Below are 288,358 nucleotides of genomic sequence, written 5' to 3'. Positions count from 1 at the left end.
GTTTTAAGAGATGGCCCTGATATCCGAGCTGTAGTGCCTTATTTCTTTCTGGTAGTTGGATAGTATTTGGGTAAAGCTCTGTTTAACTCTTAGCTGAATCCAAATACAGTACATGTGTGTATCCCAGTAAGACGTCTTAGTTAAAATGAGGGTAAATTTGATTAAAAGGCAAATGTCCTGACATCTGTTTCAACATTATTACCATAAATATAATTCAACATGTAGTTCAGATCTGCTTCACATTGAAACATAGTCACTGAAATATGTTATAACAGTGGTGTTATGGTACCTGGGTGTCTAAAAAAAAAGTCCAGTGGTTCCAGCCATGTGTTGCTAATGTCAATTCGAGAGGATGAGAGTGTTCACGACAAAAAGAGAGGAGGAGAAAATGAGACAGACCGAAATGGAGAGACAGAGAGAGAAGGCCATTAGGAGAAGGAGATAGGGAGTAAGAGTGATGGAAGTAATGGGCAGAGAGGCCTGACAGTGAAGATTTTAAGGGACAACAAGGGGAGAGGGGAACAGTGGACACAATCTGAAGCCGCATTTGGAGGGAGAGGATGGAGGTGATTTCATCATACTGTCATTGTGCATGTATTTCTGTGTGCATTCATCCTCTGACCTCCAGTCACGCTGTCGAATTATCCTGGGTTAATGTTTGACATGGCTTTTTGATGCTTCGGCTGAGTCATATTCCAGTTCCATGTTAAAGTGCTCATATTATGCTCATTTTCAGGTTCATAATTGTATTTTAGAGGTTATATCAGAATAGGTTTACTTAAAAAAAAACACCATATTTTTGTTGTACTGCACATTGCTGCAGCTCCTCTTTTCACCCTTTGTGTTGAGCGTGCCGTACTAGCAGCTAGGTGAGCATTATAACGTGTGTTCCAAAGTGACCACGTTTGTCTCTGAAGTAAAGGCTGGACTACAATAGAGCTGTTTGGAGCAGTTTGTGAACAGTGTTTTCTGTTGGAGATGGTAAGTCCCTTTGGGGGGGGACTGTGGGCTTTTTCACTTTGTAAACCTATAACGTGCACAAAAAAAGATATATAACACAATAAAGGAAAGGGGAAATGCCAAAAAGCATAATATGAGCACTTTAAATATATCATGTTTTCCTGGCTATGAAAAATTCTCTGATTGAATCATGATTTGGCGGTTCCAGGCGGCGCCAGTATAGCCTGGTGAGAGCGTCCTGATCTCGTGAGCTCCAGTTTTCCCCTCGCAGATCAGTTCAAATTTGGAGGCGTTAGCCAAACAACCGGGCCAATCAGCGTTGGTTTTGAGGTGGGTTAGGTGGTAATAGACAGATGGTTTATCCAATCAGCTAACCAGTATTTTCAGACAGCGGTAGCCCTAATTCTGTTAGCCGCTCGCTAATGCTTTTTTTCTCTTGGATCCTTCTTTTGGAATATGGTCCGGGAACCTGAAATGGTTCCTTTTATTCCTAAATTCTCCTTACACAAACGGCAAATATCCTTTACCGACATGTTGTTTGCATGCTGAGCTAATGTTTTGCCTGCAGCAACATGGGCGGGCTTGTGGTTGTATTTTCATACACTTCGTGAATCTGATTGGTTGATTTGCCCGTCTATCACCAACATAGGTGATAGACAGATGGTTCATCCAATCAGCTAACCAGTATTTCCGCCCCTTCCCAAAAGTTCTCCAATGGAAAGTTCCCAGATGGATATGCCGAGCAAATGCGAAGCGATCCATCTGGTGGAGTCAGGTTAGCGCCAGTAGCTCTGTCGTGCAAGCGAGTGATGGGGCGTCCACAACCCGTTCTCACCCCCAACTCTCAATACTGACGCTTGGTCAGTGTCTCTCAGCATCAGTTACCAACGCAAAAACCACCCTTTAGCGTCTGTATGGGATGCACCGGGGCAGAACAGCAGCTAACATAGTATTAAGAGCAACAGCGGTGGCGAGTAGTATGAAAGACCGCAAATCGGAGATTGGTTGGGGTGGTGGATGGGTCAAACAACACAGGACTTTCCCCCAGGAGACCGGGGTTTGTGTCCCGTTCTTGTCCTGATTGTCACTGAAATGTACATTTTGTAACCCCACCCACCATCTTTTCCTAAACCTAACTGTTATTGTGCCACATGTCAGTTAAACGTAGGTCCCGACCCACAGCCAACGCCAAGAGTCCATACCTAGCGCGTCTAAATATGAGGCAGAGCTTCAACTGACACATTTTTAACTGTGACAAGCACATCCCCCTCATGGATACTAAATATTGACTCCGTATGAAAAGAAAAGATGAAATTGCAGGAGCCCAATGCATCTCAGAGTGCCAGGCTGCTTAAATAAAGTTAATGTCACAATTTAAATGCTTCCCCCCCATACAAACTCAATCCCTGGGTTAAAGTTACCTTTTTATTCGATAGTTTAACTAGTCAGCGCATTTTAAAAAGAGTTTCCTGTAATATCATTATATTGTCATAACAGTCCCTTCCCCACGTTTCTGTTTCTCAGAGTAGATCGTATTGCCATGCCTTCGCCTGCTGTCCACTAGTAAATTACTCACTTATTTGGATGGTTGGTTTATAAATTTGCACTTTACCACGACTGTGATTTTGCGCCGCTACATCCGGTTAGAGTCGGCTTCAGAGGAAAACGAGGGGGAAAAAAAACAGTGATTCAGAGGAAAATAAACTTATGGCTCAATTTTCTCTGGCCTCACACAATTTATCCATCATGGCCCTGTAGCAGTACCCCCCACCTGTAAATACTGCTCAATTGACCACTTTGTTCATCCAAGGGATAGAAATGGGACGAAATGTTCCAACAACTGTTTGTGTGAAGCAGGTACAAGAGACAAAAGGAGAGGATATGTGGCTGGAAAAACTAGAGTGGAAGGAAGCGGTGGGGTGAGACTGCCAATTTAGTTGAATGACCTCGCGTCTACTGAAATGGATTTCTTTCCTCTTTTCTCTGTTTGTTGTTTTTGTTAAATGAAAGGAGAAAGAAAAACTGACAGAAGAAATGGACTCAAAGGAAGGCTTAAAGTGACTTTGAGTTTCCTTTTTCTGTTTGTTTTTACTGTGCAATAAACACGGGACCTCAGATATGGATAAGCACCACTTAGAGGATGTCGCGTTTCTGCTGTACGACCAAAGCGCGTTGACGTAAACGGGGCGCTGGCGATAAAGAGCCAACGCAATTATGAATTCACACTTCATGCTACTTGCGCACACAGATGAGCATGTTGTGTAACGGCGCTGCCGCTCCTCTCCCGTGACGTTAGCGTTGTCCAATCAGCTCTACCCCACTCCGTCTGCTCTCACAGGAAAAGTCTGATTGAGTCAGAGACATCTTTATTAATGTAGCACAGTTAAAACAACATAAGTTGACCCAAAGTGCTTTACCACCAAGGCCGATGGTCTGAACTCTGCCGCCATATTGAAAAAAATTTAATGTACGCGACAGACAACAATACAAAATTTAATACAAAACAACCGACATGATAAAACCAAAGTCAAGTAAAGGAGGAGGAAGTTTGGAGAGGGAATTAAATCAACAACAGATAAAAAAAAGCTGTATATAGTTTATGATATGCTTTATTTAATCAAAAAAGTCCAATATCTTTGACTGTCTTATTGCATGTGTCATATAGTCTTCTCACTTACAGTTTGGTCGACATAAAGTCCCAAAGAAGTCAGGAAAAAGTTCCTCAGCCATCATAGAAAAGAAAACGTTGGAAAAAGTGACAACAACGTTGGAAATAGCGACAAAAACTAGGTGGGCCAAAATGTATTGTGAACCTGAATTAATATGCGGGCCGGATCATAATCTGCGAGGGGCCGGATTTGGCCCGCGGGCCTTGAGTTTGTACACATGTGCAGTAGCACATACTGTAAGGAGGCTTCTGGCGGTGGGAGCTGCAGCAGCAGATGTGTTGACATGAGATGAGGGAAATAGTACTGTAAGAGCTCTCACGTTCCAAAGGTCGTCTCGTTTATGTCTGTATCAGTGGGACTGGATGTTACTCGCTAGCTGACTAGCAATCGGCTGATCCAAGCGGGACGTCAGCAGCCGAACTACAGTATAAAACATTGATGCAAGCTAGGTAAGTCCTTTGCGGTTTTAGTTTTAGTTAATAAGACCAATAGGTTATTTTTGCTTTTATTCATACGAAGTAGGCATATATGGGTAGCCTGACGTGGTCCTACTAGTCAGAATAGGAGTCTGATGCCGCTCCACTGGGCTGTGATTATGGGGCGTTTCAACCGAACCAGGAAAGGAAAATGCCTCTGCACTCAATTGGATAGACCTACAACCAATCAGAGCAGCGGAATGGGTTCTTAACGCCCTTCGGGGCCAGCTGATAAATTAAACTTTTGCCGAATCCCGTAGGAAGGACGGCAAAAACATCTTTCCGACCGACAAATGCAGTGTTTGGAAAGTTCACTTTCTACATGAATTAGTTCACAAATTTTAAAATGAACTAGTTCAGTTCATAGTTCAAAATTTTGAACTAAGTTCACAGATCCAAAAATGAACTAGTTCATAGTTCTTTTTTTCCATATGTTGCTGCGAGCTATTATTTTTCTAAATTATTGCCACAGCCCATATAGAACCACAGACAGCAATTATTTTTAACAGTTTTAACACTGAAACTATGTGTCAGATTTCATCTTCATATCCAATCAGTTCAACGTGCCGTTTCAGGTTTGCTGTGGATGGGACTGAAGTACGGATTTTCTTTTTGAAAGCCGGCGGGCAAAGTTTGCCCAGAAATGTGCAAACAAGATTTTTCCCATCCTCACCGACCTTGTCATAAAACTGGTTTAAATGATCATACGATGCCTCCTTGCTGCTTCTTCGCCTTCACACTGCTTTTTGTTTTGATGACGCATGTGGCGGTGCGACACTGGTGGCTGGTGTTGCCAGATTGGGTGTTTTTTCAGCTACATATTGAGGCCTGTTTACAGTGTGTTTTAGTCGGGTTTTTGCCTGGAAGGCTCTATAGAAATCTGGCCCCCTATTGAACGAAGTTAAACCGAGAGAGCGTGCCGTTCACAGACACCAGAATGCACGAGTTCACAGTAACGTTCATCAGGCAGTAATACGGTACGTTTAGTTCACGTTCGCCCAAAATATGAACGAGTTCAGGCACAACACTGGACAAATGCCTTGATCGCAGTTCTCGGTTCCTCTTTCAAAATGAATGCGCTGTTGATATCTTCTATAACAGACAAGATGGCGGAATCTACACATTTCAGTTTTCCAATCAGTTCTCCAGCGGCAGCCATCTTTGTGACGTGGTTGGTTACGTTACTGTTGATCATCTGCCCATTGACGTATAAAGCCCGCCCTGACAGTCTGATTGGTCCAAACAGCTCTGGTTCGAGCATAGTTGCTCCCCAACGGATCAAGTCCAGACCGAACTTCCCGACCTCAAATGTTGTGGGTGGGGCTAAGTCCGGCTGGCGTCCAGGCTAGGCATAAGTGGGTACAGTCCTGGAAATATTGCAACACAGAAATTATAGAGACACAAGGAGGGATCACTAGAAAAGTATGCAAACGTACAGTACACACTGGACAGAGAACAGACAGAAAAACTAAATAATACCTGTATGCATTCTAACTCCAACTTAATGAATAATAATTATTATTAATAATGTATTCACCAAAGATGGCACCAAACCTCTTGAAACCTGCATGGTTAAAAAAAAAAAAGACAATCTTTCTGGATTATGTCCAATAATTCTTTATAGAACGAAGGACTGATAGTGCTCAGTGATGCCAAGTAGCCAATTTCAACATTGCACACAGTCAGCAAAAACTGTTGTCTGGGCTGGGCTTAAGTGGCACTTGATATTTCAAATATAAATAAAATGAGAGCGAGAGAGAGAGACCCTCTCACTGTCAGGTCAGAACCTCTGTTCTCTTCGGCTTTACTTAGTGGCTGTCAGCTGAGAAAGCTTTTATACTGGACAGACAGCTCAGCTGGATTTCACTATTGACTTCAATGGCTACCTGGACTCCACCTCTCTTTTTATCTTCTCTGTTCATTTCTCCCTCTCTCTCTCTTATACCTCTCTTAATTGTCACTTCTGCTCTCTGTAGCTCTCTCTCTCTGTCTCTCTCTCTCTCTCTCTCTCTCTCTCTCTCTCTCTGTAGCTCGCTTTCTGTCTCTCTCTCTCTCTCTCTCTCTGTAGCTTTCTCTTTCTCTCTCTCTCACTTACTGTGATTAGGTTGGGAAAGGAGCCAGGGAAAGCTCTTACAGTCGTCACATCACCCTGGCTCTGCTTCATCATTTACACACACACACTCACACACTACACAAGTACACACTGGCACAAACAACATTTAGAGATTCAGGAACACACACACACACACACACACACACACACACTTCTCTGCTGTTAGATTTGTCATCTTGCTAAGCAACCTGTTATTAACCATTAAGATCACATGGTCCTGTGTGTGTGTGTGTGTGTGTGTGTGTGTGTGTGTGTGTGTGTGTGTGTGTGTGTGTGTGTGCGTGCGTGCGTGTGCACGTGCACAACCATTTGCCCATTGCTGTAACTGATGGCAAGTTTTGTAAACTCACCAAGTAGAAATAGTTTGTCATCGTATTACATTGGTCCTGGGGAGTTTGGAGCTGCAGTTCTGATTGCGGCCACTAGTGCAGCACACCGCTGCAGAGCCCCCGCACTGTTCTCAGAGCTACAGTGACAAACACACCAATAACAGAGGAGGGCACGGTCGCAAGATGATGTCAGCGATGCGAGTTTGAGAGCTTTAAATGAGTCTTTGTAAATGTTTTCATGAGGTAGGAAATGCTTTTAGCATATTAGTTCATCGTTAAGGATACACATACAGTATGTCAATTTAGTGGGAAATGAAAAGAGAAATATTAGTTGTTTTGTACCTCAGGTATTCCTCTTTTTTTTGTGCTTTTCACTTTTAGTTTTACTTTTGACTTTTCCATGTTTTTTTTGTCTTGGTTCATTTATTTAATTTTAATTTATTCTTGAGCGTCACGTGACTCGTGCTCTGCAGGTATCTTTTCTGTTTACCTAAGTGTGAATTTTAATGACCTTTAACACAACTATCTGGTCATTTCCTGGAGGAAATAGTGTCTCGTAAACAGGATGTAATGTGAGTGTGTGTGGACTGTAGATCTAAGGAACCAGTGGATTGTAACTAAACACACATAAACTAAAGTGCTGTTGCTTTGGAAACCGTGCTCACCATGAAGCAAATGAGAAAGGGAACATCAGTTATTTGCAGGGGCGTGGCACCAAATTCCGGACCCTGTACATAGGCATTTCTGTAGGCCCCTATAAAATATTCTAGAATATTTGCGGGTCCTCCTCACATGAGGGTATATTCAGTCATCTCTCCCCCACCCCTCCCTGGTTATTTGTGCATGTCACGGTCAAAATGTGTGTTTTACAATAACAGGGAAACATGCTGGTGATTTCAGTGCCATTAAACATCTGTTATTCATTTTGCATCATTTTCGTCTTCCCCATTTTATTCTCTCCATTCTCTCACCGGAAAAAAACAACCCTAAACAGAACAATGAGTCATTGTTTTGTCTGTGTATTATCTCAATCAGGAGAAAGAGTGCTTGCTAATAGGAAGTTCTAGTTACAGAGGCTGTGTGTGTGTGTGTGTGTGTGTGTGTGTGTGTGTGTGTGTGTGTGTGTGTGTGTGTGTGTGTGTGTGTGTGTGTGTGTGTGTGTGTGTGTGTGTGTGTGTGTGTGTGTGTGTGGGGTTAGTAGGAATTCATCATTTCCTGACAGTCTGAAAACACTAAACAAACAGGGGAGCCTCTTCTCTTGCCTCTAATTACGCTGTACGCTCCAGCACTTAAACTTATTAGCACCAGAGGGGATGTTTACGTGTGTGTGTGTGTGTGTGTGTGTGTGTCCTCTCTGTGTTTGTACCATGGTGGTCCAAGTACTGCTGTTGTGTTAAGTTCATAACTACTTTGACAGGAGCCTACTGTGTTGACATGTCCTCTAATTACTGTGTATACATGCCTGCTGGGTGCTTACCATACTGCTATATATTACTTTTTTTTCCACCCAGCTTTAAAAAGTTGGACAGTTGGGTTCAGTCCCACACATGATTCTTTGAGTATTTAGAATTGAAGGTCACCCTTAGTAATTCATTTTTGGACAGCCATTTGGTTGTTTTAAACCTATATTTACCATTATTGAGCACATATGGTCTTTTCCACACAGTGACTTGCTTTATACGTATGCTGTTTGACAGAGTTGTACTGTGAGCTGCCCATTACATCCACAATATTTCACTGTTGGACATGAGCACCTCTGTGTTCATACAGTAGTTTACATGTGTGTTCAATATTCTTCCATGTGTTTAAAAAAAAAAAAAAAAAAATTTAAAATAACCCAATGGCAATCCAGTAGAAATTAAATACACATTATAGTTGGGCTTTTTGTGTGTTGGTATGCCCTGGTGACATCTGTGAAGAGTAACAGTAGCAGCAGGGTTACTGCTTGTGTGACTGTTTGTCACAGTCTGATTTGTCTTGTCAAAAAGAAATTCCCAAAGTACAAATGTCATTTGTAGGCTTCCAGTTGTCATGAGAGCTGACAGATTTTCTCATCACTCAGAGTCAAGAGGATGAGAAGAGAGAGACGAGAGGGGAAATAATAATAAAGAAAAAGGAAAAAAGCAATCAGGAAGATGGTCAACACTTATGCGTAAAACAAAGCAAGGAGGGAAGAACAGATGTGTGGAGAGGCTTGTGATCTTTTTTTATGTATATATGTACCATTTGTACCATTTTATTCTCTCCATTCTCTCACCATAAAAACCTAAACAGACTCAATGTTTTGTATTATCTCAATCAGGAGAAAGAGTGCTTGCTGATAGGAAGTTCTAGTTACAGAGGCAGTTTGTGTGTGCATGTGTGTGTGTGTGCACGCCTCACTGTCCCATAGACCACAGTAATAAACAAGGTCTATCTCTGTGACCTATGGGGGTACAGAGTGGCAGAAGGGTCAAACCTGATCGATAACTCAATGACTCTCCTTGTTGTGTATTCAGATGTAAGGAAACCCTATCCCAGCCATTACATATCATTAGACAGACAGTAAGACACAGTATATACAATCAGATCTACAGGCCCTGTGCAGGATGGTTATTATAGTATAGTAGGGTTTTTTTTCATTTAATTTCTAGTTCAGGGTTGGCATGTTATTGTGCAAATATTCGGTAGTTCCATACTGTCCCAGTTTTTACTGAATTCATATTATCCCATGCTGCCCTTAGCACAATATAAACCTGTTTAAAGGGTTCCACATAAGGAAACATAAAAGCCAGTTGAACATACATTTAAACTAGTTTACCTTTATAACGAGTTCTATTTGTTTTTGTCGGTAAATCTGCAAAAAAAAAAGTACTACAACACAACAACAAACTACAACACTGGGAGTTTGGGCTCCATTTGACTGTTAATAAGAAAATGACAAGACCCTTATACTGTTTGGCTCAGTAAAATCGTTACTTGATCTAAGTGTCTTATTTGGTTGAGATATAATAATGGATATAAAAACCTGCATGATTAGAATGGACGACTGATATCCAAATGTGTATTTGCACACTTAACTAGAGAGACAGATGATCTCCTACCTGTCTACGTTAGCTGCACAGCAGGCGGAGCTCCATAGGCTGCCGGCCAGCCTGCTTCCCCCAGCTGGGAGCTTCAATCATGGGGGGAGGTGGCAGCATGAGCTCTGGGTGTGTGTTACATTGTTCAGATAGACCGGCTAGCTGCTGTATTAGCTTGATAGGAGCATTGTGCACCTTCCTATACACACACAGGCTGTGTCTCAAACCGCTTACTTGCACACTTCAAACACTTAGTTTTAAGTATATAGTGTAGATAACGCAAAAAGTCAGAGCACTGAAAGTACCCGGATGACCCCCTAAAAACAGTCAAAAAGTTCAGTGTGGAACGATGGACCCTACTCGCACTAAACGTGCGCCATCTTGACTACAAAGCGGAAGGGAGCCCTTGACCGGTAGCTGATTGGACGAACGCATCACATGGGTCTGGCTGCTCGAGAATTTCAAACCGACTGTCATGGCGGCTCGGACGTAATACAATCTCGTATTTTACGAAAATAGTTCACCGTGTTTCTGAAAAAAACATTTTAAGCGAGAAATAGGCCATAACGTTGCTGAATCTGTCTTCATTTTAGAGTGACAAAGGTCAGTTTAAAAGATTTTCGTCAGATCTTGAGAGGCGGCGAGCCGAGCCGGCCGCTCCTCATTTCCATAAATTAAAGCGGGCTGGAAAATCGCGTTCACATGTCTGCGTTCATCCCGCTCGTCATTTCCGGTAAGTGTTTTAACATAAAAAATTCATTTTGGGAAAATACTAACCATCGAAAGTGGGCACTACAGGAGCAAGTGGTCAGTGCATATTAGCAGTGTACTGACAGAAGTATGCGGAATGAGACACAGCCATAGAGTATAAAACTCACGTACACACACTGATGCTAGTGGTGTCAGCATCTGTTGTGACACTGTCTGAAAGGGTAAATTAAGCTATATAATCATTCTGTGGTCCAAAAACTGGCATAAAATATCTCATTTTCTTTTTTTATGGTGTTCAATTCAATTCTATATCTTTTTACTTATGTTCTGTCTATTGTGTACTAATTTGTTTATCCCGTGTGTACGCGTGTACGTGTGTGTGCGTGTATGTGTGTGTGCAGGCGGTTCCGAAGCCCATAGCCATGGAGCCATGTTGGGGGAGCAGAGCAGGTGTTCTGACGGTGTTGCTGTATCTGCCCAGAGTCCCATCTGGAATACCTCCACCAGGACAGTCTGGTATGATTTTACACACATACACACAGACGACATATGGAATCTGGTATTGCATCTCTTCTTTTTGTATGAAATGTATTCATCTTTCTCAAAAAGCAAAGTTTTTTGGGGACAGATTTTTTTTGTCAGATTTTTTTGAAGACAATTTTGGGGAATGATGATTGCACAGGTTACACAGTGATGCTAATATAGGAAACTAATCACCATTGGCTTATTGGCTAAAAATACCTGAAGCTCCTGTGTACATGCTCTTCTTTTCATCAGCATAGTTTCGAACTTATTTGGTGCCATTTTTTTCTACTTATTTGAGGATTTCTTTCTAATTGGATGTTGGCCTGTTAACAGTTATTTGTATGCTTGGTATGTATTGTCCAGTAAAGTGGTGCAGAATATTATTCCTTTCATTGGGGGAAAAAGTGCTGCCTCAATCATACTTTGTGCTGATATTTTTTTAAATAGGCAGGTGCATGATGACCAGCTGCAGTATTTGCCACTATCAGCAGACAGTATTTATGTCCACCTGTCAAAGACACTTAACAGACACGGCTAATGTTCCTTTTTATGATTGAGTGTAACAGACATCAACGCTCCAACTGGTGATTTCACCATTTTCATTTGATTGTTGCTGTTGTTGTAAACTGTCAGCTGTCTCCAGATCCATGAAATCTCTCATCTTTGTCATTGTAGGCTCACAAAAACACAGTCCGCGCCATTTGTGATCCCTTTACAAGTTGCCGACAATGTCTAAAAAGACTCCAGATGTAGCGAGTGGTGCTTCCCGTGTGCCTCGCGGCAGCTTCCCATCTCAGCTCACATGTAAAACAGGCTCTGGCAGTTTAAACTAAAGCAGAGTAAACTGTGATGGCATCGGAGGAGTCATCAGAACTGACTTGACGTTTCCTGCCGCTGTCATCATTAAAACAGTCTGCAGTCACACAGCAGGCAGCTTAATAGAGTAAAAGGATGTTTTAAAGGCCAACGGTTACATGTTCAATCCCTGTAAGTCGTATCTTTAGTCAGGGCTCTCCAAAGACTTCGCTCTTTTAATCTGTGAGTACCAGTTTAATGCCTGACAAATGCAGAGGTGTGGTCCATGTTATCTGCTCATGGTATAAGATAAGATTACTTTATTAGACTTTATTAATCCCACACTGGGGAAATTCCTGTGCTACAGCAGCTAAAAAAATGAATAAAAATATGTACATACAGCAGAATAACACAAATACACATTAAATAGACATAGGAGAAAAAATATACAGAAAGTATTATAAGAAATAGAAAAAAATTGAATTCGTTATAATAATAATAATAGTACTAATACAAACATATTTACACAATAAACACCTTTATATAAACAGACAGTATACTGTATATACACAGATATACAGATGAGTAAGGTGCGGATGAATAGAAATGACATATTGCACAGTTGGAGGTAACACAGAGTAATAATAATAGTAGTAGGTAGTAATAAATATGTAAATAGGAGCTCTGTGGGGGTTATCCCTTATCTTAAAGTCCGGGTAAAGCGAGAATAAATGTGTTTTCCTAATCTGTCACACTACAGGAAAATGTGTTATTAACCACCCAGCCAAATCTGAATGACAGATAAATTATATAAAATTAGCTACCACACGTGGTGAACAAAACAGCACTGCTGGTATACACTTTAAATGTAGTAGTAACAATGTTTTTATACAGTAGGGCAGGGATTATGTAACATACAACATACATATTGCACCTTAAATAATAAAGTAATAAAAAAAGCAATAAAAAATAAATGAAAGATCCACTGAAAATAGGACAAACAATCTGTGATACGTGTCACATTATTCCTAGGATTTATCTTCTGAAAAAAAAAAAACAGTAAATATAATAATGAAAAGAGGAATACAAAATGTTAACTAAATGTTACACCAAACGTTCAGCTTACTATTACACGTTCGATTAATTTCGGTCTTCACGATTAGCTAATCGCATTCTTTCAAATCGCGATTTCAATTTGAAAACAATTAACTAAGCCCTATTTCATGCCGCTCAAAAAATCCTGGACACAGAAATGGTAAAAAAAAAAAAAAAATTTAAATCCACAATTCAGTTTATTGTCTTCTCACATGTTTTCAGCATGTATGATGTGTTTAGAAGGAAATCACTGATTTTGCTTTACCCAGACTTTAATGTTCTGTAGGTACTGGAGGTGTGCATCCAACAGTGGCAATTAAGGGGGAAGCAACATCATGTTATTTTGATAGAATTTATTGATTTTTTTAATCAGCACAATGACAATCTGTCAATTAATTGTTGACAAAAGTAATTTACTGGTTAAAGCTTCAGATTTTCTGCTTTTTTCTCTTTTATATGTTTAATATATGAATTTCTTTGGGGTTTGAACAATTCTTTTTAGTTTTCTGACATGTTCTAGACTTTACAATTAATCGATGAATGGTCAGAAGTTCTTGGTCATTTTAAAACAAATTGTAATTTTATTGTTTCACTGCTGGAAGTGCGTTTTGTAGAACGTTCAGCTGAACTCTCAAACTACGCAAAATAAATGCAGAAAGCAGAAAAACAGCAGGAGAGCAAATCAACAATTTTCTAGCGTGCCGTGAAAATCAAACTGTTTTCATCCTGTGATAGCAGTATGTTCTCTCTGTTAGCATCAGCATGTCTTTCACAGTGATATTATGAATTATTCAGATGCACTCTTGACATATGGCACCTTTTAAAGGTCTGATGTGGTTACGCCTGCCTGGTTTCCATCCAACACGTACTGTTGGATCAATTGTTCCCCTAAATGAGACATCCTGACTTTCCACAGTCTGAGCTCACGTTGCTGCTACAATATAGACGGACGTCATGCGATATCCCCCAGTCGTTCCAGCCGACCACCACGTGGCTGTAGAAATCACTGAAAAGACAGCGGCACTTCCTCACAGACCTGACCGAGGCCCGGAGCGTTATGCACCGTCAGCGTGAGGCCAATCTTCTCTCCCTGCAGCCCATCGTCTCCAAGACCTTTCTCTCTTTATATTTTCCATCTTCCCTGCAGCTTTTTGGGAGACTGCTGCCAGTTCTTGTGTTGGCACTTTTGCTCTTTAAAAAGTGGACTGTATGTAACTGGAGCAGGTGTGAAAAAGCCTCTGTTGCTCCAGGCAGGAAGCAAAGCCTTCAACACGGCGAGTACCTGATGAGCAGAGCAGACGGAAAATGACGAAATTTTTTTCTCGAGCTAGAAGGAGCTTTATGTTGAAGCCAGTAAAATCGTATCAGCGCTTAATGTATTGTAGTCTAATTTATAGGAGAAACCCAACTGGAAGACCAGTAAATGGCTAAAAGTGCCAATGCTGAACTAAATTACATAGTCTAACGTCGCTTTGTAATTGTTGACTCTCGGCAGCATGCGCTTGTAAAAAGGTCAGAAAGTGGAGATGTGAATAGTGAAGAACTTGGGCATTAACAGTGTTGGGAGTAACGGCGTTTAAGTATAACGACGTTATTTTTTCAGTAACGGAGTAATCTAATTAACTACTTTTCCCATCGTTGCAACGCCGTTATTGTTAATGAGAATGTAAAGTGGTGCGTTACTACAATTTGGTTGAATGAAGCGCGAGGTGTCAGGCTTTGGCTACACACCAGCTGCCTGGAGAGAGCAGGGATGGGGGGGGGATGACACCGTTGCAAATGCGATGATGATTGGCTAGGTGGGCGGATGCCCTGCTCACGCTGTCTCACTGCACGCTCTGACCACTTAGAAAGCGACAATGGCGACGAGCCAGGGAAATTCAAAGGTAGCGGGAAGCAACATCTTTGACGTTAAAGATGTTATAGAGCGTAATAGCATTATAGAACATAAAAAATAACGTCAGTTACTTTGCTGAGTAACTAATTACTTTTACGTTGTGGTAACTGAGTTACTAACTCAATTACTTTTTGGGAGAAGTAATTTGTAACTGTAACTGATGACCAACACTGGGCATTAAGTGTTGTTAGAAGCCTATTGGGGTCTGCATTTGTTGATTTTAGACTTTGTCAGATGTTTTAATGTGACGAACACCAATAGACAGGCAGAGAATTGTAGGCGTAACACACAAATAACAATACCTTGTTGTGTGTCTTAAACCTTTGAGAAGGATAAAAGCGTTGCAATGGACTTAAACACAAACCTGAATTCGGCCCATAGCTGAGCCTTTAAGAAACTAACAGGATGACCCCAACTGGTTCTGCCAAAAATTCCAACATAAACTGAAAGAGACACCATGGCCATGGTCCAGCAGTGCAAATTGAGATTAAAACCAGTTTTAGGACATTAAAAGTGCGTAAAGACACTGCACATGTATCAAAGTGAAAGCACTGGTGGTTTTCCATTCACCACCTCATACTACCCGATGTTTTGGACATTAGCTCGTCACAGCAGCAGCAGACTTAATTTTCAGGAAATTAGGGCCAATAGGAGGCTTGTCAGTTCTCGTCAGGCTGCTCTCTGGGGGAAGTCCAGGCTCCTCTGTTGTTTCTCTCATCAAATCAATGACATAGCTGTCGTCGTTACCAGGGTTTGAAGCCTTGAGTCGATGATTTGGGTCTTCTTGTCTGTCTGTGTAGTGATCAGAGAGTCAGCCATGATCACAGATACAAACGCAAGCCATGACGAACATGCAAACACGTCCAGTAACCACACACGATACAACTTCAAAAACACCAAAGAGACGATAAAACTCGCCCACCCTTCATCCATCCCCAGTCTCTGCCCCCCCTTCCTCCTACTACATCCTCCATCCTCCCACCCCTGCTCCCCAGAGAACACTCTACATAGGGTCAGACAGCAGTCCTCCATTGATGTTAGCATGTATGAACGTGAAGTCACTGCAGGCTAGCTCCGCCCACCCTCAGTGGGAGACACTTCAAGAGGAATCCTCGATGAGCGAGCCTATTTTAGCACGCCTTCCCTTCTCTTTATTCCCTTTGTTTTTCTTCTTGTCCTCCTTTGCTCTGCTCCCCTGAGGTTTTGCCAATAACTGACCCTTTATATGTAAGAGGGAGAAAAAGATAAGACACCCATGTTGGTTTCAGAAGAGGCGGGGGGTGGGAGGGAAGGCTGCAGCACCAGCCTTACAATTTCTCAGCTCCCAGTTTTTCAACCCATATTCCTCAGTCTGTCTTGTTTGTTCTTTCCCTCTTTCTGTATCATTTAGGGCTGGTCCGAATACCATTTTTTGTGCTTCGAAGCTTCGGTAGTAATGAGCATCGAATATTCGAAGCTTTGGAGAGAGGGGGCTGAACATATTATTTTCTCTAATAAAGGCAGGAATCTCTACGTGTCTGTCTGGTTTTTTTTTGCATTTTGATTATTTTGAGAACCTTTCATCCAAACGACTTCACAAGGGAGTGCAGCAGTGTCGTATTTGGTGCAATATAGATAGACAGGCCAGACACGTTCAGAATTAATAAACTTTTAACCTCTCAAGGATCCCCGTCTCGTCAACGGGACACTTTGTGACTGGGGCGTCGCGGTAACCTCGATAAAACTTCCACTCATGAGCGTTTTTATAATTTTAAAGCATTAAATCTTTAAAATATATAGCCATGTACACAACTGTTACAAAGTAACAGAAAATAAAACAATTTAGCCGTAATCTGCGCAGCCGAGAGTGCATGCATACCTGTTGTCGTTGTCCTTTCAGCAACAAAGTGGTATTTTGACCAAAACTTGATTTTCATAAATCCCCAAGAGTCCAAGGAAATGTAATATCCAAGCTTTATATTCCAAAACGATCTCTTCGCCTCACAATGTTGAAGTTTCTGGCCGAATAATAATGGAAAAACGCGAAACAAACATTTTCCATTTCCGCACTTGTTATCGCCGCTTGCTAAATGCTCGAAGTGGGCGTCATCGTGTACCGACAGTATCTTCTTCTTTGTAGTTTATTGGCGGTTGGCAAACCAACTTAAATGTGCATTACCGCCACCAACTGGACTGGAGTGTGAACAAGAGATAAATGCAGAAAATAAATAAACCAAAATAAAATTTAAAAAAAAATAAAATAAAATATTCGAACGTCAAATTTTCAATTCGAATACCAACCCACCAAACGAATATTCGAATATTCGGCTCCAGCCCTAGTATCATTCCTAAAAGTTTTAGTTTCAGGCCTCAGACCAAGAGTGTGGCATTGTGTATGTTCCAGTGATGAGTTTGTGCTTCTCCTTAAAACAACGTGATACTGTATCCTTCAACGCGGCCACACTAACATTAGACTGGATCAACGGGAGTACATTTCCAGGATGAAGACTGACATCCGGCACGTGGCTCACGCACTGGATGTCCGCTCTCTGTATGTTGCTGTTCTCAAAATCCCTTTGTTACGGATAAAGACAACCTCCGAGCCAGCAAGCTACACGCTGAAAATGGCTTTTCGTTATAAAAGAAAATTTGGATCAAGCAACAAGGCAGGCCTGCTTTGTTATTTCGTGGTATGATTGTTAAGATTACAAATAATATGTTAATACCATTACTCTCTAAACTCTAATCGCCTGGCTGACAACCGGCATCAAACCACCCAGGCATATTGTTTTCTATGTAAGCCCATTTGTCAGCAGTAGTGAGATGTCTGTCAGTATTGGTTGACAGGCTGTATTGCTTCATAAGAAGCAACTGTCTTACCTCTCAACATCCACACTCCACAAAAAAATTATTTAAGCAAATCCTGTGATGCAGTGCAGCCGGTCTGTCCTACAGTGAAGTGTGATTTATGGTTGTGCAGAGGCTCCACGCAGAGCTTTCGCCGTAGCCTACGTAAGTGGACTCAAGTTTATACTTGTGCGTTGGTGTCTGGGTCGATCTCTTTAAGAGAATAGCAAGGCTGGCATGTTTATGTGTGTGACTCTAGAGTAGTGAGAGAAACAAAGTGTCTCTCCTGTGCTTTGTGACCACGGTGGTAAATCTGTAGCAGGAAAAGTGAACCCTCTCTCCTTGATTTCATGTTGTTTATGGAGAAGGAGAACCAGGAAATTAGTTGGGGGAAATGCAATGCTAACAAGCCACGGCAGAGCAACGTGCGTCATAGAAGCAGAAATTGGCCTTACGGTCGATTAATATGATGCTACACGATAGGGGTGTGCAAAAAAATCTATTCATATTCGAATCGCGATTCAAGTTCTACCGATTCAAAGTCGATTCATAGAATTCCAATTTTTTTTTTTTATTGTATGTCTACTGCATTCACATGGGAAAAGTAACTACATTTACATACTGTGAATCGTTTTTTTTAATCGAGAATCGTTTTTGAACCGAAAATTGATTTTGAATCGAATCGCGAGCCTAAAAATCGATATTGAATCCATTTGTGACATTTTCTGAATCATGCACCCCTACTACACAACACGGACGTGTTTTTGACCTAAAGTCAAACAGTACTGTAGGTTTTGGTCTTAAAGGCATTCGTCCGTTGTCCAAGAGGCAACATCAGTTTGACTGACTGGTGGCGAGTTCGTAAGCCTTTAAACATAGAGTGAAGAGTGAAGGTTAAATGGAGCGCAAGATCACCAGGCAGATTGGTGAAGTAATGTGGGAGTTGCTGACTGTCACATTGAAGCGGGATCTGAGCCTGAAAGCTCACAATTTACCAATCTATGTTCCAACCCTCACCTATGGCCATGAGCTTTTGGTAGTGATCAAAAGAAAGAGAATACAGATACAAGTGACTGAAAAGACTTTAGGTAGGTTAGGGTAGACTTCAGGAAGGAGGTCAGAGTGGAACCACCGGTTTCTCATGTAGATGGGAGCCAGACGAGGCTGTAGGACGTTTGAGCAAGATGACTGATGGATGCCTCCCTGTAGAGGTTTTGCAGGTACATCCAAATGGGAGCAGATCCCAGGGCAGAACCAGACCGTGCTGGAGGAATTGCATATCCCATCTGGCATGGGATAGACTTTGAATCCCCCAGAAGGAGCTGGATTAAAATGGTAACTTAGATCAGAGCCTGGATATTTGGCTGATGATGGATGGGTGGATGGATGGATGATATCAAATATGCGATGACATGACATAAACGTGATTAAACATCACAAAATCAAGGCATGAAATTGACATCTCATTGTTTAAATGCCCTAACACCAGTCACGAGCACTGGTGAAGGCTCTTGGATGAGAAAGAAGTGTGTCCGTGCATTGATACAAGTGCTTATTTTTTTATATATATTTTCCATTTATAAAAGCAAAAATATTCAACTTTCAAATGAAAGTTGTGGTGTTGCACCACATGGCACAGTTGGCCCATGTCTCAGTGCTCCTGTACCAACACTTCAGACGTAAAAAGACATCCACTCAACAGTTACATTATCCTGCAAGACGTTACCTTTTTTCTGATACACGGACACTGTTATCACATTACCGTTTTAGAACTTTAGAAATAGCATAGATGTTTGTTTTTGAGTGTCAAACTCTGCATTCCTCTCTCTCTCTGTCTCTCTCCACAGGCCAGTCTGTGTGATGAGATTACAAGCTGCAGAAGTAGAGGGGGTCTCTGAGCCTCTTGTATGGCTTTTTCTTCACTCTGATCTAGCGAGACGGAAACACACTCGCACAACACCCAGATTGCTGTGTTCATAGCCAAACCAAATCCTCTGATAAAACAATCATTCATACACGATTCCTGGCCCAATAACCCAAACCATTAATCCAGGAAATGACAGTGAGTAAAGGCAACTCGCTGCTGTTTAGAGTGGCTGACAGCTGTCGTCAGCCAAATTGCAGTGGACGACTCACACATGGCGTCTGCCTTTCGAGAGCGACTGGCGCAGGAGAGGAACAGCTTGACCGCTGAGTGACTGTTTGACTGATTCAAAGTAACAGTGGCCTGACATGATGGACCAAGCAGGAGAGAAAGACTGACAGCTAGGACTGGTGAAATAGAGGGAAGGAATGGAAAAAAGGGGGGAGGGCTGGTGGGGAATGAGATCTTATTTTTGGCTCTAGTCACCAGTCTTCCGACTCAACAGCTTGTTTCATTTCATCTTTCTCCTGTCACTTTTACCTCTTTAAGCTGTGCCTTCCACAGCCGCAGTTGTTTGGTTTCTTTAATGTTTCAGATGAAATGGGACTCAATCAGTGGTTAATGGATTTACCGGGATGCACGCAGTCTTCGTTTGGTGCAGTGGAGTCGTTGTGGAAGGAGAGAAAGAGAAAGACAGTGGGCTACATTTCCTTCTCAGCCTCTCTCACTCTCTCTCTCTCGAGCTTAGATAGTGGGTCAATAGAGACAGAGGCGCAGCAGTATTCACAGCCGCCTTTTTTCTGCGCTAATCTGCCTATTCAGCAGCAGAAATAGAGCCGGGAATCTCGGGGAGAGAGAGAGAGAGAGGAAGAGAGGGGGGTATAAAGAGAAGAAAGAGGAAAGAAAATACAGGTACTGTAAGATTTTGAAAGTCTTTGTGAGTAAAAATAGAAAGAGCAGCGTGTGAGAGAAAAGAGGTATTAAAAGGCTGAGGTTCAATTAGAGAGATTGGTCTAAGTTCTGAAAAATATGAGTGGAAACAGGTAGGAAGATGGAGAGGGAGAAAAAGTGATTAAAAGAGTTGTTAATTAAGTGCGGTTATAACAGTGGTGAGAGTCCATGTCGAAACCCCCTCACCCATAAAACCAGATTTGCATACTGCTGCACCGAATCTGAGATAAGTCTCCTTGAGATTATGCTTTGATAAGCCCACTCCTGGTTACCTCTGATTCAACTGAGAAGTAAGAAGAAAATATAATCCCCCCCCCAAACTCTTCCTTTCCTTTACATCTTCATTTCTTCTCTCTTTTCTATCCCTTCACAATCTTTCTGTCTTTCAGTTTCTTTGTGTATTGACGACTCCATTCAGTTGCTGCACAATTTGTAGGCAAATTTATGACATTTTCCGCATCTACCTCTATGTGAACTGTCTGATGTTGAACCCGAGATGTTAATTACTTAGATCCCAGACCAAGGTTATAATCGTTAACAAAATAACGAAAACTAGGTGGGAAAAAAACATTGTCGTTAACTGAAATAAAAATAAAAATGAGGCATTACAAAAAAACGATAACTAAAACTGCAATGTCTGTTTGCAAAACTAACTAAAATAAAATACAATTATTGAGTAAATGTTTTTAGTTTTCGTCTTTGTCAATGTCTTTCACAGAGCAAATAATGTTATATCTTTCCGACCATGACATTTCCTGTAGACATGTAAAGTTTCCGACCGGGAAACCAGAAATTCTGACATTCCACGTCAAATTGAACACAACATAGTCCGTGCCCATCGCCTGGCATCATGGCAGTACCGAAAGTCAGAAGAAAGCAGCGGAGTCCTATTTGATTATGACTGTGTCAGATAAAAGCAAGTGCTGGCAGTGGAAGGTGGTAAAATATGTGGACAATTAATTAAAGGGAAAAATCCCACAAATTTGAAAGTACATTTGAGAAGCGCACACAAGGTGGCTAACCTAGCTTACTTTAAAGGTCCCATGACATGGTGCTCTTTGGATTCTTTTATATAGACCTTAGTGGTCCCCTAATACTGTATCTTAAGTCTCTTTTATATAGACCTTAGTGGTCCCCTAATACTGTATCTGAAGTCTCTTTTATATTGACCTTATGGGTCCCCTAATACTGTATCTGAAGTCTCTTTTATATAGGCCTTAGTGGTCCCCTAATACTGTATCTGAAGTCTCTTTTATATAGACCTTAGTGGTCCCCTAATACTGTATCTGAAGTCTCTTTTATATAGACCTTAGTGGTCCCCTAATACTGTATCTGAAGTCTCTTTTATATAGACCTTAGTGGTCCCCTAATACTGTATCTGAAGTCTCTTTTATATCGGCCTTAGTGGTCCCCTAATACTGTATCTGAAGTCTCTTTTATATAGACCTTAGTGGTCCCCTAATACTGTATCTGAAGTCTCTTTTATATAGACCTTAGTGGTCCCCTAATACTGTATCTGAAGTCTCTTTTATATAGACCTTAGTGGTCCCCTAATACTGTATCTGAAGTCTCTTTTATATCGGCCTTAGTGGTCCCCTAATACTGTATCTGAAGTCTCTTTTATATAGACCTTAGTGGTCCCCTAATACTGTATCTGAAGTCTCTTTTATATAGACCTTAGTGGTCCCCTAATACTGTATCTGAAGTCTCTTTTATATAGACCTTAGTGGTCCCCTAATACTGTATCTGAAGTCTCTTTCCCGAAATTCAGCATTGGTGCAGAATTACAGCCACTAGAGCCAGTCCCTCAATGAGCTTTCCTTAGGATGTGCCATTTCTGTGTCTGTAGCTATTGAAGAGGAGGAGAAAGGGGGGGGTGACCATGACCAACTGCCACTGTGCTCACTAAACTCTCTGGGCGGGCAAAGCAGAGAAAGGGGAGGTAACCTTGCTCCTTATGACCTCATAAGGAGAAGATTCCTGATCGGTCCATCTGAGCTTTCATTTTCTCAAAGGCAGAGCAGGATACCCAGGGCTCGGTTTACACCTATCGCCATTTCTAGCCACTGGGGGACCATCGGCAGCGGAGGGAACACATATTAATGTTAAAAAACCTCAAAGTGAAATTTTCATGCCATGGGACCTTTAACAAGGTAAAAGAGAACGCAAAGCCCCCTTTCCCAGAAACAGAAGCTAACCCCGCTACAGGGCGTGGATGTATGGGTACAGGGCCAGGCAGCATGACAGAGACAACCGTAGGACAGAGAACACTACAGGAGGACTTTCACCAGCGACCCAATAGCTGCTGGTTAGTACATACCCAGGAACACTAAAAGCAGGAGGAAGCGTGGGTTAATACAGTGGGGGAAATAAGTATTTGACCCCTTGCTGATTTTGCAGGTTTGCCCACTTACAAAGAATGCAAAAATCTACAATTTTAATCATATGTACATTCTAACAGTGAAAGACAGAATCCCAAAGAAAATTCCAGAAAATCACATCATATGAATTTATTAAAATTGATAACCATCTGATGAGGAAAAACAAGTATTTGACCCCCTGGACAAACAGCAAGTATTCTGGCTCCTACAAGCCAGTTAGTCTTTCTTTAAGACACAGCCCCAATCCGAACCAATTATCTACATCAAATACACCTGCCTCACCGCGTTACCTGTATAAAAGACACCTGTCAACACCCAAACAACCAGCATCCAACATCACCACCATGGGCAAGACCAAAGAGCTTTCTACGGACATCAGGGACAAGATTGTTGATCTGCACAAGGCTGGGATGGGCTACAAGAGAATCGGAAAGCAACTTGGAGAGAAAAGATCAACTGTCGGTGCAGTTATCAGGAAATGGAAGAAGCACCACACCACCGCCAACCTCCCTCGGTCTGGGCCTCCACACAAGATCTTGCCTCGTGGGGTGTCCCTGATCATGCGAACGGTGAGGAATCATCCCAAAACCACAAGGGGGGAACTGATGAATCAACTGAAGGCAGCTGGGACCACAGTTACAAAAGAAACGGTTGGTAACACACTACGCCGTCATGGATTGAAATCCTGCAGCGCACACAAGGTCCCCCTGCTCAAGAAGAAACATGTACAGGCCCGCATGAAGTTCGCCATTCACCACCTGGACGACTCAGAAGAGGCCTGGAAGAAGGTGATGTGGTCAGATGAGACCAAAATAGAACTTTTTGGCCTCAACTCAACTCGTCGTGTTTGGAGGGCAAAGAACACCGAGTACAACCCAAAGAACACCATCCCCACCGTCAAGCATGGTGGTGGCAACATCATGCTTTGGGGGTGCTTTTCAGCCAAGGGGACGGGACAACTCCATCGTATTGAGGGGAAGATGGACGGGGCCATGTATCGTGGAATTCTGGACCGACATCTCCTTCCCTCAGTGAGAGAGCTGAAGATGGGTCGAGGATGGGTGTTTCAGCACGACAACGACCCTAAGCACACCGCCAAAGCAACAAAAGAGTGGCTGAAGAAGAAGCACATCAAGGTTCTGGAGTGGCCTAGCCAGTCTCCAGACCTGAACCGATTGAAAATCTTTGGAGGGAGCTTAAAATTGAGTTGCCAGGTGACAACCTCGGAACCTGAATGATTTGGAGGCTGTCTGCAAGGAGGAGTGGGCCAACATCCCTGCCGAAATGTGCACAAACCTTGTCACCAACTATAAAAACCTGACATCTGTGCTGGCCAATAATGGCTTTTCTACAAAATATTAACATGCTGTTTGTCCAGGGGGTCAAATACTTGTTTTTCCTCATCAGATGGTTATCAATTTTAATAAATTCATATGATGTGATTTTCTGGAATTTTCTTTGGGATTCTGTCTTTCACTGTTAGAATGTACATATGATTAAAATTGTAGATTTTTGCATTCTTTGTAAGTGGGCAAACCTGCAAAATCAGCAAGGGGTCAAATACTTATTTCCCCCACTGAATGTGTGTTGATACTGGCATGTCTACACAACTGTGTGAGTCAATTGACTTCAAAACGTTCGCCACTTTACTCGAACCAAAGTTCAAAACACCTGTTCATGTCAGTCTTCTTTAGTGTATTTAGTGAAATTAATCTATTTAACACATCACTTACACATTTGCACTTACTGCAGCGTCTTGTGTAGACTGTTTACATATTTATGACCATATGCATAGACAGTAGGCTACATTTTATGTACTGGTGTTATTGTTGAATACATATTTCTAAAATTGTATGATGTTTTTGTTGAGTTATTATTACATGATACTTTTTCTGACCTTTTTGAATTCCCTGAAAAATAACCCATATTACAAAAAAGACTAAAACTAAGCATTTTCAAAAAACTAAACTAAATTAAAACTAAACTGAATTTGAAAACAAAAAGTCAAAACAAAATAAAAATTTAAATTATTAAAAATCAAAACTATTATAACCTTGTCCCAGACACGTTCAACTTTTATTTAATCTTTATTTTCTGGTCTTTCTAAGGGAGGGGAGGTCAGAATAAATAAAAGTTGAACTGTAGCATGACTGTTCTCTCTAAAGTAGAGGACGCAGAAGCAGGTATCAAAACGTCAAAATGCTGTTTCCGGCCTGTGAGTCTTTGTCAATATATCAACTTTTTTAAAACCTTTTCTGTAGCCCTTTTTTCAAAATGTGGGTGTTTCCACCCCAGTGTGCACACAGTGACCATGTTCTGTTCTTCAGGTTCAGCTTTGTTGCTTTCTGTGTTGCCTTCTTATTCTCTCTACACCCCTCCTTTCTCTCTCTCTCTCTCTCTCTCTCTCTCAGTCCTGACAAAGCATATTCAGCCTTTTGCTGTCTCATTCTCACTTTGGCCCTCTTCCTAAAGGGAGGGAAAAGCCAAATGTATTGTCCCTGGACAGAAAATTGACTTTGGTCATTTGCATTAAAAACATAGAGGACACACCACTATATAAAAAAAAAAAATCTAATATGAGAACACTTGGCTTAATTTATCAACACTCTGCTGGCTTATTTAGCTCTGTTCTTATCTAATTGCTCAGCGAACAAAGACAACATCCATGTCTTTTGCTGCTTAATAAATTGCTGAGTTAATGAGGAAAGAAGTTCAGAGATGTCGTTAAAGAGTCAGTCATCAATCAATCAGTCCATTAATCAGTCAGTTTTTACCTTGGCCTTAAAATAAGTCGTTTGGATGACCGTAACTACCGGTTGTGCTCACGGAGAGTTAAAATCTCGGACAAAAAAAAACGCTGGGGCCAGGCCTTTCAAGGCCTTGAAAACAAAATCTTAAAGGGATACGCCACCGTTTGTTGAAATAGCGCTTATCACGGTCTCCCCTGTCTGTAGATCGGTGGGCCAACGCGTTTTTTGTCTCAGTGCAAGTAATTAGGTTGTTTTTTTTGTCTTTTGTTGGCTCACTTTTACTCACAACATGCTAACCGGCAACATAGGATTCCATTCACTAAGCTAAGCTAACTAGCGGCGGCGCTGCCGGTGTTGCACCGGACTAAAACAATACATGCACAAGAAATGCGTTGGCCCACCTATCTACAGCTAGGGGAGACCGTGATGAGCCCTATTTCAACAAATGGTGGCGTATTCCTTTAAAATTGATTTTAAAACGCACCAGGAGACAATGGAGAGTGTAGAGTCATATTTATATCAGACTGGTCCCTGTGTACAGTTGTGCAAATTTAGCTTGATTAACCCCCTGTGTCTTGTCAATGTGAGACACTCTTTTAAGTTTGTATGAGTTAGGTATTTTTCTTTCCTAGCCTCTCTATCGGACTCAAACTGTGACTACTGGCCTGGAAGCATTGCTGTAGCACCGGTGTCCTTTTCTTCCTCTCTCTGCGTCAACCTCCTCACACACGCTCCTCTCTCTGTCCCACCGTCTCCCTCTGGGTGTCCGACTGGAGACAGGAATTGGAGGGCAGCGCTCGGAAACTCTGCTCCATTGACCCGGAATGGATCTCCGATACTTTGATCCCCTCTTGTCTTTGAAACCATGCACCCCACTGGGATGCACTCTCCTTTCAACCCGTTCTCCTCCATCTGTCTGCTCGTTGACTTTTAGTCAAATATTCAGTGGTATTTAAAAAACCAGGCAGCACATGTATTTATCATGTGGGAGTGAAGGTTTGATCATATCAAGCCACCGTCCTTACCTTGATTGTTGTTTTGGCGTTCACCCTTTGCTGTAGAGTTGTTTTCTTTTCAGAAATGAGATATCTGCCATTAAAAAAAAAAGTAATACAGCAAATGGTCTGTCTGAAAAACCGCATCAGATGCATAACAAAAACAGGCAACGCAAAGTCAGGACCCTGATGAGGACCTTTGTATTGTAGATGTGACTTATTTAAAAAAAAAAAAATATATATATATATATATATATATATATATATATATATATATATATATATATATATATAATATACATAAATCACAAATTTTAAACTTTTTTCCGAACTATAAAGCATCTGCCTCAACTTTCTGGGGACATCCTTCCGCCTTTTTGTTCTCCTGTTTGCTCAGATACTGTATATTTTAGAGACCTTTATATATGAATTTCAGGTCATTTGGTGATATTTTTCCCATGCATTATTCAAACAAGCATAAAGAAAGGCTCTCCCAAACACTGCCATGTAAAATGAATGAAAGGCATCCTAGTTAGTCAGGATCAAACCTGAATTTTACATGCGTACATCAAAGCAGTCGGTAGTTGCCCGTCACGTTTGTCGGTCTTTTAAAACCTGAACTCTATGAAAATATAAATATGTGAATATCAGTGTGGTACTGTTTGACTGACTTTGATTTTACTTCGCTTCATGGAACAGATGCTGCTCTGGTAATTTCTGTTGACTATTATACTGGATCCTAAGCAGGCTACCATCCCCTGGCAAACACAAAGTCAGAAGCCAAGCTTTGATGTTTGGAAGTAGAGGAGGGCCTGGCTGGGAGGTTTGTCACCGGGTTAGCGAGCGAGCTCCTCCCAACTCACGTTTTCCAGCTGCAGTCCCAGTTTTGCACATCAGACCTGTGCCGATATGTGTTCCTGGGGACTCTTGTCTCTTGCTAATGACTCCATTAGTCTATCAGGAGGGGGGGGTCGGTGTGTGAGGGGGTGCTAATGATGCGTCAACTCACCTGACAAAACAATCACATTAACGTGCGCGGTCGCCACGGCAGCAAATGAGCACTTGCACTCACCTGCAGCATAATTTGATTACTTTTGACCAATTTCATTTTGAAAATGGAGATGTGTGTGTGTTCACCCGGAAACATCAACACAATTATGATGGCAATTTGTCAAAGGTGAAAGCTATTTTGATGGAAGAACATTTGGATGTCACATTAGAATTGAATTAGTAGCTTTCTTTACTTTCACTTTCCCAGTCTTTGTGCTCTCTCTTTCATTAGAACGGGCCGTGATATGAGAACTGGTGTTTTATATCTCGCAGACAGGTGTGCATGTATGTAAGTCATGCTGGCTGGCACACCACATCAGATGGATCACTAGTTTGAGGTCTTGTGGAAGTGATTATTTCGATGTGAAATAACTGATGGCATTGCTGTTGCCTTTGGTCTCGAGTTTACAGACCACTGTCTGTCTGATCAGAGCAGCTTAGGTTAAATAATGTCTGAAATGTTGTTTCCTTTCCCTGATCCGTTCCATGTCTTTTTCCACTTTCTTTCCTTTATGTGATATGTCAATCATTTCCAACTGAGAAGGATTTAATCACAAGATTAACAAGATGTTTAAAGCTTTTTAACCACACATCTTTTTCTGTGACCACTAAGAAAATAAGTAATAACTTACATTTTTATTCTATGCCATGTTTGGTTTCAATAGCTTGATTTAACTTTGTACCGTTTTTGTTTTGTATTCTGTAATACATAACATACTGTGAAAATATATAAAGAAAATAACACAATAACAATGTCTAACATCAAATATTGCCCCAAAAGATTATGGTTTCTGTACTGTATATTCAAAGACAAAAACATAATAGTATCGTATTTTTTCATTGTCTTATAACACAATAAAAAACAAACCCACCAATTGATTACATGAAGGATCCGCATATGTGCTGCGTGAAATGTTGCATAGTAACATTTTTTTTAAACAAATCTAAACAAACTTATGTTCCATCCATTTTCTACCATGCACATTTAAAAAATGAAAAGAGAAAAATGAAAAATGAAAATTAAGATTTCAGAATGGAGACATGAGAGCATTGTTTGACCAATTGCAGGGCTGCAAAGACCAAATATGTTAAATATCAATCAATTTGTTGATTTATTTTCTTGATTGTTTTCTCTATAAAATCTAACATGCTATCACAATTTCCCAAAGCTGGAATTGACACGTTCAAATGTCATGTTTAGTCCTACCAACAGTCCAAAACCAAAAGATAATGAGTTTACTATCATATAGGTCAAAGAAAAGTCAGTTCTGACTTAATCTGTTTAGACTTAAAGAAGTAAGACTTTAAGTGACAGGAGCAGGGCTTTAGGCATTACCAGGGGTTCAAGTCCAAAACAAACTTTCCAGAAAAAAATACTAAGAACATGACCGTGCTCAATGGCACTGCATTGAAGTGGCAGAGAAGTAAAATTGGCAAACTCACAAACTCCTATAGAGGTGTGTTTACTCCTGAAATATGGCTGTGCAATATGAAGGAAATTTGCAATAACTTTGTTGAATATGGCGATAATGATATTACTTGCGCAAAATAAACAGATATTAAAGTTTACTCAGTTCTGCTGCTTTCAGTTTTCTGTTAAAATGCAAAACATTGCTCGTTGAATTAAAACAAATGATCATAAATCATTTCCAACAATTATTGAACAAATTGAACATTGAATTAAATATAAAAGGCAGCACTAAAAACAGATTGACAGTTACATTATAAAGTGCAGTTTTCTACTGATATTTTCTTTTAACTTACACAAAAAATATTTTTTTTGCTGTATGTCGCAGCCTTTCACAATGTGTATATTGCGACAGTTGATATTGCGATAATGATAAAATAAATATATGGTGCAGCCCTATCCTAAAATGTACAGAAGATCTGCAAACATGCCATTTGGACTAAACTACAAATTACCATAGCAACAAAAAGCCAAATTTAAGTATTATCTGTGGTAGACAACATAAACCAAAGTGCCAAAGTGCAACAAACAATCATAATGAACCAAGTTCCAACAGACCAGGTGCCGCTAGCAAATCACAGAGCACATAACTGTTGGCTGCCATATCGGTCTGTATGGTCTTTGCAGAACTTTGCAAAAATATGTATGTGCACAGGTGCATGCACAACAGTATTTGCACTGTTACACACATAAACCTGCAGAGTCACGTACACACACAGGCACACACTGAGCAACTGTGTAATCGGCTTTCCCCTTTCCACCCACTGAAAAAAAAATCCCAAGAATCACTTAGGTGTGAAATGCTGGAAACATCCTGCATCCAAATCATATCAAGAGCGCAGCAGATTCCCTCCACTGTTTGCCTGCTTTGTTTATTTGGCTCTCGCATCCCAGCAGATTGAGCTCTTGTCGTAATGACCATGCATTGTCAAGCCCACGTTTGTCGGGAGGGAAAGACAGGACTAGCTGCACTCGCAAGAGCTGCCATGACTCTAAATCCACATTAACAACAGCAGCTACTGCCAAGGTAACACAATGCTGCGAGGCATCTGATGCCTTGGTGCATCCGGCCTGCTCTCTGTAAGCTCTGCTGGGGAGAGCGAGTCAAGCATCAGATACAGAAGTTGTTATGAGAGGTATGACATCCTGCTGGATGGTGAAGAAAGGAAAAAGAAAGATAAAGGATGGTGTGAGGTACGCTTCAGTGACTTCAGCGTTAGCCCCTTTGTTTTTTTGAGAGATGGTGATTGAAAATTTTGGACGTAGGACAATGTGGCGAGGCTTTTAGCTTTGTTTTCCCCACAATTATTATTTTTTCATGTGGTTTTGACTTGCCTTCATTTAAATACAGTTTCAGTTGACCCTCTTTGCTTTCTTCTAGTCTATTCTTTTCTGTGGCCACAAATTGCTCAATTAGAATTCAAAACACATTTTAACTTGAATACATTAAAATACATTTCTTTGATAGTGGTCATTTTATTGTCACTTTACAACTATTATATATATTTTTATAAACAATTTCTTTTGATGTTTTACTATGAAAAGAAAGAAATGAGACATGACTACAAATAATCTTGCAATTGTAACCAAAATAGACTATATTATACCTCTGAAAAATAATATTTCATATTTTGCTTTTAGGTTCAGTGCCCTTTATATTTCCAAATCTTAAATGATTTATATACATATTAAGTATTATACATGTATGCATATCATAGCTGTTTTTTTCTGGTTAAATATGGCAAAACTATTTCTTAGAATCAGTTGTGTCTTCAGAGTGTGTACATATAAAACAAGAAGGGGCCCAAAATAGAACCTTGTGGAACTCCACGTTTTTCCTCTGTAGTGGAGAGAAGAACTTCAAAATACTGACCTATAGGAAATTAATTTGTGTATTTGACAAAATGACGTAGGCCATGGCCTCACCTCAACAGGCCACCTACAATACAAAGAAAATACTTTGCAGTGCTTTAAATGAAATTACATCTGATACAGCATGTTATATCTCTCTATTCACTCCCCTTTCTCTCTGGGTTTCTAGGTATTGCTATAGCCAGTGCTCTGGTCGACACATCACAACAGCGAGTGATGGACTTCAAAGAAAGAGGCCTGGGTCTGAAGCACCGCAAACACACCGTGCTCCATCAAGGGACCTGTGTATGAACTGGATTCTCTCAACGAGGAAACAAGATAGCCATAGTGTCCCCAGGGGATTTTACTGGAGATATTCTCATGGACTTTAGAAAATTTACAAAATTGGGTCCTTTGGAGGGTCTTTGATAGTGGCTTGGAAATGTATCCACCATCTCATCAACAGGCACCCAAACTGGGAAAAATGGCATTCATGGTCCCTTTTTCCCCGGATCAAACGGAAAACGTCTTCATCAACATGCTCTTCTCGTCCCTTGTGTGTATATGTTGGTCCTGATGTCCCGGGAAAACAACAATTGGAAACCTGCAGATTGACGGAGAAAATGTGTTTTTCCAACATAGCTTTGGTTAGACATTTACTATGAATACTGGCAGGCTTTTCCACTTCTGTGCGGCTCTGCATCTCTAGGGCTTTACTTTTCTGTCATGCAGTCTGCCATATTGACAGAGAAAAAAAACACTTGTTTTACACCATTAAACCAGAGCTTCGAGCTTCTGTGAAAGATATTGAGCTGAAATTAACTGAGCTGAAATAAAGTCCTCCTGACTTAAAATCCCACTTGGACTCCGGAGCAACGCTGGAAAGAACAACATGGACCTAACTAGATCAATGCAAAACACTGTTGCGGGCGTTTTTTGTGCGACAAGGATTTGCTTGAGGAGAAAGTCTCCTCTGGGAATTTTAAAGACTACTACTGTTGAGATGTTAAAGAATGAAGATCACTGGATGTAACTGTTGCGATTTGTCCTTTATGAAATACATGTAATTCTTGTTTTTCCCTGCACCAACATTTGAAGTTCTACATTTTGATATCTGCTCAGGTCCTCTGTAATGGAAAAGGGTCTATTATCTGTAGATGTGGGCCTTATACACGTCTGTATATGCACTATAAGTGAAATGCTTTACCAGTACATTAGGACCCTCTGTGGGATAATATTATGCAACTGATCATCCAAATGTAATGTTTATTCTGGGCTGTAATGTAACTTCAAGGTCGGTATCATCAAACACATACTACTGATGGTAATTATATGCCTATTAATTCAGTTATTACTGTGAAGATACACTATACATCTTTTCTCATGACCTCCAGTAAATTCCATGCCTGTTTACTTGTGATACTAACTTTTATGTAACATATCTCCTTCTGTAATATTTATTAATTATTCAAATTCATTATAAAAACAATTTTACAAATGCACTAAGGATTTTTTTTTTAAACAAAGACTAAATAGATTTTACAAAGCAAGTCTGTGCAGTATTCCCTTTTTGCTTGTACCCTCAGTTTATTTTAATTTCCAAATATATATTTTATGCATATCATAGCAAGTTTTGAGTGATGGCAAAACTTTTTCCCTTCACCAATCCTGTTAAAACCTTCATCAAATATTGTAAAGTCACTTTTATCAACTGCACATACACAGAAGAGTTACATTACCGTTCAAACGTTTGGAATCTCCTGCCATAACAGCTTGATTGGATCCAGTCAGATGTCTGAGAGGAATACTCTATATGTTTTAATGGTCTTTCATGCTTTTAGGTTGTAAAAAGTCCTCTTTACAAATTGATGTTTTTTTCTGTTTGTACCTGAAAAACAAAATGCTGTATAATGTTTCAATCAGACAGACAGTTGAAAGGGCAGAGAGAGACAAAGATCCCTTTTCGGCAACAGTTGAATAAGAATAGAAAAAAATCAACCGTCATTGGTAAAAGAAACTGGAAGCTTAGCATCAAAATGTGTGCACATTGAAATAGAAATAGGTTCCTGTTTCAGTGTCAAGTGCACAATAATGCAGCCTATAACAAGCTGGAACTTCACAATAGAAATAGAATGTTAGTCTAGGATTAGCACTGTTGGAATATCAGCTGAACATATTACGGACTGACAACTCACTGTTCACTTACGCTTTTCTGGACTGGAAAAAAAAAATTCAAAATTCAGGTTCCAACAGCATTCTCCCCTGTCGGGCAACACTGTGGAGACACCAACTAAATTGACATTTGAATAATTTAATTTTTCCTTTGCGGAAGAATCATCTTGGTGTCTAATTATACTGTTGTTAAAACGTTATTATATAAAATATTATAAAAACATCAATATAACTTCTGATTCCAAACTTTTGAACAGTATTGTACGTCTTTATGCACATGTTCTGTCTATATATTAAGCCTGATTGTTTTCATTCAGGCGTTTCGTCTTCATGTTATTTTGCTTGTTGTTGAGATTTGTATTAACAAAAGGGCAGCTCACCACACTGTTTTTGTCCATATGAGCATAAATATGTACATTTACAATTAAACCATTTTGATGCCTTTTTGTATGGTAATTGGATCCAACATTGTGTGCGTGTGTGTGTGTTCTTACTTTTGGTGTTGTGGGATTGTATTGATTGTGTTCTCAGGATGTCAATAGGGTCAAATGACAAGCTCAGCCAACACTATAGACTATCCAGCACTGTTAATAGAGTTACATACATACTGGCTCAGCAACCTGAATGGACAAACACACAATGGGAAGGCACTGAGCTCAGCATGACTTGATATACACTTTACATAAAAATTACACAACATCTCAACACTCACACTTTTGTATATGACTAATTATTAAAACTTGACGCACCATTCTCAATTACATTAGTTAACTTGTATACGCCGTATATGCCTTGCAGCTTTGTTCGACATCTTACTAAACCTAAGAATGGCACAACAAGTCTGTCAGTTCTGGACCACAACCTGATGTCATAACAGCTCCTGGAAAGAGTGACCACTGAAGACTCTAGTGCTCTCCTGACCTGTGGAATACAACCATCAGCCAAAATGCTTCAATGACCAAGACTTTGATCCATGGAAAAACAATTAATTTACACTCCAGAACAGTAACAGCTAGATTCCCATGAACTGTTTAAAGCGAAGATTTATTTTTAGGACTTTGGTCGTGATGTTTTCTGTCCGTGCCATACAAAGAGCCAAAAGATTTCCCATGATGCACTGGGCTGAGCGGCTGCCTGTGGAGGCTCGATGCTGGAGGATTTGGCGTCACCTTTGACCTTTTTAACTTTAGTCCATATCATGGGTCCCTAGAGTAACCCTGTCACCTTTCTAACAAAATGTGACACGCAAATGTCCAATGGATGTGGCCGTGCTCTTCTTTCTCCTTTCTCTCTGTTGCTATTACTTACCAACAAGAACAGCATAGTTTAAAAGTGTATATGTGTTAAGACAATTCAATCCATCATGAAAAAACTGTCAATAAATACAGACATTTCTGAACATTTTGGGGACATCTCACCTTCTTATAGTGTGTTGTAAAAAAGTAATTGTAAAGTATGTCATAAAAGGTCATAAAATGTCGTATAGTATGTCGAAAAAAAGTCATAGTATAGTATGTTAGACAAAGGCATACATAAGTCATAGTATAGTATGTCAGAAAAAGTCATACATAAGTCATAGTATAGTATATCAAAAGTCATAGTCTAGTACGTCGAAAAAAGTTATAGTATGTCGAAAAAAAATCACAGTAGAGTATGTGGAAAAAAAAGTCCTAGTTAAGTATGTCGATTAAGTCATAAAAGTTTTAGTATAGTATGTTGAAAGAAAGTCCTAGTATAGTATTTTATAAAATGTCAGTAGAGTATTTTACAAAAAAAGTTATAGTATAGTATGTCAACAAGTCATAAAAAAGTCCTAGTATAGTATGTAGAAAAAAAGTCATAGTATATATAGTATTTCGACAAAAGACATGGTATAGTAAGTCAAAAACAGTCAAAGTATAGTACGTTGATAAAGTCATAAAAAGTGTTAGTATACTATGTCGAAAAAAGTCCTAGTATAGTGTTATTAAAAGTCATGTTATAGTATGTAGCTAAAAGTCGTGAAAAAAGTCATAAAAACTCCTAGTACAGTATATCGAAAAAAGCCATCAAAAAGTCATAGTATAGTACGTAGAAAAAAGTCATAGCATAAAACAGTCATAAAAAGTCATAGTATAGTATGTCGAAAAAATCCATTAAAAAGTCCTATTATAGTATGTTGAAAAAAAAGTCCTAGTATAGTATGTCACAAAAAGTCATAAACAATTCGTATTATAGTATGTCAAAAAAAGTCATAAAAAGTCCTAGTACAGTATATCGAAAAAAGTCATAAAATGTCATAGTATAGTATGTCTAAAAAAATTATTAAAAAGTCTTAGTACAGTATGTCAAAAAAGGTCATACATAAGTCATAGTATAGTATATCAAAAGTCATATTATAGTATAGTATAGTATGTCGACAAGTTATAAAAAAGTCCTAGTATAGTATGTAGAAAAAAAGTCATAAAAAGTCCTAGTACAGTATATCGAAAAAATTCATTAAAAAGTCATAGTATAGTACGTAGAAAAAAGTCATTAAAAAGTCATAGTATAGTATGTTGAAAAAAAGTTATAGTATAGTATGTCGAAAAAAGTAATAAAAAAGTCATAGTATAGTACTTACAAAAAAGTCATAGCAAAAAACAGTCATAAAAAGTCATAGTATAGTATGTCGAAAAAATTCATTAAAAAGTCATAGTATAGTATGTCGAAAAAAGTAATAAAAAAGTCACAGTATATTATGTTGAAAAAAAGTCACAGCAAAAAACAGTTGAAAAAATATGTTGAAAAAAAGTCAGAATGTCGAAAAAAAGTCATTAAAAGTCATAGTCTATAGAACGTCGAAAAAAGTCACAGTATAGTCATATAAGTCATAAAAAAGTGTTGGAAAAAAAGTCATACTATAGTATGTCAGAAAAAGTAATTGTATAGTACGTCGAAAAAGTCATAAAAAAGTGTTAGTATAGTATTTGGAAAAAAGTCCTAGTATAGTATGTTATTAAAAGTCCTAGTATAGAATGTCACAAAAAGCCAGAAAAAAATCATAGTATAGTATGTTGAAAAAAATTCATGAAAAGTCTGAGTATAGTATGTTGAAAAAAGTAATAAAAAACTCATAATATATTATGAGTTTTTTGTCGAAAAAAAAAAGTCATATAAAGTAAGTATAGTACGTCATAAAAGGTCATTAAAAGTCATAGTATGGGATGTCGAAAAAAAGTCATATTATAGTAAAGTATGTAGATAAAAGTCATAAAAAAGTCCTAGTATAGTATGTAGAAAAAAAGTCATAGTATATATAGTATTTTGACAAAAGACATGGTAATAGTAAGTCAAAAAGTCCTAGTATAGTATGTCCATAAAGTTATAAAAAAGTGTTAGTATACTATGTCAAAAAAAAGTCCTAGTATAGTATGTTAGTAAAAGTCATAGTATAGAATGTCACAAAGAGCCAGAAAAAAAATCATAATATAGTATGTCAAAAAAAATTCATGAAGTCATATTATAGTATGTAGCTAAAACTCATGAAAAAGTCATAGTATAGTATGTCGAAAAAAGTCATAGTATAGTATGTCGAAAAAAGTCATAGTATAGTATGTTGAAAAAGTCCTAAAAAGTCATAGTATAGTATGTCGATAAAAGTCATAGTATAGTATGTCGATAAAAGTCATAGTATAGTATGTCGAAAAAAGTCATAGTATAGTATGTTGAAAAAGTCATAAAAAGTCATAGTATAGTATGTTGAAAAAGTCATAAAAAGTCATAGTATAGTATGTTGAAAAAAGTCATAAAAAGTCATAAAAAGTAATAGTATGGTATGTCGAAAAAGGTCATAAAAAGTCATAGTATAGTATGTTGAAAAAAGTCGTAAAAAGTCATAAAAAGTCATAGTATAGTACAGTACAGGCCAAAAGTTTGGACACACCTTCTCATTCAATGTGTTTCTTTATTTTCATGACTATTTACATTGTAGATTCTCACTGAAGGCATCAAAACTATGAATGAACACATATGGAATTATGTACTTAACAATAAAGTGTGAAATAACTGAAAACATGTCTTATATTTTAGATTCTTCAAAGTAGCCACCCTTTGCTTTTTTTGCAAACCCTTGGTGTTCTCTCAATGAGCTTCATGATGTAGTCACCTGAAATGGTTTTACCTTCACAGGTGTGCTTTGTCAGGGTTAATTAGTGGAAGTTTTTCCCTTATTAATAAAAAAGCAAAGGGTGGCTACTTTGAAGAATCTAAAATATAAGACATGTTTTCAGTTATTTCACAATTTTTTGTTAAGTACATAATTCCATATGTGTTCATTCATAGTTTTGATGCCTTCAGTGAGAATCTACAATGTAAATAGTCATGAAAATGAAAAGGAAACGCATTGAATGAGAAGGTGTGTCCAAACTTTTGGCCTGTACTGTATGTCGAAAAAAGTCATAGTATAGTATGTCGAAAAAATTCATTAAAAAGTCATAGTATAGTATGTCAAAAAAAGTAATAAAAAGTCAGTATAGTATGTCGAAAAAAGTCATTAAAAGTCATAGTATATAGTACGTCGTCAAAAGGTCATAGCAAAAAACAGTCATAAAATGTCATAGTATAGTATGTCTAAAAAATTTATTAAAAAATCATAGTATAGTATGTCGAAAAGAATTCATGAAAAGTCATATTATAGTACAGTATGTAGATAAAAAAGAGTTAGTATAGTATGTTGAAAAAAAAGTCCTAGTATAGTATGTCACAAAAAGTCATAAACAATTCATAGTATAGTATGTTGAAAAAAAGTAATAAAAAGTCCTAGTACAGTATATCAAAAAAATTCATTAAAAAGTCATAGTATAGTATGTCAAAAAAAGTAATAAAAAAGTCAGTATAGTAAGTCAAAAACAGTCATACTATAGTATGTCGATTAAGTCATAAAAATGTTTTAGTATAGTATGTTGAAAGAAAGTCCTAGTATAGTATGTTATAAAATGTCAGTAGAGTATTTTACAAAAAAAGTTATAGTATGTCGATAAAAGTCATAAAAAAGTCCTAGTATAGTATGTAGAAAAAAAGTTATAGTATATATAGTATTTCGACAAAAGACATGGTATAGTAAGTCAAAAACAGTCACAGTATAGTATGTCCATAAAGTCATAAACAATTCATAGTATAGTATGTCGAAAAAAGTAATAAAAAGTCCTAGTATAGTATGTCCAAAAAATTCATTAAAAAGTCCTAGTATAGTATGTCCAAAAAAGTCATTAAAAGTCATAGTACATAGTATGTCGAAAAAAGTCATAGTATAGTATGTCAAAAAAAATCATACATAAGTCATAGTATAGTATATCAAAAGTAGTATAGTATAGTATAGTATAGTACGTCGAAAAAAGTTATAGTATGTTGAAAAAAGTCATGGTATAGTATGTCAAAAAAAGTAATAAAAAAGTCAGTATAGTAAGTCAAAAACAGTCATACTATAGTATGTCGATTAAGTCATAAAAAAGTTTTAGTATAGTATGTTGAAAGAAAGTCCTAGTATAGTATGTTATAAAATGTCAGTAGAGTATTTTACAAAAAAAGTTATAGTATGTCGATAAAAGTCATAAAAAAGTCCTAGTATAGTATGTAGAAAAAAAGTTATAGTATATATAGTATTTCGACAAAAGACATGGTATAGTAAGTCAAAAACAGTCACAGTATAGTATGTCCATAAAGTCATAAACAATTCATAGTATAGTATGTCGAAAAAAGTAATAAAAAGTCCTAGTATAGTATGTCCAAAAAATTCATTAAAAAGTCCTAGTATAGTATGTCCAAAAAAGTCATTAAAAGTCATAGTACATAGTATGTCGAAAAAAGTCATAGTATAGTATGTCAAAAAAAATCATACATAAGTCATAGTATAGTATATCAAAAGTAGTATAGTATAGTATAGTATAGTACGTCGAAAAAAGTTATAGTATGTTGAAAAAAGTCATGGTATAGTATGTCAAAAAAAGTAATAAAAAAGTCAGTATAGTAAGTCAAAAACAGTCATACTATAGTATGTCGATTAAGTCATAAAAAAGTTTTAGTATAGTATGTTGAAAGAAAGTCCTAGTATAGTATGTTATAAAATGTCAGTAGAGTATTTTACAAAAAAAGTTATAGTATAGTATGTCGATAAAAGTCATAAAAAGGTCCTAGTATACTATGTAGAAAAAAAGTCATAGTGTATATATAGTATTTCGACAAAAGACATGGTATAGTAAGTCAAAAACAGTCACAGTATAGTATGTCCATAAAGTCATAAACAATTCATAGTATAGTATGTTGAAAAAAGTAATAAAAAGTCCTAGTACAGTATATCGAAAAAATTCATTAAAAAGTCATAGTATAGTACGTAGAAAAAAAAGTCATTAAAAGTCATAGTATAGTATGTTGAAAAAAAGTTATAGTATAGTATGTCTAAAAAAGTAATAAAAAAGTCATAGTATAGTATGTCAAAAAAAGTAATAAAAAAGTCATAGTATAGTATGTAGAAAAAGGTCATAGCAAAAAACAGTCATAAAAAAAAGTCATAGTATAGTATGTCCAAAAAAGTCATAGTATAGTATGTCCAAAAAAGTAATAAAAAGTCAGTATAGTATGTCGAAAAAAGTCATTAAAAGTCATTAAAAGTAATAAAAAAGTCATAGCAAAAAACAGTCATAAAAATTCATAGTATATAATGTCAAAAAAATTCATTAAAAAGTCATAGTATAGTATGTCGAAAATATGTATGACTTTTTTTTTTTGTATGTCATTAAAAGGTCATTACAATGTCATAAACAATCATAGTATAGAATGTCATAAAAAGTGCGTAAACTCAGTTTTTTTTTTATGTTATTAAGAAGCCACTTCTCTACATCTCCTAAAGTTTTCATGTTGTGCCCGCTATCGCTTGAGCCCTTTACGTGCCCCTGTCTCCTAAATAAATGGTCATTCTAGTCCCAACACTCTCTCAGCTAGGTTACCATGTAGGGAGAAATGGGTTTTTTAGCCACCGTCAGAACAAACGGTAAATAAACTGTCAGTATGCTGGTTATTCCTTCCATGTGTTTTTGTGCCCTGTCAGACACAGCAGGTGTTACCAATGACCATCCAGGGCCCTGCTATTGTGCACACACTTTTATGTGTATAGGCATTGCAGTGGGACTTTGTTTTTACAATTGTGGTGCCACACACAGACACAGTTTAAAGAGACACATAAAATAAAGAGTTTTTATGTCTGTATTGCTCCACTAACAGATAGCTATTGTGGGCTTGAAAAATGACCACAGATTGTGTTCTTAGTCATAAAATGGTGGGGGCGATGTTGCAGAGGTGGTCTCAACATCTTTAAGCATTAGACAATGTTATGCAAATGTGGGACAAATAACCAGAAGAGAACACCAACATACATTGTTTCCAGGGAAAAGCAACGATGGATCTAGTGGCTGCGGCGCTCTACTGTCTGGCTACATTTCAAAATCTGTCACAGTCAGAGATGTAGTGGTAAATACAAAGCTGGGTAAACAATGCTTCCATGTCACTAATCATTTGCATATGCCTTCTTTTACCTTAGAAGGCCTTATCCTCCAATGTTAGTCTCATACTGCTCACTAAGCTTAGAATAAGTCTTTATTTTAATTCAGTAAGGAAATGATTCAATGTCTGTTAAAATACAATGTACATTTGATTTAGTCGCGTTTACCATTCGCTGTGTCCATGACCAACCTTCATTTTCAAAATCTGTATCAACAAAGGCGTAAATCGGTATAATTAAAGGCTATTTTCACACCCTGTTTATGTTATATGTATGGTTTTAAGTCTAATTTGGAACTTGAAAGGCTTCTGAACATTACTTGATGCCAATGCTGCTAAGGTCACCACCATTAGTGACCAGGAAGAGATAAGTGCTCCTTTCTTTTTACCATCTCAGCTCACTGTATTTTTTTCTCTAGATAAAAGACGGCGGTATTAAGCATTAAGTGGGCTGTTGGCATCTCCGCTCGGCTCAATACCTGCACATCAGAGGCAGCAGGAAGTGGTGCACTTTCCCCTTTTATCCTGATCCAGACTAAACCAGTTCTGATGTTGATGCTGTGTTTTTAAAGTAAAGTCAATATAAGAAGCTCAATACCTGAACACAAAACATTTGCAAACATACAAAGAGGGAAAGAAGAAGAAAAGGGGGCCTTGTCAAATTCAATTCAATCACTGTTGGAGTGAAGTTACTCCTCGACGCAGCGGCTGTGGGTTTGACTCTGACCTGCGGCCCTTTGCTGCATGTCATTCCCCCTCTCTCTCCCCTTCCATGTCTTCATCTGTCCTATACAAATAAAGGTCTAAAATGCCCAAAAAAACATTTAACCCTTGTGTGTTTTTGACGCCTTTTTTTCACAGTTTTTATTTTGCTTTTTCCAATGTTTTAAATTGTAAAATTTTTCTTCTACACATTTTCAGCGCTTATTGCTACATCCCATATTTTTGGATATAAAAAAACCATTGAAAACGGGTCAATGTGACCCAAAGTCAACACAAGGGTTAAAAAAAGGTTATCCCCTGACTTAAAAAAAAAAAAAAAAAAAAAAAGTAAAAATTTCATTAAAAAAAATTAGCTGGATAAGATTAGAAGAACCTTTTATTAATACCCAGAGGGAAATTCAGGTGTGGTAGCAGCAAAAGCAATGAGAATACAACAGAGGAGAGGTACAGGTAAAAAGCCAAACCAGAATAAAATAATAAAATAAAAAAGTAAAACACTGAGCAGCTGGCCCTAGATCTCTGCACTGGATCGCTGAATGAATGAACATATGTCAATTAATATAAATATGTACAATCGATCAGAAAATATAGTATAGTATGTGATAAAAAAAAGTTATAGTATACAGTAGTTAGGTTTTTCCTGTCAAAATGCTTTAAAATGGTCAGTTTAACTGTTCTAAAAACGTCTCAGCCCCACCGGTACGCGCGTTCGTAGGACACTTGGGGGGACGTCCTCTATTCACTTTTCATTTGGAGGTATTCACAGAGATTATATTTAGCTGTGAGGAATGAATGCTGTTGTAATTTGGCCCAAAATCAGGCTTAAATCCAAGACATAAATACATTATTTAGCCTGGAATAAATCCTCAATTAAATGAGCTAAATCTGTTTAGGTCCAAGTTATGTCAATGCGCGCGCGTACGCACACACACACACACACACACACACACACACACACACACACACACACACACACACCTCAGGAACTTTGTATTAGTGCACACAGTGAATGCCTGCCTGTCATTTTGAAGATAAATAAGTAATAACTACTCATCCTTTTTTTATCATCTCCTGTCTTTCTTTCTACACACTGTCTGCTTACAGTATGTAGTACTTTCTACTGTCTATCTCTCACTGACTCATCCCCCCCACTCTCTCACCCACTTAGTCTCCCCCCTAGTCTCACCTCCGTCAAGTTGAGGACTCAGGGTCAGCTGAGCCAAATCCTTGTGATTGATGCCCCCCATCCAGGCCTCAATCTTTATGCCATTAGGCACCAATTGCGGCGGGTAATGTGGGCTGCAGTCTGAGTGACCGAGTCAGGCGTGGGGGTGGGGGAGGAACACAGGATTACAAAGCACACTGCTGTCCTCCGCCTCCCTATACACACACACACACACACACACACACACACACACGTTCAACCAATCCTCCAACTAGTCAGCCAGCCAGCCTCTATGACTCTGTGAAGAATGTCCCTCCTGTCAGCGCTGTCCTCTACTCAGTACCAGCATGTGCTGCTCTGTCATAAGTGGCCTTGTGCCCTAACAAAGAGGGCCCACAAGCACACACACACACACACACACACACACACACACACACACACACACACACACACACACACACACACACACACACACACACACACACACACACACACACACACACACACACACACAAAGTGCAAAGACATGAAGGATGAAAGAGAAGGGCCGAAGCTGGTGACGGGCTGATTATGATTATGTGAGCGGTGACCACAGAGGCATCATGGACGCCTGCAGGGTGGAGGGGGAGGGGTGGAGGGGGAGGGGTCGAGGTGACCCGTTTCCTGCTTTGTCACAGAGAGATGTCCATTCATGACGGGATATTATGTGTCACACTGTAATCCGTGTTCCATTTATTTACACATTGTAGCTCTCTGGTTGATTTTCTGTGACTCACTGATTTTAAAAGGCCTTTTTGTAAAAAAACCTTGAATTTGAAAAGAAAAAAATAAAGTTCCAACATTTCATTGAAGTCTTACACACACTAACACTGGGTGAAATATTCATATGCAAGACGCCGTGTGTTTTGTTGGTTTATTTTAATGCACCAGGGTCTTTATTCCCATTTTTACCAACGTAATTTCATTAGTCCTAACAATTTATCAACGTGGCATCATGACTTTGCGTAAACATCCACGGCACTTTCCTAAAGCCAAATGGCGTGTTATCTGTACGCATTATGAGCTATCCACGTGTATGTCTACGCTGTATACAGCTGATGTAAACATACATGCCACATGGCGTAATCGCGAGAAGCTGCCGTGCTATCGCGAGAACGTCAAAAATAAAATGGTTGGGTTTAGGAAAAGAACATTGGGGAAGGCTTTAAAAAAAAGTTGCTAAACACCACACGCAGGACACGATCCCGGCTCTCCTGTGTGAGAGTCCTGTGTTTTACCCCTCCGCGGACTTCCGTCCTTTCATACTACTCGCAATGTAGGTCAATGGAGGCCAAATGGCGTTGATAAACACGCTAAAAAGCGATTAAGCATCTTGATAACAAGCCAAAAAGGCATACCAATTGGCGTGTCATATATAAGCCACTTTATGAGATCAGTCTGCAATTGATCTACCATTACCGTGTGTTTCTTTCGTTTCAGCTGTGGGTCAGACATTTGCTCAGCCAAGATGAGGCTACTTTGGTTGTTTGCCACGCTCAAGTATGTCACAAATAAAGCCTTTGAACCGAGCCATGAAGTACCCAGTGAAGGGTATTTGATTACGGGGTCACATGGTCTTCCAATAAGGGATCAGGTCCAGAAGTAACTGAGATATTTGCAGGCAATCAGCCGGTTCTGTTACTGAACCTGGTTTGGGACTGAAACACATTTGTAAATGTGGACCCCTGTAGCACTCTGTCAATCTCATCACACACATTTTTCCATCATATGTTTGGAAACTTTGGAATATGTTAAAATAAGTCTGTGTGGTTTTAAACAACGCTTGAGCTTATAACACGACCCCACTAATTCACGATTGACTCCCGTCAAGAGAGAGAATTCATTTTGAAATGAAATGATATATTGTTGCCTTCATGTAAAAACAGGGTAGGGGAGTAAGTAGACACACTGAACATCAATAATAATAATAATAATAATATCAATAATTTCTGACAGAATGACCTCATTACGCTGTTTTACAGCAGAATGCTAAAGTTAGTTAGTCATTAGAGTTGTAAACACCCTGCCTAATTTAACTAGGACTGTAAAAGAACCGAAGATGATTACGACAAACATCAATTAGTATTCATAAACCTATTCGCCACAGTGCCATGAACTGGCCACACAGGACTCCCTCGTGATACGTTAATAGATGTTAATTCATGCTGGTGTCAGGAGACCTAACCTGTTTATGGGACGTTTTATGACCTCCTCTTAAAACTGTCTATTAATTTACAGGGCTTCGGTATTGATAAACAATAAAATATATATAATACCAGGAGGTTTGTTATGAGCGTGAGCAGATGAGACTGCCTCGTGAGCGTCAATTTTAATGACGAGTCTGGTTCAGTTTCATTCTGGTTGTTATTCATATGTATCACCTGTCCTGAGGAACCTTGAAGCTGAAGTCAAGGTGTTTATTAGATCACAAGTGCAAATCGCCCATCACAGGGTCATAAGAATATGGGCATTATCACTGCAAACAGTGTTAAAATACAACATAAGAAGCTAACATTTCAGATTTGAAGATTGTAAGCCCCTTGTGGCAAATGTGTGATTCATTTTAGGCGATATTCTAATGGGCCTGCATGTGACAAAGGGGAGCCAAATCTAAATGGCTTGTTGAATCCCATGTTTTCTGATCGAGGCAGCCCACAAAAAAACGTACTGCGTTGTCTTCATTCACAGTTTTTGGGTTGGTAGGCACTCCAGATACCCAAATATATGTGTGCAAAAGCACTGAAAATGCGAGTTTTCCCTTTTATCTCACACCAATCAGTTAATGTCAAGGGAATCCTAAAAACCTTATGTTTTCTTTTTTAACAAGTGACAAAGAATCATCCAGTGCAGTAAATACATATATCCAATAGAAAAAAAAACTTGATTCAAGAATCTTCTAAAAAAACAGGTGCCTTTGGATACAGACAGCTCAGAAATGTCACTCTTGTCTGTATCTGGCAACAGGTGTAAATGAAGCTATTCTAGGCTTTACTAGAATAGCTAATCGTCATACGTAATAAAATTGCTTGATTTGCACTGGAAATACGTTACGTTACAACTAATCTTTAACGAGATAATTACCAACTAAAACGACTTGGTAAGAAGGAGACAAACAGAGAGATGAAGCATATTCCTGTCTATGGCAAGAATTATGTAAGTTGGAGGTACAGTATGCGATATTTTCTTTCCCACTACGGCCACGCCAAGACCCGCCCTTCAATAGCATTCACACACTACTATTGGCCAGGCGTCCATGTTTACATGTACAGGTCCTATCCCCTGACCAATCCCCTAACCCTAACCTTAACCACTCGAAGTCAAAGGCCTAACCCCAACCAATGGAGCTGCTTCGTAGGGCGGGTCTTGGTGTGGCCATAGTGGGATTCGTAATTTTGCGTACAGTATGACTAACTGCCGTTCCTTCTTCTTCTCAAGTCACTCCAGTATTGCGGACCAAAGCCAGGTAATGCTCCACAGCTTTCGTCCCAGCTCACAGTGTGTTTTGCTCATATCCACTGACGCCAATCCACATGTTAAGAAAGTAGGACTTTAATGACTCTTAATGAACTCCATCACCGCGTGTGAAACGACACCCAGACATCGGAAAATCCAATTCCCCCCCTGAATTCAGCGGATGTAGTATTGATAGCTGTCTTTACTTTAATGTATTTGTGCAACGCTATTAGCGTTTTTTTACAACGGGGAGAAGGAAGAGCCCTCAGAGCGTGGGCTGTTTAAATCTGCTCCGGCATGATTGAAATAAAAGTGAAAAAATGAAAACATGCATTTGTGGACATTTTGGACAGAGGAACGGCATAGGTCAATGCATTTGAGCTGAAATTATTTAGGTGCTTTGATGTTTTTCATTCACCATCCTGTACTCTCTTTTCTATTCTCTTTTTTACTACTTCTTTTTTTACTCTAATCTCCTCTCAATCCATTGGTATATAATTAAACCTTTTCACTCTCCAAGATAATCTCCCACCTTCTTCTTTCTTAAGTATCGAAAAGTACTTGTAATGAACAGTGACTCAGATCCTGTTGTGTGCAGCCTCTTGCAACAAGTGATCAAGCGGCATTCATGGCCACTTCCCAAACTAACTACATTCTCGGAAAATGTGGTTCTACTGCTGCCACTGTTATTATGGTGCACTGTATTAGGGCTTGAGGTAATGCAGTCTAATTGCTGTGTTGAAAGATAATGCAGAATTAGGACTGGAAATTACATTCAAATGTCAGACTCATTTTCTGGCATTTTTGATGATGATGCGCAGGCGACCATTTACCAAGCACTCTTTTCTGTTTTACATTAATCGTTCATTCATAATGTCAGAAATGCGTCAGTAGGTGTCCTCTATGTCAGTGCCTATCAACACCATTTAATATGACACATGGAGCCATAAATAGGAGCCCAGTATTTGCCTGTTTAAGCCATACCTTTTTAGCTGCAAAGACTCATTGATTAGTTGTAAAACTTCTCTGATTCCAGCTTGTAAAATGTGAATATTGTTCTAGTTTCTTCTCTCCTCTGTCACAGTTAACTGAATATCTTTGAGTCGTCGACAAAACAAGACATTTGAGGACATCATCTTGGGCCTTGGAAAACAATAATGGACAATTTTCACCATTTTCTGACATTTCAATAGACCAGCTAATCCAATTAATCGGGAAAATAATCTACTGATTAATCGTAGGGGCAGATATAGCCAGATATGAATTCAGTTTTCAATGCCCCTATACAGCAGCCTTCATTAAAATAGTATTGCTAGTAAGAATTAAGCACAAAAAAAGGGCAGAACTTCTGCAATTAAACATAACTGACCAACAAAAGATACTAAACTCTGCATTAACAAGGCACATAAATCAATTACACCCAAACCTCTAATACATTGGTTCTCAAACTTTTTCAATAATGTACCCCCTTTAAAAAATGTTTTTAGTCAAGTACCCCCTGACCAGCACAAAAAAAATGAAATTTGGTAGAAAAAAAGCCTAAATAAAGACAACTTCGTAACTGAAGAACACTTAAATGCTACATATCAAATGTTTAGAATTCATTCATTATTATAGTGTTTATTTTTAAGGAATTATCCATTACTGATATTTTTTTAAATAACGTTTTGTTGTCATTACTAAGAATTCCTCATGGGGGTACACATTCATTCATCTAGAATACTGTTTATAGGTTTTGTGGTAATATGAATTGTAGGCTAGCATCATTTTCAAGGCTAGGTTGATAGGTTTATATTTATTAATTTCTCCAATGTATAGTTTCAGCCAATTACATACCGTGCATATCTCTTTATGCTTGGTAAACAACATTGAAGTTCAGATGGCGATTTAAGTAGTAACAGATTGAAATTGAACATAAACTCATCATCAGCCAAGTTGCTTGCAGGTAAACACAAGTTTGACTTCTGTCTCTTTGTTTCTGGTTTACCTTTCATTTCTCCAGCAGCACTGGATAATAAAGTTCCACTGAGGGCTCAGCCGGCCCGATGTGTGACCCATCACCTTCATCCCAGGTGGCAAAAGCTCAAAATCATTTGACAGAAACCTTAGATGACTATTTATCTATTTTTTATCCAGCATCATCTCTTTGCTCTTCGCGGTTCTTTTGGCTTGCTAACCCGAGGTCAACAACATTAACTCTTGAGGTCTTATCAGACTCTCAGGAGCACCTCAAACTTTCTTTAAAGGTTTATGTCACCTATCAGTGTTCTCCATGCTGTCTGCCGGTTTGTCTGATGGTTTCTTTTCATCTTTGTTCAGTGAAATAACGTAACACACACCCACACACACACCCACAGAGTCTGGTCAATTTAACCGTTTTTAATCGTAACTTTTTGTACAATAGATTTTACATTTTCACAAGCTAAGAAGTTAATGTTGCCAGATATCTGAGGGAGTCTGCATCTCCAAAAGAAAAGAGCCATTTTTGGTATTTTGAAAACAACAGATGGGATGGAGATGGACAGCAAACATCTTTAACTTTTTTTCCAAAAAGCAAGACCCTTAAATCTGAGGCCTTCGGAGAACTCTTCAGAGAAAGGTCAAGCACTGAACCACCTGTATAATCTGTACTTCATCTCATATTCCAGGGCCAATGAAAATATGACACCGGTATTCAAATATAAAATGATCAGACATACTGTAAGACACAATTCTGAGAAATGTAATTAGTCATAACATTTCTCTTTAACTTTTCCTTCACACGTCACACATTCAATCTGAGACTTCCCCACATCTGGTCAAATATACCATTAAAAACAAAGCATTCAATGGTATGGTATAGAATATATTTGTCCTTAAACATTGATTTATTTCCTTCTCAATCACCATGCAATGACAATTTTCTGTCTAGCTCAACTTCTAGTTATTGTCACCATAATTATTTGAGCGGTAAAACCAAAATAATTACAGTAACTACACTGAACAGTCTTAAAAAAGTTGAACCCGGTCCACCTTATTTACTTGAACTCATCGAAACAGCAAAAATTAGTAAAAGATAGAAAAATAAGTTTAAATCTTAGCCAAAAAACCCAATACTATATATTTAAGTAACATCATAAATGGGGCTATGGTACAAATCAATATGCTTAGGAAATACAGTTGTATATAACTACAGTAGGACAGTTACGTTGATATCCTCTTTCTCAGATGCAATAATATTCCATAATCATGTACATACTGGGAGAAATATACACATACGTTGTTATAAAAAACAATTTTCTGGTTTAATGTACTCTATGTTGTATCTGAATGTCAAAATAGCTCACAATGCTCTGGAATAGAATATCATCAGACATTTATTTGTCCAATTTATAGTTTCAGCCAAGTACATACAGTGCATATACCATGGTTATGCTTGGTAAATAACATTTAACTTCTAATATACATTAATCATGTTCTGAGAAGCTACATAAACCCAAGCAGCGTGTCATAAATGCTCCTGCCCGTGTCCAAATGGATAAAAAAACTTGCTGAACATGCCACAGTGTTGGATGTGAACGTCTCATGTTGTGTCTCCTTTCCTGTGAGAATTCAAAAATCAAATGCCTCTGAAAAGCTGATGAAAACAGACACGTCTTATGTCTGAGAACTAAACGTGATTGCGATTGGGCATCGTTTGATTCCGGTTCTTATCGATTCTTTGATGGGTGGAGTTCAAACGGGTCACATGCCTATTTTCACAAATAAGAGGAAAGTTTTATTTTGATTCAATGGTGGTTTACTGTGCTCCAAGGCGGCAACAAAACAAGCGCCTGGCAGTTTCGGAAACCAAAACGTGCGCATATTGAATGGGGAAGCGATGATCGGATTTGAAACCAAATCCTCTAAATAATTCCAGTAAAGAAACGATTCTGTTGGAATAGTAATTTTTTGAAACGATTCCAAGTAGGAATCGGTTCTCGATGCCCAACCCTACACGTCAGTCACACGTCACACGTTTGCTGCAGTCGCTTTCAGAACGAGACAGAATTGACCGTTTGCTGAACCCCTCCCCCAAACAATGACTCTTCAAACTAAATTTGGCAACTGTTACCAGGCACAGCCCCTCTGGAGTCCAATGAGCATGCAGAAGATGTGTTCGTGGGGCAACTAAAAAAGAGTGGTGTTGTTGTTTTTTCACCTTTTCTAGAATAACAACAATAAAATAAGTGTGAGTTCTTAGCTGCTAATGTTAGCACAGTGCTGCAAGAATGAGTATTTTTAGCTTTTTTTTTGCACTTCCGGTTCCTTCATCCCAAAGTCGATGGGTTTTTAGTTGGATGCCTGAAATAAGGTCTGGGTCAACACACGCTTAAGAGATTTTTACGTTTTGTTCAACGACATAAAATAATTCAGTGAATACCCCAGACTGTGAATTTTGAAGCTTTTACGTGTCTTAAAAAAGGCTGCTGCTAACAAGTAGCTAAAATGAGACAACAGAGGTTGCTCGGGACATTTAGAAGTCACTGTCAGTTTATCGGTGGTGAACGTTGAAGTCATGTGACCGTGGTCTAGTTTGTTTATGGCCTAACGTTAGCCTTTTACTTTGGGCGAATGCATTCACACTTCTAAAATTATATAAGTGGAGTTCATATGTGAAATGTTCTTGCTGAACAAAACATTCAAATATCATATAAACCTTTGTTTGCCACGGAACTTATTTTCTGCATTAATCCAAAAAATCCAATGGAGGAACCCACCCGCTTTTTGTCGAGGGAACCAGGGCGATGCTAACTTGGTCGGACAACAACATCACATCATCGACAAACAAAATAATCCATCATCCCTGCAGACCTCCATAGCATTCTAGCTGCAGTACAGTAGTACCATAGCGCTACTTCCAAAGCCAAAGAGCAGATCATATCTAATTATTATTTGGTGGGGTTACAGTAGAGGAGTTGAAATTAATCAAATAATCGATGCATCGAATCGAGGACATGGACGATGCTGCATCGATAATTGGCCGGGCCCTAATCGATTATTTCTGTTTACAATTTAATGTAGGCCTAACAACATTTCTGTGCCATGTGTTCCGTGCTGTATAGTTTTATGTATCCAATTTATACAAAATGTTTTGTTTTTGAAGCTATGAAAAGCTATGAATTTAATTGCCTATATGGCTTTAATAGAAAAATGTATTTGATGCATCGTGATGCATCGAGATATCGAATCGAATTGAATCGCTGAAATGATAATAGTAATCGAATCGGGAGATCAGTGAAGATTCACACCTCTAGGTTACAGGGTTATGCATAACAAAAAACCCTTATCCAGGGATTATATTTTCAACAAGTCAGCCGTAAACGATTAAAAAGTCCTCTGGTGAAGCTGGAGAAAGTTCCCAATCGATGCTGTACTAGAATAAAACACTCGACAGTTGCAGTGAGAGTAAGTAAGGGCTGTAGAAGCTCAGCAAATAGATAATATCAAGCGATCTGCTCCCTCCCCAAACACGTGTTGACAGTTTCACAATTGAGGCAAAAAGTCGTAACGCTGAACTGACAGAAAAGGATGCTTTGAGCCTTGGTGTGATGGAGGCGTGAATTACAACTCTACAACAATGAGCTTGTTTTTTTTCCCTCCTAAGCTCTTGTTTTGTGGACGCAGTGCAGCAAAGCACATCAGAAGAAGAATTAAATCTTTCAGATGAAACTGCAGCAGCTTCTCCGTCACCGTCCATACAGATACCCTGAACATGGCTTGGACTTCTAACAATTACAAGTATGTACAATCACTAATGAGTGGAGTGGATTTAGCCATCCACAGCAGCGTATGACCTACTGTCTCCTGTGATCTCAAAGTATCACTCAGTTTGCGAAAAGGTGTAAAAAAAAGAAAAAAAAAGGGGGAGCAGAAAGCCTGGCGCTGTGTGTCTTTCTGTGTTTGTGTCTGAATGTGTGAAAATGTGCAGTGTGTGTTTGTGGGTCTTTGCCTGTGTGCTTTTGCCAGTGGCGATGTGTGAGCGATCAGTAGGAGCTACAGTAGAGACGCAGATGTTTGAACTTCTCTGATGTTTCAACTTATTGGTGTAAGGTAAATATCCACGTGGACCTTTCGTAAAAATGTAAAATACCAGATCACGTCATTATCAAAACATACACAAACCACAGAGGAGACTGAATAACATCTAGAAGGCTGCCCGAGTGATTAAAATGTAGCCGGTGCCAAACTGACTGTGACTTTTGAGCGAAAGATCCCACCTATAGCCTCAACACACAAACAGACGTGGGTGGAAACCAACTTGACGACTGTGTAAAATTTACATTGTAAGTACCTTTCCAACAGCCACCAGCTGTGGTTTATTGGAATGTAGTCCTCGAGCATTTTCTCATTTTCGGCCCAAAGAGAGCAACACAGAAGCTTTAAATCCCTTTCATTTTTCAACTAACCCAAAAGGGAACACACAGCCAAACTGAGTTAACACGTATAGATCACCGTTTTAGCACACAGGTGCAATGCAAAAAAAACAACAACAAACAAAATTCATTAAAAAAAAACAAAGTAGGAATCCAAAGAGAGATAGAATCCAGAGGGAAATAAAAGTACAACAGGTATTACTGAGAAGAAAGGATATCATTTCTCGTTTTGCTTTTTCTTTTATACAAATGTGTGTTTGTCAGTCCGTTGTAGTTTGTTGCTGTGAAGCGGCGAGGCTACAAGACGGCCGGCGAGGAGAGCGCCAGCGGGCGGTAGTACCAGAGCCAGAGCAGCGGGGGCAGCAGAGAGGCCAGGCCCGCAGGCCGTCTGGAGACAGCCGAGTTCCTCAGGATGGTGTTGGACGTACTCGAACCGTCTATCTGAGTGTCCTGGGGGGGAGAAGACAGAGAGGGACAGGAGACAGAGTTTGGTATCGGATTTTTCAAGACATTGTCACTCCCAGGGCGTCAAAAGCGACGCTTGGTCAGGTGCCTTTGGCGTTCACTACTGACGCAAAAAGTCTCCTCTAGCGTCATATTTAGTTGGTCGGGACTTTTTGCATCACTTTTGGACGCTCTGGGTCGGGACGTACGTTTAAATGACATGCAGCACAAGAACGAGACGGTTAGGTTAGGGCACAACCCCGGTCTCCTGGGTGAAAGTCCCGTGTTGTTTGACCACCCCCAAACAACCTCCGTACGCGGATTCTTCTTTTTTTTTGTCTTTCATACTACTTGCTACCGTTGTCGCTGCTGCTCTGCCCGGTGCGTTCCATACAGACGCTGAGAGCCACTGACCAATCGTCAGTATATGACGAGTTCGGAAATAGACTATGAAAGTGAAACATATGCTCAATCAGGTCAGTATATAAAGGTTAGTATATATCGATTCCCTCTTTCTCAAGGCTGTAAGATTTACCTCACATCATCGTGGATAAGGTGTATATCCAGAGACAATAGTCGCCGGTCTGAGTGTCCAGATTGTAGCATGAGAACGTTTCATGAGACAGCTGTGGCAGGTGCCTCTGGATCTTATCCATACAGGACTCTGGGATCTTTTTCATGACAGCTTAATAAATGATGACCGAAAAAACCAACAACAATAAGCATTCCAGGGATCAAGTGCCATTGGAACATTTTAGGTATTTAGGTCTTTATGTATGTAAGTATCCCAAACATCAAACCATTTTTGATTTTGCCTGTAGCAGCATGTTATACCCTTAGGGACATAAAAGGGTCTTTAGGTTGCAATTTAATTCATGCATGCAAGATGTGGAATACTTCCAAGACTGTTTAATTCAATAATATCACCTATAAAAAAACTCAATGTATTCATCTGGTATGACGCAGTACAAAAGGTTGAAAAGTGAAATGGTGAAATGCCACAGTGGAAAGCTAAAAAGTGTGTGTGTGTGTGTGTGTGTGTGTGTAAACTGCGTGTGCCACCATGCGTAAGAATGTGTATATAGAGATTCACCAGTGGTGTTTTGCTTGCTAATAAAGCTATACGCTAACGGCTGGGTCATCTCCCCCAGACCTGTCCCTGCCTCTATTAAATGTCAGTCCAGTGCATAACAGTGCCTTATTATTGTACAATGACATTTACAGTGAACTTTAAAAGCCACCAGATAAGCAACAATCCCATTTCAGCCCTCAAAGGAACTACAAAGTCCAGGAGTTTACAAAGGAGGTGGGAAGGATTGCCGTGGCAATCACAGTCAGAGGGAGGTCAGAGACTTCCAAGATCGAGGGCGGATCACAGCTGGTGATTATTTGATAGCTCGAGCAATTGCCTTGTGGTCTTAAATAAAACGGTTTTGTCGGATACAACGGTGAATCGTTTTGAGAGTTCATCTCCCAACACAAGTTGTTTTTACAGGCTGTGACATGGCTCTTTGACAGCACTCCTGACCAAGCAATATATAATATCCAAATGCACTGCAACAATCAGCTTGCGGAGAATTGAAACATGTTTAAGACCCAATTTGTCAATGCAATTATCTTTATTTTGTGTCAGGGTATGGTTATTTTGTTGTATCGCTGGTAGTGCATTCAAGGATGCTCAGAAAAATGTGATGCCGCTGCTTTACAGATAGCCTTTTAACTGGAACATAATTGTAACAAAGAAGTAGAAAGGTGAGAGAAGTCTTACTCTCTTAAAAGAAAGCTTGGAGGGAAAAGTAACATAAACTGACAACAATGGCTGCCAAGACAATAACATGGTGAGTTACAATCCTTGAAACTCATCTAACCCTGAGTTATTGTTATTCAATATCTTCCAGTATGTTATGCTGTCCCACTCGAAGTCATGTAGTTGCTTTGATTGACCAGAAGTTTAGTTTAAAGTAAAATCTTTTTTTTTTCACTTAGAACTTCATTTAATTTGTTATTCATTATATACATGAGCTGTGTTGGAGACTTTTCCCCATCACAGAAATAGAGCACTATATAGTGTGTTCGCCATTTTGTAGCCAATTCTACGCGGTTAAGGCCTCCTCCACACTGCCTGTGTGGCGTGAGCGTGGCGTTTCTGTTGCGTGTCAGTTGTCTGTCAGCTGCGTGGCGTTTTCTATGACTTTGCACACCAGAAACGTGTCTTGACACGACGCTGCTGCTGCTGTTAGAGCACCCTTGTTTGCTTTCGTGTCGCCTGAAAAATAGGCGTCGGTCCTAGTATTTCTAGCATGCACGCGTTTTCGGCGTGGCTCGAGCCACGCCTGAGACGTGCGTGTCACGCAGGCAGCGCGAAAGCTCTAACCTGTTAACATGGGAGCTGAAATATAAATGGACACGCCACACAGCTGACACGCTCACACCACGCAGGCAGTGTTGCAGGAAAAATGGAGCGGGCTTTTGTTTCTAAACAGTGGAAATGTAACATGCAACATATATGCAACATATATACAACCTTTTATTCTTCTCCTGAGTGCTCGGTTTGTTTCAGGGACGTATTAGAAGTATTTTTGTTTTGGTTTGTTTACATGATGCTGGGCGCGTCCGCCTCCGTCACACAAATAACCGGCGCATCTACTGACGCAACGATGTTTTCAGTCTATAGTGTCCAAAATCTCGATGGTCGTTCCCTATATAGTTCACCATTTAATAAACATAATATAGGGAATAGTGAGTGAGTGAATGAGGAAACGGTTTCGAAGTATGAATTCACAAATTGAATTGGTTAAAATAATTGAAAAAAAACTTACCACACAGAAGACGCCATCGACAGAGGAGTTTGACTTCAATTTCTGAGCCTGCAACAGCAAGACACAAAAGAGTCACAATCCATGTTACAGCCCAAGGTTTGTGTTTGATGTTTGTGAAAAGGATCCAAATGAAAAACAGATCATATGTTAATAAAGTTTCATAAGGTTAACTCATTTCCTAAAGTTGCATGTCACGTTACAACACAAACAGCACTGTGGCGCTTTGACAACTGTCAAAATGAGACACAGAGGATCTGCGCTTAGTCATTTGCTTTGATCAACAATCGATGGGGCAATCTGAAATCTCATCAGACTGCAAATATTCTGTCAATACGTTTTACACAACAGGTGCCAACGACGCACAGACATCAGCGTTCAAACACCGTGACTAAACTCCAAATAAGCATCACATATAATCTGAGTGTTTATGAAAGCTCAGTGCTGAACTGATCATAAAAAAACAGATTGCAAACTAGAGCTGAATCGGAAAAAACTACAATAACCTTGGATAGTTTACCCTGAGAGCCTGTTAAACTTTTAAAGCCTGTGATATTTTCAGTCAGAGGAGGAGAAGAGTGATGCTGAGCACAGAGGGACAGTCAAACCCAGACTTGGATTTCATCTCAGATTTACCATTCAATGGCTGTCGCACGCTCAAACACACTGTCTTTGATTCTCTCTCACACCCACACACACGCACACTCGCACGCACGCGCACACACACACACACACACACACACACACACACACACACACACACACACACACACACACACACACACACTCTGTAACGATAGCAATGACGAATGCTTTGATGGCTCGACTGCGTTTTTAATGTAATACTGCAAATTAATTGTGGAAATTAATTGTCTACCAAATTGAGTCATATCCGTTCTTCCGAAATTGGCCAGCTCTAAATAATGTCTGCATAGGTTTAGTCATCTAAAACTACTTCAAAAATTAGGAAAAGATCCTTGTAGCACTCAATAATGTAATGATTTTCTGAAAATGTAATAAAGGTTGCACTTAACCGGATCGCAAATGTAATGAAACCCAATAATGTAATAAGATATCCTGACCCGAAATTTTAAATAAGAATCACTATTGACTCAGATGAAAAACATGTCATGGAGATTGATATCAACCATTTTGCCATCAAGTCATGAACAGAAAAAAGGAAGAATGTACAAATAAACATGACATTTGTTAATTGATGACGCATCACATCGGTAATTTCAAGTCTCCCCTCCGTGTCTGTACTCTTCAGGTAAATTTGGGCAAAGAGTGATTACCACTTGTGTTGATTGCAAGCCCACGACGAGTTGATGAGCTGATTTGCAGCGCAGGCCTTGTAATCAGCATCTGAACATCTCGTAATTTTTGTTCTGTATTTGGTAAATAAGGCATCTGATTATGACTTTGAAACTTTGTGCAGGAGTTTTTTGGCTGGAGAAAAGATTTTCTCCTTCGCTTCTAATGACCTGCATACTGAATCTCTGCACTCAGGATGGATGCTGTACGTGAATGTAACTCCAGTTTTGGCTTCTGGTTATTTATGTGTGTATGCGTGTGTGTGTGCTAAGGCTGTAGGTGTGTGACAGAATAACAAATGGCTGCAGTGTACAGTATCGTGAATTCGGACCCAAAAATGGGGATGTACAGCAGGATGTAGCGGGCATGGTGATACAGAAAGTGAGAAACTGTATTTTGTTATTACACCTTTTCTTCAGCACTAAACCAAAAAAAGAAAAAAGAAGCTCGGTGGGAATGGTGTCTATAAATCATGGTGTAATTGCAGTCCTCTGTATAAAGAAGCAAACAAAAGAACAAGCCAAGAATTCCAAGTGTGGTAGCAAAAAGAATAGACGTGGTCTGAGGAGCACGATGACTAAACACACTCACGTCAGTTTATGTTTCACGATGAGGTACCATCTGTGTTAGGAGTCATTGTTTAGATTCATTAAAAGTTTGAAACATCTCAGACAGCAACGCTGAGAGATCATAATGATAATGAACGTTTACAGCTCTCTGCTGAAATCTGAAATCCTGTGGGCACTTTGAGTGGTTCACAACAGAACATTTGGACATTTAAATGATATGCAAGTTTATCTTAGAATGTAGATTCCGTTTTGAAGTAGGGCTCCATCTGCCACTGCTAATGTTTTTTTTATAATGTCTCCACTATGATCTGAACAAATTCAGCAGTATTGAGGCTGATTTTTAAAAGGCTTGTCTTTCTGGAATAAGAGATTAAATGAATGGCACAATCTATGATACAAATATAAACAAAAGGGTCACACAATTCCCCAAATCACCACCACTCAAAATACAAAATTAGACCGGTCTTTCACTTCTTTTGACATAAAGACAACCAAATTAACCAATGTTTCTGATGATGTAAAATGTTTGTTTATATCCATCTCCATTCAAAACAAATGCAGCATTGTAACCACATTTTCTCTTACGTCTGGTACTGCCTATCTATGCAGACACTTTCAGTTTTATTTTGCAGAGGTCTTTAAATTATTCTGTGATTTCTGAGATAATGCATACAATATCTTAAAATCTGCCAAGTAAACCCAGACGTGTAGATATCAGTGCTTTTTTTGTGTGGAGTCTGGGTGAACTGACCCTTTAAATTAGATCATACTTGTACTGTGAAAGCTTTCATTGTGATCACATGCATATTAAAATCATGTATGTTTGTATGTATCAGTAAAAACAACTGTAATACTTATTTCCAACTAAAAAAGATTTGAACGTCAACAAATTCAAATATATATATATATATATATATATATATATATATATATATATATATATATATATATATATATACAGTACAGGCCAAAAGTTTTTTTTTCTGAAATGGTTTTCACTTCACAGGTGTGCTTTGTCAGGGTTAATTAGTGGAATTTTCCCCCTTATTAATAAAAAAGCAAAAGGTGGCTACTTTGAAGAATCTAAAATATAAGACATGTTTTCAGTTATATTACACTTTTTTGTTAAGTACATAATTCCACATGTGTTCATTCATAGTTTTGATGCCTTCAGTGAGAATCTACAACGTAAATAGTCATGAAAATAAAAAGGAAACGCATTTGAATGAGAAGGTGTGTCCAAACTTTTGGCCTGTACTGTATATATATATATATATATATATATATATATATATATATATATATATATATATATATATATATATATATATATATATTCCTGCCTTGTGTCCACGTGTTGTGGATTTGCTTAATACCTGCCTGTTCTGAAAAGTCACATTAGCATGTGGTCGATTTCCATATTTGTGCAGGGCATTTCCTGCCTGCTTTGGAGTCAACTATATTCATAACAACAGGCGGATGGAGCCCTGGGGCTTTCAAACTGTGTGTCTCTGTGTGTATATGTATGCCTCTCCATTCTGGCATGTGTTTGTATTTGTTGTTTTATCTGTAGTTAGTTTGCTGTAGGCCCAACTAGCTCTGTTGTATGATTAAAAACAAGGGGAAAGCTGTCCTTTTAGAGTTTTGATTTCCTCTAAAAACTCAAGAGGGAGAAGAAGAAAGCTACTACTCACTTGCTCCACCACGTTCACATCACACAAAGACAATGCAGAGAGAAAAAACAAACAAAATTAGAACTGCAAGCAGTTATGACGGGGTCCAAGCCACCCGGCGGCAGTCGTCCCAGACGACCCGGGGAGCGTGTGAAAGCGGAACCCAAAGCGGAACCCAAAGCGGAACGTGGGGAGGCAAACATCGTAATATCGAGAGGTTTGAGCCGCAAGGTCTGCGTTACGTTGCCATTGCAAATATCCCATTAAAATTGATTGAGTAAAAGGGCCAAAACTCGTCTACGTTGATTATAGCGCCCCCTAATGGCCGATCTTCGCCAAATTTAGTACACAACTTCCGTGTTGATAGCATTTACTGTGGCAGAGATATTGCAATTGCAAATTTCCCATTTAAATGCATTGAGTTATTGGCCAAAACAAATAAACGTTGATTATAGCACCCCCTAATAGCCGATTGGTAGGTGAGGTCCATGACCCATTGTACATCTACCCTGTAAATTTAAAGTTGTTCACATGAGTGTAAGTGGTGAATCTAAACATGGGTCCCATAGGCCACGTCCATTTTGAACAATCAGTACCCCACTGCAGGGGTGGCCTCAGGAGTTAATTTTGAAAATGAAATATGTGGGAACATTGGGCTGTGGGAACATTGGGCTGTGGGACCATTGGGTTGTGGGAACATTGGGCTGTGGGAACATTGGGCTGTGGGAACATTGGACTGTGGGACCATAGGGCTGTGGGAACATAGGGCTGTGGGACCATTGGGCTGTGGGAACATAGGGCTGTGGGAACATAGGGCTGTGGGACCATTGGGCTGTGGGAACATAGGGCTGTGGGAACATAGGGCTGTGGGACCATTGGGCTGTGGGAACATAGGGCTGTGGGAACATTGGGCTGTGGGAACATAGGGCTGTGGGAACATAGGGCTGTGGGACCATTGGGCTGTGGGAACATAGGGCTGTGGGAACATAGGGCCGGCCCCCTTCGTCTTTGACCCTCTCTGTGTGTTGCCGTTTTCAAAATTCCTTTGCTACGTTCTTGTTCAATTGTGTTTGTCTGTTCTATATGTTCAAAAATATAAAAAAAAACAATAAAAATTGATCTTAAAATCAAAAAAAAATCCCTTCGCTACGTGAAACAAACACAAAATTCAAGCTAGTTTTGAAGAAAATTTGGATAGAGGAAATGATATTTAACCATGTATCCAGCTAATTTAAAAAGCTCACGTTACTGTATTGTGTGAACAGTTAACTTAATTTAATATGTATATTAAATAAAATATAATTTAATTTAATTTAACAAGATCTCATGACAATCTGTACAATAGTTGCTGAGATATTTCAGTCTGAATTTGTCGACCGACATATCATCCACAGAGCTGAAAAGAGCAAGAAGTACACTCTTTAGTCTGAAGCCTTAGGTCAAAAGCACTTTCCTTGTGTTGTCTGAACATTTCATGAAGGAGTCAAAACTTGAATTGAGAACATTAACAAAAGGGAAGATAGTTTTAACTGAGGAGCTTTTAACCTTCTACTTATTTTCCCCTCCACTCTTTGGTTCTTTATTTTTTTAATGCGAGCTAAAGGCACCGCTGTTACAATAGGTTTTGCTGGGCTGTCATTGGCTGGAAGTGGAGAGGTTTTGAGTCACTGGCTAATGGTTATTATTTTGAATATGTGTGTGTCTGAAAAAGAGAGATCAATGAAAAGAGTGGAGTGAATCTTCTCACTGGCCTATCCCTGGAGTGTGTCATTACAACAGCATAGCCTGTCTTGATGCCAACATACACACACATGAAATCAAACACACTTACATGCATGCAGCATCACTCCAATATACTGAGAGTTGTACACACACATACACACTACAAAAGTGGTTTAACACAACTCTCTCATTAACTTGTACTTGACATGTTATCAGAGCAGTGCCAACAGCACACACGCACCAGTACACCACCAAAGCTCATTATCAGTGCAGACTTTGTATGTGTCAGCGAGCCAGTGCACTTGCATTTGTGTGTATTTGTGTGTAATTGCATCTGTCTACAGTCTCTGTCTGTGTGAACTAAACTTGCCGGACTGTATGTTTGCATATATGTGTGAGTATGTTTGTAAAAAAAGGGACATAAAGTTACTGGCAGAATCTGTGATTCAAATCTGAAGAAAAGGGAAGAACTCAAGTGGATGAAGTTACCATAAAGTTGCCTGCTATCACTATCACTTTGACTTTTTTTTTTGTTAGTGTGAAAGGTCCCATGACATGCTGCTTTTTTGGATGCTTTTATATAGACCTTAGTGGTCCCCTAATACTGTATCTGAAGTCTCTTTCCCAAAATTCAGCCTTGGTGCAGAATTACAGCCACTAGAGCCAGTCCCACAATGAGCTTTCCTTAGGATGTGCCATTCCTGTGTCTGTAGCTATTGAGGAGGAGAGTGGGGGGGCAGGGTGGGGGTGTGGCCTTGACCAACTGCCACTTTGCTTGTTTGAAAGCCATGATGTCTCTCTCTCATGGGTGGGCCAAATTCTCAGGGTGGGCAAAGCAGAGAAAGGGGAGGTAACCTTGCTCCTTATGACTTCATAAAGAGAGGATTCCTGATTGGTCCATCTGAGCTTTCATTTTCTCAAAGGCAGAGCAGGATACCCAGGGCTCGGTTTACACCTATCACCATTTCTAGCCACTGGGGGACCATAGGCAGGCTGGGGGAACGCATATTAATGTTAAAAAACCTCATAAAGGGAAATTTTCATGCCATGGGACCTTTAAAACGTCTTTGAAAGTGTTAGAAATACTATGCTTATTTTCTGATTTATAATGCTACAGAGTATCCAAAAAATAATAAGCTTATTGGCCATAAGTGGCAAACCAATAGAGAATTATTAAACAGCTTTGTATTTCCCCTCAGCTCTTCTGAGCATTTTGGCCTCTCTCAGCTCATTGTTTTGGTTTTACGACTCGCAAGTGTGTTGGTTCACACTCACTGCTCTTATTAACCCCGTCTCCAGCAATATCAGGAGCTGCGTTCAGTTTTAAAGCTCTGATAAACCCAGCACCAAACTGCAGATAGACAAAAGTAAGCGACTAGCTCGTGAACATGGTGCTAAAGAGCCAGGTCTTACCCTTCGGAGATGGTTGAGACCAAAACAGAGCTAAAAGAAGAGTGAATTTAAATTTGTGAAAGCTAATGTCTGCTGGATATATAAATAAGCAATTGTTTTTGCGGGGTTAAAAACTATATTTTGACAAGTGAATATAGATTTTATTATTTCTGAGTATGTTAATTTACGAAACACACAAAGTGCTTGTTTATATGTTTAAATATTTGCAGATTGGGGTTTTAAAGCCATAACAGAGTTCATGCAGCAAAGAAAAAACTATTCAGAAGCGCTGCATCATAACGCATGGTCACTACAACAGTGTGGAGCATAGGGCTGGGCAATATATCGATATTATATCGATATCGTGATATGACACTAGATATCGTCTTAGATTTTGGATATCGTAATATCTTGATATGACATAAGTGTTGTCTTTTACTGGTTTTAAAGGCTGCATTACCATAAATGTACTTTTCTGAACTTACCAGACTGTTCTAGCTGTTCTATTATTTGCCTTTTCCCTACTTAGACATTATGTCCACATTACTGATGATTATTAATTAATTAATTATTGTTTATAGTTTGACTATTGTTTGCAAAAAGAAATGATTAAGGTAGATTTCAGTTCAAAATTGCTGGGGGACTTTCAGTTAACGTGAGAATAACTTCAGTGATTTGATGATGCTTCATCGGGTTGCAATATTATTATACGTGAAATAGCTCTCTGAGTGCCTGTCATCGCTTTGCTGGTAATGACAGTATTATCCCCACATCCTCCCTGACCCAGGAGGAGCCCATCACCGGTGTTCAGGATTGCTGCTTGTGATTCTTCTGTTTCATCAGCCAGATAACTTGGGTTCCTGTAGAGCAGGAATGGCTGCTCCAACTGTTTCAGAGTCTTATCGGGCACAATTGGGCTGACACATACAGGTACACAGATGGATCGATATGCACGAGTGAGTCAACAGCAAGACTGACACACTGGTCAGGACGAATACGGGAAAAAAGAGGATGTGGAGGATGAATGAGTCACGGTAACTGACATTTGGATGCTATATAACAAGCAAAAGATCAGTTCAAAGTAGAATTTTATAAACGTACCAACACTTTCACTAATGGTTTGAAGCATTGACATACTGCTGGCCCTGCAAGACTACCGAGTAAAGTCTAGAACTATTTTACCTGCTATGATGACAAAAACATGCAAACACGTTATCATAACTATCTTGTAAATGTTACAAACATGTTGCCCACATTGATGCTGGTATTCATGTTTTGTTTGTTGTTTTCAATATTTTTACAGGTTAACAGTTTTAGACACTGTATTAAAGCCACATTTGGTGATTTTTGACCATCAGAGGGTAGAAAGACTCCAACTCCAACTGCCCTGCTATACTATTGTCATATCACACTGTTCTGGCTAACATAGCAAACAGCTTCCTACTTGCATGCAGAGCAGATAACGAGTCACATTGGAGTCATATAGTCAAGTCCAACATTCACTCACCTTTTAGCTCTGGTTTGGTCTTCACCAACTCCTGAGAAAAAAAATATCTGGCTCTTTAGCTGCTAAATGTTCCACTTTCTCCACCAGCCGCTTGCTTGTCTCAGGTTGTTTGCTGTAAACTGCTGTCTATGCTTTTGTATGGTTTTATATGACTTACGTGTGTTTGCAATATGAACAACCCTCATTTCATTCACAGTTTCAACCTAAAATATTTGGTATTGTGACAAAACTAGATAAACAAATGGAGCTGGCCTGAAAGTAAACAAGGAAAGAAAGTGAGCCAGAGGAAAAAGGCAGTGAGGTATGCAACAGAAACAGATAGCAGCAGCATATGAGCAGACACTGTAGACATATGGATAGTGAGACAGATAGAAAAGGATAGAAAGATCAGTGGGTCAGATAAAGAGAATTGGTGACTGAAACTTCATCCCTCTGTAAAAAATGGGATCAGATTTGTCCCAAACTAGCCGGAACCCTGGAGCCTCCGAACACAGTTGCCCTCTGAATCCAAAACTAGCTTGTGTGTGTGTGTGTGTATGTGTGTGTCTAACCTGTAGGCTGCCACAGAAGTGGTAGATGCCAGGGTCTGTGTTGATGTTGTTGTCGATGCTGTTGGGGTTGCGTTCGCGGTTTCTCTTGTAGGGGGTGGTGGTGGAGGTGGTGGTCTGGACAGGGGACATTGGCTGCCACACTCCCACATCTGTCCCATTGCCAAAGGCCTGGATGGCATTACCTACAGAAGGAAAGTGGGAGACAGAACTAATTAGCTGTGGACAACAAATACTTTCTTTTGTGGCGAGGTGAGCCACGAAAATTTAGTAAAAGGTGAATTGTCAGAAAAAGCAACAAAAGTAAAAAAAATATGTCAAATTTAAAAACAAAGGTCAGAGAAAGCCACAAAAAAGTCGGGAAAAGAAACAAAAATGATGAAAAAAACGCTACAGAAATGTCAACAAAAAGCGACATGCAGTATTCCAATCAAAGATATTTTACTTTTTGGATCAAGTAAAAGCATGTCAATAAACTACTACATACATGTCTGGCCCTTGATGCCATTCTCTTTTTTCCAGTGAAGTTGAGCTTGACAGCCCTGATTTAAACCAGCCAGGTGAGAGACTGACAAATCTTATCATCTTATCCTGAATAAGATCTTAACATACCGTAGGTGATGTTTTACAGGGATTAAAGGCTACAAACATCTCTTGATGAGTCTTCCTTTGAGGTTTGCTGAGCTGGTAAAGAATTAGTTTTATTAGCCACACCAGAAATACTGCGTCGTAATTCCGAGCAGGTCACTTTAGCACAGAGCTGGATCTTATCGTGAATCACGCGCTTGTTAGTCCCCATGTTAAAATAAAGCTTTATAGTGCACCGGCCTAGACCACAATTAAAGGCGAGTTAGAAGGTACTTAAGTTTTGTTATCACTACCCTCCATTATAAATTCACCACACAGTCAAAAACCTGAGTGCTGATGTGGCTATTTACCATTAGAGTCCATTAGTGGCCCTATTAATAGCGTTCTATGGCTTTGATGTAAAACACACACACACACACACACACACACACACACACACACACACACACACACACACACACACACACACACACACACACAAACACAGAGACACACATCAGAAGAAAGCTGAGCTTTACAGAGCTGCTGTTTGAACCTAATGATATTCTCCCCTCCAACAGTGAATTATGACCCTGATACTGTGGTAAAGGAAAGAAGAGCTGATTTGCATAACGGCTCTTTAACCCCACTGAAATATTAAAACATACATGTGCAGAGACACGTGGGTATATGTCTACATGATGTACAACACATATTCATATTAGATATTAGATCAGGTCATTGTTCTATATTGTATTCTTTGCCAAATGTAATGCCAAATATATATATAAAAATGATGTCATTCATGGACAACCTTTCAGAGGAGCTTTTGTAGTACAACAAAAAAACTGTCGTGCCATTCCACACATAAGATGCAGGCAGTATTCAAAATAAGCTACAGTAATGCAACCACAATTAACAATCAATACATAAAAACGTACAAACAAGCTCTAATTTACCTGCCAAATCTGTCAAAATAAATCACACAGTTTTCATACAGTGCCAGCTTTCATTAACGCAGTAACCCATCAGTCTTTTCTCTCCGTTCCACTCTCTCTGAACAAATACTCCAGACAGCTTAAACAACTCCTACTATTACATTAGAAGCATTCATTCAGGTTCACAAGTGAAATTGGCATTCATGTATCATTTGAACACTCTGTCTCTGAATGGAGGGCATCAAGTCTTTCAAGTAACCATTCAATGTTGTTTTTGTATTATGTTGTGTTGAATAAAATCTATCTCATCTCTTTCTTTAATTCAATTCATGATTACTGTTGTTGTTTTGGTATGAGTGGAGTTGTCTGAAGTCAGCAAGTGTGCTGACTCAAGTCCACACCTCCACATTGTGGCCTTATGGTTGCGTCCTGAAGTTGCACTGCAGGGCCAGAGGGAGCACATGCCGCAGTACTGGCTACATTCATCCTCCAGAAGATGAAAATGTGAAGAATGATTGACAGCTGGTATTTCTTCTCCAACAAGTCAGTAACCTTCCCTTGTATCCTTACGTTTATTTTAATTTTTTTTTCAGGGAAGAGTAAGGGCTCCTGCACACTGCCTGCGTGGCGTGAGCGTGGCGTTTCTGTTGCATGTCAGTTGCGTGGCGTTTTTGCCTTTGCACACCAGAAATGTGTCTGATGCGGCGCTGCTGCTGCTGTTAGGCTTGTCTGTACACATGTACGTTTCCCATTGATAAAATGAAATTCAAGCAGTAGTATATTTCATGTTAAACATAAACATATACTGATCTGATTACAGCAAAGAAAACATCGGCAGTATTGATGGCAAAATAAGCTAGAGAATATTTTGTTCTGTATTGACAGGTGCAATATTATTATTATTATTATTATTTTTTATTACATTTATATCTGCATTTATGTTAAAACCTAGAGACTTTCAAACATCAAAATGTCATGTATTAAATGTATTTGTGTCAAAATGACATATAAACCTATTTTCTTATTCTATTTTGCCTGGAAACGCTTCTAACACGCTTGTGCTTCGCATGAAAAATAGACGTTGGCCCAATTTCTAGCATGCACACGTTTTCGGCGCGGCTTGAGCCACACCTGAGATGTGTCACGCAGGCAGTGTGCAAGCTCTAACCTGTTAACATGGGAGCCGAAATAAACACGCCACGCAGCTGACATGCTCACACCACGCAGGCAGTGTGCAGGAGCCCTAACCCTCAGTGTCCGATTACAGCTCTGAGAGATCAGAATACTGTGGATTTCTTGGTAAAGTAAATAAGATTACAATGGACTGGATTTTTTGAACTGGTCGTTAAAGACAAGACATCTGGATACCTATGTGCATACATATATTCATTACAGTATACTGGACTTGTGTTTGGACAGACTTTGGTCACATGGTCTCCCCATCCTCTCCGCTTTCTTTTCCTTCCCCCTTATGGATGTGGCTTCTGCTAAAAATCAGCCTGACCTCGAAAGAACCTTTTGAGTAAGTTCCACTCTGCACATTTAATAAACGTGACTATTAATCTTGAACTAAGTAGATCCGGGAAACTCCCTGGCTTCATCTGCTGTGATGGATTTACATCTTGTGAGACCAGACATCCCAAAAGATGGAAGGAAAGACTTTGTCTGTCTCTTGCAAACAGACAAACAATTAATAGAGGAAACTTTGTGATGATGACTGAAGAAAAAAAAGAAATGAATTTGTTGGTATTATATTTTGTTAGGTAGTTCAATTTAGAGTTGCAAAGATGAATCGATTAGTTGTCAACTATTACACCAAATTAATCGCCAACTATTTTGATAATCGATTAATCGGTTTAAGTTTTGACATTTTTTACGAAAAAAGGAAAAAATTCTCTGATTGCAGTTTGTTAAACGTGAATATTTTCTAGTTTCTTAACCAAGACCAAACAACTACTCGATTAAGAAAATAATAATCGTTAGTTGCGGCCCTAGCTAAGCATACCACTGTATGTACAGTATCTGGGGGAAGGGGATTAGGCCAGCACATATTAATGGGACACGTCCTGGCTCGCGAATAAACTGGCATTTGGTACAAATCTTCTTTCTTCAAACTAACAATGCTACTTTTATTTCTTTGTAAAATAAATGATGTATAAAAAGCTGCCGATGTGTGCTGGCATTCATGTCTGAGTTGCATAATCTGCACAAAATAAGTCATTTTTGTCAATATCCTGCAGCCCTGATGTGTGCGACTTTGCTCATGACTGTGCATGTGCATATTTAATTTTTTGCCTATGTGTTTGAGCATGTGATTGTGTGGCTTTGTGCCGAGACAGCAGAAGGCCGATGAGCATATATTCTAAGTGTTGATGGGCTCTTTTCCTGGCTCTTCTGTCTCCTCACCTAAGGCCTAATTATACTCACAGCACAGTGACCGCGTGTGAAACACCGTTAGCATCTTAAGTTAAGCCTCAGGATGTCAGACGTGCGTGCGTTTACTAGTCCTTTTTGATTTGTGGATAGAAAATACATTCCAAAATATATCTTTCTATTCAGTACCTGTACATTCATTGTTTCTCTTGATTATTCCCAATCAATCAAACCTCCTTTGTTAAGGTGGTGGCGGCGGTGAGGGCTCACAGTGAGTTCAGTCAGCTATTACAGAAACACTTGGAGATTTAAAAACAATCCACGACTACAAAACAAATTACGAACAAAATCCTCTCTAAAAACATGTATACTTCTGAACCAATTATATGGCATATGCATTTTCACTTTGCATACCATACTTTTAGTATTACAGCTGCGTTTTGATCACCAACTTTGACATTTGAGATAGCGAATTAGCTTGCAGTTACTTGGTCTCCTGGGAGCTGCTGCATCTACAACCAATCAAATATTGCGGTAAATGGATGACATCAGCACACTTGACCGGAAACCACATTTGGTGAGTATCACCTTGTAACAACAATTCCCAACTATTATTGTCCTTATTAGTAACCCTAAAAGCAAGTCTTAACCCTTTAAAAAGCCCTTTATAACAAGTGATAAACAAATATCCTCACTTTCAAGGTCTAAAAACTGGTCCTTAAAACACACACACACACACACACACACACACACACAAAACCAAACATCAATTTAACCTTCACGAATGCATACAGCACATTGCATTCGAACAAACATGATATCCTCTTCCCACTGCAGCACAAATGTTTAGGAAGTGTGTGTTTGCACCTCGCAGATCCAGTCTACATTACCACTTCATCTCACTTTACATGTACAAGGTTCGCTGTAATACTAGAATTGTGACCATGTTGGATGGTGTGACCTTTGCATATTCAGTACATATTCCAGAAATAGGGAGACATCACGTCAGAAATGTTTTGAATACATTAAAGTTCCACGGTTTCTTCTTGAGCATAATAATGTGGTGGTTCCGAACCTGGGGGTGGAGACCCCTCCAGGGGACCGCAACATAGCTCAGAGGAGTTCTAAGAATAATTGCAGGTAAGGAAAACAGATTATTTATTTTTTTTGTATTCCTTTAACCATTTTTCTTTTGAATTATTGGATATTTTAACAGGACATTCTACCTCTTAAGGCCTCTAAAACGTACTCAAAATTTGGAAAAAAAAACTATTTTTGCTTGACTTTCTCATAACCAATAGAAATATGATATAAGCTTTGATAATTTGTCATTGCTTCATTCCTAGGGATCAAGAGTGGAAAAGGATGGGATTTATTGTGTTAGAGGATGCTGATATATTCAGATATGTTTCGGTCATAGTATCACATGACAGAATTCATCCCAGGCAATCATCCTCCGTCTCTGAACAATACAACATCTAAAGTGTAGTATAAGTATAACAAGTAACAATAAGTCCTCTCTCTCAGTCCGTTCATATTCTCGCTTTCTGTCTCTTCTCTTTGTAGCTCTCTTGTAGTTTCTCTCTAGTCATGACCCTGTAACGGGCGTGTGTCAGGATCTTCAGAGTTGTCAGTTCCAGTTACTGCTGATCAAGCTTAATGAGAGCGGAAAGAGGGAGGGCATGAAATAAGGAGATGGAGACCGAGAGATGGGATGAGCCAAAAGAAGTAAGGTGAAGCACGAGCAGGAGAACAAGTGAAAGGAAACGGTTGCAATGGTAAAACAAGTAGGCAGTAAAGGAAGAGTGAGCGAGAATACAGAACGCAGACAATTTAATAATCAGAGGAAGTGTGTTCCTCCACTTTGCCTTTCGCTTGGCTCCCTACAGTGAATACAAGTAAATAATAGATATAATGTAGAGAGCTTGTTTTAACCCACATTAACCCTTTTTGATCGTGCAAATCTCACACTGACACACTTATAAAATCATGTGAACATTCAGAAGCATAGACATGTACGGTACGCATCTCACACCCTTACTGAGAAATAGACAAAGATGCGCGCACACACACACACGTGCACACACGTGTGCACACACACACGCACACACAAACGCAGACTGTAGCAGTCCCTATTATCTGCAGCAGACCAACTTTGTTAACCCAGACTAGTAAAAAGACAACAGAGCAGAGAAAACAAGAGCCGGGGGGGGATTAGTGGAAGAGGAGAAGACAAATGAGAGAGTGAAAAAGAGGAGTTGGTGAAAATGAGGCTGCATCTTGCTGTTGTTTTCTCATCTGGTAACTGTCATTCTGACAGAGGAAACTCAAACCAGCAGCAAGTTATGTGAATATGGCTCATTATTTTAAATGCACAGTATTTTCTAGAGCATACTTGGCAACACATCCAGCAATTGATTGATTGATACAGGTGTCTTGTGGCCGATTGCTTTATCAATTGAATACCAAATTGATTCATTAACAAGGAAACTGCGTACCTTGAACAGATAGTGGTCAATGTCTTCTACTCTGTACGAATATATGACGTGATGCTTTCACCCAAAGACACACTTACAACTGGCTAACATGACATGTCCTCAGACTAAACATCATCTAGTGTGCTTCTATTCTGAGGATCCAGTTTGTATTTCAGCCTTGAGTTATCACTAACATGCGGGAATAAGTGGTGTCTCTACCTATTAGTCTATTTATCTTTTAAGCAACTACAGCAAATTTAAGATTCTGTTATATTTCAAAAAGGATTGGGGTACAATCATTTTATAAAACCTGAATCCACTGTAAAGTGCCCCAATAAAATCCAAGTCCTTCCAATCCCTTCCTGAATCAATTTAGGTTCAACTTTTAACATTTTATAAGTTACCAAAGTTAAAGATAGCTTGAAAGATGAACTGAGAAATTCCAAAACTGAACTAGATTGTTTCTCGAGAGAGGAATTACTACTCTGTGGGTCTGAACTGCATAAACCCACAGTCTGCTCAAAGTTTATAGTGGGACTTTTTTTCTCACACATGATTTGTACAGAAGCCGGCTAACAGAAAGCACAATAACCAGACATAAGCCAGGTTCCTTTCTGCTCTTTGCTGGAGAGCAGACGCCCATATGCAGAAGCTCAGTTCTCTTGGCAACGCCTTTTCAACCAAGTGGTAATTATGTGTGGGCTGAAAAAAAAATGTCTTCAACCTGAATGTTTTGAAAATATTTTTGGGGAAGTAAAAAGAAGAGATAAAGAATCATTTATGCCAGGATCAGACTACACAATTTTTTTTGCCTTTCACAATAGTCACTATGCCAGACTAGACTAGTCTCGCTTTGCCAGACCCTCTTCCAAAGCGCGCTGAAGAAGGGTCTCTAGTCCACATAGCATTCAGGGATGGGAGGAAAATGAGCTCTGTTTTTTTGGCATTTCTTCGCTAAGCACCGGAGAAAAGCTGCGGTGCCGTTGCAAAATAGGCTCGGATGGAACTTGTTTTGGTGGAACATGTGTACGTTTAAAAGTTGTTTTAGTCGTGCAACAGAAAACTCAGATTGGACAGATAGTCTAGCTGGCTGTCTGGATTTACCTTGCAGGGATAGTCCTCATAAATCGACCAGAGTAAAATGCCAACACAAAGGAAGCCCAACGCAACGGATATCCGGCCTAAATCCGGCGGCAACCGAGCAATCCCGGAAGAATCAAGGATATAGACTAGACTAGACAGACATAGTGCCGTAAATTGTCTTTGACAGAAGAGTGGCAACACGTATGACACCGACCAGCCCCCAGATCGATTATGGCGTGCTGTCGTCAAGATCATGCACAAGTTCATAGGTCAGCGCTTTAAAGGAGCGGTTGCCCCCCAAAAACTCTCGAAAATCTTTTAAACTGAATGTTTTCGATCTGAAATAAATACAGATTAAGCAACTGCACAAACACATTCCGGTGAACTATTTTCGTAAAATAAGAGATCATTTTCCAAATGAGCCGCCATTATGGTCCGTTTTGAAATCCTGGAGCAGACAGACCCACATGTAGCCTTCGTCCAATCAGGTGCAGCCATTGCAGTTGTAGAGGGGTGTAGTTTTAGAAAGGGGGGAACGACTGAGCACATGATAGTTTTTATTGTAAATTAGGTGTGACTGTGGTTGTAAAATTGTATATTTTGATGTTTTGTATTTCACTTTCAATTTTTATTGTTTTATTGATCTGTCAAGGAACTACGGGCAGAAAATAGCACTTGTGCTACAACCCGGTATGCATCTCTCCTTGTTTTTATACATGGTTAATGTTAACTTGTGCATTGTCCCTGTTTAAATAAAATTAATTCTAAAAAAACAACAAAAAAAGCTTGTATGGTCACTGTGTGTGTCTTTCCTCGGTCTCGTTTCTCCACAGGACAGCAGCAGTAGCGTCTCTCCTTCTTTTCGCCATGTTTACATATGTGTGCCAGAGAGCACGCTATCTTCCTATTTGTCAACGTCAAGGAACACGTCGTAGAACTAGGCGGAAAAAGACTGACATGCTAAATTTTTTCTTTGTGTTCGTGAAGCGTCCCAGTCTTGATTATGTCATACTACAAGAGGTAAAGGCGCACGTTCGTCGGTCCCGACCCTCATAATCGGGCACGACTTGAACATTTGTCTGTGATGTGTCTGTCGGGGTCAAAATTGGGCTGAATTTGTATAGTCTGATCCTGGCATAAGAGATCTATTTGTCTCAGTGCTTAACACATCCAGCTATTTCATCAACCTGACACGGGCATTGAGACCCATCCATAACTACCACACTTTGTAATTTAGACAATAAGCACACTTCCACATGACATTCCAGATGCAATCATATTTATTCACAATTTGTTCATACCTTTCCATCTCTCTTATTAATATGTTAATCCATGTTAGGATCACTTTTGTTTGATGAGCTTATCCTTTAGGAAGAACGCAGATCTTATCATTTGAAAAGGATTAACTTTTTTAATTGTCCAAAAGTTTCATACTGAATCTGTTGCCATTAGGGCTGTGTATTGGCAAGAATCTGGCGATACGATACGTATCACAATACATGGGTCACGAATCAATTTATTGCAATATACTGTGCGTAAGGCGATATATTGGGATTTTTTTAAGTATAACATTTAAAAAAAGACATGATGTGCATAAAAGTCAAAGAAGTTTACTTTAGGTAAACAATTCAGTACACCGAAAATCAAACTGCCAGTTTGGGATTGTGGTTCACAGGTTCTTAGTGAGCAAATGTTCATATGCTAAAGTAGGCCAAAGTTCAGCCATAGCTACATTGTTAGCTTCTAGCAAAAAGTCAGGCACTGCTAGGCACTGTTAGGCAAGGACACTAGTGGTGCATCTCAGCATAGCCATCTAGCGGTAGGTGGTTTAAAAACAACATAAACGTGAACCACTGTCTTGCATGAATATTTTTTAACGTAAACAAACAAAAAAAGAACTTCAATCAATTTTTTCTTACACCCCTAGTTGACATCCAATCGAGTGGTCTTCTAGAGTTCAGCAACAGTCCTTTGACCAAGCGTAGGTGATTAAAAACTTGTATGCAGCTCAGGTGTCATTGAGCGAGATACTGTACTCTTTACGTGACCCTGTGTTCTGACCTCCGTACAGGAATCGACGAAGAATCACATTACACTTAAACTGTGCTGTGGAGGATAGCAGCTAGCTGACTGCCACTGGGTGTACAATCAAAGCAAAGGGAGCAGAATTAGCTCTGATTACAGTCAAAGACACAATGAACCTGGCTCTTATCTCCACAGCGCAGTAAGAATGTCCTGCATCTTATGAATCTTGGCTGGAAATGTGTGTGTGTGTGTGTGTGTGTGTGGGATAGAGAGAGACAGACAGTGTGTGTGCGTTTGTGGGGGGTTCTTAATTAAAGGGGTTGTATAAGAGCGCTGGATGAAAACGCCGCTTTCTGTCAAAGATCTGGAGCAGGAGTTCCGCTACAGCTTCTAGGCACGCACACATTCAGACACCGCGGCAGTGCAGTGTGGCTGGTTTCTCTATAATGCAGAGGGATAACAATGCAAGCATGGCTATGGGATATATTTGGTTAGAAGGAGAGAGCGAGAGGAGGAGAGACAGAAAGTAAAGAGAGGATTAAAAAAAAGGAGCAAAAACAGAAAAGAAACCCAGCACAGCAGAGTGGATGAAAATAGAAAGCGAGAGAACATCATTCTGAAGAACAGATAAGACTAAAGTTCAACAGGAAAGAGTAGAGGGGAATAGTGAACAGCTGGTCAGACAGCAGCTGGGCAGAGGGATAACTTACGGAGGCAGGTGTTCTCGGTGAAAAACTCGGTGAACTTGTCACACTCGTCCTTGTTGTTGCCACTGTTGCTGCAGTCGCAGTAGGGGGAGACGCTGATTTTGGGCGAGCGCAGGTAGTTGGGAGTCACCACGGTACCTGCAGCAGGTGGATGGAACAATAATGTTTCATTCATGCGTTCGTCTGTCTTTGTTTGAGTGAGAAATCTGAGCCCTGAACAGGGATCCTCTGTGAATTATTGTCAAGAACCCCAATATGCTGCTAACTGTCAAGAAAAAAACGAATATTTAAACCCTTTAAGACTCAGTTATCATCCTCCCTCTGTGTTAAATGATGAATGCCATAATAATAAAGTTAAATCATTGCTACATTTATTTCTCTTTCCCTCCTCCCTGTGTATAGGAGTAACGCAGTGTGGTGGAGTTTCTGCAGGAAGCAGAATGCAGAGAAGCCGGAATGAAGAATATGCTTTCTCCCCGCGAGGGAAAGTAAATAGCTTCAGTCAGTGATTTCTCACTCCCCCAATGGATTGTTCCCTGGCGCTGGCTGCGCTCCAAAACAGGCCTTATTGTTTTGCAGTAGGCAGAATGAATTGGCGCTGTGTGGACAGTGTGTGTGTGTATGTGTGTGTGTGTGTATGTGTGTGGTCTGGTTTAGTGACTTGCGAGGACCAATTCTTGACGGCTCCGTGACAGGGTTCCTACACAGTTTCCATTTCAAAATTCCATACTTTTCCAGACTCAAATTCCCACACTTCTCTGTAGATTTTTCAGACCATATTTGACATCCGAGTACAAATAGATAGATGTGTATTATGGAAATTGCATTGGCGGGATGATCACTAGTTGTGGTCGGCCCTGATCTCTCATTGGGTTGGGCCAAAACTGACGTGGCTCTGGGTGCAGAGGATGCTGTTACAAGACTAAAGTGCTTTTGCCCTTGCATATGGCTTCAAATTGAAGCCTCCCCCATGTTGAAAGATTCTCCACATAATTTGCATCTAGGTTACTTTTCCCATTTGGAATCCTTAGCCAACCAGGCTTTATATTTGGGATTGTCAAGCCAGCCCTTGGAAAACTTGCATTTACCAATTGTTGGGCAGAAAGTTAGACAAGAGGAAGGGGCACAACAGGAGCAGGTGGTGATTTTGGAGACCCACGCTCCATGGCTGCAGCAATCCTCTCCAGACTTGAGGAGATGCGCCAGAGAGGCCGCAGCAACATCGCCACCCGGTCAAGACGGGCATTTGTTACTTTGCCGCATCCCGGACAGCTCCCGCTGCCGTGTGCCAGGAAAATCCGCCGTCATAATAGCAATCCGCCATGGAACAAGCGCGCCTGCTCTTAAAGGGAATGTGAATGTGACTCTCTGATTGGTTAATTGCACGTTACGCCCATACCACACCTAGCTACTTCAGACCAACCCATTTTAGATTTGCGTCGGGCGCAAGAGTCATTTATCCCGCCGGTATCATAGCAACAGCGCTGGAGATCCGCCCACAAAGCTACTCACGTTTGATACTTGCGTTTCAGATCGTTAAAATAGGGCCCTTGGAGTCTAAGGCTTCTGTATTTTATTAAATCAAACTTGTGTGCCCAGGTTTTATCACTAAGTTTGTTTTAATGCAATTATATCATAAGCCAGGAGTCTTCAATGTTTTTTAGGCCAAGGACCCCTAACCTGAAAGAGAGACTAGAAGGGACCCCCTACTACATATATTGTATAAAATTGAGTTGCATAATTCACTGGGCCTACAATAAAGTGTAGGGCAGCCTAAAGCCTTTACACATACCTTATTATGGTGCCCTACAATACTAAGCTATTAAAATATATATATATTTTTTTTACATATTCATACTGTATATCATCATGTTTTAATGTCAAACATACATGTGGAAGGCACAGATAATACATACGCTTTCCTGTATCTGTGGATGGCTACCATAGTGGCTACCATACACGGCAGTAAGCGTATCATCAATGTTGTTGAGGGTTTTTTTTGTAATGAATATGCAGATTTATTTTTGCAAATAATATGTTGGATTCATGTTAATATTTTCAGACATATTTAAATTTTTTGGTAAAAAATAAACGTTCAAAAAAAGTATTAAACAATAATCTGACAGCCCCCCTGAGGACGCCCTGTTGAAGATCACTGACATAAGCAGTAGAAAAAAGAACAACGAAAATAAGATTCAAGTTGTAAAAAAAATAAATAAGAAAGAATTATCTTTTAAAGATGTCACTAAAGAAAATGAACATCAATCCATAGAGACCTGGAGTAAATGCAGAGACGAGGCTGACCAATAACAGTGACGTGTACTCACCAATCAGACCCGAGTATGAGAGGAGGCAGTCTGCGTAGTTCTCCTTCAGACAGCCCGACAGCGAGCGTGGCTCCGGCTGGCAGTTGACAAAGAAGTCAGCCAGTCGTGACCTGCAACACACACAGATCCAAACATATTTCAGAGCCAAACATGATTATGGCTCCAATAGATATTATATGAGAAATTCAGATGGCCAATGTGATTGGAATGTGCAGCAAAATGCCCGGTCCAAATGAGCGTACGCTGAAAGTCATTCCTCTGGGTGCAATTAGCCTTCTTAATGTCTGCCTTCAGTGGAGCAAGATGACCCTCTTACGTATGCTGTGGCTGCTTTATATCCTGGAATGAATGAGGCTAAAGGCAATTCTCCACCAAGTCCGTTCTGTTTCATTTACTGCATTCACAAATGTTTGTTTACACTTTTGCCACAGGTGCAGTGGCACGTGAAATTGAAATGGAGTTTGGATTCCCAAGGAATTCAACATTTGAAGTGAGATTGAGTGTGATGTACTTGCACAAAACCTTCTAATGTCACTTTTGGACTGTAACATCTTTAAGGAAAAGTTCTATTTTTCCTTTTAGCAATGTTAACATTGCACTAAGAATATGAATTGTTGATATATTTTCAAACAGGTTGGATCATAAAAGATCAGATGATCACAGGTTATAGTTTAGTCCTTACTATTAAAACCATGTATGTGTTTATTCATATTCACTACACAGTAAAGGTGTTTGTGTCTATAGCAACAGTAAGAACAGAGGGCCAAAAGTGAACCAAGGAGTCTTCAAAAAATAAAAGATGTTCTTGGGGAAATTTGCTCACATTTGCTTTAGATTTCTCATCAAAATAAGTAAAATGTGTGCTAACACTTTACTTGAAGGTATCGATAATCGTGACATGACACTGTCATAACTACGACATGACACTGTCATGAACGAGTCATAAACATTATAAACAAGTCATAAACGTTTATGACTTATGTCATTAAGTGTCATTTGGTTTTTGTCATGACAAGTTGACATTGTTTGGGTTGTCTTGATTATGACAACTTGACATTAATCAAAGTGACATTACCAGAAGTTGTCTTGGTCATGACAACTTGATATAATGTCAAGTTGGTACCTGGGGTAAGTTTTCTTCAAACAAATATATATATATAAACATTCACTGCCAGTGGTTAAAACTCCTCAAACAGACTTGTGAAATCTTCAGAAACAGGGTTTGTGAGGGAGAGCAGCTTTCTGTGTTTATCTGAACGAGACCGTTACAACCTGCTACCAGGATATGTGCATGCAAGCATGTACCAAAACAAACACACACTCACACATGTATGCACTCACAGTGTGATCTATCTGATCACACCAATCTGGTGCAGAGCAGAACAGAGCAGTGAGAGTTGTCAGCAGCAGCCAGTATACTACAACTAACATATGGCGAGGGAGCTTGTGGAAATGCATGGCTTTAATCTATCTGAGGTAACTGACAAATGGACTGGGAGGAAGCTGTGCTGCAGTGAGACCTGTTGTTCAGCCCTGAGCTTATGTCTGACGGATAGACAGCGCCATGGAAAGAAAAAAAAGACAGAGATGGAAGGACGGATAGAAATTTGCAGAGTGAATTTACTGTTGCCATGCTGCTTGCTGTTAAGTAGAGAGAGAGGGTGAGGAGACCTGAGGCCACACTCTGAATGGTGCTCATTTATGATGCCTAATGCTTCCATTTAATCCCAGAGAGCTACTGGCTGTAGGCTCCAGAGACTGCATGAAAACACACACACACACACACACACACACACACACACACACACACACACACACACACACACACACACACACACACACTTCAATGAGGGTGATTTCAGATGTCCATCACTGAATTAATCTGAGTTCTTTTCTGTGTGTATGTGTGTGTATGTGTGTGTGTGTGTGTGTGTGTGCGTGCGCATGTGTGCGTGTGAATCTGAGACTTGAGGCGTGAAGGCAGACATATTATTTCTGATGGTGACAACAGTGACTACACACTGTAAAAAAGCAGGGGTGTATAGCACACATTTTTCTTACGATACGTTATTATATTGATTCTTTGGACAACGATACAATATTGATATCACAAAGTCTGCCAGGATAAGATTTTGATTAAATTCAGGGGTGTGCGACCGATACGAGATGATCCATAAGCCCATTGGACCATTTCATTTCTGAGCTCTTCCAGACATTTCAATTAAAAACAAACTACTCTTTTTAATAAAAAGAATAATTATAAAGTGGGATTTCAAATAAAGTCGCATCTTAAAGATGACGATATGTATCCATATTTTCACTTTGTATCGATAATATTGGATATATTGAGGATTGAATCAATATACTGATCCAGATCGATGTAGCTTCACCCCTAGTAAAAAGGTGTCTAAGGGACATGTTTGTCCCTGTGTTAACTTGTTAATCACAATATGGGGACCCAGTCACATTGTGGGGACTCAACTCACATCTGGGGATACAACGCTAGTCCCCACAAAGTAAAAAATAAAACTATGTTTTAGGGGCGTTTCAGGCAGGATTTTACACCTTTGGAAAGTTATAACAGCAGCAATCATTTGCTCCAACATCATCCTCCCAAAGCAAGCAGTAGAATTAGCACAATGCTGCATGGTTCACGCCACAAAGTAATATGTGCTTGCATGATTTTGATTGGTCAGTGTAAGGTGGACTACGCTCTGGCAAAAATTAACCCAAGAAACCCTGCATTTCTTTGGCTGTCTTTCTACACTTTGATGCAGGACTAATGATGGTCTGACCACACACCGGACATTATAGTAGCCAGGATGTGCCAATCCTCGGAATGAATGTGTCGATGTTGGTGCGCTGGTCTATATCCGTGACGTTCCACTTCCGGGATTGCTCCGGTGCCGCAGAAAATTCAGCCGGATGCACGTCTTCTCTGTTTCCTTCCACTTTCTTTGTGTTGGCATTCTAAACTGTTGTGGATTTCTGAGGACTATGGTTACCTGCTCCTCAGATCTCTGCAGGGTAAATCCAGACAGCTAGCTAGACTATCTGTCCAATCTGAGTTTTCTGTTGCACGACTAAAACAACCTTTGAACGTACACACATTCCACCAAAACAAGTTCCTTCCCGAGGCTATTTTGCACAGGTGCCGTGCGGAGCTTAGTGCTACCCATGACGATTGTGATTGGTGTAGAGAAATGCCAATAAACCAGAGCACTTTTTTTCTCCCATCCCGGAATGCTGTGTAGACTGGCCGGATAACTCCTCCGCAGCGCTGTGGAGGAAGGTCTAGCAAAGAGAGACTATTGGTGCACAGATGCACGTCAACACTAGGAAACAGGACAGTGGTGTATCCTGACGTGGTGATGGTGTTTGGACTTGTTTCATAAATAGTGTGTTGCCCTTTACTTGTAAGTGCAAAAGCTGTAGTGCTGGTTTCAATCATAAACCATGGCAGCCCCAGTTTGCACCTGGCCGGGGACCTTGGTGGTGCGTCATTCTCCATCTCTCTGCCCTCTAATTTCCAGTCAAATCTTTACTAACGGCTGTTTGATGAATGCAGGAAAAAAGCCCTTAGAATGTGAAAAAATAAATGACTACATTTTGAAGGTACACTAGACTACAGTACCTGCAGATGTAGTTGGTCTTGCAGGAGGCCTGCAGTTCGAGACAGTTGGGTTTCTGTTTTTCTTCGTACGAGCAGACAGGGACGATGGTCTGACGCCTGCGTTCTGAACATGCTGTCTGGTCGCTGAGCGGGCATGAGCAGTACAGCATGCCATAGCTGTGCTTCGGAGGAACCTGTGTGCCACAAGAATCAGAACACAACATTTACTGTAGAAGTGAACTCATTATCAAGACCTTCCATTTTATTCTTATGTTGTTCAGAGGCAATTCTTTCCCTTGGATGTTTTGGTGATTTTGAGGTCTTGAGTTATGTTGATGTTCTTTTCTCTGTTGACAACCACAGTGGATATTGCTAGTCATGCTAACAACCTATTTAACTCTGTTTATTCCTAACAAAGCGATGCTGGCGCTTATATTCATCACTTCATGTGTGGCTGAAAGGATTGTTCAAGTTCAAAGTTATCTCAAGTTAAGTCAACTTCTTTTGGATTAAAGGTGCCCTACCACACGTATTTCATTGCTCTGCGGTAATGTCTGAAGTTCTACCATGGACTCTGTAAAAAACTTTTGTGGAAAAAATGCCTTGGTTACCTTGTTTCAAGCCATTCTAGCGTGGTATAGAAAGCCTGCAGGAAGACTCGGCTTGATTTGTGCCAGTTCTCATTAATATTCAACGAGCTAAGCTGCTTGACTCTGATTGGCTAACAGCCAGCCAATGAGAGCCTGGCTATCAACATCCTTTACCCAGCCCAACTGGGCGAGCTCATGAATAGTAATGAGCTCAGGCCAACATGATGTCAGACTGACCAGCTTTTGTAATTGGCCTGATTTCTCCGCTTATTTCTTTTCAGTGGCTAGAGCTGACAGAGAAGGTAGCAGTTCATTTTCACATTCACAACATAACACAAACACAAATGGACCTAAGATATTTAAAAAAAATGCAAGTAAAAACGCCTTTAACGCCAGGGCACCTTTAACATTAATAGTCCAATAAAATAAACCACCAAATATGGAGGTAATTTTTTTTTTTTGTATATACATTAGAACTAACAACAGAAAATGTCCAAGTGGTTACTGCAAGTGTTAACTCTCTCTTGCCTATTTAACATTGCTTCAGTAGAATAACATCAATAAATTCAGATATTAGTGTTATCATTAGTGTTAAGAGTTGAGTGACACTATAGATGGTAACAGGGTTGAAACAACAAAGGCTACAATAGCAGCATGCCATCATAGCTTTTTTCTCCAACACAAAGAAAACTTGAAGCTTCAGGCTGTTCCCACGAAATTCTCTGCTGTAAAATAAAACACATTCTGAAAAGAAAACAAAGTTATACACAATCACAGTAAGATAAAAAAAAAAATCCAAGTGATCCGTCTAACTTACACACTTCAAACTCATTGTTTCCATTTGAAACAGGTCCTTTGTGGTGGACATTCAGCTTTTATCAGATATCAGTCGTTTGGGAAAACCTCCAGTGTGCGCTTGTTAGTGTAAGCTTGCCTTGTCAAAGAACTGCCGCAGGGCCTTGTGGCACTTCCTCTTGTTGCAGACTTCAGCAGTGGAGACGCGGCTGGTGCAGGGGCTGATGTAGGCTGAGCGATACTTCTTACACGTGTCATTCAGGTTGCAGGCCTTGGCAGCATTCAGACAGTTGTTCTCTCTGGCCACTGCAGGCTCACCTGAAGACGAGGAGAGGAGAGGAGAGGAAGCAAGGGGGCAGGAAAGGAAAGGAAAGGAGGATGAGAATGAGAACAAAGGTTGGGAATTTAGCATAATTCATCAAGTTTATGAAGCCAATGGCTGCTTATTTGGTGTTTTGTGGTGGTTTTTTTTATCATAAAATGAAGAATGTTCAACCATTATCAAAAACAGAGACAACAACAGGACAGCTATCAGACAATAGCAAAAATGCTGCATCTTGCGATGTCAAAAAAGTTAAGGGGTGACTTAGGTTATTTCATAACAACTGAACCGTCTCCATGGCAACTGGGCAAAAAACATCTGCCGACTAATGCCAAGAGATGTGGCTAAAAGCTTTGGGGAAAAAAACACGTTAGTAGACCTAATGAAAAGATTTGATGTCAAACTAATCTTGTGTTCCTTGGGCCTAAACATTTCACTGAAGTCTGTTCCCAACAGACTGATACATTGCTACTAACATGGCCTGATCAACCTGTTCGGGGTCCTGGGGAAACTTCATAGTAAGGAATGGTCCCATATCATGTGATCATGAAAAAAACAAAAGAAAGTTAAAATACATTTTCACACATGGCCCTTCATAAAACCTTAAGATGACCTAATGATACGGAACCTGCCCTGTATCATCAGTGGCAGTTCTGGGGGGGTATTCAGTGCCCCCGCAATATTAATATTAAGCCTCGACCCCCGTCTGGCCCCACTAACTGGGGCAAATATTTTCATAAATTTTTAACCCCACATTTATTCTGAAAGAGGGGATATTATTCATGTGCAGTGATACATAAAATGTAGGTTAACACTGAATGAGTATTCTTTTGTTTATGGTTATATATGTATCGTTAGTCTTTTGTAGAACCAAACCTATGGAGGGTTGGTGGTATGTAACACATGCTTAATATATTTGCTACCACTAATATTGCATGTGGCCCCAGCCTGGCCCCTCCATTTGAAATGGTCTAGAATCGCCAATGCTGCTTAAGTCGATATATTGTACTTTAGTGGCAAATAATTTCCTGACATATTTGCAACTAATGAAATGACTTGCAGTCAATTAATAACAATGAACCTGGGGATTTAGAGGCCCCGTAAGGTCTGGCGCAGTTGCCTGCTCTGCCAATATGATAATCCAGCCTTGGGGGCCGACCCTTGCTTAAGATACTTGTTTATGTAAAAAAATAAAATTCAGATGAGATTCACTCTCAAATATCAATATCTGTAATGGCCCCAAGCTGTTTTACACAGCAAATGTAGAATACACCTACGGATCATATCATCACGAAACAAAACCAATTCAACTCCACCAGGCTGTAAGAACTGTACAGAACTAAGAGGGCGCGAGCGGCAGAGAGACAGCCACATAATGAGGTTTCCTCACGCAGATAACCCCAGTAATACATTGCTCTGTCTGTATATTTGTTTTTATGTCTTTTCTCCATTTGTGCAAGTGTATGTTTTTATGCAAACTAAGAACACAGGACCCCATTTGCAGTCTCACTTCCCGCTTGGCCTAAATCAAACTGTGGCTCTCGTCTACATGGCCCTGCCGGCTAACCAGGCGTGTATCTATGTGTGTGTGTACAGTATAGTGTGTGTATGTGTTGTTCCTGTAGTCATCAAAGTCTACAGTGCAGTGCCTTGCTCATCTGTCATCCTGTACTAATTGCCAGTGTTCTCCTTGATCCGCAATCAATTAACATGTACATAGACCTCTCCCCCCCCCTGATTATTTTGGTGAAAATGGAGCAAAAACAGCATTTTTTTTCTCCCTCTAACGAGCACCAATTAAAACGGGGTAAGGCCGGCGTGACAAACGTACAGAAGCGGCAAGCAGCAGAGGCAAACAGCAGGAGCTGTACAGGCAAGTCAACGAACCGACCGGCTGACAGGGTGTGTGTGTGTGTGTGTGTGTGTGTGTGTGTGTGTTGTGATGGCAAATGGTGCTAATAAGATTCAACCCATCAAGAGGAGGGAGGACAGAAAAGAGGGAGGGAGGTTTGAAGGGAAACTGAAACATGATGGGGGGGGTGGGGGTATGAGTTGATGGTCCGGTGATGTATTAATTAGCAACAGAATGGATGCTGTCTGTTCTACTAGAGTCAAAGAGATCCTTAAGATGAATGCTTTCCCAAACCTGCAGCAGCCTCTGAGGAAAGCTACTGCAGGCTCACTCTATCACTCCATTACTTCATCTGTTGTCCTCAATCTGTACCTTACTCTTACATTGTCCTACTAACTGTCCCCCCTTCCCTTCACTCACCCCTCTCTCCTGCATAGGTTTGTCCCACCTTTGCCAGTTTACAGGCTCGTTTAGTACTACATCTCTTGAGCAAACAGTCTAATGAGGGTGTCAAACTCAACTTCACTAAGGACCACACTGGAAAATAAGAATCACATTTTTATTTACATGCTTTTATTTAATTGAAAAAGTCCAATATCTTTGACTGTCTTATTGCATGTGTCATATAGTCTTCTCACTTACAGTTTGGTCGACATAAAGTCCTAAAGAAGTCGAAAAAGCGTCCAAAAACGTCAGGAAAAGTGACAAAAACGTCAGGAAAAGTTACACATTGTCAAAAAAATGACAACAACGTCGGAAGAAGTTACAAATTGTCAAAAAGAAATGGCAACAACGTCAGAAAAAGCGAATAAAACTAGGCGGGCCAAAATGGATTCTGAACGTAAATTGATATGTGGGCCGGATCATGATCTGCGAGGGGCCAGATTTGGCCCGCGGGCTTTGAGTTTGACGCATGTGGTCTAATGTAACTATGCTGCTATACTTGATTTGCAAAAAAAAAACACAATATTTGGTATAATAATGTGCAATTACATATATTTTCTACATAGTTTTTCATATGCTGAAAATTAAATCAAAGTTGAAGTCTTTGTAATGATGTTACATTTTTTCTTTTACTTATATACCAGGATTCCTTTTAAATTAAGTTAGATTTGATACACAACTGGCATAATGTGGATATTGAAATCCACGCTTGTTTTCAGCAGACCCTCTACCCAGATTTGATACATTATAGCTTTGACTGGGGTTATTACTGCATGCAGTGGCAGGAAGGAAGGAGGGAAAGAAAAGCCACATGCAGCCTGGTCAGTGTGTGGGACCATGGTTTCGGAATTTAGTTGTTCTACACTCAATGCTGTTGAATGCTGCTCTGCATTGTGAGTTGGGCATGGAAGCCTGCATGTCTAATTAAGCCACTTGTTGAACAGCGTACATATTGATTTACAGATTTTTGCACTCTGCTTCATTCATACATATTTTAAACATATATTTGTCACACACTGCCATTTGTACTGCTGAGCCTGCAGCTGAAAAGTTAAGACACGTGATATTACTGTAATATTTTGCAATCTAGGTAATGACGTTTGCATTGTATCGTTGTGTTTCTGTTTTACTCTACGTCACACTGCTCTTCCCTCCAAATTTGTTCTCATTCCTCCATCCCTTCGAACCACTCTCAGATGGCTCCAGTCTTGCTGCATATCTCCCGCCTTCCAGCCATCGCGCCCACCTCCAATTCGCTCCTTCCCTCTGTCTGTCTCTTCTCTTTGGATCAGACAAATGGGCATCTTAGTTTTTTCTGCTGTTGGCTGCCTCAGACGGACTTACTGACTCTCATCTGTTAACCCTGAACTTGTTCCCCCTGGGCAGCTGAGCAAGGTTCCTTTTTTTCGTGTTGTTTATGTTTGACTTGCTTAGTATCATTTGCCTCGTTTGAACGGCCTCGATCAATACTGCATCCATGTTTAATGTTCGCAGGCGCAAGACCCCTTGGGTTATAAAGCTTGGGAGGCTCACCTCAAAACTGTTATCAAACAGAATGATCAAGAAATTGGCTGCAGTTCAAGTTTAAATGTGTGCCAAAAAAGAGATGCTTCTATATCTTAAACCATTATAGATCACGGTCTCTTTTTGAGAGTGTTCTTAAAATGACTGAACGAGGGGGAGCCATTACAGTATTAATGAAGGAACGAAGAGTAAAGTAGTGATGTAAGATTCACAAACAAATCATTCTTTTGGAACGACTCTAAAAGCGTTGACTCAGTTTGCAAGTTGGAGTGAATTCAAAACCCTGCTTCTGTATGGTGCCTGGCCAGTTTTGCCTGAGAGCCAGTAGGTGTAGGGGAACCAAAAGACGTTCTTGAGTCGGTTCGCTAGTGGCGGGTGGATGACACAAACCGGGTTACCTTAACAAACTGGTCTTCTCATCACTAGAGAAAAAAGAAAGCATGAGAAAAAAAAATAAAGAAGGAAATCCTAAAAGGCATAGAGCCACAGCTTGAGCTTGTGTTGTATGATTAATATGTATCAAAGAGTTTTTGTAACACTTTACTTGAAGGTATCTACATAAGAGTGACATGACACTGTCATGACACATGAACTCTAACCCTAACCCTAACCATAACTTGTCATGACAAAAACCCAATGACAATTACTAAAAGAAGCGTTATGTCATAAACGTTTATGACTTGTTTATAGTGCTGTCAAACGATTAAAATATTTAATCGCAATTAATCGGATTGTCATAGTTAACTTGCAATTAATCGCAATTAATTGCATTTTTATCTATTCTAAATGTCCCTTGATTTCTTTTTGTCCCATTATTTTTTCTAATTTTAATGTTCTTATCAACATGGAAAAGTGGATCGGCTTGCTTTGTGCTTTTGTCGCCTGGTTTTGACGAGGGGGCAGAGAATTCTCATCAGCTGTGTGCTCCGCCATCAGCTGTGTGCTTGGCCATCAGCTGTGTGCTTGGCCATCAGCTGTGTGCTTGGTCATCAGCTGTGTGCTTGGTCATCAGCTGTGTGCTTGGCCATCAGCTGTGTGCTTGGCCATCAGCTGTGTGCTTGGCCATCAGCTGTGTGCTTGGCCATCAAGTGGTATTTCAGACTGGACGTGCTGCGATGATAGCTCAGCAGACCAAAAAAAAACTGGCGATAAAAAAATTGACGCTGTTAAAATGGGTTTGCGTTAACGCCGTTAATAACGCGTTTAACTGACAGCACTACTTATTGATAATGTTTTTGACACCTTCTTGACAGTGTCATGTCACTCTTATGTAGATACCGTCAAGTAAAGTGTAACCAGAGTTTTAAAGACTTTTTGAGATTGAAGCCGGTTGGCATTTTAAACCATTATATGCCTGACTAAATGAAGGTTTTAAATATACTTTTTATCCTTACTCTGCCTGAGTGCTTAAAGAACATTTCTTTTTTTGGGGGGCATTTTTTTAGGCTTTTATTTTCACAGGACAGATTAAAACATGTAAGGAGAGAGAGAGAGGGGGGAATGACATGCAGCAAAGGGCCACAGGTCGGAGTCGAACCCACGGCCTCTGCGTCGAGGAGTAAACCTCTACATATGTGTGCCCGCTCTACCAACTGAGCTAACCTGGCCACACAACATTTTCTTTTCTGAAATTTTCATTTTCATTTTTAGGAGCACCTTAAGAGCTCCTGGACTTCATGTACTCATGTATGTGACTCTGATTGAGCGCTGGGTTGCCTACCAGTCTTTGCGTGACAGACAAAAAGCCAGAGCGCCACAACTTTAGCCTCAAAATGAGGACACATTAGTATCTTCACAAACTGTCAAGGGTGTTAGTGTGTGTTTCACTGGCAGCTTGTTAATAAAGGGTGCTAGGGCTCCACGGTGTTTGGGATCACGGCATTAACATGAAGAAAAGTCAGGGGAATTTGTTTTTTATAGGCTTTTTAAAGATGAATGTTAATGGTCTTTCTTGCAGAAATCTGTTCATATCCTTGAGTCTATGTGTGTCACACACACACACACACACACACACACACTATAATGTCTATACCCTCCTGCGCCCCTAGTGTCAGCAAATACATTCGTTGAACTCCCCTTGCACTCCTGGCAGATGGTATTGTCTCTCAAACACACACACACACACACACACACACACACACACACACACACACACACACACACACACTGCATGCTCCGACAGGGCGCACACAGGGTTGGGGCCAGGGCCATCTGGAGGCCTGGTAGGGGGAACATAGCCCCCCCAGTGGCTCATGTTTCCGATTCAGCCTCAAATTGATTATCATGTCGCCTGTTTCCTCCGGTCCCGCTGCCCCCCGCCACCCGCCACCCCCGCCTAATTTCAATTACCATGGGACGCCACGGGGTCGAATCCTGACCTCACCCACCTCGGTACCCTACACTCCTCGAAATCTCTCTCCTCATCTGTTCTCGTCTCTTCTTCTCTCTCCTTCGCCAACTCCTTCGGACTTCCTTTCCTTTCCTTTCCTCCCCTCTTTTCTGTTTCTCTCTCTGCTCCTCTTTCATGTCTTTATCCATGCTGTTCTGGGTATATTCCAATCATTAACTCCCTTCTTTCGCCATCATCATTATCCATCTCTAAACTTCTCTCGTTTCTTCCTGTGTCTCTCCACCCCTCTGCCATCTGTCCTTTACTTTTTCTTTCAAGCGAAGTGGAGTCATTTAACGGCCTTCAGTGGCCTTTCAATGTCTGTTGACAACTCCCACCAACTTCCACGTGTGTCAACATTCATAGAGTCAACATTTGAAGTGTCCTATTTGTCCTTTGTAAATGTTCTTAACCACTTTTGAATGTTTTATGTAAAGCACTTTGAATTGCCTTGTTGCTGAAATGTGCTATACGAATGAAGCTGCCTTCCCTTGCCTCCTCCCAAAATGATGTAAGGTAAAATGATCAGGTTTCTTTAATTGAAGCCTTGCCTGCTGTACACCTACTTCAGACTTGGTTGAGATGATGACCAACGGAAGGTCATCACTTTGGCAACATGAATATCCAGATAAAATGTTCAGTAAACCAAACCATTAGTTTTCACTGTGTGCACTGAAGTGGACCGAAGAGTTGGTTGAGTGAAGTTATGAACTGATGGACGCGCTACAGAAGAGGTAAGGATGACACAGATCATTTGGGATCAATACTCTGGGAACCACAAATATCCAAAAAAACTTTAACATGTACATGGTTCTTGTCATTGATGCTTCCTGGCCATGAGGCATGCTATTGTTACAGTATGCAACAGTCCTTGTTATAGCTATTTTAAATATGTCATTCAACTGTCCCAGCAGTTTGTCATTGTCTTTTTTACACTACTCCAACAGAACACATTACTGCACTTCGTCCAAGTCAAATGAGGATCAGTGTGTGTGTGTGTGTGTGTGTGTGTGTGTGTGTGTGTGTGTGTGTGGGGGGGGGGGTGTCTTGGGAGCACTTGACAGGTGTGATTGTTTCCACTACTCATAACTCTGCAGCAGTGGAAACAGCAGTGGCTGCATGCTGTGCCACTGGCCGGCTGACTATAATTCACAGCCTCTTTGTTTGCTAAGTTCAATAACTGTGCAGGGATTTGTCCTGGAGGCGTGGCTGCAGGGGATTACCAAACAAACACGCTGACACCCAGGGGCAACGAGACGTCATATATACAGTGGTAGGGTCCAATAACTAGTGCTAAAACAATTAGTCAGTTAATCTCTAAGTCTATCAATAGAACATTATTGACACTTTTATATAATTCAAGTGTTTCATTAAGCAAATATTCTGTGGTTTCAGCTTCTCTGTTCTCTTCTCTGTCAAATATTTGGGGGTTTGTGAAAAATTCACGTCAATTCTTGGAACTTGTTGCAACCTGAATTATGATATAATAGATTATTCTTGACATATCCTATATATTTAAATCCTTTAGGAATATTAAATATGTAAAATGGCTTTCCTCTTCATGAGATGATATTTGTATTTGAGAAAACTTTTAATGTCGGAAATGATTAATCAATAATTTTACGACAATACGTTTTGTAACCCAACAATAATCTCAGCAGCAATGTGTATGCAATGTTTTTAAATAGGGATGAGCTCATTTTGAAATGAAATGTTTGCTTCTAGAACACATTTTAGATTTGCCGTTACATTACAATGTTGTACAGTTGTCATGGTATAACATGATTTAATTTGGAAAATCCCAAAGCTCACCATTAGTTCATTTGACTCATACTTGTGTTGAATCCATAGTGAGTTTAATGACTGGATCTGTATGGGTTGAGCTCTTAATTTGAAATGTGACATTGACTTTTTATTTCCCCTTAGAACTTTTATAAATTGTAAACTAAATTGGTTCCGTCCTTGTCGGCACACATCTTGATTATTACTTGTGTACATTACTTAACTTGCACCTCCTTCCCATTTTGAAAAATTTACAGCACAGTCAGATTCAATAGAAAAATCGTACATAATAAACAAGGCCCGGGGTCTCTTCTCTGCAAATGGGCTCTCTCTGTTGATTATCAGTGGTGAGATACACTGTCATCCGCTTTAATGGGCTCCACGCTTGAAAGTGCAAGACAAGCAGAAATTCTGAGAGTGGAGAGCTGCAAGAGAAGTGAAGAGGATGCCTTAAGGTTTACTCATCTTTCTTTGCCTCTCCCTCTTCTCTTTTGACGCTTTCTTTCCCTCACTTTCTCTCTCTTTCTGTGTGGTTAATAATCTCCCTCTTCCTCCAAACACTGTCCCAGTGCAATAAAGCCACATGGCACTTGGTGCAGCAAATACCATAACTCACAGTTGCTAGTAATTGATCCCTGTAGTGCAAAAGTCTCTTTCGCTCTTTTCCTTTCCACTCTTCCATCTATATCTTGTCCCCCCCTCCAACACCTCGACGTTTTCCATCCAATTCCAGTGAATTCATTGAGCTATATTGGCCCACAGTCCAATAAAAATCTTCCAAAAACAATTATTTCTGTCGCATTAGCGGCCTTCCATTTCCGTTAAAATCACATCCCATAGCAGTGTTGTACCTCTCCCTCCACCAACAAATCCCCTCACCTCATTCCATCCATCCTGTTTCTCTAACATTTCTAACCAGGTCTTGACAGAGGTGCTCACCTGAATACATCACATGCTTTCGGTAGCTCATCAGCTCTCCAATTTCATACACAAAACTTATTTTCTTGCCTGAAATTTCATTTTTGGTCCAAATTGCTCGACCTCAAACCTGGGATTATGAGTGCTGGAACTGATGGAGGAGTAGGAATACAACCCTTCGGCGAATCCTGTGTTCGCAAAAAAAAGTTTCCCTCCTCTCAGCTTTATGTTGCCCCATCTATCCCATCCCAAACTTATTCCCTTTTGATCCCCTCCGGTCTACCTTGTGATATCAACAAGCTATTAGCTGCGTGCCTCTCATAGCTGAGTGGTTACTTTCAACACCTCTAGAGCTAGATGTACCACCGCTGGCTTGAATCCTAGCGGAGTTTCTGTCCTGTGAGTCCCTTACTTTGAAAATGCTTTTAAACTAAGTGCTACAGAGTGAATACTAAAATGCTAAAGGTCCCCGTTTGTTACAAGTGTGTTGTGTTGGCTAATCATTTTAGCTGGACTTATAGGCCTGTATATTGTAGGGTAGTTTAATTTAAAATAAAACATTGTATTTTATAAACTACGGGCCCTATTTTAACGATCTAAGCGCACGGCGTGAAGCGCCTGGTGCAGGTGCGTTTAGGGCGTGTCCAAATCCACTTTTGCTAGTTTGATGGCGGAAAAAAGGGTCCGTGCGCCAGGCGCGTGGTCCTAAAGGGTTGTACTTAGTTTCTTCATTAAACAGAGGTGTGTTTTGGGCGTAACATGCAATAAACCAATCAGAGATCATCTCCCATTCCCTTTAAAAGCCAGACGCGTTTGGACCTTGGAGCATTGCTATTATGATGGCAGATTTGCACCGTCAAATTTTTATTTGTGTGCTGCTGCACGTCCCTGTGTGTGTAACAAGCATAGTGTGTGCGCGCTGTGCACGAGCCTAGGCGCATTTTACTAATTTGCTATTAAAACAACCATGAAATGCTGCGTTACTGATTTTAGACCAGGTTTTTGTTGGTCAATGGCGCGATCGCTTCCCGCTGCCTCAAGATAGCAATACGCCCAGAATGCACCTGAACACACCTCCCTGTAGGACCAGCACGCCCGAAGGGCTCAGGTGCATTTGCAATTTAAACAACGCTGGCGCTGGACGGGAAACTGACAACTGCGTTGGTCTTAAACTAGCAAAGACACTTGCGTCGGGCTTTGCGTCGGGCTGTGCCGGGTGCAAGATATGACCCTACATGTGTTTTATGTGCAAAAAATCTTAATTTGTAAAGTAACTAAAGCTAATGTAGTGGAGAAAAAATTACAATATTTCTCTCTGCAATGTAGCGGAATAGAAGTAGAAAGTAGCATGAAAAAAAAAAAGACTCAAGTACAGTACAAGTACCTGAAATTTGTACTTAAGTACAGTATATACTATAGTACAGTTGAGTATATGTACTTTTCACCACTGCTAACTGGTAACCTAACCTGCTGGTTTTCAGCAGCTCATTACAAGACTCTTTACCTGCCACATGTGGCTCATTATGGCATGTGTAGTTTGTGATATTAGAGACTTTGCAGACTAAAAGAAAATTTAGTTTGCTTGTGAGGTCATGCATTCTGTGCTTGAGCTAGATGTACTGCAGCACATTTAACAGACCATAACCAAAACAGAGAGGAATAAACATTTAAAAAAAAGGAGAGAAGAGTGGGGGGAGGGGGGGAAGAGAGGGAGAGAATCGCTTTGGCTCTCCACAGCTATGAATCTCCAGCGAGGCCTGTTTCATTACCTGTCTGCCAGTGTGGAGATCAGGTAAGAGCAGGCCCTGTGGGGCTGCAGCAGAAAATATATGGCTTTTTAATAATCTCCACAAACACATTCCAGAACAGTATTGTACAGTGCACCGCCCCCGCACTGCTCCAAGGCTGTCCGGAGCCTGGTCCCTGCACACTGTGTAGCCTGTACTCATACAACATCAGGTCCTCTTACTTCTTAAGTCTGCAGCATGCAACACATGCTTTCTTTTCATGAATATAACTATTACTTCTCTTGTGTGGGTAAACCGGGAAAGTCATCCCAGACAGTCTGTACCACGAAAAAAGAAAATCCATTCAATTATGAGTTACAATTGTTTTTATGTATTTTTTTTTTTTTTTTTTTTTTTTTTACATCAACAGAAAGTTGAAGTTAAAACTTTTTTTGAGGAATATGGTTGCTTTTTATTTTTATATTGTTCAAAGTATGTAACAACACATTCACTTCTTTTGTTTGCATCTCGCTCAACGCCATCACCAGAGGCTTTACCTGTCGACAGATGCTGTTAGGCTTATTTTTATTCCATAATTGTCTAATTGTCAACTCTTTTACATTGTGGTTTCTTTGTCCAACCGCAATTAATTGCTTACATTATCCATAGGGGTGGCACGGTTCATGAAAAAACATCCAAACCTTTCGGTCCGCTTGTCTCGGTTCGGAGCGTGTGACCTCAGACAGTGTGTTTCCCTTTAGCGCCAAAGAAGAGGTGTGGATAAGTTACCAACCAAATGTACAGCGAAAGACCGTCCTGCCAACCTGTATACATTTTAACATCAATGTACGCTGCGTTATTTCACTCTAAAGCCACTGAAGCGGCTGCTGTTTCAATCCTGTCGGCTCTCTGCAGAGGGCGGGGCTACTGCTCCGTCCCCCCCGCGACTGACGCGCGCGCGCGCACACACACACACACACACACACACACACACACACACACACACACACACACACACACACACACACACACACACACACACACACACACACACACACACACACACACACACACACACACACACACACGGTGGATGCAGGAAAAAAACGGAGATGAGACAACCCGATGACCTAAATTGAGGACAGCTACACTCGTTATTATAAGTGCAATGATAAGTTAAAGTCCAATAAGTCCTTTATCAAACCGTATGAATGTGTGTCCCAGCCCAGGATAGGAAATTAACTAACAATGTAAAAGATCAACAAGCCACTGACACATATGTTCAAATTTGATTAATTCCATAAATTATTATTATTTTTTGTCTTAAATCCACCAGCCATTTTCATATTATACCAACATTTGCAGCATCCTGAGCCTTTTTGGTAAGGTTACTAGGAAAACTCAGCCTAGAGTAATTTTATTCTCTCCAAAACAAGTTTCCTTTTTCTTTTTAAAAGAACTAACAAAAGAAATCACAACAAAAGAAATCACAACTTTTTTTTTTTACGTATTCTGACTTATTCAAAAGACGGAGCTTTAAGAGTTCCTCTCTTTTTCTTTTAAAGGATACCATTTTTGTAAGAGCTACACTGAAGTTGGCAGTTTGATGAATGCAAGTTATTTCAATTTATATTCTGTAATATTTCAATCTTTGTGTGCTATAAAGGCACATAAGTTCTCTTTTTGTTGCCAAATAAATGAAAAGCTTGTTAAAATTATCAGTCTTCCCTCTTGCTGTATCAAAATCTCACCTAGCTTTCCTCAGAGATGGTCCCAATAATGGGGCTTAAAGTCAAGTCAAATTCGGTTTGTGCATGAGTACATGTGTGTGTAAAAGAGTGTTAAAGATTAAAAGAAAAAATAACAAGAACCGTACAGAACCGAAAACCGTGACCCGAAAGCTGTGCCAGGAACCCAACCGTGGGTTTTGTGAACCGTACCACCCCTAATTAGCTAAGGTCTTGAGGCATAGCATAATTATTGATTTAATTGTTGAGTTTGTTTAGATGTGCCAAATTGTAATTATATAAGTGATTATTGGTCGATTATTGTTAGTTGTTGGCACTTGACCCTATACACGTTCATAAAAAAAAAAAATGACCGGGGGGGGATACAGTTAGAAAAAATATTTTATGATAATGAAAAAGGTGTTGTTTACTTCATAGACTGTACTATTATTATTATTATTGTTATTATCTGGGTCACATAACAGTGATATAGCCATAATAAGTATGTAATTTATTCAAAACTTTAATTTGTTTAAAAAAGTGATAAATAAAGAAAGAAAGAGACAATTATATTGTTAATTGCAATTATTTGAGACATTGAGGCAATTAATTGGAATTGTTAAAGCTCTAGATGCTGTGTGATCTGCCTCTCTTATTAAGCATTGTTATTATGCCACTGAATATTAAGAATGAATTATTTAAAAAAAAACACAACATATTTTATTGCAACATTATGGGATCACAACAGTACTATCGTCATCAATAGGTTTACCATGATTCAAAAGGATTTTGGGAACAAACTAGTAGCTGTTTCTAATTGCTCCTGGGAACACTGCCATCCACCGTTATCTGGTTTATGCTCTATGAATACATTCTCCTCTATATATCAGAATTATGTCCTAATTGGTCTTTAGCCTGTATTCTATCATCGGTGCCAGAGAGAGTCACTGTGGAGTCTGAATGAATAGATCAGGGGGATTACCAGCAGTCAGTTCTGACAAACAAACTAACTTCTTAAACTTCTTAATCTTCCAGCCTGACAGAACTTTCTTAACCTGAATGAGAAATAAGTAATAATTCATGGATCCATTTCAGTGGATCCAGACGGATTTAAAGCGTAACTCTCGCCAAAATGCAACCTAGGGTCTTTTTGTGAACGTACCCGACTCAAACTAATGCCTGATTTTGTAACATAAGCATGTTGCCCTCAGGAGACTTATCTGTTGTGCGGAGTACTTTGACAAGTTGCATGATGTGGTTGTTGTGTTTTTTTCCACCTGCCAGCTGCCAATCATCTCCCCCCAGCTTATGTCACTCCTCGTATGGAGGCAGGATCTGACTGGGGTTAGCGGGGTCAAAGGGTACGTCAGAGCCAAGAAGCATCACACGCAACTCATCTCTGGGTTACCTTTCAATTTCTAGTGAATATTTCTCCTCTCTCTCTCGCTCTCTCTGTCTCTCGCTCTCTCTCTCCCTATATATATATATATATATATATATATATCTATCTGAATTGTATCTTAATTGCTCTTTAAACTATATTTAATTATCTGTGCTTTTACTACAAAGGTACTTTGACAAGTTTTTCAGTCCGTCCAAAAAAATGCGGCGTGTTTTTGTGATTGCTGCGGGCAAAAATCCTTGATTATGCGGCACGTTTTCTTAAAAAATGCGATGGAATATGTGGGATATTTATGCAATTTTATGCGATGAAATTGAGTGAACTTGCAAAAACTGCAGGAACTTGCAAAAACTGGGGTTTGATGAAAAAGAGAGAAAAAAAGTGATTCCCCCAACCCCCTGCTTTTCGATGATGTTCACGTTGTGTAATTTCGTCACTTCATAACGTTCCCATGGCAACAGGGGAAAATGGCTGCTCTTGTGTGAAGTAAACGCAACATTTTTCAACTTTCTGCTAAGCTATATGGGACTTTTTGCAACGAAAATGCAGGGATTATGAAATCATGCAAGCCCCGCATATTTTGCGTGGAAATCGGCAATTTATGCGGCGAAAGTGCGGCGTATTTGAAAAAGTGCGGGGGGTACGTGAGATATTTAACAAAATCTTTAATAGTTACAAGGCTGTTGTCCAGAACATTTGTTCCTCTTTATGTAGAATTTTTTTTTCCTACCAAAAATGTGACATTTGTGTCGCCTTTTTTGGACCTATTCTTGCCTTACTTGAGATTCTTTTACCATCTTTTCCCAAGGTTTTTTGTCTTTTTTTACAGTTGTTGTCCTTTTCTCATCAGCATTTAAATGTTTTTTCAGGCTGTTGGCTGTTGAAGTAAATCTTTGTTCCTGTACTGTTCCTCTTTTATACCAAAAATGAGAAGGGGGTATTTTTTAAAGAAACAACCAAAAAGGTGACATTTTGAAAAAGTTTGAGAACCACTGGTTTAGAGCACCAGTTAAAACCTAAACTGCATTGCTATATATCACTATAAAGTTGGAGAATATACATATACTGTTTTTATAATCTTTTCCTAAAGGTTTTTGTCTTTTTTTACAGTTGTTGTGGTCCTTTTCAGATCATCATCATTTAAATGTTTTTTCAGGTACAAGGCTGTTGTTTAGCCAATAAACGACTGCCCTAGCTGGTGCCCAAGGGACCAGGGACCAACTTCGCAGTCACCTGGCAGCACAACACCGTTCCTCTTTGGCTTTGCCATGTTTACAGTTCTCAGAATCATGAAAGACCGCTCTTTGCTCCAATTTGCCAACGTCACCAAACGTCACCAAAACAACTTGTAGAATGAGGTGAAACATTTCTGACCCATTAGCCTTAGTCTTTATATACTGTATATAGGTTGTCTTTTTGAAATACGTATGTCTTCTTAATGCCAACCAACGTACAGTAGAGTCTCAATTGCCAGAAATGATGTGCTGTAGAACTTTATGTTAGATTATATGTCATGGAATTTGAATCACATGTGCTTTCCCTGTATTTTTAGAACAATGGGATGGGATGATTTGATGTTGAAGAATTAAGCCCCAACTCCCAGCTGTAGTCACTCTGTCATTGTATGTATCACACTGAATGGAACCTGATTATTTTAAACGCTCTGAAGAAGGCGTTGTGCCGAAATGCGTCAGCGTTGATTTATTGTGATGTGATTTAAAAGTAAGTTGTGTTTTCTTGACGCCCCAGGCAGGGGCGTAGCAAGCTTTTCAAAAGTGAGGGGGATGGATGTGATTTGTTTATTAACAATAAAAATGATGGATACAATGACAAAATGTATAACATACAAGATATAAAAAGCTTCCCATTTAAATGAGTGATACTAGAAAAGTATAAAAACACACCTAAAAAAAAAGTTGCGTTTAAATGGATACAATGCAAACAAAATGTATAACATACAAGATATAAAATTAGCCTGTATATAGGTTTGTCTTTTTGATCCAGTGCACGAAAAATAAGTTCGCGTTTAAAGTCTCTGTGTAGAGAGACAGTGTCGTACTGTTTGTTAACATGGGCAACGACGTATGTGGTAATTTGCATAAATAGCACAACAGCTGGTATTGTTGACATAAAACAGTAAAAGACTTAATGTAAAGGTCTGAATGGAACCCATAGGCTACCCATGAGCATTAATACATGGCAGGAACAACTTTAAACCAGCATTTATTAATTAGCCTATTATTGCAGAGATGGGGTTTGGGGCTGGGTCAGAGATGGGGTTTGGGGTGGGACTGTTTCTGGGGGTTCACTTTTTTATTTTACCTACCTTTTGTCTTCTGCATTCTCCTTACCCTTGTTCTTCCCTCAGACTCATCCCCCAGAAACAGTCCCATTGACTCAGCCCCAAACCCCATCTCTGCAATAATAATACTGGTTTAATACACTCAATAATCAATACTGGTTTAAAGCACTTCTTCCTGCCTCTATGTATTAATGCTCATGGGTAGCCTAAATGGGTTCCATTCAGACCTTTACATTAAGTCTTTTACTGTTATATGTCAACAAGACATTTTCACCTGGCTATACCCAATGTTTAGATCTGACCACATACGTAATTATATTATGATCCGTTTATTATGAATGCTATAATGTAGCTAATGTTACAGAACGTTATACTTCTTACATGGGAAATTACTCGTACATATTAGCTTTCATTTAACGTTGCTAGTGAAGTTAAAAAGGTGCAGTTACCATCCATACTAAATACAGGCTCAGTGACCACCAACCGAGTCAGACAGAGGTGCACTTCCTCCTCCACTGGGAAAAACTATCTTCACTAAGAGATTTACACCTTGGAAAAATAGCCCAAAAAATAAAACTTCCCAAAGTTAACACCAGAAGAGAAGCTGGTAGTTCTCCTAGGAGAGGGGACAGCAGCTCTACTGACAGTTAAACATGGATCCGGCTGCCACAGCCTGAGGTACTCACAACCACTTAGGATCCCAACATTTACAGATTTGTTTAGTATTGTATAGTAATTATATTAGAATAATATATATGTGACACCTAAGTATTTAATATATGATATGTATTGTAGGCTATGAATTTCTGTCACGTTGGAATCAAATCCCACTTTTTGAATCACATATTTGGATCCGACAGCATTTAGAGGAGAGAGCTTTCCTTTTACTTTCACGATTGGTTGCTGATGAAAAGGAAATTGCCATATTTGGATATTTATATCGTTGGGTATATGAGATGACAGGGTGCAGACAGCGATCGCGGAGCAGCGGGATGATTGCGAAGTACACACCGTGCCATGAAAAACAGGCGTTGCTGCTATCGCTACACACAACGACGTAGCTACGGGCGGCAGTTCGACGCGAGGCTTTTGTGCAAAACTGCGGAAAAACTGCAGAAAAAGTGTGGGTGTTGAACCCTCTCACCGGGAAAAGTGTGGGTGTTAAAACACCCACATCCCCCACGGGTGCGACGCCCCTGGCCCCAGGTGCTGCGTTGGTTGCTTTTTTACTACAACACACGGTCCCTGCAATACAACTATTATCCCAACTGTGAATGCCGATTACAATACCGCTACTGACGATAACTACTGTATACAACAAACTAGGGCTGTGCAATTAAACCAAATTTAATCGTGATTATGATTTTGGCTCCCAATGATCACAAAAACAGAATAATCGAGAAAAACAATTATTTAGCTCATTACGTTTTGCAAGTAAACTCTTATTTTCTCTTGTGTTCTGAATGAAAAAATGAAGTTTCAATAGGAAAAGTATTAACGCAAAGTTCACAGTTGTATGTGTTTTTTTTTTACTGTTGATTTATTTAACTTTTTCCACTGTTTCTGAAGTTCAATAATTGCAACATCTTTCCAGCAGTCAACGAGTAATCGTGTTAAATTATTGTGATTTCAATATTGACCGAAATAATCGTGATTATATTATGTTTCCATAATCGAGCAGCCCTACAACTAACGCTACTACTAACACTTTTAATCTCAATAAGCCAAATCCAAACCGCCATCTTGACGGCTCTGTGGCTCCTAGCTCTCAGTACCTTAGAGCTAATGCATCATCTTACCACCGCACTCCAGCTGCAACCCTCATATCTGGACAATACCCTTAGCACCTATTTCCTTCTGTTTAATATATCCATCCATTCTGTCTACACCCTCACCTACCAACGGTCCCCAGCTCAAATCGCCTGTCGCTGCTCCCCAGCCTCCAATATCTCCCTGCCCTTCTGCCTTCCCACCCCCCCCCCCCCCCCCTCCTCCGCCGCCGCCTGCGGTCCCTCTCTGAACATCAAACAGTCCACCGTGGAGATGGATAGGGACATCTAACAACTGGATAGCCTGTTTACTGCTGTGTGAGTACAAGTTGCGGCACAAGCACATGGCGCATAATTGTATTCAGCGGCTCACCTCCGAGTCTGTCAGATTGATTTACAACAGTGGCAGCGATGTGCCAATGAATTTGTTACGCAGTCGGGAGCGGAGTGGAGCTAGGTGTGGGGGGAGTGATTGTTGGTCCATAATTAGTCCTGCTGGTGTCCTTTCAGGTGTGTATGTGTGAGAGAGTGGTGAGGAGATGGAGAAAGAGACAGCGAGAGGAAGAAACAGCCAATAGGAGAGACAGAAAAGGGGACATAGTTCCCAATAAATGGTTAACTGTTGACACTGTCAGCATTAAAGCTGAACAGAGGAATCGAGAAAAGACAGAGAAAGAGAGGAAGAATATTTTTTATCCTGTCAAAAATCATCAATTATCAATTAAAAAATCTGCACATTCCCTGTCAATCCAGATCGTGCCTTCTCAGTTTGAGAGCACCCTGCCTTGCTTCCTTCAGCCATCTTTCTTCTAGTTTAACCACTAAAACAGAGTGAAATCTGTGCAGCTTTTCCTTTATGATGGGAGGAGGTGATGGCTGCTGAAAGCAATCTGGCAGCCCAGGACTTTCAGATCGATACTGAAGGATGACAGCGCAGTCTTCTAGCGCGGAACTCCGGCAGCAGAGAGAGAGCAAGAGAGAGAGCGAGAGAGAGAGACTGTCCCTGTGGAGTCTGAATGAATAGATCACCAGGATTACCAGCAGTCAGATTTGACAACTAACGGCGCAATCTTTTTAATCTTTCAGCCTGACAGAACTTTCTTGACCTGAATGAGAAATAAGTAATAATTCATGGATCAGTCTCAGAGGATTCAGACGGTTATTTACAGATGATACACTCAAAGATAAATGTTACTTGAATGACAGGACAGCTGAGTGGTTATAGAGGCAAACAGAGAGGACTTTGGGTAGTCCTTTAAATATTCCACCTGCTTAAATGCCCTGGAGCAATTACTGAATCCCTAAGAGCTCTACAGGCACAGAGTTAACCTACCCTCTAATATTTAATTAATCATGAATAAATGCAGTATCAAGGACTTTGTTTACCATAGCACAATCCGGTGTTCTAATCTTTCTTGAAGTAATGCCTGATTTTGTAATATAAGCATGTTAGCCTCAGGAGCCTTATCTGTTGTCCGGAGTACTTTGACAAGTTGTGGTTGTGATTTCTTCACCTGCCATCCGTCAGTCATCTCCCCCAGCTCCTGTCACTTTTCATATGCAAACAGGATTTGATTTTGGCTGGCAGGGTCAGAGGGTACGTCAGAGCGAAGACACATCACGATTTTGAAAGTTAATTGCTGGGTTATCGTTCTTTTTCCAGTGAACCATTTTAAGACATTCAGACAGTAAACATGCAGATACAACAGACAGGATTCTTAATGACTAGTGCTACGTTTACACATGGCCGGCTATTTTCATAAACGGACATTTCAACCTCTCCGTTTTCAAAAAATAACATCGTGCACAGCTGTCAGTTTTCAGAAAAGTGTTCGTTTACACGTACCAGTGTATATATATGCCGTCAATGCCATCAAGAGCACGGCAGACCTGTAGGTGGCAGTGTAACGAGAAGCTCAAGCCCACGTTAGCCAATCAGAATCCCGAAAATAGCAACAACAGCAACAAATCACCTCCTCTTTCTCTCTCTCGGCTGCCTAAACCTCCGTTTGTCTCAGTTTACATGCAAATGTAGATTTCCAAAATCTGCACTCTGGCCAGAGTTTTTAGAAAGACTCGGTTTCAGAGGCAAATTCTCCGTTTGCGTTTAAACGAAGGGTACAAACGAAGGGTAAGGGTTTGTAAAAAATAACCATGCACGTGTAAACAGGGTCTAGGGGTCAAAAATTAATACTACGGTACTTCCTAAAAATCATCTTTTTTTTTTACCTTTATTTATCCAGGTAAGTTGATTGAGAGCACATTCTCATTTGCAAAGATGACCTGTCGCATTCACACAGTTGTACATTCATACCTGGAAGCTGCCCAGTACAACAGCAGTCTGATCTGCTGGCCACTGAGCAGCTCCACTGGAGCAGTTGGGGCTAAGGGCCTTGCTCAAGGGCACCTCAGTGGTGGAAATGAGGGAGGGACTAGTGCTGATCTTTCACTTTCTCCACCCAGATTTGAACCTCCCGGTCCCAAGCTCGCATCCTTAACCCCTAGGCCACCACTGTCCCAAATCTTTCATCTGGTGTGAACAAATAACTTAGGAAAAAGGACAAAAATTGGTTCCACCAAACCACCAATTGCACCATAAACAAACATCGTCAGGACTCAGGACCGACTCGTAACAATGCTTTGCTTTTTGCTCATCCTTCTCCAGGCCATCTCCTACCTTCCTTCAATCTGCACCACACGAGAGATTGCAAGGACTCCATAGCCAAAGAAGTGTGTTTCTCTGATTCACTGCCTACCAATCTACTGACGAAACCACTTACCACAGAATATACCACAACAACCATCTCTTTTCTCATTGAGATATTTAAAATTAGATTAAGATTAAGAGCCTTGTGAAAATAAACATACTATAATCACGGACCGTGTACTAGATTGTTTTCTGAACGGCAGTGGAAGAACACTCCACAAATGTGACTTTCATTGGGGTATTATGCTGGCCATAGATCCAGTTTTCCTTTAAATCTTATGAATTAAAGATCAAGGCACATTTAAGACTGAGGGATATTATCCTCTATCATGTATGTAATTATATATCATGATACGGATAGGCTGTAAATCATAATATGGTACTTTTTTTATGAATAAACTCTTGATTCGTGGATAAATCAGCCAGACAGGGATGTCTGCTTTTTGATAACCAGGCAACTGAAAATACCTGACCAATCAAGGTACTTCCTGACAATAATAATCTACAGACATGACCCAACCCTAGATCAAGACCAGAAGAAACAATTACATAATCTTGAATACAGCTATATGGCTTTGAGCTACAAGCTTGTACAATAACTACTCCAAGGATGTATTGCCTATACAGACACAGAGTCCATCTATCACATCTGTTTAGATCTATGGACTAATAAATGGGCAAAATACAAATTATGTCTTTCACACACACACACACACACACACACACACACACACACACACACACACACACACACACACACACACACACACACACACACACACACACACACAGTGTTGCTCTACAAGTCTGGGAGTGTCATCACTTCTTAGAAGTTTATCTCCAGAGAAAGAAGAGACATGGCCCGTTACTCAGGCCTAGTCCACACGGACACGGGTATTTTTATAACCAGAGTTTTTTGTCCGTACACATGCAAACCACACATGCTCGGTTTAAAATAAATCTCCGTCCACATGAAAACGCAAAAACACGCTGTCAAGAGCATGCCACACCAGCAGGCGGCGATATAACCCAAATCGTAAAGTCACCTTGGCCAATCAGAAGCCTAGAAAAAAGTTACATCCTACTCATTCGCCATTGCAAAGAATCGTCAACAAACATCAACAAAGCAGTTAGCGGCGCACAATATGATGTCAAACACAGCGGATAACGGCGCACACTCTGACGTCGCAAAGCAAAAAACCCGGTTATACTGTCCACCCGTCAACACTGTAACCGGCGGTTCTGAAAATGCTCACCCTGGCCGGAGTTTTCAAAAATGTTCGGTTACAGTGCCCTGAAACTGCGTTTTCATGTGGACGGAAGGCCGAACCACGTAAAAAAAAGTCACGGTTATAAAAATACCCGTGTTCGTGTGGACATGGCCTCAGACAATCTGAATACCACACATCAAACCAGTGTAATGGACCTTTTTCACAGCAGACATGTTGACTTGTCATAGTAGGAAAAGCCCAGCTCAGTTCCATCAAGTGTCCCAGGAAGCTATTTCAGTGAGTCAGCATGCACAATACCAGGGTCTCTCCTAAGTGGAATGCAGCCATAATTAATGGTTTTGAACAAACCTGTGCTTTTCCTACTATGACATGTCAACATGTCTGCTGTGAAAAAGGTCTATTGTCGGTGTCTCTTTGACTGTTTTTGTGTCTCTCTCCTCATGTTTGCATGCATATGCATTCGTGTACTCTCGCAAGTTTATGTTTTGAGAAGAAAACAACTTCTCCATCCTCGCTGGCTACTCCGCGTCCCCTATAATTGGCTATGGATATGGCTGATGTCAGACCGCGCTCTCTCATCACCAAGCTTTGGCGAAGATGAAGGAAGCTTTTGATGGATGATGTTCATTTTCTAAGCTGTGTCTTGGACACTTTAGGTGCATACGACCCACTTCTTTTGAGCTATATGTTTTTAATTTAACATCCAGGCGTGTCAAAGTATGGCTTGAAGATGGATGAGAACTCCTCTACCTCTGCTGGCAGGTTGAAAGCGGAAAACACGGTGGGAGGGGTTGTGGGGGTGGCGGGGGGATTGGGGAAAGCAAGATAGAGTGCATGAAAGCAGCCTTATAAGGAAAAAGAAAGAGAAGTGTGTGCTGCAGACACCGTCCAGACTGCTGACAAAGGCGGATGAGATGAGAGGAAAGGCGGGAGAAAGAAAGGCCGTGCGCATGCGGGAGAGTGGGGGAAGAACTAAAACAGAGAGACAAAAGCAAAAGTGGCGTTTGGGGAAGTAAAGTGATGTGGAAGAATGGAGAACAATGTGATTGTACAAGTGGAAACAAAGAGAAGCAGACAAGAGAGAGGAAGAGCCACTATCTTTCTCTCACAGTGGATCTTAGTTGCAACAGAGGCCTTTTTAACAGATGGCAGAGTTACTGTCAAATTCATTTTCAAATAAGTGTAACAAGGTCAACTTTTAAAGTATCTGCAAATGTTTTCGGTGAGCAAGTTTAGAGCTTAAATGCTTCCTTAAATTTGTACAGAAGGTTTTTTTTTTTTTAGCTTCTCAGAAATGTGAGGTTTTGCTGCTTTTCTGTTTTGCATCATTGCAAATTAAATATATTTTTGGTTGTTTTGGACAGTTGGTCGGGAAGAAAGAGCTCATTTGAAAGACATCCCTGTGTGCTCTGACATGCCATCATTTTGTGACGTATTATTGATTAATCACTTCATCTAAAAAATGAATGAACACAATAGTTGATACTGATTGATAGCCCTTTCACTGCTACAGCAGACAGTGGTAATATTTCGCCCACCGTATCGGCACTGATTATCTGTATCTGTAATGTCACTAAAAGAATCTGTACACAACACTGGCCCTGGTGGGTGCAGGGGGGTTGGGTGATAGAAGGGGGTGGGTGATGAGGTCACGATTAAATGAGATTAGTTAATGATTACTTAATGACTTGACAGGCGACTTACTGACCAATGACTTCCCCTGCATGCTCGTTATTTGGCAACATGAGAACAACGGGTCAGTGTGCTCAGAAGGGGGTCTAATTATATTGGCTGTGGAAGCTGCCTCCACAAAGAGTTACCCAAAAAAATAAACTATGACTGTGTTTTCTCCACAGCTGGTTCTGTTTTATCCCTTTTTGATAATCACGTTTGGCTCAAGTTTCAAAAAGCTGTTTCATCATTTACTTTTTTGATTTTTGTGAGAGAAAGAGATTATGCCTTTTCAAGTTGAGAGCAAGCTCTGCATCTGACTGCATCTCATTGTTTGCCCCCCCTCCATGTTTTAGTCTCTCTGCATTTCTCTCAGTCCATCTCTTACTGTCCATGTTTTGTTCAACAACTCAATTCTGTACCTTCCAATAAAATAAAACCAAATAGAAAGCACTCAGAGGAAATAAACAGTGGCCTCCAGTGCCTTGGCCATCCATTTGGCCTCACTGCGGCGGCTGAAACACAGCGCCTTCAGTTATGTTATAAGGCAACCTGTTGAGTGAATCGGGATCTGTGTGCTTTTTTCTATCCTTCGCAACAAGGTGAAAGTGGAATTGACAGTGAAGAAGAAAGGCTCTGCAAAGATGTAGTGAGTGTGCATTGCTCTTTACGGAGACCATGCTGAGACAGTTATTTGACCTTTTTCAAATTGCTGTCTAGACATCTAGAGAGGTGGTTTTTAGTTAAAGTTCCAAGTTGGTTGATGCATCACTGTGTAAGTTTCCTACTTATCCGTCCTCACCTTAAAATTTTTTTTTTACATTTATAGAGCACTTTTATCCAAAGCTCTTAACCGTTTGTCTCTGATTCACCCATTGATAGCGCCGAGCTACCATGCAAGGTGCTGGCCTGACCATCGGGAGCAATTTGGGGTTCAGTGTTTTGCCCAGCCCGTCTTCACCCAGAAAACAACCCTATGGGTTGATTATGCAAGCGGCACATAACGACCGACAATCACAGTCCTAGTTAGGCGGTGATCTCTCGTGGCTGTAGTAATTCAGGGTTCATACGCATTTTAACCAATACTTTTCCATGACTTTTTTGACAAATTTCCATGACTATGTGTTCCTGAAAATGTCAGTCGACATTATACAATAAGAATACAAATCTGTGTTTGAGGTTTATCTATAAAATGAATGACAATGTATGTGGTTCATAGTGGGATTCATAATATTGCTCCACAAATAGAATGTTGAGGTTAAGACAACGTGAAAATACATTTATTAATGACATATTATTATGCTGTGTTAAAAACAATTCCATGACTTTCCAAAACTTTCTGGGTCTTTTTATGTTTCCAAAACCTTTCCAGGCCTGGAATTTGCATTTTTCAAATTCCATAACTTTTCCAGTTTTTTTCAAAATGTATGAACACTGGTAATTATTGCGAGAGACATTCAGGGAAGTCAACTGAAAAAGTATAGGAGCGTCAAATTCCGCGTATGGACGCAGGCCGGGGTGGTAGATGGGTCAAACCAAAACGCTGGACTTTTACCCGGGAGCCGGGGTATGTGTCCCGTGTGAAACCAAAAGTCAACTGTCATTTTAAAATGAACCAAGTTTTACAGACTAGGCGTTTAAAACTGCGCCCGTTACATTAAATAAAATGGTTGCATGATTACTACCTGAGCGGCAGTCATATGTGTCGTTTTAGGAGTCTTTGGAAGTTGACCTATCATGTCGTTTAGGTGTGACGATATATATGATACATATGAAGCTTAAGTTAGCCACTGGTTATTAAGTAAAACAGTAGCAAATATCTTTTCATTTATATGAGAAAGAATGTGCTATTCCTTCATTCAAATTCACATGTAATTTTAGCAAAATATTACTAATTCTGCTTTCAACCTCCTAAATATAGGGCAGTTTGCTTAAATGTTCACCCTTAATGCTCCCTGACTGTCTGTTAAACCAATATTATTCCTCATATATCTTTTTAACATCATGTAATGCCTTTGAATGGGTTGGTCAGTAATCCCTGACTGAAAGCTAGCTTTAGCTGCTAGAGTACACATTAGCCAAGGTTTGTCCATCCTCTTTAAATCCAGTCTTTGTTATCTATATCCACTGTTTTTTTGTGATTGAAAGGGGATAAAGAAGTGTGTGTGTGTGTGTGTTTATAGTAAAATATAAATTTGCATGTGTAGATTTATGCATGTGTTCTTCTGACTGCGCATCTGTGTGTGCCGCCAAACCTGGTGTGTTACAACTGTGCATGTTTGCCCACCTGTATGTGCGTGTGTGTGTGTGTGAGTGTGTGTGCCTGAATACTGAGTGTCATCCAGATGTCTGTCTGTGGTTTATAGATATTCATTACAGAACCATTACAGCAGAGGTTACACGGGACAGGAGAGATGTTTTATCTGCTAATGCATAAAACACAATCACACACACACACGCACACGCACACGCACACGCACACACGCACACACACACACACACACACACACACACACACACGCCCATATCTCTTGACATCTCAGGAATGAAAGCATCTATCATCCCGCGTGGCAGATCGACCCAAGCGTTGACGGCGCTGTGTAGTGAGGTGATGAGAAACAAATCAACCAAACACATTCCTATCTGCTACTTCCTGGACAATTGAATCAGTGGAAGTCGCTGCAGAAAATCACAGCCTCACAGGCACGCCATTAGTAAAGAAACTCACTTGTAATTGAGCTTTATTAAAATAGGAGTGTGTCGACACCAATAGATTGCAGTCGCACGAGACAAACTTTCATTCCGTTCAACAGCCATTTCGCTTGGTTTCCCCCTCAATGCCGGATCAATCCTATATTTCTCACCTGATCAATAGCATTGATCGGCACAGCTGATTGCATCAACTGCTGGCGGATGCCCTGCCTGAGGCACTGGCACTTGAAACTATGGGTGTTTTCATTTACTACTTATCCATTAAAACACAACAGAATAAAGGTCTGCTTCATAGGTTCAGCTTTGATGGCGATCATTTGAAACCTGGTTGGCATTTTACAGCAGTTATGCGAATATCAATATGATGAGATATTACGCATTTAATTAGGGAGCTACATAAATCAGTATATAAGTGAAAATTGGCACTTTTCATTATCATTTCAATATCACGTTCAACGAAGAGCAGAACAATTTCTGAAGGCGATCTTTGTCTTAACACAGTTGTTTTGTTTAAAGCGGAGATAAAATTGTGTCAGTAAATAAATAATGTAGAATGTTGTGTCTTAAATTCTCTACCAAAGGTCCTGTACAGTAAGTGTCCAACCCTGCCACAGATAGCAAAAAAATAACATGGTTGTTAGTTAAAGCCCAAACAAGCAGAGCACATTAATTATGGGTACAGAGACACAGTTTCTTAAAAAATAGGTCTTTCAATTAAAAAATAGTTTGCGGTTCATCATTCTTGCTGAGCTTCAAGCACATTTTTTATTTTATTTTTTTGTATTTAGCTCCTTGTTTGGAACAAAAACTTACAAATGAGGCTAAGGGTTGTTGTGTTAGAGAAAGAGAAAGTGCGCTCCCTGTTCGCCTGTGGTCATGTTCTGGAGATAAACACAAACATTAGCTCCAGGCTGGATGAGCCTCAGGGGCTACATGAGTTAATCTGCTCTAATAGACAGCACACATTCACTCATTACACCCGGAGCGTTCAGCGCTGGTCACTTCATCATCATTGTTTGAGCTATGCCAAGACACTGTGCTTCAGTTAAAAGAAATAATTAGAAGGTGTAAAGGAAATAAGGAAAGAAATAAAGGCTAAAAGTTAGCCCTGGGCAAAGACATTGGATTATAATCAGCGTCAGAGATTCAGTCAATTCTTCTTTTTGAAGAACAAAACTCTTCAGACTACAATTAGAATTTTCCATCCTAACCTTGACAGCATCTTAACATTCACACAGGTAGGAGGTTAAAACCCTGTAGCCAAGTTATTGAAAGAACAGTGGACCTGGATAACAAGGCAGCAAGTTGAAGCTCAATACTTAATACTGACTAAAAACTGTCAATACAAGTATAGAGTATGACAAACTGTGCTGAAAGCCAGAGTGCTTCAATGCTCAATCAGATTCCAGATCTTGTTGACTTATTGTAAATAATTTAAATGTATGTATGTACCTTTACAAATGTATGTAAATAATCATTGTGTTACTGTATGCTGTATCCAGGAGTCATTATTTCCAGAAATCTAAATCTAAAGAAAAATATGGAGTAACCATTTCTTTTTTGATTGTAAATATAGGTGAAAATATAATAAAAAATACAATTTTATATTCATTTAAGTACAAAACAGTTTCATGATGCATAGCCAATAGGAAATTACCCTCCCCCCCCCCATCTTTTTGACTCCACTTTCTATAACAACTGAGCTAAGAAAATCATGGAACTCATTCCACATGGTAATCAGCATCTTATTGCAGCTGAAAACAGTGACTTTTGCATACGTCATGACATAAAATCTCAGTGAAAATAAGTTATCTAAATCCTGGCTTTTGCACTAGCACATGCCTCCAAAAATTAGGGCTAATATTTCTTTATATACATTATATATTGGTTTGCTAAGTCCGGCCTGGCAATTCTTTAAATAAAACTGAGAAGACTGAAAGGAAAAATCAGTCTTTGGTGGAAATGCTCACAACTCACAGACATGAACTCTGTGACAATGGACAAGTGACAAGTGTTCAAAGAACAAATTGCTTCATTTTAAGGGATCACTGCGCTAAAAGGTTGGAAATTGTAGCCTTATGTCTCTCATCGTTTTATTGCTAAAGGGCACCCACTTCAACAGACAGCTGCTGACACCGAGGCATTAGCCTCAGCCTTGTACTGCTGGAGACAGTGACAACAAGACAGAGACAGAGAGTGACAGGGAGAGGGAGACAGTGACAGAGGCGTTTTGGTTTGTCCTGTAGGACAAAAAAAGAGATCTTTGATCTTTGACACTGCCAACTTGTCAAATACTGACGCTTGGTCAGGACCCCTTGGCGTAATTTTTCAACTACCGGGTAAAACCACTTAGTTAGTAGGCCTGTAGCGACGCGTCGACGCATCCACGTCAAAATTACGTTGACTTCATATTTTTGCGTCGCCGCCACAGCTCGCCACCCACACGTGGGAGACCAAAACATTGCATGCTTTGCTGTCACAAAATATTTACACAATGAGATTTTTGATAAATAATCATCAGTAATGTGGATATAATGACTAAGTAGGTAAAGGCAAATAATAGAACAGCTACAACAATCAGGTAAGTTAGAAAATGACGTAACTTTACTATAATGCAGCCTTTAAAACCAGGAAAAGACACCACTTATGCCATATCTAGTCTCATATCACGATATCGATATAATATCGATATATTGCCCAGCTGTACAGGACACTAACCTCTCCGGAGTGCAAGTCCTGTGTTGTCTCAAACTCGAGTCTGGACTTGTTGGTATTGGCACTAGGACGGATTTGACCATTGGTCTCGCCAAATATTCTAGTTGGTCTTTTTCGAGGCCAGCACTATATGCTTTTTTCTAAAGTAACTTCCTCTTTCAAAACAAAACCATTGATGAAGCGTGTTTAGTTTAGTTTACATTGGGCGCCTGATGCAGTATATGCCTGGCTGCGTCGTATGCCTCCGCGCAGCATGCACACGCGGAGGCATCAATCATTTTCCTTTTGGCCAAAGACACAATGTCGGCCAATGGTGGTCTTGACTACAGTGTCGCGTTAGGGTGTTATATATGTGCCTCATTCCTGAGCGAGTAATTGTATGTTTTGAGCACAGAGAACTATATTTTGCAAGCACATTCCAATGCATTTTGAACCAAAATGATGACCTCGCAAAAAATAATTTAGTTTGAGCAAACAAAAACCTATTCCATGCTCACTAAATGTATTTGAATGTTTGCATTACCCATATTAACATGCAATAATAACCCCTCTCACGCAGTTTACTCATGTGGCCTTTCAAAAAATCTTCCTCTGGGCGCCCAGATAGCTCAGTTGGTAGAGCGGGCGCCCATATATAGAGGTTTACTCCTCGAGGCAGCGGGCCTGGGTTTGACTCCGACCTGCTGCCCTTTGCTGCATGTGATTCCCCCTCTCTCTCTCCCCTTTCATTTCTTCAGCTGTCCTGTCAATAAAGGCCTAAACATGCCCAAAAATGTATCTTAAAAAAAAAACAAAAAAACATCTTTCTCTGTGCGCAAACAAACCCTGCAGCCATCCGGTCATGTCTCCCTCTCTCTCAACCTCTGCGCTCTGTGCACGCTCAACTCTGACAACATTTTCCCAGCGTTACAAGTGTGCCACAAAACCAACCAATCGGAGAATTAAAGGTCAAGTCTGATTGGCTGTTTATCTCCAATTAGATCGCTAGTAGCAGAAATTACACAAAATAATTTTTTTGCCGGTGCATAATATCTCTTCAAAATGTCATGTATTGTGCTTGCAAAATATAGTTCTCTGTGCTCAAAACTAATAATTACTCACTCAGGAATGAGGCACATGTATAACGCCCAACCCGGTCTCACGCCAGGTCGTGTAATAGTCACGTTATTTTGATTCTTAAATTTGTGTACAGGTTACGATTTTGACAATTTTTTCGTGTATATGCAACGACTTTTGAACGTGTACAGGTGACGCTTTTCGAACCTGCTCTGGGGGACGCGACAACGGGGAAATGAAGCGCCACATGCCGGCCACAACAACGGGACGGGCCGCCACTCGCGGGCCGCTACTCGCATGACGCGTTCCACGGGCGCAGGGTCACACAACAACGGGGAAATGAAACGCCACAATAACTGGACGGTTGTGGTTAGGAAAAAAAAAGAACGGGGAAAGGAACCGTCACACGCGGGACACACCGACAAAGTTACTGCAACACGCAGGGCGCGATCCCCGGTCTCCGGGGTGAAAGTCCTGTGTTTTCTGACCCATCCACCACCCCGACCAACCTCCCTACGCGGACTTTCGCATTATCAATATTACTCGCTACCGTCAGCGTTATGGAATCACGAAATATGCTTCCCCATTAAAATGCATTGCTTTCTCTTTCGTAATGGGCAAACGAAAAAAAAGGCATTTACGTAACCTGTCCACGACTTAATAGATTAAAATAACGTAACTATATAACGACCTGCCGTGAGACCTGGCTGATAACGCCATACGCTTGTGCGGTCCCATAAAGACGCAAAAGAGTGGCTTGTGCATCCGTATCTGACGCTGATGGCGCTGACCGTGCGTTATTATGTTGACGAGTTGGGAGTTAGAACGGCTTGAACAGAGAGCTAAATGCCTGCGGCAGCCACTGATGTATACTGTATTTGAAGGTGCTCTAAGCGATGTTGGGTGACGGCACTTCTTGTTGACGTTAAAAGAGTATTTTCAAACAAAACGAGGCTAGCTCGCCCCTCCCCCCTCCTCACCCCGTCGCCTCTCCCTTCCTTCTGTGCTTCCGTGCACTAACCCCCCAACCCCAACCCCCATTCCCAACTCGTTCTTGTCGGTTATTGGCTGGAACGTTATGTTTGGTGGTGCAGGTTGGCCCAATTTGATTTTGTTGCCGTTTGTGGAGCCTGCGTTTTTTTTTTTTTTTTTTATACAGTGTGTTCAGGGGACAAGCAGCTGGCGGATAGTGAGGAGATGTTTGCTGTATGTGACAAAAAATGTTGTAGCCTAAAAAACTTAGAGCACCTTTAAAGTCTTTGTGCTTTCCCACAACTCTGTCTGAGAGGTTTAACAAATCCATCCAGCCTCTTTGGGACAGAGCATGTATGTGTTAGTGTCCAGGAGCGGAAGGCCTTTTTCACTGCAGAAGCATGGTCTGCAGTGATTTACCGACATAACGTCTGAGCACCTCCACATGCATCACGCAGCGAGAGGAGAACCTGCTGATAAACCTGCAAACCGTCTGATTACCTGCCCGCTAGTTTCACTCGCTCAACAAATCTCGCTGAGGCCGAGGCCACGTCGCAGATTTGTATTCATCAACGCACACTTTACCCAGAGTCAATCTCCGCAGTGCGCGCTAATCAGGACCTTCAGAACAGCACGGGAGACTATTAAGCAGGACTCAACACAGTCGAGCTCACTCCATTTCCGAAAGTACGCCTGAAGAGGCACCGATGGAGCCATCACCTCTGCCGGCTGTTAATTCTCAGTTTTTCACGCTGTCGCTCCCTGTCTCACTGTAAGTCTCTCTTTCTGTTTGTTTTTCTGTCTCTCTCTTGCTAACTGGTCCTTGGTGGCTCCTTCCTGCCAATTTTGTTTCTCACGAACTTTCCCCTCGTCTCTCTGAATTTTTGAGGATGATTCTGTCTATTTACCCCCTCCCCCCCGACTGTCCCTCTCTTGTATCCGTATGTTGATGAGATGAGAGGAACTGTATCGAGTGCTGTGGCTGTTTTAATCAGGGACACATGGAGCCATTCCAGAGGCTCTGGGCCCATTACTGAAACAATTAATAATTGATTGAGTTACTCAGACACAGATAAGCTCTCACACACACACACACACACACACACACACACACACACACACACACACACACACACACACACACACACAAGCTTGTGCATCAAAATATACACTGCGTATGTCAAACTTTGTCAGCACTGCAGTGCATCTTAGTCATTGATTCAATAAAGGAGCTGTCAGGTGTGGAGCTGACATAACATGGGTTTTCTGTTAAAAAAAGTTGAGTCTCCAAGCCCAATTTGAGATAACGCTGAGAACATTATAGTGACACCATTGGGCATGGCAGAGCTTCTCCAGAACTACAGAGCAAAATAATACAACTGTTTTTTAAAGGTCCCCCTTTATGAGGTTTTTTAACATTAAAATGCGTTCCCCCAGCCTGCCTATGGTCCCCCAGTGGCTAGAAATGGTGACAGGTGTAAACTGAGCCCTGGGTATCCTGCTCTGCCTTTGAGAAAATGAAAGCTCAGATGGACCAATCAGGAATCTCCTCCTTATGAGGTCATAAGGAGCAAGGTTACCTCCCCTTTCTCTGCTTTGTCCGCCCAGAGAATTTGGCCCACCCACTTCAGATACAGTATTAGGGGACCACTAAGGTCTATATAAAGAGACTTCAGATACAGTATTAGGGGACCACTAAGGCCTATATAAAAGAGACTTCAGATACAGTATTAGGGGACCACTAAGGTCTATATAAAAGAGACTTCAGATACAGTATTAGGGGACCACTAAGGTCTATATAAAAGAGACTTCAGATACAGTATTAGGGGACCACTAAGGCCTATATAAAAGAAACTTCAGATACAGTATTAGGGGACCACTAAGGTCTATATAAAAGAGACTTCAGATACAGTATTAGGGGACCACTAAGGTCTATATAAAAGCATCCAAAGAGCACCATGTCATGGGACTTTTAAAGGCAGACTGAATAGTCATCTGATCTTAAATTATAAAATTGGTGGAGTTTGCCTTTATAGTTTATAAAAAATCTTCACGAAATAACTGTTAATGTTAAATGTTACAGTATGTAAAGGTTTATGTAACTAAAACATTGGTTGAAGCTACTTAAGTAAAACTATTCAGATAAAGTAGTTTGCCATGAATAAATGACAACTAAATGAGAAAAATCTTTCAACAACTAAAACTTTCCTCACAGTAGAGAATGTCTTTACATGACTTAGAACTGAAATTGCATCAGCAGAACTGAAGACGGATGTACAGTAGTCACCCACCCACCAACCTGACACCTAACACCTTTACTTTCCACTGCATTATTTCACTGACGAATTACAGGGTTTATTTCTGTTCCTGTCTGCACTACGTAGCCCTTTCATGAATATTTATCATATTTTGTCCAACTTTCATGCAGACCTCGGCTTCGGCACTTTTGTTATTTGCATATAAGATGTTGTGCTCATTAAAAAAAAACACACACACACACAAATAAACTCCAGGAGACCAGATTGCAAAGAGACTGACCGTTCCAGATGGTAGGAGCTTTACAAACCAGCAGTGGGTAGTGGAAGTGATGCAGCGCCTCAAAACTGACTCTGAACAGCTAAACAGATTCAAAATGACAGATCTAGTATATGTGACAAATCTACTAGATCTGTCATTGTGTGTGCGTTTAGATAAGTGTGCAACAAAATGACTTCCAACTCCACTGTCAGAGGAAGTCTTCAACCCCTCAATACCTTAAAAAGGTACACTGTGTAGTGTAAGTATTTTATTAGCTAAAATCAATGTTTTCGTTTATAAATATGTCCTCATTGGTGCAAAATGACCTCTGCCAATGATCTGACTTATCCTTGTAAGCAAAGATTTTCTTATCTGTATTTACATTGGACGGGCAAGTCCAAGGAGACTTCCATGTCGTTCCGCGATTTTGAAAAACTATAATGGCTGAGAGGGACATAGTGCACTAGCCTACCTGTCTAGCTAATCCACAACGCGTTTTTGTTCAAAGAAACGGAGAAGGAGATCAGTGAGAGGCGCTTGTCACTGCCCCGGAAAATTTGAAAGGCCTGCACTGCCCTTTAGTTCATAATGGAGGATCATACTTATGCCGAGCCATGGGAGAAGGAATCCTCATCGCCAAAAAAAGCGAAAATTGGAAGACATGTTGTCATAGCTTCTTGGTACATAACGGGTTGCAACACGCATTTGAAAAAGCCAGGCGCTAGTAGGGATGGCGAAAACTAAAAATGTTCTTGACCGGTCACCGAGCCTCATTAACCGGTTGAAACCGGTTAACCGTTTAGTTTAAAATATGCTACGCTATTTGAAATAACAGCCATTTCGAGCCGCGGCTGCAATTTATCAACTCTGTCGCATTTCTCTCACACACACACACTGCCCCGGCACCGCCCTTCCACTCACGTCACGTTTTTTAAATCCCCTACAGCGCGAAACAAGTCCCGTAAATGCGGCACAGAAGAGTTTGTAAGTAATCGGAGGACAAATGGCTCCTTAGTTTCGAAATAGTTTGGGTACAAGCCAGGTGATCGCGTTTAAAATAAAGTCGTTTGTCTAGCGTTAGAAGCTCATTAGAAACATTGCCGCGGCTCATTTGAGAAAATGACAGCTCCGAAGAGACGCCGCTTTAGTTTGAGTGCAGTGCTAACAATAATAAAGAAAGATGATGATCATCATGACCTTATCGGTTACCCCTGAAATGCAGATGTAGGGCCTAATGTGTTTCCAAATATAAGCCCATCTTATGCGGAATATTTCCTAATAGACTGCAACAGGATACAACCAATGGATAAAACAGGCACCTTCAGAATGCGTAAAACAGGCGATTAGGCCTAACAAAATTAATTGTTCGGTTTCCAACCGACCCTGTCAATTAATGTGCGACCCAAATTTATTTTATGAGCTTGGGGAAGAAATGATACTAATTAAATAAATACACAAATAAAAAGTTTAAGGCAAACTATAATTACATTTTTACATAGCTACAGCTTATAGGCCTACATAATTTACTTTCGCTGGCGCAGATGAACTAACGGTACACTCGTTAACTGTAAGAAGCCTACAATAAACCCTCCATGATTAAAAGTCAATATTTATCAATACCCACCTACCTGTTCTACAGGCAAATTTAAACATGTAGAAACAATATCTCAGTCTGCTCTTCATGCGCTGTCCACTCTTGTTCACCTCACGGTGCAAACAAAGCTCTACTCTGCAAATAGCGACTTTACAAACAAGCTAAAATGAAAGATGTCAGTTTGTAATCTGTTTCTTAGTTTGCAACGAATCTTGATTTTTGGACAAACTCTTGTAAACGTAGCTGCTGTCTAAACGAACCATCCTCTCCGCTGGAGCGGTAAACCTGTGGCTGTATTATAAGACCAAAACAAATACACGTGGCTACTTAATATGCACGTGAATTACATGTTTTCAATTTATTAAGCGACAACTGTACATGTAGTAACAGGTAGGCTATGTTATGAAAATATTGAGTATCCATCGCTACTGTAAAGGCAAAAAAAAAATCCTACTTATCCCTTGCTGCCACTGAGAAAAAAATAAAAATAAAAAATAACATAAATTCCCTATCGACCCATGACCTCAACAGACAACAAACCGGAACCAAACAATTTTTTTTTTATGCCTTATGAAAAATTTTGCGTGAGGGATTATTTCACTTCACAGAAAAACAAATATTGTAATGAGATGGCTAACTGGAGTAGCGTTTATTCCAATATCTATAATTGCCTAATTTAGAGATCACTTTTTTTTTTTTTTAACCGACTAACAATAATTTTGACCGGTTAACGTTGAAACGGTCAACCACCGGTCAAACGGTCATCGGTTAACATCCCTAGGCGCTAGAGAGCACTATTCGTTTGAATGCAAAATACAATTTCACTGGCCTAGAAATCTAGACACACCCTAGCTGCAGCAATCTATCAACTAGCTTCACTACCTTCATCATTGCTCTGCCTGGTTGTAGCCATAGACAGTAAAAGAAATAGCGCTATCCTATTGCGTGCAGAGGGAATTTGAAAGACAACCGTTTATCCCGCCCCTCGGATTGAGCCCTGAGTTCCCAGACCCAACATCTTGATTTTATATCATATTAAATTGAATATTGTTGAGTTGTGGGACAAAACCAGAAATTTGAGGATGTCATCTTGGGCACTGATTGACATTTATTTTAAATTTTCTGACATTTTATAGACCAAACAACTAATCGATTTATCGAGAAAATAATCAACAGATTAATTGGCAATGAAAATAACCGATAGTTGCAGCCCTAGATCTTTTAGGAGGAGCTCCTAAGGAGAGATAGGGATTATGAATGTAGTTTCCCCTGCCCTTTACTTAAATGTACATAGAACAAGTAAGCCCACTACAGTCACCTGTATTAACTATAAACTGCTCTCATTAGTTTCTTGTCACTGAGTGAAAAATGTCTTCTGTCCATTAGGTGAGACTATTGTTATGATGTGAGAGGCCATAGAGAAGCAAAGTGACGCTCCACAGAGCTAACTCTCTACATACACCCGGACACTGTCACACTATAGATCCTTATCTGTTTATAGGAGGACGATGAGACACACACACACACACACACGCTTGTAAAATCAGCTATTTTATCCCTCAGCGCCAGTAACACAGCTTCACCTCTGACAGTGTTTGAATAACACTGTCGGAACAAATCTTTGGCGATGGAGGAGCGACCGCACTGTGAACCCTCCTGAGACCTTTGACCTCCCAGTAACACTCCCCATAACAGTGACTGCCCCCGTGGCATGCATCCTTCTGTCGACAGAAAAGAAGACATCCATCTCCATTTGCTCGAATGTGTTATTGCACAGTACTTGTACCTTTTATTGTCCAGGGTAGTGTGACCACTTTTGCTCTTATTCGGTAATCTCCTGCCTTACAATACATTTATCAAAACTCAAAAAGAACAGAGGAGAGTCAGAATAGACAGATTTTTTTCACACTGTGGGAAGTACAATCCCAATTTTAACTACAATTTCCAAACTGAAAAATGATTCAACTAGATGTCCCGCTGCCCCCACTAGTGTTTACTTTTTTACTTGTAATCCAAATTATCAGTGGAAAAACCCTTTCTCTCTGTCAGCGTTTAGACCGTCCCCTCCATCTTCTGGACACAGTCCAGATGTCAGATTCCGCCCCAGTGAAAAAGTGTGACTGTTCCCAGGTTGTAAAGATAATGAAGAAGATAAACAACATGGGGAGGGGGGACCGGAGAACCAGCAGGACAGAGTGGGGTCCCCTGTTGTTTTGCTTGAGCGGCCATTCATCAGGTGTTGTTGGGGCAATCTATTTCCCTATCCTTTTAGCCATGCCGTTGACTGAGCTGTGGCCTGGCAGACCTGTGGGCAAAGGAAATGGGCTGTCTGTCTGATTCCTCAGGGGAACTGGATTTATTTTCTTTAGTGGGAGGCTCAGAGAGAATCCTACCACACCTAAGGCCTTCCCTAGGACAGGATGAGCCAAGCAATTGTTGATCTGTGTTCTGCTAAGCATGGGGCAGCATGTAGGTGCAACGAGTTCAGAAACAACACGAGGTGGGCATCAGACTGTCCTCAACTAAAATACTGCAGTGGTTGTTTGTTCAAATGCTCAAAACTACCAATGCATGACCAATGCATTCCTGCAAATTACCTTTTGCAATCATGCGTGTAATGACTGGCCTCTATCAGTATCAAAGGCAGATAAGACGTTATACAGCAATAGTAGCTCTGAGGGAAGGAGTTGAGGTGAACAGACGGGCATCTGAGTTCGACAGAAATACCTTGTGTTCCGTCTCTTATTAACAGTCAATCTTAGTTTGTTTTAACCATGAAGGTGATCACTCTTTAACCTTTAAAGGTCCAATGTGTGGGAATTTCTCCCATCTAATGTTGAGATCATATATCGCAATCAAGTCTCTCGCGCCACGCAGTTCAAAGTACGTATTACAGCTACGGTAGCCTTCAAGCCTTCGGGGCAAAGAAGAAGACTCCTGGGGTCTCATTTATAAAACTGTGCGTAGGATCCTTACTATAAGTGTACGTACGCCCAAAAGCCCAAATTGGCGTACGCCGAAAAAAAGTCTGATTTATAAAACCGTGTGTACGCACACCTGTAAGCAATGTTCCCTTTATAAATCACAGATTGACTACAAGTGTGCGTACATGGATCAGCCTCTTATCCCGCCCTGTACACGCCCATTTTTAACCATAAATAGTCAATGCAAAGCACCTCGTGAATGCTGATCAGTATGTTAATGACCCTGGCAGCTGTTCTTCGTTACACCGAAACATGCCGAATCATGACGACTGGCGGAGAAAACAAACAAACAAAAAAAAAAAACTCTCAGACGCTCGGGAATTGCTGCCAATTGAATTATAATTTCGGCCTGTTGTCGCACAGTGTAGGGAAACCGGATCTATAGACTACCTTAATTAATAAAATCTTCCAAAACAGCAGGCATTACGGCACTCAGGGACAGCTTCGATCGATATACCAGACGTATATAATAAGATTTACCAGAACTATATATTATATCCAAACAAGCCTTAGTGATGAAGTTGAAGATTATATATAATATTTATTTAAAAAAAAAACACTTAGCTGTCTGACATTTCCCTCTAAAAACAGCCGGTTTCACCCAGAGTGGCGAGGACCTGTATTTGGACCGGGATGGCACGGTTCCGGCGCGTTGCCCTCTCTACTGGACCCAATTCAGTACATAGATCCAAGAGTGCAGCTATATTACTATTACAGCTATATTAGGGAATTTAAATCGGCATATGAGCCAGTCATCGTCATGGTCCTGAAGTCTCTTTTTCTCCTGATTCTTCCATTGGGGTTAGTCCTCCTGCAGGGCCAGCAGGGCCATCATGCAGCATTACGCACTGGTTCACTGCAGTATTTATATGTTTAGCCTACAACAATTTGTGATTGTTAACACCTTGCTAAAATCACAGCATCAACTAGTGGTATCCCCCACCACGAGATACAATTTTGAAGACGAAAGAAAGTGTAATAGGCAAACACACTTTTCTTCATGCAGGTTTTGTCACTAACGGTATTAAAGTTCGGACCGATAACGAGGACATAGAGCGTAACGATTGCGCGAGAGCTTAACGGCTGTATTTCCAGACTTTGATATTTGATGATATATGCACAGTTTTAAAGACAGATATTAAGTTATTTACACTGTGTTCTGCCGTTATCTAATGGTAGGGTATTTGGTGATATCCTGTATTCCATGCAGTTGGGCCATCTCCTCCTCCTGCGCTCCGTAGCGGACAATGTGACGGTGAGACAGCGCCGATTAAATATTAAGAATACATTTCTATTTAAGATTTGAGTTGAAGGTGTTTATGGAACAATTATCACTCGTACGCATGGGTCAGAGTTTGCGTGGAGGACCGCACATTCTCCCGTCAAGTTTGTTTTTTATAAATCACAACCTTTGCGTGGGAAGTGGCGTACGCACATTTTTAGGCCCGTTTTGTGCGTACGCCACGTTTATAAATGAGACCCCAGGTCCTGAAATTTGGATTTTGAATAGGTGTGGTCCTCCATGTTTCCTTCTTCAAACTCGCCGGGGGCCGGGAAGCTACGATACTCATTAGCAGCATTAGCAGCACCTGTGAGTTTATCATGTGACAGCGAAAACGCGAAAAGTGGAGCAGTATGTCCTGTATGTCCCTTATCGGCTAACGTATTTCAAGATGGAGCATGAATATGGAGCGTCTAACCCAGTTCATGCAAACGCAAATGTCAAATTTCAAGCCAAAAGGAATACTTGGAATTGATGGTGGTGGTAAATATTCATGAAAAAGGACAAGTTTGTGAACGGGCAACACATATTTTGATAATGAACAACTAAAAATATCACACACTGGACCTTTAACCAAGTACTTTTGTTGCCTAAACTCAACCAAACCTTAACTGTAGAAATAGCAGATGAGAAAACAGAACAGTCAGGAACTGGATGAGGACTTGTTGCATAAGTATCAATGACGGCAAGATTCTGCCCTGCTTGCACAGGCCTCATTTTGTAGCTGAACCTTAAAGGAACACGCTGACTTATTGGGAATTTAGCTTATTCACCGTAACCCCCAGAGTAAGACAAGTCCATAAATACCCTTCTCATCTCCGTGCGTGCTGTAACGCTGCCTGACGGCTCCAGCATTAGCTTAGCCCAGCACAGATCCTGCAGGTGAATGGTTCCAACTAGCCTACTGCTCCCAATTGTGACAAAATAACACCAACATATTCCTATTTACATGTTGTGATTTGTAGAGTCACAGCGAGAATATAGTTCCCGGTTTGTTTACAGTTAGAAGACGGCTGTGTCTCATGTAACATTGTTTTTTGTACACGCTGTGACTCTATAAATCACAACATGTAAATAGGAACATGTTGGCGTTATTTCGTCACTTATTCGGAGCAGTAGGATTACTGGAACCATTCACCTGCATGTTCTGTGCTGGCCTGATGCCGTTGGAGCCGTCAGACAGCCTTACAGCACGCACTGAGATGAGAAGGGTATGTATCGACTTGTCTAACTCTGGGGGTTACGGTGAATAAGCTAAATTCCCAATAAGTCGGCGTCTTCCTTTAAGCCCTAAACCTGGACAGGCTTTTAAAAAAGGGGAATTAATCATTAATGAATCATTTCAGAATGAAAAACCTATGGCAAAAATGTACACATATATGTTTTTGATCAACTACAGTAGAACAACTGACAGAGGAAAACTACAGTCTAGTCAAGGCCCCATGTTGATGTATAGGAGAGAAAGTTTCATCCGAAGCGATGGTCTAAGTGAAATGTGAAAAGCTGTGCTGCTCTTGATCTTTGCTAAATCACGCTGACTTATCGCTGCACTGGGTAGACACTTAAACGATATGTTTCCCCTAACCATTTGTAAAGTGTGGGCTTGTTCCTGACATGGTTTCCAGCTGTGAAATATGATTTCAATCTATCCATGGTTGATAATGGTGGCACTGTATCTACCCACCCTTTCGCTCTCACTCTCTCTAAACAGTACCGTGCCTCAGAGACAGATGGCGGTGTCACGGGGAGGGGGGCAGGTGATGGAAGCAGAGGAAAGTGAGGTAGCGGTTGGCGGTTTCATGATCCCCTGCTGGGCTTTTGATGCGTTTGAACGGCCGTGTGAACATGAAGGCTGAGGAGAACAGGGCCACAGTGAAAAACTGAGCAAGACACAGGAACACAAAAGGAAAGAACAGGGGGAGTAGAGACACACAGAGACAGGCACTTAGCTTAATAAATGCAGACTAATAAATATACGAGAATATGAATCCGTTCGGTTTCCTTATGGACATAATAAAAGACAAAGCCGATTCATTGTGACTCTGTATGAGTAAATGCAATCGATGGAAATAGAGCTCTATCATATCCAATTCTCTTCAAGTTATTTATGCAAGGATGCTAATCAAACACACCTTTTATTATCGAGGTTGGCTCAAATAATCGCTCTTAGAAAAAAATCTATTTGAGCAAGAAACAACTTTATTTATTCAATTAAAGGAGACAATGTCGGAGCGGAGAATAAATTTTTTTTAACTGCTGCCAGCACAATATGGCTCAACCGGCATCCATATTAAAGACCCTAGTGCATTAATTAAAATCTGAAGCAACCAGTGCACTCAACTGCAATTTGAGCACACAAAAGAATTCATTCATTTGGCCTGAAATAATCATTAAAAAGCTGCATATCCTGTTCCCTAACTCAGTGTTGAGTTTTCCCGTTATTTATTCATTGAATATCTATTAACCTGAAGGCATTTCACACAGAGGGAAATGTATTATTTAATAAGGTTGATATTGCAGTGCCGACATTTGGAAACAATATTTATTCGAGACAGATGGGAAATAAATCTCTGAGTTAAAAGACTAAGACACGGCGTGGGAGACAGAGGAGGATAGAGGACTTTTGAAGATATGGTAGAGCTGCAAAGATCAAATCGATTCATCGATAAGTTGTCAATTATTAAATTAATCGCCAACTATTTTGATAATCGATTCATTGATTTGAAGTAAAAACTTTTGGATTCCAGCTTGTTAAATGCTAATATTTTCTAGTTTCTTCTCTCCTCTGTGACAGTAAACTGAATATCTTTGAGTTGTGGACAAAACAAGACATTTGAGGACGTCATCTTGGGTTTTGGGTAGTCTATATCCACGACGTTCCACTTCCGGGATTGCTCCGGTGCCGCCGGAAATTTCCTTGGATGTCACTCTTTTGGGCTGGAGGTCCGTCACCTTCCGCTTTCTTTGTGTTGTAATTTTAAACTGCGGTGGATTTCTGAGGACTATGGTTAACTGCTCCTCAGATCTCTGCAGGGTAAATCCAGACAGCTAGGTAGACTATCTGTCCATCTGAGTTTTCTGTCGCACAACTAAAACAACTTTTGAACGTACACACGATCCACCAAAACAAGTTCCTTCCCGAGGCTATTTTGCAGAGGTTCCGTTGCTCCGTCCGGCTCTTAGCACCGCCCAAGATGATTGTGATTGGTTTAAAGAAATGGCAATAAACCAGAGCACGTTTTTCTCCCATCCAGGAAGGCTGTATGAACTAGGCTTTTGGGTAACACTGACATTATTTCATCATTTCCTGACATTTTATAGACCAACCAACTAATCGATTGATCAAGAAAATAACCAACAGATTAATCAACAATGAAAATAACAGTCTAGTTGCAGCGCTAGTAACTACTAAAAACAGTTTACAACAAATCGGGCACACTTTTGTTTTGTCTCTTCATCATGGCAGCAAACGTTCTAACAACACTGTAATGTGATTTCCCGCCTCCAGGCTAAAACCGACCAGTACCACAGTTATTGACTGTCGGATTTTGTGGACATGGTTTGACCTTGAAAGACACATATAGATCTGGGTCAAACAGCTGCACATGCTAACACACATGCAGTGTTCACACAGACTGTACACACAAAGTAGTAGAGGCCTCATAAACAAACCCAACCCCCTCATGTAGCCACATGTGAACTTCCAGTTGGTAAACATCAAATTGAGCTTCAGCATCATAAGACATGTACAAATTCTTAAACCTGTTCATGCTCGACAAAGGCTGGATATTGTCGCAACAAAGTTGTACCCATTTATGAATTGTGTTTGTGTGTGTGTGTGTGTGTGTTTAGTGGGAGGGGTTAGGATTTTAATTTCTCAGCTTTGTTGGGAAGGAGTGGGGCGACTGGTTTTAGGATGTGGGAACGATCGAGCCCATGATCATTTTATTGATGCAACTTTGCACATTTGTATTATTGCAAATTAGGTGTGAATGTGTTTGCAAAATTGTATATTCTGATGCTGTGTACTACTTGCATTGAATATTTATTGTTTTACCTACCTGCCCAGGGACTACGGGTGAAAAAAACAGCAATTGTGCTACAACCTGGTACAATTCATCTCTCCTTGTTCTCATACAAGGATAACGTTTAATTGTGCATTGTCCTTGTTTAAATAAAATTACATTACATAAGCTATTAAGCTAATATGCTATTTTACCCAATTCCAATATGTTGTACACACTTTCTAAACATATTTTAAGTAGGCAACTATACATATTTTGCAAGTACACTGTAAAATATTACAGACCCATTTAGTTATGTCCACTTATTTCTTATTTTTAACTGAACGAGCTTATACAAGTTGTGGATTTTGAACTCAACTTTATGAGTTTTTGAAAGTTAAACTTCCATTTATTCATTGGCTTGACTATTTAGAAAAAATGTATGTGTTGATTGAACTTGGGTATGTAAGTTAAGTTATCAAAAAAAAAAAAAAAAAAAAAGCGTGTGTGTGTGTGTGTTGCAACAAAAAAAGAGTTGCCTTTCGAGTTTAAAATAACCTGTCTTCTTCCACGGCAGAGTTAAAGCATGGACACAATAAATTAATTATACACTGCCGATAAGTGATGTAGCCTATTCAAATTTCTACTAAAATATAACGTGTTGTGGCAAACAATAAAGCACTGGTGCCCAGCGGAGGGAGTACCCTATGGCTTGTGAATTTCACTCTTCTCAAATTGAAATGGAACGTTCTTTTCAAAAGTCAAATGTTTAGCTCCGCACACATTTAGCCCAACCCCGATCTGCGTACTGCAGTCAGGTGCAATTGGTTCATTGGCGGGCCAATTCCCATGATGCAATGCGGTAAATAGAGTTGTGTTAAAATTTGCTGAAAAGTTTGCAGTTTGTTCGAAATACAAATGTAACTTTATGAATTGTAAAGTGTAAAGTGTTTAGAATGTAGTGTTTTGTTGCCTGGTAATTGTCATTGTTGCTGGTTTACATTTGTAACCATGAGTTAAGTGACTGTTACATTTGATAAGAAGAGCTGGAGTATTACAGCTTTAGACTGAGCAGTATTTTCCTTCAGGGTTCCTTCAGCCATTAATCTGTGTTGTGTCATTTTATGTCAAGTGATGCAAAATCAGCAGAGAGGCCGCTATTTCACACGGGGCCCTGGGGCGGCCCCACCCAAGCACCCACGCTATCTCCGCTATAAATGTGGTTATGTTGTTTTAACTTGAAACTGTGAGTTGTAATAAAGCACAAAATGGTGTCTGTTATACTAGGCAAGGAAGGTTTCTTGCATTACCGGTATTAAAGAAAATAAATAATTTGTTTTAAATTAAAGTGTGAAGTTAAACCAAGTAATACAAAGTTAAATCAACTAAAAGAACAACTTTAACAAAACTAAAACACTGTAGTTACATCAACATCATTAACTTTAATTTCTAAGTTGAAACAAAGGCAGTCTTCAAGTTGAGTTAACTTCGATTTTCAAGGCAGCAGGTGAACTTTCATTTCCAAGTTAAACTAACATGAAATTTATTACAGTGTACACACTCGCATGACATGATGTCATTTATGTGCTATCGCCTCAGGGAGATACATTATTTATAGCCTGAATGCCAGCCGACCTTAGCCCCGCCCACAACATTTGAGGTCGGTAAATTGTAAGTTGGGTCTGGACTTGATCCGTTGTGCAGCAACTAACCAGAGCTGTTGGACCAATCAAATTGTCAGGGCGGGCTTTATACGATGATGGACGGATGATCAACAGTAACGTAATCAACCACGTCACCAAAGAGCGCTTGGGTTGAATTCGTTTATACCAAAGATGGCTGCCGCTGGAGAACTGAGATGTGTAGACTCCTCCATCACGTCTGTTATAGAAGATATCGACAGCGCATTCATTTTAAAAGAGGAACAGAGAACCGCGATCGCGTATGTATACACATTGCCACACCAGTCCGCACGACACGGAAACTGCCGCCTCTGCCTTTGCTCTGTCGAAGCTTGCCTTTGACTTGCAGCTTCTGTGATGTCTGTCTCCGTTGCTCTGATTGGTTGGAGGTCTGTCCAATTGAGTGCAGAGGCATTTTCTTTCCTGGTTCGGTTGAAACACGCCCCATAATCACAGCCCAATGGAGCAGTATCACGTCCACGTCAGGCTACATTATTTTGATAAGTTGCCGTAACCGTGATCTAATGAACCATATGACAAATTCACTGAAGTGTAAGCCCATCTGTCAGCCAAAGAGACAGTGTATTATTGTGTAAACACCTAACACACTGTTACTACAGAGGAATCATCCCATGTGAATACAAAGCCACACGTGAAATACCCACTAATTGTGGATCAATCGCTAGCATACTCAAACACATGATGGCTCTGCCAAATGACAACAATTTAGTCACAGCGAGTTATTGTCCTGTACATTATTCAAGCAAAGGCGGTTAGAGTGGCACGCGTCAGAAACAAATGTACTGAAAATATAACTTTGGGGGCTTCAAAGCTTCAGTGAGAAATATTTAAATATATTCTGAGCTTTAACGTCGGTGCATGTTACTCTTCCATAGACCACATTTACTAGTATCCACCGGCCCACATAATACAACACTAAGTATATTCTGAAAGTCATAAATGGCTGTTATCACATTTTTATACTCAAACATTACCTTGGAGTTCCAGAAAATGTGTTGAAGGCTGTCAAATGGACAGAGCCGTCAGGTGTTGAGGGAGCTGTATAATTACAGCGGTAGCCATTGAAAAAAAAAATTACCTATCCTGCATCTAAGCTGCAATTATCCTCCACAAGTACTAAAAAACGCCCCTGCAAGCCATTTTTCATTTTTCAGAGAGAGCTGAATTCGTATATTGTAAGAGAAAATGGTAATCTCTCAAGCTACAGTAGAACCTGACAGAACATTTATTGCACCTTTTAATGGCTAGAATGTCTTAAATCAAAGGGTTTCTGTGAGCTAAAGGAACACTCCAAGCTGAGTGTAAAAAGTGGACCTCAGCATTGACTTATAAGTAAAGTGCTATCCTTATCAGTTTTGATAGTTTCCTGCAGACAAATGCAAGTTATCCCACCCAAGTGCACTCCGAGTGGACTGTTGTAAAAAAAATTTAAAAAATATAAAAATAAGAAATCAGCCTCTCAGACTCCATTATTTTCTTGGCTGTCTTCCAGTGTGTGGATATTTTTCAGCATTTAGTGAGGGAAGATAAAACAAGCACACACCAAACCATCACGCTGTATGATAGCTGCAGGTGTACAACGCTGCCAGCGTGTTTCTCTCTGGAAATCTTCCTGTTTAATTTCCCAGTCCGCTCACTTCCTTGCCTGCATGCCATCCTGAGAGGATATGTTAAATGCGCTTGGCCTGGGGATGTTTGATTTCTCTCTGCTGTGCTCCCTTCCATCTGACAGATTAGAATAATAAGGAGAGCTAATTGGAGAGGCTGCTCATATGCTGATTAGATGGGAAGCATCGGCCCTTTTTCTCTCTCTCGGTCTTCTTTCTGGTTTCACACATACGGTTTGAGTTTTTGGGAATGTGTGCCTCTATATACTGCAGCAAAAAACTGTGTGTGTGTGTGTGTGTGTGTGTGTGTGTGTGTGTGTGTGTGTGTGTGTGCACTTATATATGTCCGGGGTACTGCCTTGACTCTCTCCAGCTGTCTTCAGCCAGCTGATATTGGGACATATTTTCAATTTCTACTGTTTAGCATTAAGACGCCTCTTAATCCGGGGGAAAATCAATGCCTAATAACCTATGAAAATGTACATTTGCTGTTTTACCATTGCCAGAGGCCTTGCATGCATCCCCTTGGGCATTAGGTTATAAATATGCCTGCATTAGCACTTTGAAAAATAATAAATACTCTGGGCTAAGTGGAAGAGAAGGAAAGCAAACAGCTCCTTTTGCTACTAAAGGTGTTCAAGAGCTTTTTGTGAACTACTTGAGTTTCAAACTTGTGTTTCGGAGTCTAAATGTGTCCGTGTGTACGTGTGGTTATTATGTGTGCATTTGTGCGTGAGATAGAGGAGGAAAGAGAAAGCTATCACTCATCTGCAACAGGATCGTGCCTGCTAATGCTGTACTCCTTAATTCGGAAGCCTGCATGCCACTTTGGAAATAAATCCTAATACCCGAGACACAGACATTAATGCATTTCACAAAATATTCTACTTCACTGTTAAGCATTATCATACCAGTATTCTTCATTCAAGCAAGAACAAAGACCACACATGCTAAATAAAAAAGGTGCTTCTTTCTCCTCTCTTTTCCTTTGAGCTAAAATATTCGACAGCCCCACGCCGCACACACGTGGGAGCTCTCGATATGTTTGCAAAGGAGCTTCTCTTTCAGACTTTGATTCTTACAACCAATGAATGATGCCACCTCTACCGGGAGACAAACAAAAAGAAGATTATATTGTCTTAAGCACGCTTCTCACTCCAGCTTTGCCCTCGGTTGTTTCTCTTAAAACAGTTAACATTGACTGGTGTTAAGCAAACTGAACTTTTCATGAAGATTTGTCTTTTGAATGTTGCCTTATACATTTCCCACTGGTGCGATGAAAGTGTGCCCTCGGTTTCCCATGAGGAAAAAAAGAGAGCCCGCTGACAGTTAAACCTACTAAATTCGTTATTTCAGTTCTTCTCTGCGTGGCTTTAAGGGTGGATAACTTCCTAACATTTTACCCACAAAGTGCTACTTATGTGTACTTGTTAACAGTTTGAATCAAAACCGAATGAGAACAATTTATAGCGGGTGGTCGAAAACATGATGAGTTTTGAGGAGAAATGGATTCACATTGAAGTCCCTTCTGCTGCTTTCATCTGAGAAGGACGGGCCTAACATGACTCATTTTATTTTGTGTTGACATTATTATTAATCAATTAAGTCAATAACCAGAAAATTAACAGAAGACAATTGTAATTATTGACTAGCAAAAATGCTAAACATTTGCTTGTTTCAACTATTTAAATATGATTTTTTTCATTTCTACACTCTATCTTGTGAATTAAATACCGTTGAGTTAGCTCTGAACTGAAGTATTTCATTTAGTATGCCGTATTGTCATCCTTAGAATCCAAAATGCCTTCTTCATACGGCTGAAACTAACACTTATCTTCATTGTCAATTAATCTAAGTCTTTATTTGTTTAGTCTATAGTAGTGAATGGAGCTTCGAAGCTAAACAATTGAATGCGGTGCTAGGGTTAGGCGATTGGACCAATGTACCAGCGATAGTTTTTTGGGGGCGACTTTTTGGGGGAGATTTTTTGGGGAGGTTCTTTGCCATTTTATTTTGCTAATTAAAAGGTCTCACTCGGCTGTCACAAAGTGGCCAGCAACGGCAGAGAGAGACAGCAAGGAGATACAGCGTGTTTTTTAGTTTATTCATTACACTAAAAAAAGCAAAGTGAGCTTGTAGAAAGTAGAAAACGCACCGCTTGAACACATCGCCCAGCTAAAACTTCCAAAGCTTCATTTGGAAAAAACCTCAACAGAAGCTTTGAGCGCTTTTGAACGCGGATTTCAGTCCACGGTGACATCGTTAAATTGCTTGATTTTTGTCTGACAAATGGTCCAAAATGCATAGAAGTTTACTTTACAGAGAAAAACTGTCACATGTTTGGTAATTTATTATCAAAACGGTTGCAGATGCATTTGTCAGAAAAGTCCCCTCTGTGTATCTGGCCTGTGGTTGGGCGAGATTGCTGCTGGTGGTGCTGAGCAGGGAAGGCCTGACCTGGATGTAAACAGCTTCAGATGAATACAGGGGCTTAGCAGGCAGACTGGCTGGAAGGATGAATGACTGCGCAGCTTAGCTATGGCCTCCATCAACATACTTCAACACACACACACACACACACACACACACACACACACACACACACTGCAAATCAGCACATACAGCACAACACACAAATCACTAATAACTTCCACCATTCCTGTGACCAGCACTCTCCATCTTCAGTTCAATTCTGCTCAGTCCTGCTCTCAAGAATGCAAACCGCCACCCGCTGCAGTCCATAGCTGGTCGCTAGCAGCCCGATATTAAATCCATCAACCCCTGCCTCTGCCTCCAGAAGAAAATGTTCACACACACACACACACACACACACACACACACACACACACACACACACACACACACACACACACACACACACACACACACACACACACACACACACAAACACCTGAGAGACCGATGGCCAGAGAACCATCCACAACCTTATGAGGAGGTGATGTGAACGCACAAATTAGTCCCGAAATGCCTAGTTCAATGAGCCGAAAAACGAATTGATAATTACAATGTGTCATTACACAGATGCTACATACAAAGCCAAAGGCTCAAGCAATACACATAAGCTACATATGAATAGTGTTTGTGGTCTCTTATTTTTGTTTTATTCTTGGAGCTTTCCTTCCAGAAGCATATTCTTAATAACGTTCATAACTTGTGCCTGGCAAGAGCACTTCTGCCTGGCCTTGACAACTTTGATAGCTCTTTGGAAAAATCAATGCTCAGATATAGTACTGAATGGGAGCCTGATGGTGAGAGGGAGGGATATGGCCTATGTGAAGTTTTGAAAGAAAAGGTAGTGGGGAGAGACAGACAGCAGAGGAGATGAATGTAGATGTTAAGGGAGCAAAAGAAAGGAAGGAAAGGAGAATCACGGAAGAGAAGAGAGTAATCCACAAGACAGTGTGACAGATTGACAGCAGACGGAGTGTATTCAAAGCAAGGTGAAGTTATGGAAGTCATGAGAATCAACAGGAAAACAGGTAAAAGAAACATGAAAGAAGACTTGCACAATCTTCCCTTGAAAATGCTTACAGGGTCTTTGGCAACTTTTGGTTAATGTATAAGAGTGGATACAACAAGTGTAAAACAAAAGCTTCTGTCTGTAAACGATACATCTTTTCAGATATATAGTCTCGCATTGCCAGACCTAACTCCACAGCGCTGCGGAGGAAGGTCTGGCTAGTCCACACAACATTCATGGATAGGAGGTAAACGTGCTCTGGTTTATTGGCATGTCTTTAAACCAATCACAATCGTCTTGGGCGGTAAGCCGGACGCAGGTACGGTGTCTCTGCAAAATAGTCTCAGGAAGGAACTTGTTTTGGCCGAACATGTGCACGTAGAGAGGCGAGCTCTGGAATTACAATGGCTGTCGAGTGTGCGTTGAGAATTATACTCAAAGAAAAGATAAATATAATTTGATTGGCGGTTCTAGCTCGGAGGATGTTTCCCGAATCGACCAGGAGTTTAGAACGCCAACACAAAGAAAGCGGAAGGCAAGGGACTTCTGGCCAAAAGAGGGACATCAGGCGGAGCCTCCGGCGGCACCGGGACTATCCCGTAAACGCGTCCCAGCAAGTCCTTTTTTTTTTTTTTTTTTGAGGTTTGTGTAGGTAACTTAAATAGTGTGATTAGTTTAGAGAAGAGTAAAGGGAAGGAGTTACTTCTTCTGAGATCTAAAGAGCGCGGACATGAAAAGTGGTAACATGTACTGCTCTTGCCTTTGAGTGAACTTGTATGACAGACAAAAGAAACGAGAAAAAAAATAAGAGGCAGGAGAAGAGGTAGAAAGGGTTTATTTCTACTTAACGATAAGAGCCAAGTGCAGCAAGTTGAGGGGGTAGATAGATAGATATGGGAGAAGGGGATGTAATTCAGCCTGGATAAGCTCTGAGGACAGATGACTACAGGTAGCACAAACAGTTTATTTCACAAGTCAGCATTCTAATGATCAACTGAAAGTGAAAAAAGTATTTGGACGATTAGCCTTTGTGACACAAAAGTACGCTCAACGTCTTGTTGGCTTTTCAACATGCATAAAAAAAAATGTTGCAACGGATTGGTTTAGGTGGAAATTAATTTCAATTTACAAATGAAAATGTGCGTAGGTCAGCTTTTTTGAGTGCTCGTAGGGATCTTCCATGCCTGTACTAAATCTGTGCAGCTATACAAAATACAGCTTTACAAAAAAAAGATCACCTTAACGAGAGTAAAATTAACACAGCACTCGACAACACAACTGGCAGCGGACAGAATATCAAATATATAAAGCTGCAATTCATTTTTCAATCAAAGCAACATCCAGATGTGCTGACATAGTGATGTCCATGACATCAGTCATGTGCGGACAGATAAAGCTCTGCTCTACGGGAAGAAGGACAAATGCTAATTCTGGCAGGATTTCGCTACATTATCAATAAGTGATTAATGACGCCGGATTCACTATCGCGGGAGAATATATGAATTCCATTTTCATACAGAAGAACGGTCTTGCTCAACTAAATGATTAGTAATTAATCAATGTCGAGGCCTATCAGTTATCAGAAGGGTATTGGCAAGCTGAATCCTTCGCTTATCAGGTGGCCACACATACTGTACAATTGACATCTCAATAGGTTAGGAAATGTAACCAGAAGTCCAAGTTGAAAGACTAGATATTTCCAGCAGCATTGATTTGCAGATCAAAATATGTTAGATGTAGATGTGTGTAGATGAGATAACACTGAATTTATACAGCATTTAAAATGCAGTATGCTAATGTTAAGAAGGTACTACTGTAACTGCACAGAGAAATATCGGCACTGAAATAAAAGATTGATTTTTTATGTCTAATGGGTCTAGATGTCTTTTAAACCTGCAAATAAGTAAATCAGTGCTTACTGGGTGACTTATACCCCACTGTAATCCCTCTTTGCAATATGTTTACGGCATTTCCTCTCTAACTGGGACGTTTTGGGACCGATTGGTGGGGTTGCTATGGATGAAGTACACACGGAGATACACTGGTAAGACCTAATGAGGTTTAACCATGTATCCAGCTAATTTAAATAGCTCACGTTACTGTATTGTGTGAACAGTCAACTTCATTTAAAGTGGCCATATTATGCTCATTTTCAGGTTCATAATTGTAATTTGAGATTGTACCAGAATAGGTTTACATGGTTTAACTTTCAAAAACACCATATTTTTGTTGTACTGCACATTGCTGCAGCTCCTCTTTTCACCTTGTGTGTTGTGCTCTCTGTTTTAGCTACAGATTGAGACCTCTCAACTTCTGTACCATCTTTGTTGTCAGTCGCACATGCTCAATAGCTAGGTAAGGATCACATGAGCTAGCTAGCTGTTTCTCCAGCTTTGGCCTGTACAAGACAGGATTAGCCGGGAGACTTCTTCCAACTTTGTGTGGAATACCTGTAGGACAGGGACATGTAGTTCTATACAATTTATTTTGTAGATTAGGGTGAATTTGTGTGTGTTGTAGCAGTGCTTTGCCATTGAGAATGAGCTAGCATGCTAACGGTTAGCCTCCTAGCCCCCTCGTTTCGGCTAGTGACGTAGACCGGAGACTGAAGGCAGGACATATTCAGGGACCGTATCTCACTCAAAACACCTTGAATGTTTTTTTTCTCAAAGTTTCTATGCGTTTGGATGCACCAGACACACAAAATAACACCCCAAATCCCAGACATTTCTTTTCATAACATGGGCACTTTAATAATAGTATGTGCCGTTTTCTTTTGCGGGGTGCAAATGTTCCACCAAAACAAGTTAGGGTTAGGGTTGTGTAACTTGCAACAGTGTACTTTTATATTGGAGAAGATGCCATTGTTATTATCGTCTCCCTGACGGCTTAGCAGATCTGTAAGCAAACTTCCCGTGTCCCAGTTAAATCCTTCCTGCTGCTCAGGACACTCCGTTCCAACTTGTTTTAGAGTGTCACATCATTCTGCTCCACCTCGCACGCGCAAATGCGTACGCTAATGACATCTGGAGCTTAGCTGTGTCACCACAGCAACCGCATCTCGGGTGTGTTCCTTTCTCTTTCCTTAAAGGAGAGATTCACCCACACGGAAATGACTGTGAAGTATTTTTTTTCCTGACAGGAGAGGACAAATAGTGTTAAACAAACACTGCATTAGACCGTCTCCTTACCTGCGAGTAGCAGATATAATGTACACAAACGATTCCTGCCACAGCGCCCGGGGGAGATCCACAGCAATTCCAACTTAAATTGACATTGTGAATGTTGGTGGGGGTGCGCGTGCATGTGAGTGTCTACGTGCACATTTATGCGTCTCTGAGTCCGTGTTTGTTTGCTTTATGTGTTTGAATCTACCTTTCAGATCGCATACATTTCCTTGATTCACACTGCTTCGCCAACGCAGCCGTAAATGTGCTCCTCTCCGTCCCATCTATCAGGCAGCTGATTCGATCAGGCGTCAGCGCCTAAACTGATCACCGTGGCAAGAGGCGAGCAACAAAGCAATAACACACTCCCAGCCTTAATCTGTTGCTTTTTTTTAACTTCATTTCAAAGACAGACTCTTCTCACTTTCAATATCTGTACGAGCATCACAATTCAGCTAAAAAGCAACAGCAGTTTTCATTGGATGAATCGTCCTGCTACAGCTCACTTCCTCTGTGGGACAAACTGAGAAAAATCTTTAACAACATAGACTTTGATGTGTTCCTTCTACAGAACGAAGAGGAAAAATGTACAATCATAGCTATGGTGCAATCGTTGCATCTCATTTCTATGAATCAACATTGCGTCTAGAGCTGTGACCATAACAAACTTTGCTGCACGATTAACTGTCTCAGAAATAATTGCGATTAACAATATAATTGTCTTTTTCGGTCAAATTTAAAATGATTTTTGAAGTTTTTAATGAATTCCAGGATAAATCTTTTGGTTATATATCACTGTCATGTGACCCAGATTATGTAATGAAGTAAACCACGGCTCTTTATTATCATATCAACATGTTTTCTAACTGTATGCCCCCCCTTGTCATTTATGTTGCTATGAACGTGTTTAGGGTCAAGCAACATGACATCATGACTTTGTGTAAACATACACGCCCACTTTCTAAAGCCAAGTGGCATGTTATCTGTACGCATTTTGACCTATCGTGACATGTATGTCTACGCTGTATACAGCTCACATAAACATACACGCCACCTGGCGTGTTATCGCCACCTGGCGTGTTATCGCCACTTGTCGTGTTATCGCCACTTGTCGTGTTATCGCCACTTGTCGTGTTATCGCCACTTGTCGTGTTATCGCCACTTGTCGTGTTATCGCCACTTGTCGTGTTATCGCGAGAAGAAAGCTATGGTTGGGTTTAGGAAACTTGACACATGGGTTGGGTTTAGGAAAAGAAGAACGGGGTTGGCTTTAGTAAAAGGAAAAAGCAACGGTTGACTTCAGGAAACCTGACACGCGGGACACAAAGGAAACGTGACACGCGGGACACGATCCCCGGTCTCCTGGGTGAAAGTCCTGTGTCGTTTGACCCGTCCTCCACCCCGACCAACCTCCCTACGCGGATTTTCGCCCTTTCATACTACTCGCTATGGCGTGAATTCACACGCAATCGCAATGTAATGTAAGTCAATGGACTTGATAAACACGCTAAAAAGCGAGTATGCATCTTGATAACACGGCAATAATGGCATACGAATTAGCGTGTCATACATACACCACTTCATGAGATCAGTCTGAGGTCCAAAAGTGCCAAAAACTAACAATTGAAATAATAATAAAAATATATAGTCCGACCAATAATCACTTATAAAATTATAATTTGGCATATCGAAACAAAATCAACGATTACCAGTCATACGCCCTAAGACCTTAGCTTATGTTAGCAATTAATTGCGGTTAAACAAAGACACCGCATTTATGTAAAAAAAAAACATTACACCATTATGTAATAATTGTTACAGGCCGAATTGCACCACATCTCATCTCATCTCCTTCAGGATAAAAAATATCCATGAGCTCACATAACATGCACATAACAAAAGAGTCCATAGAGAGTACATTCAAAGTTCTTAAAGGCCACTAATAAGTAGGGCTGGGTATCACATTCAATACTTTTTAGACACCGGCCGAATTGAAAAATGCCTCGTCAGTTAATACCCAATTTTAATCCCTGATAAGTCAGTCTCATCAGCGTCAGTGAGCCAATAAGCATGCAGCATGCTTCTACCGAGATCTAATAATGTCTGTGATTGGCAAACTACACATTTTTAACAGAAGGCCTGTCTTACAAACTGGTTGTAGTGTTTATAAGAAGTGGGCGTTTACAGGCAGGAAGGGTCTAAAGAAGATGCATTAAAAAAGTTTTCATCTTTAAAGCTTCACCTGTAATAGGAAGTAAAGGATATACTAGCCTTCGCGGCATCCATTTTGACCGTTCTTTGTCTCTCACAAATAGGGCTGGGTACCGAATTTCAACATGTCTTAGGCACCCACCGAATTACCTCTAAAGCAGTGAGTATCAAAACATGCCTCAATACCAAAATTCTAATCCTAAGGAGTTAATCTCATCAGAGTCAGTGAGCCAAAAAGCATGCAGCATGCTTCTACCAAGATCTAATGTCTGTGATTGGCTGTCTAACGTTACACGTCATAGAGGCGCGCAGGAAAAACTCTACGTTACACAGAGACGGGGCTCACGTAGTAGGAGCTGAAACATGGAATGTTGTAATTTCTTTTTGTTTTATAAAATTGGTATTGAAAAAAGTATTGTTTAGGAACCTGTATCAAAGTCACGGTATTGGTATTGGTACTGGTATTGAATATTTTATGATACCCAGCCCTAATAATAAGCAATACATCTACAAAACAATATTAATCTGAGTTACATATACAGTATGTTATTGATTTAAAGAATGATTTGTTAAAAAGATCTTTAAAGCAAACATGAACAAATTCTAGACTTTTTGTTTGTCATGTAGTTGACTGCAGAGGAGACCAAAAGAGGAGAAAACGAGAAAAGCAAAAATGGGGAAATATGTCATTCTTTAATCAGAAGGTGACAAAAGAAAACTATAAACCAATGTGTGTTTCCATCAACATACCCGTAAGAAAATATTCCAAAGAGGTAAAAACAATATGCAGAATGACACAGCATTTTGTTGCCACCTTCTATGCAATATGGTGCTTGAGTTAGGTTCATTAATTCATTTCTTTGCTCCTACCCACATTCATAGCATCATATGTACCATATATACACTGGCCACTGCAATCGGTTGTTTTTCCAGACATCTACCAAAAACAGAAGAAGAATCAGAAGCTAAATAAATTGGCTAGTGGTTATCTGTAAGTCAAAACAATTTCTCATTAAGTCATTATCGATTGAAAAACTTGTTTTGGAACACTCCCTATCACATTTTGTTCTTAATCAATACGCCAACTTTGCACCTCGGCTGCCTTAAAAACAATCCGTTGACATTTCTGTTTTGAAGAAGAAGTGCATGAGAAAGATGCATGAAAGATGTACTGATGGTGTCAAAGCCTCCATGCAGAGAGCTTCTGTAATTGGCTTCCCTCTCTCCATGACAAATCAAAACGGTCGATAATTGGACCAGCATGGGGTGTGGGAAGGAGGTCATGGCGGACATTGCACACACACACACACACACACACACACACACACACACACACACACACACACACACACACACACACACACACACACACACACACACACACACACACACACACACACACACACACAGTCCTGTCCTTTTCTGTTTCCTTACAACCTGCCTCCTCTGTATCCCCAGTGTACTAGCATAAACATTGTTTTGCATATGTTTTATAACTTTGAATTCCATCTGAGTGCAATTAAAAAAGACATCACTCTGTCTTTCCTTAAAAACTGCCTTCTTTACTCATTTCTCTTACAACTTTATCACCCAAGAAGGTAGTGGAAGTGAAGTGGAGAATGGGTTAAGTGACAAGAGAATAGAAGGAGGAACAGAGGAAATGATTGAGCCAACATGATTCAAACCACAGCAGCGGACCACTAGCCTGGATGCCAGCCGACCTTAGCCCCGCCCACAACATTTGAGGTCGGGAAGTTGGGTCTGGACTTGATCCGTTGTGGAGCAGCTATGCTCGAACCAGAGCTGTTTGGGACCAATCAAATTGTCAGGGCGGGCTTTATACGATGATGGACAGATGATCAACAGTGACGTAATCAACCACGTCACCAAAGAGCGTTTGGGTTGAATTTCTTTACACCAAAGATGGCTGCCGCTGGAGAACTGAGATGTGTAGATTCCTCCATCGCGTCTATTATAGAAGATATCGACAGCGCATTCATTTTAACAGAGGAACAGAGAACCGCATTTGTCAGGCATTTGTCAATCGGAAAGATGTTTTTGCCGTCATTCCCACGGGAAAACTTACATACTCCGTTGCTCTGATTGGTTGGAGGTCTATCCAACTGAGTGCAGAGGCATTTTCTTTCCTGGTTCGGTTGAAACACGCCCCATAATCACAGCCCAATGGAGCAGTATCAGACTCTATAGTCAGGCTAGCGGACCACATAATTTTCCCAGTTTATGCACACATGCTCATGGCGATGGTCAACTATGATAAAATACTGAGGCTGTGATCAAAACATACTGTGAATATATATATTTTTCAAAGCGAAAAAGAAGATTAATGAAAAATATGACAAAAACCCACCCAGCCACAATTCAATAGCATAACAAACATTTACAAATGTGTTAGGCACTTGCACTCAACAAGTAAAGACAGTGAAGAAATGGCTTTATTGTGAACACATGCTGCAGCTGCAGTGGTGAAATAACTTTCTGTTTTGGCAACAACATTCAGAGCCATAATCTATCTCAGCACCTCAGGCAACATTAAATTTAATCCCTACAATGTGCAGCTGCTTTTTCACTTTTCCTTAATCATAAAAGGTGTTACATGTCTGTGGTGGTTGCATTAGGTTTTTCAGAGAGCAGTTAGGACGGTATATGGTCTGGAAACCAAGCGGTGACAACTCTCAATAGCATGGACAGAAAAACTCCTAATAAATCATAATCAACAGCTGGCTGATGGGAAGACAATACATGCCTTCACAAAACTGGAGGAAAAAAAAATCTCTCTCAGAGTCGAAGGGCACAATCCCATGATGCTTAGAGGGAGGCAGGGCACACAAATTAATTGCTCTGGTGAGACTTCACGCTGGCTTTCTGCAATTAACTCCACGTATGTCTTGGTGCTACTTGAGCTGCTATACAATCTGCTGTGTAGACAATAAGATTAGCTGCAGTCACAGCCGGGCCAGGCCAGGCCGAGCCACAGCTGCTCTCCACATCCAGATTTATGATTTAGAAACAAAGGCTTTCCATAGTAAGCTCCTAAAGACACACTGGGGAGAGTTTCAGGGTCCATTTCTCTCAGTAGAATAAAGTCAAGCCTGAATTCAGTTGTATCAACTGGTTTCTTATTACAGTTGACTCAGGCTTTCGGGTATAATTGAGCATAAAAAATAACATTGAGTAAACTGGAATGAATGAAAAACATGGACTGAAATTACAAGTCAACTTGAATTAAAAAAAAAAAAAACTAAACTAAAACTAAATATATATTGTTTCACCTCTGCTGGAATTTTAACATGCATGGGGTTTCACTTATGTGATTTATAAGAACACGTATTTCCTTTGAACACAGTTTGCACACCATGAATCAACACAGGCCCAGGCTAACACTTATTTGACAACCAAATCCCCATATTCATTACCCTGCCGGAGCCTTAATGGTAATGAGAAATAGTTTCAGACCTTTCCTCCAACTTATTCAATTCTTCGTGTAAATACACCGTAGGCCAGGGAGCGCAGCGCGAGCAAGCCTGGCATAACTGGCAGTCTGAGCACATAATCCCAACTACAACATGGCACAAAGCAGAGAGGAGGAGAGCGGGGGGACTGAGCGGAAAGAGGAAGAAACTGTGAAAAGGGGATAAAAAGCAAGCAGAGACGGCAGAGGTGAGAGGAGAAAAAAAAAGAAGGCAGGAGCAAACACGGGAGAGGTGACAGGAAGTAGAAAAGAAAATGGGAAGTGAACGAAGGTGTTAGGGTGTTTAGTTGACAAAGCCATCGATAAACAGGCAAATTAGCTTGCTGTTGAAGTACGTGGTGATGTAAAATGTGTGTCGATGTTTCATTTGCATGTGTGACCTATCAAATTGACTTCACAAACGCAGATGAAATACGCCCCTTTCACAAGCAACATTGCAATTTCACACGTCTCAAACAACCCAAAATAGATCTGCTTCAGGAGAATCAAACTGCAGTGTGGCTGGGTTTTACATGTCAGTTGTTCGGAGCAGCAATAATGTATTGTGTATTTTGTTTCCAGTTTTGTCCGATCGGAGGCTGTGTATTCTTGACACAGTTGGACAATCCTCTGATATCACGGCTTTCAATAACTTTTAACATTAAGGTTTTTTTTATGAATGACGCATCGCATTTGCCATGAGTGCAGATTCTATCACTCTAAATGCTATTTACAACACACACACAGCTTCCAAAGATGCAGAAGGAAAACCTTCAATATATCTACAGTAGCAGACATAGCTGCAGACCTTTGGTGAAAATGAATAGAAATATAAATGACTTATATGGGGTTGAAATTATTTAAAATGATAAAAGAAAATGCATTCAAAGAACTATATCATACTATAATCTATACACACACACTATTCAATTGAGACTCCCTAAAATATCTTAATGCAATGCCTCTTATTTCCCTAATTTGCAATATTAGGCAGCGGGCCGCTAGCCTGGCTCCGCCCTCCTACGTACTTCCGCTCAATTTTCATTTTCCTTCAGTACTACGTCTGGGTTTGCGGTATATTCGCGGGTTTTCTCCGGCCAAATATTTGGCGGTCCAATCAGCGAACAGAGGGACTGGCTGAGAACGATGATGTTGAGAAAGTGCGCTAGAAAGTTGCGAGCGAAGCCATTCGGTCCGTTGTGGCAACACTGCCGAATATCCAGAAGTTAAAGCTCGAGCAAGAACAATCTTTGCTGAGTTGTGTTGGTGGCCGTGATGTTGTGGCCCTCCTCCCCACGGGGTTCGGGAAAAATTAGATTTTCCAGCTCGCAGTTAGTCCGTTAGTGGTGAAGGAGTTGGCTAATGCCTGGCTCACACTACAGGAGTTTTAGGCCGATTTATGCCTGATTTACCCCTCCCGAGAATCTAAGAAAAAATCTTGTCAAGGACCTCGATCGGTTCCGATGTTCGGCGCAGATTATCTGGTAATGTGAGGCGTTCACAGATCGAATCTTGCACCTCCCGATCTGCTGGCAGACACATCGGGGCCTCCCCGATAATATCAAACATGTTTGATATCTAGGATTATAATCGAGCGTGAAACGACTATGATTACGTCAGTAATTCCACAATAGCCAATGAGAGACAGGTCTGCAAGGAGACGGAAGTGACGGAAACTTTTGAAAATGTCCGCGAAAGCAGCTGTAGTACGGGTCCGGTGGACAACTGAGTTGGAATAAAGGATGGTGGAGATGTGGCAACAGCACGAGTGCCTGTTTAATGTATCATCAAAAGAGTATCATAATCGGAATGAGAAAGAGAAGAGCTGGGGAGAGATTGCTTCAGATTTGGACCTACCGGGTGAGTGTACAAAGTTGCTTGTGCACTAGCTAGCAAATGTAAACATTAGATCTAGGTCAATGATCATCTGCTACATTCAGGTCTAACAAAAGATGCTTTGCTCATAGTTTGTTTGACTAATATTACTAATATTTAATGATATTTGTTCAGCTGAATTTAGAGAGGAAACAGTGTATGTCAGTGTCAGTGTATATTTTTCAGTGGAGGAGGTGAAAACAAGAGCAACAACATTAGGGACACAATACACCAAGCTTCTCAAACCCAAACCAAGTGGGAGTGGGGAGAAAGGGCTCACTTGAGGCTGTTGAGGAATTTGGAGTTCCTCAAAAAACATGTTGCCCAACGCCCCAGTGAGACCAGTGTAAGCAGAGCAGTATTACAGACAGGCATATTGTGTGCTTAAGTAATGTAGATATTTGCATCGTGTATAATTATTTGGGACAATACAGTAAACTTATGCAATTGTTTTGGCTTTACTGTTGATCAATTGATGAATTAAAAGGATTAGTTCACCCCAAAATGAAATGAAAATTTCCTGATAATTTACTCACCCCAATGCCATCCAAGATGTTCATGTCTTTCTTAATGCAGTGGAAAAGAAATTTGTTTTTTTGAGGAAAACATTTCAGGATTTTTTTTTGGATGGCTTTGGGGTGAGTAAATTATCAAGAAATTTTCATTTTGAGGTGAACTAATCCTTTAAATTTAAATACCTTGCACTGACATAAAATTGTTTTTCAGCTTGATCAATCTGTCAAAGACTTGATTGACAGGCAGGACATGGATGACCCCACCAGCGATGACATTATAAATACATCCGAGGCACCAGGTAAAATAACAATTGTAGATGTAAAGACTAATTAAATGCTGAAAAAGTGTTGACAGATTAGTTGTTTTGTCATTCAGGATGCCAGGTGTCCTATTTTCAAGTTTGCAAAAAACAGATCAAGCAGTGTCATTTTCCTAACTGGTGTGTCCAAAAATGGTCAATGTTTATAAAAATGTCTTTATTCAAATTATTGATTTTATTAATTATTCTTTACATATTATTCTTTGACAGGTTCTGGAGATATTTAATCATTTATAAATATTCTACTATATGCTTTGATATGTTTGATGATTTCTAAATGCAAGATCTTTGGATTCTCTTCTGTGCTGTAATAACAATGTGATTTCTCTTACTTTAATTTTTATCTCATCAACCACAGCACCACATCCCTCTACCCAACAAAGGGGTGAAGAACTCACCACCTCTCTTCCCACTCCCAAATCGGGATCTGAACGTCGCAAAGGGGATGCAGATTCTGTTGAGCGACAGAAACTTAATTTGTTACAGCAAGTCACTTCAGTTCTTGCCACTCCAGATCCTTACAGTTCCTTTGGACATCAAGTTGCTGTCGAACTTAAATTAATAAAAAATGTAAGCATACAGACCAGGGCAAAGAAAAAAATAATGAATATTTTGTTTGAGGCCCAGGAGGCTGACCAGTCCACTGCATCACCATCCTCACACATTCCACCAGCTACATACTCACCTCTCACACCTACACAAATGCTCTCCTCAACCCCTTCATACACACAGCCACAACATCAACACTACCATCAGCTCCTGCCTCCTCAGGGTCCTGCTCAGCCTCACAACTATTTCAGGATGTTAGAAGACATGGATGAGTAGTTGCAGATAAAATATGCAGTACGATATACACAAAGTTCATCACACATGCACACAACTTCATTAAAGGGATAGTTCCCCCAAAAATGAATTTTTTGTCATTACTTACTTACCCTCATGTTGCTTCAAACCTGTTTATGACAAAATATTCATTTTTGGGTGAACTATCCCTTTAACACCTGAAACGTATGACTATGGCATTTGAAGTTACTGTAAGAGATGTGCATTTGAAGTTACTTTAGGAGATGTCATTTGAAGTTACTCTAAGAGATGTCATTCCAAGTTACTGTAAGAGATGTGTAGTTCAAAGTGAAAGCTTTTGACAGTTGTATGAATTAATTATTTTAAAATGTTGAGTTGGCAGTTTAATACTTTTGTATGCTGAAAATAATTGAAGAACTGAAATGTGATCATGAATACTGTCTTTATTTTAATAATAGCAAATAGACATGCTGCGAGTTTAAATTATAATTTGTTTTTAAATAACATTTTAAATATCAGAATCAAATAAAGCATTTTACAGCAGAACAAACAAATACCACAAAAATATAAATTATGTAATCTTCTAACTATGTACATTTGCTTTTTATTGGTACAAAGAATAAGTATTACTACAGCAAGTTGCCGTGACACAGTATCCATTTTGTTTACATGCGCTTCCCCGTGAGATCGCGTCATGTGAGGTGCTAAATCTTTATTCTTAAGAAAATCTAAGAATATCTTGTAGTGTGTGATGCCCCACTATTTTCAAATCTTGTAGTGTGAGCATGTTTAAGATTTGAGGGAAGAAAATCTGCAAAGATTCTCCTCAAGTGTGTGCTGCAACTAGATTTCAAAATCGGTAAGGATTTTAAAACTCCTGTAGTGTGGGCCAGGCTTAAGGCTAACGCTAACGATGCTAATGCTAAATATAAGCCGATAGTTGCCGTCGGTCTCCCCTCTTGTTGTACATGTGCATGGCATACGTCACGACCAAACGTTAGCGATTGGCTATAGCAGATCCAGAGTGGCTCTGGGCAGATCCAATAGATTTAAACTTCAACAGAGTACCCGCCTTCAAGGAAGTTAACACTTGTTAATGGAGAGTGGCCAGACTTTCTGGACAAACGAAATGGACCAGAGTCTGGTAGGACCAGGCTAGTGGACCAGAGTCTGGTAGGACCAGGCTAGCAGGCCGCTTCAATTGGTGTAAAATTGAGTTAATAAACTATTTAATACGATAGTGTCAGAGCTGGGTGAGGAGCATAGGCAACATATACACTTGACTCTTAACTTTCAAGTCCCCTTGTTCTACCCCTTAAAGTAACTGCTTCCATGCACATTTCACCTTAATCTGAAGTGTTCAAGGGGCTTGAAAGTTAGAATATTAAAGAGCTCTGTTCCCTTGTGAAAGCGAAGCCAAATTGCAAAAAGTGACCTCAGACTCCATTGGGATCAAATTTGCTCTTGCCCAACAAATGAACTGGTGCGTTAATATATACTTTCACATTCATTTACTCACTGCAGGAGCACTTCCCACTCCTCTTATCTCCATCACTCCACTACAACCCTGAGGACAAGTGCACTACACATGCTGAAGACCGCGGACACATTTCAAACTAAAGTGGTTTAACTAAATGGAAATATTAGAACGAACACAGTTTAATCAGCAGAGCCATCGCACAGTGACTTCGCTGTTTAATTCATCAGTAAGTGTGCACATGGGCAGCTAATTCTGTCTGAAAGTGCATCAGCCAAACAGCTGCGGATGAATTCATTTATCATATTGTGGGCTGGTTATTCCCGGGTGTAAATCTCTAGTCAGGAAAACAAGTCAAACATCTTAAGATGGAGTGTGGTTGGGTGTATGAATACATTACTTTGAGTTCCCGCATGTAAATGAAATTGGTTTCCTCGCCAGTCGTAAGCGCATTTGCACTGAGTACATTTCAACCTTCACTTCCCCAAGTTAAGATGCAGGAGCACCAGCGCTTTGCATGTAAATCTCTCAAGTTTAAGCACACAGCCTACGCTCGCTGGCTTGCTCTGTCTGTCTCTTTCTGTCTTGCTGTAACACACACATTCCCTCTCTCTCTCTATTACCCCCACACACAAAGCTGCACAGCAAATCCAACTCTGACTTTAACTCTCTAAAACTCTATAACTTGGATATCCCGTGGAATTCACTGTAGGGCAATTCCAACACGAGTCAGTGACAGAGACGCAAAGTCAAGTGTACACACACACCCAGATACAGACAGCTTGCACATACACTCATTAGCACAACTGCAAGCCTAAGTCTCTGGCATGTACACACACACATCTACACCCACAAATCAATGTTCTCCAGTCATCTGAAATAATTAAACATGCCCATACCTTTTTTTTTCTCTTCCGACTAAACGTCCTGTCTGTCATGCAAAAGCAGGTAGAAACAGAGGGGTACTTACTAACTTTTCCAGGTGGTATATTTCAGAACTTACAGTAAATTAATGACGCAAACTGCAGGAAGCCCTTCGTTTGTTAAAAAATGAGTACACCCCTATGTTAAATTCCCATACAGGCAGGCAGAGTTTTATTTTTAAAGGCCAGTTATTTCATGGATCCAGGATACCATATATACTTCCCTTGGCCTTTGCCTCTATGGGAATTTAACATAGGGGTGTACTCACTTTTGTTGCCAGTGGTTTAGACATTAATGGCTGTGTGTTGTTATTTTGAGGGGGACAGCACATTTACATGTTATACAAGCTGTACACTTAATACTTTACATTGTAGCAAAGAGTAATTTCCTCAGTGTTGTCCCATTAAAAGATATAATGAAATATTTACTAAAATGTGAGGGGTGTACTCACTTTTGTGAGATACTGTACATGCTGCCTCCTTTTTACCCTGGCACGCGCATGCCCAGTATACCAGAATGTTGATGAGATTAGTTCTTCTACTGGAGCTAAAATCACTTGTGTGCGCGGAGAGTGCTTTTGGCTCAAAACTCAAAGGACTTGACTGTGCTGTTGATGGACACGGTTGTCATACCATGCAATGCACGAAGAGGACAAAAAGGAGCTGCTCATGGCTGCAACAGATTGATTGTGGGGAGGCAGCAGTATGTGCCGTGAACTTCTAAATCAGTGTACTATTACAATAAGCATATAGTATATACTGCGGAGTAAAAAGGTCTATAATTGGGATATCTGAAATAAAATCAATTTACTTACTTTTCAAAACAGGCTACAGTGTAACACTCAACACTTTATATATAAAGAAAGAATGTCTGTTGATGTATGGTCCGGTCCTAAATTGGGAACACATTGTCTTATTTAAACCAAGTGTAGAACCCCCTATTAAGCAGAATTTAACCAAAAGTCAAAGATCTCTATGTGCACAGTTATTTTCAGGTACACTGCCATTAGGAATGGGTAGCTAAGCTTTAATGGTCACTCTGAACGCTTTGTTTGTAATGTGAATTAGGTGAAACTAAAGACTACAGTCTATTTTATGTTTTATTGCTCACTATATGATGATTTAAAGGCTACGTGTTTTACTGAAGTGACTTTCATCTCTGCTCACTTCTGACTGAAAGTAATGTTTATTTAAAAAATGTTGCTCACCTCTGTAACGGTATATTTGATGTCTTATACCCTTACAATTACAAACACCTAAAAACGACTCGATGCCAAGTCCTCTAGCTTGTCTCTCAGCTCTGCTGTGCCACGTGGAACTGCCGCCAGGGTGTGAGCTACCACAGGCTTACCACTATCACTGCAAACTGTGAGCAGTGGGAAGGAAGTGGCCCTGCTCATTTCTCAGTCCACAGACTGGAGCAGAGGCAGCACTTTGGTGAGAATGCGTGTTATGTGTTTGTATGTGTGTGTCAACATCGGTGATTTAAACAGATATGCTCCACAGGCACGACAGCAGAGTATTGTGAATCACACATCAGGACAACGGGCTCTCTGCAGCACACACAAACACCTGCACACACACACACTTTTTTTCCCATCTCCGTCTGGCTCTTTTTTTTTTTCTTTCAGCGGGATAATACTCGTCTTTTAGTTTCAAAATAACACAATTCAGACATCTGAAAAAAGAATTCCACTCAGCGAGTAGTCCTGTCCAACAGCCTCAAGTGATTTGACCCTGGGTCAGCCAGCTTCACTGTTTACCGTCTTCTTTGACCTTAAAACCACTCACACCATGTCTGTCTCAATCTATGAATTATCGTAGCACACATGCACCCACACATCGCTCTCCATCCCCTTAAGGTAGCATGTTCATGCCAGCTCCGATACTCACAATACTCTTTCCATGTGTTATTTCAAGCTCTCCTGGAATGCCCCCCCCCTTCATTATCACCTCTTTTAGCATGCAGGTATATAAAGTACACGTGTGTGCATCAGCGGTTTTGAATTTGAGTGTGAATGCAAACGGATAAGCATTCTGTGTGCTATTTTGCGAGGTGTTTGTGGCTCAGTGCCAGTAACCTGTGGGGGTAGTAGTGGGTATCTTGCTCTGGCCTGGTTAGTCGACTGCCATGGTTCCCGTCGGCGCTCACGCCACGCTCAGTGACCTGTGCTGCTCTGCTTGAACAAATAACGGATGAGGGGATGAGCAAGCGGAGGAGCTGAAGAGTGCTTGAACTATACTGTCATGTTACTGACCGTGCCCTGTTTAGTACATTTGCCTAATGAAGTTTCTGGGAAGTCAGAATTGCGTCTGTGCTCTTTACAGACGATGTAGTTCTGTTGATTTCATCAACCGTGACCCCCTGCGCGCACTGGCGTGGTTTGAGAGATCAGAGTCAGTACCTCTACGAGGCTGTGGTTCTCTGCCGGAAAACGGTGGATTGTTCCCTCTGGGTTGGGAGTGAGTTACTGCCCCAAGCAAGGGAGTTCAAGTATCTTGGGTTCTTGTTCACAAGTAGAGCCTGACAGGTGGTTTGGTTCCGCGTCAGCAGTGATGCAGGCGTTATACCGGACCTTTTTGGTGAAGACGCAGCTCAGCCGTAAGGCAAAGCTCTAGATTTATTAATCTACGTTCCAACCCTCACCCATGGTTATGAGCTTTGGGTATGGACCGAAAGAATGCAACCGCGAATTAGGGCTGCTCGATTATGGAAAAAAATATAATCACGATTATTTCGGTCAATATTGAAATCACGATCATTTAACACGATTAGTCGTTGAGTTCTGGAAAGATGTTGCAATTATTGAACTTAAAAAAAGTTAAATAAAATCAACAGTAAAAAAACACAAATGTGAAATTTGCCTTAATACTTTTCCTATTTAAACTTTATATTTTCATTCAGAACACAAGAGAAAATAAAAGTTTATGTGCTAAAGGTAATGAGCTAAATAATTGTTTTTCTGGATTATTCTGTGTTCATTGGGAGCCGAAATCATAATCACGATTACATTTTGATTAATTGCACAGCCCTACCGCGAATACAAGTGACCAAAATGAGTTTGCTCCTGTAAGTTGGCTGGGCTCAGCCTTAGAGATAGGGTGAGGTGCTCAGACATCTAGAGTAGAGCTGCTGCTCTTTAATATCAAAAGAGGCCAGTTGAGGTGGTTTGGGCATCTGATCAGGATGCCTCCCGTTAGGTTAGGTTAGGTTTACACTGCGCGTCCAAATGGTAAAAGGCCCCGGGGTGGATCCAGAACACGCTGGAGAGATTATATATCTCATTTGGCCTGGGAATGGCTCGTGGTTCCACAAGAAGAGCTGGAAAACATTGCTAGGGAGAGGGACGTCTGGAATAATTTGCTTAGCCGGCTGCCCCTGCGATCCGGCCCAGGACAAGCAGATGAAAACGTATGGATGTTTCTGGGTTCATTATTGTTTTCATATGTTCAGATCAACTAAACTTTGCAGGGATGAAATTAAACGGCTCTCTTTGCTTTACTTAAAATGGGGAACAACTGCAGAACAAAATCGAAATGCAATAATGTTTGTTGTACAGCTTTTCAATTCATTTGAGAATTTGTGATTTGTAATGTGATATATTTTGAATCAAAATAATTGTTCGTTTAGTCAATTCTCAATTTCCCCAATTAAGATTTTCCACCATATTTTAATTAAAACAAACAATTTTGTTTTCATTTTGCACATATGAAGTAGATATATTGGCTGATGATAGCTTGTCACAGGCAGTGAAGACCCTCTGACAAGAAATCGCATGCAGTGGTGACAGTGATAATGATAATGGTGCAACATGATAGGAAAAATACCATTTTATGGACTTCAACCAGCACAGTCAGACAGCTTAAGTGTTCCTCCTTAGTGGAAAAAAAACATGCATGTCTCTCTCATGAATTATGTACTAAGTACATCAATATAGTCAAATGGTTTTATGCTTTATGACTCATAGTGACCAGTGCTGGATGCGTCACACCAGGAAAATAAATATTCCAGTGTGACTGTCACCGTTTGAATCATGCTCAATGACCTTTACGTTACAGCAGCTGTTGATACTGAGATATTTCCATATATCTCTTTTTCACCACCACATCTCTCCCATCTTTCCCCTCCCTGTGTTTCCTACTTATTGTATGCAGATTTGTTTAATTTGCCTGTGCAAGAGGTGCAATAGGTTTCCTCTAAAAATGCAAATTTAAAACATTTAACACCGCTAACACACAGAGCTATATAATATATGTACCTTACAGCCCTGTTTCTAATTAACCATCAGTGTTTCATATTAAGGCTAAGAATTTTGCAAAGTTTCTAAGAATGGAATGAGAGGATAAACGCTCTGGGCGTGGCCCTGCGTAAGCTCCTCTGACTAATAATGCTGATTTAAAATAAGCTCTCTCTTTCAGATAGTCATGACTCATTTGGATCAGGAGGAGATTTTAGTCTTCCTCATATAATAATGCTTCACGCAAAAGAGAGCTGGCCGCTGGCCAAATCTCTTGAGCTGACGAGGCTACAAGATGATGACAGTGTGTTCTGGGTGGTCGGGACAATCATGGGGAATATCCCAGGTCTGATCCCTGCCACGGCAATCAAAGTCAAAGGTGTGCCTAAACCAAGTCATCACCAAGGCCAGAGTGGATCGAGACAGAGACAAGACCAAGACTTTGAGGGGTTGAGACTAAGTCAAGACCAAGACCAAGACCAAGCCAGGGCGAGACCAGACCATAACCAGACCAGTGCGAGTCCCACACTGCATGCCACGATGAAATGTGGGAAAAGCTAACCGCAGGCACTCCTCAAACTGATTTTGATCAAATCTAAGGTGGTCCCAGCTGTCGCAGTTAGCATTACATTACAGAATTTACACACTGCTGTGCGTTTTCTTTTAGATGTTGTTTTGCAAATAAACTCCCCATGGTTTAGGAAGCCAAATTGTATTACAGACAATTTGGCTGATATCTTCCAGACAGCCAGATCTCACGCATTCACTTTCTAGTGAGTGCGTGTTAAGGGGGCGGGGAGAGGGGGTTAACAGTAACAAAAGTTTTAATTAGAAATAAGTCAAGTTAGTGGTTGCATTTGAAGCAGGATGTTTTACATCCAATCAAAGTAACGATATTAACACATAAATCAGACAATGGACAGGCAGTTTAGCAATATCCCTACAGTTGTGGTCTTGAAATAAAATCCAGAGATCGAGACAAGACCGAGTAAGAATGTGATCGATTCCGAGACAAGTCTTTGTCTTGGTCTCGAGACCGGTCTCGAGACACTGGCTCACACTGTTCTGTGTGTTTAGCAGCAGAAGTCTCCAAAAATGGACATATTATATGAAGCGCAGCGTATGTTCTTTCAGGAAGACTTCTATACGGTTTGCACTTCAAGGCCACCGTACTTTTATGCTGCACACATCTCCAACCCTCCCTATACATCCACAGCCTCTATACACCTTATAAATTAACATTGCGATGGAGTCTAATCGCCAAAGACTCTAACATATCAACCTATTATGCACCCTGTTCATTACACTTATTTCACTCTTAAATGAAGTAGGGCTGTGTTCAATTGAAGAAATTCTTAGTCGACTAACACTCATTCAATTGTATCGACTAATCGATTAGTTGATTTAATCAACAGATCTGTAAATCTGAGTTTGTCCACAAAGAGTCATGCAAAAGGATGCATATATTGAATAAGATAATGCCTCCTTTGCATATTTAAACACGTCAGAAAAAAATTGCCTTAATGAAAGTAATCAAAGTAGGTTTCACAGTGATATCTATTAGGTAAAATGTCAACCCTTAATTATTGTGTTTACCAGAGATGTGCTCATACGTTTCTTGGAAATAAGTCATTCAGCATGAAAAAAGCATAAAACATGACTAATCGACTAAAGAAATCTAAATTGACTAAGACCAAAACGACCGATTAGTCGACAAATCGACTAAGAGGGAGCAGCCCTAAAATGAAGTCTCTCCTGACTGCAAAATTGTGCTTAGCACTAAGTAAATGTACTTAGCTACTTCCCACATCTGACACGTCACTGAAAGAACAGTACTTATGTACACTATAAAACAACGTTCACACAGTCATTAAAAGCAGAGACATTATGATACTACTATGAAAATACTTTTCTACCTTTCCACCTTTTTCACTTTCATTCTGGCTGTTGTCTCAAACTGTCAGTTGTCTAAATGCAAAGCTCAGCCTCCTCTTATGATGTGCTTTCTCACAAAAAGAAACCATTTCACATTCCTTAACTGAAAAGTTGAACTTCGCAGCTAAAGAAGCATTTCAACTTGCCTGAAAAACAAAAGAAGCCCGGGGTGAAGCTGCTCTCCGATGGGCTTGCTTTTAGTCTGACATGGAGCTGTTCTCCACATGACAGACTGTGGGAATGCAAGGCATTTAACAGGGGAAAAAAAGGATTTCCTCATACAGTATAACATCGATGCTCGTCAATATAAGGGTTGTACCATTTAACCATCTTTTCTGTTACATGTAAAAAAGCCCATTTGGATTGTTTTTAGAGGGTCTTCACGGAGATGACACTGTGAGCACTTTGATCCAATCCTATGACACAGGTTTCATGTTGATATTAAAGACAGTCCCACTTCCTCTTCCTCTATCATAATCTCATACACATACCCAGCTGGTTTTCCTGTGGCAACATTTATGTTTACTCTCTATTTCATGAAAATTGACTACTCTGATGCTTTATCTGTCTATTAGGAAATTGATTATGTTTATGGGAGATCAGTTTACAGTTTGGCAGGCAGGCCATAGCAGTTTTTGTTTTCTTTGTGTAAGTAAATGGAGAAGGTTAGAGAACTATAATTACAATTAGTGCTGTCAAACGATTAAAATATTTAAATCGCATTAATGTAATAGTTAACTCGCAATTAATCGCACATTTTTATCTATTCTAAATGTCCCTTGATTTCCTTTTGTCCCATTATTTTTTCTCATTTTAATGCTCTTATCAACATGGAAAAGTGGATTGGCTTGCTTTGTGCTTTTGTCGCCTGGCTTTGATGATGGGGCAGAGAATTCTCATCAGCTGTGTGCTTGGTCATCAGCTGTGTGCTTGGCCATCAGCTGTGTGCTTGGTCATCAGCTGTGTGCTTGGCCATCAGCTGTGTGCTTGGCGATCAGCTGTGTGCTCGGCCATCAGCTGTGTGCTTGGCCATCAAGTGGTATTTCAGACTGGACGTGCTGCGATGATAGCTCAGTTCACAACGACAAAACACACACATCACTTTGGTCTTGTCAATGGAACCATTTGGCAACTTTTTCAAAGTAAACTTTCCATTCAGAATCTTATTGGCATCCATTTTGGCGTCTTGCGCTTGCCATCCACTCAAAACGTTAACGTTAGCCTACTACTCTTTGGCCGGCTCGCAAGCCCAAACAAGCTAAACAAGATCTAGCTAGATCTGGTGTGGTGTTGTAGTTTTTCTAACATTACTAGTTGTTGCAACAGCATGTGAAAAAAACTACAAAAAGTTTGCTAGGCCAAAAAGAACGTTAATCTTGCGATACAAAAATTGACGCTGTTAAAATGATTTTGCTTTAACGCCATTAATAACGCGTTTAACTGACAGCACTAATTACAACCCAACTTAAATGGAAGAAGTCTGTCCTTTAATTTTCTCGAAAATCTAATCAACTTCACACTTGGCAGATGTATGAGCTCGTGAGCTCGTGACATCTACGGGACATAAAGTATTTATTAGTAGTGTGTTACGTACACATTGTGTAGTGTATGGAGAGGAGACCCCTATTAACTATGACACAAAAAAACAGTAGTTTGGCTTATTTGAAGCTAATCTCCTTGATTCTTGCTGTTTGGAGTTTGTACCTTCAAGGTTGAATGCACTTATTGGAAGTTGGATAAAAGCGTCAGCTAAATGACATGTAATGTAGTGTAACAATGCCGAACGGCATGCTGGGTACAGCTTGCTCTGCGTCGCCCGCTACAGTTTATTCATAGATGAAGAATGAGAGACTGGAGATGTTTCTTTGTAGCAAACTCAAACATTTCAAGCATCAGTGATGCAACTTTCAGAATGAACGCTTTTGTTCCCGGGAATAGCCTGGTCCCAAATAGCCAGCTGTTGGTAAATCATGCTTATACTCTAGCATTGCTAGGGGACGCAACTGTCACGGCAGGTGTTATTTCTCAGAACCCAAGGAAGCGCAGTGTTGAGTGTGAAGTTGTGTGGGTGAGCGGTTCTCCAGAAAGCTGCAAGCAATCGGCCTGTTCCAAACAGGCACGTTTTGAACAAGGCACTGCACTAGTAAACAAAGAATGAGGTGAAATTTGATCTGAGACAGATGCCCATTTAGTTTCTGTTCCACTGTAAACTTGAAACAAGTGATACTCATAAAAGTGTTTAAAAAGCAATTCATGGAGTCCATTTATTTATTCTTTTTCAAACCCTCACTGGGGCGTCATATACGACTATCACCTGGGAGGATGAATCTTTTTAAATGAGAATTTTGGAGAAACAGTATTTACAGTTAAGCCCTTGGCTGCATCCATATTTCTGTCTGAGAACGGAGGGATTGAAGTTTTTAATTAATCTGAAAGCCAGCATCCCTGAGGGGACACACACACACACCCAGGCACAAACCCACACAATGCAGAGTGTAGTAGGAACATTTAGGAGTGACAGGCAGAGGGTGGCAGAGCGACATATCAACCTTTGCATAAACGTCTCTCTGAGACACTTTGTCAAACTGAAAGTGTCTGAAGAGGAGGAGGGGGGGCTAGATTATGTGCCCATTGCAAAGCACTACTGAGCTGTACCACCCAGTGAAGGACCATACATTTACATCATCCTAAACACCAGCTGCCCTTCTCAAGCACCAGTGACTTGATAAACACCATGAGTCAGCAGACTTGGCAAATACGGTTGATTTTGATTCTGATGCCAGCTCGGAGGATGGTTTGTAAGCTTACAAACAGAAACAGAGATAGGTACAGAGCGAGAAGGACTGCTGAATTTTCTATCGAAACGTTGCACAAATCATAATATGGAGAAGAAGTCAAGTAAAACCATTGCCTGTTTCCATCAACTACCTCAATGTGAATATACTCAACAGTGTTTCCTCTATGTTGATTTTGTAGTGGCGGCCCACCATGGCAAAATTTCTGCCACCACGGTATCAGAAATAGGGCTGTACAAAAAATGGAGTCGCGGTTGCCTTTTAAATGATCCTGCCGACATAATGCACCCCTCCCCCCCGTTGGCTGCCGCTCACATTGCAATTTAACAACAAGTAGAACTATTCCGAGGTTATTGGGCCCATCCAGTTTAACACCACATACTGTTGTGTTGATGGAGTTTATTGTCAAAATGTTCGCTTTCTTCCGAGTCGACTATTATACGAACAGCTCCACTAAAAACGTCACTGCGGTGGGTCCATTCTAAGTGTAGACCTGTTGTAGATGTTAAGTGCCCTACAGTTCCTCAAAAAATACAGTTCAATCACAACTGAAAAGATGCCTCATTGTTTGGGAATAGAGGTAAATAAATCTGTTAGTTTGTGTTGCTGCGAAGTGTCAGTTCCGTTTCATACGTAAAACATTTGGCGGCGGGGCGTGGGGCACGGGGGTGGGAGGTTGGGGGGTTGTTGTTCAGACAGACCTGGCCCCAGTGCTAAAAAAAATCCTAAAGGAAATACTGCTCAACATGTCTTAGCAAAATTACACTCTGGTCTATCATGGTATTTCATTTACATTGTTTTTATTGTAACAATGGTTACATGCCACACTCAATCTAGGGATGTTTCACTTATGTACTGTAGCTCCTAGAGCACCAGGCTATCTGATGCTGCTGCTCTTTTTATTCTGTATTTATTTTAGTCTTTCTGCACAGTGGGGGCATGTAACAGTAAATCGCAGCAAGTTATGGGCTGCTTTTCCTACTGTAGGTGAAGCAGAATCAGTTACCACATCATTGTATATTTAAATATTCGCCTTTATTAGCCTTTATCATATATTCTCTTGATCTATTTTTTTTTTCAACTCGGGCAAACGTTAAAACCGTCTGTACTTTTCAGTCTTTTTTTCATCATTTCTGACATTTCCACTCAAGCGTTTAATGCACAAATTGAAAATATGCATTAAACAGGTGGAGGGAAAAGCTCCTGGTAAAACACCGAGAGAAAAAGGCAGGGAGATGGTGTGTGTTGCCCTTCAGCTTTTAGTCACAACACACAATTCAGCATGATTCAACCGCACAACCCCATTGATGTAATCCCCCCCTTCAGCAAGACTCCCAGCTGAAATTGTGTGTTTGCCAATGAGCATTTCTGTGCTTGTTTCTTTGGTCAGTTGCGCATGCAAAAAGATGGTGTTTGTGTGTGTGCGTGTACATTTGTCAGTGAAAAATGCTCACGTCTTTGCAGTCCAGCAACAGAATCTATTAGTATTCCACATGCCTGTGTCAGTGTGTGTGTGTGCACACTCTAGGCGCATGTGTACACCAAAGTTGAAAGAATGCAGTGAATTGCAAAGTAATGACCAAATTCAATTCAAGACAACTTTTCAGCAGGCTGTGATGCAAAATGAAATATTTCCCCCCGCACCATCACAGCCTGCAATAAGCTGTTTTTGGCCATAAAACTAATGTAGCAGTCACAGACATTGACCGCCCTCTAAAATGGAAATGCACAAGCCTAAATGGCACAGTGGGAATATCAAAATATGACATATCCTCTCCTTCTTCTAGCCCCCCCCCCTCACTTCTCACTGTCTCTTGCCGCCTCCCTATTTCAACAGAGAGCACATCTGCTGTAGAAACTCTTGTGAAGGACATGTCAACCCTCCCTGACACAGCTGACTAGGCAGACAGACAGACGGCCAGGCCAACGGTCTGAGACCTCCCTCATATGGTCCTTAAGGGAACCAAAATCTATAACTGGCTTAATCTGATACCAAGGAGGATAAAATCAGTGTGAAGTGTTCAACAAATGCAACGAAAGCTGACATTACGAGTCTCATATGGAGCAGAAACTCTCGAGCTGTCACACCTTCATTTCAAATGTTGCTTTAAACTACGAGACACCCCTGAATAACTTGGTGTTGGTCTGGTTCAGATGCGGTCTGCTTCATCTACTAAACCTATGGTTTCCTGGGTATAAACATGGCAGATGATATTTTGATAACCGGCTGGGTTTTTTTTCACGCTTGGAGAGTCCTGCATCAACTAAATGAAGGAGCAAACCACAGTGTGCACACATGCCCAGATTCAGCTTTTTTTACGTGTTGTCAAAATGCCAAAACACATACATTACTCTATGAAAAAGAGTACTGATACAACACGTTTGTGATGCATCTCTGAAGCAAAAGGGACTAGAATTTATTGTTTTGTTTCAAAATTTATAACTTCTTAAATAATAAATAAATCCCCAACAATGTGTGAAATGTGTGCATTGATTGTGCAATGTGACAACTGTACGACTTCTTTTTCTACTTTTCTACCCTCGTTCATGAGAAAGCCAAGTGCAGGTGGATGACACGGTACAAGTTCAGCGGCAGATACAATCTGACATGGAAACTGTAATCTGTGTCTGACTTTATCTCAAGAAAACAATCATGCACGATCAAACACACACACACACACACACACACACACACACACACACACACACACACACAAACACAACTCTATGTCGTTACCCAGTATGGCCCAATTGGGATGAGCTCTCCTGTTTCTACTCGGATCCTGAAGTTCCGTGGAGGAGGGGCTCCCTCTGCCCAGTGCGGGCTCTCTGCCCTGGGCACCCCCCCTGCCTGGAGCCGAAGTGGCGGAGCTGCTCCACGGTTCCCCACCCTCTGTAAGAGACGCGCTTCATTCAGGACCACCAACCAACAGCCATCAGGGGTCAGCAGGGTTCACAAAGAGCACAGGGAGGTCAAGACTCCAAATAATAAAAAAATAAATAAATAGGGCTACTCACGGGTCAAAGGGGAAACAAGAAACAAGAACTGGAAAGAGAGCATTCAGATCATTCAGCTGACGGGCAGACATCACATTCTGGGTGTTTTCCAGGTAGGCAAGGGTTAAACCACAAGGGGCACACAGGAGAAAGGGTTGTAAGGATTCCTGAGTTTCATGAAAGAAAGAATTGTAAGACCAGTTCCGTACGCTAAGGAAGAGAATGAAGAAAGAGCAATTGTTGCCTGAAACATCACTGAGGGAGTATAGTTCTTATCTGCAGCAGACGTGGTAAAAAGAAGCTCCAAGAGCTTGTATTTATTGTCAGTGTCAATCAAGGAAATCACAGCTGGTCCAGATCATGCTCTACAGTATACCGAGCTCCACAATCTTTACACATCGGTGAATTCTGTAACACTCAAATCGAAGCTGCAGGTGCTTTACAGTAAGTACCAACTGCAACAAAAGAACAATTTGGGTGGTGTTTACCTAGATTACCCATTGACAAACTGCACAATCGGAGTGGTGAAAGATCGCTGTTTAGCCACACACGAGCGTGTACACACAACCAAATCGATTGAACAGTCACACTAGCCTCACATGAAATGAGCCCTGAATAGAAGCATCTGAAGCTGCCTGGCAAACTGGGGGCACGCAGTTACAGATTTTTAGTTAGGAGGGCGGTTGCCGATGAAACAAATGCAAATTTATGTATCAATGCCCTCATTTAACATCTCTGAGAGCAAAGACTGGCACAGAACAAGAGCTCAGCTGGATGCGGTTTGTGTGTGCATGTGTATTTTTTGGGTGCCAGCGGGTGCATGCTTTCTGTGTGTGTGTGTGTGTGTGTGTGTGTGTGTGTGTGTGTGTGTGTGTGTGTGTGTGTGGGCTTGTTTAAGTATATTCGTGGGGTCCAAAAACCGGGAGTCCAATATACTTGTGGGGTCCCGACAGCTTTGTGGGGCCAAAATGCTGGACCCCACAAGTTTAAAGGGCTGTTTGAAGGTTAAGACTAGGTTTTAGGATTAGGGATAGAATTAGGTTAGGGTGAGGGTAAGGGTTAAGGTTAGGCATTTAGTTGTGATGGTTAAGGTTAGGGTAAGGGGCTAGGGAATGCATTATGTCAATGACGGGTCCCCACAAAGATAGTGCCACAAACCTGTGTGTGTGTGTGTGTGTGTGTGTGTGTGTGTGTGTGTGTGTGTGTGTGTGTGTGTGTGTGTGTGTGTGCACGTGTGTGCGTGCATGCGCGTGCGTGTGTGCATGTGTGTGTGTGTGTGTCTGTGTGTGGACGCATGTTTCACTCTTAGCTGTGTCTGTTTAAGGTTGCATTTGCTTTTCAGGGATGCTGTTGGTCTGTGATCAAAAGAAGAGGAACAAAGGGAGAAGGGAGAGCAAAGGGGGTGAAGCAATTATTCTCCAAAGAGAGGCGTTTGTTATTTAGAGACGCTGCTTTAATCAGACGCACTGTGAATGTTGACCAACATGATCACAGGGGACAGGGTGTAAATTCCGATCGACCAGTAGGGACCTTTTAGAGTGTGCTAAGCAGAAACATTTTATGTACACTGCTGCACTACTAGGAAGCAAGAAAGTTCTGTAGAAATTGCAATAGGGACTTTAGATTTATATTCCCTGGAAAAGAGGTGCTTACAGTTTCCCAAAAACATATGGAGAAGGAACCTACTGTAGCCAGACTACGGAGAAGCTGTGCACGATGACCACAATAAACACCCAAATAAGATATTTATACAATAATCTGTGCATCAAAAACCAATTAAAGATAAAAATGTATTGACACACGTCACTACATGATCAAGAGATGGGTGGAGGCTAGTTGCACTGGCAAATAAAATAACATAACATGTATTTTAATTTATTTCTTTCATATGGTCATAAAAAACCCAGGCCTTGGCTTTTATGACTCTGCAAATGAAATGTTTCGCAGTATGACAGAAAAACCAGATGTGGTGACAAAAACACTACTCTGCACTAATATGGCATTGTATTGTTGGATAGTTTGTTTTAAACCAAATATATAAATGCACCACATGTGCTGGATTAACAGTCTTGGCTTGTACAGTAGAGTGTGTTGTTACACTCTCTCCATGAAGACAAACAAAGAAGAACCGAGAAATCTTAATTACTGCGGAACTGCTATGCTAATATCGTCCCTGTTGACATCTGATGGTGAAAGCTGTCCCTCGTGGATTTAAAAAATATCCATGGTTCAACCGCAATTGGGCAAATGAGGTCAACCAGTGAAACTGGCTGAGAAGGAGACATTTCAACAATTTTAAAAGGAACACGCCGACTTATTGTGACTTTAGCTTATTCCCCGTATCCCCCAGAGTTAGATAAGTCCATACATACCCTTCTCATCTCTGTGCGTCCCGTAACTCTGTCTGACGCCCACACCACTAGTCTAGCTTAGCACAGATCCTGGAGGTAACCGGCTCCATCTAGCCTAGCTTAGCACAGATCCTGGAGGTAACCGGCTCCATCTAGCCTAACTTAGCACAGATCCTGGAGGTAACCGGCTCCATCTAGCCTACTGCTTCCAAATATATACAAAATAACGCCAACATTTTCCTATTTACATGTTGTGATTTGTATAGTTACAGCGTGTACAAATAACAACATCACATGAGACACAGCCATCTTCTAACTGTATACATATTGGGAACTATATTCTCAGAAGGGTGAAGCACTGCTACTTGGGCGGAGTGATTAGCGCAACACGTGAAAAGCACCGTTGTTACTCTCTGCCCAAGTAGCAGTGCTTCGCCTTCTGAGAATATAGTTCCCAGTATGTATACAGTTAGAAGATGGCTGTGTTACATGTGACCTTGTTATTTGTACACGCTGTGACTATACAAATCACAACAAATGTTGGCGTTATTTTGTCACTTATTGGGAGCAGTAGGCTAGATGGAGCCGGTTATCTCCAGCATCTGTGCTAAACTAGGCTAGCGGTGGGTGCGTCAGACAGAGTAACGGCACGCACATAGAGATGAGAAGGGTATGTATGGACTTATCTAACTCTGGGGGATACGGGGAATAAGACAAAGTCCCAATAAGTCGGCGTGTTCCTTTAAGCAGTGGAAGAAGCATAACTTTACAAATCCACTTCTGTAAAAGAATGAAACAGCATAGCTCAGTCCAGTCAGGTTGACTTTGGTAGAGTATGAAATTCTATTAAGACACAATGGCACAAGTGAGACCCTGACGGCCGGAGCCGAGGCAAGTTAATCCTGCGAGTTGACTGGGTGCAGCTGAGGGCTTAGAGCAGCAGCTTAACACAAGGCCGTGGCTTTGGCGCACCTGCCAGTAGTCAGTCATGCCTCAGCCAGCCGAGAAAAGCACAACGCGATTATAACACGTAATTAACTACACTGTACTAAAACAATCTTCTCTTCATTGGGGATTCAAATGTAGTTATTTGTCAGATTTAGTTGAGCATGTAAAATGTTCAAACAGGCTGAGGAAGGATTTCAATCTGGACACAGGCTAACTTGAAAGCATTGATTTGGTGATGGTCAAAATATGCCTAGAGGTCTATCCTAAAACTGGGCTAAATTTGGTCAAAAGTAAAAGTTCTAAACAGCTTAAAAAGGACTAGATTTAAATGTGAAAAAGGTCTTAACTACATGTTACAATATAGACGCTGAAACAGTGCTGAAACAACAGTTACATGTATCCATAGGCATCTATAAACACTTTCCAGGTTTAACTAAACAACTTTAACCTAGACATCAGATTAAAACGGAGCTAAATTTGGTTGAAAAGTGAAGAGTCAGGATGAGAAACCACCATAGTTTACATAGCAACACTGATAAAACAGGTAAATAACAACTACTCCACTTCCAGCATGCAACATCTGCTCAGATTTACTTTATAAACATGTATCATCATCTAGTATCAGCATTTCACACAAAATTTCACAATACAACAAAAAAATATATATTTCTAAAACCTAAATTGTATAACTGTTGTGCAGTCCATCCTTTTCCTGTGCGTCTTGCCTGACTGCATATGCACATGTATTTTTGTATAACTTTATCTGATTAGATTTCTGCAACTGTGTGCGTGAAAAGTTAATTGTCCACATTTGCATGCAGTAAAAAGCAGCGGTGGGAGGCAGACCTGGCACATGCTCCCTCCTGCTGATTTGAGCTGTCAACTGCATTTATTAACTATGATGAATCACCCCTCCGCCTCACATCCAATCAAAGGCCTCTCAGAGGGACTCAAATCTGGTCACCTTTAACTAAATGATTTTCTTGGCCCATGGTGCGCCAGCCAGTGATTGGACTGGCAACCCGATGATACGGCTGCTGTTCGAATTATTCTGCCAATGGACCACAGCTGGATCAGTCATTTTTGAAACAGTGTGGTCAATTAAGTGGCCAGCTGACATGTACAGTAGCCGCGTGGGGAAGGAGAATATTAAAAAGGCCTGGTTGGAATTAGAAAATATCAAAAATAAAGAGTTCTAAAGCCAGCGAGAAAGGAAGTATAAAGGTGTTCTCTTGACCTTGCCGTAAGCTTTTGGATTTAATCTGAACTAGGTTCACTCTTTGCATAATACACTACATTTCACAATGCAAGCTGACAGCTACCACTGAATCACATTAATCTTTCTTCAACAACGTAGACAAATTTTCCTTAAGCCTTGCCTTTCCTCCAAAACCCCCAGCAACTTCAATCCATCTATATTTACCTAAAATACGCTCATAAATCTCTCGGAATCCCTGAATAGTTCACATTACAGCACACATTATTCTAAAATTGAACTGTACAGAGAAGAGACAAGGTCAATGAAAACACAAATCCCCAACAGGCCGTGTCTTTCTCTTAGAACACAAGAGCAAAGCTCAGTCTGGAACTGTACACCTCAAACCTTGCTGAAGGATAAAGCTTTTGATCCCGGTCTGAACGGAAGGACTTGGGCGGAAAAGAAGGAGGGAACGGGGGGAGAAAAAGAGAGAAATCAATAGATTCTTGTAGACACAGCCTCAAGTTTCCAATCTAACACTGCGCCGTATCGATTAGGCTTCATATGAGACAAGGCGCGGGGACAGTAATGTCGGCAGTGCATTTGGAAGTCTTTAACAAAACAAACTCCAGTGCAGGGAATGGGACAATGAGATCTATTGGGGCCGTTTTTTTTCTTCTTCTAATGCATTGCAAACACACAACATATACATAATAGATGGATGGATGGATGGATACAGTATAAGGATGCGTACAAGAAACATGTCATGTCAGTGTACCACAGACAGCTTCAAGAGTAAAAAAACAACTTAGCTGCCCCGTTTCATCAGCCTCAGCGGTACTCTGTCAGTTTTCTTCTCTACTTTAACATACGTTTGGAGACATGAAACAATTATTAATGTAAAGATGCTAACTTAAACCATGTGAAGTTTAGCTTGTTAGCATAATAATGTTTAGCATGGTAGAATGCAATGCAAGCATTAACTCAAAGTACAGACGAAACTGACTGGAATTTGTGCGTGAGAACTATAGAAATAGAATGAGAGTAGAATGGATCAAATCTTAACAAAAATAGCAGGATGGTCAAAGCAGCGGCCATTTTTATGTGTACCATTGCCATCGCAAAAAACTGAGACCAATTAGTATCCCCAAAGACATCATAATTAACCCTCTGGAGACTGTCTCTACCAAAAGAAGTGGCAGGAGCTGTCGAGATATTCCAGTAGTGTTGGACCGACAGACGGACGGAATGCTAGCATCGCTAAAACCTGTTCGCACATGACTAAAGATCTCTACGTATTTTTTTTTGTCATGCTCTTCCACCTTGTAGATTTTGTCAGCAAATTGTCCCCGGGAATCTGTGTGTTAAATAGTAATGCGTGCAAAAAGAAACACTGGGACTGTACTCAAACAAAGATGTTTCCGAGGCATCTTTTGTTGTAGGAAACTAGCTTGTACTTCAGCTGAAGGGAAGAACAACAAGTAATGGACATGCATGACATCAAGTAGTCTTGGACTGGGGTCCAAATACACGAAAACTTTACCAGTTGCAGGTGTGAGACAAGAAACAGGGTGTGGGTGCTGTGAAGTTTTGACTATCCACTATCCAAGAAGAAACGGTCTGGAAAAGCCTCCAGTGTAAGTTAAAGTTGCAGTGAGTCAGACTAGGCTGAGAGAGATGACATTTTCTTCAGGGAACTGAGTCATTTAGCTTACAAAGGTGAGTGAGTAGCTTTCTGGGAAATTATGCAAAAGGGTTTATAAATGCATTGGTGAGGTCAGAGGTGCATGAACACCAAATCAAACCAGGAAGCTCGTGACTTCTTCCGCTGCGCTGCTTTTCCCAAGATCTGAGCTGGCATGAGACTTAAGTGGCGATGCACTTACCCCACTTTCTCTCTTAATAAATATCCACATGTTCTATATGTTTCCGATCAGTATTAGCCTGGGAAAACCCTGACAAACTTCCGGCAAATTTGAGATTTGCTCTGCAAGTCAGTCTGGCCAAGAGCCCATTCAAGCCCATTAGCCTACCAATTTTTCCAAATCGAGGCACCAATCACAACCGTTGAGGCGGGCTTTACACGATGACGATAGCGCAGCGACAGCGAGTAGCTTTTTGTTTACATTCAACATGGTGGCCACCGAAGCGTTGATGCCGCTGTCGCTGCTACGTCACCCGGATCGTTGGCCTGATTGGTTGAAGGACTATCCAATGCGCCCAGAGGCATTTGAGCGGTGTCCGTTGGTGACGCCCCTTTGGAAATGAACTGTCAGTGAACCTTTCCCAGACCCACTCTCAGTTACAACTGAGAAGGGTCTGGTGTCAACCAGGCTAGATCAATAGGTTGAATTCATATGAATGTCATTGTCAACATCCAGTGTCAAAGGAGAAATAATAATGAACGCAGGTGGCCAAAAATGGTGAGCAAATTGGAATATAGTGATTATATAGAATTATTTTCTAACTTTGCTGTCCTTGAGATTAAGATTGGCCTGAAAACACATCTCCAATAATGCAACGTGACATCATGACTTTGCGTAAACATACATGCCACTTGCAGTATCTGTACGCATTTTGAGCTATCCGCGTGTATGTCTACGCCGTATTGAGAATGAGGACATACGTCATGGTAGCTTTTGGTCACGTGATGATCAACCTCCCCAACCAACCTCCCTACACAGATTTTTGGTCTGTCATACTACTCTCTACGGCGTAAATTGACACGCAATCGCAAGGTAATGTAAGTCAATGGAGGCCAAACGGCGTTGATAAACACGCTAAAAAGTGATTATGCGTCTTGATAACATGCCAAAAATGGCATACGAATTGGTGTGTCAATCATACGGCACTTCTTGAGATCAGCCTGAATACCTGTAGTTGATGGTCTTGACTTCAATATGTGCTTCAAAAAAGTGAGGAAACGCCCACTCCTTTAACAACTTTGATAAAGTAAACACTAAATTTGCTTGGTGGCAAACAGTGTAGGAATGTTTATATCCAGAGCAACTCCCAGCTATAAATGCATTTGACTGAATAAGCGTGAAGCAGGGAATGGCACCAAAAAGAGCAAGTGTGCTCAGTCAACCAACTCTGGATAAATAAAGGTAGAAAAATAAAGTTAAGAGAACAGTCAGGATACTCTCTCTCTTTCCAAAAGATACAGCACAATAAATGGTGTTTCTACCTCTGTAACTCCTCTGCATTCCCCCCTGACTCTAGCTCGCACTCACATAAACACTCACACACACACACACACACATAGATGCAGGCATACACACAAACACAAGCAGGGAAAGAGATAGCGGTATACACTCTTATCTCTAAACATTGGCAGCTCATAATGAGAGTGACTTCCTCTGCAGCCAGTGGTTGAGTGGTGCTGACAGCCTCTCAGCCCCGCGTGTCAGCACAGGGGGATTTGAAGCGCTGCCTGGGCTTGACAGCCGGGCCACGCACTTACAGATGTTTTCACACTCACAACACACGCACACACACACACACACACATATATATATATATATATATATATATATATATATATATATATATATACACAACGCCGCAGCTGCGCTTCAAGGTTGACTTCAGTTGTAGGAGGGAAGAGACTAAGATGTGTTTGAAGTCTTGACACATGGAAAAGACTCAATATTGAGCTTTGGTGTATTGGGGCTTATGAGTGGTGAGTGGGTGATATACAGAGAGCTGCTGTACCAGCCAACTGGGAGGAGGACGCAGCTTTAGGAGAGAGTTTAAGCCAAACAGACATCAATACACACCGACGGGGTAAGCAATTCATTACAAGCCAGAAAAAACTGTTTCTGATTACTGCATAGCCGCCTGTAGAACATTGGAAACATGCACAAGTTGGAGATAAATAGCTCCAATGCTCAAACTGTCGGAGTTAAATTTAAGTTACTGATGCCCTTGACGTGTAAGGACAGGTAAAGACATGGAGGAGAAAGGACACATTTTTAAAATTCTGTGTACTGCATCATGCTGTAAACCTACATTGTTTACTGTAAAGTTTTTTAAGTACGGTGGTTTAAGATAAGTGCTGCCGACCTAAATGCTATATTATCACTTCAAAACTGCCAAACAACTGTGAAAGGTCAGTCCGCAGGCCAGAGTGAAAATGATACTTGTATGAACTCATCTTTATTCATAGGGGGCACCTCCTGGAATTTGTGATGTTCTTATCCGTTTTTCCCCCACACTGCCACCCCGCCATTTTACCACGGCTGCTGTATTTACCTTAAGTCACTTCTGGCTGCTGCTCAGACTGCTGATTACTTTTTCTCTCACCTTTCGTCGTACTTGTGCTAAATGACAATTGGCTCACGCAATAAAATGGTCTCTAATCTGCAAACAGTGCAATCATGCAGTGTAATATTTATGGCAATATGCCATAAAAGGTTTTGAAACTAGTTCAAATCCCCCATTACCCCATTACAGATGCAGAAATGGTTTTTAAGTCAAGCATATCTGCAGTTGTGCTTTGGCTCGAAAAATGAAGGGCCATGAAAATTGGGGAGAGCTTTTTCTTTTTATATATTCAAAGCTGTCATCACTTCGTCCCAAGAATGAACGGAGATTTCAAAACGAGTGACATGTCTGTTCCAATTGTCGAAAAACAAGATGATGCAGACATTTTTTTTAAAAGGGACCCTTACCCAGGCTGTGTATTCATCCATTTCCTACACCACTTTGATTTTCCAGCAGCCTGGGCCAAATGGTGTGGCAGTAATTCTGAGTCCACTTGAATCTCAGAATAATGCTCTCGGTTACTGTGTTGCTCCCTGCTGCATGGATCACGGACTCATAAACATGGGCAACTGGCCAGGGGCTGGGCAGCTATTCCATCTAAACTCTGCTCTCTCCTTCCTCTAAACTTATATGAACCCATGCGGCGAATAGAAAAATATTATAATTATGTTTTGTATGTAACGCATGTTGTATGTGCTCAATGTAAAGTGAAACACTTTTCCACTGATAGAGAAGCAGTGGTTCCAATGGTTCCACAGGCAGCTGAAGACCTCACTGAACCCTTTAATGAACGGAAACAGAGCCATCACAACAGGTAGAGCTGCTTAAGAAGTTATAGAGAGAAAAGATAAAGGGACTGAACACAGGGAGCAATCAACAGCCTGCATTAAGAATGGAAATATGTGCACATGCTTCCTTATATCCTCACACACAAGTATTTACTGCTGCCATAACCAATGTGTTAAATGAGTGTTAAATATTTCCTGTGCACAGTTCACAGGTTCCAGATTTAAAGCGGTCATCACTTTGTTACAGGAATGAATGGAGATGATAAACTTTTTAAAAAGAGTCAGATTATGTCTGTAATCACTTAAGTAAACAAATCCAAAGTTTCCATTTGTTGTTGTATGTGTGGTAAATAAACTCATGAAGATGACCTCCTATGTGTCGTCCATTGAATCATCACAGCTTCACTGTTGGCAGTGTTGATCAGGCCAGACACGGTGGCGGTTCAATGTGTATTGCTTTTCAAGTCACATGGCACCCTATGACAAGTCCTTAAAAGGTGTTACAGTGCTGACATCATGTCTAGAGGTAGGCCGCAGACACCAATGTGTTTCTTCGTATACACTCATGATCAAAACAACACATTTACATTGAAAAATGTATGCAGCCAGCTTTTTAGTTACAGAATATTTGGTCATTTTGCCAAAATGTTTTCCATATTTTACTTCTTTAAAAGTGCTACAGAGAAAGTGACCATCGTAGACTAAAGCGGTAGTTGCTCCCCAGTAGTACATTGCTTAGCTTCCGTATTGAGACTCCTGCCTGCCTCTCCAAACTGGGGCATACAATACAATACAACCCCACTTAAAAAAAAATCCAAACTATCCCTTTAAGTATTCTTTAACGATTTTTGTCAATCAGCAAACGACAATGCATATATCCAGTTCGGTTGCACATATAGTATATTTTGTGTGGCCAACACCCTACATGTCTCGCTAATGAAATCAGACTGACAACTTATGGGTGTTTTTATCAGGAACAGGTGTTCAGGGCACAGCAGTGTGTATGTGTGAGCGCCTCTGCATCTGTGCATTGTACGTATGGGTGTCGCCAGAGATTAGCCACTTCAGTCAGAGACATGGGTCGATTATGGGATTCCAGGATCATCGTGGCTGCCAACTGTTCCTATAGCCTGAGATCACAATGAATCGTACCGCATTACAGAGATGAAGATGAGACACACATTCAGAGAGCTTTTGAAAGAGGGGGCTGAGCGCAGACAGCTGACTCGATCCGAGTCCGTCTGAGGACCTGAGAGAATTTCGCATAAGTCAATTTTTTCACTATGAACTAGAATAAAAGTTATCATTAATATTTCATCTTTCAGCATGAAATTAAAGGTATTTAAAAGGCCAAAAACAAAGTCAGAGGAAAGATTCAGGTGATAAAGGAGGCCTGAGTAAATGTTCAAAGACCTCCTACAGAAAGACAATGAGAAAAGCAATCAAATTAGCTATTGTACTGTACTCTAAGATCACTCCTACCTCCAATCTAAAGTTCTGTCAGGTCCATAAAGTCAAGAACACACATGACAATAAAAATTATTTAGGACATTTTTATTGAATAATTGCATTTCAGCTAATACATTCTGAATTAAATTTTGGCGGTACTCGGTATTTGGACAGCAGCAATATTAGGGAACACTCACACAGTTTAGGACTGTGTGAGCTGAACTATTCCCCCACATGAACAGAGCAGCAACGATGACATAGAAGCAAATGCCACGTCACACACGACTAGGAGGAGCTGGGGAGGTGGCGGGCGGCAGAGAAGCGAGCAGCAAGCAGGTAGGAGCAAACTGAATCTGCTTTAAATAGGGCGCCCTGTTTGAGTGTAGCCATTGAGCAGCGAGGGGTGTTGACCAGCTGATGGGCTAATCCAGATCAGCTGATGCAGCTCAGCTGGGGCAGATCAGCTGATGAGACCATGTTGATGGCCAATAGCGTTAGCAGCGTCTTGACTACCTGGCCTGCCAGAACTGACGCTGACGCTCAATTTCTGTGTGAAACAAGACCTGAATTTGCATGATTTTCTAAACGAGAATCCCCAGGGAGCACTTTTCATATCAGTCCCCTTTTAGACCACGCATGCTTTTGTGGCTTTTTTAGTGTATATTTCTAGTTCCCTGCTAATTTGTGCTGCGCCGTAGACCTGACACGTACTGTAGAAGGCTGTCTGAGTGATCAAAAACAAGCTCTAAGCTCTTATCATTTCTGCCTCCATCCTTCTCCCGTCACCTTGCCCTTTAATTTTCACAGACGAGGCAGAGTGATCTCATGCTTTCTGTTTCTTCACTCCCCGTCCTCTTAGCCTTACCCTGCGATTCCCTGATTAACCCTCACCCCTGCAGCCTTCTGCTCTCAGCCCTCCATCACCAGCTCCTGCTATACAATTCTCCTCTAATGATCAGCTCCTGCTATTCTCCTTCTAGCTTTATCCCTTTCTGCTTGGTCTTATATGCTTATTACCATGTCACTGGCCCATTTCTTTCTAATGTAAATCACTCCTCATCCACATAAAGGTATACTATAGACCACACGTGTCAAGGCACGTGGGCCAAATCCAGCCCCTCGCAAATTTTGATCCGGCCTGCATATTGACTTAGTTTCACAATACATTTTGGCCCATCTAGTTGTGTGTCAAACCCAAAAAACGGGAAACTGTTTATCAAACAGCAATTGTGCGACACACACACACATTTGACAGATTTGCCGACTTTCAGACTCAGAAATTCCAACAGAACCAGAAAGTTTCCATATTCAGGCTGTTAAACAGGTTGTTGTGAGTCGGCTGTGTAGTAGCCTGCTTTTAAAAATCTAATCATTGTTTTGCTTGATTTTTCCTGACTTTTTTAGGGCTCTATGTCGACCACACTGTATGTGATAAGACTATATGAGCCATGTAATAATACAGTCAAAGATATTTGACTTTTTTCGCTTAAATAAAATGCCAATAAACTACCCATGTCTGGCCCTCGACGTGATTCTCCTTTTCCAGTGTGAAAGTTAAGTTTGACACTCCTGCTATAGACAGACAGACAGAGAACAAGTCATGCTCTCCATAGCTGCATTGTAATGACAGTCCCAGGCTGATCTGCAAAGATGTCATTCAACATAAACGTGTTTGGATGAGCACTGAAACAATTAGTCAGTTAGTCCAGTGGTCAGGGCCTCCCTCCTCTCAGACAAATCGGAGGGGTCACAAAATGATTAAGAAAGAAGGATTTATCGTAACAGAATTCTGTTTATTCATTGTCTTTTTCTTTTCAAATACTGAATACTTTTACCTCTTCAGCCTGTACAAATCCCTGGAATTAAACAACCTAAAAAGCACTCTCTCATCTCAAAAGCTTGTGATGAGGGGTCACATGTAGACATGTCTTCATTTTTAAGTCATTTTGGTCACTGGTCACGAGCCAAATAGGTTGGAAACCGAAGGGCACTGAAGCCTGAAGTTAAAAGAAAATTAAACCACAACTTTGTTTTCTTTTTTTAAGAAAAAATGCCAAATGTTTGCTGGTCCCAACTTCTCAAATGTGAGGATTTCTTTATACGATTGTAACCCTTTGGGTTTTGAACTGTTGGTCGGACCAAACAGGCAGTTTGAAGACTTCACATTGGGCTTTGGGAAATTGTGAGATGCATTACATTTATTTGGACATTTTATGTGCTAAATACTTAATCAAGTAATAGAAAAAATAACCAACAGATTAAAAGTTGAGTCTGCGATTCTGGAGAAAGATTGTTGATATTTGAAGAATACACCCCATCCCGTTATTGCTCCTTTTCTACTGTCCCTCTCGCTCCCTTTCTCTTTATACTTCCCTGACCTTTCCCCTGTTGTGTGCGTGAACACAAACACGGCTGTTGGGTTGGAATAGTGTTGTGTGACTCGGCCTGAGCCACTTTGTTTGTTTCCCGATGTACAGATACAGGGGTAGCACAGGATTTATTTTCAGCACACACGCAGAATGGGCAGCTGGTGGACCGTGAGGAGATAGTCACTTAAACTGACAAAAGGTGTACTGGATTAGAATCACAGACTCCATCTTTAATTAATAACAAAAACAATTGTAACGCAACTCCCCATAACTGCCCTTTGATGACAGACTCAGGCTGAAATGGTGTCTGATCTCTGCCGCTTGCAAAGAGAGATATATATATATGCAAAGCCATCGATCAACATTTGAGAGGCATTTGGACATGAAAAAAGGAGTGTCTGCCTTAACTATAAGAATGACACCATAAATCTGTCTGCTCCCACTCCTGGAAACTACAGCTCAGACTGTCAATAGATGTCACCTGCCTGTGATGTGAACCATGATCCCGTGCTGCACATGCTTCAGCACTGATGGCCTGTGGGTGTCTCGTCCTTCCTGAGACTGGCTGGCTTATTATGGGCCAGAGACATATGTAGTGTGAAGTGGTGGGTTTCTCCTTTCAAATTCCTCCTCTTTTTGCTATAGAGAATCGCAAGAGGAGAGAATAGGCTTTACGAAACAGGCTGTCTTCTCAGCCGGTGTTTTCTTTAGAAGCAAATTTGTCATGAAGTCGGTATCCAGGCAAAGATTTTGTTTATCTGTGTCTCACCACCCATATTATGATCTCACAATGCAATAAGAGAAGCACTGGTTTAGGGCAAATCAGCCCATTGTGAGATATAAATTACAGAGGAATGAGAAAGAAGCCTTGTTCTTTGAAGATGTGGAGGCAAAGCGTGTCTGTTTGATTTCACACAGCAGTCCCCACCTGCAGTGTGATAATAAAAATGTGAGCAGCTACATGATTGCGCCACATTCACAGATCAGGCTCTCAAACACCCACAGCGGACCCAACTGTGTGACCACAGAGTACCTGAGTGGCTGTGAAGAAGGGAATAACATCGCCATCTAGAGGCTCTTTTCAGCATTGCACACACACACACACACACACACACACACACACACACACACACACACACACACTTGCATGTTACTCACAGAGCAACTCACTCTTTTCAACAAGTGGATTCAAACAAGAGGAAGCTGTCCGCAACCACAGCGAAATACGCCAGCAACAGAGAACTCCCTCTACATCTGAAGCGTTTATCCACTGCTTGATGAGACTCAGAACTATAGCTCCCCATGCAAGGTCACTTCCAGCCAGCATGCAATATTGCTGGGGCGAGAACAAGCACAGAGAAAGACAGATAGCGGAGAAGATGAGGGAGGATAAATACGTGACACACAGATAACCTTCGGTGAGTGCATGCACAGCTTGGAGCTTAACCGTATCTCACTTGAGATGGGAGACCAATAAAACAATGCAAAACACATAAATACAAAAGGGATGGAGTGAAAGCCTCCACAGAAGAGATTCTTTTTTAATTCTTACCCATGATGGGAGCCAGGCGGAAAATGTCAGATAGACGGCTGTTCATGGGTTCATATGGAGAATCCTCCAAGAAATCATTACCTGTGAGGAAGATAAGCAGATGTTATAGATAGATATATAGATACAGTATATAGATACAGTATATAGATAGATAGATAGATAGATGGATAGATAGATAGATGTTTTGAACCCCCTCCTGGTTTGTTTATCATCTTTCACCCCTCACATCGGCCTGCATGTGACATGGGTTATTTGGGTCAGTCGATATCCACGCTGACACACAGCCACACGCTTGATTAGGCAGGTTGGTCAGCTGTGTTGCGCAACTGGAAGTCGACTTACAGACGATGGGGGCTGGACGCGGTTTAGGGACTAAAAGACCGGACCCCTGCCATGATCAACACTTCAAGATGGCGTGCCAGCGCTGAGGGGCTTCACGCTCCATTACCTTCAAGGAAAGTGATTTAGGAGGTCAAAATCTCGGCTCCGCGGGACCGTGGCCGTGAACCGAGTCAGGGGCCAAATTTGAATGAAAGTTGAGGGATTGCCCATGATCAAATTGGACTGCTAATGGATAAATAGCTGTGTGCTACTTTTCGAGTTTTTCTGCGTTTGTGGTAGCAAGGGGGGGAGTGGGGGGGAGAGAGACAGTGAGGACTGATGGTGCCCACTCCGTATAACAGTGGGAGGAGCTGGGGCAACTAATCCCTTTTCAGAACAGATTAAAAAAACCTATGGCGAATGTCCATTTCACATTAACTATAGCTGCAGGGTGTTCTCTAAATGTAGCAGTCCACCCAAACAAAGACCCCAGAGGGACTCCATGGAGGTTTGATTGCAAACCCAGAAAAAAAGCAGTTGTGCTATTGTTTCATTCTCTGACAGATTTTTTTATACAAAAGCAACACATCAAAGTGTATAGTCTACTCAATATGATACAATTCTTATAAGAATCAGTACAGTATCTGCTTAACGAGGGAGGGGGTATCTTGGGGTGGCTTTTTGACAAGGAAAAGTATAATCAAAAGCACTAAACCAACCTTGTAACGTCTGATAGATCCCCCAGTAAATGCGCAGGCAGTTCTTCTCCTTCTTCATGCCCCTTTTACACCGGCAGTTGTACAGCCGGCTCTGTTTGAGCGCGTCCATGGCGCTCCGGCACTCGTCCCTGGCCTCCAGGCCGCCCACCATGCTGAAGTTGCTCTCCTTGCCGCCGGCCACGCACTGCCTCATCGTGCGGTACTTGGTGCTGCACACCTGCTCCTTCATGCACTGATCACTGGCCCGCACACAGTCCAGCCGGGTGGCCCCGGCACGCACATTCTCCTCGGCGTACGACAGCACATCTGGAAAATACAAGTGGCATTTACAAAAGTGAAACATAATGACGACCCTTTCGCTCATTTGTTCATAGTAAATATCCAAGGCATAAAACATTTTTGCAAGTTGCCTTTCGGGACAAAACAATTAGCATACAGATAGGCAGCCTGTCAGTCGTTTTTACGAGCTTTTATAGGCTGTCCAGTGATATGGAAAAACATACGTCGCCACAAAAAAGCATCTAGAATACATTGCATATAACTGATTGGAAGCAGTTTCATACTCCTACTTGACAACTTCGTGGTCCACGCAGATACTTTACTTATAGTTTCATCTCGCCGATGAAAACGTGCAGTTAAGGGAAAGATTTGCTTTCACATTCATTATTGTTTGATGAGGCAGCTTTATTTGGAGCGGTTTACAGTAGCCTCCGCACGTTACCGAGACTCTGAGCAGCCGCTGCCACTGTCAGGCTCCCGGCTTACAATTAAGCCACTAAACATTATATGCACCAACGGGATGAATTAGTATCAAACGGACAGCTGTTGGTAATACATCAAGTGGAACTTACCTAAAAGAGGCAGAAGGACATACAACACTGAGAGGATCATTGTCTTCCTCTCCATGTGAAACATAAACCCTTATTGGAACGAAATTTGCGGACTAAAGGCGACTTAACAGTAGTTTAATTCCCAGGGTACTTCCACTGTACTGAAATCCATTGAAAAGACGTAGTCGGTGTGCGCTCCGCTGTACAAAACCAGATCCAGCTCGCCTCGTGTGACAAATAATTTCCCCTCCAAATAAAAGAGTGTCCAGTCCCGCTTCGGCACAGTTTTTTCGGGCTCTAAGTAGTCTATACAAAAGAAGCGATTCTTTTTCTTTCTTTCTTTTCCTCCCGTGCGGGTGGTCTTCTCACCGCCGGGAGAGAAAGACAAGGGATCAGTAATCAGAGCAGCGGTGGAAGCCAAACAGGCGAGTGTCCTCCAACTCCAGCCAGTGGGATGCTTGCGTCTGTGCGTCTGAGCGCACACAGCCAACTGGAGCCCCACTGCTGTCTAGCGCATTCAGCAGCAGAGTGCCAGCTACCCCCTTCGCACTAAAAGTACAGTCATCATCTTATAATCGGCTATATTTACAAAGACAGACATCCCTATCACCGCAAACTTAGGCTACTCCATTATTATGGCAATATCACAATCGCAGCACAGAGAATACGTAATTCGCTTTAAACTCACTTAACTCACTAATGAGCCCCGGAGACACAAGTCTGGATGCACAATAGCACAGTGGTGATCATTTTTCAAAGGTTAGGCCTATCGTTCGTCACTGCTTAAGGTGCACATCACAACAAATCTCTTTGTGGTTATCAGAGTAGGCTATAGACTGTTTTAATGTTGTTTACTTTGAATACACTTTCCAGCTCAGATACTCACAGAAGTTAAACAACTATAGGTTAAAACTAACAACCCCCTTTTCCAGGCCATTAAAAATGCACATATCGCCGCGCGATATAGCCTAACCACGAGGGCATGTGGTTGCATTTAAGATGTTGTGAAATTAAAAACCAGCACTATCAACTCTTGATGCGTGTGGGCTGGTTTTACATTTCAGTGTAGGATCACTGTGCTGACAGAGAGAGGGCAAAGAGCACGACTCAAGTGAATAATAGCAACATGTGGAGTTGCTTACAGTATATGGCGATTGGTAATATTCTGTGTGACTGTATCCCCTTTTAAAGAGTGCCACTTGAGTGACAACATGAATGGACATATTTCACAAAAGCCTCATCATATTTCAAGCTCCTCCCTGTTTGCTGTAATCCCATTTGCAAAATGTAGCCTATTACTACCTAGGCCTATATTACGCAACATTGGCTGCCACGTGTGACGAAAGTAGGCAGCCTATTTGATGATGTCACTTCGGAGGTTGTAGTAGGTTATGATGAAATATATAGCCTCTGTATGACGCTTGTCAGCTAAAGCAGCCTGACCGTGCTGCGCTGAGGTCCACACACAGAGTGGACACTGTGTGACTGACTGCCGCCATCTGTTGGTGATTTTAAAGTAAAGGTCAATGTTGAAAAGTAATGATGTGAAGCCTTTTATGTTTCTTTCAAACTATACAATACTACATGTTTCACACTCGATATTTTCATTAAATAAATAAGAGCAATCACATTTTTAAACGCTTCTGATCAATATATCTATGGCCTATTGGACTAGACATTTAACAAACAGAGTATATGATCATAATAACAGGGATGATGCATCATGACTTGTAACTCTTCCTATAGCTCATTGATTGCCTATATGGTCTGTTCAGAGGCTAATCCACTTGGCTAAATACATGGGACCAGACTATGTCAATGAGCTCTTCATTGAAGACTTGGCTGAATCAATCAAGGATGCTGGCGACACACACACACACACACACACACACAGACAGACAGACAGACAGACAGACACACACACACACACACAGAGAGAGAGAGAGAGAGAGAGAGAGAGAGAGAGAGAGAGAGAGAGAAAGAGAGAGAGAAAGAGAGAGAGAAGCAACTGCATTCAGAGATGGGATGAAATGGTTTATTTTAACATCCGTTAATAATCTGTAATTGAAAGGAAGATGTGATTAGGTTGGCCCTGCAAGTCACTTTTCAAAATGACTTTCAATGTCCACAGTTAGTTTTCTTTTCTTTTTACAGCAAACATGACAGGAACAGAGACAGAAAATGGGCACAAATGAACGACAGGCTCAGGCTACTATCTGGGATAATTGTCTGCTTACAAATTGATGACTTTGCTGTTCTTAAGTCTCCAGAGGGAGCCTTGCCAGTCAGGGGGAAGGCTCAGTCTGGTGATTTATGAAAAGCCTCAATCAATATGTGATATTCATTTTGCAAATGAATCTCAGAATGATGTGGTCCTTAGGTCATTTAACGTTTCACACAGTAATGTGTTTCATGGCACCGGATCAGAAGCTTTTTGTCCCAGTGGGGAAACGAGAAAATTGGTCAAAGTCAGGAATTGTGTGACAATGTAGGCAGCGAGTCTCAATGGATTAACGTTACTGTTGAGAAAGCTGACTGTGCCGAATCTGCCTGCAACGATACAGCGTGTTCAACAGCCTTCAACAGCCTTCTAAACCGTCTCTGGTGTAAATTTGCAACAGCAGATACAGGACAGGAATGGGGACTCCCGAAAGGCAAACCTCAATATAATAACGTACGTTACATGAAATATAGGAAGAGTAGGTGCGCGCAAAGCCTTCGACATCCTAGAAAGCAGCGCCAGCTAGCTAACTTTTTTTTGTGTCACTGCTGCTAGCCACATTCGGGACATAGCTAGCGTTAGCTGCCTGCGTTCAGAAGTTCACAAGCCGTTAGCTAGCTAGCTACTTTTTTTGGCAGCAAATGTTTTACCTGTTAACGTTTCGACTCTTTCAAAGCAGTCACTAGCTACACAAAATAAATGACTGTGGTTCATCGTTTATAATATCAGCAATGTGTAAAAACAGAAAATGTTTAGAACCATCTTTAGTAAAAGAACAAACCAACCGGTATCAGCCGTGGGGCGGCGGGGCGTTATTTTTGAAAGCTGCGTCATAGACGTTACCAAATTAGGTAAAGGGGACTAACTAGTTAGATAGCTAGTTAACGTTATATACAGTAGGATCTATGCCTTTGATTCTATAGCTAGTGGCCAGTTATTAACTGAAGATGAGTTTAGACACACTCTTTCAACAAATCCTTCTAACTGAACAACAGTTAACTGAACAGACACAAAAATTCAAAGAAGGTATGTTTGCTGCCAATTGACATTTTAGCCAGCAGAGCTAGCTAAGCTTAATTTTACAATGCTACCTAGCATGGTTAGCAATATAAAAAATATAGCCCAGTGGTTCTCAAACGTTTTTTCAATAATGTATTTCTTTTGTTTCTTTAAGCCAAATATACCCCCTGACCAGCGCTAATCATTTTTGGTAGAAAAAAAAGTCTATATAAAGTGGAACAGTACAGCGCTGTTAGCGATAGATTTACTAAACAACAGCCTTGTACCTGAAAAAACATTTAAATGCTGATGAGAAAAGGAGACAACAACTGTAAAAAAGACAAAAACCTTGGGAAAAGATGGTAGAAAGAAGAAAGGAAGTAAGGCAAGAATAGGTCAAAAATAGTATCAAAAACAGTGACAACCTCGAAAAAAGCGAGGAACTTGTAAAAAGTAGGACAGTAGAAGGAAGGAAGACATGAATAGGTCCAAAGAAGATGACACAAATGTCACATTTTTGGTAGGAAAAAGTCTACATGAAGAGGAACAATGTTCTGGACAACAGCCTTGTAACTATTAAACATTTTGTTAAATATCTCACGTACCACTGCAGTCCTCCAAAGTACCTCTAGGGGAACACGTAGGCTACCCCCATTTGAGAAACACTGAATTAGAACCTACGTCTTTATCCATACAAATTTAAGTTTACATTATCTTTGGTGTATTTTAAAGCCCAAATATTTTTTTTTTAAAGACTAGTAGTTTGTCTTTATTTCAGTCAAAGTAGCCATTATCAGATACAATGAGAAGATCAAGAGTGCCACTGAGAAGAATGAAAAGGCCAATGAGGAACTTGATACAAAGGTGAGGCTACCTTACAGTTTTTTTATTTATTTTGTTTTTCTTCTTTTTTGCTAATGTGTGAATTATGAGACACTTTGTGACTAGATGAGCAACCATGATACAGTAAATTATGCCTACACAGATGTCTTTTTGAAAGATTTGGCCAGGCTGTTTGATCTTACTATCTTAGTTATTGGTTCTCTCCATTGACAAGACAAGATACTCAATGACATAACATAAAAACATTTTTCTTAAATAAATAAAAATAGTAACTTGCCCTTTAATCTATTCCGGAACCCTCTCCAGTAACCAGACCTTGATGCTCTTTTTAAAAGAGTTCAGGCTGGAAATGACTTTAATATGACGATCTAACTTGTTCCACCATATAGGCAAATGTTCCTTTCCCTAACACTGTCTTAAATTTATAAGGACACAGGTCAGTATGCCACGAGTATTAATATTGTGTGTGTCCTTTACCTTAGTTATAAGACACGACAAAAAAAATTGGGACACTACCCTGGACTGTGCCTCTAGATACAGTAGGTGTTGATCTGGGGGTTCTTGCACAAGGAACAGCAACATCATGTTAACTGTTCATCCAGTAGCATTTTTATAAAACGGGGATCATTTGTTATAGTTTTTTAACATAGTGTAAATGTTTAAACTTTATTTTATTGTAAAATTGAAAGAAAAAGAGAGATAAAAACAATAACAGTAATCATTGCTTACCTTGAGGCGCGTACAGTATTAGTGACACATGAGGTAAGGAAGTGCGTATTGGCATATTGATGAGCTGATCTGCTCTATGATTTAGAACACCTTATCTCTCCCCTTCATTTCATCAACAGTGCAAATTGCAAGTGCCACTGCAAAATCAATGGCTAATTTTCACCGGATAACATTAGTGGAGCCTTTTAGCATGTGTGAGATATGATGACAAAGGCAGCTGACGTCTCAGAAATATTGCTAACTTCTTCCTGTGCTTGTAAAAGTGGACATCCGATCAAAAGACCAAATCACTTGGTCTTTTTTTTTTTAGAAAGGTTGCTGAATACAACGCCATGCCTGAGTATTTCATCTGCCTGAGAACACAGGACACAGACACCTTTTCTGACCCCCTAGAGTAAAATATAGAAACTGTTTACATCATACAGAAATGCAGGGTGTGTTTACAGCACAGTGTGTTTACAGCTCTCGTGGTGTAACTTCTTACAGTTTATGAGAGCTGTCTTAAGATAATTACAGTGTTTAGAAAACTTGGAAGCTGATTTTACTTGCTGAAAACGTACTGCACTCCTCTGCTACCATAAAAGAAACAATAAACTCACCTCCTTGAGAGCTTAAGTAACCGACTGAAAACTGTACTGAAAGTCAAGCCTGAGGCTTCTTTGAAAACCATCCTCCAAGAGAGACCATGGAAAGTAAACAATATATATATCTATATATATATATGGAAAAAGAAACCTAAACACCCAGGTATTTTAAAAGGAGTCAAAGAAACTCATAATTTTTGTTCACCATTCCCCAGGAAGGGTCACTAACAACGTACACCTTATACAGTGTGCAGCACAAGGACTGTGCCAGCTGCCCATCTTAGAACTTTCATTTCATTTCTCTTTCTGTGGGATCACTAACATATGTCTCACATGTGAAGTATCGGTGATGTATGTCCCTGTCAGTACATCTGTCTGTCAGTTTGTGTCCTAACTGCCCACTCGTCTATTTGTGCTCCAGGCCCAGCAGTTGTCTGCAATGAGGCTGCAGCATGACCTGATGAAGAAATGTGAAGACCAGATGTTGAAGCAAATTGAGAAGCTGCTCGGTCATCAGAGCCAACTCAGGGAACGTCTCGTGGGTTCAAGCCTGAATCAATATTTACATCTTATACCATATTGGTTATGTGTAATATGAATACCTAGTCAGCTTTTATAGTGTGAAACTAGATGCGTACAAATTGACTTTCTTTCAGAAGATTCAGAAAGGCTGCAACCAACAAAGATCTTTGTTATAACCAGACCCAAATGGAATCTGTGGATTTCTTTTTTTTTTTTTTTTTTTTTTTTTAACAGTTTTCAGCAGTGATCCAGAATGAAAATTTCTGGAATTTAGCGGGGTGAAGATGTGTTAACATTCTGAGTTTTATTTTTATTTTTTTAATTTGTGTAATTTAGTCTATAAAATGTCAAAATTGTATCGTTAACATCACTAGAAGTAGCAGTAGCAGGGGTAGCTGTAGCATCACAAGCAGCTGAGTGTTATTGTTGGAAGCATTTCACAAGATCCGTCTTTTCATACCAGGCCAAGATAAAGTGGGAGTCTAAAGAGGAAAAGGAAAACTTCCTTCAAGAGATCTCGAGGTTCAACAGTGACTTCAGTCTTCGAGAAACCAGAGACGTGGTGTTCAAGAGCCAAACACACACTGAGCTCTTGGACCTGGAGAGGGAGGTGGAGGCATTATACAAAGGTCATAAAAGACTGCCAATTGTACTGTTGTCACAGTAGACAGATGTTATATAATGCAGATGTGGCCCTGACTGCCCATTTCAAAACAATTAGGTATTCCTTGGTAGATGAATTATAAGGATGGCCAATGTCTCTGACAGTGAAGAATTAGTCATTGTAATTTCAGGAAGAATGTTGTTTTCATTTATAGATGGTGGTTGGAGAATGATAGTAAAACTGATTTCAGAAATTAGATAAATTAATGAATGGAGTGAACATAGTAGTGTAATGGTTGTATTGTGTATTGATGCAAGGATGTTGTATGGATCACAGAATAAGAGAAGCTGGAAGGTTTTGGAAAGAGAACGGTATCATAATGCAAAAAATATATTAATTATATATAAAATATATATAAAATTAAAATCTCTAGATCTTTAAAGACTCGAATAAGGCTGAAACAAATGATTAATATACACTTAAGTCTCCTATAAAGTCAAATAGTAAATACTGAGTTGATCATGAGATTTGGGATTGGCGGTCGTGTGTGTGTGTGTGTGTGTGTGTGTGTGTGTGTGTGTGTGTGTGTGTGTGTGTGTGTGTGTGTGTGTGTGTGTGTGTGTGTGTGTGTGTGTGTGTGTGTGTGTGTGTGTGTGTGTGTGTGTGTGTGTGTGTGTGTGTGTGTGTGTGTGTTCGTTCATGATGATATTTAAATCCCGTGCAGTTCACACTCAAACATGAGAGCAGCACTAATGAGAGTCTAGTTGTGAACTGTCAGTGTAACGCTTATCAGTTAAATTTTCTAAGCACAGACGGACATTTGGAAAAACAGAAAAATAGGTTCAAATATCAAATTTTTCATTTTTTTCCACCTTGACAAATAAAAAAACTGGATCTTTAACATGTTTTTCCAATTTTCAGTTTTTTATTCAGAGGATCAGAAATTGAGAAAATTACAAAATTGTGTCTGAGCTCCAATTATTCAATACTGCAATGGTATTCTCTTCCTCTACTTTGCGAAATATGCAGGTCCTTAACTGCATATGGACCAAAAAAAAACAAAAACTGATGACTTTGGGGTCAGAGGTGCTTGCAACTGATGGTTTTGAGTTTCGATGGTTTTCTGATCCTGAAAAACAGAAAATTGGAAAAACAGTTTAAAGATCAAAGTTTTTAATTTGTCAAGGTGGAAAAAAATGAAAAATTGGATATTGGAACCCATTTTTCTGTTTTTCAAGAGTTTTCTAAGTTTGTGCTTAGAAAATTGAACTGATAAGCGTAACACTGACCGTGAACATACCACCGTTCATGTCTGTGGTAAAATAATAAGTAAAATATCAAAAGGTTTAGAGTTTTGAGAACACGTGTTAGGAAAGGGTAGGAAAGCAATGCACTGTGTGTATATATTTAATTGAATCATTACAATCAATAAACAAATATTGTATAGTGACTATTTGTTAAGAAGTTGCAGTGGCAAGTGTTTATAGAAGCACAATATATCTTTTTATTTTTTTATCAAGTCAAGCAACTTTTAGTAACTAATTACACTTTTGATGTGGTTTGAACTGTTTTCATTAGTTCTACAGGATTGAGGATACCAATGAGGACCGATGCCTTCATATTATGTATTATATCTGGGCTCAGGGGAACTGCATTTTTGGATTTTGTGTACTGTTAAAGTGAATTTAAAAAATGCCCACATTGCATTCCCTTGAAAATAAAAACAATTCTTTCATTGAGGAGTATAAATTCAGTGTACAGTTCAGCTCTCCTGGTGATTTTTCTCAATCATTCTGATAAGGCCTCAGCCTTATAAGTATGATTTTTTTCTAAGGTTGTTTTTTTCTGCCTCTACAATCAGAGATGGAGCTGATGAGCCGCAGGAACAGTCGCATGAGCTCCATGCAGGAGGAGAAGAGAGTGCTCCAGCTCAAAATGCAGGGCCTGTATAACGTCCACCAAGGTGAATACCAAATGTTCATTCATATGTATGTCGGATAACGGGGCTCTGAAAGAGCACATGTAAAACTGCTACTGACAGGTTTCTTTTTCTCAACAACACTCAACACGCTTCATAAGCCCCCTTGTTGTTTTATTCACAGCGCCGATAGCAGACCATCAGTTTTCCATCTCATTTTAAAGGTCTTTTGTTCGACAGCAAAGTTCAATCGAAAATTCAACCGCATTGCTGAGACAGCTGTAGAGAGCAACTCCTTTGCAGTGGGAGAGGTCAATACCTTACAGGCAGAACATCCCATAGTTCCATAGTTATAATTGTTGTGGTGGTGGGAGAGAGGGGGGGGGGGGGGGTTGTATAATCCAAACGTACTCCCATTGTCTCATCCACCTCTAAGTAAGAAAGTAAGTGAAGTTAAGTTTATTTCTATAGCACTTATCACAGACAGAGTCACAAAGTGCTTCACAGGCCAAATGTATACATTAAAGGTCCCATGACATGGTGCTCTTTGGATGCTTTTATGTAGACCTTAGTGGTCCCCTAATACTGTATCTGAAGTCTCTTTATATAGGCCTTAGAGGTCCCCTAATACTGTATCTGAAGTATCTTTCATATAGACCTTAGTGGTCCCCTAATACTGTATCTGAAGTCTCTTTTATATAGGCCTTAGTGGTCCCCTAATACTGTATCTGAAGTCTCTTTTATATAGACCTTAGTGGTCCCCTAATACTGTATCTGAAGTCTCTTTTATATAGACCTTAGTGGTCCCCTAATACTGTTTCTGAAGACTCTTTCCCGAAATTCAGCCTTTGTGCAGAATGACAGCCACTAGAGCCAGTCCCACAATGAGCTTTTCTTGGGATGTACCATTTCTGTGTCTGTAGATATTGAGGAGGAGAGGGGGGGGGGCGAGGGGGGAGGGGGGCGAGGGGGTGGCCTTGACCAACTGCCACTTTGTTCGTTTGAAAGCCATGATGTCTCTCTCTCTCTCTCATGGGTGGGTCAAATTCTCTGGGCGGGCAAAGCAGAGAAAGGGGAGGTAACCTTGCTCCTTATGACCTCATAAGGAGAAGATTCCAGATCGGCCCATCTGAGCTTTCATTTTCTCAAAGGCAGAGAAGGATAATCAGGGCTCGGTTTACACCTATCACCATTTCTAGCCACTTGGGGACCATAGGCAGGCTGGGGGAACGCATATTAATGTTAAAAAACCTCATAAAGTGACATTTTCATGCCACGGGACCTTTAAATAATAAATTTACAGTAATAGTAATACAGTCATCAGTGTGGCTACATGAACGCCTGACTAAAAAGATGCGTCTTTGGCTGCTTTTTAAAACTATCAACCGAGGCTGCCGCTCTGAAAACATAAGGCACAGCGTTCCACAGACTAGGAGCCACCATTTCAAAAGCTCTGTCCCCTTTAGTGTTCAGCTTTGTACGGGGGAACCGCAGAAGTTCTGCAGCTCTGCACACGTTCTCACAATGCGACTGTGTCTGTCTTGTTTGAAAAAAAGAAGAAAAAAAACAATTCATTTTGTGTGTGATTTATTATTCTTGACTGCAGACCTGGATCATCAGTTGAGTGAGGCTGAAGCAATGACAGAATCTCTGAGAGCCGAGAGCCTGTTTGTCAGTCAGAAACCTCTCACTGACAGCACCTGTCTGAGGTGAGTGCCATCAACTGTCTGGATGCGATGAGAGGTTTATATTTGTGGACATACACACACACACACAGTATACATACAGTTCCTGATTCATTTGCAATCACGTTATGTCACAAAAAATAATCCTTATGAGACACAAACAAGTAAATGGTAAATGCTGCAGGGAAATAAAAGCAAACAAAAGGCAAAGGAGCAAAATAGAACAAAACAAAGTGTAAACACAAAAAAGAAAAAGGTTAATTTGCAGAGGCTTCCTTAGAGCTTCCTGATATTTTAAATATTCCTGGCTGAGCAGCTGTGATGTTGAATTTGTTGAGCGTTTTCTGTCTTGCAAGGCCCGTCAGTAGGCTTGGTGAACAAAAGTGCAATCCCTGTCCTCTCCTCGCCAGGGCTCTGTTGTTTTCTTTATTATAAGTGATAAGAATTCACCTCAGCAGTAGCTCTAATAGCCGCAGTCACTCGCGTGACGCTAAATGCACTAACAAATGACAAGAAGAGAATCAAAAGTGTTAACAACACGTTACAGCGCAGCATTTCTGCTGGCTCATTAGAAAGAAGGTGTTATTTATGCAGAGCAGAACTGAATCATACTGTGAGAAGTGCTGAATAGACCAGAGTGCTCAGCTCCCGTCTGTGTTTCTCCCTCTGTATCCTGCTGGCCGGAGTCCAAATCTAGAAGTGTAAATAACGGGGCATTAAGACCATTTGGCTTAATTAAGGCTTTGATCTGCAGTGTATTTCATTCAGTCAACAAGTGGATAAAAAGAAACTGTGGCTAATGTGATTGACAAGGAGGTTTGTATGGGAAAATGAATGAGGGGCGGATAGTTAAGCATTTTCACTGAATGCTTATCCAGCAACTTACCAACAAAGAAATACAGTTATTAGGAAGTTAGAAATACAGTTTGATTACTTTCAGTTAAAACATGATGTATGATTCCACTAAAACCTAACTTTTACATGTACAAAAAAAAAGCATATGGAGCAACCCAAACATCCACACTTTTATCTGAGTAAAGATATGTGGAATATTTAATAGAATACATTACGGAGCAGTAGTTTGTGTTTGGAAGTCAATTTCCTGTCCTGCACTGTGAGATCAAGTGTCTTGCTAAGGTGTTGGTTCTCCACAAGTCTCCAAAAAAAATGTCTTAACATTCTGTAGATTCTCCAAGTCCCGGAAGCTCTATTGTAGGGATGAACACCATTTTTCCAAAAGACATCCCCTCCTTCGACTGTGAAGGTTATAGCATAGCATGATTCACATCATTTTCATACCTATCAAACCATTCTGTGACCCCCTCGTGGCCTAAATGGACTAATGTATCCTGCTTTTCCTTAATTCTCAAACGTTGGTATCTGTGAAAAAGAGCAGACAGTTTGCAGCAGCTTCTTTTTTTTAAATTTTCTTTCTAAAACCGTAATGAGCATTTGGGTCTATCATCAAGAATGTCAAAAATCAGACAGTGTAATTTAAAACTAGTATCAGTGAATCTACATATTTTGAAGCTGCAGCTTTGACAGTAAGGGGGTCAATAAGTACAAAACGCTGATTCCCAAGAAATGTAGAAATGTAGCTTGGTAAAATTACAAGCTATTACAAAACATTAAGAGCTAAACCGGTATCGGAGTAAACTCACACATTCCTTCATTAATTCTCCTTAGATCTTTAGGCATCCAAACGTTGAATAAAGCAAATAGGCAAGCACTTGTAGTGTCTGCTCATCACTGAAGAATATCAACTAGGTACAATATGAAATGGGGACCTCCTCTATTGAACCATGCCTGGTAGGTGAGCGCCGGTCCACCGTGTTCCTCCACAAAGAGACTTCCTTTATTTAATTAAAAAACTGGAGATCAATAGTGTTCCAGGAAGGAAGGGCCATTGTTATTGCTGATGCCACTACTTTGGATAATGTCTTCTCTACAATACGATGGACGCGAAGTGATTTACAAATCCCCAAACCTATCTAGATGATGAGGTTCACACTTTCAGTTTGCGAAATCAAAATGTATTTATTCATTGTAACACATTTCCCCCCAGCATTTAATTAAAGGTGTTTGCGATGCCTGTTATTAGGACGAGGTATAAATAAAATTGGCACATGTCATAATCCTTTCCTTCACTTATATCAGTTGCATCCTTATTTATATTTCTCAGTCCTTTACTCCCTCTTCTTCACCTCTTTCTGAGCCCCTTCCGCCTTAAATCAAGCATGTGGTTCGCATGTCCTGCTCATCCATCAGCCTCATTAAACATACTAGGTCCTTCATTACCTTCCCCCCCACCCCCGGGCTTATTAGCCTCAGGAAGTGCTGAGGATGTGGCTTTGGAGGAAAGAGGCCTCCTCTCAGTCATTCTTATGATCATCCATTCCGAACTGAAACCATCAATCCTGCCTTCAGCCGCTGCAGCGTCTCTTTAAAACGCATATTTAACTCTCCGCTTATTGATTGTTGGAAATTGAATGCATGTCAATTTGAATGAGTGCTGCAGTCATTTAAAAAGTGTTCAGTGCGCAAGATCATTCTCTGTCGCACAAGAGAATAGAAAGATACCTGAAATATTCAGTCAATGCGCTCGGGATGGATGATTTGGAAGCTGTATGTATTTTTTGATGTGCCATATTTCTTTCACTGATATATTACCGCTACATTATTTGTGAAGGCTCATTTGACGATGTCATCGCACCGCAGAAATGTAATATTAAACTGCAGAAACTACCGATATCCAAAAAGCCCTCCTGAGTGTCCTGCTGTTGGAAACATCATTCTTCTGTCTGAAAAACAGTGTGCTCGCCTGAAAAATCTGATTTGTAAGTTCCACAGAGAAGTGTAAAGTTTAAAACATCGCTGTTGGTTTTCAGACTGAAAATGCAATTTAAGCTCAGCTGTTTTATTGTTTCATTAACTTCCAATAAAAGAAAGGATGGAGGTAGCTTGTCTCAGATTCACGTGTACCTCTGTGTAGATCCTTCTAACACCTGAAATAACATAACAGTCAAGGCATCGAGTACCCCGGACCCAAGTCGGATGCTTTTTCCAGAGGCAAACTGAACTGAGTAATACAATTGTATGTATGTTTTATGAAAATATAGTGTAAAATATTTACTTTGCTACCATACGAGCAGACTCTTTTAAAGAAGTGGATCATTTTAGTCTATTACAAGGGGACAGCATTGTCTTCTGTGGTGCTTCCATAAAGTTCATATTTCTGCTTCCTTCTACATATATTTTGGAGCTGTCCTATCTTCTTTTTATGGCATTGTCTGGTATATGGTTTATAATTTCCTTGTTTATCAAACAATGAAACAGAGCCAAGTTTTGTATTTAAAATACATCATCATTACTGGATTTCTGACTGAATGTTAAGACTAATAACCTTTCTTTCTTCTTTCTTGCCTAAAAAGTAAGGTATAATAACGATGCTTTTAAAAACACCATTGATTTTGCTTTTGTCAGTGCATATACACATATTTTATCATTTTTGATTATTTCAGTTGGAACTGCAATGTAAAAAACTGGAGTTAACCAGGTGGTCATGGTCATATTTAAATTGTTATTGGACCAAGGCTAGTCAAAATAACAAAGCTGGGTTTCTCATTAGTAAATATAAATGTTTCAATAATTCAATTGTAGCCATAGTAAGGTTAAACTCTGATCATTGAAGCCGTCTGTTAAACAGCTTAACCCTTGTGTTGTCCTCCGGTCAAAGTTGACCCTTTTTCAAAAATACGAGTTTCTTTCAACTAAACTGCCCAAAAAATAAAAATATTTCCATACACGAAATAGGCTGTAATTATGCATCAACGTACGTTCCTCTGATCCGTCAACTATTAGCCAAAATAATTCATAATATCAGGAGTTTGTAACTAAAAAAATTAGGTATAATTTAATACAAATTAGGTTTATTGACCATATAATCTAAAAATAAGTGTAAAACTAGTGGTGTTGAGTTGGAATCAAGTTGGCCAAGAAGATGCAACACCGAATTGGGTGATAATTTATACTTTATGTCATGTCATTCCCCCTTCTCTCTCCCCTTTCATGTCTTCAGCTGTCCTATACAAATAAAGGCCTAAAATGCCCCAAAAAATAATAACACAAAAACAAAAAACAGGCCAGGTCAATTTTGACCATGGTTGATGGAAAGACAACACAAGGGTTAAAGGGGCACGTCTCAGTCTGTACCATGGATGTGTTATAAGAGCTGGATACAGCCTTTGAGGCGGAGCCCCGTTCATTCCTATGAGAGTTACTCAGTGGTGCGTTTAACCATCATATTAGACTTACGATGGCTGGATGAAAATCATGCGGCTCTTCTAGACTTTCTAAATGTTATTGGACCAATGGATCAAATTCTGATAGTGAAACGAGTCGTTTTATGGGGGTGTTGTGACGCAAAAAAACTAAACAAAAACTATCCAATGATTTACAGACGGCTCTTTTGCCATGTAAGTCTATGGGGAAAAGTGTATTTGGGCCAGAGGGCATCACGTGACGGTGCAGCAGTTGTAATTCCACCATTTGGCCACTACGTTCAATTTGCTTTTGGTTGATGCATCTGTGCCTCCTCATCTTGATTTCTTCCTGCAGACACATACCTGAAAGCTACCAACTGGGCTTTACTGGAGATTTACTTTAATTGATTATTGAGACATTTCTAATCTTAATGTATTGCTCTCAGTTCCCTCTATGCTTATTAATTTGCCCCTTGGGGCCTTCCGTATAGCTTCACCCTTGTGCATCCAGCCCCTGGGGACAACAACATTAAATACACAATAACAGGGAGCTGATTACACTGAATGCAGCTTGTTAGAGCAGACTGCAGGTAACTCAGCGCATCAGTCTGGTGTACTATGTGATCACAAATGTCACATAATGATGTAAGCGATGGAAAGCAACGTGTCTGAAGAAAGATCCACATGTCAAGTGTTCACCAAACGACTCGTACAATTTGCCTGCTGTGGAAGTTGGGCTAACGTTGAAACTGTAAATGTCTAACCATTGCCCTGACCCAGATTATTTCCAGTAATTAAGTTGTATTTGCGCATGTAAACATACTGAAACTCAGGAACTCCTGTCACATACATCTGAATACATTAAAGCCGTCATGTAAACTCAGACTTTTGGAGGAAATAGGTTTCAGTTCCATGTAGTTCATTTGATTGTGTTTATTTTCTTGGTGATAAAACACAATACCAAGGTAACACCGAGTATAGTGATACAAAGAAGAACATCAATCGGTTGAAACTCGATATGGAGAACCAAAAATGCTGAAGCATCTCTTTACAAGTTGCCCCTTTCATGAGTTTTAGTTGCTGACATGGGTTTCATTTGTTCACCAGGCTGAGGGAGGAGCTGGAGATGCATAAAGAAGGAGAGCTTCTGCAAAAGGCCCTCAGCTCTGAAATACACTTCCTGAAGTCTGTAAGTTGTTGTTTTATGAACAGCTTAGCTTTTTTATTCAAGATAATAAACAGTTAAAACTGTTTTAAATAGGACAATGTTATTCATGTATCTGGATCCACATCACTAATTAGACCACAATTTAATTCACACTAACTGTATTCTGAGTCTCTACTACATCTCATCAATGTTATAGATTTTTTTTTTCATGTATATGTTATCACCATACCACTTTCGCATATCCATCGACTTACTTACACCTCACTTTGCGCCGGTTTTGGATTGCCTACTTAATCTGTACCTTTGTAGCCTATTGTATTCTGTTTTCTTGCACTATATTGAATGTGAAACTGTAGGTTGTCTCGTACGCTTATGCATTTCTTGGCCAGGTTGCAAATGAGAACCTGTTCTTAATGGCCTACCTGGTTAAATAAAGGTTCAATAAAAAATTTAAAAATATTCAGCCAGAATCAGATTATTTGCATGTCAGACCAGGGCAGAAAAGTAATATCTTTCAAATAGAGCTATGGTGGAGCACATCGTGATTCATTGTCAACATGTAACCGTGGAAAACTTTAGTGGGTTCTTTGTAGGATTTCATTTAGCTTTTCTTTTCTTTTTTTTCTGTTAGCAGAAGCTGGACAGCAGCCAGGGAAGTGAGCAGCATTAGGTTTGGCATGTATGTTCACTTATTGTCTCATCTGTTGAAAAACAAACGAAAGAAAAGAAAGAAGAGAATGAACAAATGGAGTTTTCTTTCAGGAACAAATGGAGTTTTCTTTAATAGTTACTTTAGAAGTTATATGAAAAGAGCACATTCCAATCAGTGCGTGACCTCAGTCAGTACACAGGCTCTTTAGAAAATGTTGCTGTTATGTACCTTGTGGAAGAGCTAAAACAAAACAGATACAGTATTAAACTTGGTACATTTTTTAAATTAAACATGATTGTTTTCTTTGTTCCATCTTGCATTTTCAATACAATATGCAGGTCTGTTTCTACCGTATGTATCGTAATGTATTTTCACAAGACTAACAACTAAACACATACACCTGTATAGTGAAGAGAAAAACTTGTGGTTCATTGCTGGCAAATAAAGGAGGCATTCAAAAAAGTGATTCTATAATGCCCTCTAGTGTACAAAGTGCAACATTGCTATAATAGGGGCTGATAAATCAAGACAGAGAATCTTCCATACTGAACATGTAAACACATTTAAAAAAAGAAAATTCAATAGTGCATGATAGCTGAAGGCTATCAATATTTTAATTTCTGGTTAATTTGAATGCAATGTCTCTGGACGGCACTTAACATGTGTTTACTGTGCCGTTTCGAATATTTTTAGCTTGTTTTTAAGCTTCTGCGTCAGTGCGGCAGGTGTACCTTGTTTTCATTTGTGGTGTGGCATTTTTTTGTATTTGTTGCCGTTGTCAATATTTAATATATAATAGGGGTTGATAAGTCAAGACAGAGAATCTTCCATACTGAACATGTAAACACATGTAAAAAAAGAAAATTCAATAGTGCATGATAGTTGAAGGCAAATATTTTAATTTCTGGTTAATTTTAATGCAATAACTGACATTGAATTAAGAACAATAAAAAAAAAAATGCAATGAGGGGCCCCTGGGTAGCTCACCTGGCTGAGTGTGCGCCCCATGTTACCGCAATAGCCGCGGGTTTAATTCTGACCCACCGATCCTTTGCTGCGTAGGCCTTTATTGATAGGACAGCTGAAGAAGTGAAAGGCGAGAGAGAGGGAGGAATGCAGCAAAGGGCCGCAGTTTGGATTTAAACCCTGGCCAGCTGCGTCGAGGAGTAAACCACCTCTATATATGGCCACCCACTCTACCAACTGAGCTATCCGGGCACCCACAAAGGTGTTGAATGGGGTTGAAGTTACGGCTCTGTACAGGCCAGTCAAGTTGTTCCACATCTAACTGAAAAGAAAAATAAAAATCTTTATGGACCCGACATAGTCATGTTTAAACAGGAAAGAGTTTTTTCCCCAAAACTTTTGCTACAAACTCAGAAGCACACTATTGACAAAAATATAATTGTATGTTGTAGCTAGGGCTGGGGAAAAAATCGATTTGATTTAAAAATCGAGTTGGTAGGTCAAATCGATTCATATTTTCAAAAAATCGATTTCTTTTATTTTTTTAATCCAAATACAGTATAAATAATTTGGATGTTTAACAATCCTTGTTGCACACTGCACAGTGACTTTTCAGTTAGAGAAAGGGTTTGCCTTGGCAATTTTGTTTATGTTGATGCACTTTAATTAAATACAATAAATATATATTTTTAAAATATATTTACAGTTCGCAGTTATTTTGTTTTAAATGGAAGTGGGGAGGGGGGGAATCGAATCGTAAATCGAGTTTTTTATAAAAAAAATCACAGATTTTTTTAGGGAAACAAATCGCCCAGCTCTGGTTGTAGCATTAAAATGTTCCTTCATTGCCCCAAACCAAAAGTAGACCCACGTTTTTTGGGATGATTCAGATGCTAAAAAGATGTGGAGCTTGAGGAAGGTAAGGTTTTAGCACATGCATACTCACACTTTTTCTTGTGAAATGTGAGTCAGTTACCAACAAGACACATTATAGAAAAAGAGAACACTTTCTGTCTGTTGCCTCCTAATGGTTGATGTTTGACATTACAGTTTACCACTGTTAATCCCTCAGTCCAGACAGCTATTTCAGTCATTGATGATTAGACGGCCTGTCGGCCTACACCACAGGGTCATTTTTTCTCTGATTAGAGTGATTCTTGATAGAATGATGTGGATTGTCAATGGCTACCTAATGAGATCCTCCAATCTCATTTGGTCTTTTTAACCTTGACCTCAGTGAGCTACGTCTGGATGTGTTTCACAAAAAAAGGGCAGACAGAAGAGCAGACAGAGCAGTCCATTTGAGTGGTTAACCTCATTTCGACTGCTGCTCTCGTTCGGATCTTACCATCAAGCACATAAACAATGAGTGACTATTAGTATAATGAAGTCTGAGGGAAAGCCGGGAAGACAGCAATCAGACACTTGCAGGTGTATCCATCCTTTTGTCAATGTAAACGCTGCAATGCAACCGTTTATCTGCAGAGAAACACCACATTTAATCCAAAGTGTTCCTGTTTGAGCACCGTTTCGGCCTGTTTATAGGGAATGCAGTGATAGAGTTGTGTTTGCCTTGTTTACTTTTACGTCCTCCTGGAGAATAATTTGCACATTGTTAGATAGCTGGATTAGCTTGGATTGATTATTTATTTATTTATCCCATTCCATTTTTTACTTGTCTCTGGACAGCACTTAACATGTGTTTACGGTGCCGTTTCAAATATTTTTAGCTTGTTTTTAAGCTTCTGCTTCAGTGCGGCAGGTGTACCTTGTTTTCATTTGTGGTGTGACTAAATGTTAACACTTAACTGTGTGTGCACAAATGGCAACAGAATAAACCACTTAGGTTCAGTAACACTTTTATTCGTCACACTTTATATTAGTTTACTTTTGTAACGTTTTTTAAAAACACCCCAGCATTCATGACGTGGTAGATGCATATTTCCACACTTGTTTCTCCATCGTGGTCATCCACACACAAGACAGGAACTCTGGGTCTCTCCCTGTATGCCTAGATTCTTCAGCTCAGTCGTCAAATTTTCAATGAAGCTACTGTGCAGTGTGCTCTTAGTTGTTAGGCAGCTCTGATCTTCAGGAAAATATGCTGTCTTTGCTCCTGAAACTTGAATCTTTGCTTCTAGAATCAGAGAGAAGCAAAGTAGAGGTCAACTTCAGTGGCATATATAAATATATGATGTGAGTGTCCTTGTACAGCCAGTTTAAGACATGAAAAAATAATAAAACATCACTGCACTGAAGAAATCAATATTTGAAGAGGGGCAGCCAATGTTTGTAAATCTGTTTCTGCTTTGAAGTCAGCAATCAGCTAAAGGTTATTCAATGCAACTCAGAGTTAGTTAAAGTGCTCATATTATGCTCATTTTCAGGTTCATAATTGTATTTAGAGGTTGTATCCGAATAGGTTTACATGGTTTAATTTTCAATAAACACCATATTTTTGTTGTACTGCACATTTCTGCAGCTCCTCTTTTCACCCTGTGTGTTGAGCTCTCTGTTTTAGCTACAGAGTGAGGAATCTCACTTCTATTCCATCTTTGTTGGGAGTCGGACATGCGCAATAGCTAAGTAAGGACTACTAGCCAGTCAGAAGCAGAGTATGAGGGCGTGCCACGCTAGCAGCTAGGCGAGCATTATAACGTGTGTTAGAAAGTGACCACGTTTGTCTCTGAAGTAAAGGCTGGACTACAATAGAGCTGTTTGGAGCAGTTGGTGAACAGTGTTTTCTGTTGGAGATGGTAAGTCCCTTTTGGGGGGGACTTTGGGCTTCTTCACTTTGTAAACCTATAACGTGCACAAAAAAGATATATAACACAATAAAGGAAAGGGGGAAAGCCAAAAAGCATAATATGAGCACTTCAATAAAACAGCCTTACCGTTGCACACAGCTAGCCTGTTTCCTCCTATGTACTGGGTCTGCCATTTATATCCTGTCTGCTCACTGCATTCCTCAAAGACACGACTCCTCCTGATAAAATCAAAATCGTAACCCTGCGAAAGAAGACTCAAATTATTAGTGACATCCAAATGAAGCTATGTGAAGCATGTCATTCATTTTCTGAGCCCAATAGATGGCACTCTTTTCAACAAAGTTGTTGAAAGCACATTGTAATGCTATTCCTTGAAAACTTTTCTTTAAAGCAATTACTTTAAAGCAGGGTTCTTCAACGTTTTTTTAAGCCGAGTACCCCTTATCTGAGAGAGAGAGACGGCGCAGGGGCCCCCTACTACATATATTGTATAACATTAAGTTGCATATTTAACTGGGCCTACATTAACGTGTAGGGCAGCCTTAAGCCTTTATACATACCTTTTAGTGCATAGAATACTACGCTATTAAAATAATTATAATAATTGTTTGATTTTATAAATCATGTTTTAATGTTAAAGGTCCCATGACATGGTGCTCTTTGGATACTTTTATATAGGCCTTAGTGGTCCCCTGTAATACTTTTGTATAGGAAGTGGTCCCCTAATTTTATATAGGCCTTAGTGGTCCCCTAATACTGTATCTGAAGTCTCTTTTATATAGACCTTAGTGGTCCCCTAATACTGTATCTGAAGTCTCTTTTACATAGGCCTTAGTTGTCCCCTAATACTGTATCTGAAGTCTCTTTTATATAGACCTTAGTGGTCCCCTAATACTGTATCTGAAGTCTCTTTTATATAGACCTTAGTGGTCCCCTAATACTGTATCTGAAGTCTCTTTCCCGAAATTCAGCCTTCAGCTTTCCTTAGTATGTGCCATTTCTGTGTCTGTAGCTATTGAGGAGGAGAGGGGGGGGGGGTGGGGCCTTGACCAACTGCCACTTTGCTCGTTTGAAAGCCATGATGTCTCTCTCTCTCTCTCATGGGGGGGGCAATTTCTCTGGGCGGGCAGAGCAGAGAAAGGGGAGGTAACCTTGCTCCTTATGACCTCATAAGGAGAAGATTCCTGATTGGCCCATCTGAGCTTTCATTTTCTCAAAGGCAGAGCAGGATACCCAGGGCTCGGTTTACACCTATCACCATTTGTAGCCACTGGGGGACCATAGGCAGGCTGGGGGAACTCATATTAATGTTAAAAAACCTCATAAAGAGAAATTCTCATGCCATATAAATACATAAATATTGCACAGTGAATCCTTTAGGAGGATGAACTGTATCTGTGGATGGTTACCTTAGTGACTAAATTATTGGCCAGTAAGCCTATCATCAGTAGGGATTTATATTTGCTAATCATATGTTGAATTCATGTTAAGACTTTTTAATTTTTGAAAAAAAAACTTTTTTTTAAATCCCAGCAGTAACTCTGAGGACACCCTAAGGGACCCGGACCCCTTTTTCTCACAGAACTATCCAGAAATGTTCTCATACTCGTTTTATATCAATATATGTAAAATTGAATAAACCACTCACATGGTTGCACATAGGTTTGCAGTAGCGCTTGTTGGCAACTGTGACACATGCCAAGCCTCCATTTTCGGGAACTTTGGCTTCAGTGCAGTTCTTTGGCTCAGCAAGTTGGCAGTCTATAGATCAATGACAATTTAGTAAATGAGGAATATAAAACCTGTTCGATGAGTTTGTTTCTATTGTCATCTGGAAGCCCTTTATTTATCCTTCAGGCATACAGTAAGCCCTGCACTAGTACCGACTCCCTTGTTAAAGAACAGAGAAATCCACAATCAATTTGATCAAATCTGGAACTGCCTGCACTCGATGCATGTTCTTTTATTCAGTAATTGTCAGGCTCACATGAAAAGCCACTTCAGCAATTACTACCTGCAAGAGTCCATCTTGCAGAATGTACAGCGCAACATTTCATCTTAATCAGTGAGGCGAGAACATCCTCAGTAGAAAGTAATCCTTCTATTCGCAAGGCCCAGTTCACCTAATTCACAGATAAAACTTCAAGTGCCTGACAAATGTGATACATTTGGTATACCCATACTGCTCTCTGACTTTCTAAAAAATGTTCACCCTAGCAATTGCACTGTACTTTAGCACTTCTAGCTCATAACATTATTGTGAGTGAGGGGAACATTAGCCAGGAATGATTCAGAATATAATAAAATAAGAAAAGTATTTGAATTGTATTCCCCGCGCCCAAACCCTTTTGTGAACCAGCGCTTCAACCTTATCCACTTCCTATCCTAACTAATCAACTTAATCCCAACAATAAACGGATCTTGATCTAATAGTGAATTAAACTGGTCACCCAGATAAAACAACAAGGACACACACGAACAAACACACGTCACCCTCCCACCTTTCAGCTGTTGTTTCTGCAGAACATCAGTCAGATTTCTCAATGACTGCAGTATTGTAGCTGTCTGCACAGAGCTCCATGCCCCACTGCACTCTCCCCCTAACTGTTGGTTGATATCAGACAGAAGGCAAGGCAGCTTTATTTGTATAGCACATTTCAGCAACAAGGCAAATTAAAGTGCTTTACATTAAACAGAACACTGTGTGGTATGACATTAAAAGCATATTTTAAATGATGTTTTTTTTTTTTAAATAAACGCATGTGAGATATATGTGTGTGCGTGTTTCGACTTTTCTGGTGGGACAAACATCAATAGTTTACCTTAAGAAGAGCTGATAGATCTTCCTCGAGCTTAGGTCTTGAGCAAGTGTCATCTTGAGCTATAGCAAAGGACAAGACTGCAAACACACGCATGCTTTTTATAATATTCAACTCTTAATTGATTTAGCCACATCTTATGATCTACACATTTCAGACAAACATATACAGTAAAACCGTGAGATTACCTGCCAGTGAGCTAAGCCAAACAAATGTTCCCTGTAATGCCATGGCCACTGAATTGGAATGTCTTTCTGACCGAGAAACTGAAGGCAGAAAGCTGTGACAGGTGAATTTATTCACTCAGTGGGAGCAAAGTTTAAACAATTGGTCAATATTGTGATCTTCTGCCAAGATTGGAGTCCTTGGACTGCCAACATTTCTAAACTATGATGCAACATAAGTTTGGATGTGCAGAGGTTTTGTGTACAATTCCATTTTATATTTATTTGTGCAGATTGTTTGCAACTGAAATACAAACTACAATATTTCAAGTTGTTGTTCTGACTTCTTCTAATAAGTTTTTTTCTCCCACTATGTATGTCCCTGCTTTGTGCTGATGGGGGAGCTGGTAGTACATACTAACTGAAGCCATACGCCTTTGTAATGTTCCTCTTCACACAGAGTGCCACCACTACTTCTTAGTGTAGTTGTGAGCCCATTAGGGGCCCACATGTCGGTATGAAATCTACTCCCACAAAGGCACACAGAAGCCCATCAGACACACCGGGTGACTCAGTGTCAGTCAGTAAGTTGTGCCACGAAGGATGACTGTGTAAATAATTCACTGTGGATGTTATTAATTATCAATGTCTGACAATCTGGCAGCAAATGTATTATTGAAACTTTTAGGAAGAGTGATTGAGCTCATTAACACGCAGAATTGCCCTTTTGTGTTTGATTTAAGGAACAAAGATTAGTCCTCCAAATGGACCTCGAAAGCTGTCATTATCTTACCAGCATGTCCTCTCACACGCTTCGCTTCTTTGCTTCTCAAGTTTTTCTCTTGTTCATCAAAACAGAGAGTTATGTTTTTGTTAATGATATGTTGTCCTCAAATCCATACAGCATGTAAAATCCACAGTCGATTGGATGTGATTGGGTTAATGAGTTGGAAAAACAAACGATAATAAATAAACGGAAGCTTAAAACCATAAGTTGGACATGCTGCATTTGTTCAGAGGACTAGAAGGCAGAGTTGTTATTGTGGAAGCCTGCTGTTCAATTGCGTCAGCCTTGGAAAAGCATCAGCTAGTGAAGTGTAAAACTAGCAGGTTATGCATACAATCATTTTGATGGTGTTTGGTGTTTTAAGCCCCCAACGTCGTCTTCCAGGCAGCGCTGCTTGGAAGGCACTAGGATTAGGCTATGGTTAGGGTTAGGGTTAGGTGCCTTGAAGTCGACGGTCGCAGCGCTGCCTTGAAGTCGACGTTGGGGGCTTAAAACACCATCGAGCCATTTTGACGCATAATGCCGTTATGTGAAAACCTCGGGCTTCAAATATAAAAGAACAAGATCCTGAGATATTCTAACTAATGCTAATGTTACCAGTAGGGCTGGGTACCGAATTCAATACTTTTTAGGCACCGACCGAATTGCCTCCTTAGTATCAAGAATTGAAAAAATGCCTCGTCATTCAATACCAAATTTCAAAACCTAAGGAACAACTCTCATCAGTGTCCACGAGCCAATAAACATGCAGCATGCTTCTTCCAAGATCTAATAATGTCTGTGATTGGATGTCTAAAGTTACACGTTGTAAAGTCACGTGGTAAAAAACTCTAAATTACACACAGTAGGTATAGAAAAAAAGCATTGTTCAGGAACCGGTATGAAAGTCACGGTATTGGCATTGGTACCAGTACTGAATTTGTTTTAACAATATCCAGCCCTAGTTACCAGTCACCACATGGTTTTACCTTCCCACTGCTGTTCTGATGTTGTCATAAAGTTGTCCTAGCACTTTAGCTTCTTCTGTGATTGTTCTCAGTACATGTTCGTCGTCCCTTCAAAAGAAAACCGTTTTACTGATCTTACACCCCTATGGTTAAAGGGGAGCTCCACCAGTTTGATGCATCACAGTCTGTTTACGTCTTGTCCAGAGGAGTACTACCGTATATGTGAATGTTGATAAAGCCTTTTGTGGCTCCAAAAAGAGCTGTGTGACATCTGGTAAAATGCCTGAAGTGATATCACTTGTAATGTAGTCTATATCGACGACGTTTCATTTCCGGGATTGTTCAGGTGCTCTAATTTGCTTGTGATTGGTTTAAGAAATTCAAACAACCCAGAGCGTTTTTTTTTGTCCTATCCTGGAATGTACAGTACAGGCCAAAAGTTTGGACACACTTTCTCATTCAATGTGTTTTATTTTCATGACTATTTACATTGTAGATTCTCACTGAAGGCATCAAAACTATGAATGAACACATATGGAATTATGTACTTAACAAAAAAGTGTGAAATAACTGAAAACATGTCTTATATTTTAGATTTTTCAAAGTAGCCACCCTTTGCTTTTTTTGATAACTCTGCAAACCCTTGGTGTTCTCTCAATGAGCTTCATGAGGTAGTCACCTGAAATGTATTTCACTTCACAGGTGTGCTTTGTCAGGGTTAATTAGTGGAAGTTTTTCCCTTATTAATAAAAAAGCAAAGGGTGGCTACTTAGAAGAATCTAAAATATAAGACATGTTTTCAGTTATTTCACACTTTTTTGTTAAGTACATAATTCCACATGTGTTCATTCATAGTTTTGATGCCTTCAGTGAGAATCTACAATTTAAATAGTCATGAAAATAAAAAGGAAACGCATTGAATGAGAAGGTGTGTCCAAACTTTTGACCTGTACTGTATGTGTGGTGTAGCCAGACCTTACTCTACAGATCTGTGGAGATAGTTCTGGCAATGCAAGACTATGGATATATTAATTACCACGTAGTTAATATCCGGTAAGGGCCGCATTCAAACCAACAGTCTCTCATGATAATGTCTGACATTTTGTTGATCCATCTGACCATTCCAACCTCCTCCCTCTGTTGACTTGCTCCCCTGACAGACAAGAGTCTTAATTACTACTACCACACAACAGGGCTTTGGCACTTGGCCGTGAACACGTCGCTTTCGGGCATTTGCTGAAACGACTAATCCTCTCGTTTTTCTTGGGATCACAGTCTCCGAGTGTACCCCAAAATGTGGCACCTGTATGATTGTAAGACTGGGATTGTAATGGCAAAATTACATTTAAGCACAATTCCTTATATTTTTATGTTTTATTTCTACTTTACTGCTCTCACAAATGCTGAAAGAGTCTATCTCATTCCCACATGCAGATTTTGATTCTAACTTGTTCCAGACATGCAGTCTGGAACATTATGTGAGCACTGTTAGCCTGAACCGATAAAGGTACAAGTTCACCCTAAAACTATCTCTAGTTTTCTCATGCCAGTTTAGCTGTAACTGGTGGGGTGAAAGTCGTACAGGGAGGAGGAGGTGAGATGGCTCCGAGATGTCTCTTGTATTCATCTGATTGTCTTCATGTGTATCAGATTGCCTGTCAAAATTGTAGCGTCATAATAATCCAAGTGCGTGTGTGTTGTCACTCTGAAGATGCATATAAGCCTGGTGTTTCTGTTCACTCATTTGAGAAACTGACTCCACACTGGGCTGCGGCCTTTTGTGAAATCATGTTGATCCTATATTTGCAAATATATCTTTTTTAATAAAATACAAAAACCCAACTTGGTTTTAGTCTCAGTCTGTCTTATTTGTTTCAATTTACTAAACTCTGAAATTTCCCCCCCTGCTGCAAAGGAAACTTCCATAACAGGATCCCAATGGTATCCATGTGGGCTGCACCTTGCTCCCAACTGCAGCTACTGGCCCTTTGAATGAAAATGAACTGAACTCAAGTGCTTCTCTGTTGTCAGCCACACCATTATTTATTCAGGAGCATGGGTCACATTAAGTCAGCTTTACTGTAAGTAGGCGGTAACATTCCCAAACATTATGTGTTTGTTTGATCTGGCACTTCCATCAGTAGGACAAGGACACACAAGAAGAGCTTTAATTCAGGTTTAGGAAAACTAAACTAAAAACTAAAACTAAAGTACTTTGTTTATTACGACATGAACAACATCCACATACCACACCAAATAAATCAACACTGCTGATCCTGTGCTTAAATGAAAGCTGTATTACTCATTATACAGATAGTACATTCACTAAAATACACAGTACATCTGCACAACTCTCCGCTTTACATTTCCATAAAAATGTTTTTTAAACTATGAGATCCCGAGAGTCTTCACATTAAAATGTGTGACCAATGCTATGGTTCTCTGGAGAGGACAGTCTCTATGTAATGTACAAAGGCACACAGACACAAGCCAAACTACTATACCTTGATACCTGCACGCATACACACACATACACACACACAGAGCACATCAATACAGAGCCAGACACACACCACAGAAGCCTTTTGTGACTGTGGGGCATAAAAATGATGATGAATCGCGCGTATGATAGCAACACGCTCTCCTCTCTGTCTAACCTTTCTCAAAAACCCGTGACATTCTCCCCATGGCGCTCCTTGTCTACCTCCCTTAGAGGCAGTGTGCCGAATTAGCCAGCCATGGAAAACTGCTACTCAGTTGTCAAATGATTCACATGGATGAGCCTCAGAAAGCCGAGCACTTGGAGCTAATTGGTATTCAGGAAGACACCGCGCTACCTGTCTCAAAGACTTTTCCTGTTTGGGAGGATCACTGTGCCTCCAGGGAAAGTTTGAACGCAATCGCAGCTGATGAATAGCTAATAACGTCTATTAGCTCCTTTTAATTACCCCTTTGCTTTTTATCACGAGGCCAATTTATTTTCTTAACACACAGATGCCGCGGCGGTTGCGGCTACTTTTGAAGGTGCAGCACACAGCCATGTAAGACATTTTGTAAGATTAATGTGCAAATGCCTTCGGAAGCAAGGGCTTAACACTGATATTCAGTACAGATTCAACCGATCTGATCTTGTCAGTTGAGAAAGGCTTTTCTGTCTAAACAAAAATCAAAGTAAAGGGAATGAAAAGACAAGCAGGGAACAGGGCAGTTGAAAGTGGGCCGGATACCTCCAGCTGTGCTGTATCAGACATTTGAAGCACAGCAGGGGGCTCCAAAAAAAAGGCTTTCTTCTCCCTGTCTCGCCTACCCTCTCACACCAATTAGCAAACTATTATAGTGACAGCAATGGCTGCTGGTGGGATGTGAACATTCTATGAAAAGTGTGACTGACAGCTCCACTCTCTCTATTGTTTAGTGTAGACAAATTAGTCGAATATCAGAGAAGGGCTAATTACTGTTACAGGCAAAGTGCAGGAGGAAAGAACAAATTTAACGAGAGACCCTCTTAACTGTCTGCTATCTCAACGGTGCGATAAGTTGTCACTTAGTCATCCGGTATGACAGTCAGACGAGCGAAACATGCAGATTGCTCAACACCTACAGGAATGAGAGAGAACATCCATGTACCGCAAAGCAACAGCCCCGGAACACACACCAGATGGAGGAAACTATTAATTGATCAAATATTTATAAGATGCAAATGTGAATAAGAAATTACGGTGCTGTCCCTGAACACCTGCTTCCCCTGCCGGCTCACAGAGCTCTTGTTTACCACCTGTCCTCTCACGCACTTCCCCTCTTCATGAACACTGGCAGTCCTGTGAGTTTACCTCGTGTCTTACTGCTTACTGCAGCTTGTTTGGCTATAGCTGTCTCTACATATTTCTTTGTTTACATGCCTGTTTACTCTTTGCCTTTCTGTCTGTATTCCTATGTGCCAGCCACTGACTCTATTTACTCTTTTCTCCCTTTGCTCACCTCCTGTTTTCTTACTTGGCTTCCACCAGTGTTGTAGTACTCGAGATCGGTCTTGGTCTTAAGACCGGTCTCAAGACCACTTTTTAAAGGTCTCTGTCTCTTCTCGGAAGCGACCACATTTTTACTCGGTCACATCTCGGTCTCCGATAAAGAGGACTCTGGATTTTATTTTAAGACCGGTCAAGACCAGAGCTGCAGGCATATCACTAAACTGCCTGTGCATTGTCAAATTTTATGTGTTCACATCATTACTGTGATTGGATGTAAAACTTCCTGCTTCAAATGCAACCAATAACTTTACTGATTTCTAATTTGAAAATTGTTACTGTTAACCCCCTCTCCCCAACCCCTTAACACACATTCCCAAGAAAGTGAATGCGAGAGAAGGAAGAAAAAGCTCTGGCTGTCTGGCACTGGTCAGGATTGGTCTCGACTCTGTCTCGCCCTGCCTTGGTCTTGGTCTTTTTAATGAGTTTGGTCAATATTGAAATCACAATTATTTAACACAATTACTTGTTGACTTTTGGAAAGATTTTGCATTTATTATATGCAGTCTTACCTACTGCATCTTTAAAGGTCCAATATGTAATACTTACAGCTAGCATTTAAAATAGTTCTATATAATAGTTCAAATTCAAAATACTGGAGAGAGTCGTCTCCCCTGGCCCCTCCTCTCCAGACTCAAAGTTCACGGAGGTTGCCAGGTTGAGACCACAGCATCCAACGATGTTGCTAGACGCTAGTCTTACGTAGCCAGACATTACTCCACAGTGCAGCGGCGTAGCTAACGGTAGATGCTGGCTACGTTGACAGTCATAAAAGCCCGTACTCAAGCAGAGCTCTGTACCCAACTACCACCCTATCTCTGCTTAAAATTACTGCAACAACCACTATAACATCATGACCTCGCCGTCCTCTCTACCCGACTGACAGCCACGCTTTCTCGGCTTAAAATTATGGCATCAACCGCTAAAAACACAACTACCTCGCTGTCCTCTCTTCCTGACTGACAGACATACTTTCTCGGCTTAAAATTATGGCAACCACTAAAAACACCACTACCTCGCCGTCCTCTCCATCCAACTGACAGACACACTTTATTTATATATATATAAAGTAAATATTGTGCTGTATTATATTGTTTTTTAGTGCAGTACTCAATTTGTATCAAAGGGGTTAGACTAAATATCAGAAACTACTCAGCATTACCAACCCGGTCTCACGCCAGGTTGTGAAATAGTCACATTATTTCGATTTATTGATACGTTTACAGGTCACGATTTTGACGTTTATTTCGTGTACACGTCACAAATTTTTAACGTGTACAGGTCACGATTTTCAAACCTGCTCTGGGGGACGCAACAACAGGGAAATGAGGCACCACACGCAGGCCACAACAACAGGACGGACCGCCACCTGTGGGACGGGATCCCCGGGCACATCCCCAGACACAACAACGGGAAATGAAAGGCCACACGGCAGCCACAACAACGGGACGGGCCGCCACTCGTGGGACGCGATCCCCGGGTGCAGGGACATTCCCGGTCTCCTGGGTGAAAGTCCTGTGTTGTTTGACCATTCCACCCCCCCGACCAACCTCCCTGCGCTGACTATTGCCTTATCAATACCGCTCGCTACCGTCATCGTTCTGTGATCACGATATACGCTTCCCATTCAAATACATTGCTTTAAAATTCGTAATCCCCACACAAAAAAAAACGATATTATCGTGTCCTGTCCATGACTCAATAGATTCAATAACGTGACCATATCACGAACTGTCATGAGACCGGGCTGGTATTACACAACTCAACAGCACCACAAATGAAAGCCTCCAAAATGACCATGAACTTAAATCAACACCTCACAAGTTGTTGATTTTGAAATATTCATCGTTGGAAGGCACAGACTGATTATTTTGGCATTTGGTATGAGGATCTGTTGTACATAATATATGCCATTAACATTGATATTAAATCCTGATTACAGTTTACCATCTCTCCCACATTGAAGTTTTATTCTTATTTTATTCATTTTTGCTCAAGAAATCAATCCCATTTCCATTTGACCAAGTAACTCTATCCTACTAGGTTACTGAGAATATTCATAGACATACTTAATATGTAGATAATGTTGGAATACATAACTGAAAAGCAATGTCAGTGGATACCTGATTTGTCAGAAACATAATGAGAACTCAGTCCGATGCGTATATAAAAACAAGCAAAAATGCATTTGCCTATGCAAAATTGGTGCATGTGAGCGTCTTTAAATGGTTGTCCAGTCTTACTGTTTGGCTTTCTGACTGTTAACAGTCATGTTGGCACTCTGCTGAAGATTTGAAGCAACTCATACAACATAAAATAAAGCCTGCTGTATCATCCTAAGAGGATCCATGTGTGTTGGGGATACACTCTGTAGCTTCATGACAGAGGGGCACACAGAAAGAGCAAGAGTTCATTGTTCATGTCTTTAAAGGGTTAGCACTACTGCAGAAAGCTGACAGGAGGCCAAAAACCTGGTGCCAGTTTCTTTTTCTTCCTTTTTTTCTTTCAAGAACAAAAACACCATCATGAAAGCTTTTTAAATGGCGGAAGAGGAGGCTTTTTTTCAGCGATCGATAAAGTTTGTAATAAAGATCCTAGAGCCTTTTCTACCTGTTTGTATTGAAAGGAAGAATCCACAGCAAAATGTTCTTGACTCTCGTGCATGGTGGTAGTTTTCTTTCATTGGATACACAGACTTCTAGAGATGAAGAACCTGTGACACAGTGATTGCCGTGATACATTTATATTCTTAAAACATCAACAAAGGATGTAAGAATCACATATTTATTAACACATTAGTAGTAATTAATTTTTTGCAGTGCTGGCTGAACATAATAAATTAGAAATAATAAGATTGTATAGCACGTTCATCCATCCATCCATCCATCTTCGTCCGCTTATTCAAGAGCAGCTCCAAATAGCAACATTAACCAAGATGGGGGTTCCCAGGCCAGGTTGGAGATATAATCCCTCCAAAGGCCTCCTAGCTGGGCGTGCCTGGAACACCCCTAGGGAGGCGCCCAGGGGGGCATCCTTACCAGAAAAAGGAGCAAAGCTCCTCACGGATGACTGAGACCCCATCTCTAAGGGACAACCCTCCTGAGGAAAATTTCGCCGCTTGTACCCTGGAGTTCTTTCGGTCATAAGCCTTCATGACCATAGGTTACGAAAAAGCCTAGAAAGCTTTGCCTTCTGGCTAGTCAACGGTGCGATAGATTGAATGCAATATGCCCGATTTCCGACCAAGATAGAACAAAAAAAGTACTTGAACTTTCACTTTTCATTTTGCATTCCATCGGTTTTTTGGCCTCCGATTTAGAGGTGCTGATCCTCATCCCAACCGCTTTTGTTTCCATTTATTTCAGGACCACAATCTCAAGTCCCCAGCCCAAAACTGCAAAGATATCCTGTCCATTACAAACAGGATTGGTGACAAAGCACGGAGGCCAAGTTCATAATTGGTTACTTTGGTCATACAGAGATTGGATGGCCCTGAGTAGAACCCCTCACCCCAAAGGCACCTCCCACAGTATCTCCCGGGGACCCGGTCACCTTTCTCCAAATCCACAAAACACATGTAACCGGTTCATACTCCCAGGCTCCCTCCAGGATCCTTGCAGATGAAGAGGGACCAGGACGGAATCCGCATTGTTCCTCCTCAACCCGAGGTTTGACTATTAAAAAGACTTTACCAGGGAGGACCCCTATAATTGGAAACCCTCTGGTCCCCTTTTTAAAAAGAGGAACCACCACCCCAGTCTGCCACTCCTTTGGCACCGTGAATGTTGAAGAGGCGTGTCAACCAGGACAACCCCTCCACACCCAGAGCCTTGAGCATTTCTTTTCAATCCCGGGGCTTTGCCACTGTGTAGTTGTTTGACTACATCAGTGACTTTTGGGAAATCGGCGACAATCCCCGTTATCCTCCAGCTCTGCCTCTAACATAGAGGGCGATTAGTCGGATTCAGGAGTTCCTCAAAGTGCTCCCTCCACCGCCCCTATTACCTCCTCAGTGGAGGTCAACAGTGTCCCATCCTTACTGTACACAGCTTGGATGGTTCCCCTTCCCCCCTCCTGGGGTGGCGAACAGTTTTCCAGAAACACTTTGGTGCCGACCGAAAGTCCTTCTCCATGTCTTCTCCAAACTTCTCCCACACCCGCTGCTTTTGCCTCTTTGTTGCACTCAACTGCCTCCGGAGTCCTCCGAGATAACATATCCCGGAAGGACTCCTTCTTCGTCGGACGGCTTCCCTGACCACTGGTGTCGGTGTTTGCCCCTTGAGGCACCTAAGATCCTAAGACCACAGCTCCTAAGAGCAGCTTCAGCAATGGAAACTTTGAACATTGTCCACTCGGGTTCAATGCCCCAGCCTCCCACAGGGATGCACGAAAAGCTCCGGCGGAGGTGTGAGTTGAAAGTCTGTCGGACAGGGGCCTCCTCCAGACGTTCCCAATTTACCCGCACTACACGTTTGGGCTTACCAGGTCTGTCCAGAGTCTTCCCCCACCCCTGACCCAACTCACCACCAGATGGTGATCGGTTGACAGCTCTGCCCCTCTCTTCACCCGAGTGTCCAAAACACGGCCTCAGATCAGATGAAACGATTATGAAATCGAATTGACCTTCGGCCCAAACCAGGACAATGAGCATCCCTATGTTCGAACATGGTGTTCGTTATAGACAATCCATGACTAGCACAGAAGTCCAACAACAAACAACCACTCTGGTTTAGATCAGGGAGGCCGTTCCTCCCAATCACGCCTCCAGGTGTCTCCATCAAGACCTGTTGAAGTCCCCCAGCAGAACAAAGTCCCCCACTGGAGCCCCATGCAGGACTCCAGTCAAGGTCTCCAAGAAGGCCGAATACTCCGAACTCCTGTTTGGTGCATATGCACAAACAACAGTCAGAGTTTTCCCCCACAACCCGCAGGCGTAGGGAGGCGACCCTCTCGTCCACCGGGGTAAACCAACAGACTCGGCGCTCAGCCGGGGCTTGTGAGTATCCCCACACCCGCCCGGCGCCTCACACCCTGGGCAACGGAGAAGAAAAGAGTCCAACCCCTATCCAGGAGTATGGTTCCAGAACCGAGAGAGTGGTAAGCCCCACCAGATCTAAAGCGCTCCACCTCCCGCACCAGTTCCGGCTCCCTCCCCCACAGAGGTGACGTTCCACGTCCCCAGAGCCACGAGGGACCTTCACTGCCACCCATGTGGCATCGCACCCGACCCCAACGGTTCCTCCCACAGGTGGTGGGCCCATGGGCTGGAGAGATGGGAGCCACGTAGCTTGTTCGGGCTGTGCCCGGCCGGGCTCCGTGGCAAACCCGCCACCAGGCGCTCGCCGGCGAGCCCGCCGTCTGGGCCTGGCTCCAGACGGGGCCCCGGGCTTCCTCCGGCAGGGTCACTCCATCTCTACCTTGCTTCTTCATTGGGGTTTTTGAACCATTCTTTGTCTGGCCCCTCACCTGAGACCACTTTGCCTTGGGAGACCCTACCAGGAGCACAAAGCTCCAGACAACACAGCCCTCAGGTTCACAGAGACACACAAACCTCTCCACCACGATAAGGTGATGGTTCACGGAGAAGCACGTTCAAGAAATATAAATCCAAGATGGCGCATATATACAAATTAAGTATGTAAAAAACAGCAAAAGCACAGACACAGGGACAATAATTTAGTGTATAACAATTTACAGCCTGAAATAGTCATGTTAGATATGTTAGATAGAAAAAAAGTGTTTCCTTTTCATTTTGCTTTTTTTGTGTGACACACATTTTGTTCATTTATTTGCAAATCAAGTCCACAAAACAAAGTACATTACATACAGCACAGTTCATAATTGGTTACTGAAGCGTATTCCCCTCTCAAAGGCATGGGCACCTTCTTGTAAAATAATTCTAGTCAAAACACAACAGATAAGAGGGCTTGGCCCAGTTAACTTAAAAAGAGACACTGAAAGTTAGAGCTATACCTTGGAGTGAACTGTGCCTAATTAAGTTCATTTTTGCTTTGTTTTGTTTGCTCATCTTTAGGCTATACTCTATGTATATAGTAAATGTATATAGCATATGCTGTGTATATAATCTTTTTGCTTCTTGTTGACTCAATTTCACATGACGTCTTGCAGAAGTTGATGACAAACGCAGTCGGACCAAGCTCTCTTCTGCTGGGGATGGCTGGCACTGCCTGCTGGAGTGTTTCCGATGTGGTATGTAGGATCTCAACGGGAAGTTTGTATTCCATGTCCAGCAGCAGGGAAATGACCCGGAATGACGCCAAACAGAAAGGACCCGAGCCCCACGACCTCCTCTCCACCATGGAGACCTGGAAAGAGGACAAACTACACAGACTCAAAGTTCACACAGATAGGAGAAAGGAAACAAACACACAGAAGGAGAGAGAGAGAGAGAGAGAGACAAGGAAAACATGCACACAGGGGACAGAGAGACAGAAACACAAGGATAGGTTGAATCTCCTCCAGATGCAAACATCTGGAATGAGCCACCGACAGCCGGGTGAGAGAAAGTTCCCAGGATGGCCGATGTTCCAGCATAGAGAAGCCTGAGTGAAAAGAGAGAAAGAGAAAACATGGAGAGAGAGAGGCAAACAGCTTGGACACTCATGTGCTTGTGGGACACAAACAAACAGAGGGTTGGAGGGATGCAGTGGTTTATAGAAAGTTTTCAGATTTCTCGTTGGCAGGACAAACATGGCCTATAGTACGAGGCTTAATACATTAATTGAGACAGACCATCAGATGTCTGAGAGCATGGGATGAAATATAAGTTTTAAGGAGATCAGACAGGTAGATATGTGCCCATTTACAATTTATTCACAACATTATACGTTACCCAATGAGGGAAAGCCAAAACTGGTGTAATATAGTACTGCAGCATACTAGCATGCAACAGGCTTGGCAAATTTGTTTTTACAATAATCAAGTCTGGATGATACAAAAGGGTGAATTAGGGTGTCTGCATCAGCCAAAGACAGAAACCACTTTTTGCTATGTTGAGTTGGTGAATAAAGGTTGTCTTGGTGATTTGATGTGCCTGAACAGATTGGTAGAGAGGGTAGGATAACATTTAAAACCAAGATTATTGGCTGTCGAACTTTGAGGAATCACCCAGTTTTCTAGTGTTACTTGATCCAACTGGTGTCTGTGTGGAGCAGGGCCAATGATCAGCATCTCAGTTTAATCATAATTTCGGGGCAGCAAATTACATGACATTCAGTTTTCCACAGCAGACAAGCAGGCCTCTAATTTAATAATTTGGAAAAAAGACCATCCTCCTTTACAGGCATATACAGCTGAGTATCATCAGCGTAGCAGTTAAAATTAATTCCATGGCCGAAAGGCGATATAGCCCTGAGGTACTCCATATTTCACATCAGAAAATATTAATGTAGGGTCATTATTGGAAACACACTGTGTTCTTTCAGATAAGTAAGATGGCCAGAGATGGAAAATTGTATACAGTGCAAAAAAAGAAGCAGAAAGAAAAGACAACTGGCACCCTTTTGCTTCAGCTGCGGTTTTTCTCTCTCTCACTCATCCTTCGCTATTTCTCGGAGACACTGACACTGCTAATAGGCCCTAGGACGATAAAAGGCTTTTCAGATTAGTGCTCCAAAGTAGCTTTAGGATTTTTTCCAGGTCCCAGCTCAGGGGGCCTCCCTTGTTGGGGAGCTTGGCTCTGCGAAACATTTGGTTATTCCAGGAAGAAAACTCAACCTTGTATGAAGACAACTTTGAAGGTCCAATCGTAATGTTATGTTTGCCATGTGATGTATGTGGTTGATGCATTGTGTTGTGTTGTATGCATTTATGGGTGTTGATTTCTATGTGAGACTGTGCATTTCTGTGTGTGTGTGTGAGTTATTGGTTTATTTTCCCCTTTTATGTGACTGTAAATGAATGCTATTTGAATAAAGCTACTGAGGCTCATTAAAGTGCCTGTGTTGAGATAGTGGATCTAGTCTCTGAAGGGCAAGACATCGGAACTGTTTTTTTTTTTCTCTCCTCTCCATCAGTTGTGGTATTTTAAAAGTCTGATTTAGATTGTCGATTATAAACTATCTGGACTTTTTTGTGATATCACACTTAAAACTGACCCAAAGGATCGGTAACACTATATAAAGTCAAAGCATAATATGGTTATACCACACTTTTCCAAAGCAGCCAGCCATACAGCAGATGTATTCCCATTAATCATTTAATTTCTTTTTCAGACTATGGTGAAAAAAAAGAAAAAACGATATAAAAGGAAATTTACTCTGAATGCTCAGTTTTTGAAAGAATTTGCTGCCTGACATTCACAAGCCAATTTTATAAAACAAGAAATTGAACCAATTTGTGAGGAAATGTCTTAAAATGACTGAACAGTAAATCTTCTGAGCACTCATCATGAATGCTTTAAGTGTTGATATATTCATAAAGCCTCATTTTGGATTGTAAATGTTCTTTTCCTTGTAGACAACAAAAATTGCACACAGAAACTGCGCATTTTCAACTGCGGCCCTTTGCTGCATGCCATTCCCCCTCTCTCTCCCCTTTCGTGTCTTCATCTGTCCTGTGGAAATAAAGGCCTAAAATGCCCAAAAAGTAATCTTAAAAAAAAAAAAGACTAGTCCATCAGATATAACTGCAGTGGGGATCAAAGGCATGTATTCCTTTAACAATCATAGCATTTTAATTTCCTGAGAGAAATTATAATAAGGTCACGAGACTTCTCGTTGAAAAAAACGAGGACACCAGTGTTTGCATCAAGATCAGCGTTAACATTAAATTTGCATGTTTTAGCATAGAACATGAATAAATAACATGGTTGTGTTTGTTGTGCACTTGACTTCACTGATATAATTTCCATGTTTCAACCACATTGTTTATCCGCCGCTCACTACAACATCATACTCCTACCATGATGAAGCTGTGCACCATTTTCCAAAATGTTCAGTGCAAAATAAGGTTTATGTCTTTTTGTTTATCTCCACAGTAATGATAACTGCTTGATAAATTGCACATATTTATCCTGATCAAATATACCGTCTTTAAACTCACCCTGCTTTAAAGTCAGTTGTAATTTATTACTTGTGGGAGTTATGAAACCAACATGATAGGATTTGGGGATGGTATCTAAAACACACAGTAGCTGTGAGAATCGTTGAGGAAAAGCATAACAGTGGGGTTGGTTAGAATACTTTAAAATGACGGATGAGTAACTTCTTTAGCGACTCCACTAATATCAGAAAAACGGGTTATGATTATGGGTAGAGGTTGGTCTGTGGTAAAAGAAAGATAAAGAAAAAGTGTTCCCTGACATCCCTAAGCTGTCTTTAAAGGTCCAGTCACATAAGCATTTAAAATGGGAAAGGTTTTTGTCACAATCAGTGGATTCACTCTCTGGGTAAAATCCACAAAATCTTCAGCGTCGAGTTAAATGCATTTGTCCCGTTGAAAGTGCAAACCTATGCGGGGCATGAAAGGCATGGCCAATATCCACTTTTATGTTACCTCTGTCAGAGAATGAACTGCTCCAGAAAAAGAGGTTTGCAAAGGAAGTCAATGGTACAAATATGTCTTTGGAATAAACTGTTGTGAACCTATTGTCCCTTTAGCGACTGTAATAGCAAGCTTGCTAGGTGACAGCGCAGGTAACTGCTATCACCATAATCAATGAAGACCAAACCAGAGTTGAAAAAGTGAGTGAAAATGGTCACAAGCACGATTCCAAATAAATGCTAATCTTACCACGTGTCTGCTGGAAATGTAAATAGCTGATACATTACTGAGAATAACTTTATCAGGTGACAGTATGTCAGGGTTGTGGGTTAGTTGCTCAGTGGCGTATCCGCCAAAAAAGTATAAAAGCTTCCATGTTCACAGCCGTGATATGTGACCACTGACTATGCGCAGTATTGTTTCTCCCATAATGCCTCTTTTACACTGCTGGCCCATCGGGAAAATCCTCTTGGTTGCAGGAGGATTTTTTTGTTGCAAATGTGTGGCCACTGGACAAAATCGGCGCAGGGGCTGAGCCATAGACTGTATGGGCTGAGCGCTGTATGTGGGGGCCTGGTTAGTCAGCTGTTGTGGAGTTCCTCTGGCCCCTGGCGGCCAAAAATATTGAAATATCTATTCAATCAAGTATCTTTATTGGCATAGTTTAAAGGGTAACAACATTTTTTTTTCCAACCTGGACCCTATTATTTTCCTATGTTTTTGTGTCTAAGTGACTAATGGGAAAACAATCTTTGACATTGGTCCAGTATTAAGCTAGATCACTGCAGTCGGCAATTGCGAAACAAGCTACAATGTAAGTTAATAGGGCTAATGTAAAGCTTGTATTTACGTTTCCAATAGTGCTTGTTTTGCCACTGACAGGATCAGATTAATATTCTAAGTGTATGACAACATTATGGAAAGGATTTCTAAGGAGGTTGACCTTTCTTTTAAAGAGTAAGATCCTTTTTTAAACATAAAAACATCCGCAAAAACACCGGTGTTGATTTCATTATGACAGAGTAGCTGTCAAAATTCTCTACATGTGATCTGTTGCTGTTTTTAATTAACAACAGACTGTAGATGATCTGTAATCTGAACAGATTTAGTCTCTCTGACTTCTAAACATAACTATAAGCCTCACTACATGTGTTCTGTACAGAATAAGCTTTTAAATCAGACAAATCGCAGTTAAAATCCCTCCGATTCAAAATCAATAAAAAAGTTTACATAAAACGTCATCATGTTGAGTCGATTCTGAACCAATCAGCTGTTCGATCAGCTGAGAGGCTGGCATTTCCCAGCATGCAGTGGGTCCACCTGCATCCACCTGGCTCTTGCAGTTGGTGAAAAGCAACTACGCTACCTGCGTCTCAGAACTGCGGCCGCCTTGGTCTCGTGAGATTATCGTTGCCCACGTGTGCATGACGTCAGAGCAAGTCGGGATCAAGTCGGACACAAATCTAACCGGCATTCTGCGCAGATCTGGCTCATCTCGAACGAGCCTATTATTTCGGTGCACGCGAGCAACGTTTTGTTGTTGTTACGTCACAGGGTGTAAATAGCTCAGCTGTGTGGCCGAGGCTATTCGTACCTGGGGTGCAAATAGACACTCCGAAAAAAAAAACTGTCATTCTGGTAGTCCAGCTCGGATAGACCTGTATCTTCTTCCTGAGGGCAGGAGATCAAACAAGCTTCAAAGAATAAATTCACACCAGCTGAAATTTGAAACTCCACCTGTTGAAATTTTAACCCTGAAGAAGCAATGTAGTATTGTACTGCACTCGTCTGTGCTAACCTGACCAAACAAATACAGGATTTCTTGTGATTCTGAATTCTTTTTTTAAATGTGATTAGTCTATATCCACGACGTTCCACTTCCGGGATTGCTCTTGTTCTGCCGGAATTTCCGCCAGATATCACATTTTTCAGGTGTCCGTTTTCAGATGTCCCGTTAGCTTCTGCTTACTTTGTGTTGTAATTTTAAACTCTGGTCGATTTATGAGGACTCTGGTTAACTGCTCCTCAGATCTCTGCAGGGTAAATCCAGACAGCTAGCTAGACTATCTGTCCAACCTGAGTTTTCTGTCGCACGACTAAAACAACCTTTGAACGTATGCCTGTTCCACCAAAACAAGTTCCTTCCCGAGGCTATTTTGCAGAGGCTCCGCTCGGAGCTTATTACCGCCCAAGACGATTGTGATTAATTTAAAGGAATGCCAACAAACGGAGAGCACATTTTTCTCCCAACCCCGGATTTGCTGTGTGGACTTGCCAGACCCTCCTACAAGCAAAGAACCTTTGCTCTTATCCCTTTTTCTGATGACCCAAGTGTCTTTTGGGTCATCAGCTATTTTTACCTTCTTGCCCTCTAACTTTCCTCTACCGTAGCGGAGCGCAGCAGCATTAGCATATGAGTCAGAGCACCAGAGGGCGACAATTACTCCAACGTTTAGTCTCCATGCTTAATGTGCAGAGCGGCGAAAGATGGCCGACTTACATGTCGGGTGTCATTTGTCTCAAAACCTGCACTGCGTATGTGTGTGTGTGTGTGTGTGTGTGTGTGTGTGTGTGTGTGTGTCTGTGTTTAACACCACAGGACCCGAGCAGATGCTTCACTAAACACATCAGAGAGAGCTGCTCCTTCCTGCATTATTTATAAATGTCACTAATGTGACTATGACTAAATACTTGCAAAAATAATGACATTTCCATCAGCTTCAACTGTACTTTGTGTAGAGGAAGGCATTTTAGTTAAGGTTGGGATTTTTTAGTTTGGTTTAATTGAGATCATTTCTTGCTGATTGTTAACGACGTTTCAACATCATTTAAATTATAGTACATTATCTTTTTATATATTTGACTACAAGCGTGCCCCTTTGAGAAAATAGGGACTTGAGAGAAAATGTGAAATGGTTCAGGCAAAACAGAAGTTTCTGGGACAGTTTTAAGATTATTTTTATGGCTTCACTGCTTTATTGGACTTTATAGAGAAACGGTGAGATGAGCATGAGAGGCTTGATGACATGAAACATAAATCACGAGCTGGTGTCAAGAGTCATTTACCACTTTATGGCACTAGATGCTTCTTGGGCTGGTATGCCATGTGGGACACTTTTATTACCTCATGGGACAGGTTTGAGAAAGAGTGTTTCCCTGTGCGTGTATCTAGCATGAATCTGAATGTTAATTATTTAAAATGATTATTCTTCTTCAGGCTGAAGTGCTGAGATGGGAGCAATTAGGATTCTATCGAAAGGTCGTTGATCATAAAGAAAAGAAAGAAAGGCAGTACGTTAGAGGGTTTTCACGACGCGTCATCAGACCAGAAGTCGCCATATTGGAGGTACTCCGCATCACAACAAAGCGAAGGCACTGAAGTAGATCCCGAAAGTCGTCAAGGAAAATGGCTAATTATTTCCGTGTTTTAGTTTGTACCAGTAGGTCAGACCGAGAACAACATTTGGAATATTATCGACTTCCAAAAGTTATTAAAAACCAGAGAGTGGGACGCTTGAAGTTATCAGAGGAAAGGAGGCGCTTGTTCAGTCTTTGAAATGAAAAAACGATTGAGAGTCACTTGGCTACACCTTGAGTATCGCAATGATATCATACAGTTAAGGTTAGGTTGATTAAAGACATTATTGCATTACTTACTTTGGCCTTCACAACACAACGATCGTTGATGACTTGGTACTGCGTCTCCCTCACCCATCCACACACCATCTGGTTATAAGCCTCCAAACCTTTGTAGGATTTAAGGTCTTCTGCTGTGTATGGGCTCAGCGAGAAAACCAGGTATTTGACTATATCGGGATATGCAACTGATGGAAGAATCACCGGGTAGTCATGGATCCAAGAACAGGGAGACAACTTTTAGGGATCTGCACTGCCAATAAACCGTAATTTCTCGAAATATCACGCCTTTTCTTGTGGTCCAAGTCCTTCCCTATATGCCTTTGCATCTTGGACGCGTTTGGATGAGCTTTTCTGTTGTTTAGACATGGCTACGTTCACTTAAAGCAGTGGTGTCACTGGTTTCACTACAGGCCACACTGGAAAATAAGAATCACATCAAGGCGCCAGACGTGTTTAGTTTATTGACGTGTTTTTAATTTAATCAAAAAAGTCAAACATCTTTGACTGTATTATTGCATGTCTCATATACTCTTCTCACTTACAGCTTGGTTGACATAAAGCTCCAAAAAGGTAACTTAGCCATCAAAGAAAAAAGGAGCAAAGGAAAAAAAAGCAAGGAGGGGGGGAATGGAAAACGCGCCAAAAAACTTTGGCAAATGTTGCAAAAACTTTGAAAAAAAAAGTGCCAAAAACTTCAGAAAAAGCAACAAAAACTAGGCGGGCCAAAATTTATTAGGAACCTAAATTGTTATGAGGGCCGGATCTAAATCTGCCCGCGGGCCTTGAGTTTGACACATGTGACTTAAAGTATCCAAAGCACACAATACTCCATTACTCCGTTCAGTTGTTTACACCGAGAGCCTCCAATATGGCCGCGCATCCAGGTTACTGCCCAGAAAGTCACATCAGTGAAAACCCTCTATTATTTTGGAGATGTTTTAATTTGAGATTTATTCCAGAAACTGAGAAATAGTTTTAAATTGTTACAATAATACTGAATTGTAGCAACAACTCAGTATGTAAACGGAACATTATTTGACCTCAGGCAAAACGTGGTTACAAATGGGGTTTCCTGAAGAAGACTGTTTGCCAAATACTTGCCGAAGGAGTTGTGTGTGTGCAGCTTTTCATCCTCTTTGTGTGTCTCCCTGCAAGCCAGCAGCTCACTCTATGTAGCTCTAATGATAGCTGGACATAAATAATGTGTCTCTTCAAACTGTTCACAATTAAGAGTGAAATGGTACCAGCTTTAGGGTTATTGCAGTTAAATGATGCAGCACGTTGTGATGGCTGCTGATAAACAGCCGCTTCTCTGTCTTTAAAGGTTTTTTTTTTTTTTTTTTTTTTTTTTTTTACTTCCAAGTTGCTCATTTAATGCACTGTTTAGTTCTACAACGTTCTACTCACTGACCACTTCTTCTGTGGCAGCAGAGCTCCATGACTCCAGCAGGTTCAGGCCTTTACTTATCACATGTTTGGATAGCTGATATTCAGCTCACTATAAAAAAATAATGTTCCAGATAGAAAAGTACACATAACATATTAAAAGAGGGGTACACACAAACATAAATACATACAGACATACTGACTACCACACCACAGGTGTGGAGAGTGTCAGGGTGGGTTCCGGGCCTTGTTGATAAGGCTAGTGGTGGATAGTGTGAGGTTTTGGTCCTGACGGACCTCAGTCTCCTGCCAGAGGGGAGCGACTCAAAGAGTTTGTGGCTGGGGTGGGAGGGATACAGCCACAATCTCTCCTGGTGTTTATTAACAAAAAACATAATCAAACAACGGGCACAAACTGAACCCAGACAGATTCAAAAAGTAAATTAAACTGAGGCAAACCAACAGCAAACAAACAGAACCGCAACCTCTCAGCAAGCTGCCCAATCCTTCATCCCTCTGCCCTTCTTCTGAACCTCTTTTAACTCAGCCGCACATAACTGGCACCTATCACCTGTACGGGTAAGCATATGGTGAGCAAAACTGAACAAACAACAAAACACTACCATCTGGAAAATACCATGACATATAGGTAAATTAGTTATTGCTGACATTTCTAGTTATATGTATAATATATATGTGCACCCACAACAACAAGCACCCCACATAATATAAAAATGTCAATTGCTGCTAAACTATTTTACCCATTGGTACACCTTCGGAGTGCCCAGCCCCTCCCTGCTGAAGGGACATCATCACCTACACCCGCAGGCCCTTTTCTGAATTGCACTGGTGAGCAGCTGATCGCATCACAGACAGAACCAAAGCAAAATTCTATGTCCCCATAAAACCAAACAGGCCTGTGTCATTTTTACACGGATCAAATGATAATTTAGTAAATCAAATAAAACATACTGAAATTACGACTTAAGAAGACAAAAAAAAATACATTGTTAATTTTGCGAGCGGGGCCTAGTGAAAAGGGAGAAAGGCAGCCCTTTCAAGGTCATTTTTAAAGTTTGAGTAAAAAAGGTTAAAATTAGTCTGTAGAGATCAGAAATAGGAGATTGTATGCCAGATTAGTAGCGTTTTCTCAGATGCCAACACAAAATTGCATTTCACTGGAATTGTACATCGTTCAATTTTAAGGTGTCAAATAAAAAAATTATTATAAGACATCACTGTGCATTTCCTCTTGGGCTGGCAAAATGACAGAAAGCAACAAAGTTTGATGGCAGCAGAGCCTATACTACGCAAATAAAGTGTTACCTGTTTACCTTTTGGTCCTGGGCCTCCTGTCATAATGAAACCACTTTTAAACAGTCAATATGTATGATTATCTGTTTCTGTTTTGAAATACTTTCCTCAGAACTTTGTTTTAATGTCAGTTTGTATTGCTCAGATGTTTAGCTAAGAACAGAATGGAGGAATTTCTATTTAATAGGAAGTAAATGGCATCCTGTCGTATCATTAAATCGTGTTGCAGATCCAGTGGATAGTGTGCGATTGGCCCTCAGGTGGACCATCTGTCCAGATAGACAGGCAGATGGCCAGATGGCCTAACATATTTACTGGCCCCGGGGCCCCACGGACAGACAGGCCGAGAGGAAAACTGGAGGCTTTCCACATCAGCCTCCTGCAAAACAAACACACACAAACAGACTCTCTCTGTCACAGATGTGCACACAGAAAAACACACACAGGATGGAATTTGATTCTCTGACCACACAGACTTTAAAATCATCTGAAGGAAATGCATAAAATGAGTCAACTAGAAGGGAGAATCTTATGAAAAACACAGTTGGAACGGTGTTACACAAGCATGAGTGACTTTTCGTTTAATACTGCGATCATTCACGCCTGTCACAGATCCCTTCAGATGGAATAATCTCGGAATCCATACACTTTATCTGATGTCAGTTATGTAGCTTGTGCTCTGCCATGTCAACATGACAAAACTCCTGGACAAAAACAAAGTAGTGTGACGAGTATTGCAATTCAGAGATTTGAAATTTCTAGAAGTCTGCACTAGCTTTAAATTAAGTTACAATTTCATCCAATGCTAGGATCAGTGGTGACTAGTGATGATCCAGAAGGGTACAACAAAATGGTGGTATTGTTTGGAAAATGGTTTGATCTAATGTATTCATATTTAATTTGAGGTACACAGGCTAAATCTTGTATATATAATTAAAATATTTGACATGTTAATCTCCTGCTACCTGCTGTGAATAAAGATCAAGAATCTTGACCTTTTTTTGAAAGAACATTGAAATACATACAGAAAAATTGAATGTCTGAAGATTGCACTTGAAAAATGACACAGTTCAGCAATCAGAACAGCAACAACAACAAAAAAAAGAACAATTTCATATTCTACAATGGTTAATTTTTGTTCTGATAATTAAGCCTCACTATCCTACCACCCTCTGCTCCAGCTGGCCTTCAGCTGAGTAGTCTGACCTGTGCTCAGTCTGCTTCAGTGTCTTTTACAGCTTGCGAGCTCCATTTCTACTTATCTGCCAAGTCATTTTCCTTTCAGTGATTTTGTAATCAGCTCCGCATCACGACTGTCTCCAGCCCGTCTCTTATTAGGTTTCCCTGTGGCTAATATCAGCTCCTTGTCTCTGTACGCCATTAGCCTCTTTAATGAAAGTGTGACCCCTATCTGCGGTCCTGTCTCGGTCTCCCTATCGGCCCATCCAAATATCTAGACATCACAATGGCAAGGTGATGGAAAATGTCACTTCTCTTATTCAATTTGATATTAGATTTATTTGATATTAGATATTAGCTTGGCCAGGCATCCATGCTTACGTGAGGTAACATAACCTATTCAGGCCCTGACCAATCGACTATCCTTATCTTAACCACTCGAGGTCAATGCATAATCCCAACCAATCGAGCTGCTTCGTAGGGTGGTACTTGCCTAGAAGTCACGTGGGATCCATAATAACGCTTCAGTGACACGCGGGACAAGAATGGGACAAGAACCCCGGTCTCCTGGGTAAAAGTCCTGTGTTGTTTGACCCATCCGCCACGCCAACCAACCTCTTTACGCAGATTGTCTTTCATACAACTCACTACCATTGTAATACTATGTCATCTTACAACGCTGCGGTCAAGCTGCTGCTCTGCTGAGAGACACTGACCAAGCATCAGTATTTTTTTAAGAGTTGGGAATGAGAACGGGTTGTCAGGGCGAGATAATGCTCGGAAGTGTAATGTTGCTACATTTTACACCAAGTCTGGACCTTTAAAGGAATTTGGGAATTTTGCTCCTGAGGTCATAAGGAGCAAGGTTACCTCCCCTTTCTCTGCTTTCTCGCCCAGAGAATTTGGCCCACCCATGAGAGAGAGACATCATCGCTTTCAAACGAGCAAGTTGGTCAAGGCCACACCCCCACCCTCCACCTTGCCCCCACCCTTTTCCTCCTCAATAGCTACAGACACAGAAATGGCACATCCTAAGGAAAGCTCATTGTGGGACTGGCTCTAGTGGCTGTAATTCTGCACCAAGGCTGAATTTCGGGAAAGAGACTTCAGATACAGTATTAGGGGACCACTAAGGTCTATATAAAAGAGACTTCAGATACAGTATTAGGGGACCACTAAGGTCTATATAAAAGAGACTTCAGATACAGTATTAGGGGACCACTAAGGTCTATATAAAAGAGACTTCAGATACAGTATTAGGGACCACTAAGGTCTATATAAAAGAGACTTCAGATACAGTATTAGGGGACCACTAAGGGGACTTCAGATACAGTATTAGGGGACCACTAAGGTCTATATAAAAGAGACTTCAGATACAGTATTAGGGACCACTAAGGCCTATATAAGAGAGACTTCAGATACAGTACTAGGGGACCACTAAGGTCTATATAAAAGACTTCAGATACAGTATTAGGGGACCACTAAGGCCTATATAAAAGAGACTTCAGATACAGTATTAGGGGACCACTAAGGCCTATATAAAAGAGACTTCAGATACAGTATTAGGGGACCACTAAGGCCTATATAAAAGAGACTTCAGATACAGTATTATGGAACCACTAAGGTCTATATACAAGCATCCAAAGAGCACCATGTCATGGGACTTTAATGCTGCTTAAAGCAAGCTCCACTTTGTCACACAGTACCGAAGACGTTTTTAATTTAAGTTTGTAATGATTCAGTTTGGAACACTTGCAGCTAGCTTGGTTTATATAAAAGCTGTGTAGGCAGGACATGGTGCAAGTTTTTGTCAATGTCAGTTAGAGTGTGAGGCTGTGATTACTTTCTGGAAATTCATACAGAATTTATCCGTATTAGTGATAGTAGAAAGTAGAAAGGTTTTGTTAGATCTGCCAACACTAGAGTGTGATTCTTCAAGAGTACAGGTCCGTAGTCATACACTGCTCTGATGTGACTGTAATTGTAGTGTTATATGTTTGGTTGCTGCTTGAAAAGAGAATCATTCCAAAGCTCTTTGGTGTAAAACACATTCCCCCAAACCCACGAGAAACCAGATGACGCTGTCGATGGAAACACACACATTGGGATCTTCCTCAACTATTGAGATGAAGTCATCTGTAGAAAAATGAGAGAGGCTGGCAGAAATGTTGAGGAGTGAAAGACAAGCCTGTTCAGACGATGGATAATAAATCAAACATCTGGATAAAATGATTATAAAATGGCTAGTCAACACCCAAAGATGTCAACACTGATCCGACTGATAGGTTTTATATTATTTATACATCTGTTTCATATAGGCTAAGTCTAGACTTTATTTATGTTGATGTTGCGTTTTTTTTTAAACTATAATGAAATGTGATTGTAGTTGTTGTATACAAGACAAGAATGTAATGTGATTTTATTTGGTGTGCACATGTATTTCTATTTGTTTTTTTGTTGTTGTTGTGTTCATGTTAGGATGCCTTTCATTGCTTTTTGGGGAGCCTATTGTAACATCTGGCCAGGGACTGCAGATGGAAACTAGCCTATTGGCTAATTTGGGCATTTTTACATACATGTTTATTAATATGCACTGTACCTTTAAAGGTTTCATCATAGACATACAGATAAGAATAACCAGCTTACTGGAATTCTGGTTAGCATTTAAACATATTTGATGTCCATTATAAATGTTTAAAAAAATTCATATTAAGTATAGGCTCCAGTCATAGGAAGTCTGTAAAACCATTTATTTGCTTGAAAACCTGTCCTCCCAGCTCTATCATTTACTTCCTTGTTCCTTTGGAGCTGTATTTGCCAGGACTTAAATAATTAATGACAAACTATTCTTCTTAGTGCTGCTCTGGAGCTGTGGTTCACAACCACACGACTTTATTACAAATGTGTCCAAACCGCCATTGCAAGGAACAATGGTTGTTCCAACAAATGTTACGACTTTAGTCAAAAGCACTTTGGGGAATTGCTTGTGGGAAAGTGGTTATCTCCTGAAGTTTAGGCTAATCCTTTAGTTTTTATATTGAGGCTTTTACCCTATTACTATGCATTGAGAAATCTGAAACAGCCACTTTGCACAAAGGCTGACTCCTGGACTTGAGCCAGAAGAGACATTTGATAATCCGTTCATTAACCCTCTGAGGACAAAAGACAGTAAATAAATGTCTAAAATTTAAATTTTGTAATATCGCTTTTTGAGTAGGAGTGTTGTCAAATATTATTGTATTCACATATTAAGCCACTTTTCTCATTTCAAGCACCAAAACAATTGAGTATAGATTTTCAAAGATTTGAGATTTGAGAAATATTTCTGCTTTAGAGACAAATTATCCCATTATAGATTGCTGTGGAAAAAGAAATTGGCATCACTGTACAGAAAGCTGAGTTTGTTCTTAATATTTTGATATGAAACACATGGGGATCAGGTTATATGCAAATACTCTTAAAAGGAGAATTCAAGAAGATATGTAAAAATGCCCTTAGACCTCAGAGGGTTAATTTCTTTCCCCCCAGCTATGCTGAAATATAAGAATGCCATTTTCCAATATAGCCACTGTTGAGGGAATCAAAAGAACATTTGTTTGTGGTTGGAAACATAATTTGGACTGAAGGTGAAAACAGTGAGAAAAACTAGAAGCAGCCATGCGGTTACGCCAACCAATCAAGTTTCAGTTTCATGTCCCTTAAGACTCATTATGTATGCAGTAAAGACTTCGAAGCACAGCAGATCTATTACCACAATTTCAAAATTAGTGTTGCCAATTCAGTATCCGTCCAAATGTCTCCTCTTCTGTTCCTGAGTTATGGCATTGAATAATGGCGTTAAACTACGGTTAATGTATGGTTAGTCTGAAAAAGTTGAGGTCACTGACTGTATGGACTGGGAAACTGCAAATGAATTGCCCATTGGGATTAATAACGTTTCTAAACTACAACTAGAACTAGAACTATGGTTACCGTTTATAAAAAGAACATTAACTGCAGGTTTTTGGGGTAGTTTTTGATTATCCAAATGAAGGGTCTGAGGACAGAGGTGTCATATGTTGAACAGATTGTAACGCTAAGCAGATTTCAGATGGAGGGATCTTGGGTTTTTATGAATAAAAGTGACTCGACTTGATTCATAGGAGAAAGATAAGCAATATTGTCTTTTTCCAGGCTATGAAGGCTCAGGTTAGCAGGATTTATTTAGGAAGCAAAACAACATGTAAAGTACAAGATGGAGAGATTTTTTATATATATAAATTATGCTCATTATGCTCATCAATCAAACACATCAATCAAGTCCAAACCAACACATTCTCCGTCCGAGTGCGTCAGAAAGCGACACGTGGCCAGGTGCCTTTAGCGTTTTCACTGATGAAAAAAAATGTCTCCTTTAGCGTTTAGCCCTTCGGCGTCATATTTGGTCGGGACTCTTGGCGTCACTTTCTGAAGCTCTGGGTCGGGACATACGTTTAACTGACGTGCGGCACAAGAACGGGACACAAACCCCAGTCTCCTGGGTGAAAGTCCTGTATTGTTTGACCCATCCACCACCCAAATCAACCTCCACATTCTGGATTGTTGGTCTTTCGTACTACCAGAGATGGTTTAGAGAATCTTTGGTAGGCCTACTACTCACTACCGGTGTCACTCTTAAAAGGTGCTGTAGGTAGGATTGCGAATATCCAGGACTTAGCCAAAAAATGTGAACATCAACGACTACTCAGTCCCTCCCCCTTTTCTACTAAACACAGTTAGACACTCCCCCTGGCTCTGATTGGTGTATCTGAACAGGGAGCTGTGTATTTTTGCAAATGGCACTACAAGCTGTAGGTGGTGCCAGAGGAGCCAGAGATTTTTTTTCAAACGACCTGCTTCAACAAATGTGACAGAAAGTTAGTTTTGTAAGTCTTCCCTACTGCACCTTTAATACTACGAGCCACAGTCGAGCAGCTGCTCTGCCCGGTGCGTTCCATACAGACGCTAAAGGGTGATATTTGCGTTGGTATCCGACACCGAGAGCCACTGACCAAGCGTCAGTATTTTACGTGTTGGGAAAGAGAATGGGTTTTCCAAACACGGAGAAGTCCATCTTGTTCTTAAATCCACTATCAAGAAAATTAGCAGCAATTCATGTTTTCTATAAATCTAGATAATCTATCTAGGCTAACTAAAATGCATCTTATCTCATTCCCAGTGTTGCTAATGGTGGTTGATAATACATGATTGAGAACCACTGCACAGCGGACAAACACTTCTTTACTTCGTCAGGTTGTGTTTCCACCGGAGCACAAAAGCAGGATCACGAGAGAAGAAACAGGAGAGCGATGATAAGGACTGACTCTGACGCAGCATGTGGTCGTTATCTCTCCGTCTCGTAGAAAACACAACTGCATACACTCTCTCATCTTCCCTCCATCTCCCACGATACCACCCACCTACGTCAAACACAACTCCCTACATCCTCCTCTACTCCTGCCTTCCATCTTTTGCACTCTCTCTCCCTCCCACCCTCTGTGCCTCTCTCGTCTGTCCCTCCCCTCCCCTGCGGGTGCTGATACAGTGCACTAATGACCAGCTCAATAAATCAATGGCCCAGCCAATAACCATTACTTCCCTTGTGAGGGAAAGCAGCTGACGCCTTCATAAAAGGCGCCTTTCATTAGCGGCTATCAACCTGGCCGAGCTAGCGCATAACCTGCAGGACAACACACACACACACACACACACACACACACACACACACACACACACACACACACACACACACACAGCGGGGGCAGAAACAGCGGGAGGGGGGGAGTGAAACAGAGAAGAAAGAGACAGACTGCTCAAGAAAGAAAACCCAAAGTTGTTTCCAGTAAATAAATCTTGGCTGCAGATAAATTCCTTCTGCCAGAATTTATCCTTCTTGAACAGATGGGATTGGGTTCACTTCAACAGAGAGAGGCAGAATTACTGTACGTGTGTGTGCTTGTTTTGAAGCAGAAAAGGGATTGGAGGATGCAGAAAAATGGCAGCCTTTCGGTGTCTCTTTTCTTGCCATCCCTTCCACTCCCCCTCGATCTGTCGGAGGCATCGATGTGGGTCACAAGTAAACCGGCGCAGCGGGTCGAGCTGGCATCGCCTCCCCCCCGGTGGGATCCCACAGCTGAGCATCATCTAAGCTTGCTTATTGTAAGGCAGCCCCTCACACTGTTGGTTTATGGATCACTTATGTAAGGGCAGTCTTTAGTTTTGTCGGGCTGGTGTTCTACACACTGACCCACAGATGGCAGTGTGGGATAGCCAGTTTGTGCTGAAAGTGTGGGTCATCACTGTCCAGTTTGCTGTTTGAGACAAAAAAAAAGAAGGCAGGTTAAGATCAAAGCACAGCACACAGTGCCTCCCTCCCCCTCCACTGCCTCTGCTTTCTCTTCAGCCACTTATTAAAGGGTTAAATACTGCTCTGTGTTCATGTGAAGGTACCATGATGCAAGACAGTCTCCACCAGAACAAAAGCGCTAGTTATTTCTTCCACTGCTATTAAAAGGTATGTATGAAGCCGGTACATATGCACATGCTCGTCTGATGGGAGCGGCTGGACAGAGAAAGGAGAGGGAGAGCTAAAGAAACTCTACTTCAAATTCTGGCTTTTTTTTTTTTTTTTTTTTTTTTTTACAGCAGATTTGTTCTCTTGCATTAATCAGGTTGATTCCTTGTTATTTTGTTTTATACTTCTTTGTGTCATGTGTCATGAAGTGTTTTAATATTGTCTGATTTAATGTTTTGGACCACAGGACGAACCATATTGTAATCTATAAACAACCTTTAGCTGCCCTCAATTGCTCACAATGGGGTTGCACAGAAATGTCAGAGGGACAAGAACATGATCAAGAATTGTCCTGTGGGATTTCTGAACGACTATTAGAAACTACATGAATTATGTCCAGTTGTGTTGCTATGGACCAAAATTTAGTATGACAGCCACTTGTGTGGTAGTCTATGGGTACTTCCCATAGCCCTTAAATTGCATCCCCGACTCCTCCACTTGCCTCCCTTCCCCACGTCTTAGTCTCTCCCACTGAGGAAGCCCGGGAGAGACGCAAGGAAATCATCGGAGGAGAGAGGCAACGAGCAAATGTGTTTTAGAGGAATGAGACGTCCTTCCCTCTGAAGCGGCACATGAATACGTCAGCTCTTTAGGCGGCGTTAGCAACTCCTTCAGCTGCACGTCTTCCGGCAAGGCTGCTCTCGTGTATCCTCGCCTATAGTCCCTCCTCGATGTTCGTTCCTCGGTCCTCGGGGCAGGAATAAGAGCTTTGAGACGGCCTTCACCGAGGAGGGACAGAACAACTTCCGGTTGAGCTGAGGACCGACGAGTCGAGGAGCTATCAAATAAGGGCCATGAGATGCAGCTTTTATCCACGACCTTCCACTTCTGGGATTGCTCCGTTTCTGCCGGAAGTTCCGCCGTATGTCCTTCTTTTCGGCCGGATGTCTGTTACCTTCCTCTTTGGATTTCTGAGGACTTATGTTTAAATGCTCCTCAGGTCTCTGCAGGGTAAATCCAGGCAGCTAGCTAGACTATCTGTCCAATCTGAGTTTTCTGTTGCACGGCTAAAACAACTTTTGAACGTACACATGTTCCTTCAAAAACAATTTCCTTCCCGAGACTATTTTGCAGAGGCACCGGGGCTCCGTGAAGATTGTGATTGGTTAAAAGAAATGCCAATAAACCAGAGCACGTTTCGGTCTCATCCCGGAATGCTGTGTGGACTCGCCAGACCCTCCTCCGCAGCACTGTGGAGGAAGGTCTGGCAATGGGAGACTACTTGTGTGGTAAAAACATTTCAATAAAAATAAGCTTTTTATAAGTTATGCAAAGTCCACTGCAGTGCTTTTCAAAAGTTCAACACACAAATCAATCAATTGCTGTAGCTTTCCACCATCACCAATCCTCCACCTACTTTGGTTCAACTTTGCTATCAAAGACACTCTGTTGTGCATATTATCTTTTGCATCTTTGGTAGTAGCTTAAGCACAGTCCATAACTGAATATGAAACCTCTGGAGCCCAAATAATCAACAGTAGGTAAGTGTAAACGTTACTAATTGTGAGTAAAAGTTGATTCAGAATTCCATCCCACTGAATTATAGAATGAATCCCTCCCATCCTCCTAACACAGCGATATAATGTAAAATTTCACAGTCTTAGGCAGGAGGAAATATACTTTGTTAAATAAGCCACTTTAGAAACAAAATACTGCAAATGGGCCAATTTAAAAGGTGTATTAAAGATGTTGGATGAAATCCTGTATAATATCTCAGATTTTCCTCTGGGATTAGGCTGCTCTACGCTCAGGTAAATGGGATTTGTTCTGTCTGGGAGTTGCTGGGTCTCAGTGGTGAACTAGAACTTAACTGATATGGTTAGCTCTGATGGTTCATCAGTAAAGTTCATCAGTACCTTTGAATTGGTACACATGCAACCCACACAACACATTACTGTATGCTGAGTACCACCAGCTTTGACCAGATCTTGGGGTGCAATAACAGTTTTAACTTGGTCAATGATCTATAATAAAGTTGTTAACAAAGAAGGCAGACAGGACTCAAAATACATCAGGAAGATGATAAAACTAGGACCGGAAAACAGAAGCTATGGTATATGTACTGGGGCTGATGAGTACTTAAGTCTGATTTATGGTTCTGCAGAGGCTCACGCAGGGCTTTCGCTGTAGCCTACTTAAGTGGCCTGAAGTTTATACTTGTGCGTTGGTGTCTGCGTCGATCTCTTTAAGAGAATAGCAGGGTGTGTTGGTGTGTGTCGACTCTAGAGGCATAATGGAAGAGAAACGAAGAGTCTCCCATGTGCTTTCTGACGGTGCCATGTCATTTCTCTGACGCTCCATTGTTTCCGACTTCTCAATAACAACCACAAACCACAAAATTCCCTTTGGTCTTACAGCCCACTAGTCCGACATCCACCAGCGATATTAAAAATCCCACTATGGCCACGCCAAGACCGGCCCTTCAACAGCATTAGTAATAGCAAGGTACTATACAGGTCCTAGCCCCTGACCAATCGGCTATCCTAACCTTAACCACTCGAGGTCAATGCCTAACCCCAACCAATTGAGCTGCATTGTAGGGCGGGTCTTGGCGTGGCCATAGTGGGATTCGTAATTTCGCCACCAAAGGGACGTCGGACTAGTGGGCTGTAGGACCAAAGGGAATTTGTGTCATAGAAATAGGCAGTCCCCCTTTGTGACCACGGTGGGAAATCTGTAGCAGGAAAAGTTAACCCTCTCCTTGATTTCATGTTGTTTATGGAGAAGGAGAACCAGTCTGTACACTATGTTAAGTTGCCAGGGAAAAGAATCATCCTGTGAAGCCTACATGAGATTTCGTTACTAATTGTTCTCCAACTGTCTTCATCAGGATAACTAATAATTTTCACTCCCGCCACCTAAAAAGAGGTGTCATTGTCTGATGTATGTGTTAGGGTAAGAATTAGGAAACAGCATTACTAATCTTAAAACCTATTTTTAGTTCACAGAATAATTGGTGATATTTCCCCAGTAATATAACTTTTGCTGCGTTGATTTGCCTGTCCAGTCAGAGAGACAAATGACACAAAGTTGAAGGTATTTTAAAACCCTAAACAATTTGGGGCTTTTGAAAAAAACATTGGGTGCTGGAGCCCCAGAAGCCACCCCCTCTCTGGTGGACAGGTGAGGAATGGCCAAGAAAGATTGGGTCAAGGTGAGATAAATCTTTCTTTTTGGAAAAATACTCTTTTTGCTTAAATGTCCTGCAAACATTATTTTCCTCAGGCTTTTACTATGAGCAATTTGACTGTGTTCTTTCTGGTTTGAAGAAGCCCAGTTGTAAAAAGGTGATGTCACGCATAGTACCTCTCTGCATCGATTAGGGCTGGGCGATATGGACCAAAAGTCATATCCCGATATATTTTGGCTGAATATCGATATACGATATATATCCCGATATTTTTTTCCGCAAAGTGAGAGCAAATGTTCAGTCAAAGCCAAAATCAAATATGACATGTCACAAGTAGTTTCATAGAGACAGTTGCAAAATCAAATAAATAATAAACCGGTTTCTTCACCTGGTTCATGATTAAATGCTCAGCTGTTCAAATAACAATAAAATGTAAACCTAAATACTGTATAACAGGAGTACCTTTTTTGAAATCAAAGCTCCATATTTGTGATTCGTTCCCAAGGTCAATTAAGCTTTTGATATTAATATAATCTACTTTGTTCAAAATGTAATGCCTCATGCCTGTAAGCCTAGGTTTATAGTCCCATTCTTCCACTTGATACTGCTTCCACTTAAGTAAACTAAAAGATGAACTATCGACTACAAAACAAAGAAACTAATTAATGTGTTAATACAAAGAATATTTATTATGATCGGTTCACAGATCTGAGTTCAAACGGAAACTTCACCCTTCTGAACTAAGAGTTTCTGCTTCAAGGTGAAGTTTAAAACAGACTGAAATGTCCAGGCTCATTCCTCCACTATTTATTTCTGTATGTATTTATGCGTTACATGTCATTTTAACGGGCACTGAGCTCCAGATCCTGCAGCTGCAGATGGTCTCTGCTGCCCCGCTGTAGCTTCTCTCCGTCCGCCTGCCGCCGGCAAACTTAGTGGAACTTTCCGCCGATATCGACATACAGGTCGTCCTGGACTACGTGTAAGATCCTACCGATCACCACTCTGTCTTTGGCTGGTCCGATCTGGATCAGCGGGGACAGCGCAGCAGCGAGGCAAAGCTGTGTTTTTCCGGGGAAGAGACGCTGCGGCCGGCCACGGAGCTCTCCGCCTCCCGCTGCCGCCGGAGCTCAGGTTGCTGGTCAAGGCGGCATACATAATCATAAAACACATTGTCACCTGTTAAATGTTATTCATTGCTGTTTGTTCTTTTCATTTCCTCTATCGAACATAATTAAGCAGTACAAAAGTCCGGCATCTTTAGCGTTGATCTGAATGCTTCGCACCCCTGTTCCAAGATGGCGGCGGTTTTGACGTATGTTTAGAACCTCAAGGCGACATCTGTGTATATATCTATGGGAGCAAGGATCACATTTGAACTATATCGATATATGCGATATGGTCTAATTCCATATCTCATTTAAAAATATATCGATATATTTTTAATATCGATATATCGCCCAGCCCTAGCATCGATCAGGATCAACAATATTCAAATAAAATCTATGGAAGTCGTGGAGCTGTTTGCATGTATTATCTGTGGTATCGGCCACTGTGAATTTAATCTGATGGAATTACACCCACACAGTCCTGATGAAGCACATTAGCAGAGTTTTTGATCTTTAAACCCAAAGTCTGCTTTGTCCTTACGTTTTTTGAAGGGTATATAGCATGAATTTATTTCACTGTCTCTCTTCTTCTATCTTCAGTTTCTCTCTTCAGTATGGCGCCAACCATTTATCTTTATTTGAGCTGCTAAATTATAATGTTAAACATAACTCAAGTCTCTGTAATGGAGAGGACGACCCAGTTCCCCACTGATTGGCAGTCTACCAGTAACTTCAGCTCATCACATCTTCCCACCAATTGGCTTCGCTGTCCCTCGCCTGTCTCACAGCTAATTTTATTGATGGCGCCTTCTTACACAAGACAGGGAACTGAGTCAGTTCGATTTTCAGCAGCAATCTTGTGTAATTTTTACACCTTTCTCTTCTCTCGGGGCAGTCAAAGTTAGCAGTTAGTATATCATAATTAAAGTGAAATTGGCGATAGTCAAACGAGGATTATAAAAGGCACTTAAATTCACTGTCAGATGAACTACCTGATCCTGGCTCAATCAATGAAAACGGCAGGGACTTTTTGTTGTGATGAGAAACTTTGGAAGAACGGCGGCATCAAAGGAGGGAAATCATTTTATAACGCTCTCCATTCTGAATGTATGTGCTCTGGATGAGTAATTTCTGCTAAAAGACATGAGGGCACATGGAAAGAAAGTCACAAGTGGAGGTGAGAGGAAGCTGGAAGACAGTATCGGTGAAATGAAGCTGCTTCAAGACTATTTTTATAGTCCAGCTTTCCATCCTACCTGCACTTACAGGTGTCTTTGTCCCCTCTGCTTAGCTTCACATTCACAGCGATAACAGAAAACCCCAAACCCACATTCTAGTTTTGCAGGAATCCATGGTGTTATTTTCACACATACAGTACTTGTCTGTAGGTAGTTTTACATGGTTATCTAAATCTATTTTGCTGTCTCCAGCTGCTGCAAGATTAAAACTTGTGATTTGTGTTGAGTTTCACTAACTCTGTTGCCTTGTCCTCAATAAGAAGAAATGAGTCAAAACTTTTAAGCATTTAACTACACATTGTACCAGTATAACTGTGTAATATACAACACAATGTCTGACATTGTCAGACATTGTGACACCTTGTGCACCTACGAACCATAAAAGGAATACATGGAGGAAACAAATATGTATGTATATGTAACAAATACATATACATTTAAAGCAACATCTCTATCACTTTGAAATTAAATGTACAGCAACACACACACACACACACACACACACACACACACACACACACACACACACAGCTCCATGCTGCTTTCTCTCTTCTTGCAGCCTCTCTTCGTTTGTCTCTTGTCCTGCCAATTCAATCCAGATTTTTTTATCAAACCACGATTGTGAATGCACAACAGGTCTGGCAAATCATTAGACAACCGGGAGCTGTGGAACAAGCTTATATGAAGTATTAATTCACTTCAGAATGCATCATTATAAACGATCCCAGATGGGTGCCTTTGCTGCCTCGATTCAAAACTACATAACAAGGAAAAACCAAATGATTGCTCAATTAGTCTAAAAAGCTTCAGGCCACATACTGGGACCTCAGATGACCAGTGACGCTTTTTTTTTTCACATGAACAAGGAAACATCCAGCCTGCAACCCTCACTTGTTGTGGTGTCTACTATTTAAACTGCATAACCTGTGGACTCATTAGCCCAGAAGGTCAAGACATTTTTTCGGTTCGCACTTCAACAAGCTTGACTTGCTAAAAGCCCTGAAATCTGCAATATGCTCATGATGGCTCAAACACATGAAATATGAATGTAATTTTGTTGATGTGCATGTACTATCATTGCCGAACAGCAGTGAGTAACTTTATTCATTTATTCAAATGATATTCCCGCCTCTGGAATAACTTCAGGTTTGATATAAACACAGTTAAAAAGTCATAGTCGTGTGTGTGTGTGTGTGTGTGTGTGTGTGTGTGTGTATGTGTGTATGTCCTTGATGCACTCAGCTGAAACAGATGCAGGACGTCTCTAACTGAGGGTTGTTGCTATGGAATGGCAATGTGGACATGTTTTACAACAGAAGTTATGTAAGAGGAAACATACCGCACTGGCAGCAGGTATATATGTGTTTTTGCGTGTGTTTGTGTACAGTGCTGAACCTTCTTGCCTGACTGCACTCTGACCTCATGTACATCTTGCAGGGATATGCAAAAGCATAAATCCTTAGTTACACAATATATACATAAAATATATTTGTTGATATAATAAGCCAAGAATCCTTGTTGTTTAGCTGTTTGCATGTTGTTTAGGAGACTGTCTGTGAAAGATAAACTATTGCAATGGTTGTTTGTAGAAATGGCTTCAATTGAATTGTACTTTACATTGAAGTAGCGTTATATTCTGTTGTGGGTGTGAAAACTCTTATGGGGAAGATCAGAATGGATCTATCTAAATTTCCTATTTGAAAATGGCCCGTAAAACTGCACCAAAATCACTAATTGAGATTTTTTATTTTTATTAAAACAAATACTACACGGTTAAGGTTGGACAAAGATGGCGTTCAGCGTTAAAACAAACATTGTATGTTGCTAGGGGACAGGATGTGAACTTGGATGTGAACTTGAAAAAAATTGAATTGAATTTCCCCTAGAGGTATTAATAAATTATGCCTTCTTCTTCTTGAGTCTACAGTGCCAAAGTCATGGCACATTCTACACCCAAACCTTCTCTCTAAGATTGTTTGCAAGTTGTCGAGATGCTCTGTTGAAAAATAGCGTAACTGTGATTTTGTTTATTAGGACTCACAACATTGTCATCTTCTCCCTTTTCCTATCTTCATTACACAAGGAAATGTCAAAGCCGGTCTACGGAAAGCCGTTCCACTCCCTATCCAGCCCCATTGTACCGGATTTTGGTTGCAGTTCCACCAGAGTTCCACTGGGGGTGATCACGGTCCAGTGCAAAATGAATGGGACTCTATGGAGCTAGACGGCTAAATGTGTCTCTTTCGCCTGATTGTCGTTGAGAAACCTCAGATTTGATTGTAGTTTTTGCAAGTTCAACATGGGTTATAGGTCGAAAGTTGAATGAACGAGTACTTATGTCCTTTTGATTTCTTACAGGGTGAGTCGTTGTAGCCCATAACAAGCTGAATGCTGATTGGTCAGTGAAGGACTGATTACGATCGGAGATCCCGCTTGACGGCATCCGAAGCAGAACCTGAATATCAGAGTGAATATTTTGGTGTGGTCTTTAAAACATTAGCAAACCTCTTTCTAGCACGTGTGTTGACAGGGAGAGCCTAACCTGTCAGCTGTGTTGTCGATGCCTCGAGAGAACAAAGGAAGCGACTCAGAGCTCGCCGTAAAGCAGTATCTCCGGCCGTATATGTGTATGACGTCATTGACATTTTAAAAGGCTTTTTAGAACAAAAAAGCCACTTTAAAAAAATCGAACACACAGCAGTGTGTATTTTCTTAGCCTCCCCTTTCGAATGCAACATTCAAATTACTAGACAAAAAATTATATCCTCAGAAAAGTGGGTTTTGAGGGGTATAGCTCCATAAAGTCCCATTCATTCTGCACTGGCCTGTGAGCGCCCCCTATATGGAACTCTGGTGGAACTGCAACCAGTTCAGAAGCCGGAAGTAACGAGGGAGTGGAACTTCTTCCTATATTAGAAATTCTTTGGAAATGTGCAATGTTTGGAGCCCAAATTGGTTCTTCTTCAGGTACAGAGGAATCAAACATACTTGCGCATGCGCCATTGAAACACTTTTAGTCTGAGCCATAGATGTGGCTACAACTGACTGGATGGGTGCACATGTCCAACCCTGACTCAAGAAAATACTGATAACACAAACCAACATTGTGTTTCGTAAAAAACACAACAAACACATTGAACAATTTCAGTGCTATAGTGATGACTTTAAGTAATTTGGCTTGCCTAAACCTGAAAAAAAGTCATGCTGGTGTGTGTTTGTCCTACTGATCCGGTCTCTTGATCAGCAAACATAGGCTCTAACTTACGCTCTAAAAAATCCTACTGCTGACAAATATAATTGTTGGTGTCAGGAAGTTATTGCTGTTGGTCTATACAACGTGATAGATTGGATTAGATGCAGGACATCAAGATTACTTTTCTGTCTGCAAGCATACTGCAAACTTATTAAACATTTTAATCAAGTTTTCAATTACGGTTTCTTCGGCTATAACACCTCCTACAGCATTTCTTCCCAACTGAGCCTCACCGTCAGCCAAATGATTGTGTGGTGAGCTGGACAGCAGTGCAAAAAGCTGCAGGATATAAGGCTAAGTCCCCATTCTCTCCTTTTCTCTCCCTTTATCCACAGTAATCCCCAAGAGTCCAGGATGGTAATGGGTAATGGATATCCAGACCCCTCCCTCCCAGAAAAAACACACACACAAACACACACACACACACACACACACACACAGATGCTAAGGGGGCAGGTTCCTGTGTCTAAAATTCTGTGTCCCTGGACCTTGTATCCACGGCGATTAGCTGGCTAACAGGATTACCCTGTCCCTCATTTCTCCATCCATTCCGTCTTTTGTTATCCTTTCCTCCTTTGGTGCAAGTTTTTTACCTCCGTTGCCACAGGTATTGGGGAAAATGAGACCGTAAACAGTTTAAAAGGGAAAACTTCACGAATAACTTATTGCAAAAAAGTCAAGTGACTTGGTGAGTCAGTTATATTTGACTCTGAATTGCTCCAGCATTACATAGGTCTGTTCCCCAATTTCATACAAATTGTACAGTATATAGGCTACATTGTTTTCCGTTACTTACTTACTTTTACGTTAGAAATGTGACCAGAGCAGTGCTGGATTGAGCGTGGTGTGTGTGGTTTCTGCTCCATTTCAGATTGGCCCACATGTTGGCAATTGCAGCTAATACCGACTTAATACCGAGTGTGGCAAGTTGACAAAATACATCTACCAACAGCATTGTGAACAATATGGACTAATAAACACTTATTTCCCATGACTTTATTTGGCTGAATCCATTTGGAATAGGTACTGTGCTGTGTCTGCCAGCACTTGAGAGCTGTGAAAAGATTAAATTAAACTTGACCACAGCATCTCTCTAATTACTAATATGCCGATCAAAAGAGAGGGTAGGAGATTCTTGGCTGTCAAACTTTGAGAAATCACACAGTTGTCTCCTAGTTGATCAAACTGGTTCTGTTTAGGAGAAGGAAAATATGTGACGTCCAGTTTTTCACAGCAGAAAAGAAGGCCTCTACATTTAATTAACAGTTCATTATCATCAGCATAGCAGTGGAAATTAATTTCATGCATTTAGTTTTTCCAAGAGGTGACATATAGAGAGAGGAAAGCAGAGGGCCAAGAACAGAGCCCGTTTTACTATGTTTAACCCTGTCAGTGGGGGTAAAGGAGGCACGCAGGCCAAGAGGACTACCAGTGGGGCTGTCGTGGGTTGAAAACCAGTTTGCAGTCTGGAGAAGTAAACTGCAGACCAGGCCACACAATCAGTTGCTTGCTCTGAACAGGGATGTTCACAGGAACAGGGAACTCTGCAAACTTGTTTGGCGATGAGGCTATGCTAGTTATGCCCTTCCTAACGGGCCTGCTAAAAAGCCTGTGGCTGAAGCTATCTGGAGTACCTTTGACATACGGTAATAATAGCACTAGTCTATATCGACGATGTTTTATCTACGGGATTGTTCCGGTGCTGCTGGAGATTCCACCGGATGTCCCGCATGTTCTGCTTTCTTATTGCTGGCAGTCTAAACTCCGGTCGATTCGGGAACATCCTCCGAGCTAGAACCGACAATCAAATTATATTTATCTTTTTTTCTGGAGTACAGTACACACTCGACAGCCATTTGAATTCCAGCTGTTCTAATGGATGGTCATGTCTCTAGAAGTTACAGCCTATCTGCAAAGGTGTAACAATTAACCAAACCATCGTAACAACTGTGGCTGCGTTAGCTGTGGGTGACCATAGCCTAAGCTAGAAGGCCAGGCTTGGAGCTAAACCAACAGGGCAGCAACAGAGGCTACCGCCTTAAGCTAAGATCATTTTGAAAATAAAAAAGTAGCACGTCTGATATGGACATAGCACAGGCAGAGTAACAGAATAGATGATTGGAGAGAGAGATTAAAACAGAAAACCTAGGAGGGACTAAAAGTAGTCAGTAGTTCTCAATCTCACATAAATCACGATGTGCTGAAAGCTGCAAGTGGAACAGTGTGCTATCCATGCTTAAGCTACTCCAGAAAAACAGATTTATTCAGTTGGGTTGTTTTTTTTGCAGAGGAGTGGGGGGCCAGAGGAAGGTTGGAAGATGGATGAAAGGTGGTGGTCGATATCCTAACAGAGACAAATCAAACGCCCCCCAATGTCCAGTAGCCCGGGGCCATTAAACGCGTTTCAAAGCGCTTGGATCTCGAACCTTTGCAGGGCATGAGCAACTTCTTTTAACCAATGCCCAGCAGCAACAACCCACAGAGCTGCAGAATAATTCTCCTCATCCGCAGTAGGTGCCGATACTCAATTGGCTCTCTATAAGGTAGCACGGTCACAGGTTAAATAATGAAATAAATATTTCCCAGGTCTCTCCCGGCTTTGTTCTTCTCTTCAGAGCCAGTTAGCAGAACCCTACCTTGTTAACTCGCTGCTGTATACATAAAGAACTTAAAGTGGAAAAATGGCCTGCATTTCCGCTCTTCCAGTCCCTGTACGGCCCCACGGCAGGATCAACACACCCATGGTCACAAGTCACCTTCAAGTTTTCAATGAGCACAGCCCACAGCAGACTACACCTGGCAGCTCATTTGTTTTAGCATGTCAGTTTAATTAAACACAATTGTATGACTAAAATAATAAAGGCTTAAAACTAGATTTCAACACAAGGTCAAGTCAATGTATTTATACGGCCCAATATCAAGGCCTCTCTACCAGGGCTCATGAGGTTTAGCGTTATAATTATTATTATTTTTAATTGATTGCTGGCTGCAAAACATGAGTCTCATGGATAAAATATTGACTCTGTACTACAAAACAGGGCTTCAAATTAGGGCTGTCACAATTAACGCGTTAATAGCGAGATAACGACACTCATTTTTTCAACACGCGATTAACGCACACACGTTCGGTGATTTCGCTCCATAGCTTGGGAAATCAGGAAGCTGCAGCAGTAACATTGTGGACAGTGTTGCCAACTTGGTTGCTTTACATGGGATTAGTATTATCTGGTGACCTAGTCATTTTTAATAATTAGGGAGGTTATCTGTGATCTTAATCCAGTGCGAATCGGCCACGTCAGACTATTTTACAGTGGCTCCGTGTGGAGCTTAGCGCCGTCCGTGATGATTTTGATTTGTATAAAGAAATGCCAATACACCAGAGCATGTTTCCCCCTCCCCATCCAGTACTGCTGTGTGGACTAGCCAGACCCTCCTCCGATCCGCAGCGTGTAAATGGTCTGGCAAAGCAAGACTACCACTGGAGTAGCCCAGTCAAATACCACTTGAGCATTAACAACTTGAAAAATATCCCTTTTAAAGTACATTTCAAACAGATGAAGAAATGTGCGATTAATCGCAAGTTAATTAGGGCTCTAATCGCAAGTTAACTAGGACTCTCATCCAATTAATAGCAAGTAAAAAATGTAATTGGTTGACAGCCCTACTTCAAATATAGGTAATAATGAAGGGGCAGCTGTAAGGCCATTATAAAGGTGCATATTCTAAATTAAATCTGCAAATTATTAAATTACCACCAGCCATGTAACACTAAGTGAACATGGGTATTGCAGGGACTCTGGAAGTCTTGGGCCCCGGAGCAGTTGTCCTTGAGTCATTTAAATACTTTTGGCAAAGAAAGTTCTATCTATTGCAGTGCTGTTTAATTAAAATGCATGGTATGCAGGGCATTATAATTCACAGTGTTGCTCACAGTCTATCAATGTTTTGTATTCATAGACTTCATCGGTGTAAGTACAAATTAGAGACATTGTTCAACATTTTGGGCAAATTCGCTTATTCACTTTCATTCCAAAAGCAAGATGACAAGATCAATACCACTCTCACGTTTGCGTTAAATACCGAGCCGGAGGCCATTAGTCTGTGGTAGTTAAATACATAAATACGTGTAAAAATTACACCTACCAGTACCTCTAAAGCTCTAATGAACACATTGTACTTTGTTTATTCTGCACACAAACTGTGTGTTAAAAAGAGAATTTGTGGTTTTAAGAGAAATTACATGTAGGAAGAATTTCTTTTTTAGTGTGGATTGCCTGGCAGTCTTATTGTGATGATAAGACCCCGGGAAGTCAGTGCTGAAGAGCAGGATTATTAATGGGAGTAGACACCAAATTCACAGCAGTCATTGTTGCCCTAAAATTTGGTTTTCTGGGCGTTACATTTTGTGAAGCTTTCTTCCGAATGCATAGCTGCTCGACAGCCTGCACTTATATTTTGGATGTCGGAGCTTCACACCGTCACATGAACAAACCTGACACAGTAAGCAATTTTTGTATGTTTTTGTGTTTCCCCGCCGTCTTAACCATGTCACGTCACCCAATGTATGATGTCATGTTTGATCTAGTCTCACCTGTCATCTCTCACTTCACAAAAATAAAAAAAATAAAAAAAATCCATATAGAGAAACAAATGTAACGTGAGGGTTCGGTAACAGCTGCACTTTACAGTTCTTTACACTTTCAGCTCCACAACAAAAACACTTCCTCATTTTACTTAATCACATGTAGCTGAACTAACCAATCAGATGCTATAAGAACTTAGACTCAGGTAAATGTGAGAAAGAACACAGAGGTACAGTAGATTCTTAACTGCTGATGTAAATAATTAAACATGTAAATATGCAAGTACTGACTGTTCAAACACAAAAATGTACAGCTACTAGTTAACTGTATAAACACTGTAAATAGAGTTTTAGTAAATTAACTCAAATACATGCATTAACTTGTAAATCTTACACAGATGTTAAGTTGTTTTCCTCCAATTTTTCTTAAGACGTTTTGGATATTTAAGCCTACTTACTCTGGTTTGGGTAATGCAAAGTGTAAGATAATGTTAAGATACACCCGGACTCTCTTTGGGCAAAGCTTAGGTCAAGGCTTATAAAAGCATTTGCTTTAGACGTAAGCACTTACTGTAGAATCCACTCTGAGTGCTCTGACTAAAAGCATCCTCGGTATAGTGATTGTCTGCACACACCTCTTTTCAAGCCGAGAAGAACTGAGAGGGAGAAGTGATGGACACAGTTGTGCAGCCCTCCGAGACAGAAAAACAACTGGGCCTAAAGGTGTCATTCATAACTGCCCTGTACCTCCCACATTACTGTGTAGGAGAGAAGCGCTCCAGATATGTATGGATCATGAGATGACAAATTCACCACCAACCCACGCTGCTGTTGCAGTATTGACACTGTTGGCAGCACGTACGGCCCGAGATTGATGAGATCAAGCTAAACTGATCTATAGAACGAATCACATAACGCACACTGACGTAAAGCAGAGAGTCCTCTCACACCATCTAGCTCACTTATCATGAAATAATAGCCTGCTGTCTGATAGGTACTGGGACAAATCATGTTGAGAAAATCTCTGCTTCACAGATCCCTGCTGCGTAGATAACAAGCATGACATTTCCCTGACAGCAATTAGCGCGTCCCTTATGTCATGTCGTAGAGCAGAGACTAATCTCACCATTATTCTGTAATAATCAAAACAATCTATGTGTATTTGCAAATAATAATGTTACTGTACATATTTCAACTTTCTTCTATATAATCCATATGTATAAGAGTTTAAGTCAAGCTCGAGATGTGTCTAACAGTCCGGAGTGCTTCTGTACATCTAACAGTAATCTTAAAGTTAAAATGTGAAATAAAGCCGTTTTGAGGAGAAGTAGAAACAAAGACAGTCAGAATTTGAAAGGTTTCCTGATCCACAGCGGCCTAATTTATCACATTAGCAGAAAACAAAAAGTCTCAGAGTCCTGCGGGGGGAAAAAAACATTTTCTCTGCAATTAGGACTGCGTCTGCAGACACACTTGCCTGTCCTGCACTGTATCCTCCTCATTAATGCTCAGACACATAAGGATTAACATGTCAAAGAAAAGCAAATCACAAAGCATGAAAGAAAGTCAAAAGTGTGTATTCCTTGCAATTTTTCATCTTTAATCTCAATTAAACTTACAATGAATACAAAGGAACATAAAGGGAAACCCTTTTCGTGACTATTGATCTTGAAAATCAAAAGGCAGTATAGGCTGTTGTTTGTGATTCTTGAATATGAAGTTGAAATGAAAGCATCTTAAGAAGTTGTTGCAGTATCCCGACATGCATTCATATCCGATCGTGGCACTGATACAGCTGGAATCACTGATGCAGCCAAAAGGTGTGTGCGTGTGCGTGTGCGTGTGCGTGTGTGTGTTTGTGTGTGAGATTAAAGAGAGTATTTAATGATTTAAGAAGGCTGCAGAGCACAAGCCAGACGTCTTTTGATGTGCTGAAGGTTGCTTCCACAGTGGAAACCACTCGATGATGGTAGAAACACAAAGTCTGCATGGACAGTTATGCAAATGAATACATGCACATGAAACATTCACATACCACACCTACTTGCACAGAAACACCTACACACACACACACACACACACACACACACACGCACACACACACGCACACACACATCCTTTACTTACGTAACACCAAAACAAAGATACTCTGTTAAAAGTAAAAGTCCTGCCTTGAAAATCTTACTTAAGTAAAAGTATGTAAGTATGATCAGGAAAATGTACTTAAAAGTATTACAAGTAAAAGTACTTAATCAAGTTCAAGTTCATTTATTTATATAGCACATTTAAACAGCCGCAAGACAGACCAAAGTGCTTTACAGAGCTAGCATAAAAAAACATAAAACCAGCAAGACAAAGCGTAAAACACAAAATAAAAACAACAAGGCTAAGAGCAAACTTAAAACACTGACTCAAATATACAAAAGAAGGACCAATCAAAGAGGAAATCAATATGCTAATGAGAATAAGTAGAAATGCAGAAAAATCCTCACATTTTAGGAACTGGAAAAGATAAAACAGTTGTGTCAAACAAAAGTGTTTAATGGTAATTCAATTATTTAATTATTTCAGCTGCACTTGTAGGCCTATAAATCGTTGGGTAGTTTAATTTATGAAAAGACATCGTATTTTATAAACTACATGTGTTTTATGTGTAAATCTTAGTTGGTAAAGTAACTAAAGCTGTCAGATGAATGTAGTGGAGTAAAAAGTACAATATTTCTCTCTGAGATGTAGTGGAAAGTAAATACTCAAGTAAAGTAAAAGTGCCCCAAATTTCTACTTAAGCACGCAAGTGCGCGCGCGCACAAACACACACACACACACACACACACACACACACACACACACACACACACACACACACACACACACACACACACACACACACACGACCTGTGTGACTTGTTGGAATGAGATGACTGCTTCTGACATATCAGTTTGACCCTGGCTTTACCACGGTCACTAGTGTCGTGGCTACACTAGTGTGTGTGTGTGTGTGTGTGTGTGTGTGTGTGTGTGTGTGTGTGTGTGCGCGCCAGGGCTAATGTGGCGTACGGTGACATTCTGATAAATCTCCAAGCAGCCTGCGCCCTGCCCTTTCACAGCTGCTGACTATGTTAATGGAGAGTGCAGATCCAGGGTCTGCTGGTTCTCTCTCCGGTGCGACCCCCGCCTCTGCAGACACAGTAGAGATGGACTCAACGTGGAAGTCGATACAGCATGCAGGTCTTCCTGAAGGATGAATCCTTGGGTTTCGTTTAAATGCACTTTGATAGAAAACTAAATTGGTGATTGGATATTCTTGCACTCTGCCCAAAAGTATCAGCATTGTGCCCTGAAGGCAAACATTGTTTATTTTTTTTAAATAAAAGATACTGACTGCAGTGTCTTCCACCTGGTCATTGCTGCCAAACCAAATTCACAAGTCAGCTTAGCTCATTTAAAGAAGAGCTAAAAATACCTAAAATTATAAACGCCTCTTGTGGATTTCTCTCTAGTAGTTCAGACATCAAAGCCAGCACTCCTTTCATCATCATTTACACCTCTCCAAATGTCAGACGTCTCTTCTGTTCTTCCAATTCTCATTATTGTTAGCTCTCTGTTTGTACTTTGCTTTTTTGGAGAGAAAAATGTTTACTTTTGATTTCTCAGTGTGCATTTCTCGTGCACACACACACACACACACACACACACACACACACACACACACACACACACACACTAACTGGCTAATGATTCGGTAGTCAATCAAATCCTCGGACCGAGAAATACTAATTAAATGAACAACAACTGTAGTGCACCACACTCGCACCTCTCACATATTGTCATTACATTCCAGTCACATAGCTCAGCATGTGTTTTTTGGAAAGATAAACAACCTCTACAAACCACGACTTTTAACTTTCAACACCTATTTTGAGCATCTTCGACTAGACTGGATCAAAACTATTCCGTCCCCTACCTCAGCGGTTCCCAACCTTTTTTCCTTGGCGCCCCCCCCCCTACTTATGTCTAAGAAAAGCTGAGCCCCCCCCCACTCCGAAACCAAAGTTGAGGTAACTCTCGAGATAGAGCCTTACTTTCTTTTTTGATACAGAGCAGTTATCAGGACTTTTACGTTTCTCCGCCATGTTTCATTCATAAAATAGTGATGCCGTGGCGGGATGATAGCAGCTAGCAGCTAGCAGCTAGCAGCTGACCTGATGACAGCAAGGGTCCCAGGTTAAGAGGTCCCGGAGGTTTGGCCTATTAAGTAGTCTGCCTCCAATTTTAAGCGAGAACAAAAATATATTAGTTTTTATACAGACTTTTGTATACATTATATATTCTAGAGTATTATCATAATTTGTTTAACGTGCAAATATTTTTTTGTTACCTCAACCTCAAACCAGATAAAGACTTGCGTACCCCCTGTGATCTTTGCCGCCCCCCTAAGGCAGGGGTCTTCAACGTTTTTTAGGCCAAGGATCCCTTAACTGAAAGAGAGCTGGAGCAGGGACCCCCTACTACATATATTGTATAAAATGAAGTTGCATATTAGACTGTAAGCGTCACATTAACTGCCACTCTACAAGACCGGGAAAATCTGTGTATGGAGAAAGTCAGGGTGGTGGATGAGTTACAAAACACAGAACTTTGAACATGGACCGGTCGGTGGCCGCCATAATTAGTAAGATGTACGAATTGTTGTGCGTAACTTTTTAAATGATATCACACTAACCCGTTCATGAGAATGCGTTGATCCGCTTATCCCTACAAAATGATTGCATATCTCCTTACTCTATATTCCTATTTGAGTTAAGTATCAATACTAGTGCTGTCAAACAATTAAAATATTTAATCGTGATTAATCGCGTAACGTAATAGATAACTCGCAATTAATCGCACATTTTTATCTATTCTAAATGTCCCTTGATTTCTCTTTGTCCCATTATTTTTTCTCATTTTAATGCTCTTATCAACATGGAAAAGTGGATCGGCTTGCTTTGTGCTTTTGTCGTCTGGCTTTGACGAGGGGGCGGAGAATTCACATCAGCTGTGTGTTCGGCCATCAAGTGGTATTTCAGACTGGATGTGCTGCGATGATAGCTCAGTTCACAACGACAAAACACACACATCACTTTGGTCTTGTCAATAGAACCATTTAACAACTTTTTCAAAGTAAACTTTCCATTCAGAATCTTATTGGCATCCATTTCGGCATCTTGCGCTCGCCATCCACTCAAAACCTAACGTTAGCCTACTACTCTTTGGCCGGCTCGCGAGCCCAAACAAGTGTGTGCGGCGTGCCTGTTGTTGTGTTTCCGGTCTAGCTAGATCCGGTGTGGAGTTGTAGTTTTTCTAACCTTACTAGTAGTTGTAACAGCATGTGAAAAAAACTACAAAGTTTGCTAGGCCAAAAAGAACGTTAATCTCATGATTAAAAAATTGACGCCGTTAAAATGGGTTTGCGTTAACGCCGTTAATAACGCGTTTAACTGACAGAACTAATAAATACATTTCTTTTAAACATTTATACCTACATTCGTACCACCTTTTTATATAAGAAACAGTAACAACTTGGGATAATAACTTGTATCTAATATTTATATTTTATTGTGCAGCGGATGCAATGTTTTTAGGATCCAGATGGTGTCTGGAAACCCCTTTAGGACTGTGATGTTAGTTGTTAAACCACCTTCTGGGTTGTTTAAAGATGGCCAGAGATTTATTTCTCAGAGAAACAGATGCTTTGCTCTGTGACACAAATGAAATGCTAATGCCTGAGAGGCACAAACTAGGGCTACGGTAACAAGTGATGCAACAAAACCTGAGTTTATTCAATGGCAGTTGTTGAAGCTAAGGCTGGTTATACATGCTTAACAACAAATCTCACATTTTTATGTATGGTCTCCCTGTAGTCCCATGTAGTCCTATTAACCTCGCTTTTACTAAAAATCCATCTCCTCGCCTTTAACAAACATGCATGTTTCTAGAGCAAAACCCACCGGAAAATGCCTGCACATGGATTTACCCTTAATGTATATAGATGACCCTTCCCTGCAAATGGAGGAGAGAATTGTAGCCAGAGGCAACCCAACGTCCACCATAGGCTGATGTGTCAATAATGGAAAGTTGTGTTGACAAGGGTAATTAGTCACTGTGCAGACTCCGCTGAATGAAAAGAGGAGAAATGGTGAAAAGAAGGAAGATAAGAGGAGAGCAGTCACTAGGAGAGTCCGTTAGAAGGGAAGGGGAGAGGAGGTAAAGAAATGAAGCCGGGAGACGAGAGGGGAGAAGATAATGAGAAATGGCGAGAAAGGTGAAGAGCCAAGAGCAAGGCTAAGGAGGGGATAAGAATAGTAGAGAGGTGAATTTGAGAGATGGAAAGGAAATAGGGGCATGATGGGAAAGACAAAAGGAGAGAAGATGAAGGAAAACGAGATGAAAAAGTGACTGAAGGGGGGGGGGGGGGGGAATTGAAGGAGAAGTACAACAATATGCAAAGGTGCAAAGGTGAAGCATCTGAATCCGTGACGGTAATTCTGTTGTTTGATCTCTAAGCTCTTGACAATCTATGTCCTACACTCAGCCTTGAAATAGACTTCTTTTCACAAGTTATTGTGTGTGTGTGTGTGTGTGTGTGTGTGTGTGTGTGTGTGTGTGTGTGTGTGTGTGTGTGTGTGTGTGTGTGTGTGCGCACACGCAACACATGTACATTGTAAAGGAACAAACTGATTCTAATGTGTTCTGCACTTTAAATAGTTTAGTTTTATTTCAGTAATTCACATAAAAACGATAATCACAACTGATGATGGAGAAACAGAAATTGCGGTGTATTTTTTCTGCTTTGTGGTCATAATGTGACATGGACTTTGCTGACTTGAACTCCGTATACATTTGTTAGGCAAACTTAGTGTCATTTTGTGAACCCACAATTGTGTTCTGTAAACTTAACCCAACCTGAGATTAGTGAAGTGATGCTGTTTGAGTCAATTTCTTTTAATCTCTAATTAGCATTTTTTTTTTTGTGGTTATTTGTGTGTATTACCCTCACATTTACCATGAGCAGGCTAATTTGTATCCACAGTAAGGGCTGGACTAGGCTCCAGGCAACTGGGAGATTGCTTTCAGTTGCACTTGCTGTTTATTATGGAGCTAAATGAAACTAGGTGGCAGACGGGTGAGAGGCTTCACTGCTCTGAGATCCGGCACCATTCATCTGCATTAGGACCACTTATTATAAAGGCAGCAATTTATTTTCTTTGGCACTTTTTTTTCCCTGTGAGGTTGAATAAGTGAAAGAGAAGTGAGAGAAAAAAAAAGGGGAGAACGGAAGGGAAAGAGAGAATTGATTTTGCAGGATGAATGGAGCTAATGCTGTATAATATTTATCTCCACTAGATTAACAAACCACCGGGTGCCTCTAAAAAAAAAAAAAAAAAAAAAAAAAAAAAGAGAAGCTTAATTGAACATCTCCAGCATCCCTCTTTTTCTGGCTGTTGTCGGCTCACTGCATGCCCTTTTCTCGCTTTTCTCTCTTTTCATCCCTCCCTCCTGCCGGGACTCCAACAGGACAGATGAAACGGGTTGCAGTCATTCATCGATGGAAGAGAGAAATAAAGAGAAGATAAATAATGCCGGTTGGAAATGTTGGCGTTTTTATTGCGATTGGCGCTGTTTCTACGTGGATTTGCATTTGGAGCGTTTTTCAACTCCAATGAAGATGCACACACACCATGACAGAATACTCAGGGATACAAATTGACACACACATTGGCAACACACACACACACACACACACACACACAGTAAAAGTTGCTCTCATCAGACAGGCAGCAGCCTTTCAGCAGTGCACACACGCACACACACACACGCACACACACATTAAGCTGCACTTTATTCAAAGCTCAAGTGGATTTTTTTGGTTACTATTCACTGGGCATATGTCATAATCTCTATAACTTTAAAAACTCACGTGAAGGCAGAATGGCTTGGCGTTCCCTCTCTTTAATATGCGGTGCTCCGTGTGTGAGAATATAAACAAAGTCACGTGACTGGGGGCAGAGGGCATCGCTGAATGATGTAGCGATTTAATTAGTTTTCTATTGAAACTGATGGAATTACTATTACGGCAAATCAATTGCCTTTTTGAGGGGCTTATCATACTCAAAATCTCACCAAAATTGGCAGTCGCATCAAGTCTGGTGAAAATGTACGTATTTTAAGGGTTTCGGGCATAGGAGCAACAAAATAGCTCACTAGCGCCCCCTACCAAACTTAAAAAATTGAGCCCCTGCAGTATGTTTAACGTAGACTAACGAAACTTGGTCCTCATATGTATCATGTCAAGACGTACAAAAAATTTCTTTGGAGCCATACCCTAAACCCAACACGAAGTCTGCCATTTTTAATTGAAAGTTCAAAATAAGTGCGATTTTGGCCATTTCCACGTCGTGCTTTCAATGAACTCCTCCTAGAGAATTCATCCGATCAACTTCAAATTTGGTCTGTGCCATCTTAAGACGTTAAAGACGAAAAGTTATTAAAAGAAAAACTTTTCGTCATAGGGCATGGCCGTGGCGGGGTGGCCATTTTGTGCGTTTCGCCATCGAAACAGGAAGTGGGTGTAACTTCAGTGTACATTGTCCAATTGGCTCGAGACTTTTCATGATTCATAAGACTAACTCTGAGGACATTTACTGGCCAAAATTGACTCAAAGTCATAGCGCCCCCTAGTGGCAACAGGAAGTAGGCCGAATAAACTACTCAGATTTCATCCGATCAACTTCAAATTCGGTCTGTGTCATCTAAAGACGTCTACGATGAAAAGTTATTAAAAGCTAAACTTTTCGTCCAACGGTGTGGGCGTGGCGCCCATTTTGAGCATTTATCGATGAACAAAGAAGTTGTTGTAACTTGAGTGTACATTCTTGTGTCTGCCCGAAATTTCTCACAATTTACAAAGGTCCGGGCCTGAAGACATATACAGGCCAAAATTGACTTTTGGTCATAGTACCCCCCGTTGGCAACAGGAAATCTGCCTTACATGATAAACATCATCCAATTTACATGAAACTTATAATGTGTGGTCTACATGTGATACTGAGCCACCCCCTATACTTTAACCACGCCCAATTACTCAGGTCATGCACCCTTTCATCACTGGTGACCCATTTAAGGTAGACTCTTGTGTGAGGTATCATTGAACTCAGCACAGACTTCCTTTTTCATGTCAAGACGTACAAAAACGCTCATTGGAGCCATACCCTAAACCCAAAAGGAAGTCAAAATTAGACGCGCGCAGAGGCGCGAGTGCCTGTCCAACGCTGCTTGCAGCTTTAATTTGATTTAACTTTAGTAATGATGCAGCCACAAAAGCAAAAAAAAAAAAGAAAGAAATAAAAGTTTATTTGGGCTCTTTCACCAGAGGGGCAGCTAAGCCAATCAGGGCAAACGGGCTGCTGCCAAGGCAACAATAGCCCGTACCTGTGCACGTCCCTGGCAAGGAGCGAGATACAGACAACTTATATGGGTGGGTAAGGTCTTCATACTAATGAGTCAGAGATATTGTAATAATACTTGCTGCTAAACTTTATAGTAGTCTTTCGAAGACAACCCCAAAAAAAAAAAAAAAAAACAAACAGAAGTATATATTCGCTACACACAATGTTAAACACTCTCTTGAAACTTTGGCTTCAAAGACCAAAAGTGGATAATGCAAATGACTCAGACAGCAGGCTGTCGAATTGATCTCACAGTAACACTCGTGCATTCTTTTCCTGTGGTGGACCCTCCTTTCTCTTCCGTCTACCTTGCAATGTGATGATGACATTAGGACAGGGCATTGGGGCTGCAGGGATCATTTTTCTTTGCGGTTATCCCTTAAGCATAAGAAAGGCTAGCACTTGCATCATCCTTTCGTCTCTCCTCCGACTCTCTCCCCCGCTGGATATACTTTGATCAGGCGTAATGAATGTTTCACTTATGAGCAAAACGTACACACTTGCTACATTTCTCTTTAAGAGGTCTTTGTTCTGACTCCTGTATAAACACAATGATGTTGTTGTAATTACTTCATTTCATGCTGCACAGGACCTTTTGAAGTGTAAGCCTTATAGCTTGGTCTCAAAGGCAGTGATCTTATAACACAACGATACAACTTTGAATAGGACAGTTTTAAGTTTTTTGGACATGGAGGACTTGGTTTTGTGAATTAACTTGCAGTCCGCAAAGACGGATTATGAGACACCGAAGACTTACAAACAGGGGAGGAAGTAAGAAATTACTTTTACGTTGTTTTGTGTGTGTACCTGTACTCCTGAGTATTGTTAAAGATCAGTAAGCAACTTTCATCACAAGTCGTGTAGTAGTCCTGATAAACTGTGTGCGAATGTAACAAAAGAAAGGAGATATATTAGCTACAACAGAGACGAAGCTGCTGATGTGTGTGCAGCTGCAGGAGGGCCTCATATATCATCATAACCTCCCCCCCTCTTTTAAAATACAACGTAGTCATTTTTACTCACTTTTACGCTATTACTTTCATTTGTGTAAAATATCTGTGAAGTAACAGTTCTTTTACTTGAGTACGATATTATTTTACTCTTTCTACCTCCGCTTACAAACATATATTTGAACTAGCCTGAGAATATCTTTTCTTAACTTAACTAAATAATAGCTTTGGATTTTCTCTACTCCGATCTTTACTGTACCTTTGAAAAAGAGCTTTTAGCTTTAAGAGTGATACTGTCTTCTCGCTTTCTGCCACCGTGAGAGAAGGCAGATTCTGTTTACTTAGTTTTTTTGCTTTCCTTTTTGAAACGGAGAAGTGAAAAGGAAAACCAAATTCACCATGAAATATGAAGTGGAGAGGAGAGGGTGAGAGGGTCAGCATTAATGTGCCTCTTCCTGAGCATCGTTGTGTTTGTTATGGGTACAGGTTGGAGGAAACAGAGTACTTTCCAAAATAGAAGTCTAATGGAAGGTCCCAAAGGGCCATTTCAAACTAAACATTTGTTCTGCCTTCATACAGTATGAACATGTGTACACCACTAATGCAACATTCAGAACAGAAGCACTTTTTAATAAAACATGACACAGTCTAAAATAATAAATGGAGGTAATGTCAAAATGAGCTCCGCAGTGCGCCATGCTATTTAATTAGGCCGATAATGTGTGTGTTGCCTTTTCTGCTGAGAGGCACACCAGGTTTGATGGTAACAAATGAATCCCATTTCATGTTTTGTACTAATTTTCCTAATGCCCAAGGCCCACTAACAACCCCTCAGTCTTTGGACATCCATTATAGAGAGTTTATCACGTCTCCTACCCACTTTCTACAAGTTCTCTTTTGTTACTTTTTTCCACTTAAAATCTTGCAAAATGCCACTCACACAGGTGTAGATATACACTGTATAGACATTCCATTAATTTTCAGGGTTAAGTTTTTCAGGGTCCTGTTATTGTGCATGCTGGCCCTCTGGCTGAATTTCACTTCTCTTTATTTGATATCTCTTCGCTCCTCGTTTGAACCAAAAGTCGTTCTGGCCCTCTTTCGTGAAGGCCGTCTCAAAGCTCCTATTCCTGTCCAGAGGAGCAAGGATCGAGGATGGAGGAGGGATTTTCCGCAGAGCTATGAGCAAAGATACACGAGAGCAGCCTACCCGGAAACTGTGCAGCTGAAAGACGTTGCTAACTCTGTCCATACAGCTTCAGCAAATTCACGTGACGCTGCAGAGGAAAGAACGTCTCATCTCTCTAAAAACACATCTCCTGGTTTCCTCTCGTTCCTTCCTCGGTGGGACGACCTAGGGAAGGGACCGCAGATGCAATTTAAGAGAACAGAGTCAGCAACTGTCACTCTGTCAGGGCTTACTGGGACACTTGAATGGAAGTGTCCATTGTTAATGTTATAAGTAACAGCTGTTCTTTTCCTACTTTGACAAGACAAAATGTTTGCTGTGAAAAAAAGCCTATTGAAGTCTCAAGGCTGGATCATTCTCCAAGACACACACAAGCACATGAATGGGGGTAATTTGCAGGCATTTGGGAGGATGTTTCTGTTATGCCTGCATATTTTTAATTATCTTTATTTTATTTTCCATTTGTATCCCTCCTCCCGACAGTGTTTGGATACAACAGCTCGCTTGATGCTCAGGTCCTCATGAGACGCTGTGAGCATGCGAGACCCTGGTTCACTGGATACAGATCGAAATACGGTGTTCACTAAACACATTAAAATTGTTCTCTTACACCATCTGGCTCATTCCTTACATCTACACATTTTTTTTTTTTACATACAATACATTGGCAGTATAACAAATGGCTGCAGCATTTTCAAACAAGGCATCACACGTTGGGGCCAATAACGTTTTTAAAGTATCCAACTAAACCCATTAGAATTAATGGTGGAAATATAAACTTGCGTTTGGTTTGCAACAGGTTGTGTTTGCCACATCTAGCCACTTTTCTCATGCATTTCATTTGAATTTATTAATATTCAAGGCAGGTATTAAGACAGAAACTCAAGCTGTTATTTAGTATAGTGCTGAAGGGACTGTTAAAGGTATAGTGGAGGATTTTATTTTTCCGGGTGGATCATCAAGACTATTGGTCCTCCTAGTTGTCAATCATTCTGGTGATATGTTTACGTAAGCCGTCGTACGTGCACGTCCCTAGCTTTCAGGTGTGTGTGGTGAGCTTGAGCTACGGTTTCAGCCATTCATTGAAGCATTTGGGAGAATATTTCACACGCTGGCGTACGCTAAAAGCACAGGTTGGGCTTCCCACTGATGCCTCAGTCGTGAAGTTTCTACTCCACAGGTAGTTTGGCATTCTATTTGGAGAAATCCTTTTAAAATCACTGTTAGTAAAAGTATATGTAAGCTATGATTAGCGATGCTAGCCCTGGCACAAGTCACGCACCGCGCACACACGGTAAACCTCTCAATTTGTGAAAAAGTGCAAATCTTCTTTTGGAAAGTAGGCTTGTATGAGCCATGCCGACAGCAACTTGTAAACAGTGCACTCTCGTGCACACGTTTAATAGGCGTTCCCTCTTTGGAGCAGGCAGAGTGTTGCGCATGTGCATTTTTTCAAAAAGGTACAGAGGGCGGTTCTCTTCTAAAATTCTGGAAAATCCTCCACAATATCTTTAAGGTTGCCATTTCTGTGGGTTAATTGCTATGCTTACACTATCTTCTGGGCTTAACCTCAGGATTTTCAGACTTGTCTGCAAACGTTCACCCAAACAGTCTGAAAATTTAAACACACCAAACCTACGAGTCGGGTATCGACTGGAACCTATACGGGAAACATCTGAATGGCTCTCAGAGCTTAATATTGTTTTCAAAGTTCGCCCTCTGGCTATGAAAGATAAGTTTAGTGTTGGCAGTACAAAGCATGCTGCTGTCTAAAGTAACTTTACTTCTCTTTGAGTTTAATAGTTTAGTATTCTTTCCAGCTCTGCTCAGCTGAATGTTTTTGTCTGCAAGCGATTTCTGTAGGAGTGTCTGTATCCCTCAGTAAGTGTGAATAAACAGGTTTGATACTGCGTGTTTTCTTTGGAATGCGCTGGCTCAAAGACACAGATCAAATATGCCGTCAAAAGGGAAAAGCAACCTGCATATCAGTCAGTTAAGGGGAAAAAAAGCTATTTAGCTATAAGCTATTTTAGATTTTGTTTATGCATTTTGTACATTTTCATTTACTGTTTTACAGTTATTGGTTTTCGTATGGTATTAAAATGAATATAGCCTCTTTAAACCTGCTCATGTTGCATACTACATCACAAACATGTTTCATTATAGTCACCTGCAGTTTCATTGCCATAGGTCTAGTGAAACCCATATATCTCCAAATACGGTGATGTTTGTGTTTGTATACAAGTTTGATACTCATGCTAATAAAATATAAATGAAATTCATTTCTGGTGTGAGGAGGCAACAGGGGTAGGACCCTAATGCAGCTAGAGGCATGAAGCAAACATGTCATAAAGCAACTTTGACGAACTGACAGAACACAAGTGGAAATGAACCGGTATATGTGCAACTGGGCTGATTAGGGCAAATGGGAAGCAGTTGGGAGGGGTATGGTCAGGCAACTACAGGGCTGATGAGGGTAAGTGGGAACAGGTGAGGAGGTGGGGAACTGGGTCTGCTGGGACAGGGTTTACAGACCTTTTTCACTGCAGACATGTTGACACGTCACAGTAGGAAAAGCACAGGTGTATTCAAAACCATTAATGATGGCTGCATTCCACTTAGGAGAAACCCTGGTATTGTGCATGCTGACTCACTGAAATAGCTTACTGGGACACTTGATGGAATTGAGCCATTGTTAAGGTTATCAATTTCAGCTGGGCTTTTACTACTATGACAAGTCAAAAATGTCTGCCGTGGAAAAGGTCCATTGCAGGGCGGGAGGGAGTGGCTGGAGTTAAGAGTTAATTACTTGTTTGCCCTTATTCCGACTAAGCTGTTTTCATGAGTAATGAAAGTGAATATTCAACTAATATTTCCGTTTACATGTAGCCGTGCAAAATACAATTTCTTCAAAGTGTACCAGTGGTGGAGGACTTGATGGACTGTGCGAACACAGCATCCCTCTTTCATTCCTTCAACCAGCTCCTTGAAAAGGTCGCCGTAGCGATGTGTGCGCATATCCAAAAACCTGTTGATATCCAGGTCTTTGATAATATCTAAAAGTAGCTGTGTTACTCATTCTTATTGGGTCTCCAGCCCTGCAAACTGTTGGCTGGTTGGTTTGTGTACAGCAACCATAGCAACGCACAGAGCTGACCATAAGCCTGTGGTAAAAACCCTGATTGAGACGCATATTCCGAATGTGCTGTATATGTGTCCAAAGAGCCTCTAAAACCCGAATAATACCGGCATATCCCACATGTCTTAATCGGAAAATACTATATTCGGAAAAAGGCCTCATTTAGAATATCCAACATATCCTATGCTGTTTATATGACCCGTATTCCTTTTGCAATATTGTCATATTCTGAATAATAGTGGAATATTGGTGTGCATGTAAACACTGACTACGTTAACATGCACATAATATTCCGGTTTTGCCCTTATTTAAATAAAAGAAGTTATTCCAACTGGCTAATGAGAGTGAATATTCCACTAATATTCCCGTTTAAATGTAGCTGTACAAAATAAAAGTTTTCCACCCATTTGGGACTTGTTGGAGCGTGCTAACATAGCCTCCTTCGGCGATGCAATGTTTCTCTGCACATATCCAAAAACCTGTTAACATCCAAGTCTTTCATAATGGTAAAAAGTAGGTGTGTTGGCCATACATCTCTACCGCAGCCCTGCAAACTGTTGGCTGGTTTGTGTACAACAACCATAGCAACACAGAGGTGACCATAAGCAACAGGCAAGAGGCCGTAAAAAAATGATTTAGATGCATTTTCCGAATGCGTTGAATACATGTCCAAAGAACGCTGCTAAAACCCGAATAATACCGACATATCCCACAGAAAATGCTAAATTCTGAAATAGGCCTTATTCTGAATACCCAAACAGAATATGCCGTTTACATGAACTACATCAAATTTGGAATATTGTTATATTCGAACTTTACTTGATGTGAAGAATACAGAAGGTGGTTCATAATAAATGAGCTAAAGCATTTAAAACTGCTGGTATGGTCCCTTTAGCCCGCTGGACCATGACATCTTACTTTCTCATGTCTTTTATTGTCTTGATAGCATAAATGGCTCAGGTGCAGACTTCTCCTATTTGTTTTTTTGGACAATTTAATAGCTGCCTCTCATACTGTCTACACTTGTGATACTGAAGCGACTGCATCTATCTGTTGCCTTGAAGGCTATTGACCTCGGCCTTTGTCTCTCTCCATCGCTGTCCGTCTTCCCCTCTCCTTCCTCCCTGCACCCGTTCAAATCCCCACGCTGCTTCATCACTCCTCCTCTCCCAATCTATCCATCACTCCAGGCAGCCTGAGGTATAAGTGTGTCCACAGGGCTACACATCTCCCTCCCCCTGAGTCGCATCGCTGCACTGCTCCAGCCTTGACCTTCCACCCTTCAGCCCTGCAGCGGTCAATCCAAACCACCCCCACACCCACCCCCACCACCACCCCCCTGCCGTCAGACCCGGCAGGGGTTGCCTGGTCTGACGGCTCTAATAGCTGGCCTTGGCAGCAGCTAGCCGGAAGGGAGTTAGAAGACCGAGCTAACCGGACTGCGTAACCTTTGAAAAAGCAACTGCTTTAGAAAAGAGGCTTGAGTCAAAGAGAAGATGTGTATCTGTTAAGGGATTTTACTCTCTGCTTTGAGGGCCTTTCGTTAAACCTCTCTGTGTTTTTAAGGCTGTTATATAGTAGTAAATAGTACAGTAATACAGCTAGTTAAGATTTTTTATTTTGTGTCTACCCAAGACTGAAAACAACAGAACGAGGTGGCAGTAGCTCAGTCAGTAGGGAGTTGGGTTGGGAACCCAATGAATAATGACTTGAATGAATAATGACATTTCTGCGTTTCAAGTTGGATCTCAAAGGTAATTGTTAGGCTACATAGTTTGGTAGTGTCCACATAATCTTTAACCACATATACAATTAGAAGTAACTTGTATAACCATTATCATGTATATTTGTCACCACCCAATTCTCAATTTTAACCAAAAGTTTGGAATGCTTAAAGCTGACTTCTGAGCTGGCGTCTTTGTTGTAAAATACAGTTGTAACACGTTTATTAGAAAATAAAAAAAGATTACTATTAGCCCGAGAGAGAATTAAATTATGTATTATTATATTTCTAGAGATAAAAGTGATTTGAATGTTGCTATACTGCTTATGACAGGGTGGCTTTCCAAATCAATGAGCAGGACCAGATTTGATTTACAGGATTTCTGCATCGGTGCTGTTGAGTAGCCTGATTTGTTGGGTATTTGGGTGGGGTATACCGTGATAGAAAATATTATTAATATTGCCCACAGTTATTCTCAACACCCGACCTCCACATTTATTGCTTTCCCTCGTGGGTTAAAACAGAACACAATAAAAGCTAAACATTTATTTTTCAAACACCAGCAACTGTGTTCTGTGCTGCAGCAAATCAATATGGTGCTTGTAAATTAGTTACTGATTACTCATGTTGACATCTCCCACTTGCATTTTTAAATTGCACATACAAGCAGCCTGATTCTCTGCCTCAGCCAGCTAATGAATGTTAGGGATGTTCCATTCCAAAATCCTTTTAATACATACTTCACTTTTTTCAGTCCTTGCAGCACTCACTTTGGGAGGAAAAAAACTGCTCTGGACTGATATGTAAGAAGACAGATGGCTTTCCCTTGAGACTGAAATGTCAATTAACTATGAACTAATATTAGCAGTCGGGAGGAGTTCCCCAGACTACCACCATTTATAATTCTCAGTTTGCTGGACAAAGACTTTTGGCTTCAGAAGGTATCTGTGTTTAGTTACCAGATCATTTAATTGAAATGACATTTTTAGAAAACTAAAAACTCAATTACAGTATAATAATGATAATGATTTTTAAACTGATATGCAGCTCAATGTGCTCTACAAAAAAGCCACTTGGACCATAGAGGTCCGCAGTGATGGAATCTTTGGCTAATTTGCATAATGTGAAAAAAAAAAAAAAAAATTACACTTACATACTTCTTAAGTAACATTTTCACGGCAGTATTTTAACAGTGTGGTATTATTACTTTAACTGGAGTAAATTATCTGAATACTTCCACCACTGTTAATTTTACACAGTATCTAGTAGGGGGTCCGTACTCTGACTCTCTTTCAGCTAAGGGGTCCTTGGCCTAAAAACGTCGAACACCCCTGTTTTAAGATGACTACGTACTTATGCAGCCACAGGCTCATGCTATGTTATCATGAACAGAGTGAGTGTGCAGGTATGCTAAATGGATTTCTATCACGAGACAGAGAGACGGGTTGAGGGAATGAAGCAGAGAAAATTGCATCCCCAATCGTTGCAGCACAGGAAGCTTTTGCAGCAGAAAAACTACATTTGTGCTTATCTGTGTCCTCTCTAAACTACATGATCTGACTGTTATGTTGATGATCTCACAAAGTCCACTTCCTAACTTAGACAACAGTTCTGCCATATGAATAAAAGTGTGTCATTTTCTTGAAAAAAACAAGTGTTGACATGTTAATACCTTTTCTTTCAGCTGCTGAAATGCAGTTACAAGAAGATTTTTAGCAACAGAGGACAAATTGAAACGGACATTTTCTCACAAAGAAACGCCTCCCAATATTTTAGGCAATATCACACGGAGACAGTGATCTATGATGGAGAAGAACTGAGCTCATTTAGTTCACTGTCAGAAAAGTGAATTCAAAGAAACTTTACTGATGCTACAAGGGGCTGGAGGAACTTTGAATGTGTACATTTGAGATTATGCATAAAAGCTATAGATTAGAAGTTGATCTTACAAAATGATAACTTTCTTCTAAACAGCTACATCAAAGTTAGGTTATAGATTGTCCTTATCGTAAGAGCCTTTTCTCATTAACCATTCGTTCAGAAAGCTACGAAAAGTTAAGCACTGTAACTGTAAAACACATTCAACGTTCTTTTTGTTTTGTTGCTTTATTCACTACATTGACGGCCGCTGTAGGGAGCTAATCAGGGTGGATGGGTGGGCGTTAACGTACAGGACATTCAAGCCAGGGAGTGAAGTTCGCTTCCAGGGGAAAGCTAAAGTCTTTCACCCAGGACATGCATGTTCCTTGGGAGAGTTTTAATCCAAACCACAATCTTTTTCCTAATCTTAACTAGTCGTTTTGGCGGCTAATCTTAACTTTCGTCGCAACCCGCTTATTTTCTATGGACTAAATTTAACTATAATCTTCGCCGAAATGAGCGGCAGCTTGCGGTGCTCTGTATCCAACACAGTCTCACTCCCTTCTCGTCAAATGTATGACGCATGGTCAAGGACCCTGGCGTCAAGTTTCAACGAAATAGGGGTACCCTTGACGTTATTTTTCGACGAGGGGGGTCCGTCAGATAGACATTCATGTTATTCCCTCACCGTCGGATATCGACGAAAGAAAAAAATACGCCCCCGCCCCTTAACTCGAAATCTGTGACAGTTATTGGTATTTTTAGCCCAATAACCGCTGTTTTAATCAAGATTATTCACGAGATAGTATCATGGTTTATATGTATTTCTTTTTATGTTATTATTTCGGTATATTTCGGCCAGGGAAGCTGGATTGCTTTTTTTGTTGATTTATATTTTTTAAACTATAATGCTACATCTATCAACATTTATTTAGATGTTATCATGGTATTCATTTCTTTACTTTAATAATATTATTTCGGTCTTATTACCGGTGAAATATTACAGTATAGGCTAATACAGAACATTACGATATGATCCGAGCAGGAAGCATTCAAAGCCGATAGGCCTATCCCCAATGCAATGCGGCCATTCATTTCGAAGAATCGGGCAGCGATCAGCTGGTCTTTAACGCCAGGATCGCTTCAATATACATATATACAGTCAGTGATTGTGTCACCAGCAACAACACGTTGCTCAGTTTTATTCCAGTAAGTTATGAACCATAATAACGTTTAAACGAATCCGCGAAAAACTCCGAAGTGACGTGAGTACGTCCGCTCGGCGGATACGAAGATAAAAATATATAGGCCTAACATTCGCAATATTAATGTTTTTTTCTAATGTTGTATTTGAGGAGTTAAACAATAAAGATTGTTATAATATGAAAATACAGTTTCATGTATTTGTCTACGTTTAAACAAATCCGCGGAAGTGACGTGGAAATTCCACATCTCGTCTGTGAAAGAATGTTTCAAGTTGTACGTGAGAATTTACACAATAAAATACTAATAATGAAAAAATTGTGTTTTATATTTAGCACTTTTATTTGCCTTATATATACTATATAAAAAACCTACAGTTGAGTGTTTAGAAATACAGCCTAATGGCTTGTTTGACTAATTTGCATTTGTTTTGAATTGTACTGTTGTGAAAAACAATATACAAAGAGAAGCATTTTTTTTTATTTTATTTTCCATACATAGTTATTTAAAAACGCAATTTTCTAATTTTGCAGTTGATGAATATTAATAGCAAAGACTAAAGGGGAAAAACATGTATAATTACAAGTTTATTTATGTGTGGGACTTAGTTTGATTTAAAATCACACTGCATTATTAGTTGTTTTAAATAAATTACTTTTTTGAAATATCAATTTATGGTAGGCCTAACATATTCATTATTATATTCAGAAGATGATCCTCATATCAATCACCGTGGTTACAGCTTGTAGCCATCCTAACCTTTGTAGCCTTTACTGAGACTACCTTTTCAAAATTAAGAAGGGACTAGTTTTAAGAAGCATTTTCAGGAAATTAAAAGGATAAGCAGATTGTTACCGAGGTTTTTGTTCACTGAGTAAGATGTATATAGCTTTGTTTGGGTATGTCTACATATACAACATTTGTATATATATATATATGGCATTTTTGGCACACTTCTACCTCAGCACTACTGCACAAAGACAAAACTCACACATCTCATTCAACCATTTCACAAGCTGAGAAAAGGGTCATGACATGGGTCAGAGCAGTGGTTCCCAACCTTTTTTCCAGAAAAGCTGACCCCCCACACACACACCTTTGAAACTGAAGTTGAGGTAACTCTCAGAGGTCATAAATGATGAACCAATCCATCGGCTCTGCTCCTATAGGCCCAATGGTGTTCATATGGACAACATGCACCTTTGGCTGGAAGGCCCGTGTTGAAAGTGTGTGTTCTCATTTAGAGCAGACACCCACGGTGAATCAGATGGTTTATGTTATACAAGGCTGCATTACAGAGAATTTTATTATGACTCTCATGAAGGTTGTGTAAGGAATAGAAACCAGTCTCTCCAGGCAAGCACACAGAATATGGTCTGCTCTATCTTTATTCTCCATGCCAAGTATGAGCTCTTATCCTCTGGCAGAAGATATGGGTAAACTTAACATTTCTAAACTATAAAAACGTTGATGATGATATAGGCCTAATTTGGACCTACCTCAATTAAAACTTTAAATAATGTTGCTTGAGATTGAGGGTGTGCAATAGCTTCATGATAAGCATGGTTGTGTTGCTCTTGTCACTGTTTGTGAAAGATGAGCAATAGATTGTTGCTGTGTGATGTGCTTCAGTCTAGCCTATATCACTTTGTTCATGTTGTTTTTTATTTTAAGTATGTCAGCTGTATGATAAAACAATATGTCAAGTGTTATTTGTGAAGCATTTGAACTCAAGGCAAATATACCTCTGGGGATAATAAAGTAAGCTATCTCCTGCTAAGTGGTCTCCATGATGTGTAAAAATTAAAACGTTGTCGTAGGACTATAGCAAACACATCGTTGGAAAGGTCTCAACCTGGAGAGTAACATATGTCAGTCTGAAGAGGATACATTACTCCTGCTTTGAAATATTGACCTCTGAACCTTGAACCCAGTACATGTATGAAGGCCTGTCATTTAGCAACAGAAGGTTCTACACACATAAAACCAGCTGTTATAGAAAGCTCTGGACCTCAGCTGTCATGTAGATATGGTCACCAAAGTTTATCCACTGTAAGCACTGTCAAATATGGTAATAAGCTATTTTCACCTATTTAACGATTCGATTTTTAAAATCTGATGACACCAGTGTGTTCTCCATCCCAAAAAACCCCAGGGTGTATCCAAAATTATACACTGCCAACTTCTACTTATGAGAAATATACCAATATACTTTAAAACTACAACTCCCATAAGAAACGCCACAGAAGCTGTTACAAAGCTTGAGCACTTGTAGTTCTTCCGGGGTGGGTGGGGGGACTCGTTCGGCTCCTCTTTCTGCTGTCTGCCGTGAAATGGCTTGATTCCATTTCAGATTGAGGCTGCCCGCCAGCCGGCCGAGCACACAATATATGAGACAAATACATGAAACTGTATTTTATTATTATAACTATCTTTATTGTTTAACTCCTCAAATACAACGTTAGAAAAAAACATCAATATTACGAATATTATATATTTTTATCTTCGTATCCGCTGAGCGGCACGTACTACGTCACTTCCGGAGTTTTCCGCGGATTCGTTTAAACGTTATTATGGTTCATAACTTACTGGAATAAAACTGAGCAACGTGTTGTTGCTGGTGACACAACCACTGACTGTATATATGTATATTGAAGCGATCCTGGCGTTAAAGACCAGCTGATCGCTGCCCGATTCTTTGAAATGAATGGCCGCATTGCATTGGGGGATAGGCCTATCGGCTTTGAATGCTTCCTGCTCGGATCATATCGTAATGTTCTGTATTACAGCATATACTGTAATATTTCACCGGTAATAAGACCGAAATAATATTATTAAAGTAAAGAAATGAATACAATGATAACATCTAAATAAATGTTGATAGATTTAGTAGCATTATAGTTTAAAAAATATAAATCAACAAAAAAGCAATCCAGCTTCCCTGGCCGAAATATACCGAAATAATAACAAAAAGAAATACATATAAACCATGATACTATCTCGTGAATATTGTTGATTAAAACAGCGGTTATTGGGCTAAAAATACCAATAACTGTCACAGATTTCGAGTTAAGGGGCGGGGGGCGTGTTTTTTTCTTTCGTCGATATCCGACGGTGAGGGAATAACATGAATGTCTATCTGACGGACCCCCCTCGTCGAAAAATAACGTCAAGGGTACCCCTATTTCGTTGAAACTTGACGCCAGGGTCCTTGACCATGCGTCATACATTTGACGAGTAGGGAGGGAGACTGTGTTGCTGTATCCGGCTCAAAGTTGCCCATTTTCAGCTAAACACATCTACTAACTGCCGCTGATAACGACCGAGCTCTGTAGCACCTTAAACAACTAGCAACTGGCGCTCGGTGTCATGGAGCTCGTAGTCAGCCGGCGCCACGTGACCGCCCGCCTTCACCACCAGGCGCTCTCCTAATTTCGTAGGCTAGCATAAGTTTTTCTTTTGTGTATTTATTTTTATTGTTTTGGATAGCATACGTTTTGTTGTGGATACATTTTTGTAAATCATACGGACCCTTTCGTGAGAATGCGTTGATCGTAAATATTGAGCTGGTGTCACTCCCACAGAAAAATTAAGTATTTTAGGGCACTGCAGCAATGTTCCCAAAATCATACAGGCATAAATCTACCACAGGCAACCTTAGAGCAACCTACGTCCATGTAGACTTGTTTAAAAGCTTCACGCCGATCTGAGAGTAATTGGCTTTTTTTTTTGGTGCAGCAGCATTTTGATGTGTCACTTAATTGGTTGTGGGATTGTTTTTGTTTGTCTGCTGTCGTTCTAATGAGGCTGCATAGTTTCTGTTTAAATGCACTGCTTTGGTTTCGGTGCCGCACAGCGGGAAGATCACACCTACAGTTTTTCTCCCACGGGTCGGAGATGTGAAAGTTGGGTAGTTTGGATAATAAAAATGGTGCAAATGTAGTTCTGTTCAGTTCAGTTCAATCCCTTTATTATCCCAAATGGGAAACTTCATCTGCAGTCAGGAGTGCAAGATAAAAAAAAACACATTCAAACAACATACAAATAAACAAGACAACAATACAAAGACGTTAAGTACAAAAATGTTTCATACATCACAATTTTATACCACAAGAGCAATCTCCCAAAAATGTTTACATTATATGTGCAAATTAAGATGAATTATTGCACTTGCACCTTTATTGGCTATCTGTATTTTAATTCGGCTGGATGAGTGTGACACTTTCTTTTTTTGTTTGTTTTCTCTTTATTTTATTTTATTTTTTTGTCACTTTGACAGCTCGCCTAATTCACGCCTTTTTTGTGTCTGTATTCGAACCTGCTAGATGAGCATTGCATTTCTGTTTAGGTTGTTGCCATATTGACTGTTGGCTGGGTATATATATAATTGATCATTGTGTTACTAGTTTGCTATAGGGTGAATTGTACAACTTTTATGTGGGAGCTAGCACAGATCAGGAAGCAAAGCCTGGTTTGTTGTGAGGCTAGTAAAGGTCTTGTGGGGTTTGTTGTTTAGAGCAATATACGGGATGGGTTCAGGGTGGGATGGGACGGAGTTTAGTCTCCTGTTGGGTTTTTCGGGGTTGTGTTTTTGTTTTGTTTTTTTTCTTTTTTTTGGCTACTCTATCCTTGTGCCTTCCTTTTTCTCCTCGATTGACTCCTTATTCTCACTGTAACTGAGCTAGATGAAGGGCAACCTTAATTTAATTATTTGGATCGTCAAGAGGCTAAACCACCATGTGAAAAGGGGTAAAGTCTTCACCCACCTAAAGCGGCTCAGGGCTGGGATTGTTTTCCTTCAAGAAACCCACTTACTTGACTCTGATCATTGGCGGTTAGGTAAGTGCTGGCGTGGTCAATTTTTCCACTCTAATTTCAGGGGTAAGGCTAGGGGCACAGCTATCCTTATTGCTAGTAATATTCCCTTTGAGTCCTCAAACATTATATCGGATAAAAATGGACGTTTTATTATTGTTTCAGGCAAACTTTTCAATAAGTCCGTCATCTTGGCCAACGTCTATGCGCCTAACGTCGATGATGCACAATTCTTTAAGAGATTTTTTTCCCAACTCCCCAATCTCAATTCTCATTCTCTTATTCTTGGTGGGGATTTTAATTGCTATCTAGACCCAGTACTAGACCGCTCCTCCCCCAACCCCGTCACTCTCAGCAGATCTGCAGGCCATATTAAATCATTTCTTGCAGCTTATAGCCTCTCTGATCCTTTCAGGTTTTTATTCCCCACAGGTAGAGAATATTCATTCTTCTCTCATGTCCACCACACCTACACCCGAATAGACTATTTTTTTGTGGATAATTCATTAATGTCTGACCTTAAGTCATGCAGTTATGAAAGCATTGTGATCTCTGACCACGCTCCACTGCTCCATCAACTGGCCTTCACTGATGCTGAGTGTTCTAGAAGACAGTGGAGACTGGCTCCATTGCTGCTCACAGATGAGAGTTTTCTTACACATATCTCCACTCATATTAAAACTTTTTTGAGTATAAATAAAACACCAGATGTGTCCAATGCAATAATTTGGGAAGCCATGAAAGCCTATCTGAGGGGCGAAATTATATCATTTGCAGCATACAAAAATAAGTGTACAAAACAGAAACTAACTGAAATTGCTGATTAGATTCTGAACATAGACAGACAATATGCTAATTTGCCGTCATCTGAGCTTTACAAAGAACGCTTAAAACTCCAGACAGAATTCAATATTCTTTCCTCTCGTCAGGTTGCCGACCAGTTGCTCAGGAGCAGAAGTACCTTTTACGAGCATGGTGACAAGATAGGTAAACTCCTGTCTAACCATCTGCGTGGACTTAGAGCGAAGCAACTTATTCCTGGTATTTGGACAGACAGTAGGTGTACATCATCAGATAAGAAATTTATTAACGAAAAGTTCAAAATATTTTATTCAAATTTGTATAGTTCGGATGGCACAGTCGATGTGACTGTTATGGAAACCTTTTTTAAACTTAATTATACAGCTCTTCCATTCAAAGTTGCAACAGATCATCTGAGCTATCTTGGGGTATGTTTTACCAGAAATTTTAATAACCTATTTAGATCGAATTTCCTCAAATTATTTGAGCAGGCAAAGCAATTATTATGGAAGTGGTCTCCTCTGTCTTTTTCTCTTATTGGTAGAATAAACTCAATTAAAATGTCATTACTCCCAAAGTTCCTATACCTTTTCCAATGTCTCCCCATTTTTCTCCCCAAATCCTTTTTTCAGGCCCTGAATTCTTTAGTTTTATTTGGAATGGTAAACACCCTCGGTTACGGAAAGCTTTTCTGCAAAGACCCAAACAAACAGGCGGAATGGCCCTGCCTAATTTCCAATACTATTACTGGGCTGCTAACATCCGTTCTCTAGTGTTTTGGGGGCATTTTCACCTTGACGACTCAGCCCCAGTCTGGGTAACAATGGAGTCAAGGGCTGTTAGCCCACTGTCTCTATCTGCCCTCTTAAGCGCCGCACTCCCACTCTCTTCTGCTATTCCCAACAGTAACCCTGTGGTTAGGCATTCCCTTCGAATCTGGACCCAGTTTAGGAGGAATTTTGGACTGCAGACTTTTTCACTTTTCAGCCCAATTGCAGCTAATCATTTGTTCGTTCCCTCGACGGTGGACGGTGCATTTAGGATCTGGCATAAAAAAGGCTTAGTCTGCATTGGCAATTTATTTATTAATGATCTATTTGCTAGCTTTCCTCAATTGACGAACAACTTTGGTATTATAAAGACAGATTTTTTCAGATTTTTACAAATTAGGCATTATGTTCAGAATTTAATTCCCCAATTCCCTAATAAACCCCCAGCCAATCCTGTCGATATGTTTCTTTCCGTTAACCCCACATTAAAAGGCACAATTTCGGTCTTCTTATTTCGAAGTTGCATAGTCCCTCATTAACAGCTATAAGAAACATGTGGGAACAGGATCTAGGCTCTGCCTTCTCAGATCACATGTGGGATTCTGTCCTGGATCGGATACACTCCACCTCCATGTGCGCCCGTCATGCTCTTGTGCAATTTAAAGTAGTTCATTGCCTCCACATATCTAAAACCAAACTAGCTCGTATGTTTCCTGCCGTCGACCCGACCTGTGATAGCTGCAAGAGTGCACCTGCGTCACTCTTTCACATGTTCTGGATGTGTCCTACCCTAACTGATTTCTGGACTTCAGTTTTTCGAACAATTTCCGAGGTACTTCAACATCAGATCGAGCCGAACCCTTTTACTGCCATTTTTGGTACTGCTCCCAATTTGGGTCTGCCTAAGGGGAAGCTGAAGGTATTGGCCTTCTCCTCCTTACTGGCTCGTAGGTGTATCTTACTCAAGTGGAAAGACCCTGCTCCTCCTTCCCACTCACACTGGATTAGAGACATTATGTCCTGTATGAATTTAGAGAAAATACGTTGCACTACACAGGGATCTGAGGATAAATTTTACAGAACATGGCGACACTTCTTGACATTTTTTGAGAAGCCAACTACAACAATTTCAGAGTAGCTATTCCTTCCCCCCCCCTTTTTTTTTCATTATTGTTTTAAGGTGTTTTCTTTATTTATATATATATATATATATATATATATATATATATATATATATATATATATATAATTTTTTTTTTTGTTGTCATTCTGTACCTTCTTAACTTTTTAACCTTTATGTTTTATTTATTATAATTTAGACGGTGTTTGTTCATAAACGGGTGGGTGGGTGGGTCATGGGGGGGTATGTTCTGGTTAAAAAGGGGAAAAATATGCACATCCCACTGTACAGTAATTGCTTTTTGCAATTTTATCATCCAATAAAAAAACCTTGAAAGAAGATAGCCATCAAGGGGGACTGTGGGCAACCTATCACTTTGCCAGCCACCTTTACAACATGGCTTAGGAGGCTTTTGTCCCTGATGTTCAGGTTACCGTACCAAGCAAGCATGGCAAAAGTAAGAACAGAAACAATAAAGGACTTAAAATAAAGACATCATTTAAAGCTATAGGTCGTAGTTTCTGTCTCCCCCATGAGGAATTCTAAGTCATGACAATTCTGTCGGTGCATCCACATGGTACAAGCCTTCTGTGATCGCACTTCACCCCCCACCCCTCCTCCACACAGTTGCTAGTAGCCAAGGAGGACACGGAGGATTATAAAAACACGATGGACTGTTCAGAAGAGGTCATCATCTTCACTTGAGTTTCTGCGCACAATAGTTGCCGGACGACACCAATTTCTAAACACAGCCATGCTGAGAAGTACTGAGATAATTTTGTGGAGCCAATAGTGTTAATTAGTTTTTAGCAACTCATTTGGCAATGACTGGGATGTAACAGACTTTTATTATTATAAAAAAGTTACTCACTAAAGCTTTAACTTCCGGAGGAAATACAAACGTTGATGTCCCTTCTTACAGACTGCATCACATTTGGCATCAAACTTCAGTTTTTTTTAATGTGAGTGTTATTTCTTTGATTGAGACTGGCAATTTGTCCAGGCAGCGTTCCAACCTTTCGGTCAATGCACTAGAGGGAAAGATGAAGAGAAATGAATGACTCAGAATAGGGGAGCTGGAATGTCGAGGTGAATTTAGTCTGTATGTTGAATTGGGTTCTAAAACTCCTGAAATTCCATTAAGGGCCTGATTTGTCTGCCCACTTTTTCGACCTTGTAATTCCTCTACATTTTTCCAAAGATAACTAATGCTGAAAGAATGAATAAAAAAAAAAAAAAAAAAAAAAAAAAAAATATATATATATATATATATATATATATATATATATATATATATATATATATACTTTGTTGTTGATTTAGTTAATTTATTGATCATTATTTAAAGGAATATGCAAAACATTTGTTTAAATAACATTCCTATTATATATAATTGAATATCTTTGGATTTTCTATACTTTTTTTTGACAAAACAACCAATTTGAGTCATGTTAAGCTGCTTACACACCAACCAGACGGCTGACCGTCAATAGAAAAGCCAGTCAAAATGATCAGTCTCCCTGTGTTGGTCCAAAAAGTGCCATAGAACACACCAAAGAGACGAGACGAGACGTAATACGCCTCCATAACAGCAGGCGGCGCTAATCTGTATTGTTGCCCAAAAAATGAAAACCGGCAGCTGATTGGACGAACGCGTCACATGGGTTTGTTTTCTCCGGAAATTCATAGACAGACTGTCATGGCGGCCATTCAGAATACGATCTCATATTGTACTAAAATAGTTCACTGAAACATGTTTCTGAAAACATTTTAAGCGAGAAATAGGCCGTGCAGTTGCTGAATCTGTCTTCATTTCAGCTCAACAAAGGTCAGTTTAAAAGATTTTCGTCAGATTTTGAGAGACTCTAGTCACCTCATTCTGCTCCAATTTGGAAAGCTTGAAAGTATCAGTATCTCTATATCTCTTGTTTTATCACATAAAGTGCAGAACCAAACTAAACCTGTCAACGTTCAAGTCATCAGCTTGTTTTACAACACTTTTCAACTTTTGTCCTTCGTCCACAGCCAATAGTCTTGTGACTTCTACTGAAAATACGTGTAGCATTAAGAGGGAAGAGAAGAGATGAAGCATGAAAGAAACGCAAAAGTCCACGCAAAAGTCCACCTTGGAACAATAATACAGTGGCACAAGAGCGAAAAGTCAAGAAAACCTTTGTGTTGTTTGTGTGCATATTGTCTTTCAATACAGAAAATCTCCCATTTTCCCCACCCATAATGGTTTTGTTGACTCGTGTGTGAAGAGGTGCTGCATGGTCACTCATTGATCCGACACTTCATTCATATTCAAATTAGCCGCCTGATCTATACTACTTTATCTTTCTCCTCTGTGATCAATGGTTCATTTTGTAAAGCCTCTGTGTGGTTATCGGGAAATAAGCAATGTAAAAGCTGTGGGGAAATGTTTTCAGATGGCGCGCTGACAATGACCGCAAGAGCATGCAGGTGGCAGAAAACAAAAGGTATGAGATGAATAATTACCCCGTAATTTTTAATTGCTGTAATGCACATGTGCACCGCAATCACCTATATAGCCCTTTCCAAGTGACATCAATATTTGATTTCTGCTCGCACTAATGCGCTAATGATAGATGTTCTTACTCTACTGGTTGTAATTCAAGTCACCAGATGTAAAAGTGAGTGAATGTGCTCATCAGCTCTGCACTGAAGTGTTCATCTGACTCCTAAGAATATCCAATTTCATACCAGCTATTGAATTTTAAGAGGATGCAATAAGCCTCTGCTTTGGTTGAGTGTTTTCTGTTTGCCAAGAAAATCACTGATATGGGTTACAAATGGCTGCAGAGTGATGGAGACAATTGTGCTGGTATCCCTGATCGCATTTGCTGTGCCATCTGTGTGAGGAAATTGGTTGAAGGGCTTTTAAATGTAGAATAAATGACAAACAGAACTCCAGTACTGTGTTATGTTCTATTCAACTGCATACTTAATTTTGACAGGGATGGAGGAACATGCAAATCCAAAGTGGCTTTAGAACAAGCTGTTGGTTCATTCATTTAGACATTTAACAAGACCGCTGAAATAATTCCCTTTTTTTCCTGCTAATTGCATTGGTTTCTGACTGGACATCCATTGCTTATCTCGCCAATACCAGAGCATTGTGCTGTAGCCGACTATACTATACAATACTTCACCCACAATCTTAGAGTGTTAGAAACTGACCCCTTGTAGGCATGCAAAGTGGCTTTAAACATTTGGCTCCTTCATGGAGGTACAATGGATTGGATGGATGGAGTCACAGTAAAAAAACATGTTGAAATTTGTCAAAACATCAGTAGTATGTACTAGTAGTAGTATAGTCAAACCACTCTTGCAGCATACCATTGTTTTTCTGCTGTTGATCCATATGTTAAGTATATTTCACTTACACTTTTGCTGTTAGCCAAATCGTGGCTAAATACTTGTAGCTAAATACACTACCTCTGTGTCAGAGGTCAGCGGTAGGTAGAAGCATGGTTGCTGAAACTACGGCCACCTCGCTCAAAGCTCCCAAGCTAGCAATGGCTAAGAAGCTAGTCTAGGATAAGCTATTCTGTGCTAGCCCTGTTGTCATGCTGCTCGCTGGGCTACTGGAGACAAGTTGCCCAGCTTAAGGGACATTATGGAATGGACCACCGGAGGAAAATAGGGGACGGTCATGTCTTTTTATTCTTTGTTGAGGGGGGGCCGACACTGAGAGCTACATGGATGACCCTCCCCCTCAATAAATGAAAAATGTGTAACCATGATCATAATAATAGAACTGATGAATAACAACCAAGTGTCACAATTGGGCAAAATTTAAAAGTCTTAAAATAAGTGATGACTTTCAAAGTGTGGTCCAGCCGGTCTGGATCACCTAACCGTTAGAGGGAAAAAATACAAACAGGTATAACTGCCTTCAAAGATGTCTTTACTGCAAACAATACAACCTGAATTACTTCAATGTTCAAATTATTAGAATGAATCAATGTTAACTGTTAACAGTTCCTGCAGTTGACGGTAATAACTTAGTGACTATTTATTTTCCAACCTCAAACAAACACCCTTTGTTCTGAGTGTTATCACTCTACATTTAAACACTACAAATTACATTTAAGATTCAGTGCAAGTCGGTTTAGCATACCGTTAGCGTCCTTCGCCAAGGCTTCTGTCTATGGCTAATTAACGTGCTAATAATGCTCACGGGCGTTGAAAAATATATTATAATTTCACATACAGAAAGAACTGGAGCGTAGACTTCTTAGGAATGTCCGTTAGTACAATCATAACGTACAGCAAGCCACATTATGCGTTGGATATTTGCTTGAAACTTGTCTAGTGCAGTGAGTCAAATTAGCTTTAGCTAGTTGTAGTGTCGGAGAGCACAGCTGCAGAGCTAGCCTCGTCTTACTACAGGCACCTGCCAATCAAAGTGACCACACCCTAATTTATGCAGAACTTTAATCCTGAATATAACTTAAGCTAATGTGTATAAAAAATAATTACAGATTTAAAAAATAACAGAGTTGTCATGAATGGTAAACTTAGCTATAGAGACCAAAAAAAAAAGACCTTTTTTGAACCAGGCTTTAAACATGTTCTGCTGTAAAGTTGGCCATTTTTAACATGGGGGTCTATGGAAATTGACTTACTTCTGGAGCCAGCCTCAAGCGGCCACCCGATGAACTGCAGTTTTTGGCACTTCCGCATGTGCGTCATTGCTCAGCATGGGAGATTGCCCCTTGGTTGTACTGCGGCACTTGTTTTGTATTCCTCAAAAGCCATGTAACATCTATCAAAAACATCCATGTTGCTGTACTATCTTGAACCCTGACACATATAGCCTAGCTATTGAGCATAGATTGATTCCTGAAGGCTGGTACAATGCTTCACAAGATAGGCTCTCAAGGCTGTCTGTGTAAATAAGGGGATTTACCTGACAATCTATTCCACGCTTGATCCTTCGCGCTCTTCCTTTGATCCCTTCCATAGCTCTCTCATTGTCTTCTGTCCCTCAGGTGATCAGGCTGCTAGCCAAACACTATTTCTCACCCATTCTCTACACTTTCCATCCATCCTTTACTTTTTAAGGCTCACTGCGCATAATTGAGGTTGACATTAAAATGCTCTCTTATCTATGCTGTCCTCTGCTTTTTGCTCAAAATACTTTTCAGCAGACAATATTGGTTTGTGAATATCCAGTAGTATCGTATGTGGGCATTTTCTACATCTACAGCTACATTTACATGACTGGTCACCAAAAAATATCTAATAATAATGTGACGCAAATGAGGTTTAAGCCATGTGCATGACATATTGTAATTATGTTTATGTGATTATGCAAAACATATGAAGAGTAGTATGTTTAAGTCATGTTATTGTTGAGCATTTTAAGACATAAATTGGTTAGACACGTCCCACGTGTTTCTGTTTCTTGCATTAATTGCTTTTCATGCTTTCAAGGCTGCATACAAACGAACTGCACTTCATCCGTATTGATGCCTCTCTTTCTCTGTGAAAACATCATTGTGTTTGCTCAAATACGTTGAAGCTACTTTACAAAAACCAGCACAAAGCAGTTTTATTGCAGACATGGTATGATGTCCTGATTTTTTCTTTAGGCAAATGATGTTTATTTCCATTAATTCAGTCAAGGATCTTGTCTTTTCCTCTGTATGCACTGTATACTCTCCCCTGTGTTACTTTCTGTGAAGCACTTTGTTACCCAGGTCTTTCAGAAGTGCTGTATAAATAAGGTTTTCCGTATGTTTCTCAGTTTTAGCACTGTGGTAGTACTTGGAAAATACTGCGTGCTTATTTGCCACAAGAGCTCAATGCTCTGTTAGTTGTTTGGATTCATATTGTGGTGCTTTTTCCCCCATGAAACCTCTTCACCGGAAAGCCATCAGCAGAAGATCAGCGTAATTGCTATGCTGAGCCTAGTTTTCATGTGTCGCCTTGAGACTATTTGCATATTGAAACAGCTAGATTTCCCCCTGGCGTGATTAATTGGTAAGCTGTCAGTGCGGTGCTTCAACAAAAAGAAGCATTAGTCCTATCCAGGTACTGACACCTGCAATACGAGCCTGTCCCTTTCTCTTCCACATTAACTGAATCAAAGTACTTAGGTTTAAAGATTAATTTGGCAGTCTGTTTAATTAGAGTATCGAATGCATCTGTAAAGTTTTAGTTAATTTACCAAACCTCGGTATGTGCAGACACAAAACATGTAATACGGTGACATTGTTTAACAACAGTGCCATTTCCTGATTTCAGTTAAATAAATCATAGACTTCTTGTCAATAAGCCTGTAGAATCTCACACTGGCTCATTAACGGAGAAAAAAAGCATTGGTCAATCAGTACAGGAAAGACTTAAAGCAGACTGAGATGTACCATGATCTTTTTGTGCCTAAACCTAACCAAAGCATAACTTTGTGATTTGATTTCCTTCCAAGAGTTAGATGACGATATCGATACCACTGCCGTATCCGTCCATTCAATATGACACTGGAAGCAACAGCCGGTCAGCTTAGCTAAGCATCATGCGGAAACATGGAGAAACGGCTACCCTGGCTCTGTCTGAGGGTAACAAAATCTGCTAACCAACACCTGTAAAGCTCACTAATTAACACCATATACGTCGTTTGTTCAAACCTTAAAAAATCAAATGTAAAAACACCACTTTGTGGTCTCAGGTGGGTTACGTCCTTGACTATTTCTTGGCTAAACAAAGTGACTTCCTGGAGTCTTGTCGTCACCGTAAGGTTACCAGGCAAACTCCAAAATGTAAACTAGCTGTCAAAAAATTAAATGGAGTAAAACGCACAACAATTCTCTCTGAAATAAGTATTGTATAAAGTAGCATAAAAAGAGAAATACTCAAGACAAGAACCTTAAAAATTGAAGTTACACACTATGCAAAAGTACCAAGATTCTGTTCTGCTAAACAGCATCTTTAATTTTGGTCTGTCTGGGAACGGGAATGGTTGTCTGTCTCTATGTGTCACCCCTGTGATAGTCTGGCAACCTGTCCAGGGTGTACCTCCCTTCTCACCCTATCTCAGCTGGGATCGGTGGCTCCAGTGACCCCGAAAAGGATAAGCGCTTCTATTTCAAATAGGCTTCGCACTTTAAGAGTCTCTCTCCCTCTGAGAGCTATTGCTATTGCTACCCAATAGCAAAAGCTCTCAGATGGCAGTGGTGGAAGAAGTATTCAGATCCTTTACTTAGGCTAAGTAAAAGTAGCCTACTAATACCCCACTGTAAAAACACTGTTACAAGTAAAAGTCCTGCATTGAAAATGTTAAGTAAAAGTATATAATTATCATCAAAAATAAGTATGAAAAGTAAAAGTACTCGATGCAGAACAATCCTCTCACTTCCACAGTTCTGTCAATCCACTGAGTGTTTAATGGTCTAATCATTTCAGCTGGACATCTAGGTCTATAATTTATAATAAAACATATTTTATAAACTACATGTGTTTTGTGTGCAACAATCTTAATTTGTAAAGTAACTAGTAACTCAGATGAATTAGTCAGATGAATGTAGTGGAGTAAAAAGTACAATATTTCTCTCTGAAATATAGCGGAGTAGAAGTAGAAAGTGTCATGAAAAGAAAAGACTCAAGTAAAGTACAAGTACCTCAAATGCATACTTCAGTACAGTACTGGAGTAAATCTACTAAGTTACATTCCAACACTGTTAGACTGCAATGCCTATATGTACAACCGGCGCAACGTCATAGAATGTCTCTGAACAGATTCACGCCCACTTATAGGAGAAAACAATCCCTTGTTCCCCATAGAAATGTAAATAGCTCCAAACTTTGACTTTAAACAAACCGTTTTGAATTAATAACTATGCCGAAAGGTTGCTGAGTAGTTTGTTGCACCAACAATACATCCAAAAACCCCGGTCTTTGTCCTCTTGCCATGTCCTAAAATAGATCCTGATAGATGGGCTTTGGCTCCAGGCTATAGACCAGACCAGCGGCGATCAAACTTAGTTTATTAAGGTATCGTGAATGCTCAGGTCACAATATAAACATTAGACGTGTATAAAACAAGCCATCTGTTTAACAAGAAAAAAATCCACACACATTTGTCAAAATTATGATCCAAACACACGTCAAATTGCATTGACTTCTATGGGACCGTCTGTTTTCTATCCCCCAAAAGGGGGCGCGGCCTTGAGTTTTAGCGAAGTACCCGTATGTGCCGGTTGTGCGTGTACTCATAGAATCTGGAGTTACAGTACGTTACTATTGGATGGACGTTTGGGGATGCTTTCTACCAGAGTTTGCATTATGCATTATAAACTGAGACAATTTTTGAGTTTCTGCGTTCCTGCAGTGTGTCTTTGATGATATTTTAGTCCTACCTTTCATTTCTTCTTTTCAGTATATACACAAAAGGCTTAGTTAACGAATTCCAGAGTGTGTTGTAAGTTCTTTGAAATGAATCACTGCAAATCATGTGATTTGGATAATATTTGGTTAGGATGACATGATACACAAGGCTTTAACGTAACCCATAATTTGATCAAAGTAGCCACATAATGATGCTAATATGCATGCATTTGTAAATGCTGACATAAAGGTGTGCCCCTTTAGCTCCCTATTGTTTGAACAATGTGAGTTTGGCTGCAGCTGCATGGAGATGTGAGCAGCAGAGCGTGCCAGACCAGACAGAGCGAGGCTGTCACATGTAATTGCATGGCGTTTTTCTCTTTCTCTGCCTAATTTTGTGTGACACCAGTTTAACATACATTTTGTAATCTTTGAAACATGTAAATAGTTATGTGTGTGACCAATTACGACCGAGGTGATCGTATGAGAGAGCAGCTTATTCTGTGCTGCATCTCATCTCAGCTCCAAAAAGCTCTGATTTACATGCAAATGAGGCTCAAACTGGTGTGTGTGTGTGTGTGTGCACTTCCCAGTGCCCCTGTCAGCCTGCAGCTGATTAAGGGCAGTGCATCCATTGATTACAGTCATGTAGTGAAACAGCCCCTCTTTTCTTCCCCTTTGATTAAAGACGCTGCATGGAGAAAGTCTTGATTCCTCATTATATTGATGCTTGTCTGGACATGGAGAAAAATGGAAAGAAGAAAAAAAGAGGTTTGCCATTGAGAAACATCCTCTTCATCTACTCTACGTCAGATCTACAGCGCCCACACACACAAGCTCTGCCCTACACAAACACACACACTTGCAGCGTTTACATTTTCTCCAACCTTCCTCGCTGCTCTCTGTGTATCAGTTGGGATGTTCGATGTAAAGTAAGTGACAAAGCATCTCTACAGCCGCCCGACTGGGAGATAATCAAATTCAATAATAGCCTTGACTCTGCACTCTTTGGTGCTCGCTTACTTTATTTCTATACTCTCTTTCCATGATGCCTCTCCCAGACTCTGTCTCTCCCTCTTCCTCTTGTAATTGCCAACTTGGCAACAGCTAAGTGAACTGATGCATCCTATACTGTTTGTTTCAAAGTCTATGATGAATAATTCAACTGGCTTATGTGACCCATGAGAACCAACTGACACAAACACTTAGGGGACCACAATCTGTTGGGCTATAGGCCTTTACTTTGTGTTATTTTGCAACTCTATCGAATATTTGATCAAAACAAGAGTTTGTCATTAAGTTAGCATTTACCACTGGAAAAAAATGTTAAAAAAAGCTACGTTCTTTTGATTTGGTGTGTGTGATTTTGATAACGTTTTCAAGCGCTAGGTTGAACTTACACCTTCAAAGATGTCCGTTTCACTGGTGGCGCCTATTACGATAAGCGGTGATTGCAGGTGTTTTGTGTCAGTGGCGCCTGTGTGACGTCAGTCAATTGGCAGTTGGCACCTGGGCCGTTTCACACACAAGTGAGCTGAAGAGCGAAGCGCTTAAGATTTTTCCCAGGAATGTCATAGACACCATAGTACAATGGCTCAATCACCATTGTACTACATCATTCAGTAAAAGACATTGCCTAAACATAATTATTTAAATGAAAATCTTTGAGATTATCACTTTAATTTAATGTGAAACATTGTGTTCTCCGGTGCTTACTTTGGCATTTTGTTAGGACTCAAACATACAGACCACCGCACAAGTTAGCCACAGGCATCTGAGTATTGATTCTCCCTGACTATCGGTCACTGAGCTTTCTGCCCACCACCCTGATACAATGAAGGTGTATGGAATTAAAACATAGAGCATTGAAACAAGAGCCTACTACATAGACATGCTATCAGCTCTGTGAGGCTGGACTTAAAGGTATAGTTACCGATGCTAATCCAATACACTTTTTGTCAAATTCAGTAAATATTTCTGCACGGTCACCTATTCCAGCCAATCAGCAACAATCTGTCCGTGAATATGCGGGGCTGAGAGTTTCTGAAGAGGGGGGGGGTTGTATTTGTTTGGAAGTTGAGTTGATATTATCAACAACCTTTGCGCAGCATTGCTTATGCACCTTTATAGACACAGTGGTCTTTGAGCTAACATCAGCATGCTTACATGCTAAAAATTATATGCTAGCATTGATTTCATACATTAGTTTTGGACAAATTTTGACCTGATGCTGGCACTAAGTGGAAAGTTAAGGAATCACCATAATTATTCAAATTCATCCTATCAAAAATTTTTAGTTGCTATTAAATGTATTAAATTATTTTTTTCCAATCTTTGAGCGTCACAAACAAAACCAAATTCACCACCAGTATTTGGGTGGCAGAAACCTTTTTTTTTTTCAACCTTAGCACATAAAAACAAAATTCTCTGAAGTCACCACAAGGAGTGAGTGAAAAGAATCAGACGTTTGGGGGGGACAGAGCCTTTACGTGACTCATTTGACTCAGTGTTTATATGATATAGACTGTTTATTGGAGCTTTCATCCTTGAGTGGTTCTGTTTGCCTCAGAGTACTCAAAGTAAATCAGTCTCAGCTTCCAGTTTTAAGAGCAGTCAACCACCTGATTGATGCTTGCTTACTTATATTCTCATTATCCATGTTATCACCAGGATCTACAGCAATGCATCAGTTTGACAGATGTTATGGCATGTAAATGCATCACCACAGTAGATGAGGATGAACTCCTGAAAATTGCATCGGGCACCGTGCAAAGGTGTGGGCGCTGCTTCACTTACTCCTACATGCTTATACTTCTCATGGCACACTAGAGCTGAAATGATGTGTTGAGCGCTGCTGCCGCAGAATCCCATTGGTCAGGCAGTGCCAGGCTAACACCGGCTCCCCTGCCAGCATCCACGATCATCCTGTTGAATAATGCAGAGCCGAATCTGCTCCTTCCCTCTCACTCTGTCATTCTGTCTGTGCTCGCGCAGCAGCGGCATCAAGCGCACTGCGATGCCATCAACATGCTAATTGCATGCAGATAGGTCTTCCCGTGGCAGACAGTATAAAGATAGGCCATCCAACAGCCACTGACTCATTCATCATAAGCGGGTTACAGAGCTTAAGGGATCAATATCAGTGCCATGTGAGCATTCCATCAATGTCGCCGTCAGCACATTAATGGCACAGGACGTTTACACGGGTCCCCGTGACGCATGCACACGCGCGCACACACACACACACACACACACACACACACACACACACACACACACACACACACACACACACACACACACACACACACACTGTACTTCTGAATCCTAGAGTTGAATCACAGCTTATAAGATGATTCTCCCCTGGTAAATATCCCATCTAATGACGACCACACACACACACACACACACACACACACACACAACAGACACACACGCGCACTAATGCACGCTCACACACACTGTCCTTCCTGAATCCTAGAGTTGAATCAGAGCTTGAGAGATGGTGGTGTCAATGATTCTCCCCTGGTAAATATTCCATTTAATGAAGAACACACACACACACACACACACACACACACACACACACACACACACACACACACACACACGATTCACATAATTTTTATACTTCAGTTAGCCATCGTGCCACTTTCATCCAGGACATCCCCACTCCCATCAGGTTCTTTCTGTCCTTCTCAGCCTGTGAACACTTCACACCCATTGCACTTTGTTTCTTCTTGCACAGCAATACCACATTGGTATTATAATACAATATGTATCTATGTATACTGTGTTGTTTTACTTATTTGGTAGCCATGTCAAAGACAAATTTAATTTGCCTTGATTCACTCTACCAGATGTAATTTGCAACATAATTTGGCTTCCTCTCCATTTGTTCCGAAACCCAAAACTCCATTAGTACATTTCCATTAAACTGACTGTTTATATGGATACATGGTTTCATTTTCCAGTCTTCTTGTAGTACTGAAATAGATCATTATTGTTAATACAAGTGTATTGTGCAAATGACCAGGGAGCCATGTCATTTTATGATGGTGGACAGGCTCGTAATTGAGATGCCTGCATTCTGACATTAAAGCGTTCTCCAATGCTCATGCTCGTGTCTCCAACGAAGATAAAACATTCAGACACTGACATTTCAGTCAGCAGCAATTTGACCATTGTGGTGACCATCAGTGCCAGAATTGCAGGTCATTAAGCATTTCATGCTGTGCAAACATCAACGAGAAGACTTCCGCCGAGGGGTGCCGTCGAGCCAGGATTCTGATTTCTGCCTTTTCTTGGATTAACCCACTTTGATATTGCACAGTTTAAGGTTACCTCTAAGCAGATTTAGAACGGCGATCACAGATGGAATTCTATTTTAATTAAAATAAAACTGATTTATTGTCTTGATAAATACAACAGCGAAACACTGGAAACCCAGCTATGGGCAGACAAAGAGGTTACGTGTTTTTTCTGGAATACGTGGTGATGAATAATCCATCCTATTGTGCAGGCTTGTGACAGCTCCCAAAACTTTGAATATCTTAGAACGGGCTGGTCCTACTCAAAGATATTCGAAGAAAAAGAAAGAATGATCTGAGCTGTTACCATTGGGATTCTAACAGTCACATGCAAATATAAAAAAAAAAAGAAATTAAATATGCATGTTTCCATCAGTTGTGTGCAGAAAGTCATGAGCTTGTGTTGTGTAGGATGGCAAAAACTATACCCCACAACTCTGATCCTTATAGTCATCCTGCCCAGTGTGAACTAGTTTCATTTCTCGCTTTCAGGCCCGGGGCGGTGGTCATCACTGCTGTTTCACCTGGCTGGCAGGAGGATGTTTTTTAAACCAAGCTTTTATATGTACCACTCCAGGGCCTGAGCAAGAACAAAAAATAAATCACCTTTTTATAAAAGTGGAAGTTTTACAGAGGGAATAACCGTGACAAGCAAACAGAAAAACAGAAGATTGTATGGGCGTTTTGCTGCATTACCTGCCACACGAAGCTATGGATACAAGAGCATGAGCACTTATAAAATATAATACAATCCGTTGCAATAGGCAGGAAGTAAACACTTGAATATAGTATAGTTCAGTTTTGACAACAGTTTGTCAGAGAGGTTCCGATATATTCCGAGGGCCATTCTGACACAGTGTTGTTGTGGGCTGCTAGTTGTATTGTAAGCAACAGCAACAGCATGAATTCAGTATTTCTTAACAAGAACAGTTGACACAAAATTATGTGGAAGGGATCCCTTTTTTTTTTTTTTTAAGATTATTTTTTGGGTGCATTTTCAGCCTTTATTTTGACAGGACAGATGAAGACATTAAAGGGTAGAGAGAGAAAGAGAGAGAGACAGGGAATGACATGCAGCAAAGGGCCACAGGTTGGAGTCGAACCCAGGGCCCCACTGCGTCGAGGAGTAAACCTCTACATATGGGCTCCCGCTCTACCAACTGAGCTATCTGGGCACCCAGCAGGGATCACAAAGAATTATCAGCCAACTCTGCAGCTCTTGCATGACTGTTTAGGCTGTTTTTGGAATTGGAAAGATTCAGTCTCTTCATCAGGGCCTGAATTTAACGTTTTTTTGTGTGGCAGGTTGATTTTAAAATCCACTAGCCACACAGGTTTTTGACCAGCCAATTATTATTATTTTTGCCACATGAAGGTACAATACAGCAAATGCACGAGCATCGACTGCAGTACATTTGCTCCGTACTGCTGTCGTAAATCGGCCACTCACAAAACTTTCAGCTGTTGCCAACGGTCCACTTGGTATTAAAAGGTCTTCTTTTACTTTTCTTTGAATTATCCACATCTTTTTGTTGGTTGCTTGTATCAGCCGGCCTCTTCACCCCAGTAGTGTGCCGCCACGTTCTTTTTAAGCTCAAAGCCAAGGAAATGGCGGACTTGGTTGAAATGTGAAAGAACAATACAGTGGCAAAAAACAACTCAGTAATCACTCAATTCTCATTGGCTACCTGCCAACATGCTAGGTAGATAGACAGTTTCACCCGCCAATGACAAAATTCACTCATTCTTGCCCTGCTTAGCACACTCATCAACCTTGTTTCAATAAAGGAGTAATCATTTCTGTTAAAGGAGTAAACATTAAAATGTCCTTCACTGATTTAGCACTGCACTTCTCTCACATTTTCGAATGGACAACTTAAAAAAAAAAAGAAAATCAACATCGATGCAGCAGAACTAAAGATTTCATCTTTTTTATTCCATGCATTCTTCTTCCCTTTAAACATACTGTACTTTGATATAAAAAGTCGCTGGAGTTCCCCTAAAGCATAAAGAATCTCACCCCAATGTCAGGAACCTTATAGACATTATAATAAAAAACCTAAAATCAAAGAATGAAACAGCCTCAGGTACTTCAATAGATATTCACCTTATGACATTGAGTTCATGCCAGTTCTTTTGTGATGCAGTGTTGCAATTTTCCTCTTTGGTCTTCTCATTTCAGTTTCAGTTTCCTTTATTGATAAAAGCCAATGTAATACTAGACCTTTTATTTTATTTATTTATTTTAGATTGAATTCAACGACTCTTAGAGAAGACATGTGAATGTGTTTCTTTCAATGAACTAAAGCCACATTGGTATGTGAATTTCATATACAGTAGCCTCTGTAGCTAGGCAACAAGTCCATGAAGTCTTGTATGTGATTATCTGGACTCTGCCCCTTACCTAATATGCCTGTGGCTGCTTTTCATCACGGCCTATTAAAACGGCAATTTTTATTCCTCTCGAGATGACTTTCTCTTTGGATCATTGCCAAACCTAGTGTTCCTAGATTGCTAACAATGTTTATTCAGTCAAACCCCCTTTTGCTATTGTGAGTGAAACCATCCTGTCACTATTTGGAAGTTGTTAACAGGAATATCAAGAACACACCACCAGACAGCAAAACATCCGTTTGTTGTTGCATGGTTTTATCTTTAATGAGGCCATGCCACCCGTGTGCAGGGTGTTCCCACGAACCATTCGTACATATAGCTACAAAAAGTATTGCACTATAATTTGTATGTATTCCACATATTTTTTGCCGTATGCACTACATTGACTGCTGCTGTATATAGTGCCGTGGTCCGCGTAGGGAGGAGGTCCGGGTGGATGGATGGGTCATAAAACATGGCTTTCAAGCAGGGGAGCAGAGCTCGTGTCTCATGGAAAACACAAAACTTTCACCCAGGAAAAATGTATCGTATCCTGGGAGTACTACTTCAAGGGATGGTGTTTTAATCCAAACCATTTTTTTTTTCTAATCTTAACTAGTGAACTGGTTGTTTTGGTGCCTAAACTTAACTATTGCGCCGCATGACATTAACCTTTTGCAGCGGCCCTCTCGGTGCTCTGTACCCAGCTCACATTCGCGTTTTCTTGGCTACACTCAAATGTTACGTAAACGGCCCGCTGTAGTTTCGTAGGATATCATACAAATTGTTGTGCATACGTTTTTGTACAAAATACGAACATGGTCATGAGAATGCGTTGCTCTTTGAGACTGTACAGCTATTCATTTCTTAGTTTAGCATACAAATTAGCTTGGAACAATAACGTAGAGCTAAAGGCAGTGAGAATGGTATTTGTTTTGCAAGTCATATACAGTACCAATGTATTTGACTAACTGAAATGTTTATTAGAAAAAAAATCACAGAATAAGTGGAAACTTTGGCTTGCTGGTGGTGCTATTGGGAAAGTCAGTGGATCTATCTTCTGTGGAGCACAAATGTCTGTTCCAAGTTACATGGCAATCCATCTCGTTGTTGAGGTACATCTATTTCAGTCTGGACCAAAGTGTTGGAACGACCAACCTGACTGACAGAACCAACATTCTTTAGAGCAATGCTGCTAGCATGGCTAAAACATTCCTAAATTGAATTTGTCGAGAGCCTTTTTGGTCAAGTCAGTCAAAGACCTTTTAATGTGCACAAAAGAAAACAGAAAAAGGATGTTTAGTTTCAAAGTGGCCAGCTGCAAGGTTTGTGACGACCACAGCTTACCCAGGTCAAACCATTTGTTATCCTTTAAATATATTGGTTTCCAGTGCAGCAGGCTGCCATCATTCTCAACTCAAAGCGCTCATTGATCATTCCGGTGCAACCCACAGCTGCAGGATCTTCACCAGGCGGGCGGGGGGGGGGGGGGGGTGATCCTGACACTGTAAAGAGGAGTGTTATCTGATGTGTGCTCTCCTGGAGCTGCTGTACGTCAGCAGGGAACCAAAATACATAACCTTCTCTGGATGCTTTTTATCACACAGATAGTAATTTCTTTGTAACATTTTTAGAATCAGAATCAGAAAGAGATATATTGCCAGGTAAGTAGCACTTACTATGAATTTGTTTTGGTTAAAGGTGCATACATAAAAACAATAATATAAAATAAACTAACAATAAATACAGACACAAATAACACATATAATTAATAATTTAATAATACACACAGCTTTTATTTTGAAAAGTAGAAGCCCGACAACACCAGACGGGAGGCTCCAGGACATAGCCGTACAGTATTGCATATTTTTGATATATAGATATAAAATATTTTACTATTGCATATGAAATTGAGATCTTTGTACATAGTGTTAAACACATAGACTGTATGGTTAAACATAAGTTGTGGTAATAATATTAATGTTTTTTTACCCCAATGATGCTACATGATTACCTAATCAACATCAGATGTGTAACAAAGGTGTGGCCTATATAGTACCTGTGGTTGTGTCTGTCTTTGATTGTTGATTTGAAGAAGGACCGAGGGCCGAAACGTCGTCAGAATAAATAGAGATATGCAAATATAGAGCCAGAGTGTGTGACACTTTTATCTTATTTTATCTTAGATGAGCTACTGTGAATGTTTTAATCGAACTGTTAACTCAATCTAATTATTCAGTGTTTGAGTTATTACAATGCAACTTTAGAAATACAATATAGGGGCAGCTACATTAATTTAGCAGCAGATTAGACTTTTTTTTTCTACAACCATTTTACTTCACTTTTCTTTTCCAATCATTCCTTACCTTTGGGATTTGTTGAAAAATGAACCAATATTTCCAGCAGCTCTGTGATCAAGGTTGATGGATGGAAGGGAGGAAATTATCATCCACACCGTAAGGCAGAGGCTTGTGTGTTTTCAAACTCCTCCTCATTTCCCTGCTAATGCATAGTTATAGATGTAAAATGTGCTTTCAGTTCTATAACTTTTTGTCAGTGATGTAGCATACTGTTATTTAACATGAGGATATGGATTGAAGGCCTAATTATCTGGCCAAAAGTGTGCCCACATACTTCAGCCTTGTGTTCTCTTCTCTGGGGCCGGCTTTCATTGTTTGGGCCAGGTTTTTTTAGTTTCACTTTAGGGAATTCTAACTTCTACAGAATACAATGCTATCTAAGACAATAGTGTGCTTTCAACTTTGTACCAACAAAGTTCCTTTTTTGGAAAAGGTCCTGTTTCAACATGCCACAGTCCCTGCGCACAAAACATCCATAAAGAAATCGTTGCACCAGTTTCATGTAAAATAACCTTCCACAGTCTTGACCTCAACTACATTTGGATGAACTGGAACGCTAGTCTCGCATTGCCAGACCTATCTCCAAAGCACTGTGGAGGAGGGTCTGGCTAGTCCGCACAGAATTCCAGGATGGGACGAAAACGTGCTCTGGTTTATTGGCATTTCTTTAAACCAATCACAATCGTCCTGGGCGGCGGTAAGGGCCGCTGCAAAATAGCCTTGAGGAGGAACTTGTTTTGGTGGAACGTGTACGTTCAAAGGTAGTTTTAGTCGTTCAACAGAAAACTCAGATTGGACAGATAGTCTAGCTAGCTGTCTGGATTTTAACCTGCAGAGATCTGAGGAGCAGTTAACCATAGTCCTCAGAAATTCACCGGAATTTAGAATGCGAACACAAAGAAAGCGGAAGTGGCCGAACTTTCTAATTCTTGGGTGGCCAGCCAGGGTCCAAAACTTTGTTAAGAGCCTTCCCAGCATCCCTATTGCCAGACGTCTTCAGTTTTCAACCTCTGCGATACCTGTGCATGTATGGTTAAAGGGTACACTACTTCTTGCATTGGCACTAGAATCATGCTTTATGGATGTAATTCTGAGGTATGTTCGGCTGTTCAAAGAAGAATGGAGGTTATTAATTCAATTTTATTTATAGTATCAAATCATAACAAGAGTTATCTCGAGACACTTAACAGATAGAGTAGGTCTAGACCACACAACAATTTCAGTAATTCCCCCAAGAGCAAGCATTAGCAGTGGCTATTGCGACAGTCGCGAGGAAAAACTTCCTTTTAGGAAGAAACCTTGGCAGACCCAGGCTCTTGGTAGGCGGTGTCTGACTGTGCCGGTTGGGGGTGTGATGAACAGTGGCGTAATAGTCACAAGCTGCTCATTGTGTCATAGGAAGGAAGGAACTTCCCCGGCAGTCTAGAATTATAATAGCATGTTTAAGAGAGGCAGGTTAAAGAGAGGTGCCTGATCGGGCTAGAACTCTCCCCAACCGGATCGGGCTGTACTGGCCTTCCTCCCTCTACTCTCACTATATTATTGATTATATGATAGGTAAATCTGATGACTGCAAAGAGAAGCAGAGAAAAGCAGGGGTGCTGTGTCTGTAGCTATACACCCTGCCCCGCCGGTCTAGGCGTACACTGCAACTCCTCATTCCCTAACTATAAGCTTTATCAAAGAGGAGGGTTTTCAGTTTAGTCTTAAATGTGGTGACGGTGTCTGCCCCCTGAACCCAGATTGGGAGCTGGTTCCATAGGAGTGGGGCCTGGTAGCTGAAGGCTCTGGCTCCCATTCTACTTTTAGAGACTCTAGGAGCCACTAGTAGCTCTGAGTTCTGGGAGCGCAGTGCTCTAGTGGGACAATAAGGTACTAAGAGCTTTTCCAGATATGATGGTGCTTGACCATTTAGAGCTTTGTAGGTCAAGAGAAGGATTTAAAATTCAATCCTGGATTTTACAGGAAGCCAATGCAGAGAAGCCAATACAGGAGAACTATGATCTCTTTTCTTAGTTCTTGTCAGAACGTGTGCTGCAACATTCTGGATCAGCTGGAGAGTTTTAAGGGACTTATTTGAGCATCCTGATAGTAAAGAATTACAGTAGTCCAGCCTGGAAGTAACGAATGCATGGACTCGTTTTTCAGCATCGTTTTGCAACAGGATATTCCTAATTTTGGCAATGTTACGAAGATGGAAAAAGGCTGTTCTTGAGGTTTGTTTTAAATGGGCGTTAAAGGATATATCCTGATCAAAAATAACTTTCTGACAGTAGTGGTGGAGGCCAGGGCAATACCATCTAGGGTAGCTATATCTTTAGATAATGAAGTTCGGAGGTGCTTGGGTACAGCACAATAACTTCAGTTTTGTTTGAGTTTAATATCAGAAAATTGTAGGTCATCCAGGATTTTATATCTTTAATGCAAGCTTGAAGTTTAGCTAACTGACCGCTTTCGTCTGGCTTAATTGACATATATAATTGGGTGTCATCTGCGTAACAGTGAAAGTTAATTAAGTGTTTCCTAATAATATGGCCTAGAGGAAGCATATATAGGGAGAACAGAATTGGTCCAAGCACTGAGCGTTGAGGAACGCCATGGCTAACTTTAGCGTACTTGGAGGATTTATCGTTAATATTTACAAATTGAGATCGCTCAGAGAAATAGGACTTAAACCAGCCAAGTTAATGCCAACTA

At 40.6% G+C, this 288,358-nt stretch overlaps 3 protein-coding genes across 10 annotated transcripts in view; 2 read left to right on the top strand and 1 right to left on the bottom strand.

Moving 5' to 3' along the window:
• LOC114571834 (attractin-like protein 1) overlaps positions 1–34,292 on the top strand; it is a 322,321-nt gene extending 288,029 nt beyond the window's left edge. For all 3 annotated transcript variants that reach the window (XM_028603035.1, XM_028603034.1, XM_028603036.1), the window contains 2 exons: positions 10,722–10,836; positions 30,959–34,292. In XM_028603035.1, coding sequence (XP_028458836.1) covers positions 10,722–10,836; positions 30,959–31,080 — 237 coding nt within the window. In that variant the 3' untranslated portion in view covers positions 31,081–34,292. The remainder of the gene's footprint in view (positions 1–10,721; positions 10,837–30,958) is intronic.
• Positions 34,293–52,124: 17,832 nt separating this feature from the next.
• On the bottom strand, positions 52,125–178,763 carry gfra1a (gdnf family receptor alpha 1a). 4 transcript variants are annotated; one of them, XM_028603777.1, is made up of 10 exons: positions 178,626–178,763; positions 174,790–175,095; positions 173,750–173,830; positions 81,847–82,025; positions 80,344–80,516; positions 76,710–76,819; positions 74,386–74,520; positions 64,216–64,397; positions 55,491–55,538; positions 52,125–52,677 (listed from the first exon to the last, which is right to left on the bottom strand). In XM_028603777.1, exons 1-10 carry the CDS (start codon positions 178,672–178,674, stop codon positions 52,525–52,527), a joined length of 1,416 nt encoding a protein of 471 aa, XP_028459578.1. In that variant the 5' UTR covers positions 178,675–178,763; the 3' UTR covers positions 52,125–52,524. The 4 variants fall into 4 exon arrangements, with proteins under 4 accessions (XP_028459578.1, XP_028459579.1, XP_028459577.1 ...); XM_028603778.1 differs by having other exon boundaries at positions 178,622–178,670; XM_028603776.1 differs by having other exon boundaries at positions 178,491–178,642.
• On the top strand, positions 178,300–192,272 carry LOC114572249 (coiled-coil domain-containing protein 172). Of its 3 annotated transcripts, none has more exons than XM_028603781.1 (8): positions 178,300–178,866; positions 179,618–179,703; positions 181,417–181,533; positions 181,981–182,146; positions 183,983–184,084; positions 185,646–185,748; positions 191,094–191,175; positions 191,789–192,272. In XM_028603781.1, the coding sequence occupies exons 1-8, from the start codon at positions 178,788–178,790 to the stop codon at positions 191,822–191,824; spliced, it is 771 nt and encodes a 256-aa protein (XP_028459582.1). In that variant the 5' UTR covers positions 178,300–178,787; the 3' UTR covers positions 191,825–192,272. The 3 variants fall into 3 exon arrangements, with proteins under 3 accessions (XP_028459582.1, XP_028459581.1, XP_028459580.1); XM_028603780.1 differs by having other exon boundaries at positions 191,786–192,272; XM_028603779.1 differs by lacking the exon at positions 191,789–192,272 and having other exon boundaries at positions 191,094–191,739.
• The last annotated feature ends 96,086 nt before the right edge of the window (positions 192,273–288,358 follow it).

This window comes from Perca flavescens, chromosome 17 (assembly GCF_004354835.1).
Source record: "Perca flavescens isolate YP-PL-M2 chromosome 17, PFLA_1.0, whole genome shotgun sequence".
Classification (NCBI taxonomy): domain Eukaryota; kingdom Metazoa; phylum Chordata; class Actinopteri; order Perciformes; family Percidae; genus Perca; species Perca flavescens.
The sequence above is the reverse complement of the archived record's forward strand: the minus strand, read 5'-3'. Positions and strand labels throughout refer to the sequence as shown.

Excerpts from the sequence above, each read along its gene's own strand:
- gfra1a (XM_028603776.1), bottom strand. The coding sequence starts at position 178,554 with ATGAACCACAGTCATTTATTTTGTGTAGCTAGTGACTGCTTTGAAAGA. Across the intron at positions 82,026-173,749 it reads CCGCCTGGCTCCCATCATGG|GTGAGCCTGCAGTGGCCAGA; the intron begins GTAAGAATTAAA and ends CCTCGTCTTCAG. Across the intron at positions 74,521-76,709 it reads CTCATACTCGGGTCTGATTG|GTACCGTGGTGACTCCCAAC; the intron begins GTGAGTACACGT and ends CACCTGCTGCAG.
- LOC114572249 (XM_028603779.1), top strand. The coding sequence starts at position 178,788 with ATGAGTTTAGACACACTCTTTCAACAAATCCTTCTAACTGAACAACAG. Across the intron at positions 178,867-179,617 it reads GACACAAAAATTCAAAGAAG|TCAAAGTAGCCATTATCAGA; the intron begins GTATGTTTGCTG and ends TCTTTATTTCAG. Across the intron at positions 181,534-181,980 it reads GCCAACTCAGGGAACGTCTC|GCCAAGATAAAGTGGGAGTC; the intron begins GTGGGTTCAAGC and ends TTTTCATACCAG.